We start from the raw sequence: 287,455 nt of genomic DNA on the forward strand, positions 1-287,455 counted from the left end.
GCAAGTCAATAAACGTAATACATTACATAAACAAAAGAAAAGACAAAAACCACATGATCATCTCGATAGATGCAGAAAAAGCATTCGATAAGGTACAGCACCCATTTATGATCAAAACACTCAGCAAAATGGGAATAAATGGGGCATTCCTCAACGTATTAAAGGCCATATATGGAAAACCTACAGCCAACATCATACTCAACGGGCAAAAACTAAAAGCTTTCCCACTAAGATCAGGAACACGAAAAGGATGTCTGCTTTCACCACTTTTTTTCAACATCGTATTGGAAGTCCTAGCCACAGCGGTCAGACAAGAAAAAGAAATAAAAGGCATCCAAATAGGAAAGGAGGAAGTAAAGCTATCATTGTTTGCAGATGATATGATAGTGTCCATAGCAAGTCCTGTAGACTCTACCAGAAAACTCCTCAACCTAATAAGTGAATTTGGCAAAACAGCAGGATACAAAGTCCACATTCAGAAAGCAAAGGCATTTTTGTATACCAGCAATGACATGGAAGAAGAAGAAATCAGAAAAAAAAAAATACCATTTGATATAGAAACAAGAAAAATAAAGTACCTAGGCATAAATTTAACCAAAGACGTAAAAGACCTGTATGCAGAAAACTATACAACATTGAAGAAAGAACTTAAGGAAGACACAAATAAATGGAAGCATACACCGTGCTCATGGATTGGAAGAATTAACATCATCAAAATGTCCATACTACCCAAAGCAATTTATAGAGTCAACGCAATCACTATTAAGATACCAATGACATATTTCACAGAAATAGAACAGACATTTCAAAAATTTATATGGAACCATAAACGACCCCGAATAGCTGTAGCAATTTTGAGAAAGAAATATAAAGTAGGAGAGATCACAATACCGGACATCAAACTATACTACAAAGCCACTATACTCAAAACAGTCTGGAACTGGCACAAGAACAGACCCATAGACCAGTGGAACAGAATAGAAAGCCCAGAAATAAGCCCGGATCTATATGGGCATCTACTATTTGACAAAGGGGGCAGAAGCATAAAAGGCAGCAATAATAGCCTCTTCAACAAATGGTGTTGGGAGAGCTGGACGGCTACATGCAAAAAATTGAAATGGGATCATCAGCTGACACCATACACAAAAATAAACTCAAGATGGATAAAAGACTTAAATATAAGTCGCAACACCATAACAGTCCTAGAAGAGAACGTTGGCAGGAAACTCTCAGATATCCCACGCAGCAATTTTTTCCCCTGATATGTCTCCTAAAGCAAGGGACATAAAGGAAAGAATAAACAAGTGGGACCCCATCAAAATAAGAAGCTTCTGCACAGCTAAAGAAAACATCAGCAAAATGAAAAGGGAGCCAACGGTATGGGAAAATATATTTGCTAATGATACTTCAGATAGAGGTTTGATCTCCAAGATATATAAAGAACTCACTCGACTCCACTCCAAGAAGACAAACGATGCAGTCAAAAAATGGGCAAAGGACCTGGGCGGATGCTTTTCCAAGGAAGAGATACAGAGGGCTCAGAGCCATTTGAAAGGATGCTCGGCATCACTAGCCATCAGAGAAATGCAGATCAAAACCACCATGAGGTACCACCTCACACCGGTCAGAATGGCCATCGTAAACAGATCCACAAACAACAGGTGCTGGCGAGGCTGTGGAGAAAAGGGAACCCTAGTCCACTGCTGGTGGGAATGCAGACTGGTGCAGCCACTGTGGAAAGCAGTGTGGAATTTCCTCCAAAAGCTGAAAATGGAACTGCCTTTTGATCCAGTGATTCCCCTGCTGGGACTATACCCTAAGAATCCCAAAACGCCAATTCAAAAGAACCTATGCACCCCAATGTTCATAGCAGCACAATGTACAATAGCCAAGTGTTGGAAGCAACCTAAATGCCCATCAGTAAACGACTGGATCAAAAAATCATGGTACATTTACACAATGGAATACTACGCAGCAGAAAGAAAAAAGAACTACTAAACCTCTCGACAGCATGGATGGAACTGGAGAACATTATGCTAAGCGAAATAAGCCAGGGGGCGAAAGACAAATACCATATGATCTCACCTATGGGTGGAACCTAACCAACAATACAAAGATGCAAGGAAAATAAGACCAGCAACACTGAAAGGAAAAGAAACCAACAGAGACAAGAGGGAAGGAGGGAGATGGGGTCGGAGAAAAGGAAGGGAAGGTGAAAGTCGAGGAACATATAGGAAGGACTCATGGACAAAACCAAAGGGGAAGAGTTGAGGGAGGGAGGGAGGGAGGGAGGGGGCAAGGGAAAGTGATGGGGGGAAGGCAGAGACATTTTTTTCCAATGTATTTGAAAAAATAAATAAATAAATTTTTTTAAAAAAGAAACTTTTTCCCAGGACCCTAATCACATTTAGGTCCTTCTGGCTCCCTCTAGTGGAAGGCCTCTCCCTTCGAGGGCTCCCTCCTCACTCCCTCATGCTGCCCCTCAGGGCTTGCCTTGGAGAACCCAAAGGACAGAGGCTGTGTCTTCCCTGTGCTCACATAGTCTCCAGCAAGGGTCTTGCCTGACACACCTGCAGGAAACATGTGCCAGATGGGCTCACTCACACTGCATCCACTGTCCCCTCATGAAGGAGAGGTGAAAAACTCACATAATCTTAAAGGAAGGATTCTACTTGGTCCAGAAAGCCCAGAGGCAGAAGGTTAAAGAAGGAAAGAGAGAAAGGTGGGGCGGACAGTCTTGGCCAGGGAGCAGAGTCACCATTGCTCCCAGTGGGCCCTTTCTAGGTGCGGACCCTGCACTAGCACTTTATCAATGGTATCTCATGAAATCCACCCAAGGACCCAGCCTCATGAGATAGGTACTACTGGCACCCTCCTTCTATGCCACAAAAAAATGAGGCCCAGAAAGGTTAATTAACTTCCCCTGCATCACACAGCTTGAACCCTAGTAATCTGGAGCCAAAGCCCACAGTCTTAACCACTATGCTATACCTTACTGCTTATGTAGGAGGTTTAAGGGAAGGAAAGAAAAGCAAGAGCTAATATTTATCAAGCACCTATTAAGACATTATCTTGTTGAATTCTCTCTGCAGCCTTATGAAGTGGCTCTTATCTTCTTTTGAGGAAGCTCAGCAAATGGACTCGGAGACAGAGTGATTCTGTTCTGTCATTTTGCACAAGGCTGGAAAGCACCACCGTTCACATTGCTTTCAGCACCAATGGCATGCAGAGTCTGTTACAGGACCAGACAAACCCCTGGAGTTCTGCAGTGCAGGACCCGGGCTGACTTGTTGCCCAGTATTACACCGCCATTAAGTGACTGCCCCAGGATTTGAAAGCAGAATCTCTGGGACCTCAGCCACTTTCCACTGCACTGCACTTGTCTTGGAAAAGTCCTATTGTCCACCCCACACTCCACAGTGCAGTGTGTTTTCATTTCTCTACAAGAAACATAGCCTACCTGTGTGCAAGAATTGTTTGTACCCCCAGAGCATGTCTTCTACACAGACCTCAGCTATTAAAAGTGTGAGAACTTGGCCTTCCTGAGGACAAGGAGGTGTGGGGAGGGGTTGAGAAAGGAAAGGCAGAAAAGTCTGAGAGACACCTCCCCCACCTCAGCACACTGTGGCTAGTGGTATGAATAGCTAGGGAGACCACCTTGTCCCTCCTGTCCAAGGACTTTCCGTGAAAGTCCTGAATCCTGGGAAACCCTCAATCCCAGCAAACGGAAATGGTTGATGTCTCAGTCAGCTCAGGCTGCCATAACAACATACCATAAATGGGGTGGCTTCAACTGCAGGAACTTATTTCTCACAGTCCGAAGGCTGGGAAGTCCAAGCCCCATATGCTGGCCACTGTGGTTTCTGGTGGGCACTCTTCCTGGCTTGCAGGTGGCTACCTTCTTTCAATGTGCTCACATGGTTTTTCCTTGCTGCATTCACACAAGGTATGTGGGGGGGAGGGGTGAGGATGAGGAGTACACTCTGGTGTCTCTTCTTATTAGCACAACAATCCTTTCCTGAGCTCACCTAACCCTAATCCCTAATTACCTCCTAAAGACCTATCTCCAGACAGTCACATTTAGAGTTAAGACTCTAACCTCGGAGTTCTGGGGCGGGGTGGTGGGGAGACACAATTTAGTCCATCCTACTTCCAGCCAGGCCCCTCTCCTCACTCCCTGACTTTCAAAATACCAGAAACCCCCCAACACCCACCCCACCTTCCAGCCACAACATCTAGTAAAGAAGAGCCTTTCATAGGAGTTTTCAGTCTTTGCCTGCTTCCAGGCCTGAAAAAGAAGTTACAAGTGGCCAGGCCCTGACTTTGCTTTCCAAGGCAAGATGTACCAAGAGTGGGCTGGGGAGAGGAGGTGGTCCTCAGAATTCCTGATAGCTATGGATGAGGCTCACCAGTTCGCAAGATGTATAAAACAAGAGTAGAGTAAACTTTCTGGACACCTTGAACAAGCCAATATGGAGTTGCTGTCAGCCATGACAGTTATGTCAAGTGCTCTGTCAAGACTGATATAATGGGGAGTGATGAAAATGCCCTTAGGAGGGGCCTGGAATGCCCAAAACCACAAGCCTGGACACTTGGATGAGGACTCCATCTGGACACCAATATGAGTGGGATCTCCATCCCTGGTGGGCTAGAAAAACAGAGCTTCACCCACTCAATGCTCGAACGTGATTGTACCATGCATGACGCTCAGAGCCCTGCCAGACTTCCACTCCACTGCACGTGTGCCGCCGCTGCATCTGCCGGACTTGAGACCAACGCCCACCTCCTCACCTGCAGGCATTGCCAGCAATGGAAACTCTGCACCAGGTGCTCACTCTGCTCACTTCTATCACATAAGCTCCCCTCTATGTGTAACATGCGCATGACTCTACTGGCCTACTGGGGGGTGTCTCCCCTAATAAACATAGCATTGCGGGAAGACTCAAACACATGTGAGTGACTCTTCGGGGACAATTCCTTGTTCCCATAAACCTTCCTAGATGCCCAGTCTGGAGAGGGCAGCCTGGAACAGATCAGAGCTAGGATCCTGGCTACCACAAACAAACTGTGTAGCCTCTCTGTTTCAGGTTCCTTATCTGTAAAGTGAATATACCTACCTTACAGAGTTGTTGTAAGGGATTTAAAGAACATGATTTTCAGGTTAGCAGCTCCTAGTAGGTATCAATAAATGATAGAAATCTTTGTTGCTCTCCTGACTTCCCATACCATTACATCCTATTGCTCTCATTCTCTTGATCTCATTCTTTCATCCATTCAATAAGTATCAATATTTATTGAATCACTACTATGTTCTAGGCGCTGGGGATGCTGCAGTAAATAGAACAAAGTTTCTGCCTCCATGAAGCTTACATGGTGGTGTGAGGAAACAAACAGGCTAATAAATGTGTAATAGTGTCATAAAACGACAGAGATGGGAAGCAGATACCTGGATGAGTCTGAAGTTCAGTCCAAAGAGAGGAGAGATCAGAAACATAAACTTGGGAGTCCTCAGAATCAAGGTAGCCTTTAGAGACACAGGACTAGACGAGATCATTGAGGGAGGAGACAGGGAGAAACCAATCAAAGGGACTAAGAAAGGACTGCCAGCTAGTGGGGAGAAGGTCCAGGGAGAGGTTGTCCGAGAAGCCCAGGCAGGAGAAAGTCCAAGAGGACATAGGAAAAGAGGATTAGAGAGAACAAATGTAAACAGCTTCCAGTATTGCAGTTGTTTACCTCTGTGAAGTATCCCAAATGAAATGAGAAGCCCCAAATGGCATGTCCATGTTTGTTTGTTTGTTTTTATTTTGTCTCTAAGTCTCCCTAACACATAATTAGTTCTCAGCCAAAATCTACTGCATTGAAATCAGTTAAAATGTCCTTCTGGATTTAGGAAAGGTCAACAGGAACATAAAAAGGTGTTTAACATCAGTAATCATTAGTAAAATACCAATTAAAGCCACAACGAGATATCACCTCATCCCTGTCAGAATGGTCATCATGAAAAAGACAAGAGGTAACAAATGCTGGAGAGAATGTGGAGAAAAGGGAACCCTTGTTCACTGTTGGTGGGAAGGATAGAGGTTCCTCAAAAAATTAAAAATAGAATCACCATACGATCCAGCAATTCCACTTCTGGGACTATATCCAAAGGAAAAAAAAAAAAGAACACTAACTCTAAAAGATATCTACACCTCCATATTCATTGCAGCATTATTTATAATAGCCAAAACATGGAAACAGCTAAGTGTCCATTGATGAATGGATAAAAATATGGGTATACACACACTGGGGAGTATTATTCAGGCATAAAAATGAGGAAATCCTACCACTTGTAACAACACAGATAGACCTTGGAGGCATTACACTAAGTGAAATAAGACAGACACAGACAAAGATAAACACTGTATATCTCACTTATATGTAGAATCTGAAAAAAAAAAAAGCATAACTCATAAAAAAGAGTGTTATTTCCTTGTGGTTACCAGAGGCAGGGGGTGAATGGAAGAGGGAAATGGAAGAAGGTGGTTAAAAGTACAAACTTCCAGTTAGAGGATAAAAAAGTCCTAGGGATGTAATGTATAGAAAGATGACTAGCGCTAACATTGTTCTATGCTATATAGGAAAGGTGTTAAGAGAGTAAATCCTGAGAGTTCTCATGACAGGAGAAATTTTTTTCTCTTTTTTCTTTTTTTTTTTTTCGTTTCTTTTTATTGTATCTATATAAAGTGATGGATGTTAGCTGAACTTATTGTGATAATCATTTCACAATAGATGTAAGTCAAACCATCATGCTGTATGCCTTAAACCTACACAATGACATATGTCAATTACATCTTGACTGGGGAAAGAAAGGTCTTACTTTATGGCTAGGACCAGGGCTGGGTATTTCCCTACTCCTCAAGCCCTCGCTGCAAGCTCCAGAGAAGCTCCAGAGACCCCTGGGATGGTGAGCCTCCATTCTCCCAAGAGCCCTTCTCCCTCAGGAAGGTCAGTGCATGTGTCTGGGAAGGCCTTGCACAACAAGAGGGTCATGTGGGCATTCCAGGATCCCTGGTTAACCAAAAGAAAGGAGAAATGAATGGTCTGGAGCAGGGGAGGGACTTGAGTAAAATGGAAGAAAGAATTAAAGTCATTGAACAAAATAACAGCAACAACAATAACAACCATTTATTAAGCTCTGGTTCTGTGCCAGGCACTGGGCCAAATGCAGAACCTGTGCTGACATTGTGTCTAAGCTCAGCTCAGCTCAGCTCAATTCATCCTCGGTCATCTTGTGAGGGTGGCATTATAAACCCCACTTTACAATGAGTAACGCTTCTGCAGGAGGTCACATAGTAAGTTCCAAGGCTCACCTTCCTCAACCACCATGCAAAGCTTTTATTTTATCATTGAAAGGAGGAAAAGATGGACATAGGAATATTGGAAGACAGAGGCAAAGCTACCCCTGGCATCAGCCTTTCCTTACACATTTTCAGCTCCATTGCCACCAGGCTGACCTGGGCTTTCCCCTCTGCCCTTCCCAACATCACCTCTGCTGGTGAACATCTGTTCAGGCCAATGGGGGGAGGGTTGGGGCCAGGAACTAGAGAGCTCTCTCTCTCTTGGACATTGCTGCTACATGGGCAGAGACTTCTAAACTAACTCCTGAACCTGTCAGTAGCCCTTCAGCCAACCTTCTCAGAGTGGCTGTTGCTTACACAGTGAGATTTAAGAAGCAAAAAAGACACACAAATACACACATACACCATTTCAACAAGATCTCCCCCATTGGCTAAACTTAGCCCCTGAAATTTTCACAAAGTTAAGATCCAGCGGGAACCTACGTAGTTGTTATTGCTTATCAATATAAACGCTACACCTCTGGGAACCTGGAAACTGAGACAAATGAGAGATCAGTTGTGTTGGTGGAGGGAGAAGGAGATGGGACAAGCTGAATCTTGCCAGAGAAAAGGAAATCCCAGATAGTTAGGGAGTGGGGAAGGTAGAAGGTTTTTTAAAAAGGATGGAAACCAAGAATGGAAGACAAAGGGAGTCAGGAAGGTCATTCTCTGCTCTCCTAGGAGTTGTGGTTTGGGGTAGTGAGAGACCATGGAATCAGGCACCCAGGGCTCAGATCCCAGTGGTGCCTTTTGCTAATTATATGGCCTTGAGAAACTTAATCCCACTAGCTCCATTTCTTCATCCTTAGAACAGGGATAATGACAGTACTCATCTTGCAGGGGTATCTGGAGGCTTCAACATGGTAATCCATGTAAAGCACTTAGCACAGTTCCCAGCACTGAAGAAATGCACACTATGTGTTTAATATAATTAATATCTAGATAAGGCCTGTGTCCTGCTTCCACCACCAGCATCTCCAACTGTGAACTTCTTTTGGAATCTTTCAAGGATCTTAGTGTTCATTGATGCTCTGGGTGTGAATCACTTGTAAACAAATACATTTGTGTCTTCTATTTGGGGGAAACATTTCCCCTTCTTCCAGCGGCAAAATAGCTAATGACTTCCCTCATGGAACAAATAGGAAGCCCAGGCTGCCAGAGAGCAGAGCAAAGGGAACATGTCCCAGAAGCATATCCCACTGCCTTTGAGCTTGGCAAATTTTCTGTGATGACATGATGAGGAGGAAGGAGCACTGGGGGTACATAAATTAGTAGAACCACTACAGACAGCAAAGTGCTAAGAACACTCAGATTTTCTAATGCACATCCCCCTCTGACCCAAAAATTTCATTTCTGTGATTTTTTTAAAATAAAGATACATAGGTGCAGAATGATGTAAGTGCAAAGTTATTCAATGCAGGATTATTTGTTATGCCAGAGATTGGAAACAATTTAAGTATCTATTGATTTGTTCAATAAATTATGGAATATTATGCAACTGTAGGAAAATGTGAAAAAAATACCTATGGACTGATTATGAAAAGACCTCAGAATCCAAGTGAAAAAGCAAAGTGTGGATCAATGTGGGGAAATGAGAAAAAGTGATATACTGCCATATCTAGTTACTATGTTTAGAGTAATTCTGGAAGAACACTCAACAAATGATAATATTGTCTCTCAGAAGGAGAACTAAGAGACCAAGAAACCAAAAGACCAGATAGCTATCAACTTCTCTTTTACACATTTTGAATTTTAAATTGTTGAAAATACATAGACTTTTGTTTAAGAGCACAGACTTAGATTCAAAATCCAAGTCCTCTGGTTGTGAGACATTGGGTGGGTCACTTTAATCTCTTCAAGCCTTTCCCATATGTAAAGGGTGAGAATAATACTTATATCTCAGGGCTGTTGTGAGCATTCACTGAGATGTGTCAAAAAGAAAAGAAAAGAAAAGGAAAGGAAAGGCAATACCCATATGGAAGTGGCTACAGCAAAGAAAACTTTCAATAAATGTAAGATGAATCTGAATTTATTTATTTATTTTTTGCTTTTTAGTTTAGTTGTAATTTTTATCAAATATATTGGGGTAACATTGGTTAATAATATTATATAAACTTCAGGCATACAACTTTATAACATGACATCTGTATTTTGCATTGTGTACTCCCCACCTGAAGTCTAGTCTCCTATCACCTTGTATTTGGCTTCCTTTACCCTCTTCGTCTTCACCCCCTCCCCTCTGGTAATCACTGTTTTGTGGCCTGTAAGATGCATCTCAATTTATTTTTTCCCATGTGCCTTGGAGAACATTGCAGGGTGAGATAAGGGACTGACAGTAGATGGAATAAAAGAGAAGATGAAGTAAGAAGCATCTATCTAACAAATAGTGGAGGACAGCAGGGCCCTCCATATATTGGTGCTGCTTACAGTGGCATGGTTTGCAGTGGGCAGTCCCCACTTCACAGGTCATTGGATCCCCCTCAGGATCCTGTGACAGGAACAAGACCGAGATGCATAGTGCCACTGTACAGATGACACAGTCCCCAGGAGCAGCTCTGAGCTTCATGTTGTCAATCAAGCAGACATCAATGGAGAGGTGGCAGGTTGAAGTGGAGGGTGCCTCTGTTCTGGGGAGAGAAAAGATCAAGTTTCTGGCAGGCCATTGAATTGTGCTGAGCCTCAACTTCTGCATCCACAAATGGAGACCATGATAATACCTACTTTGCAAGATGTTATATGAATTAGAGCTTCGAGCACTCTGACAAGGACATGTAGGGGCTCAGCCAATGGAATCTATCATTATTTGTATGGGGTTATTATTTGGGGGGTTAACATGCATAGGTACCCAAAATGTGACATAACAACTCAAATAGAGAATCTTTACCTTCAAAGAGCTCACAGTCTAATAAGAGATGTTGATATGACTACAGTAATCTCTCTCCAATAAAACTCTCCTTAAATAAAAATCCGGATTTGCACATGTGTATTTCTGTAGACTATAGTCCCACATTTGTAACATGAGTTGCTCCCATTGGTCATGATTTAAAAATAAGGAGGCAGGGGTAATGAGCGGGGAAAGATAATAATGCAGATGCAAAACAGAGGTGCAGTTTTGCAAATATCCTTGGAAAATAAAGAAATATGGGCAAGAGTCAAATGGGGCCTCTGAAGAGCTTTCTGTTCATGTCATCTGTGAAGAGGGGGCAGAGTGGGACATGTGTCACCCAGGTTGATGCCAGGGACCTTGGCATGGGATTATCACAGGCAAGTGTCCCAGGGAAGGGAGCTGAGAAGGGTAGCCCCAGTGTGCTGAGTACATCACATGCAGGTTCTCCTACATTTTTTCTTTCTTATGAACCTTAATTATCCTAGATGCTGAGTCACCCGAGTCGTGAAATCAAAAGGCAGTGACACCAGGATACTGATACAACAGAACATAGGGCACATACTCTGCCAGGAACAACCTCATCCCATCTTCCAGACAACCCAGAGAGCAGGTGCTGTTTTTATCATCCCCATTCCCCAGGTGGGAAACAGGCTCCAAAAGATTCAGTTATCATTTCTGTCCAAGGTCACACAGCAACCCAGTGAAGAAGCCAGGGTTTGAAACCAGATCTAGCTGATGACAAAGCTCACGCTCTTCCTCACTGCACTGCCAATTTGTGACACACTTGTTGCTGTTATGAAGCAGAAGATACTGAGATGTCGTGGTAGTGGTGGTATAGGAATCTATATGTGTGCTAAAATACAATAGAATTATGCACAAAGACATAGTAAGCAATGAGTACTTGCAAAAACTAGTGAAATCTGAGTAACGCCTGTGGTCTGGTTGAGTGTACCTTTCCAATGTTAATTCTCTGGTTGTGGTGATGCACCACGGTTAGTAAGATGTCACTGTGGGGCATGATGAGACTATCAGAGCTCTCTGGAGTCTTTATGCAACTTCTTATGAATCAAATTCCTTCAAAGTGAAAAACTGAAAGTGAAAAAAAAATTTAAAAATATAGGACCGGGTGAGGTGGGGAGATTTTAAATAGTTCCTAGCAAGTCAAGGACAGCACAAGAACATTAATCATGCAGTAGGAGCCCTGATTCCAATCACAAGAGGTATAAGATATCATAGCTGCCCCTTTGTAAACTCTTTTACTTTAGGGTAACCCAAGTTTTCCAGCCATACCAGTCTAGAAAGGGACTAACAGTAACAGGCGTCATCCATGTCTCACCAGTTTTTGCTCCTACTCAATATTACAGGGCTCCTGCTTTACCCCAAATCTCACCCTCATTACTGAGAACCTCTGGATGTTTCTAGCACAAGTGCACCCTTTGTCACTATGTTCTGCTCCTCACGGCTATCCAATCTGTACATGCCCTCTGTTCTCAGGTGCTCCATGGTGTTGCTTCCCTGGGGTCCCTCTACCAGGCCTGGAGGTCGCCAGAGCATGGATTCAAAAAGCTACCTCCTGGTATCAGCAAGCGGAGTCAAGTCCACTGGACTCCCCCTGGCCTGAAGCCTCTCAATATTTCATGCAATAGGAGGGCAGAAGCCCACTCCAGGCCATGCTTGTTTACCTGGGCACAGGGGCAATGGGGCAGGACAGCTCATGTCCAACCTTGTGAAAACCACTCCTGAACTTTCCACTCAGAGACACAGAGATAAATACCAAGTTCTGATACACAAATGAGTCATAGTAAGAGTTAATATTTACTGAGCATTTACTATGTGCCAGGCCTCACACCAAGCAGTTCATGTGGGTAAACTCATCTAATTCTGACAGATAGGTAGACTGCTCTCACAAAGAGACCCAACAATAACCTCGTTAGTTCATTTTTCTCTCATGTAACATCTGAGGGAGTCTTCCTGGTCAGCAGGCAGCTCTGCTCCAGGCAGAGAGTCAGTGAACCAGCCTCTCTCCGGCTTGTTTCTCTGCCATCCCCCAAGACATGGTCCTCATCCTCACAGTGGAAGCTGGGTCATTGCCATGTCCGTTTTCAGCCAGTGCGAAAAAGAAAGGGAACACGGAGGAGGCATGCTGATTGGTCTAGGGCACTGGGCCTGAAAACCTCCCACATGAGCCCCCTCACATTCTGTTGGTGAGAACTTGGTCACATGGTCTCACCTAACTGCAGGGACACTGGGAAATGTGTCCAATGCAATTCTTTTACAGTGAAGAAGAGGGAAATATTGTCTCATGGACAGCTGACAGCCTCCACTCGTCACACCCAAAGATGATCTTGTGGATAAACACTCGCCCTAGGTAGTAGCTATCTCATCTGACAATTTTAGCCATTGATGTAGAGCTGGATCCCCTACAGGTAAAATGTGTGTTTTGCATGTTTTATTAACAGGGATCTAATGGAGATGCAAGATAATTCTAACAGGACTGAGGATTTGGGCAAAATTTTCAAGTGGCATCACTGTCCAGGTTTCTGAACAAAGAGGCTTGGATTTGGGTCCAGGATCTTCACTTGGGAAAATCACTGAATTTCTCTCACAGCCCTCAGTTCTCCACAGAAGAGAATCCAGGACAATAATGGATGTGGTATGGCCTATTAAGCTGAGAAATGTTGTCACATGTCAAGGGATTATTTTTGGTCTGACAGGACCTGCACAGCCTGCAACCAAAGCTGCCCCTTGGGAAGGCCACAGGTGATGCTACACAAGGTCTGGGGTTAAGATGAACATGTTTCCACAGGTGAGCCTGAAGGAGCTTGGCAGGAGTGTGTGTGTGGGCTGCTGAGCCGGTTGGGCAGCTAATCATTAATCCACATGGATGACTTGATTTTTGATTGAGTTAACAAGTACTTATTGAACACAGTTTCCTGAAGGCCTGCAGTAAATTGGATACTACACAGGAACCGTATAAATTTTTATAACCCTGCATTCTTCAATATTGGGATGGTATAAAAGACAACTGAGGAGGAAGGGGAGAGAAGGAGGAGCCATAGGGAAGTGGGTAAGACAAGGAGAGGAGTTCATTTTCTTATTTCCAAGCACCAAAGAATGGGTTCACCAATGAGAACAAGCCAACCCACTGTGCAAATTACTAAAATACATAATCTGCCCTAGTCTGAGCCAATATTCATTGCAACAGCTCACATTTGCTTAGTGCTTATAAAGTGTCAGACACTACATTACGTGTTTTATATAAGCTGTCTCATTTAACCCTGACAATACCGAAGACTGACACCATTATTGTGGCACTAATGTTACCCATATTTTAACAGATGCAGAAATGGAGGCAGACAGATACTTTAAGCAGTTCATTCAAGGTCACACAGCTAGTAAATGACAGACTCAAGCTTGAAACCCAGGCCTATCTCTTTTCTGACACTGTGCCCTTAACCTCTGTGCCTGACTAACCATCACCTGTCAGCCATAGGCCTCAGTCTAATTTGTGAGCTGGGGTCACTACATTCTTGCTTACCCTGTAGGGTTGTTGTGCAGCTCCACTGAGAAATGATTGCCAAGGAGTACTGTGAACTTTCAAAGTCTTCTGAAAAAGGTTAAAGAGCATTGCTCCAAGTTTTCAAGATGATCTTGTTTTAGGTGGCTGGAGAACAAAACAGTTAGGATTAGCCAAAATTAAAATAAGCCTTCTCTGTTTAGGAACAACTTCAGAGGAAGAATGTTATTGACCTGCCTGGCACAGATGTTTCCAAGCCCCAGAGGTCATGGTTGTTTTTACCACTGACCACCTCATCAGAACATCCAGAATCAACAATGTAGCCACCACACTGTAAAGGTTCTCAAGGTGTTCTACAGGACCATGTGCAGAGGGACCGAGACCCCGGGCCAAGAACCAGCACCAACTTGCCACATGTGAAAGTGGATCCTCCAGGCCTAGTCAAACCTTCAGGAAATACAACCTCATGAGATACCCTGAAACAAAAACTACCCTGACCCATAGAAACTGAGAGCTAATAAATGATGATTGTTGTTTTAAATCATTAGTTTTTAGTGTAATTTGTTATATAGTGCTAGATACCTAATCCAGAACCTAGGGTATTTCATGGCTGAAGTATAAGGTTGAGGTGTATTATACTGGGTTCTTGATTCCAAGAGAAACCAATTCTGGCAAATGTAAGCCAATGGAGAAGTTTCTGGGAGGGGCTCCTGGCAACCAGGGCAGCAGAGAGAGGATTACCCAAGTAGGCACACCTCCATGACTCTGAAGAGCCACCAACCATTCCACACACCCTGTCTTAGTCAATTCAGTCTTCTATAATAGAATACCATAGACTAAGTGGCTTAAACAGCAAGCGTTGAATTCTTACAATTCTGGAGACAGGGAAGCCCAAGATCAAGGTGCTAACAATCTGGTGTCAGGTGAGAGCTCTTCCTGGTTTCACGTGGGCATCCTCTTATATCCTCACATGTCAGAGAACAGAGCAGAGAGAGAGGAAGCAAGATCTCTTATGCCTCTTCTCATAAGGGCACTACTCCCATTTATGACAGTTCCACTCTCATGACCTAGTTACCTTAAAGGACCCACTTTCTAATACCATCCTATTGGGGGTTCATATTTTTAAAATATGAATGTTAGAAGAACACAAATGCTCATTTTATGGCAAGTCTTCAATCTACTATCCCAGGAGTTATTGTCTGGAGTGATAATGATGTGGATCATGTCCCAGGCCCCTGGCTACACCAAGGGCAGAAAAGAAAGAATATGCCTCCTTGGTATTATCTCCCTCTAAGACCACTCCCAGTGGGAAAAAGATGATTCCCAAAAGGAAATTGGGGTGATGTTGGGGAGGGGGGGTGGGATGTTCTATAGCCAAAATCTATAAATGTCCAGCCCAGGGGTCACTGCACGGTGTTACAAAGAGAAAGACCTCAAATATTATTGAACCAAAACAAATGAAGGCAGTGAGCTAAGGGTTTTACATTCATGGTCTCATTAACAGTCTTTCAAGGAGGGTGTTATTATCCCCATCATCCAGACAGGGAGATACGACCTTACACACATCAAGTAACTTGCCCAGGTCTTCGTGAAAAGTGATAGAGCTGATTTATAAGTTCAAATCTGTGGAGTTTCAGGGTTCTTACTTTGTCCCATACTACTGGGCTGCCAAGACTGAGCCTCCAGAGAATGCACTTGCATTCTGCTTTAATGAAATCAAATAAGTTTTAAAAAGTTGGACAGAATCAAGATGGCAGAGACCTCCTCCCAGGACCAACCTGGAATTACAACTAAGTTGTGGAGAAATCACCTGGAACAAACAACTGAACAATAGCGAGAGAGGAGCCTTGTAACCTCAGAGACAGAAGAATCAGTTTTAGCACAATCTAACTGTTAAGGAGTGACATAGAGACCTGAGAAGGCAGGCAGGGTGCCCATGGGCAGCAGCACCCAGAAGGATATCAAAACAGCCAGTTGGATCCCCCCTGAGGAGAATGGGGTCTAAACCAAAAGCAGGAATCTCTAGCCCACAGCACCAGAGCCCAAAAAGTGCACGGAAAACAGCCAGCTGCGAAAAGCGGCAGGGTTGCTCTCTGCCAGAGACAGGCGGCTGGAGACACAAAGAACCATTTAAAGGGACAACGCATAAATTTTTCTTTGCAGCCACTTACCCTGGTCTCTGGCAAAGTCGGGGGGAGGGTGGGCTAGAGACGCCTGAGGAGAGACTGGGGAAGGAGGCTTTGGAGAGAGAACTGAGAGAGTAGCCGGTGGGATCTGAGTGCTGACTCATCCCTCATGCAGCAGCAGCCATGTTGCTCAGGCAGAGACCACTCACCAGGGTCAAAGGACTCAATAGCCACGGCCCCAGGTGGGATTCCACCCTGCCCTGTGCTGTCTAAGCTGCCTGCTGAGAACAGAGTGGCAGCCACAGACAGTAGATCCCTGGCTAAAGGGGGTGCAGAGATGTCCGGCGACACTTGAGGAGAGACTGGGGACAGAGACTTTGGGTAGAGAACTGAGAGAGTAGCCAGAAGGATCCCAGTGCATACTCCTCCCCCATACGCAGCAGTGTGAGAGGACCCAATAACTCTGCCCTCAGGAGGGACTCTGCCTCACCCTGAGCTGTCTAAGGCAGCCTGCTGAGTGCAGAGTGAATAGATTAACAGCTGAAGGAGACAGCCACAAACAGTAGATTACTGGAAGTCTCGAACATACTGCCTAAGGTCAGACAGGGTTAACATCTGACATCATCAGAGGCAGATCCAGAAAGTAAAAGCAGCGGTCTCCTACCACAGAAGTTCACACCAAAAAGTCAGATCAAGACAGATCAACTTAAGAAGCAGAAGCAAGAGAAGAGTCTCACAAATAATGGGAAGACAAAGAAATACACCCCATTCAAAGGGAAAGGAGGAATCTCTAGAAAGAGAACTAAATGAAATAGAGGCAGGTCAACTATCAGATACTGAGTTCCAAACGACAGTTCTAAGGAAGCTCAACGAACTCAGTGAGCTCAGAGAGAATTACCAAAAACTACAGGGAAACTATGGGGAACTTACTGCAAACTATATCAACATGAAAAAGAACATAGAAGCTATCAATAAGAGGCAAGAGGAAATGAAGAAGACAATTTCTGAACTGAAGGACACAGTAGAAGGAATCAAAAGCAGGCTAGATGAAGCTGAGGACCAAATCGGCAAGCTGGAGGACAAGGTAGAAAAAAACTCCCAGAAAGAGTAAGAAAATGAACAAAGACTCAAAAAGAATGAAGAGGCATTGAGGGAAATGCAGGACAGCCTGAAATGTAATAATATCTGTATAATAGAGATACCAGAAGGAGAAGAGGATGAGGAAGGGATAGAGAACCTGTCTGAAAAAAGTCATGATGGAAAATTTCCCTAATTGGAGGAGAGAAAAAGTCACACAAGTCCAGGAAGCACAGAGGGTCCCATTCAGGAGGAACCCAATGAGGTCCACTCCAAGACACATCCTCATTAAAATGGCAAATATCAAACACAAACAGAGAATCCTAAAGCAAGCAAGGGAGAAAGAGGTAGTAACATATAAGGGATCCCCGATACAGCTAGCATCTGACTTCTCAACAGAAACACTGCAAGCCAGAAGGGGGTAGCAAGAAATATTCCAAGTCATGAAAAGCAAAGGTCTGCAACCAAGACTGCTCTACCCAGCAAGGCTATCAATTACAATGGAAGGCAAAATAAGGAGTTTCCCAGACAAAAGAAGGCTAAAAAAATACACCTCCATCAAACCAGCATTGCAAAATATGCTAAAGAGACTGTTTTAAGATGAAGAAAAAGTTTCTATGAATTCCAGGTCCTTTCAGAGTTGCCAATAGTTGATATTACCAATATTTTTAATACGTATTAATCTGATTGTGACAATGATGTTATTTTAATTGTTCCTTTACTATTTATTGAAACTAAACCTGTTTTTTTTTTATTTCTTGCCTATTTCTATTATTTTTTTAAAAGCTTTAAGTGACTTTTTTGATATTCCTTATCCATTTATTGATTAAAGGTTTGTAGAAATTTTTTTCCCTAAAAAATAAAAAACCTATTAACCATGTTTTAGATGTGTTGCAAATACTTTTCTATTCTACTCCTTGTCTTTTAACTTTTTTATATGTATATTACTATATAGTTAAATGTTTAATATAGTCATATTGTCAATATTTACTTTATAACTTCTGGGTTTGAATATTTTACTTTGGGTCATGATAAATATTAGTTCTATTTTCTTCTAAAACTCCTTAGATCCTACATATTGATTTTTAACTGACCTGAATATTTCTTGTATAATATTTGAAATAGGGCTCTATATTTGTTTTATTTCAAGTAATAGTGGTCCATGCACCTTATTTGTTGAATAAGCCTTATTTTACCCATTGATTTTAAATATCAACTTAATCATCTATTATATTGTTAGACAGATATATACGTTTGTCTCTAGAATGTTTATTATATTTCATTGATCTACTTGATTATTTCTGTGCTGATGTCATGTTGGTTTAATTGCTGAGACTTTATAATGGTTTTAAATTTTTTATTTTATAATTAACTTTGACATCTAAAAAAATAAAAGCAATCTGCATTTAAGAAAGAAAGAGAGAGAGAAATGGAACTCCTACCTTTTGCTACAACATGGATGGAACTGGAGACTATTAAGCTAAGTGAAATAAGCCCGTTGATGAAAGACAAATACCATATGATCTCACCTATAAGTGGACTCTATTCAACAAAATAAAATAACAAACAAAATAAACCACAGGCACAGAAACATGGAGCAGACTGAAAGTGACCAGAAGGGATGGGGAAGGAGGACAATGGTGGAAAGAAGAGGAAGGGACACAAAGAACATGTATGAATGACCCATGAACATGGACAACAGAGTGGGAATTGACTGTGGGAGCAGAGGTGGGGGTGGGATGGATGGAGGGTGGTAAAGGGGGAAAATTGAGACAACTGTAATAGAATAAACATTATTTATAAATTTAAAAAATATATAAATAAATAAAATGTTCATTAAGGGAAAGAGACAAAGGCTGAAGAGGGTCACCTGATGTGTTCCCACTGGGAAATGTACCAGAGGCATATCTGACCAGCTTGGTCCAGAAAGAAGGGGTAGTCATAGAGGAAAAACCCAGCACAGACACACAAGAAGGAGTTTCCAGAAATGGGAGCTTCCCAAGGGCTTAGACGATGGGCACTGAAAATTGTCCACTTCTGCCACCTAGCCACAGATGGCATCTTCAGCCCCAGCTCAAGAAGCCCAACTTTGGGGAAGCCCATGGGTGGATATACAATGGGCACAAACAAGATGTGAAGGTTTTCCTTGTAGATATGTGAGATGACCAGTGACACTGGGTCCCCTTCTCTGTCACACATGCTTCTTATGTTTTTCTGGGATTCCCTGGGAGACGAGGGCCAGCTCTTCCCCAGATCAGATGTTAGGTCCTTCCCCATCCCTATCTCTACTCTCTTCTTCACTAAGGAATTTTTCTAAAATCCCATTTTTACCAATTTCAGCATTTCCTAAATATTATTCTTAATTTTATTATTGCATCTTTCCTAGCTTTTTTGAAAGACAAATCTATTCCCGCCTGAAGGCTGCCAGTTAATATAAAGCATATTCCTATCCTCAGGATAATGTCTTTATGACAGTAACCAGCTAGTATTGATGTTAGCTTTTTGTTGGCCAAAAGGAAACTAGCATAGGCTAAAATTAAGACAGCATGAGAGAGAATGCCTAAAGAAAAGAAAAGAAATGAGGGACACCGTGATTCTAGCACATAATAAGTATTCAAATATGTGTTGAGTAGATGAATAAACATACTTGTGTAAGGCTTTAAAAAGGATAAGGATAAAAGTTCTCATAAAAGAATATTCCCAGGCTTTTGTATTTCAAAGACCAGTTTTGGTTTAGTTTGGGTTTTTTAATTTGTGGAGTGGAAAATCAACACAAGATTACTAACTTTTTATTTTGCCAAGTAAAAACAGTTTAATAAAACTATCACCTTTATAACTATATATTCATAAAGTAACAGACCCTTTGACACCAATGAAGAAGGAAGGGTACAATCACAGAATAAGGGGTAGTCTTTCCAAAGAAAGAATCATGAGCATATTGGATGGGGGTTTTAGTTGTACATTATAGAATCCCCTTCTAGCTAGTTTAAGCACAAAACACTATCATGTGGAATCTAGATGGTGCACAGAATAATTGAAAGGGCTGAAGGAAGAGACTCTAAGCAAAACTTCCCCAAATCACATCACAGAACCAGGGCACCAAGGAAGCTGCCAATTAGGAAGGTGCTGCCACAGCTGCTTGCTCCTGGACTGCAGCTCCTCGAAGATAAGCACCAACCTCATGCCCTGTTCAACTCCCCAGACTATTTAATGCCAAATCAAGATCCTACATGTGTTCAGCTGATTGGCAGAAACTAAACATATATAAATCCCCATCTGCCAAGTAGTCTAGAAAATGTGGGTTTACTTTTCAGCCTCTTCAGTACAGGAAAGTATGTTGGGCTGGAGAAGGCACTGAGTAAATCAGTTCACTGCTATTGGTGAGCTTTTGCTGCATTCTCATGAAGTATGTCAAGCTCTGACCCTGGATTGTGCGGGGATCAGAGGGATGTCCTGAGGATGTGTGAAGTCATACTTTGAGATGATTCTGAAGGTCAGGAAATAACAGCAACACCTGCTGAGGTCATGACTCTTTCTGTGAAGAGGCTTTGCTGCCTAGCGCCACAGCATTAACTACCCCCGGCTATAATGGAAATCTATCATGTTCATGCCTGTCCATCAACTTCTGGATATTTTTTCCACATTTGGGAACATTTGCATGTAATGAATCCCACCTGCCCAATATTCAAGTCAGAGTTCAAATTTCCAAACTCCTTTGCAGCTAGGATTCGGTATTCAGTCAAGGTGCTGCCAATCTGATTGATGCCCATACTTGAGATTGATACAGAAATGGGTAGCATGAAGAAGCAAGTAGTAGAGTGCATGGAGTTTCCATGTTTGCTGATATGGATGGAGAAGAGGCCTCAGCTTCCAGAGGCAGTGGTGAGATCTGGTTCCCAACTCAGAAGTGGCAGTGGTAGGGCAGGAGCACCTGCAGTTTCTGAGATCTAGTGCTCATTAGCTGCAGTCATAGTAATACCAGGTTCTCCGGCTTGGGCTAGTCCTACAGCACAGTTTAGGGCACCATTGCTAGAAACATTACCTTAATTTTATTTCTCAGTCTTCCAAATTATTATTTATCCTTCAGAGTAAAATCCTCTGACTGCCTCAACCAGCCAGAGTGAATTCTTGGCTGTTGTCAGCAGCCAAGAACCCACCTGATGTGCCAGATGACCAGAACCACATGACTGAATCCCTGGCCTCGCCATCACACTGCTGTGTGCCCCATTCCTACAGCAGAGGGGGTCTGTCTGAGTCCCATCCATTCACTTCTTGTGTCAGGTGTGGAGAGGGATGGAAGAAAAGTGCCCTTCTCTCGATCGCCACCATTCCAGAAGCTCCTACAAAATAAAAATGCTTTTCTTTGTTGAATTTTTAGCACCAACACTTTGTGAAAGATGGGTGCTCAAGCAAATATTTGATGAATTAATGAATTAAAGTCAAGCACACTATAAAGTTATGCCCAGCTGGATCCATAATCCATACCTGTGCTCTCTGTTACAGGACATTTGAATTGTAGCCAGTACAACTAAGGAACTGCATTTTTACTTCATTTCAATTGATTTGAATTTTTAAATGTATACCTAATTTCATTTTTGGAACACTTTTAGCTTAACTTGTATATGTACATGTACTTTTTCTGCTATAAATTTTATAAAAGCTAAATACTGATCAAATATTTCTAACAGAAATTTAGCACACTTTCAGTATTAATTGAGATGTGCTATAATTGTCAAATACATACCAAATTCCAAATACTTTAGGAAAAAAAGAATGTATAATGTTCCATTAATAATTTTTTATTGATCACATGTGAAAGTTATAATACTTTGAATATATTAGGTTAAATAAGATATATTATTAAAACTGACTTCACCTGTTTCTCTTTACATTTTTTGAGGTGACTACTAGAAAATATAAAATTCAATCTGTGACTTTCATCCTATTTCTGTTAGACAACATATATCTGGACACCGATATGAATGTCACTCAGCAGGCAAACAGGGTGCTGAGGACACATGTTACCTCTGAGCACTGAAGTCTCTAACCTTAAAGACCTGACCTCTCCTGCTCATTCCCCTCCCAGCTCTAAAACTAACAGGAAGAAGTTTAGGCATGGGCTTCTACAACACGCATAAAAGCAGAAGTCACAAATTTAGTGTTTTTAGGGACTAGGCAGATAACTGTAGAGAGCAGGACCAATAAAATGGCATTGGTCCAATCAAGATAGCATAAAGTATATAAAACAAAATGAAGTCACTCATGTCAACCAAGATGGCTGCCAGTCAACCATAACACTTTGGTTCAAGAGGGAAACTACCTAAGTCATGCTAGACACATGTGGCAAGGAGACACACCCAAGATTTCTGCACATGTAATCAGAACAGCAGTGTCTGCAGAGTGGGACCACCCACAGATAGGCTTCTAGAGAAATTCCACACTTAGCATCTGACGTGCCAAGACATTTATCAAAATGACCCAGAAAGGTGGAGTTCACCACTTTCAAGGTATAACAGGCTAGCTCCAGACCACTGCTGAGACAGCCGAACTCCACACACCAGAGTGCTGCTCCATGCCACGCTCATCTCCCTTGGCATTGGCTGCTGGAGACTCTGCCCTGCTGCCTACTTGGCTCCAGAGATCCTTCTTTGCAAGACACTGACTACTCCTTTGCCCACTGTGCTGTCTCCTAGACCTGCAGAATGAGACTCTGGGACTCAGGTTCCTTATCCCCCATTCATTGCTGTGTGTGTTATAATTCTCTTAGATTATTAGAGTGTGAATAGAATATTAATGTATGTTGATATTCTAATTTGAGTGAACCTTCATTCAATAAAAGCTGAGTGAATAGCATAGTTACCATGTGTGACTCTTGTCTATTCCTTGGTGCTGCACTGCTCAGCAGCCAGCCAGCCCAGCAGTTGCCCAGCTGACTTACAGGAAAGGCTATATCACCAGCCTGTGCTCGTGACAATAATCTATCAAGAAAGGGCTGGAGGTAAGGCCACAGGCAGTGGCCAATTGCTCTATTTAAAGGCCATATGCAAACAAAAATCCCCAAGTGTATGTCCCCTGGGTCACCAGTGTGCCATCTCTGCACAAGCCTATGAATTCAAAAGAAGATCCTTGGAGAGGCTGGAACATGGTTGATTCATTCTAAGAGTAAAGATACTGAAGCCAGAGAATGAGAGCTGTTCTAATTAGTGCTATAACCAGGGCTGAGCACTAAGTCTCCTAATGTCCCCAGAACATGTCTCGGCATTAGGTGACAGCAGATACATGCAAATTGGGTTTAATTTGGGAAAGGCAGAATCCACCATACAGGGATCAGGCTGCCTGCCACCAACCCCAAGATTTCCAAGCCTCTCTTACCCAGCACTTCTGCTCCCAGGCCCTTCTGAGGAATTAGGGTGGGGAGGGGCCAGAAGACATTAGTCCCATTACAGAAACCCTCCTGGCCTTTGTTCACATTTCCAGAAGACTCGAAACTCAAAATGATCTCTTTCAGAGGAAGGAAGAACACAAAATAAATATGCTTTTAGCTGGTGTAGAAAGCAAGGAAAAGATTGGAGAAGGGGGAAAACTGTGTTGAGATTCTAAGGGAAAAAAATGCTCATAGCAGAATGATCCTGAGCCAAGTGCAGGAGGAGGAGGCCGAGGTACCAACCTGGAGTGGCTGGCAGCCCCTGGTGGGGTGGGAGGGCTAATGGGGAGGGTGGGGGAGGATGGATGAGCTAAGGGAAGAGGGAAATGATGGAAGATTCCCCATCTTTTTTTCCTGATGTTTCCAACAGAAAGAAAAGTGAACCTCCCTGATTTACCATGCTGGATCCTGACAATTATCAAACCGGAAGAACAATCTACAAAATGCTTCCTCCAATCTGCCCCTCTTAGTACAATTTTACCAAATAAAACCATTTATACCCACAACCAAATAAATGTATCAGTCTGAGCAAAATACAGCTAGTAACAAAGAAAGGAAATTTGCATATTTTATTTTACAACATTGCTCATCATAGAAAAAGATTTAATGTTTTTAAATTAAATACAGAAGGAAATGTTGCCAAAGAGATTGTTCTCATGCCCTTGAAAAAATTAACACCTGTTTGCAAACAAAAGAATTGCTAGAGTTGAGTCAAACCCTTTGTTCTCTATTCAGGACCCACGTATCAATCTCTTTTTTATATAGTGTCTAATACATAATAGGTGCTGAATAAAACATTTGTCTGACAGGGGGAGAGGGCGGAGGGGAGTGTTCTTTAATCCCTATTCTTTATTTCCTGACCCTAAACCAGATCTTGATTCATAAGGTGAAATCCCCACCCATCCATTCTTAGGGTAGCCCCGTATCCTTCAATAGCCCTTGATATATAACATTGGTTTAGAGACACTTGCCTAAGGGGAATGACTGAAGGTTTCAGAGAATGAAACACACAAAGTCAGGTGCAGTAACAAGGTAGAGAAAAAGATGCTAAGACACAGTGTAACAGAGAGACAGATTCGGGGATGAAGGTCTGCAGGAGACGGTGACAGCAAAATGAAGTCACAGAGACTTAAAACTCACATTTTGAAATAAAGACATAAAAAGTTGGGCAAGAATGATAATCTTGAAGTTTCTTTTCAGCTTTGATGTTTTATAACAGACATAATGACAGAGAGAAAAAGACAAGGCAAGGGACAAAGAGACAAAGGAAAGCAAAGGAGACAGGTGGACAGCTGAGTACGATAGATCTGCCTTGAACCCCTCACACCCACAAGGCCAAGCTCTTTAATGCCTCAGCACTCACTCTTGGCTCCTACCCTCAGTATAGTCACCATCTCCCCCACCCCCACCTAAAGATCTCTGAATCACTTTTTGCATCCTCACTGCTCCAGCCCATACTCAGCTCCCTCTCTTCTCAACTCCTAAAGCAGTACAGTTAATTCCACTCCCACATCTCCTAACCACAGGATATACAAGGTGGGGCAAAGTTGGGTTTACAGCTGTTTCTATGGAAAACAATACAATAATTAATAAATAATAATATAAGAATAAACTCTTCCTCTACTCACAACTGTAAACCTACTTTTCCCCCAACCTGTTTGCATTGTTTTAGAGTTTTCCCTCAGTTCCTATGAGCCCATCTTGACTCCCACAGGAGAACTGTGGTCTTGTTAAGTCTCCAAATTCTCTCATATATTGCAGGATTCTGCATGATACCCAGTCCAATTCTGGGTATCACTAAGTGCTTGGTGAACACTGCGGACTGACCTGTCCACCGCAGCCTAGCAGTCCGTTGATCTACTAATAGAGCTTCCCAGAGCCCGGCCGCACGCGACCATCTCCTGGGCTCCTGAGCCCCCTGCTGTCCAGGAGCGGATCTGCACGCAGTACAAAGCAGGTCACAGCCTCACAGTGGCCCCAGGCACAGTCTGGGGGTTTTGATGAGGTCGGTGAGCACAGCTAGGAACAGCTGCTATGTTCTTCCTAGGTATCTGGGCGCACCCCAGTTCCTAGAGTGCTGCGGACCGTACCGCACCCTGCCCGCTCCCCGACGTGGGGGTAAGACTCAGAGCTTCTCATCCAGCTCCTGCTCTAGCTCCTGCTCCAGCTCCAGGCCCTGGTTCTCCCAGGCGCCCCCGCGCACGGGGGCTGGGCTACCGCCGCGCGTCCGGTTCAGGTAGTTCTGGATGACCGAGGCGCAGTCCAGCCGCTCCATGAGGGTCATGAGGTAGTGCAGCTCCTGCAGGCTCCCGTTCTGCTCCTCAAACAGCTCCAGGATGGCTGCCGCGGGGCTGCGTTGGCAGGACAGGAACCTGGCCACAGGTGTGGGAGGAGAGGGGGGAGCCAGGGGCACTGCAGTGAGATCCACATTCCTCCCCCAGCTCTGGTCCTCATCCTGCTCTCTTTGGCTTCCAGGGTACCCAGGGTGGCGGGAGAGGGAGAAGTTCCGAGGACTTTGAATTCTGCGGTTGCCCTGGCTCAAAGGTCACTCGTCTCTAAGCCTCAGTTTCCTCTTCTTACACTGAGGGCTTGGATGAGAGGAACTCGGAGGTGGCCTCCAGCTCTGATCTCCTGTAATTGTCCTCTCTACCTCCAATCCCCCCCCCCCCTCCCGCCCCCGCTCCTCAACACCCTCACCTCTCCTCCTTCCTCTCTCCCAGGCCACAACATCCTGCTCACCACTGGGGAAACTGTTGTTCTAAACCATGGCTTTTACCAAGACTCTCCCCTGCTCGAAAACCTTCCAGAGCCTCTTTTGCCTGCTAACCAAGCCCACACCCCTGATTTTCCCCCTTATCCACCACTTGGCCTTGCCCTGTTTTTTTCTGACCTTTTTTTCCTGCTTCCATGCTGAACCTTCCTTCTTCAGGGTAGCCATTTACCACTTTGCAGCCTGCCAGGGAACTCTTGCTACTCCCACCAGATAGAATGGCCAACCTCCCTTCCCACCTCCCAGGGGAAGGAGACCATTCTGCACTCACAACTTCCTTTAGCTATGTTGTGCCTCTGTTTTCAACTTGCTCTGCAATATAGGATACATGCGATAAGGCACAAGGAACACTTGCCTTTATTTTGTTAAGCTCTTTGTAGCCCTTATTCAAGTGTGTGCTCCTGGGGGATAGGACCATTCATCGTGTGTCCCAAAGCTTAGCATAGTTTTCCAGGACATAGTAGGTACTTCATAAATGTTTAATAAATGGGTGATTTTAAAATCCACCCTGTTTTCAGCTGGGCCCAGCTCTAGTCCCATCTTGTGGGTAAAGTCTTCCCTGAGCACTGCACTCACTGTCTGGGCTCTGGGCCTTAGCTCAAAATTGTTCTACGAGTTTCTCTTGACAGAGACCATGGCAGCATTGCCCCCATTGTTGCCAACACTTCTTCACATGTGCCAGGCATTCAGCTACATGCCTTACGCACATTATCTTACAGTCTACCAGTCTACACCTCAGGGAACAGCATGTTAAGCATTCATATGTAACTTACATGTTAATTGATTCATATTTAAGTTTTTATTTAGCACCTACTAGGAGCTAGGCATCATTCTAGGTACTGAGAATACACTGGTAAAGACGAAGAGCTGCACTTTTATGGGCAACAGGGTGAGAGTACCCATTCTTTGCCTTGTACGTTGCTCCCTTATCTGGCATCCTAAGAACCCCTACTCCTCTCTGGTCCTTCTTACCGGATCTTCATGCCACAGAGCCCCAGGTGGGTGGCCAGTCTCCGCCAGTCATTGCCGGTGATGCTGTTCGGCTCCAACAACATCTGCAGCTGCTCAAAGAGCTCGGGAGGCAACCTGAGGCACGGGGATAGGGTGTTCTCATAGGAGAGGATCAAAGGCACCCAGTCTGGTTTTACACACTCCCAAAGGCCATGGGTACTGGGGAGGGAATCCCAAACACCCTGCAGGCAGCAGCCCAAAGTGACCCCCACCTCACCTATTGCATGCGGGTGGCTGGGAGACAGCGGGTGGCACTGCCCAGGATTCCTCCTCTGATGCCTGGAATCTGAGGATTTCCATGTACTTGGTCTCTAAGCCCTGCACCAACAGAGAGGCCAGGGACCCACTTAGGGATCAGAAGACATCTCCCAAGCACGAAGCTGAGGAACCTACCTCCATTTCTCATGTTGTCCCTCAGGCTGTCACTCAGAGCCACTTTACCAGTAGATGCAGCCCTACCCATGCAGGACCCTGACCCTCTGCTTCTCTAACCCCCGAACCTTCAGCCTTAAGTTTGTGTACTGAGTTTTTTGGGACCTGGGACATAAAGACCAAATAGAATGCATCCTAACACACCAGGAGAAGTCGTGGGTGGGGTCCTGGGACACTGAACTCAGGCATACCTGTACCCCTCCTTCCAGTCCTCCTTTCCTGATTCTTCTTCCCCAGCTGACACCCCTGAGGAGTATCTGCCTGCTCTCCACTAAGATGCCACCATGGTTCCCTGAAGATTCTCAACCCTGGTTTCTTTATTTCTCCCATTGAGAGAGTGGGATACCTAACTCCCATCCCACCTACTGAAGACCCCTTCCTGGCCACTGTCCATGCTGAAGATACACACATCATCTCTCAGATGTAGACAGTCAGCCTAGAAAAAAAAAAAAAACACTTCCCTTTGATGCCCAAGTTCCCCTGGTTTGAGAAAAGTTTTGGTTCTTTTACCCTCCTACTGGATTCATCCATGAACAGACAAGAGTCAAGATTGGGGAATAACTTAGAGGCCAGGTGCCACCTTCACCTGCTTGATTATGTGATTAGGGCCATACTTACAGGGCAATAGACCCCTCTCCCACTTTGCCCAGCACTTTTCCCAGGCCCTGACCTTCCTTTGCCCTCAGCTCCAACTCACATCTTGGAAGGTGTGCATGGTGACGATGATCTCATTGGTTAGCGCTGAGCAGTCCTCGTTCTCATTGGCTACAAAAAGGAGAGAACATGGCAGATGACAAAGGAAGAGGCCTGGCATAAGAGAGCAGGAGACCTGAAAGGGACTCTACAGTGAGGCTTTGGAAATCTGAAGCTGGGCAGGCCATTCCTTCTTTCTCTCTCCAAAGACCTGTTGTAGCTCCTCTCCTTGAACAGGTCTGTGTGCATGGCCAAACGCGGAGCTGCAGAGCTCCAGAGAGACCAGATAGGGAGAGGACAGAAGAGGTCAGGAAGCAGACTCAGGTACCTAGACTACCTGCTTTTCTCCGGAAGCAGAATGAGCGGAAAGGGCACTTTCCATGCCAGATGTGAAGATGGGGAACCAGCTGGCAACTGCTGTCATCCACATTCTCCCAACCTGGTTAGGGGACAGAGAGCAGAGAGTCTCAGAGAGCAGGGCCTTCCATGGAGTTTAAAGAAACCTGCTCTGTGGCAGGTACTATGCAGGGTGCTGTGCTGAGGAATAAGGAGAGAGCAAAGAGGGGGGTCTCCAGTGAATGGGAGTCCCCAGAGCCTGGGCTGGAGACACTGTGAGCAGTCTTCCTTCTACCCCCACAGACTTCCTACACACACAGAGCACACAGACCCCCTGTCCTTGCACCCTCCCCTCCAATCCCCCTCATCCACTGCCCCCAGAAGCACCATGCATGTGTGCCCATACAGATGCCCTAGGTCCCAGGGGCAATTCACACAGCCTATGCCACACAGGAAAGAGCCCAAGCAGGGAAGACCGGGACTCCTCCTCCACACAAGCTCCATCCAGGTGGAACAATAAAAGCATCTCCCTCCCTCCTGAGGATGCCACGCCTCTCCTCCCCTCCTCCCACTCTGCCTCACCCTGTGCTCCCATGGAGGAAGCAGGGCTGAGGGAGCCATAGAGGGAGAAAGTGGGCAGGGCCTGGGGCCCCTGGAGGCAGCAGCAGAAGCCGGAGGGCTCCCCTTGGAGTCTGCCCAGGAGTCTCTGAAAGGAACCTGCAGCTCCCATAATTCCACCCCAGTGGAAGACCCAGACCCCTCCCTCTAGTGGGACTCCCTATTGCCCTGTCCCCCGGCCTCCCTCACCCTCGGAGATGTACTTGAGCTTTAGATACTGGTCCCCTCGGGCCCCAGTGAAGTCGAAGAGCTGGCACGGCCCACGCAGGCGCCCGCCGTGGGGCTGCTCATTGGTCAGGGCCCACTGCAGGGCACAGGGCGTGTTGTTGAGGAAGTAGACACGCAGCTGCACGTGGGTCTGCCCCGGTGCCAGCGGTGAGCAGAACACCGCCAGCTGCAGCCACTTCCGAGCTTCACGGCCTGCCGGTGCCTCCAGCACACAGGTGTAGAGGCTGCAGAGTAGATGGGAGACAGTGACAGAGACCAGTACATTGGCCACCCAGCTCCTTTTGTGCCAGAGGCTTCTGTGTGGGCCTTCAAGGAGCTGGGGAGAGCAGGCCAGGGCATGTATAGGGAGGAAGTGGGGGTGGGCAGTTGGTAGGGGGACAAAAAGTGAATCACATTCAGTGACCATCACAGAGTGTAGAGAAGGGCAGCAAATATCCTCCAGCATACGACAGCGGGAAGGCGAGCTCAGGGCCACCATGCTTCAGAAGGGTGCTAGAGATGGCTGGTCCTGCTCTGGTCAATGGGTGGCAAGGAAATCAGACGAGGAAGGGCCTAAGACCCTAGAAAAATAGAGCTAAAGACAGGCAAGAAGTGGGATGGCTTCTTAGAGCACTGGAGGAGATAAACTGCCCTAGACAGTTAGGGGATAATCCTGAACGGGGCACAAGGCATAGACAGACAATCTTAGAGAGACAAAGATGGGGATAAGACAGGGCCCCTCCAGAAAGAGGGCTGGGGGTAAGTCAGACCCTTCTAGACTGGCAAAGGCCATGAGGGGTATGCAGTCCTGGACAGCGTTGGAGAAACATAATCTGTCAGAAACTCTAGGACAGTGAGACCAGGAAGAGACACAGCGGCATAAGGGATCTACAGGCCACCTGGAACAGATAAAGGGGCAGATCCATACAGAGAAATAAGGATGGGGCAGACAGAAGAAAGGGGGGGACAGAAAGGACAGGCCACTAGGCTTGTGCCTACCTGAAGTGGGACAGGTTGATGCGACACTCATCCAGGGAGGTGTGGACCCCTGACTGCCCAAGGGGCTTCCAGGCCTTGGTATCAAGCAGGTTCGTGTTGCTGCTGTAGGTGCGGGCGTGGCTGGGCTGCTGCGCACAGTGCTTGAAGGTGAGAGTGCAGGGCTTCAGGAAGGAGGCCCCATGGGGTCCACATGCCACCACAGGGCTCACTAGCGCCTGGGCTTGGGACAATGATGGAGCATCTGACAGGTCCCACACCAGTATCAGTGACACCCGCTCCTGGCGGCCCACAGCCACAGCACCTGGGGAGAGGGAGAGCTGAGAAGGGCCTGACAAGCAGGTACATCCTGCCCCTGGGGAGGCCAGGCCAGAACGGGAGGGGCAGAGGAGAGGCAGGAGCCCAGGGGAGAGGGTGCCCCTACAGGAAGGCAGTACAGATGGAAATCAAGATGACTGTGAGCTTACAAGTCACTTGCCTTTCTTACAGTGCTGCCACTAGCCCATAAAGAGCCTGTGTGAATTTGCCAAAAAAAAAAGTCCTTCCTCCACTTTATTTTCCTTTATCGGAGGATTGTCATACGGTTCATTAGAACAAGGCACTTTACTTCCACCTGACAGGAAGTTGTCACGAAAATATATAACATATCCATCTTTGGAGTCAATAAAGTCATATTAAAAATATAAATAATTTTCAAAATTAGGAAGATGTCTGTGAATGATGCATCCTTCAATGTACAACACTCAATCTGAACAACTACATGTTGAGAAGCAAGCTGGGGCGCTCTTACCTGGTGGGATGAGCAGAGAGATGCCCGTGTCCTTGAGTATCAGGCAGCCGCCACGGTGATCCACCTCTCGAGATGAAAATACCAATAGCTTGTGCATCAGCTGCCGGATGATGGTGTGGCCCTTGGTGGGCGTGTGCAGTTCCTGGTAGAAGGCAGCCATCTCCGACAGGGTGACTGGTGGGCACGGCCTTGAGGATTCATTTTCTGGTGGGGGCAGAGGGTCAGCCACTGTCTCCTCTTGGCTATCCGGCTTCCAGAAGGCCCACAGCATCCAGCGAGGACAATGCCGTTGAAGGCACTGGACCAGAAGGAAGACGCTTGCCACCAGAAACCCCACCAGCAGTAGGAACTGGGCAGGTTGGAAGGAACTCTGATGGAAGCACATCTGCCTGGTCAATGGATGCAGCCAGCTCCCCTGCACGCCTGCAACAGCCAAGGCCCAGGGCAGGAGGGGCAAGGGAGTCAGTGCCAGGCTAAGCCTTTTCAATGTCGTAGAGGCCAAGACTTGGCTTCCAAATGACTGCAATGAGAGAGTGAATTGCCTTTTTTCCAGTGCACCACAAACACCCAGCCTTTAACAGAAAGATGAATTCCTTTAACAGAACTTTACCTATCTCTCTCTTACTCAAGAATCTACCATAGCTCCTCGTGACCTAAACAGCAAATTAAACTCCCCTGAGGCAGAAAGAGCTTGGGTCTAGAGGATGTGAGTTCAAATGTCACCTTGGTCACTGGCTGAGTGTGCTTGTCATGTCCCTTAATGGACCTCAGATTCCTCATCTGTCAAGATATCTACCTTGATTTACACGTGCCGATATAGAAAAAAGTCTTTCGGTGGAAAAGCAATTCACAGAGCGCTAGATATCCTCTGATCTCATTAATGTAAATAATAAAACTGTATACATGTACAGATACATATTTATAAGTGTGCGTACAGGGGTGGGCACAAGTAGGTTTACATAACACAAATAAGCCATACAATAATCAACAAATAAATAATACAAGAATAAGCTGTTTTGCATACTCACAGCTGTAAACATGCTTTTGTCAACCCCAGATATAAATTACAGAGAAAGGTCTAGAGTAGTGCTGTGCAATGAAAATACAATGTGAGCCACATATGTAAGTTTAAACTTTCTAGCAGCCATATTAAACAGGTTAAAAAAGGAGAAATTAATCTTAATAATATATTTTACCAAATATATTCAAAATAGTATTATTGTGACAGGTAATCAATATAAAATTATCAATGAGATATTTTACATTCCTTTTCCCAGTAACTGTTTGGACTCCATGTGTACTTCACACTTGCAGCACATCACAACTGGGACTTGCTCTGTTTTAAGTGCTCAGTAGCCACATGCACTAGTGATTCCTGTCTTGGACGTACAGGTCTGAAAGGATATACCCTAACCTATTTCCAGTGGTCATTGCTGAAAGAGATGAGAAATTAAGAGGGTGAAAGGTGTAAAGCAACTTTTTTAAACTTTTTTTTATCTTTATCTTTTGAATTTTTAACCTAGGTATGTATTTTATATTAACTCTGCAAGTCTTTTTAAAAGCTATTACAAGTGGGAAAATTTACCTTTCAGAATGATTCCGAAGATGGCATGAGATCATGTGAAAAGTATTTGTAGGTGACAAAGCCCTATCCAAATTTGCTTGTTTATTTATGCCCCTCCTTCTGCTGGAAAGGTCAGAAGGGAGCCCACAGGGATACGTGAATATACAGGAGTAACAAAAGTTAAAGTGAAAGCAGAAAGAGAAAAACAAAGGTGGGGGCCTCCAGTGAGCCTGGAATGAAGGAGGGCAAAAGCATAAACTGACCACCTGCTCACCTGAGTACCCAGCTACCCACTGGCGGCAGGGGCCTTAGGCTGGGACCTGGGCCTCCCAGCAGCCTCCTGCACACATGTTAGCTCTTCCTGAGGCCCTCCAAAAGCTACTGCCTCTCCCTCCTGCTTTCCCTCTCTCTCCCTTGATTTCCAATTCTCTCCACTCTAGCCAGACTGAGCTCCTCACCTCTCACTAATTCTTGCCTCTGGCTTTTGCTCATACTGCTGTCTTTCACCCCTCACCTGTGCTTCTCACCTGCCTTTTCTCCTTACCTGGACCCCTCCTGCTCAATAAAGCCCCACCCACACCCCGGCTCTCCAGCTCTCCACAGCCTTCTGTCTCCAAAGTCTCTCTCTGCTGCCATGCCATCATACTCAGTAACTCTTGATTAAAAGTAGTCACATGTGGACTTCCCCTTCAAAAGAACATTTTATGAGGACCAGCTGTGTACCGGACACTGAGAGAGGTTTAGTCTTGCCAAAGGTGGCATCTTATATGGCTCTCGAGAAGCTTCTAGGGGAATGAGACTCATTCACTCTATGGTTGATTCATAAGGGTCTGACATCCATTGCTCCCCACACCCTTCACTCAGACCACCCACGGGAAGCTGAGGCCTTGCCCCACAAGTTGGCAAGTGAGTTGGCAATGCCCTACATATGATGGGAATGGGGCTGAAGGATATGAGAAGCTTCCCTTTACATCCCATCCATGCACTTGGATTTTTACACATTAAAGATAACTGGAACTATAACTGTAATAATAAGAACTAACATTTACGCGGCTTTACTCGGCACCACAGTGTTGAAGAGCTCTGCGTGGCCTCTCTCATTTGACCCTCACTGCAGCCTTATAAGCTAGGTGTTATTTTTTATTTCCATATCACAGATAAAAAAGCCAACTTTTCTCCCCAGAGTAAGGACAGCTGGGAGATTATTAAGCCACAACTGAAGACAGAAGGGAGAATGAGCAGGATGACGAGGACTTCTAGAAACACTCCCTTTCTCTTCCTGCCCCTTGTTTTTCCCCAAGTCTCTACTTTTCCACTTTTAGTAGAAATTAAGTTGAATGAGAATGAAGCAAAAATAAAGTAAAAATAAATAGAAGAAACTAAAGCACAGCCTTGGTTCCACAGTGAGAAACAACCCCCCACCCCCTGCCCACCAAGGCGCCAGCGGCAGAAACGGGCCAGCCAATGTGAAAGAAAGGCGTGGCTCCACTCTCATTTTATAGCAACCACCTTCCCTGGGCTCCAAAGACCAGAGTCCAAATCCCTTCCAACTCATTGTGGCACAGCGGGGGCCCTGCCCAGCCTCCCAACCTGGAGCAGTTGGTATGTACTGCTCCCCAAAGCCCCCCTGGGGTTCTCACATGGATCCCATTCACTGCCTGGCCCAGAGCAGGTCAACTGCTCCCCCGCCCCGCCCCCCGCCGTTCTCCCAGGCTGACAGTTGTTCCCTCCAGGCGGCCTCGGCCCTCACTCCACCCTCCCCCTTGCCCCAGGAGGGTCCTGAATGGATAGCATAGCCACTAGCTCAGTGTAGCCTGGAGCTTCCGAACCCCATGCCTGACTCCTTATTACCCACGCCTCCAGTGTGTCAGACCCCAGTTCCTAAGAGAAGGGTCCTTTGGAATGCTGCCATTACCTGTCCCTATGCAGTCACCTCCTCTAGCACAAAGATTCAGGCTCCTGCTGCAAAGCTCTTCTCATCTCCTATGAGGAAACTCTCAACTCATCTCCCACATCACTGGTTCTTACTGCGCCTACTCAGCCCTGATAGATCTCCAGTTATTGAAGGACATAAAAAGTACCAAGATGGATGAGTCTAAACCTCATTCATAGGCAGCATTCTTTAGCATACATGTCCATGGTGCATAGAAATATACCCCTGGTCCTCACATCCACTGGGCAGCGGCCATCTCCCAAGCCCCTCTTCCTCTCCTCCAGCACAGGGTCTCCTCTCTCTGGCAGGCTTGGCTGAGCTAGCCTGACTCCTCCTGTAAGCCCCAGGTGGCCCCATCACAATGCCCGCCCCAACCCCCGCTGCCCCAGGAGCGTGCTCACCTTACCATGCAGGTGTTCCCAGAGGCTGCCAGCTTATTTGGGAACAGTAGTTTCTTCTCTGAGAAAAAGAGAGGTCAGCCAGACCCTGTCACCAGGCCAGCAGGCCAGTGCAGGTGGGCGGGGAATCAGACAGGAGTGGCCCGGTGCTTCTCGGCAGAGTCCTCCTCCCAGCCACCCCACAGTGGAGTGAGGAAGTGTGTCCCTGTTTGTTGGCAAAGTTCAACCAAGGTAGGGGAGTAGCCAAGGATCCCAGAAGTCAGTGAACTTGCCAGCTCAGGTATGGAAGGGCAGGGACAGAGAGGAGACAACCTGGGTACAGGTGCAGCCCCGGGGAACAGGAGAACGCCCTCCCAACAGTGCCCTCTGCTGGTGAGCGACTCTCCCCTGCCAGAGGCTATTGAAATGGCAGAAGATAAGAGGAGGGAATCTTAACCAGAGCCTCTCAGACTATAGTGTGCACAGGAACCACCTAAGCATCTTGTTAAAATGTGGGTTCTTGCCCCATAAGTCGGGGGTGGGGCCTGAGCTTCTGTATCTCTAAGAAGCTCCCAGGTGCTGCCAGTGGGGCCAGGCCAGGGAGCTCAGTATCCAGTTCTACCCCACTCCCAGACTGAGATGACAGAGAGGCACTGAGAGGGCACATCTGCTCCCCACGCAGTGCTCTTTCCATTGCCCACACTCCGAGCTGGCAGCAACACTGAAGGAGAGCTGAACTTCAGGCCAGTTGCCAACCCCATTCCTTCCTTAGAAACTCTGTCTAGGAAAGATGGTGCCACTGGAATGAAAGCTCCTGATGGAAAAGGATTGTTTTTTAGCTGTTTGCTGCTGTATCTTCAGGTCCTGGTATAGCCCAGTCCAGAGTAGGTGTTCCACAAAGACTTTTTGGATGAATGCATGAACCAGCTCAGAAAAAAGATGGATTTTGGATTCAGATGGTCAACACTGAAGCCAGGTGACCCACGTGTCAGCTAGGTACTCTTGGGTGAGTAACTCAACCTGTCTGAGCCTCACTTTCCTTGTCTGTCAAATGCAGATATCTATCTTGTGAGGGATAATCATTGTCATTATTCAGCTAATAAACATAAAGCACTCACCACAAAAGTGGTGCACAGTAAGTGGTTATCTCTATGGTCTGGCTGCCTGCAGTTGAGAAACCATGGTGAATTCCCCCATCCCCCCAGCTATTATCTCCCCTAAAAAATAAGGAACTAAGGAACTGCTTTCATCTCAGTTAATGATTCTCTAGCCGCTTGTGCCTGACTGGAACCCCTCCCGCCTGCTGCCTTCCCCCAGAGTGGAGGCAAGAGGGTAAGATAAACATCTCCCAGGGTCTGCAAAGTGGAGAGGTGGGCAAAGAATGGTGGAAAGCAGCCAGCCTGGAAGGGGACCTCCTGCCTAAAGTATAAGCAAGGGAGAGTACTCAGAACTTTGGTGTAGACAAGGAGGGGAGATATTAGTCTTTCCTGGAAAAATCTCTGTCGGAGTCACATAGAAGGCTGTGTTTTCCTCTGAGTCATAAAGTTCCAGGGGTTTGTGAAAGATGTCAAGTTTGAGTTCCAAGCCAGATAAGGTCACACTGACTAGCAGGCTATAACCAGGGGTCATGTCCATGTATTATGAACTCATTTTTAAAGCTGGTGCTTGGGGTCAATCCCAGTTACAGGAGAAAGTTCTAAAGAAATCTGAGTGTCCCTCACCAAATCTGAGGGTCCTCGCCACCCCTGCAGACACAAAGCTGGCTCACATGATGCAGAGATCAAAGAAATGAGTAACTTGCAACCTGGAGCTGAGCTGTCTCAGGATATCTGGGTCTCACAATGCCAAAGCCTCAACCATTAAGGGGCTCCTCCAGGGACCACAACCAGCAGGCCAGGAACTGAGAGAGCCCTTCAGGGCCATGTAGACAACAACTCGCGCTCTTGAGCCAATATCACCATCCTTGTCATTGAAGAAGGGCGGGCCAGCTGGGGGCCCCACTCCACCCTTCCCCCGTCCCCCACCCTCCTCTGCCTTTCACACATCATAGATCATCAGGTGCCCAGTCTGGGAGGTGTGCTGCCTAAGGTAAGGGGAACACAGGCCTAGGAATAAGGAGGCACTGGAAATGGTGGAGAATAGGAAAGAGGATGGGGGTGGGAAGGTGAGGCAGGCCTCCAACACTGGTTAGAATAATAGGAAACACAGAGAGAGACAGACAGGAATGCGGAAGATGAACAAATAGATGGTGAAGAGCAGGAAAAGATAAATAGAAGGATGCACAGGCAGGCAGGCTGATCAGCCCTGTCCCTGGAACTTCCAAGACATGGTCAGAGGCCCTTGACAGACAAGCATGCAGTAGACAGTTGGTCACTTCAGAACAGAGAATAACCATTCTTTTTTTTTCCCAATGCTGTCAATCATGAGGAGGAGGCTGACATATCATATGCAAATGAGAAGAATGATATGGGGTGGGGGCCTTGGCTGGAGGAGGGTCTGTGCATCAACCCACATGGGAATGGCATTCACAACAACATGCAAGTGAGCATGTAGCTTCTTAATCAAAGATCAGACATTTATTTCCTTGAAAAATCAGCCCATGAGAAATCTGGGCATGTGTGTCTGTGGCACCTAACCTCTGGAAGTGGATAGGTGTAGGAAGAACTTTCCACAGGCCCTGAGGGTAAGATGAGACCTAAGGTTTCAGAGAAAAGAACCCACAGTGTCACTCAGCTGAGTTTGAATTCAGGCAGGAGCTCAGACTGGCTGGGCCCCTGGGGTTTGCCAGTCTGGTGTAGTAAGATAAGCCCTGGGCAGAAGGGCTGGCCCACTGTTGACTAGAAAAGACCCTCAGGGACCTCAGGCTCCCGCCTTTTGAGCATGGTTCTTCCAGGTCGGTAATGTCAGCTTGTTGAGATCAGCCTAAGACACTGCTCCTGTCGAGGGCCTGGCCAAGTGCTGCCTGCTGTGGGAGGTACAAAATATGGTCATATGTGGACCTGAGCTCCAGGAATCACATATTCATTGAGGGAGAGGAACCTTTACCTCAGATGCAGTTATCAATACTGAACAGTATCTTCTGAGTGCCAAATGAGAGGTATGGGAAAAATCAATCCATGGAAACCAGAAAAGGGGCAAGGAGTGGGACAGGAGATGGTCCAAGCAGGGAGAAAGCCTCTATGCCCAGACCTCCTATGAGGGTGACGGGTGCTCAGGCCAGGGAATAGTGTTAGATAGGAGGAGACAGACAAGTAGACCCAAGGAAAGGATTAAAGGTAAGGCTCACCATGAGCATGTTCTCTGCCCTCCCCCCCAGATTTTGCCTCCGTAAATAGAATGTGGCCTCAAGGGATCATATTTGTGGCCCTGCCCCAGCTGGGACCCATCCTTGTCGGTCTCCTTGTCCCAAATACGTTGTCTGGTTGGTGTGACGGCTTGAGGATCCTGCCCTGGTGCCCACCCTACAAAGCCTTGTTGCTTGTGTGGACAACCATCTACTCTGTCATGGGGTAAGCACCTGTTTCCCATGCCACGGCCTTGGTACTCACTGGAATGGGAACAAGTCCCCCTATACCTAAACTACTGCTGCATACTGACCTCCAAAGGGCTGGCACTCTATCTTGCCTAATATGGTGGGTTCCTTCTGTGTCTGCCTAGGCTTCCAGCCAGTCCTCTCCAAGTTTCCTTGCCTCTCCCCCATCTCACCATGCCCAACTGCTCCCACCATCTCTTCTCGGCCCTCAAATGATGCTTAGACACATTTTCCCTCATTGCAGCCCACAAGGGTTCTCTCTTTGTAACCAGGAGTCCTTATGCCAGAGGGCTTCCTCCATTTGCCATGGAACATCCTCCCTCTCAGTGTTCTGCCACCATCTCTTCACAGCTATGCCTCCTACCTGGTGTGGAAGGACCTGGGAGGGGGCTTCGGGCGACCCCTGGCCCTTCCTCTTGGCCTCTATGCTGTGCAGCTCGCTATCAGCTGGACCGCCCTGATTCTCTTTTTCGCAGCCCACTCCACTGGTCTGGTAAGGTGCAGCGTTCAGCAGTGGAGGTAATGTCAGAGCCGGTGAGACCACCAGGCCCCAGAAGTAGGCAGCACAGCAGCTCAGTCAGGGGCAGGCAGACGTCAGGTGGGCAGACTTCTTCTGAACTCCAGTGGAGTGCACAGAGTCCCAGGAACGTGGCTCATGGGGTCCAGGGTGCTGCAGAAAGGTAGGGGGTCCGGCACTCAGGTCAGCCTGCCTGACTGCCCTGCCCCCGGCCCAGGCCCTGCTGCACCTGCTGCTGCTCTATGGGCTTGTAGTGAGCACAGCGCTGATCTGGCACCCCATCAACAAGCTGGCTGCCCTGCTTCTGCTGCCCTACCTGGCCTGGCTCACCGTCACCGCTTCCATCGCCTACCACCTGTGGAGGGACAGCCTTTGTCCAGAGCACCAGCCTCAGCCCACAGCGGAGAAGAGCGACTGAGGCTCCAGGGCACAGGAAAAGGAGGAGGAAGGCCAGGGAGGGGTGGAAGAGACTGCAGGCAGGCTGTGAGGCTCTTGGGGGAGGAGGAGGTGGCCAGGGATTGGTGAGTCATGAAGGTGACTCACCCCAGTGTGCCCACTGTCCTAGGTCCCCTTGTGCCACTGTTCACAAGAATTTAGAGAAATGAGAAAGAGGAAGGAAAATTATTTTATACTTAATGTAAGGTAATAAATTCTGTATTAATAAATATTAATTTAGTAATATTGATTAATAAAATGCTAAGTTTGAGGCTGTGATATGAAGGGTATGTTTGAGTTTGAGTGTATGATGTCCAGGGCCGCAGAGTGGGACTAGAAGTGTGTCCACATGTGTGAGTGTGCATGTGTGTGAGTGTGCACATGGGGATGCAGGTGTGAACACATGTACGAGAAGGGTCACGCACCATCTCCACTCCATTCACATTCCCTCTCAAATCCGACCTCAATTGATATTATATTAATTATATTAATAACCATGTTTATTATATAATATGGTTATAAGATATACATTATACATCATATATGCCATACTAAGGCTTTATGTAATTATTATAAGTAATATTATAGATCTTTTTTGTTTTCATATACTCATCCTATTAGTTTTTCACTTCAATTAATAACTATTATAATGAGAAAAAATGTGAAAAAGGGAGATGTAAAGCTTGGTGCAGACGAGTGAATTCGATGGCACCTTCTTGTCCAGGCTTCTCTCTTGCTTTTGTCTTTGTAAATCTTCTCGTTGGCATTTTTATTTCAGTCTTTCGCACCTCTTCTTTTCATCTCCTATTGTTTCAGAGTCCTAATGGTAGCAAGTGGTGACTGCCCCAAATCCTAAACAAGGCCAGCAGGAAGGCCCAGGCGCCTTGCCCTGGGAACTTTTAAAAACACTGACCAGGCCCTGGCCAGGTGGCTCCGTTGGTTGGAGCGTCATCCTGTACACCAAAATGTTGCGGGCTTGGTCCCCGGTTGGGGCGCATACAAGCAGCAAATGATGAAGTCTGTCTCTCTCTCTCTGAAATCAATAAATATACCCTTGGATGAGGATTAAGATAAAATAGTGGGTGGGCAGGGGAAAGTGGTGGTGGGAAAATGGAAACAAATGTATTTGAACAATAAAAAAAATAAATTAAAAAAATAAATAAATAAAAATAAAAAATAAAAATATTGACCAGGCTCCCCAGGGATGGGCCTCGGAGGCATCAGTGTTTATAAAACTTCCTAGGGGAGTGAGTACAGGCCCCGGAGGGCCACTGCTGACTGTGTATCAGAGCCTTTCGGGAGCATATTAAAAATGCATATTCCTCAGACCGCCCCCCCCAAGACCTAGGAATCAGAACTTTTGGGATGGGTTCCAGGCATCTTTAGGTTTAACAAACTCCCAGCATTTTGGTCAGCCGCTCACTAACATTTGAGAGCTCCAGGCATGGATGGAGGGTCTCTTGGAGCCCTTTTGCTTCAACAACCTGTGTTTCTGTAACCTGAGCTCTGGGGTTGGACCCAACTGTATCTTCTCAGTTAGCGGCCCAGAACCTCGCAGAGGGAGCAGTCAGAAGGACATCATCTGGGGAGCCTGGCTCGTTCGAGAGCTCACCAAGGAAGAACAGCCAGAACGAATCCGCACCCACCCCACCTACCCGGCAGGCAGGTTGGTCGCCCGTACTCCTGAGGGCACACACACAGCATCCCGCCCACCTTTGTATCTTCAGCCCCAGTGTAGCACAGGGCACAGAGCAGGTGTTTATACATCTTTGCTGAATACTAGCTTGCTCAATTGATTGATTGAATGTTGGTTTGGTTGATTAATTGATTAAATGAAGGCTTTGTCCCATTAAAATAAACGCCGCCCTGTACCCCACCAACACTTGCACCCCACTCTGGACCAATTAAAAAAGTCTCTCTTTAGGGAAAGGAAGAACATTAATAGTTTTTGAAACTTCTCAGGTGGTCCTAAAGTACAGCCAGATTGAGAACAGCTGCCATAGGACGTTGCTTCTCAAAGTGGGGCCCGGTGACTTCCTGGAGCCCTGGTTGAAGACATTGACTCCGGACTCATGGAATCAGATTATCTGGAGTAATGAGGCCCCAAAGGTGCAGTGGTTTGTAGTTCTGGCCCTGGAGACAGAAAATCCGAGGCTTGGATACTGACTGTCATTTATTAACTAGTAACCTAGAGCAACTTAATTCACTGTGCTTTGTCTGTGCTTTATTCTCCTCGTCTGTAAAATGGGGACCTCATAAAATTTGGGGGAAAAATAAAAGCGATAATGAGTAAAAAGATGTCTGGCACAGAGAAAGTGCTTAACAAATGTTAGCTATCCTAGAAGGGCAACCCAGGAGGCCACCCATTTATAAAGCACACATGGTTCTGATTCATATGACACTTGGAGACCCACCTTGCTTCAAGACCCAGCAGTACTCCCAAACTTCTAGGAGCCAGTAGAGTGAGTAAGCTGCCCCTCAGATCTGTGGACTAGCCTGGCCAGTGCCAAACCCACAAAATCACTGGCTCTGTATCTTCCACATTCATGAAGACTTTGTCTGCACCTCAGTTAGTTTTAATTGAATTTATAGCTCCATTTATATATATTACTGTTGTAAATTTATAAATGTAATCTATAAATATTGACTGAGGATGGTTTGGGAGTGACACCGCATGGGTTCTTATCCCGGCTCCACCATTGCTGTGTGACCTTACTAGATAAGTGAACACCTTAGAGGTATTTGTCATTATTACCATCATCATTTCATATAAGCATTATACATATGTGCTACCAATTTTATTCATGTTATCGACTAAGTCTAGAAGTTAAACTGACCCTCCAAAAAGATGCACCATTCCTATCATGTGACTTTGACCCCTACAGAGTGAGCTCATGCTATGAACCCAGGGTGCTGGAGGCCTCTAGTTTTGGAAAGTTGGCCCTAGAAGGAAGCTCAATTTGGGCCGTGTCCCAAGCCCTGGAATAGCATGACTACCTGACATGGCTTGAGCCAAACCAAAAGACTTCCTGACTTTGTGCAGAAACAGCTGGAAAGGGCAGGATCCCAGCCCCAAACTCTCATCCTCTGACCCCAAAGTCATCCTTAAAATCCTCCTGTGCACCAGCGCCTTGGTTCCTGGGTGGGAGGCTTTAATCCCCCAGTCTCCCAGCCTGCCTGGGCCTCTTCCTCTCCCCGACCTCCCAGTCCTGAACCTGGCCTGGAGCACACACTGTCCTCAGCCCCTCCTCTCTTGTTACCTCGAGTTGTGCCTAAATAGAGTCAGAGCTGCCTCCTGCCTTTGCCAAATGTGTCCCAGGACTCCACCATCCAAATCATGTGTGTGTGCTTCTCTGTCCTTGAGCAGTGTTTTCTATTTGTCTCTGAGTGGGCATATGTGTCAGAAGATGATTCACTGGGTGGGTAGGGGAGAGACAGCTCTTCTCCCACCATGCAGCTGTCCCACCCAATATCTAGAGAGATTGGGAGCAGCACCTGGTAAAATAGCCACTCTAAAGGTGGGTGTCTCATTCTACTGTATTCTAGTTTCTCCTTTCCTCCCCTGAACGCTCCACTCTTCATCCCTTTACTGATATCTTCAGGTTAGAGATGCCCAGAGGTGAGGTGAGGAGGGCAGACTGGTAGGAGTATACCCAGCAGACAAAGGCTGGTGGGGCTGACGGTGGGGCAGGGTGCAGGAGATGTTTTCTCTATGCCTCTCTGGCCCCTCCTCCCTATGGGCAGGTAGAGGTGATGCTGTAGTGGAAGCCCCCCCGCCACCCCATGTATTGTCAGTCCTGGCCAGGGCTCCAAAGTCTGTCTTCCCTTGTAGTGGCCACCATCCATTCTATCACCTAGGGTTCCCCTGCACCCAAGCCCAATTTCAGTCTTCCCAGAGGTCCCCTTTCTTGTAGTTCCAAAAAACAAGCACAAGACACTTTTGTTTTAAGGATTTATGACTATTCCTCCATAGTGGCTTACATATTATCCATCCAAAAAAAGCCTGACTTTGGATGGGACCCCCTCACGTCTGGACGCCCTCTTTCATCTTCAGGTAGAGTCCACAGAGACCCTTGCCCTTTTCCTGGCTCACAAGGACCCTTCACGCACTGAGGCCCCTCTCCTAGCATGCAAGCAAGGAGCAGCCTCTCTGTCACCCCAGGGACTTCTGCCGTGTCTACTCAGCCTCATTCGTCCCTCTTGTGTCTATATCTCCCAGGTCCCCCTGGAAATTATCTGCTCGGGGGAGTACCAGAAAAACCCCTCTCCCCTTCACCTGCACCCACTCCAACACATTTCTAAGGGCGGAAATTCTCTTCTCAAAAGTTGATTGTTAAGTTTCTTGCTTTCTCTCAGCAGGTTCTTGGACTCTGCAAACACCTCTTCAAAGAGGAATACTATTAGTCACCATAATGTGTATGATTCTTATCAGGTTACTTTCTTCAAAGACACCGCAAAGGGAGTCAGGCAGTTCTGAGAGTTGCCACTGGAATGGAGAACCAAGGTGGCCAGGACTGAAGTCCCAGGTGTCACCATTTGGCCCAGAGCAATGTATTCTGCATGGCAAGCCAAACGTTGTGTCCTGCATAGGAGGATAATGAAAATCCTGACCTCCCCTGTGATTCTAGTCCTTTCTTTGATCCCGACCTCAGACTCTGGGAAACCCTTGGCTCCCGGCTCCTACCCAGCCAAAGCTCTGGACACTCCCATGTTTATGTCAACAGAGCGGTTGCTGGAAGCGGCAGGCTCCTGTCTGCCAGGAGGTGTCCAGCCCGTTGTTTGTGTACCTCGTCTCAGTAGTGACCAAGGGATTGGCACTCCTGAGCTGGGTTTCTGGGGCAACGTGCTGTTGGGGTCTCAGCTGTTCCTGCACATAAAGCACCCACTCCATCAACATGCTCTCAAGGTGTCTTGTTTCACAGGGTGAGAATTTAAACCTTCCCCTGGTGAGGATACTATTTTCCACCAGCCCCCTCCTGGCCTCTCTACTCCCTTCCCCATGAAGGCAGCGCGGCATCCCGCCGAGACCCAAGGAATAGCTGTGCCTGGCACTGTTCCCTCCACCTCCACCTCCCAGCACCTCCAAATGTTTCCTGAAATGACCATGGGTAATAGGACAGGGAGAGGCAGGCTGTGGCTTCTTCTGGGCCTAACCAAGCTCCTTCCAGCCACTGCCACCTGGACAGAGGGGGCTGGGGCCCACAGAAACAGATTGGGAGAATTCCCTTTTTGGTTTCCATCCCCACTCACCAGCTGTCTGGTGTCTCTATGCCTATACCCCCTACACACACCCACTCCGTTATATACCAATTGCTTCCGGAGCCCAATCTCCCTGCAAGAACTCCTTCTCCCTGAGTCCCTTTCTTGTTCCTCCTACCTCAGAGCTTGGCCTCCCCAAGTCCTGGTAGCTGAATAGTGAAGGGAATAGTGAAGAAGGGACTGAATAGTGAAGGGGTTAGCATGACTATGGAAGCATATAGCTCCTACCAGCTACATGACCTTGGGCAAGTCACTTAACCTCTCTGGTCTCAGTTTCCTCACTGCCCCCCTCCCCCAAAATGAGGCTAATATTATCACCTACCCCAATATCCTTGTGAAGACAAAATGAGTTAATTTCTGTGACCTGTTTAGACCAGTGTCAGGCCCTCAGTCAAGGCTGTGCTAGTGACGGCTCTCACTGTGACTGAATTCAAGGCAGGATAACACAGTGGCAAAAGCATGGAACTTGGAGGCTGACCTGGGTTCAAATCCCAGCATCACTGACTCTTTGTATGATCTTAATCTAGATACTTTATTTCCCAGTTTCCTTCTTTGCAGGAGGGTGATATTGATAGAAACTTACTCAGTAATGCTGCCATGGTGGGGAGGGGCGGGGGGCGGGGCAGGAATGCCTGCCCTAAAAAGAGTCTAGTGGCAGCTGCAGGAGGAGGAGTCCGGCTCCTGGCATCTGATCCCCCCAGATTAGCTGCTGCATTCTGGGGCCAGCAAGGGAAACTGGTCTTACTTGGAAAGAAGAGACATGGACCAGCCAGGAATTCAGGGCCCCAGAAGGTGCCATAAATAGCCAGAGCTGTCAGAGGGCTTCCAGAGATGGGGGGAGGGGGAATGGAAAGGAGCAGTGGAAAAAGGAAGCTGTCAGTCATCAGTCCAGGGGAAGGTCTAGGGCACTCACTCAAGTGTCAAAGGAAAAACTATATATGGGTATTGTGGGAGTGAAGGGTCATCTCTTCAGAGAGCACCAGCCTGGGACCACCTCTGCATCACCTCCCAACATCACTCAATCAGAACATTTTCACCACACTGTTCATCTCCTCCCTGCAGGTCCTCAGAAGCCAGCCCTGCTTCCTCGTTTCCACTGCTTTGACCATGCTGGAATAGAGAGCAATAGCTCAGCCTGTGTCACAGATGTGAACACTGAGGCCCAGAGATGCTAAGTGATTTGGCCAATATCACACAGTGAACCAAGGGCTGGGAGAGAGATATAAACATGGAATTTTCTTCTTTTCTCCCAACCCAGGGTTACACATGAGAACCAAGGGAAGAAGTCTTTCCCACAGGGGAACAGCAAACTGAAAGGGCCCCGCCCTCCCCAGAACTTTTTACTCTTCCTCTCTTGAACTAAGCCCATCACTGTAGCTGCAACATTGATAATGGTATACAGATGATTCATCACAGCTAGCTGGGAGCAGCTCTGGAAATAAGAATTTAGGCTCAGAAGACCTGAACTTGCCTCCCTGTGTAATCTTGCACAAATCCCTTCACCTTCCTGAGCTGCAGGTCCCTAACTTGCAAAATAAGGCCTACAGTACACATAGATGTGAGAACTAAATGAGATGATGCACGCAGACTGCTTGTTGGTACTACAGACAGCATGAAGACTGGGAGCTCCTGGTGAAACAATGTGTTCTTCGTCTCTGCATTCTTAGTATTTACTATAGTGCCTGGCATATAGGAGCCCTCGATAAAGGAGGATCAAGTAAAAGAATGAAGCCAACTTTTGCATTTAAATGCTAGGTGTTTGTGTGATGATAATAATAAGGTGTGTTTGCTGTTTATCAGCTATTGCTGCTTTTTCTTTGTGGACACAGGCACTCCTACCACTATCCTGTACTTTATGTCTCTGGAAAAAGAATTCTCTGGATAAGAATGCTTTTAGTAATAAACCCAGTAGGTAGGGTGATCATATAGTATTCTGTCTATATGGGGCCAAATTCAGGGTGAGAGGGGCACTAGCAGTAATTATGCCTGGACAACAGGTATAAACTATGACTATTTCAGGCAAACAAAAATACCTGGGCATCTTCGGACACTGTGCTGCTCAGAACTCTCTAGAGAAGAGAGCCCCAAATTTTCCAAACCACCCTGACTCCAATTCTGTAGCCAAGCCATGAAAGGGGTCCCCTACCTTCTTATCTCCCCCAGCCATTCCCATTGGAAGCTATGTTCAGCCCAGTCCCCCGGTGTCCTTCGTTCCTCACTTTCAACATCTAGGTGACCGGGACCCCACCCTTCTGTAGTCCTGAGAGTGTTCTAGAGTGTTTGCACTGCCCCAAACATGAAAACCTGTGGCCCCTGCTAAACACTTCTCATGTGAACTGCAAAAACCATCCATCCATCTTCCGACTCTGCGCCAGCTCAGGGATTTCTCTAGGGACCCCATCTCTCATTAGTTTCACTAGCCTCATAACTGGTCCCTCTGCTTCTGCTCTTTCTCACCTTTGGTCTATTCTTAACAAGCAGCCTGAACAATCCTGTAAAAACTCAAGTCAAATTATGTGTCTCATCTGTTCAAAGACAGTGGTTCCCCATCTCACTCAGAGAAAAAGAGCCCATGAGGCCCCAGACTATTTAGCCCTTATTTATCTCTCTGCCCTCATCTCTTAGGACTCTCCAGACAGGGGTGTCCTTGCTTGTTTCCACCTCGGGGTCTTTATATCTGCTCTTCTCTTCCTTGAAACACGTTCTCCTTAGATATCCGTATTATTATTTCTTTCACCTCCTTCAGATCTTTTCTCAATCATCTCCTATTCAAAGTCCTTCCCTGGCTATCCTACAAAAATGTAACACCCTGCCCTCATCACTCTGTTCCCCTTCCCTACCTTTCCCTTAGCACTTACCTCTACCAAATAGATCATATGTATTATTTATCCTGTTTATTGTCTAACCCCTTCAACTTCCGTGAGAGCAGGGATTTCCATTTGTGTTTTTTTCCTTTCCTATATCCCTGGTATCTGAAACAGTACTTGGCACACAGTAGGTGCTCAATAAATATTTGTTAAATGAATTTTAAATAATTGACTAAGAGGAAACATAGCATTGTGGTTGAATGTTTGGCCTCTGGAGTAAAAAGTCTGGGTTTTAATAAAATACGTAGCAGAAAACATAGGTACTAAACTTATCGACCTTGGTCTCAGAGGGGGTTTTATGAATTTGACCCCAAGGCAAGGCAAGTAAAATCAAAACTAAATTAATGACATTATACTAAACTAAAAAGCTTCTGGAGGGTAAAAGAAACTATTAACAAACAAGAAGGCAACCAACTAAATTGGAAAAGATATTTGCAAATAATACCTCTGATAAGGAACTAATATCCAAATTATAGAAAGAACTCATACAACTCAACAACAACAACCAACCCAGTTAAAAAATGGGCAGAGGACCTGATCAGACACTTCTCCCAAGAAGACATACAAATATATGAAAGGATGATCAGCTGCACTAGCTATAAGGGAAATGCAAATCAAAACCACAATGAAATACTGCCTGACACCTTTTAGAATAGCTGTTATCAATATGACAAAGAAATAAGTGTTGGAGATGTGAAGAAAGGGAACCCTCATATACCCCTAGTGGGAATGTAAATTGATACAGCCACTATTGGAAACAGAATGGACATTCCTCAAAAAATGAAGAATAGAGCTACCATATGAGCAGCAATAATTCTTCTGAGTATCTACTCAAAAAGTTTGAAAACATTTATTTGTAAAGATATATGTACTCCTATGTTCATTGCAGCATTATTCACAGTGGCCAAGACATGGAAGTAACCAGTGTCCTTCAGTGGATGATCAAATGAAGATGTGGAACATACATGCCATGGAATATTACTTGGCCATGAGAAAGGATGAAGTACTGTCATTTTCGACATCATGGATGGATCTTGAAACTATCATGCTAAGTGAAATAAGTCAGATGGAAAAGGACCATAACCATATGATTTCATTCATATGTGGGATATAAAACAGAAAACAACAAAAGAAAAAACAAACAAGCAAAAAAAAAAAAAGAAAGAAAGAAAGAAAAAACACCCTCATAGACACAGACAACAGTATGGTAGTTACCAGAGGGCAGGGGAGGGGGAGTTTGCAGACGGTAAATAAATATACAGGGACAGAAGACTAGACTTTGGGTAGTGAGTACACAATGCAATATACAGGGTGTGGCAAAAGTAGATTTACAGTTGTGTTGAGTACGCGAAACAGATTTTATTCTTGTATTATTATTTTAAATGTTGCATTTTTTCCATATGAACAAGTGTAGACCTACTTTTGCCCCGTCCTGTAAAGATGATGTATTAAAGAATTATACACTGGAAATTTAAATAATCATAGTAACCAATATCACCCCAATAAATTTAATAATAATAAAAATAAAGCCTGTGTTTTAATCCTGGCTCTGCCACTTATGGGCTTATGACTTTAAACAAGGCCCTTAACCTTCTGTGCATCCCAATTTCCTCATGTACAACACTGCCTCCCAGGGCTGCTGAGAGCCTGAAGTCCAATTTCACATGTAAACCACTAAACCCACTGTCTGGCCTATTTCAAAAACTCTAAGCTTAATAAATGGCAGCAACACTGTTACTACTGGAGACTCCCAAATCTGTCATTGCATTGTGCGTCCATAACAGGCAAATTTGCATCTATTCCTTTCAGGTAACAATTCAGTTTCCTCCCAAACTGGCAGTTCTTATCCCACCCTGAGCCCAACTTTCTTCAAGCAAACTGGCCTGGGTCTCTGCAACTACCTCAGCACAAGCCTCATCCTGCTTAAACTTCTGAGAGCGCTTCCCTCCTAAATCTCAGGGTGCCTGCCCTGGGGCCCCTTCCACAATCCTCAGGGAGCTGGGAAGTAGGGAAGGAAACAAAGGGAAGGATATAAGGTAAGGGAGGAGGAGGGAGAGAAAATATCTATGTGAGCTGGTGAGGGAAGGGAGAGCGGGTCAAGCCATCCCCACCTGCCAGCTTCCTGTCTTTGCCTACTGATAAATAGGGGATACTCATGGCCAGATTTTCCATTCCCCCCATCCTGGCACCCGCTGTCACTCAATTATAAAAAGATAGAGGGAGAGGGCCTGAGGGAGGGGCAGGAGGCCTTTGCTTATAAAGCCTGTGGTGAAGGGTAAGCACACTCAGCCTGGCCTGCCCAGTCCTCTGCCTGTCATCCCCCAGCAGATTTAGCTGCTGACAGCTGCCTGGGACTTTGCTGCCAGGCCCTGGCCCGGACTGCCACCTCTCCTCTCTTTCAGTGACTCTCCAGCCACAGACCCTCCATGGACCAGAAGACAGAAGCCGCTGAGGCTTCTGCGCCTGCCTCCCAGAATGGCGAGGATCAGGAGAACCTGGATGACCCGGAGAAGCTGAAGGAGCTGATTGAACTGCCTCCCTTTGAGATCGTCACAGGGTGAGAGCCGGTGTGGCCTAGGGTCGTCCTCCCTAGAAGAGCACAGGCTGGGGACAGGCTGGGGACAGGCTGACACAGAGAGATAAATAAGGGCTAAATGGGCTGGGGGAATTTAGGATGGTAACAGCAGGAGTCAGGGTCAAACTGTAAGAATGCACAGGTGTGCACGGAAGGGGCTGCCGGGGACACAGCAAATCTTGCTTGGCTTCTTAGGGTGATACCATAGACCCTCTACTCAGGGAAGGTAGGAGTAGCTCCTGGGAGGCAATGAAACCACCACTGAGACATCACCTCCCGGTCTTGAGACTTCACCTGCCTCTCTGGGTAGAGGTCGTTTAGTCCTGCGGAACCTGGTAAGGACGTAGGATGACACTGGCATATTTAAATATGGCCTCAAAAAACCCCTCCCTCCACTTCTCTCTCTGCTCCTGAGTGAGCCTCTCCTCTATCTGCATGTCTCTTGCTCTTTCTTTTAGAGCCTCTCTCAGGAGAAGATCCAAAAGCAGGGCAGACAGACTCATCCTTTTCTAAGCCTGAGTAAGCAGTTTTGTCCTGTCCAATCTTTTCTGAATGTCCCCCGGGACTGTCCGCATCCACCCTCGGGGAAACCGAGAGGTCACAGCACAGGTAACAGGCCAGGGCAAGGAGTTTCTGGACAGCAGAGGTACTCTCACCCTGCAGCCACAGCCAGGAGGAACCAGGACTCAGAGCAAGGGGTCTCAAGGCCACGAAGAGGGGGCTGCAGACAGGGTCCCTGTCTTGTCCACATCGTGCCGTCTCCAGGAATAATGCCAAGTGGTCTTTCTCCTCTTCCTTCTGCGTCCCTTCCATAGAAGACCCTGCTAAGATCCTAAGCAAAGAGAACAAAAAGGGGACACGTGGGCCACATTATCTCCTGAGCCCCAAGGCTCCCTTCCTTGGAGTCCAGCAGTGCGCACGGGCAGAGTGGGGCCGCACTAAAAATTTCAGAAAGAATGGAGGTGCTACCTTCAAGAGGCAGAAGGAGCCCTGGCTGGCAATTTGGGCCTGCTGTTTTGAGTGTAGCAAGTGGCTTTCCAGTCCTGGCCTCATTTTTTTCACTTGTAACATGAACAGGTCATGCTAGCTGATTCCTAAGACCCCTTCCAGCTCAGATATTTTCTGATTTCTAAGAGAACCTGAGGGAAAATGCTTCCTAATTCTGGAGGCAAGAGTCCAGGATAAAGCCTCTGTACTTGCATTCTCCCATGTCCAACGAACAAATGTGGCCCTGAGCTTAGGATCATAAAGCTACGGGCACAGATTAATAGAGACACAAGGAGAGCCTGGAGCCACTAGGCCTGAGAGTCCTTGATTCCAGGAGCTCTCTTTGGAAGGAGATTCTGTTTCTAACACCTGAGCACACTGGTCCATGCTGTTCTGGTCACACAGACACACACACTGTGCATGCCCACTCTGTGCAGTGTTGTGATCTCCCCAGCATAGGGTCAGGGTAGGTCCAAAACAGAATTAGACTGTTGAGTTGAATAGGCTTTGGAGTCCCAAGGTGTAGATACTAAAGGGTTGCATCTGTCCAGGTCTTTATAATCATGGCCTACTTACGAGCCTGAGCTCATTCAACCCTCAGCACACTGCTGGGAGAGGGAGACATAGGACTGTCACATTCAGATGGTGAAACTGAGAGTCAGGAAGGTTAAGTGACTTGTCCAAGACCTCAGACCGGTAAATGGAAGGTCTTCTGACTCCATCCAAGTGTCCTTTCCATTGTTCTCTTCTCCATTCTGGTTCCCAGGTTCACCAGACAGAGCTCCACCTGTCTCCGTCTGCAGGGTAGTGTGGTTCAGAAGCTTTCCCTGACCCAAGGCTCAGAAAAGAGGCACAGGGCAGGCAGCTTTCTGGGCACTCTGAGAGCAGCTCAGGAAGGAGGTGGGGCCCTGAGTGTTTCCTGGCCACAAGTAACAGCTGTGTAGATCTGTCTCCTGGTCCCCTTGGGGTAAACAGATGGCTTAAAATAGCCCAGAGGTGTGGCTGTGTCTGTGCAGGGACAGGATGAGGGGATGGCTTTCTGCTCCTTCCCTCTCCAGATGCCCTGGAGTGAAAGGAGTCCCAAGCAGGTCTCCTCTTGGCCTGGACTTCACGGGGATGGGTCTGTCCATACTGCTCCTCAGACTTGGGCCACAAACTAGCAGAAGAGCAGGTGGCTTTTCAGCAAACAGTCTGAAGGGAGGAGAGAGTATCAGGTAGGAATAAAGGGAGAGACACATCCTGCTTCTCATGATTCACGTTTGAATAGGGCACTCAGGATAGAGAGCAGACCTAAGAACATTAACAAATAACGTGGTGGAAAGTGTTAGAAAAGGATCTCAAGCTGCAGATGGTGTACCCAAGCCAGCTCACATTGGCTGAGAGTCCATTGTGCATCTCTCTTCCCAGCTCCGCATTCTTGAAGTCTCCATAAGGAGAGTGTTTACAGACATCAGCAAAGTTAGAAATCAGGGGGTTTTGTCTCATTCTTGCTGGGTGCTAAACTAGCACACCACTGAGAGGACCCTCTGAAAATGAGGAAGAGTAGAGAAGGGATGAGTTTTGGTAGTGCCTAAGTAGGTGCTCTGAGGGATAAGATTTGGGGCACCAAGGGACACCATATAACAATACTAGGTTTAATTTCTTAAATGTCGGCAGTTGCTCAAAATCTGAAGGGTTGGATTATTCAACCTATATTTCAGATGAGGAAACCAAACCTTGGAGGAATGCATAATTTGCCCAAAGCTAGTGGATGGAGCAGGGCATGAACCCCCAGGACTGTCTGACTCCGTATCATCACACTGTGTCTAAAAAAGCCATAAAGAGGAGTCTTTTATGAGGAGTCTTTTAAATATTTACTGACTAGGAATTATTTCTTTACTGCCTGTTTCCTCCACTAGTATTTAACTTCCACAAGAACAGGAACTTTGCCTTTTAACTGCTTTATCCCTATAGCACCAAGAATAGTACCCAGCTCCTAAGAGGTACTCAATAAATATTTGTTTTTGAATAAAGGAACGAACTCATTATGAGCACCTATTGTGTGTTGGGCTCTCTGCCAGGTGCTGGGTTTGGGAATTCATTGCAGGAAGAACTTGAGGAGAGAACTTCAGGATATATGAATATCCAGCAGTCGTAGGCTCAGAAGAGAATTTCACTGGCCCATGGCTGCCTCTGGGCTCAGCATGCTTTAGGGTAGCTCTGGGACACAAGAATAGGTTGTCTCCCTGTGTCTCCATCCCAGTGATGAGTGACTGTGGATCTGCCTGGCAGCACCTGTGTGTTGGTCTTTGTCTCTAGCTATGATTTTGCATGAAGCTGAACCTGCTATCAAAGGGGTTATTTTGGAACAGAGATAAATGGCCCTACCTACCACTTCTTTAGCTTCCAGTAGTTTACTCTGACCATGAGAGGAGCACAGACGGACAAGGCAGGGTTCAGAGGAAAAGGGACAGGCAAAGAGTGAGGGGCCTTCGACACTACTGTAAATGCCACAAGCCCCTCACCACTTACCCTGGACTCCGGAGCATGTCGGGAAAGTTTGTTCCATAGAGACCACCCTGGTCTCCATTGAGGGCCTCGGGAAAGTCAAAGCTCAGTGTAAAGATGGGGCATCCAAGGAAAAGGGCCTCCAGGGGCAGTCTCAGGGCCTGCTTTGCACAGGATCCTATCCAGAGCTGCCAATCAGGAGCAAGCAGACCACCAAACTGCTTAGTAGCTCCAGTAAATCTGTCTGTTAGAATTCTCTGCTTCTCTCCACTCCTCCTTCTGACTAGGCCCACTTACATCCACTCTGAAAGTGGTCTGAACAAGGGAAAGAAACTGGCAATTCTGTTTCTTTCAAGCAGGTCGCAAAAGGTCTAGTGAAGGAAAGATGAAATGAGTCAAACTCAATTACCTGTCAGTGGATTTTCCACTTCATGGATTATCTTGGAGCAAATGTTTAATCTCAGACCAATACCTACTGCCCTCCAGGTTGCTTCTTTTCACTATATAGATTTATGTTTAGGAAGTACAAGTGTTTTTTAATGTGAACAGGAGACACACACACACACACACACACACACACACACACACACACACAAATTGACACATCCCTTCCCCTCTACCAAGCCATTTTTTCTATGTATTCAATTTCCTGCCTAGAGAATTGCAATGCCAAGTAGCATGGGTCTAAGCAGATGAAGTGTGAATTGTTTGCAGAAAGCATAAGGAAGTGCTTAAGGAGGTGTTATCTGAGGCTGGGAGTAGGAATGATGCTGTTGGTTTCTGTACCTGAAGAAGTGCCCAAGCCCAGGCAGAAAAATCTATCGTCCTAATCGCTGTCCTGTCCACCACTGCAACATCCGCACACACACCTTCCACTGTGGCAGTAAAATATCTGCTGGGGTTGGGAGTATAAGTAAATATGGTCCTCAGGCATATCATGCTACTAGAAAAAGGTGATTATTTAAGAAGTGTCACTATTTCCTTCCTTCTACTGCTGGGCATAATAGCATTGACCTTTTTTGTGATTCTGTAATATCACCAGACATGACCATGTTATCCTGAAACTGACCTGGGGAAGTTTCAGACCTCTACCAATGCTGTTGCCCTGCTTTCCCTGAAGGGCCTAGCTGTGTCAGTCTGTAGGAATTCCCAGAAAACCTCATTTGATCTTTCTGCTCCTTTCAAAGACCACAAAGGAGAACCCAAGCAAACTCAGTCCCTGAGGAAGCCTGAAGGAGAGACTAGGAGCCAAGAACTTCCCTGCTTTTCCTTTGCCCCTGGAGAGCACTGCCGTTCCTGAGGCATCTCTTCTGTTTCATTCTGTCATCTCTAATGAAAGACAGTGGAGACCATGAGGCTGCTGGCCAGGGGGGTTGAAAAACAGTATTTATAGAGGTGAAATTTCTTCCTCTCCCTTGGGTTTCACATTTTTCTCGGTCCTCCCCAGGGAGAGGAGGAGAGAAAAACATCAGAGCTTAAGAGGGGCGGAGAAAAGCAGCAGTCTCAGACCGTCCAGCCAACTTGCAATTGCACGCTGGGCCAAATTCAAACTCAGTGGGGCTGTATTTGGCCAAGTTGGAGCAATACTTTTGGGGGTTCCAGAAGGAATCCTGAGGGACCACAGCCAGCCATTGCTGAAGCCCCCCAAGCCAACCACACAGTCATGAATACAGCAGGTCCTCCAATAACTAGGTTTCTTTCAACAACATTTCATTATAATGTTGATGAGATGCCATAGGAATTTAACTCTTGTTTATATCAATTAGCCTATGGTAAAATTGGTTTCCTTACATATTGTTTTGTTCAAAGTCGCAGAATGTATCAACAATATTAGTGACGACTTCATACAGAGTCATACAAGTGACTCTGGATTAGACTCAGGGTCAGGAGGGATGGTATAGCAAAAGGCCTTGAAAGCAAAAAAAAGAGTTTGGGTAAGTAAAATAAGCTGCTTCTTGAGAGGAAAAAAACAACACTCCAGGAAAAGAAGGGATCATTTAGCAACCAGGAAGGTTCAGGAGTGGCCTGGGGAGGCGAGATTAATTAGGGAGATCTAACCCTAGCAGGGATTGAACGAGTAGAGGGGAATCATCAGGCATCCATTCTCCCAAAATGTTAAGTAAATAATAAACACATCCAACTAGAGACAGAGGGGTTTAGAGAGCTAAGTATAGTACCTGAAGGAATCCCTAGAGCTGGGTCCTCAAACACATCTGTCTTCACAGTGGAAACTTAACTCGCCAGCAAGGAATATGGGAACTTGCATAGAGAAGAATTGGTGATGGGGGGAAGGGAATACTGCAGGGAAATAGTTCCAGGTTTACTCAGCTCTTTGGCACCTGCTGCTTACCCCAAAGAAGCCAAGGCCCTGGGATACCAGGGACTCCCCTGCAGCCCAGGGAGTTAGGTGACCTCTTTGACCTCTTCGGGGAAACAGAAGGCAGGGAGAGAAGAAACAGCAAAGTTAATGGTTGCCATGGGGTACCTTCTGGGGCAGCCACGAAGATTACATTTTTATTTTTATTTTTATTTTGAGAATTTTTATAAGAGTTTATTTGCGCTAAATGGACGACATATGCTGAGGAGCAAGATCTGAAATGCTCCCCAGAGAATACCTTTTTTAAAAAGAAAACACTCAGCCCTGACTGGTGTGGCTCTGTGGATTGAGTTCCGGCCTGAAAACCAAAAGGTTGCTTGTTCAATTCCCAGTCAGGGCACATACTTGGCTTGCAGGCCAGGTACCCAGTTGGGGGCACGTGAGACGTAACTGATTGCACGTCGTTGTTTCTCTCCCTCTCTTTCTCCCACCCTTCCCCTCTCTCTAAAAATAAATAATTAAAATCTTTTTAAAAAGAAAAAGAAAATATTCAACCTGTCCAGCTGGTACTCACCCCCTGCTCTCCTTCTAGCATTTTCTTTCTTTTTTAATCCTCACCAGAGGATGTGAGGGTTTGTTTGTTTGTTTTCTAATTGATCTTAGAAAAGAGGAAGGAAAAGAGAGATAGAAAAACATCGATGTGAGAAACGTCAACCAGTTGCTTCCCTTACATGCCCCAAGCAGGGATTGAATCCACAACTTAGGTATGTGCCCTGAATGGGAATCAAACCTGCAACATTTTAGTGTATAGGACAACACTCCAACCAACTGACCCACCTGGCCAGGGCCCCGTCCAGCATTTTCAATCTTTCCTGTTGAAGCCTCCTTATTCTCCTTGGCTCTCAAATCTGCACATAGCCTCCTATTTTAGAAAAACATATGCATATACATAAAAACAATCTTCAACTCTGATGCCCTCTCTAGTCCCTGTCTTTCTCTCTCCTTCTTACTACTAAACTTTAAAAAAAAAAAACCAAAAACCTAGCCTTCTTCTTCTGCTTTTTCTCATCATGCCTCTCCCCCTTGAAGCCACTGGACATGTTCATCATCAAGCCTGATTTCCTCAGACACCAAGTGGGCTTCCTTCATTTCAGGCTTACCCTAGCCTCACTGCCTGCCCAAAGCCACCACAGTCCCCTTCCATGAACATGACTTTGATTACGTGTTGTTTTACTCACGAACCTGTAACAACTCTCCAATGCTTCCTGGCTAAACTTTCAAGAGCCTTCGTGTGTCCTTCACTCTACTTGCTCATTTTCAGCAGTTTTCTATTGTTTTCAGCTGTCTTATTGACATCTTCTCTGTCCAGCTAGAATCCAACTAGATTATAAGCATCTGGAGGGCAGAGGCCAAATCTTTCATGGCTTTGGAATGATTCAGTGCTATATACAAGCTCAATCATATCAAGATACCCTTAGGTAGTATGGCCTCAAAGATAAAAAATTCTTGGACACTTATGTGACAACCCTTCTTTCACATGAGGGAAACAACAGGCTTGAGAAACAGCCACTAGGAGAGCACGGTACTGCAAATTGTAGGCTATTCCATGCCAAAAATGCAACATAAATGAGTGACAAGGGAAAGGAATGAAAGCATGAAATTTCTGCAAAATCTGTCTTGCTGTCATGAGAAATTTTACATGCTTGCTACTTTGTAAAATTACTGTTTAAATGCTGCATTTCAAACCTGGGCACAGATTAGAATCATCTGGAGGGCAATGCTGATACCTGGGCCTCCCACTAGATGTTCCAATTTAATTGGCTTCATGTGGGTCCCAGGCATTGTTTGTAGGGCCTTCTCGGTGATTCTAATGAAGAATCAGGTTAAAGAGTCATTGATTTTGAAATGTAGGCATGTGTTGTGCATTGAGAGTGATGGTGGAGTGTTTGGGGACCCTCCCTAGTGAGGTGACCAGAATGCACACCTCTCTCCAAATTCTCTTTCCTCCTGATAAACGCTTTGGGATCTTTTACGCCCTTTTGTCACTGATAGTGAGGAGATCTTGGATAGCTACCTATTCCAGGCTGGCCCTAGAAATGACTCGTCATTGTCTCTTTGTCTCCTTGACCCACAGGGAGCGACTGCCTGTCAACTTCTTCAAGTTCCAGTTCCGGAATGTGGAGTATAGTTCTGGGCGGAACAAGACCTTCCTCTGCTATGTGATTGAAGTGCAGGACAAGGGAGGCCAAGTGCAGGCATCCCGGGGATACCTAGAGGATGAGCATGCAGCTGCCCATGCAGAGGAAGCCTTCTTCAACACCGTCGTGCCAACCTTCGACCCGGCCCTGCGGTACAACATCACCTGGTACGTGTCCTCCAGCCCCTGCGCAGCTTGTGCTGACCGCATCATCAAAACCCTTAACAAGACCAAGAACCTGCGCCTGCTCATTCTGGTGGGGCGCCTCTTCATGTGGGAGGAGCCCGAGATCCAGGCTGCTCTGAAGAAGCTGAAGGAGGCTGGCTGCAAACTGCGCATCATGAAGTCCCAGGACTTCGAATACATCTGGCAGAATTTCGTAGAGCAGGAAGAGGGTGAATCTAAGGCCTTTGAGCCCTGGGAGGACATTCAGGAGAACTTCCTGTACTATGAGGAAAAGTTGGCTGATATCCTGAAGTAGGCAGCTGGGCACAGCCTCACGTGAGTCATGGCACCATTACTCCATTAACTCGTAGAAGGTTCGAGGTCAAGTCGAAATAGTGATAACAGATTTTCCCTGGGAAAGATTTCACTTTCTGCTTTGGGTTGGAACATTTTAGAAGGTCCTCCCCCTAAATCCTTTCCCTCCTACCCTTTCATATCAGACTATCTTTCCCCATAATATGCAATACTTAAGGTTGACAGGAATCTGAAAACTTTGATTAGACAAGAGTTCCTGTATTGAAAGATTTAGATGGTGCAAGGGCCTGCAACTGAACAGCCTCAAATATATTTCAATCCCCTAAACGTGCCCCCATGTACCTGTGTCCAGGATCACTAATTCTGAACACCTTGGAGATGCCTTGTTCCCACCCCTATTTGCCATCCTACCATTCCATTTTTTTTCTAAATCAGGTGTTTCATTCCGGGGGGTGGGGGGGCCTTTTTCCCCCCCCACTTTTGATACTTTTGAAATTCGTCAACTTTTTTTCAGCCAGAGAAGCTTTCATGTTTTCAAACAAATGATTCCCCTTTGAGGGAGACCAATAATTGCTATGTCAATGTATGATGTAAGAGTATTTTTCTTATGTTGAGAAGACCTCAGCAGAACTCACAGAAAAATGCAGAATGCAGGAATGGGGATAATACAGCAACAAGACCTATGCAGGAATGTTTAAAGGGTTAAAAAGATGTTTGTAAATTAGGTAGCAGCTCAGAAGTAGTCTCCTGCAGATATCAAGATAGGATAGGAGAACTGGAAGTAAAAATTAGCTATTTAAGCAAATAATTAGGACACAATTAAGGCCAGTTTGGCCTCTTGCTGAGGGTAAATTAGACTCTTACAGAAAGAGGCCAATCACCCTCAGGAAAGACAGTAAAGAATCCTTTACTATCTTTTTTGAATTTGATCTAATCTGCTTTGCTCCACCAGCAATGCTATGATTAAGCCCCTTTACAAGGCCTTAGTTACTGATCAAAGTCCTCCAGTAACAGAGAAAGGGTCTTCACCACCCTTTTAAACAACCTTAATTCTGCAATAACTCACATGTTACTACAACACAAAAGTAGCATGCGTCTGTGAAGATACTCATATTTGGTATCTCCCACTATTATTCTCAAGAGAAGATGTCATTTCATAAACACGTTTTGAAAATATCAATGTTCTGGAGCTTGATATTGGTAGGTGTTTGCTATTAGATGTGCACTCAGGGTGGCTGATAATTCTCTAGCTGAGCATTTGTCAGTCAATGAAGACACCATTTTCAGCCATTTGGTACAAATAGCAGGGCCCATTCATTGACTTTAGTGAGACTATGGTTACATAATGTCACGTAGTACTCTGCTCATATAAAATAAGACACCTCTGTGAGTGGTAATAAAAACAGATTTCTAAAGGTGACTTCTGGAGATTCAAAATTACCTTTTACGTTCCTTGAAAATTTTATTAGTGCAGGTACTATCACTGTAATTATAACCCTACATAGATTCTACAGAATGACTGGTAGCTTAATTTTAACCCTAGTATATACTTGCTTCTTAAACATCTTTCAGAGTCATGGGCCACGTCTTCTAGCTGCCTAACTAGCAAGTCCTCAGGGATTTGTGTGTTTTCTTCCCCCCAACCTTAAATCAAATTAGATAGTTAAATCTGCTATAAAAATAAACATTTCAAGGAGAATTAAAAGAGCTTTTAATTTTGGATAATTGAGGGCTGTACTTTCTGCTAATCTGCACAGAAATAGATAAATTAGTTTGATAGAAAAATCCATTTCTAAGTGAAATTATTCTTAATGAAATATCATTGGACATGTTCCACATTATAAACTTCTTTCCATTAGTGTGCATAACTGTAGTATCTGGACCCATCATTAACATGCTTCCTGTACTCTATTTGAGTTGCTCATGTTACTGAAGGAAAAGGTTAAAATGTACCAAGTTGAAAAAAAAAATTGGCATGAAATAGAGTTGTTATCTAAAAGCCCAAAAGAACAACTCTGCTTAATTAAAATACTCCCAAGAAATGGGCATTTGTTAAAGAAATATTTCTTATTTCTTATTTCATCTTTTAAAAAAAATGACAGACTAGGATTCAACCACGTATTCAACTTGAACAGTTGGTTAAAGCACATCTCTTCTGGGGATTTCTCTGGGTGAACCGTACTAAAACATGAATGGAACAAATACAACCCTCGGTAAGCCTGTAGTCACAAAAGACTACAGAGAAATTCAGGAACTTGTTGGAGAAGGCACACCAGAAACCCTAATTCAACAAGAGAAATTCTTTATTGTTTGGGGCCAGCAGGGCTCTCAGTAACGTGTTTTCTGTTTTCTCATCAAGGTCTGCCTGCTGCCAGGAGACAGCAGTGACAGGTATGGCCTTACGGGACATGCCTGACTCCCTAATACCACTTGGAGCTGGACACCATTCGACACCAACCAATCCCACTGCACAAGGCCCTCTGAGGATTCAAAATACACTTCTCATGCTGTAAATCATCTTAGCTGTGCATCTTTCTCTAAGGCGGCTCTGGGGAAAAAAGTGAGTTGCAAGGAGAAACAGCAACCATATGTGGGTACCAGGCATTAATGGGGCTGAGGGTTCTAACTGCTCCCCAAAATGGGCTGCGTAAGGCAAAGAGCCTCAGACAGTCCCAAGATCTGTGCAGATCTTTGAAGTATGTCCAGAAATGCATTTGTGTCTTTTTCTAAAGAAAAGCAAGCAACAACAATAAAAGAAGTGGTGTGGTTTTTCTGTGACCAGGTTTTTTAAGGTACTTGGAATTTAAAAGTTAATTACTGACAGTGATCAAGTCCCAAGAATAGTGATTTCCCAAGCTATGAACCAAGCCACATATAAAGTGGGAAAGAGATTTAAACAAGGACTTGTCTAGGCAACACAGGGCCCTCTCTCATGTAGACTTCTCATCCTGGTCTTGACCTTCTTAAAATATTTTCTTCTGAGATTCCTTCAGTGCCTTTTGCCTTCTCTAAAGACAAGAAATGTAATGTGATAGGTGAAACAAGGCATGGGAAATCTGTTTATAAAATATCCATGTCCCAACAGCCAATTAATAAGCAATTAGCCTCTTGATTAATCAGAGGTGAGAAGTAGGAGGATTTCAGTGTTCAGATACACAATATAAGGGTAGTCAACATGTGGTACCTGATGGTGATGGCAAGCTGATGTCAAAGTCTCATTTCTTAGAAGGTTTGAGTCCTATTAGAAGTAAAATTTCAGAAGCGAATTTCTGGGTGTTTGCCAAACTCTAACTAGGTTTCCAGGAATAACGTGTTCATTCTGATTATCAAGGCAATGCCTTTCCCAGGTTTTGAGTATGATAAGTCATCGGAATTTGACCCCAAGACTATCTGCAAATGACAGAGCATTTTATCACATCCCTGCTGAATCCCAGAATTCTACTTACAGCCAGTCCTCCATGAGACTCAGCTCTGTTAAAAGAATCAGGGTTAATATTCCATATAAAAATTAACCCTAATCCCTTTCAATGTAGGAGCCTTCCACACCAATGTTTTGCAAAATTAGGAAAATATTTTAATTGTTTCCTCTTATCATTCATTCATTCTCATTTTCAGTTTTGTGTACTTTGACATTATTTCTGCTTTTCTTCCCCTTCTATTTTACTAATAGTGCACAGAAGCAAAGCTTCAAGAAAAGCTTTAATCTAAAAGCCTGAAAATGAACTTGCTCCTGCACTGCCCTACCCCAGTAACATGAAGAACTTGTCTGTTCCACACAGAGGTACAAAAGACATGAAATACTTTTTTGAAACTGCTGCCTCATATCAGGCTGCAATGTGATAAGAACATAAGTCTAAAGTACAAAGGTTATATTTAACCAGTGCTCTCCTGGTGTTCCTACAAGCCCACTCTAAAATCCAGTTCTTTCACACTTTGGAAAGCAAGTCCTACAGAGGCCCAGAATTCACTCAAGGGAGAAAAATCAGTATTAGGTCTGGATGTTTTAACTCCTAACACCACAGTAAGGGAGGGGTGGGGGTGGCGGAGAAAATACCACTACTTTTCCCAATACCTCTTCTACTGAACCACTGGATAAATCTATGAACCTTTTTCTCTCACAAAAACAAGAGAAAAGAGTTTTGCTCTCCTAACTGGTTACACTTCAGCGTACCCACCCCCCCCCACCCCGAGCTTAAAAACATAAAGAAACCCGCCCATTTTCCCTAACATCCCAACTACCAAAATAAAATTTTGGGGGAAGTGGGTCTTTTTGGTTTTTAGAAGATTTATATGGATTTTGTTGAGAACTGAGTCATTTCTCTGAACTAGGCACTTTGCCAGGTATTTAACACGTATTTTTTTGTTTCATGATTGAATTGAGACAGGTTCAATCACAGAAACTATGTAGTGGACAAAAGAGTTCACCATGAGGGGATTCTAAAAACCTGCCTTTCCCAAATGCTGACCCATCATTGCTGTCCATTTTTCTCACCTTGCTGCTCTTCCCACCGGACACCCTCTCTGACTTTTCCAAATTAAGTTGTAGGTAAATCCTCCATTATCCAAGTCCAGAACAACACAGACATGTGTACAGAACCTCAATGTAGCCCAAGAAAGATATTTATTTTTCCAATTTTTTTATCTCCATGAACTCCTTAACAAGGTAAAACCCACTTTTGTAATTTAAACCAACAAAAAACCCTCAAAATTCTCTTCTAGTATAAATCTGATGACATAACGATAATACTAAGTAAATGCATGAATGCCAAAAGATGCAAAATTAACTGAAATGGTCATCCTTCCTGAAATTTCTCTTAAACAGCAGAGTAAAATCAATGCTGCCACCTAGTGACAAGCCAAACAAATCAGGTAGCGTCCCAGAGCAAAACAGGGGTCCTCTGGCCCAACATCTGGTTCCCCAACTATTATCAGGCTATTACCTACCTTCCTGGGGGGGAAAAAAGATCACAGCAACCTTTCCCAAGCAATCTCTCCTTCAGAGTCCCAGTCCAATCATAGGAATACAGAAACCTAAGTGTGGCCTGTGACACAGATAACTTCAAACGAAACTTTCCTCTGACAATTTTTAAGGTCAGTTTGCCCAGTCGCACAGCCCAGTAGGGATGACACAGGAAAACATGGACACATCCAAAATGTTCATCTGTTCAGAGTGTATACACAGTAATTCTGATGTCTGTTGCGTCAAACACCTCCTCAATCATTGCAGATACATTTTCCCACTTCAGACGATCAAGACCACACCCAATCCTGAAAAAGACAAAATATCTCCATTGATTGTGATGAAAGTATCTAGGAAATCATTCCTTCCCTCTTTCTTTCGACCGCATTCACCCAGAGCATAATAACAAATTATCTTGATTTCACACTTATCAGAGCCATGGTGGGAGTTTGGAAGTCAATTCCTGTTGTGAGTCATCCAAGCCTGTCCCTAAACAGCCCTAACATCCCAAAGCTGTAACTTCTCTTTTGCCTACTGGTTACCACTTCTCAATTATTTCAAGAAACATTTATCAATGTATAACTGTCGTGACACGGGAAGACTCACTAGCCTTCTATGTTTATTGATGAGAACTAGCTGTGGGTGGACAGAAAAATGCTTGCATATTAAAAATACACTTATAATGGAAATTTAAGGAAGATAAGAAGACATTCAGGAGGCAGGATCTCTGCAAAAAAAAGAAGTCAGGATGGAATGTTGAGAAATGCTGAGATGATTGCAATTCAAGTCTTTGCAATACCCTGGTGAAAAACCTTACTCAAGCCACAAAACTCTACTACCTAGCACCTTTCTTCTAAGATGTTACTTTATTGATCCTCAACATCTCTAGGGAAAAAAAGGGAGGCTTAAAATTGCTCACAGCATATAATGTGGTAAGTCACTGAAAAAAACTGTAATTAAAAAAAGTTTCTGATACATAATCCATAAATATACTAAGGACTGCTGTAGCTGCATAAGTAACTTGAAGCTTGTAATAAACCTGCATGTATGGTCAGCACAGACTCAAAACCAGACTGTCAGGGAGAGGTGACCCCAAGTCTATTTCCTAAGACACAACAAAGGGGATATTGAAACCCCATCATTCTTTAAGTTCCCAATAGGCAGTTTCCAAGACATTACATCAGGGGCATATCCTCTAGCTACTGCCCAAGGTGGCCACCAACAAGCATGCAGTTTAAAAGGTAGTGATCATTTACAAGTTTCTTTGCACAAAATTGACAGGTTTGGAACACCTGAAGTGGCCCAGAGGAAAATCACAATTGTTCGGCTGTGGTTCTTAAGCTCACATTGCTTCAGGAAAAGAAGCTAAGCTTCAAGCACAGGACTAGAAATTTAGCTAAAGTGATTGAACAATGGTTCCCCTCGACTACATAAGTTGAGGCAGGCATATATTTTAAGTTAATTATCCTTATTCATTCAACCCAGGCTAAGACACAGGTATGCCCTGGCCTAAGGTCTGACAACTGGTTCACTGGTGATTTTAAAAAAAAAAATTTAATTTATTGATTTTTAGAGAGAGAGGAAGGGGAGCTAAGAGGGGGATGGGAGAAAGGGAAACATCAATTTGTTGTTCCACTTATTTATGCAGTCACTGGTGATTCTTACATGGGCCCTGAGAGGGGATCAAACCTGCAATCTTGGCATATTGAGATCCTGCTCTAACCAACTAAGCTACCCAACCAGGGTTCACGGGTGATTTTTTTAAAGTTCTGAAATTTGTCCACCTTTCAGTCTATATTTTGAATTAAGCTTTTAAGTCATTTGTCTTTGGGTAAGACAGTAAGCCCCACCAATCAATTAAATCTTCATTTAGGGCCCTGGATTTCCTTGCCTGGGCATGGAGAGATCCGTAACTCCATTCTTCAGACAATGGGACTTCATGGCCTCTAAACTCTTCTGTAAGTTTTCATAAGTTGGCTTGTGTGAAGCCCTTTTCTTTGTAATCTGAGTACAAAGAAAAAAATTCAAACTTCTATTAGTCCAAAATGATAGCCAAAGAAAAGCCATCACTGTCCCAACATCCTGATAAGTAAAACAAGAAGTATATTTTCACAGAATAGTCTACAGCAGTGATGACAAATGTCATACTGTTCCTTCCAGTTATAGGAGGCCCTCAGGAAAATCGCCCAAATAGGGCCCGAGAAACCCAGACACTGCCATGTATATAATCCTTCCTTTTCTCAAGCCCAGGAGGCTTACAGACTGTGCCTACTCTGTATTGTTTTTAAGCAAAGTAGGTGAAAGTCTTTATGTCACTTCCAAGAGATAAGCTGCATACCTGTAACAAGGAAGAACCTAAACCACCTGAAAATTTCCTGTTAAGTCTATTTATTTAGAAACTATGCTTGCTTGCTTTTTGTTTCTCTATAAAAAAAGACACTAGTAGCATTCCGAATAATACTGGAAGTCATATCAGCCTTAAAGACAGCATTCAAATGACCCCCCTTAGTCCGCTGTCTAAATCCTTATAGTAGGTTGGCTGTAAGTCAGCCAGTACCATCATCAAGAAGCCACACTCTTTCTGGGGCTGAAGACTATTTGGACAGTGGAAGAATCCCACATTGAGGCAGTAGATAGGAAAGCAGCTGAGTGACTTTTATAGGGAAGAATGAGAAAAACTCCTTTGGGCAATCTGTCTCTTGAGACATTATTGTTTTTCTATCTCACTATGACAAGGAAGGAATTAAAGTATGGAAGACATCCTTAACTTTTGCAGGTCTTAGAACAAAGGCCTTCAGTAGCCGTCCTAGCACTCTTTCCCACTGAGCCAGGATGCAGCTTCCATTCTAACCCAGAGCTCCAAAGAGCCATCGACACTGGACCTGAGTTGGTATGAAATCAGCAGCTTTTTGACATCTTTGGTTGTTTAGAATGGAATATCATGATCAACACAAATTCAGCGCAGCCTATCCTTAAAACTTATTGAGAATTGGCCCCATCTTACCAAGTAATATATATATCGCCCATCTCTCTCCAGAACAGCCACTTCTCCAGATTTCTTTTCTAAGAAAAAGTTATTTAATAGTAGAAAGAAAAAAGAAAATCAAAACACTGATCTCGATTCTTAGATTTAAAAAAATCTTTACAGATGTTTACCTCAGAACTAGTTTTCAACTCTAAAGACAACTATTGTCTCCTATGAACACATTGCTCCTTATCAGCCTTCCTAAACACTATATTCCTCAGCTTCCCACTTTCTTAATCGCTTTCTCAACCATGCTTTCCTTACATTTTTCCTTTGCCAAAAGTGTTCATTCAACAATGATCTTTTTACACAGAGCTAATGTTTAAGCAAAATTATGAGGAACACAGGAGTACAGAAAGGTTCCTAATTATAAGAGTTTCCAATCAAGGGAAGCTGTTATGTTCATATATAATACGTAATACAAAGAAATTGCTTTTTTAAAAGCTGGGATCAGAATCACCAGTGGAGATCCTGTCCATGTAAGCCTGGACTGTGATCACGGCAACTGTTTCAGAAGCTCCACATGATTCTAATACACACTCTGGTTTAAAATCATTGGTAGAAAGTGATGGAAGGGGGTCTATAACAAAGAGGATTCTAAACTCCTAAATACAATATGGGTGAACAGGGGATCTTGAATGCCAATACCTGTGGACTTTGCAAAGCTCTTCAGTGTATTAAGATTTTCAGAGAAATTGAGTATTATCAATAAGGTTTTATAGAAGAAAAAGAAGAAATGAGAGACTTTTACAAGAAGTCAAGCTTGGTGTGATAAGGACCCAAACTAGAGGCTATTGTTTTGTAGAGAAAAAAAACCTGATGAAAGTACTCAGTGGTTAAGAATACCCTCCTTACATGTGTATCTTGTTTAATAATTAAAATATAACAGGAAGTCAAAAGATGCTCTAGCCAGAGAATAAGAGTTAAGCTATTTTCAGAACTCACGTTGATTTAATAGTTCCTGCACCCCTCCAAATTTCTTCTTGAAGAGTACAGCTATCCCAGCGCCCATTCGACAATCCTCACTGATACAGTGGGCCAGAGAATCTGTTTTGGGGCATGCAAAAAGGTCTCCTTTCACATAAGTGATCTAAAATGTGCAAGGGAAAGAAATGTTTTATTAGATACAGAAAAATACTAAACTCTTCCTTTGTTTTCCTTTATAGTTTGCCACCCCTCCCTACCTTCTTGATTTAAAGCCAAATCCTCAGAATTTAAGGAATTAACAACCACAGACTACAGCGTGTGTAAAAGTGATGGCTGGTCTCTGCCTAGATTGTATTATAAAACAGCTAGCGAAAAGAGGCGATTCAACTATTGGTTTAATTAGAAAGTGTTTATGCGTTTGACCTCAATTACTCTGGAATTCAGTTCACCGTAAGTTAGGAGTTATTACGCACTCTGCTTCCTTCTGCATCTTCACTAGGGCTGCTGGCCATGATACCGAGTTGCTATCTCCAAAAGTTAAATGTTTCCTCAGCTAAGAGAAGGGAAAAGGAAGGAAAAATTCTTAGGCAGCCTGAATATACTATATTCAATTCGCTCTGACCACCCACTTCCCCCCCCCCCCCCAACATTTATCAATGACTGTAAGTTCGTCCAGCATGTAGGAAGTGGTACAAAACTATTCTGGGGCAATAAAGAGAACAAATGTCTTAGGTTCGAAGGGGGCCACGCCCCGCTCGCATTTCGCGCTCTCCAGGAGAGCCGTCTCAGCCAGCGAAGATTAGGCGGCCCTAAGACACGCCTCCTCCTTTCCCCGCGCCCGCGCCAGGCGGGTTTAGGACAATTCTTAAACTCTGTGGGTTTGGCCTAGGAGAAAAGAGGAGGGGCTTAGGGCCGCAACTAGGCAGTGTGCTGCCCAGCGCAGGAAGGTGGACTCTCAAGAAAACCTTACTCCCCTCTTTTGCAGAGGATGCGTAAGGGAAAAGAGTCTAGAGAACCTCCCACTCTGTCTCCTACCCTAAGGGCGGGTCACGAGGGTGTAGAGCCTGTCCCAGCGTCCCGTGGGAAGGAGCGGGAAAGCTCGCTCAAAGCCCCAAGGTACCGGGGTAACCCTTCACCTGAAGTCGGCCGTTAGGAGGACCCGCCCCGCGGGGAAGGGCTCCAGATCCGGCCCTGGTAGGTTGCGAGCATCCGACGAGACCAGACGTGGAGCCAATCCCGCCACAAGCCCTTAAGAGCACGAACCTAAGATGGCCGCCCACCACCGCGCAGCGACGCGGAAACAAGCCCCTCTAGCTAGCTAGCGGAACCTGCACTCTTTGGTGATGGCCGCCGAACTTCCGGCGGTAAATACCGTGGAGACTCCCGCCGCCACCCGGGCATGCGTAACGAGACAGCTAACCACGAGCGGGGAGGGACGGCGCCTGCGCGTTAATCCAGGGGTGTGCCTCCAGTAGCCGCATAGAAGTGGGTGGGAAGTTAGCAAAGGAGCTAGTTAGCGCCTGCGTAGTAATAAGTTCAAGGAAGTGTTTGAGCCGGAGGGTCCGACGCGTCAAGAAGGCGCCTGCGTATTCCTTCCGTCGGGACTGGTAGCTAATCAGGGCAGTGGGCGTGGCCTCACGGGACGCCTGCGCAGTGCTCCTCCAACGGGGCGTGGGGCAAGCCCGGGGTGGGGGGTTTAAGGGGCGTGGTCTCAGAGACGCCTGCGCGGAGGCGGTTGGAGGGAGGCCCGATTCCCCTTTGTTCGGGTTCGCCATTTTGCGAGGCAGCGGCAGTGGCGGCGGCAGCGGCGGCTGGAGCCTCTGATTGGGTTTCGGAGTCCGGTACTGGAGCCAATCAGCGCGGGCAGCGAACCGGGGGAGCGAGGCACGGTGAGTGTGAGGAGCCAATATCCAGCGGCCCAGAGCCGGCCCCAGCGCCCCGATTGGCGGGTCTCGCTGACCACTCAGGAGAGGCCCAGATGCCCGTCGAGCCCGGGGAGTCGAGCTGAGCCTAGCCGAGCGGGGTGGCAGGCGGCCCCGGCCGAGAGCCTGCGAGCGCCGCGGGGCACTCCCGGCCGAGGCCTGCAGGGGGCTGCCCCGCCCGGGAATGGCGCCCCCAGGGGCAAGTACCTCGGGATCCAGATTCCTACAGAGTGTCAGTGCCAGTTGGGGATGCGTCCCGGTTCCCCCGATCCTTAGGCCAAGGTTCTCAGGCCTCAGGCTCAGGAGTGGCGGGCTTGCGTGCCACGAATATGCGTACACTCAGGTACACACACACGCGCCCGCCTCGGTGGTTTCCTCTTGGTCGTTCCAGCCTCATACTTAAGGCCGAAAGCCTGCCCTTGCATCCTCCACGCTCCAGCCCTCGGGAAGGGAAACCTTCCCCCCGCGGGGCTGCCGTCCCTAGCGCTCCGTGAGCCAGTCTGTCCGCAGCCCTCCTGGGTCGTCAGGGAGGCCTGGGAAAGATGCGCACAGTGCCCCAAGTGCCATGGGGAGATGGGGCCGGCCCGTCCCCGCCTCGGCGCTCTGCGGAACCGTCCCTGCCGTCTTCCTGGTAGGGGGACGGAGAGTGAGCCAGTGCGCCCACTCCCCGTGCTCCGCCGGGCCCCTCCTTACATCACGCTCAGCCCGGATTCCCGGGCCGGCGCCGTTACCACCCCCTTTTGGCTCGTCATTTCCTTTCCTCCCCGCCCTGATCGCCAGGCCGGACCCACACTTCAGTCTTGAAGCCCAAGCAAGCCGTCTGTCTCCCTTTTCTTGCCCGGGCTAAGGCCAGTCCACTAGTGCCTGGAATCACAGTCTTAGAAGATTGCAGACCTTTGGCATTCCTTTTCCTGGAGGCTGCACAACTTGCTTTTTCATGCTGTTAATTCTGTCTCTTGCTCATCTTGTGAACTCTCCCTCCCTTGAGAATGTAAAATTTCTTTTTCTTTCACCATTCTGTGTTATTTTGAACGTCCTAGGCTTGATTCATTGGCTCAGTCCACACTATTTCTTCGTTTACATTTTTCTAGTACACTTTCTAATTCCACGTTAACTTTTTAATTGTGCGGTTTTCCTTAGGGTGAGAAGAAATCCCTGTTGACAACCACCTATGGAGCAGTTAACATGTGCCAGGCCAACAATCTATATGATGGGGAGGGAGCGGGTAGATGTAAATAAGAACCTTTCCTACCTGGGGGAGATTGACAGGTGAACAATTAATCAATACTTAATGATTAGTGCTATAATGGGACCAAGTTCAGTTTTGTGATATATGAGCTTCCAAAACCATGGTGGGAGACTTAATGCAATAATACAGCCACGCTTTTTATTGGCCTCAGAATGATAGGACTTCCTCTAACAGGAAAGAGCATTGCTTACAGAGCAAAGAGCTTGGACAGAGGCATCAAATTGTGCTGTCTGTGAGGAAGGGGAATAGAACAGGCCAGTGGGCGGAGTTAAGGCTGGACAACCCAGTTGATAAAAACACTAGTACATCTTAAAGAACGTTTTCTAAGATTGGAAAAACAACTTTCTGACTTGTGGGGTTTTGCCCCATAACAGTGGCTTTTAGTATGGAGAGAAAGGGAGATATCCCTAGGACTTTAAAAGGTTTTACTTGCCAGGCTCTCTGAGCAGGCAGGTGCCTTTCTTCCCTCTCAGATGTGCATCTTTACTTTTCTCTCCTAAACTCTTAAGGGTTCCCATGAGACTCGGAACAGGCAGTAGCTCATCCCACACTTACCCTCCCAAATCTGTCTCCAAGGCCCCCTTTTTTTAACTTTTCATTAAGCTAACACCCATCCAGTGTGGCTCGCTTCTTTCCTATAACATTTTTAGAGAGCCAAAGCACAGCTTTGCCTAGGCTCACTCCTGGTGCTTCCTCTACACTTCTCAGTGAGCTAAAAGCAGCCCATCTTGGCTTACTTCTTTTACTGTGACTTTTACTTCTCAATAAGTTCATGCAGTCCATTATGGCCCACTTCTTCCTATAGCACTTCTAGGGAGTCAAAGTGGAGCACCACCAAGGCTCTCTCCTGTCGCTCCTAAGCCCTTCCTTTGCTTCACTGTCTTTAGCTTTAAAAAAACATACCCTCAAAATAAAAATTAATAACAAAAAAATTTACATACGTGAAGCACCATATATGTAGAGTAGGTCTTTAGTATATATAGTGACTTTTTCTAATCACATTTACTAAGGTCATACAACTGGTAGGTTTCAGTAAACTCCTAATCCAGTGTTCTTTAATTATTATCCACATTTATTGATGAGTCAAACACTTTTGCTAGACTTTCTAAAAGACAGTTATAGTCTGGCTACTTTTTTTGCTAAACATCTAGAGCTCCCACCTGTCTGCAGAACTTTGGAATTGAGGGACAGGAGTCTGGCCTCATCTTTCACTTGACATTTGGGGTCTTTTAGTCTGCTGTTCATATGCTGAAATTTTTGTGTCTTTTATTTTTTTTAATCTTTATTGACTTTTAGAGAAAGAGAAACCATCAGTTTGTTATCCCACTTATTTATGCATTCATTGGTTGATTCTTGTATGTACCCTGACTGGGGATTGAACCCACAACATTGATATATTGGGATGACACTCTAACCAACTGAGCTACCTAGCCAGGGCCTGTGTCCTTGTTTGTATGCTGGCTTTTCATTTGGAGTGCTCCACCCCCTCACACATCATCACTTATAAATTTTTCTCGCTACATTTTCCTTATGTCTTCCTTGATTTATCTATCCCTACCTGGAAGTCTCTGTTCTCCAGATTCCCTTATTACTTCGTTTCTCGTAAGTTCCAACACAGATTTTTATACTCCTTTACTATACTTAAAGACTCTTTGAAGTTAGGGTCTTTGTCAGTTTTCTTTTTATTTCTAAAACCTTTAGGACAGTGCCTGGGACATGGTACATCATTAGTGGAGAAAAGGAGCAAATTAGGAACTTTAATCCAGAAACCTCTTGGACAGTAAGGAAGCTGAACGGCTCTTCTACAGTCTTTTATCAAAGATCAGGACCCATTCGTTAAATTGTAAAATCAGTTTCGTGGGCTTGTGCTGGCAATTTATAATAAATTGAAAAATGTCAGAATATATATCTTATAAAAGATAAGTATTCATGAAACTTTTGTTTCAGTTACTTTTTTAATGTTACAGGTATGGTGATTTGTAATAACAAAATGTGTTTCTTACTATGAACTGTGGTCAAAGAAGTTGGAAGGCTACTATTTTAGGCTGTATACCTGGTAATGATTGTCAGGTGTGGTGATATTGAGGGCTTTTCACATGCTTATAGTTCACTTTCTGGAAGTTTTAGTTCTCAGATGTGTGAGTCCATATAGAATGATTCCTAATAATTAGCTACATTTCAAGTCCTATGCCTTGAAATGGAAAGAAGTGAATTTTCCTGCTAGGCAAAATAAACACACACTGAGGAAAAAAACATTCAAAACTTTGGGTTAGAAACAAGAGTGAGACAGACTAGATCTGGCTGACTTAATTTTGTCAGAATCTTGGGCAGGAATCATTGTCTTGAGGAAAGACAATGTCAGGTTTTATTGCAGTTCTGCTAACTGAAGTTCACAGTAGTAGGAACATAGGGCTTGCTTCACTGAAGCCAGTTGTGTTACAGCATTCACCATTAGCAATATCATGCTCCATACTGAATCACTTTCACATTACTGTGAGAGACAATTGATATTAGATTTGAAGCTGCTTTCTTTTTTTACTCTGCAAAGTATAGTGGATATAAATATTTTTAATTTGGAGCATTTATGTTATGAGATAAATTAGTTAAAGTATGCATACCTGTTAGTAATTCCTATGCTATTTGAGTAAGATGTGAATTTCTGGAAATTAATGGTCAAGGAAAGAATCTCATACAGTAAGGGGGTTTGGGGTGGAGGAGGTATTGAAATATAGAAGACATTCCTTCATGATCCTTATTTTCCAGATCAGCTCTATTGAGATATAATTTAGATACAAAGGGTAATTATTTTAAGTTTATGTTTTGATGAGCTTTGACATATTTATGAACCTATGGAATCACCACCACAATGAAGATACAAAACATTTCCATCATTCCAGAAAGGTCTAGGTGCTCTATCCCAGTAAACCTCCCACTTTCCCTTTCCCCAACCCCCCCACCCCCATCACTCCTCCAGTACTAGGGAACAATGATCTTTCTGTCTCTAGATTACTATTGTCTTTTCAGAGTTTTATGTAAATGAAATCACATAAACTCTTGTATCATGATCCTTATTTCCTTAGTTGTATATATGTATCATGTGTACTGCAGATAGAAACAAGATAGAATTTAGGGAAGACTGTTTACTTCCCTGGCAGAGTCACTTAATCTGGTTGAAACCTGATTATCTCTGCTGTTCCCACCTTCTCTTGGAGCTGAGTCAATCACCCAGTTCAGAAGAGGCTGATGTAAAGATCAGAGTGCCATTTTGTCACTGTGTAATGAGAAAATAACTATCAAATTGACTTGTGTTCTTGATTATGTATGCTCCTTATTGGCTAATCTATATGTAAATCCAAATTAAAACTAGATATTTTCTTGGTGAGTATTTCATTAGAAGAGGGTAGTGAATTGGAGAACAGTATGACAAGATGCATGATGCTGTGATGACATAGTAATCCTGTCACTTATTTATGTCTTACACAATACATACCATTTTGGTTGTGAGTGATAAGCTTAATTAATTTTTGTTACGTATTTTTCTTCCAGTGTTTTAGTTTTAAAATTTTCAAACCTACGGTAAAGTTAAAATAATTTTACAATAAATACCTGTGTACCCACCACCTAGAGTCTACCATTAACATTGTACAATACCATACTTGCCTTTTCAGATATCTGTTTATTCTTACACCCATTCATTTATTAATCTCTCCCTTTTTTTTTTTTTTTTTTGATAAGTTAGAAAGCATTTCCAAGTACCTTTTCAACAGCAGTATACTTCCTCCTAAATACTTGGACATGCATTTGAATATATTTTGTTTTCTTCTTTCACACAATATTGAAACAGCTTATAAGTGATTAACCTCATTCACCATGTGTGGATTTATGGAGGGGGGTGCTTTGCTTTGCTGTTATAATGTGCAGTTTAGTTAACTCACATAATTTTATCACTCAAATTCTAGAACTTAAAGAAGTCTAGAGAAAAATTGAGGGAAAATATTTTATCTGCATTTTGTTTATATACCTGTGCCTCCCCCATATTTCCAAGGTGATTACCCGTACATTTTTTAATCAAGCCATTCAAGATTCTCAAATATCACTTCAGTTTACCTAATTGTGTCCTTATTTCAAAAAGGAGTATTCAACTTATAAAATATATAAGAATGGTAAGTTTGGACATTGACTAGCTATTTGATATTATTGAGTCCTTAATATTATCAGTGATACTGTAGAGATACAGTATCATTGTGATAAAATGATAAAGACTAAAGAGTCTTTACTCTTTAGAGACAGATGCTAAAGTGTTTATCAATTTTGGGGGGAAGGAGGATAATATGGTGCCTAGGGTTTGCTTCACAATAACCCAGGGGTGGGTGGAAAAGTAAGATACATGTGAAACAAGATTGACTGTGGGCTGAGAATAGTTGAAGGTGGATGGTGGCAATGGAGGTTCATTATAATGATCTCATTACTTTTGTATATATTTGAAAATTGCTATAATAAAAAGTTAAAATTACACAGTAAAGGGTGGCATTATTACGCGTTCCAATTCAAGACTGGGGAAAACTAGTTCTTTTTAGAGAAAATAGCCATTTTAAAATTTTTCCTTATATCTAATATGTAAATAATCATTCTTGCCATTAGTATATGGTAATTCCTTTTTATTTTTAGCTCTGGATTAAAATGCAAATTCTTAAATCTATGCTAGGGCTTTCTTATTTAGCTCTGCTTAATGGAGATTTTTGGTAAACAAAATAAACATGGCTTCAGATTGGGTAATTCACTTACTAAATAATAAACCCTAGAGTTTTAAATTGCTTATTATATGTAGGGAACTAGAGTAACATGTGGCAGGCAACAAATATGTGTTATAAATTTTTTAAACTGATTATTCTCTAAAGACATGTGCACACTTAAAAATTAGTGTTGAATAAGCCTTGTAACAAAGTGATGTTACAACGTAATGAGTATTTCTAAGATGCTCTTTTAGTGTTGAAAGGTTAGGTTGCCAATGAAATGACTAAAAGTATTTTTAAAACATGCGAAAAAGCATTATGATGTTGTCATGACTGTGCCATGTAATTCTAGTTTAAAAATGATACTGTATATAAACATTATCTATTTTTTTATGCTGATTCCTTACAAATAAAGTACAACGGTTAAGTTATAAAGGTTAATCATGTGGCAAGGCCTTTATTGACAAATCCCACTCTTGTTCCTTTCTCAACATTTCAAATAGGAGTGCATCTCACAGTCTTCTAGACTCTACAGCGGAAAACTCACTGTGTACGAGATCTTTGAGGGACCATGGAGCAATATACAACGAACAGCAATAGTTCGACAGAGCAAATTGTTGTACAGGCTGGACAGATTCAGCAGCAGGTATGGAAGTAAACCTGCTTTAAACATCACAGCAATGGAGCTGATAACAGCACTACTCAATTAGGGTATTTGAGAGGTACCAGATCTTATAAAAAACGAGTCTGATGACTTGTGCTGAAGTGCTTTTTGAAGATTGACTTTGTTGTGATTTCCGTCCTGTTTTCTGTGTTCAGAACTTTGTATCCAGTCCATGACTTACTGAGAATTTGTTCTTGGGAGCCTGGTTTAATAGTAATTTGTCCCTTTTATCTTTTCAAAAGTCAAAACACCTAGTCTGTTTTCAGATGGAAATTTGGAGTTTTGGGGGTTTTGCTGGATTCAATTTGGTTATTTCTCTTCTTGATTAAGCTAGTGTGTGTGATCTACTGAGGCTTTGGCCATGATACACAAACCAAGATAGTCACCTTCTAAGAGTTCACCGTTCTTTGATTTGATCCACCACAGTTCTTACTCTGAAAAGTTCTAGTGTACCATGAGAATGATATTTAGACAGCCACTCTTCTGGATAAGCACATATTAGAAAGGAATTCCCTGCTGCTGGTATATTCCTAATTAAATGCGTTGCTTTCTTAATTTATACACAGCTTACATTATACCTGGTTTTTATGAAACTTCACTTGTTTTTCTCCCTAGAATAAAAGAAATTATTAAGCATCAATTTAACCTTAGGCCAAGATTGAGAATATTTTGTTCCCAAAATGGAGTTTAGATAATAATAGAAAAGTAGTTAGTAGGGAGGTCAATGGAAGTTTCGATGGTGGGTTGTCTTATCTAATGATCAAGGGAAGGCACTACTCTTGATGAAAAGAGTAATTAAACTCCTTTGCTTGCCTTTCCTTCCATACAGCTGCTGTGGCTCTGGCAGTTTCCTTTGAACTACATTCTTTGTAAAAGGGATTCTACAAGGGGCCCTCTATTCACACCAATGCCCTGGTGGGTGAATATTAGTCCTGTTAGAACTTACCATTACAGGACATAAAAATTAGGTTGAAAATTGCTTCTAAGGTAGTCCAACTAACTAGAGGTAATCTCAGTTTTGGGACATGGAAGCAGTGACCTCTTGAAAATGATTTTGGTTCACAATGATTACTTTGTTCCTCCTTTCTGGCGATTGCATTTAAGCCCCAGAAATTCTTTATTGTAGCTTCAAGGCTGTTAAAACCTTTGTTCTTGTGAACTCATTTGAGGAAATAAAAAGAGCATTAAAATAACTTTGTAGGCAGAAGGACCAAATGTCTATTTCTAGAGGGAAGATCTACCTTAAAAATGTTGTGTTAATGATGACAACTGTTCCATTGAGTCATGGAATTGTGTTTTGAGTTCGGACAAAGGGCTAAAATCTTTAATCCTGCTACCTTCTACAAAACAGCTTCAGAATAGGGAATCTGTACAATTTGAAAGTCCTGTGTAGGGTGGGGCTGTTGAAAGACAACTCCCTCCCTCTCCTATAAGAGGTAAGGTGATCTCCTGTCTTCAACCATACGTTTCCTTCCTGACACATTTCAAGCTCTTCCTGTTCCTGTTCTCAGCAGCAGGGTGGTGTCACTGCTGTCCAGTTGCAGACTGAGGCCCAGGTGGCATCCGCCTCAGGCCAGCAAGTCCAGACCCTCCAGGTAGTGGTGCCCTCTCTGATTCTCTGTAAGCACTGCATGAACTTCTCCTTTCCTCATGTCTGGTGCTGTTTGTGGTAGGATCTCAAGGAGGAATGGCAAAGTCAGCTGCATGTCTTTGATGCTAACTTGTCTTTGAGGCTTATAACATGCCAGTTTTCTAACTTTTCATGCCAAGTCATGTAGTGATTCCAGTGTGAATTTTCTGAAAACAGCATTTGGCTAGTATGTTTCTTTGGAGAATGCCTTGGAAAGAATTGTTACAAGTGATAGGAAGAAATTCTTACAAGTGTTCTTAGAACTTATTTAGAGCTCAAGCTATCAAATTGCATGGTGAAATTTCATGAATTACAATAGTAGAGCAGACAATATATGCACATTAGGCAGGCTAGCTTGGGCTTCATTTTTATTAAAAGGGCAAGTCAGCTGCAAAATTATCATTGGACTTGGCACGTTTTATCTAATTACTAAATTTTGTTAATCTCTTAACAGCTGCCTTTTTACTCTTTCCTGGGGAGAGATGATCTGTTTTTATTAGATCTGCAAAGACTATCCCGTATCTCTAGGGTGGAAAGTGGGATATGCTTTCTATAGGTCTTAGGTTTAATAGCCACTATAAGAATTCATGCTTAAACAATGCAGTTTCCTAACATTATGTTGGCCAAGTTAAATATCTTAAATCGGGGTGGTATTTTGACCAGCTCCTACATAAAATTAGGAGTAGGAGCATTAGTCTCTTCTGTGTGTCTTGGTTACTTTTACTAAAATGGCCATATTTTTGAGAAACTGGAAAGACTTGGGTGCCTTATATTTTTTTTCTCCATTGAATGGAAATGTTTCAAATTCAGACCTAGAATATAGAACTAGCATCTTGCTTGATTACTAGTGCTGTTAAACATCCTGGAGTTAACTACCCCTTATTGTAATTGTTTTACTTTACCTTTTGGGCCCATCTCCACATCTGCCACCCATGGTGTATACTGATGTTACATGGCCAATTCTGAACATAAGTTAGGCTGAAAGAACCTGAACTTGTAGGTTCTCCCTAACTATATTTGAATCTCAGAGTTCAGCAGCTTGTAATTCATGTGTTTCATGCTTGCTTCATCTTATTGATATGTAAAATATTGTCATTAACCACTTTCGAATTGGAATGTAACATGCTCTTAACTGTATGGCTTTTTGTCTGATGCATGTGTCTTTGTAGTTATTCATATGTTGTAAATACAGTGGGTTCCTCGGAGTCTCAAATGGTTTATTATGTGCATTTACAGCATGTCAACAAGGGGAGAAGTTAAGGTGATGAATAGCCAGAAAATTATTAACAGTTGCACCTTAAAACTTGTATTCCCAACCTATGTAGATTTTATTTAAAATAAATGGAAACACTTCATGGAAATAATGGAAACCATTCTTTAAGGGTCTCATTATTTAGGAGAATTTTAAATAGTTCTTTCAGTTATTCATGCAATAAATATTCTGAAAAAATCTTTCCTGACAGAGCACATGCAGACATTGGTGTAGCAAAGGGAATTTGACTTGGGATGGAGAAGTAAGGGAAGGAGAAACCATGAGAATCAGATTGTGAAGTCCTTAATATTGAAGTGGAATTCCTCAATGAATGGCTTAACAAAACCTAGGATTTTGAATATTTCTAAAGACTCTGGTAGGCTTGGGAGGGGGTGCCTAATATCTATATTCCTCTATAACTGATTGATCTTGTGATTAACTTTATTTGAACATTCTTTCACTAGCATTAAGAATGATTATTTTAATCTTAAAAATATTCTTTTGTAATATTACAAGTAATTTCTCAACAACAATAGAGTCTGAAAATGAAAGTTTTTTTACTTTTAGCTATTATGTTGAACATTCCATTTCACTTTTTTTTTTTTGGCTTCTAGAAAGCATTCTATTGGTTAGGTATTTTTATATTGGGACTTAAGGTGTTATAGAGCACATACAATCTCCTGGCTTCTAGAACATTCTGTTTATTTATGGGAGCTTGAAACTTGGAAGTGTTTTTTGGTATATTTGAGTGCTCTGTGTAATTTGCATATTTGTCATTGCTTCTGTTAAAGTTAAAATAACTGCAGGTATTGCAGGGTCCATTGTGAGGAATTCCACCAGATACTGCAAACTGATCAGACAATATTTCTCGGTAGTTTTTACTAGTGGGCTCCTTAAACAACCACCAGACTGGAATTCCCAGAGTAAGGTGAAGAGGGCAAGAGATGTACATTTCACCTATGCTTGAGAAACTACAAGGAGAAAGGGTCTTCTACATAAGATTCTAGAGCAGCTTTCTACCCTGCCTCCTGGAGTCATTGCTGGATACAGTTTGATTTATTCCCTCAGGTTATTTAGAATTTATACTTAACCATCATCACCACCACCAGCTACCCCTCTCATTGTCTCCTCTTCAGCACTCACTAGAGACCATTCCTGGATATTAGTCTAAAAAGGCAAATAGTCTTTTGACATTTTGCTTAAATGCTTCTCATGGATTTAGCCTGTATTTGGTGATAAATGCCTTATATCTATCGAGATTTACAAAGACTAGATATACTTCATTATATCTGACTTTAAAGTATTCAACTTGGTCTTTAGTCAAAGGTACAATAGATGCTTGAAGAAGAATGAATTTGAGGATGAGCACTTGAGACTTATTATCTTAGGATGTCTCCTACCTTTTTCCCCTCCCCCTCTAGCAAGGCAGCAAAATAGTTCCAGTGATTGTCTTTAGTAAAAACCATTTTGTGTCTCATGTTATTTCATTGTTCTTATTTTATTTCATTCTAGGTCCAGGGGCAGCCATTAATGGTACAGGTCAGTGGAGGCCAGTTAATCACATCAACTGGCCAACCCATCATGGTCCAGGCTGTCCCTAGCGGGCAAGGTCAAACCATCATGCAAGTACCTGTATCTGGGACACAGGGTTTGCAACAGGTGAGTGGTATGAAAAAGTGTTTAGACAGAGCATTAGAAGAGAGGTTTTAAATAATAACTTATTACAAACTGTGTTACTGTTGCATTTAATTGTTTCTTACCCTGTATCTGCATTTAGTCAATATTCCACCTTTGTAGTACCAGTGATAAAGCAGAACTAGACAGAAATTGTACGCCTCTGGCAAGGACTAATTAGGCATGATTTTGAATCAATGTAAAGAATATAAAAAGATGGGAATCTAGTTGAATAAAAATATTTATTGGGTGACCTTTGTTGGCATTTCTAGTCAGAGAAGAAGGGAATTTAGTCTCTTTTAGAGATTTTTTTTTTTTTTTGCTCAGAAATGTTATCTTTTCTTTCCATGTAATTAATTGTTTGAGTTATCCTGCAAGTAATGAAAAAGAAAATATTTTAGTCCGTAATACCCATCACACACACCTACCACTGTATTTAGAGCAAAATTTTATAACCTTAAATACTTTTTTTTAATTGAAAATAAATGGATGATGTTTCTCATAGGAAGTTAGGAAGAGAAAATGAACAAAAAGTAGGTTAATAAATGAAACTTAATTTTTCCATATTCCCTTGTAGTTTTTATACATACTTTTTTTCTATGGAAAACATCAGATAGGCAAAAAGACAAGTAATACAGTGAACTTGGATAAAATACTAGCCAAGCCTCCAGTAATGTTCACACATGGAAATTGGGTTAAATACTCCTTTAATATTTTTAATTTATAAATTTCTGCTCCACACTTTTTTCCCTTGCGATGTGTTTTTATGCATACTTTTTGAGCATGGTTGTGCCGTTTATGTAGTTGTGGTTTTTTTAATTTACTGTATTCCCACCTAATTTTTCTTTCTCTCTTTATGTTTATTTATTTTTTTAGATTTTATTTATATATCTTTAGAGAAAGTGGAAGGGAGGAAGATAGGGAGAGAAACATCAGGGTGCAAGAGACACATGCATCAGTTAGTTACCTCTTGCACGCCCCCAGCTGGGGGGCCCAGGCTGCAACCCAGGCGTGTGCCCTGACTAAGAATTGAACCAGCAACCTTTTGGTTCGCAGGCCGACACGCGGTCCACTGAGCCGCACCAGCCAGGGCTAATTTTCTTATTTTAAATTCCTTCATAATGGCCAATTTGAAGAATCAGAATTTACAACTTAAAACGTATATTTAAGGTTTTTCCTTTGTTTTTATTTATTTATTTTTGCTTTTATAGGTGAGATTACTGCAAATTTATTTGAGCATGATAGTTTTATTTTTCAGTTGAACTGATTCTTAAAGCAGTTTCTTTGGAGTAAGGGGGATTGCTTGGACAAGGGAAAGGAGAATTTTTTAAGCTGTTGGCTTATTTTTGCACAGTAGAGCTGTAGTTGGGATTAAAAATAGTTTCCTCATTTTTCCATCAATAAATGTATGAGGATTTAAGTATATTTTCAGTATATGTGTTTTACTCTGTTTTACACTTCTATTTCATTTCTGTCGTTCCTCTCATTGGCTCATCTTTGGCCTTCCATTGGCACACCTTCCTTTTTACTCTTGAATGGAAACAGTGTGAGGTAGTGCTTGGAACAGTGTGCTGGGGGTACAGTGACTTGACTTTTCATTCCCAGGTCTGCCATTAAACAAGCTTTTGGATCTTGGCCAAGTCATTTGATTGTCAGTTTTCTCATCTGAAAATGCAGTTTATATCAGGTGATTTCAAGGGTTTATTTCAGCTCTAAATTCTATGATTTTATGGATTTAATTAATTTATGTATGTATGTATTTAACTTTAAGAGTCTCTCACAGGGTGATTTATTTTATTCTCCTCCCTCCAAGCAAGACTGTAATTAATCAAACCACCCTAGAAAAATTATTTTCTGGTAACATATAGGACTCTAGGTAAGAGTCCATAGCCTTTCTTAGAATACTTAAGATATCAATTCTTTTTCATAAGAGTTTGTTTCTCATTATCATTTTTTGAATAACCACTTATTTTAGAAGAATACTTTTAACCTTTTTTATATTGCATCCTCTATTTTAGAATTCCAGTGAGACCCTATGCCCTCTTAGAAAAGGTACAGATGTCCAGATACATGGAAAATCTTGCATACAATTTTAGGTGGAGATCCCTGGCTTGATATAAACAATGGAACTGGAGTAGAGAGCCAAGAAATAGATTGAAGAATATTGGAAGTTGGTATATAACAAAAACAATATAACAGTGAAGAAGTGGTTTTAAAAAGGTATAGATGTATAACATGGATGGAATTATGCTAAGTGAAATAAGTCAGAGAAGGACCTTCCTACCTCATAAATAATAGCAGAACAGGACCTCTGCTTTTGTTTCATCCCCCCTGCCTCACAGCATTTTCCACTTTGTAGAGGAATTTGGGTAACTAATACTCCAGGACCAAAAAAGACCAGTGTCAGCAGGGCACTAATCTTTCTTTGTGTTGTCTTCCACAGATACAGTTGGTTCCTCCTGGACAGATCCAGATCCAGGGTGGGCAAGCTGTGCAGGTACAGGGCCAGCAGGGCCAAACCCAGCAGATCATCATCCAGCAGCCCCAGACTGCCGTCACTGCTGGCCAGACTCAGGTAACTCCAGTATCTCCATGAACACAAGAGCATAGCTGGTTTATAGGGCTCATACAGCTGAGGCTAGTATTTCACATGTAGTAGAAATAGGAGGGAAAAAAAACCCATCAAAAATATTTTTTAAGAAAAAGACTACATACCCCCCCCCCTTTTTGGGGGGTGATGTCTTAGGGTCTGTTAAATTGTGTCATGATTTATTTCCTACAGACGCAGCAACAGATCGCCGTCCAGGGGCAGCAAGTAGCACAGACTGCTGAAGGGCAGACCATTGTCTATCAGCCAGTTAATGCAGACGGCACCATTCTCCAGCAAGGTAAGTGTACCCATTCATTTCTGTCTACTTTTGGGAGGGCATCTTTTTCATTTCTGAGCAAATCATGCTCCAGAAATTTCATGGTGACCTTTACATGACATATTTTTGAACAAACAAAATAAGATTGTTGATTTTTTGTCAGCAATACACATGACCAACATCCATTCCATTTGCAGGACTCCCTACAGTGGTTGTTAAAAGACTGGTCCTAGGGATTATGTAAGCTTTTACTCTTTTCTGGGAAGAAATATTTCTAAATAGGAATGTTGAAAATACAAGTTTCTTTGTTGGTTGTGGGAAAAATGGATTAGAAGTCAACTTGGCATTTGGAGTATTGTTGCTGCTTAGGTGTATTTTTTCAAGGCCACTTCATTCATAATTTCTTCCAGAAAAGACTTAATATATGCCTATTATGTATGTAGAACTTTCCTAAGAAAGTTCTTAGATTTCTTCTCAAAAAGTCTGTGTTCTAATAAGGGAAGCATACATGTGAACAAATGTAGTGCAGAGCCCTTACAGAGGTATGTTCTAGGACTAGATCATGCATAACAAAGGGAGCAGTGAAATATGGCTTGAGGGGGCATGTACTCCAGAGAGAGGAGGAGATGGCATAAACTGAACTTAAGAGTTCTTGGAAGCATTTGTCACATAGTTAAATCTGAAAGGATACATCTCAGATTCCATGACTAAAGGTTTGACCTGTGATTAAAACTTAGCAGTATACAAGATCCAGTGAATGAATGCAGTAACAGTGTGCCCTCATATGACTCAGGAGAAGGCCTGAACTAGATTGAGCACTGGCAGGAGATCAAAAAAAAAGAATGGTAAACACCTCTTTGGGTGCTGCTGTTGATAGTTTGGGGACTTGAAATGCTTGATTTAATTTTAAGCTTTAGACCTGCAACTGACTGATTCATTGTCAGTTTAGGAGGACCAATTTATAAGTTTAAAAATTCTCCATCCTGAAACAGATTGTTCATATGTACAAAAACAGTGAGTATAGCTATAATCAGACTGACCCATAAAAGGGGAGGCCTCCACACTGTCTCACCACCCATGGAAAACTTACTGTAAAGCCCAGGACAGTATCCATTTTAAAGACAGATTTATTCAGAGCTAGAATCCAGACAGTTAATAAAATTTCAAAGATTGTGATTACATGGGTTTTATATAGTATATCAGTCAAAGAGTGAGTGAGTGAGTGCTTTTTTTCCCCCACTTTGTGCTGTTTAGCATGTTTTTCCAGGGTGAATGAGTGTGTGCCAGATAGAAGAGGGACTAACCGTGTTCCCTTCTTTCTGTGTGCCTGTTTTTTGCTTTATTTTCTTAAAGTTACAGTCCCTGTTTCAGGCATGATCACCATCCCAGCAGCCAGTTTGGCAGGAGCACAGATTGTTCAGACAGGAGCCAACACCAACACAACCAGCAGTGGACAAGGGACTGTCACGGTGACACTACCAGTGGCAGGCAATGTGGTCAATTCAGGAGGAATGGTCATGGTAAGAATGTTGATTGTTCAGCTCACTGTTCTCATTTGTAATTTATTTTTCTATATATCTTTGTCTTTGAGAAATTCTTTAACTTGCAATTTGATGTCTGTTATAAAACTTGTTTATAATGTTGACCTCTTAGAACTGAGATTGATCCTTCAGGCACTTACAGACATCTACTATTACAATAAACATTACAGGAAACCATAATTTATTCTGAGGACCTTCTATGTGCCAGGCACTATTCTTGGTGCTGGGGACAGTGGTTAAACAGATGTAAATGTCTGCTTTTATGTGATCTTATTCAGAATTCGGGTATTGAAGAGACAGTTAGATTACTAATCTTTGGAAAATACCTTATTCCTAGAGGATAAAACAAGAAATAAACTAAAAATGAGGAAGATTGTATCAGAGAAACCAAAAAAATGTGTGATATAAATATGTTGGGAATATAGGGGAGGAGAGTTGGGTGATGTGTGTGAAAACTAAATCCTCATCTGTCAAAATAGGATGTCAGTACATAGTACCAAAAATGGATAAATTAAGAATAGAGTAGTAGAAGCCTGCACAGAAGTAGAAGAAACTACCAAAAGAAACAAGACAGACATTCAAAGTAATTATATTTGGGAAGGGAGTGAGGCAAAGGAGACTTGTTTCATCATACATATAGTATAGTATTTTGTTTTTGTTTGCTTAGAAAAATTAGAATTATATAGTGACTTAACTAATTAAATTAGCTGTATAATTATAGGCATTAAGTAGCACTTAGTAAATTCGTACCTACTTTTCTTTGTACTGTTCTATTGTCTTGTGATTATTGTTCTAGACCATTAGATGGCAACAGACATTCCTAGAAAATGGAGTCATAAGTGGACAAGAATTTGGACCAGGTTATGTCGTTTCTTAGCTCCCAGGTCCCCTATGACAATCATCTGTAATGTTTGTTTAAAAGGCATTTAGTATAAATGTTCTCCAGGAAATGCATTTAACTGAATGCCATAAAAGCTACTCTTGGTAGCATTCAGAAGAAAACAGATTAATAGGGATTAAGAAACTGTTTCCTGTGTCCATACTTCATGTCACTACTTAACAAACTGGTTTTCTCTTCACACAGATGGTGCCTGGTGCTGGTTCTGTGCCTGCTATCCAAAGGATCCCTCTACCTGGGGCAGAGATGCTTGAAGAAGAGCCCCTCTATGTGAATGCCAAGCAGTACCACCGCATACTTAAGAGGAGGCAAGCCCGGGCCAAACTAGAGGCAGAAGGGAAAATTCCAAAGGAAAGAAGGGTATGTATAACATTGGGAAGGTTGTAGAAAGAGAATACCAAGGTTCTATTTAGGAATTAATTACCTTTTATATAGTTTGTTTCCTTAAGTACCTTCTAAACAATTAAAGGTAGTTAGCTGATATCTTTTATAAAAGTTAGCATTTGCTATAATTATATGCAGATGCAAATATAAAAACAAAATAACACTGACTTAAACAAATTTTTTTTTGCGTATAAAAGAAGTCCAGAAATAAATTATCCTGGGCTTTAGAACGTTTCCACAGTCCTCAAGACCCATTCTCCTCCTGTCTTATTCTAATACTATTAGTATGCTACTAGTCCAATATAGCTGCTTGTGCCCCAGCCTAGGAGTAAATGGAATAAAAAAGGCAGCTCTTTCAAGGAAACTTTCAGGAAGTTTGATGTTTCTCGTTAGCCAAAATTTAATTACATGGCCACACTTACCTACCAATAAGCCTAGGAACTACAGCGTTTTTATTGAGTAACCATTTCCCTGACTAAAATTTGGTCTGTTAAAGGGAAGGAGAAGATACAAATATTGGGAGGAAGGTAGTGATTTCCATGATACCTTTAGGAAGTCGTTTTTTGTTTTTTTTTTGTTTTTGTTTTTTAACTCATGTAGCATTCACAGTTTTATGGTAGTTATATATAGGTAGCATCTATCTCATGTTTTCTCCAAACCTTTCTCCATAATTCAAAGTCATAGTTACCCCTGGTGGCTTTGCTCACTGCCTTTCTAAACTATTGAAGTTGGAATCTGTATTAGATAACTGTGCTGGTTCCAGCTAGTACTTAAATGGTTTTTATTTCTCTTGTTTTAGAAATATCTGCATGAGTCTCGACACCGTCATGCCATGGCGCGGAAGCGTGGTGAAGGTGGACGGTTTTTCTCTCCAAAGGAGAAGGATAGTCCTCATATGCAGGTGAGGAGACTTAACACCTTTCATTCTTACTACTTTGTATTTTCTTGGGTGAAAGCCTTTGCATTATCCTTTGCTATTTTGACACTAAGGACTAATCATATTCTCTAAATTGAATGCAACATTGTATACCTTTTGTCTTAAAGCACTAAAGGTCTTTAACCTAGTGGACTTTTCCTCCCACCTTTGCCAATTATTAATATTAATTCATTCTTGAAATTTTCACTTTTCTTGATTTTCGAAGAACAGTAGCGGCTAACACTCTACTGCCATGTGCCAGCCATTATGTTAAGTACTTTTATAAGCATTTTTTCTCACTGAACCTCTACAGCAACCTCAAGCCCCATGAGGTAAGAATTATCCTTCCATTTTACAGTTGAATCTGAGGTTTAGAGAGGTTAAATAGTTTGCTAAGGTAAAATGGTACAATTGAAATTCAAACCCAGGCAGTATATGAGGTCTGTCCAGAAAAATTCCAGCCATTATTATAATGAGAATGGTTTGTGCAACATTGATGTAACCTGGCAGCAAGAGAGTGGACTGAAATGCACATGTGTGAAAAATGCTGACTTCACTGTGTACTAGTCAGTGGGGATGGTAGACGCCATTGAATGAGCATATGTGCTCTGTGGCTATCACATTCAAAATGACCGAGTGAGTAGAGCAATGAATCTGCATCAAATTTTGCATTAAACTTAAACATCCCTCTGTGGAAGCTATTCGGATGACTTAGAAGGCTTTCGGGGTCAATGCAATGAGTGCAACACAAACGCCTCAGTGATGATCGAGAATGTTGAACGTGTACAGGCTGCAGTCAACAAAGATTGGCGACTGACTGTGAGAACTAGAAACTGATCTGGGGATCCCAAAAACCTACTGTTTCTGAGATTTTGATGCAGGATCTTGGCATGAAATATGTCATGGCAAAATTCGTTCCGCAGCTTCTGCTACTAGAGCAGAGGGAACATTGTGCCGCAGTTTATGACTTGATTCAAACTGCTACCAATGAACCAGGTTTCCTTAAGAAGGTCATAACTGGAGATGAATTATGGGTCTACAGCTATGATCTGGAAACAAAGGCCCAGTTACCCCAGTGGAAGTCGCCTGGTTCTCCGTGGCCAAGGAAGGCATGGCAAAGTTGCAGCAAGATCAAGACCATGTTAACTTTTTTTATTGGGAAGATGTTGTCCATTACAAGTATGCCCCTGCAGGCCAAATAGTTAATAAGAGTACTACCTCAATGTTTTTCATCAGCTGAGAGATGAAATACCCAAAAAAAATGGCCACAGCTGTGGGCAACTGGTGATTGGCAGCTTCATCAAGGCAACGCACCCACTCACACATCACGTCTCATGCAGAGTTTTCTGGCAAAACATCAAATCACCCAGGTGACTCAACCTTCCTGCAAAACAGATTTGGTGCCCTGCAACTTCTAGCTTTTCCCAAAATTAAAACCACCTTTGAAAGGGACAATTTCAAACCATTGATGAGATTCAGAAAAATACAACTGAGCAGCTGATGGCAATTCCAACAAAGGAGTTTGCAAAGTGTTTTTGAACACTGGAAGAGACGCTGGGAGAACTGTGTGGGGTCCCAGGGTGTCTACTTTGAAGGGGAACTGAGGCAACACTGTCCTATGTACAGTGTTTCTTGTATCTCATATCTCCTTCAGTAAACGTCCCTATTTTTCCTATTACATGGCTAGATATTTTCTGGACCAACCTCGTAATTCCAGAACTTATTCTGTAACTTCTGTATTATACTGGTTCTTAATCTGATTCCGCTGATTGTATTGTATTGGCTTTCTGAGTCAATATATCCAAAATAAGACTTGATTTCTTTTTTAATGCCTCAACCACTCATCTCAACAAGTGACATGTCCATCCAACCAATTACTAAAGCTAGAATTGTCCAGATCTTGGTTTTGCCTCAAACAATATTTAAATCCATTTACCTTACCCCTCCCCAATTGCTGTCAGCCTAGTCTAATCCTCTCTCTTTTGCTTTGATTAGTGTAACAGCTGCCTACTGTTCTCTCTCCTTCCATTCTGTGTCCCTCTGGTCCATTACTCACATCTTAGTGTGGTCATTTTTAAATGTCAATATCATATCACACCATTGTCTTGCTTAAACTGCTTCTACCCCTGCCTTTTCTTGCTTACCTTGGCCAAACAAGGTTCTTCATGATCTAGCTCTGGCTTCCTTTTCTCCTATTCTTTGGTCTTTATGCTCTTGCTACACTGCTTATTGGTCTCTCCTCAGCCATTAGAACCTTTATCTTTAAAATAGTTGATCTGTAAAGCTTTTCACTCCCCACCTTTCTTCATGGCTATCTCCTCATCCTTTAGGTCTTGGTTTAAATATGAGACAGTGTCCCTAGCCCACCCTATCCGGAGTAGGTCTCTCTTACCCCATTATTTCCCTACATCTTTAGAATGTAATAATTAAATTGTTTTATTTGTGTAATTGTGCAGTGGTTGTCTCCCTCACTAGGCTATCAGCTATGTAAAGAGTAGAGGATTGTTTTGCTTTTAGTTTAATGCCCCATCCAAAACAAGCACTCAGTAAATGTTTGTTAAATTAATGGATTCTTCCCATTTACAGGCACTTTATTCTGTATGACTGTCACATCCCACCTGCACTATTGTCACATTGGTCTGTATAAGATAGTGCTTTTACAACCATGTGAGGCCCCTGCTCAAGAGTGCATGCTAATTTCTCGTTTCTTACCGCATCAAATTTCAAACTCTTTCTGTACAACATCTAAGCAACTGCTATTCATCCTGCTTCTCAGTAGTCATAGTGGGATTACTCAGTGTCCTCACACATGAGCACTGATTCCTTCTATGCTATTAATTCCTACCTGTAGTCTGAGAGACCCTCCTTTTTCACTACTTTTTCCTGCAGGATATAGATGTAGAGATGCCAACTATGAGCGTTGTGCCAGGAACTTTCCTAATTCCGGGTACTAACAACATGACTTCAGTCAAGTTACTTAGCCTCTTTTAGCCTCAGCTTCTTCACCTTACAGTGGGATGCTACTGATACTTCACAGGAATGTTGTGGGAATTTCATGCAGTAAGTCACATTAGGCACCTACTTAGCGTAGTGCATGGTGAGAGCTCAGTAAATGCTGTAGTTTTCCTCACTCATTGATCAACACCAAGCTCCTGTCCTACCACCTGTAGAAACTTTGCATTTCATCCTTGGATCATGCCTAGTGAGGTTTCAGAGACTTGGTGTAGAAGAATTGAAGGTAGTTATTGTGGAGAGTTGCAAAAAGATTCCGCAGACAAATCCTTGTCTTAACACTGCAGGTTTTAAGTAAGAAACGGGAGGCAGAGTTAGTGGAAAGAATATTAAATGGGTACCAAGAGATTTGGGAGTTGATCCTTGGTGGGCTTATGACTAACTTTTTCGACTCTAGTCCAAACAAATCAATTTTCCTGTCTGTGCATCTGGTTTATCTGTAACCTTTAGGTTACACTATAACCTTTTAACAAAGTAAATGCATTAAAGTAAATAAATTTCAATGTCACTTAGTTCTGCTAAGTACTCAGCATTTTAATACGATGATCATAAAATAGTGGCACAAAAATACAGCATGACATAGCTTCTCTTGGTCTTTTGCTTAGTTAGCTACCTCCAAGGAACCTTAAACATTACAGGTAGAGCACAACACGGGTGTGCTGTCAACTCTGGAGTGTTCAGTAATGGAATGCCAGGCCAGATTTTTAATCCTTTTGAGAATAAGGTTTATTGACTCTGTTTTCTAAAGGAGCTGAATTTTAACCCATTTATTCAGACTTGTACACAGGCCTTTGGTTTACTTGGCAAAACTATATCTATGCCCTTGGTGATAAAGTAGTGAGAGCCTCAAGTTTCTGTTCTTTTGCAAAGGACTTTCCTCATTATTATGCTTTTTTTGTCTCTAGGATCCAAACCAAGCAGATGAAGAAGCAATGACACAGATCATCCGAGTGTCCTAACCCCAGGCCATGTGATGGACCTGGATTAAGGTCACCTTCCTCACCATTGTTCCAGGAAATTGATCAGTTCTTCCAATGGGACACTGATGATCACATTCTGCCCTTTTTACAGGACAGAAGCCCACTTAGTTTTTAATAAGTGGCTCAGTATTATAATTGCAGCAGTGTCTGGCAAATTGAAGTTGCAAGTCTTTCTCACCCTTTCAGTCAGGACCTGTTTTAGACTGTTGATTACATTGACATTTCATGGATTAGGATGATGCAAGCGACTCATGCCAGCCCAGCAGTACCACACACAGCACTTACGTTGTCTGGTGAAGCCAGCCAGCTATCTCAGCAGGGGAAAATAACCTTCTCAAGTTAAACTGAATTTGGGGAAGCTGGAGCCTACTTCTTCCCATGGAATCTAAAAAACCATCCATCCCTCTGATGAGGGATCTCAGGCTAAGTAAATGGACGCTCTGTGTTCAGAGATGACTTCCTGGCAATGAAGTTCCATCTCGTAATATGGAAACAATAAATTCTCTGAGATATATTCATCTAATCTGTGGTAATAATAAGAATCTCTGTCTGCCCAGATGATAGGTTGGTATTTTTGGACTCCAGCCAAGAAAAAGCTAATTCTGGGGATAGAATGATAAAAGAATCAAGCACTAAAAATAATAATTGCTGTATCTTTTTTAGCTTTGACCAGTTGTGGTCTGCTTGTGCATCTGTTGACAGGTCATCTGGACCATAGTTCTTACTATAGCTACTTTTAAGACATTTTAGAAGGTATTGGAACTCGAAACTTCCTTTCCTAAGTAGAGAACAAAACAATACAACTTCCATGCTGAAGTGCTGAAGACAGTGGTCGCACCTCCTAAACAGAGCCAAACTAGAGATTTTCAGTCATAAGCTTGGTGACAGCATTTGGAAAATAGAAGGGTTTGTGTGTGTTTCAGTCTAGAAGAAGAGAGAGTTGTATGTATACCCATATGTTGTCATATAGCATGATTGATTCTTCAGTGGATGGATGCCTGGGATGGATCATTAAGATGAGAATAATTTACATTTACACTATAGCCTTTTACCAAGAACAGAAAGGGAGCGGTATGAGATTTGGTCCTTGTCAGTTTCTGGAAAGCACTGTTCAATGCAGCTGCTGTGGGTGTTCTCCAGGTTACCTGCTAGAGCTTGAGGCAGGTAGATGTTGGCTTCACTCCTGCAGCACTTTGTGCTGGCCCCAGAAAACACATATTCTCATTCTTCCCATGGCAACTGACTCTGGCTCCAGTTTTCATTTGTTTCCCTCCTTTCTCAATAGGCCTCGTGCAGGAGGTTTTCATATTGCATCCATATCCTGGGGACAAATTACAGACTGGAAATCAAGGTGCCTGCAGTGTAAGAAACTGGACCATAGTTCCCAGAACGGGTTGTGCCTCATTTTCTAGATGTTGAACCCTGTTTAGAAATAAGATGATATTTCAGAAGAGCTTCTTCCTACTCTGGAAACAAAACAATTCTTTTGAGAAACATGTGGGTTTGACTTAAATACCAAGCGTAAAGATTGGCTTTTTTATTTTACTCTACATTGAGAGAGAAAAGATAAATTTAACTCTAAAGAAAACATCACAAAGGGAAATCATTGTAATAGAAAAGAGGTACAGGGCTATGCAAAAGAAGCAGGAAGTGAAGTATTTCTAGTTCCTGAAATCAAATTATCTCTTGGCTTCTGGTGGGGGTCAGGGAGCTGATTCTTTGGTAGGCTCACTAGAAACTTCTGGCTCTTTTTATATATTGAGTTTCAGATGTTAATTTTATCCAGTAAGCCCCAAACTTTTCAGATGATAGATTATTAAAAACAATGAGGAATTTATATATCCTTTGGTTTGTTTAGGAATCTTTAAGATGCAGAGTTCAGGAAGAAATTCCTCAGATTTAATTTCTAGTATTTAGGCCAATAGCAATTCTAAAATGCTATTTATTTGTGTCTATAAGTTTGTACATAGTAATACCAACCTCATTGTTGCAGAATTATTTTTTCATGCATTTGAGTTTTGTTTGAAATGAAATGCTGGTTGTTATTTTGTCACTGCATTTCAGCTAACTCCCGGCCCTCTTATTGTGGTCATTTTAGCACACCATAATATCCCACAAAGTGGGGCTTTGAGATTTGGACATTTTCTTTGTTACTAGAAGTTCTTTTATTCATTTGTCCTTGTGACTGTAGTGATGACTTCTAGATGCAGAAAGAGTGAATGGATGAGTGAATAATTGGTTTAATGCATAGTTATTCTACTTGAGTGCTTTTTTCCTTTCAGGATAATTGTAAATGAATATATTTTCATTGTACTGGTACATTGAACATGTCAGTGTCTGTACCACTGGACCAACAACATTTTATGGCTATTGAGTGCCTGATGATAATGTCTTGCTTTTTCTTTGGGACTCCAATTATATATCTTTTGCCCTCAGCAGTAAGGGGAGTACAGGTGATATGATCATTGATGTCATTGCAATTGTTATTTTTTAAAATAAATTTATAAAAATACTAAAATGTTATTTGAATTTTGAGAAGTCTACATCCCCTGGGTTTTAAGCTGTTAATAATGTTGAAATTGTGATCTCTGTAGGCAGACACGTGAACTCTGTGTACAGTGTCAAACTTGTAGTGCCCAAACCTCTTAGTTATCTTGCCTCTTAACCTCCTTTTCTGTTTGGCTCTCCCACTGGGCTAACTAGGTATTTTCTGTCACCTGTGAACTAATCATATATTTGGTCTTATTGGAAGAGTTAATCAAAATGCAAAGAAGTAATTCCTTTAGTGAAATTAGCCCACCAATACAGCCTTGATTTATTAGGTGTTGTGTAACTATAGATAGTGACGGTGAAGTTTTTACATTTTTATTTCCTCGTGAATCTGAGCAACAGACTGGCAACCTAAAGCGTGCCGGTATACAAAAGTCAGAACCGGGAATTAAGAGAAAACCAGCCACAGGGAAACCTCCTGTAAGAGACCCAATAGACTTGTCCTGGCAGACAACAGAAATAGAAGAAACTCTCCCCTAACAATTAAACTAACAGTAAAATAGCTTTAGTCTAACAGTGTTAGATTTAAAGACCATCCTGAGTTTGCTTTAGCCAGATGCCAGTGGAATTTGTCCTTAGAAATTCAGAGATGACCCGTTTCACCTGTGATAGGACGCAAAGACCGCCCTATTGATATTTATCGCAGATTATCTGTTTTGTACGGGAAGCCTCTTCACTATCACATTTCAAGATGAAAAAAAAAAACCTCAAATGCCCAAGGCTTCCCTGTCACGCCTCCACCGTCCCCCGCCCCCATCCTGACCAGAGCAAGAGCGAAGGCAGCCAGGAGCAGGTGGGGCGGGGCCCGCAGCCATTTTCGATTAGTGATACCACAAGGAAGGCTACACTCATTGGCTCACGGGAGGGCCCTGCCCGAGCTGTCAATGTGGATTGGCTGCTACACGAGGGACCCGGTAGCTAGATGGGCAACCCCGCCACCGTCATGGCGTCCGGCGACGCGGTGAGGGCGCCGTTTCTGTGGCCTGTGGGAGCCCGCTTGGCGGCGCTGCTTCCCGACCTGCTGGTCTTCAGGAAGCCACGGGCGTCGGAACCCGAGCTGGCCACCACCCATGGCGTCCTCCTTAGCGTCCACGTGACGGGTGAGGGCCAGGGGAGGTGCGTCTCCCTCCCCACCTGCCAAAGGAGCGGCTGTTGAGCCTCAGCTCGTAGAGGCCAAGGCGTTTAACCGGCCTGGCCCCGGGCAAGCTAAGATGCTGTTTACCTGCAGGCCGCCGGAAACTTTGAGGGCCATTCTCAGAGGAGGACGCCTTTAGGAGTAACCTGGAATAGCCCTTGAGTTCTTTCAGAAATGATGAAATTGAGACTCATAAAGGGGAAAGGACTTCCCCTGGGCCACATGGCAGACTGAATCCAAGTTTCTCCCAATACCGAGCGTTTTCCAATAAGAATTTTTCCTCATTTGCTTATTTTATTCGTTCAATTAATTCATTCTTTGGGTTTACAAATATGTGCGCCCCATTGTTCTAGGAGTTAAGAAAACTAGCAGCTATTTGATAGTTGTTTATTTAACAAATTTGTATGGAGTGTGTGTCATGGATATGAAGATGAGTCGTAGAAGGTGTCTTCCTCAAGGAGCTCAAAACGTGTTCTCTATAAAGCATTAATCTGTCCCCTCCTCAGTGGTGTCTGTCACAGGGGTAGAAATCCTACAGTTCCCTTGCCCAGGGGGCCTCAGAGGATGGCGGGGAAGAGGCAGCTGGCTTCAGGGGAAAAGGGGCTCCACCATCCGCATCCCCTGGGAACATGGAGAGGGGCCCCCGGGATTCCCCCAAAGGCAGCAGCAACCAGCCTGGCCCCCAGCCATGCTACAGGATAATGAATTGCTCACCTCCTAGAGGTCTGCTGCTTTTCCACTGGTCTGATATGTGGAGGGAATAGGGCCTCTAAGTAGGATTTGCAGCTAACTTAGTATTTTCTGCTTTGTTGGTCAGGGTTTACAGCATTAATGGACAGGTTCAGCCAGACCTGCAAGTCGGAACGTGACGTGGACGAACTGGCCCACATCTTCAGTTATTACATTAGTGACATTGTGGAGCGTGAGTGACCATTGTGGGGGAGCAAGGAAGGTGTGGTCTTGACTCCTGAGGGTTTGTGGCAGAACAGGGCCAGGGGTGCTTTAAAAGGGATACTAAAGGGATACTAATTCTTTCAGTAGTGCTTCATCTTGGCTCTTCAAGTTGCCACTGACAAGCTTGATTTTTGCCTGTAGCTGCCATTCTCCCCAGTCTCACACCCTGTCAACTCAATGTTCAGAAACGGGGGAAAAAAACTAATTTTAACTTTGCATGTTTGTATTTTATTTCAAAATAAAGTACTCCTCAGGGTATGTCTTCTAACAATAATGTAATGTGCCTCATGTGTGTATATTAGATATAATTTACAAAACACCTTCCCACGTTGGTATTGCATTTTGATCCTATGAGGCAGAAATGAGTATTTCCTTTATTTTCTGCCATGTATTAAGCTTGTGCATATTTGAGTAATCTGGAAAAGAAACTCCTTATTTGTGCCGTAAACATGTTTTGAATACCTACTCTGTGGCGTGCACTATAATAGTGCAGAGGGTGCAAAAACCTACTCTTTGGGCCCTTTCAGTCTAATTAGGCCTACCTGTTACCGAACAAATGGACCCATGACAGGGGGTGCCCAGATGCTATTACCGAAATGACACCCCCCTTGCCCCGGAGTCCCTCGGTTGTGGGTCCTTTGCGCGCCGCCCTTGGAATTATGGCTCTGAATGGCAGAGTTTGGGGAAAAGGAAAGGAACTATTCAAAAGTTATACAGGTTTGATTAATGGCTAAATGTCACCCTTAAATCTCAAAATCCCTTTAAAACAATCACCAGCACACACACCGTCCTGCCTTCCCCCCTTTTGCCCAGTTAGGCCAATCAGGCCAGTCGGGGGTACCGTCCTTCAGAAGAAAAAGAACAGAAGTCCAGGGTTCGGCTAGGCAGGCCTCTCTTGGGTCTCAGCACCATCCACTGCGTCACCGCGATCTCCAGCTCTTAATCCATAACCATGTGGCACCTTCTCCCGGCCCCCCAGCAAGAGTCCTTTCTCCCCTCTTCCCACATGGTCTTCACACTGTTCCCCAGAGTCTGTGTCCCTTTGACTCTACTGCAGGCCCCTGTCTCTCCTCTTTCTTTCCCAGTTACATTCTGTATTAAGTCTTTTAAACCTTCCAGATTAGCTTTGGTGATATGCAAAATAACCCTCTTTGCATATGAGGAATGAAGCTCTCCCGTTATTGACATACAAAATGACTTCTCAATGGCCCTGCTCAAGGCTCCCATCCCCCATGGCGGCCCACCCTGGGGTGGGGAGAATATATTTTTCTTGGACACCCCAATCTCTGGACTCTGTTACAAATACCCCTTGGGGGGCCCCTAGCTGTGCCCCGTTACATACCCAACGGAAATTACTCTGGCCCTGTACTCTTTAGTAACACTCCCATTCTTTACTGACAGTGCCCCATACAGTTATGTCCATCATTCTGAAATTCACCAGAATACTTACTTTGTAGCATCCTCCTTTTGACTCTCCCCTTACCCCTGAGGAACAAGTATAAACAGTCTTTCAATTTTTCTCACCAAGGTTAGATGAAAGGGGGAGAAAGAGATTATGTATTAAATAGGAATTGTAACACCAGGAACTACTGTGTACTAGAAATATAGGGAGAAGTAAGACAGAGTACCTCCTTTTTTGGAGTTTCCAATTTAGTGGGAAAGACAATAAATAAGATGATTATCAATTACACATTCTACAAAGGATATAAATAGGGTGTGGTGGTAAAAAAAAGAAATGTAGGGTGATAGTTTCTATATTAGGGTAGTCATAGGTGGTGTTTAAGCTGAGATGTAAATGTAAGAGCAACACCTTGTGAAAAGCCTTTCAGACGGAAGTATGCCAAGTACAAAACTTCTGAAATAGGAGAAAGCTTGACATGTTTTAAGAACTGAGCAGCCAGAGTGGCTAGAGCATAGCTAGTGAAGGAGGAGCGGTTTGAGGTGAGGTTGGAGATGATCAAGCTGTTTAGGCCATAGTGAGGAGTTTGGATTATATATGTTCTTACAGAGGGGAAACTATGAAAAGGTTCTCTAGCAAGGGAGTGGTGTGATTTGACTTATGTTTTTTAAAAGTGCATTTTAGCTGTCTCATGGAGATTGGGTTATAGGAAGCTGATGAAGTCTAAGTAGTAAGAATGGTGCTGGAAGAGATAATTGGAAGAGTTGTGGAAAGATGATAGAAATTTGGTCTAGGGTAGTGGTTCTCAACATTGGCAGCACATCAGATATCCTCTTGGGGAGCTTTTAAAAACCCTGATGTCCAGACCAATTAAATCAGAATATTTTGAGGCAGGCCTAAGAATCAGATTTTTAAAAGTTTTGCAGGCAATTCCATTGTGCAGTCAAGATTGGAATCATTGGTCTCAAGATATAGAGCTATATGGAGCTGGATTGATTTGAAATATATTTTTCAGATTTAACAGACAAGATTTGCTGATGTATTGAATTTCAGTGAGAAGTGGTAAGGAAGGGGACTCAAGTTTTCAGCTTTCATAAATGAATTGATGGTGGCATCACTTACCAAAATGGGAAAGTCTGAGCTTTGAGAACAAAAATCAGGTTCTGTTTTGAATATTTGGAGCTTGAGATGCCAATAAGTCATTCAAATGGAGAGACCAAAGTGTGAGCTGATGAGAAGAGTATAAATAAAGAGAAAGAGCCTAAGACTGAGGCTTAAGGAATTCCGGGGAGAATTATGATTAAGTAGAAAGAGACTACAAGATAGCCAGTGAGGTAGGATATTGTGGTATTTATGATACCAGAAGAAAAATATCTGTCTAGATGAGGGTGGTGGCTAGCTGGCTTGAAAATGAAAGGTGTCAAATACAGTGAGGTCAGAAAATACTGAATTTAGCAAGATGAATGCTGTTGATTATCTTGATAATTTTAGTAAAGTGGCAGAGATGGAAATCAGTAAGCTGAGAAGAGAATGGTAGAGAAAGTTTTTGAGTGAATAGGTTTTAAGGAGAAAGCTGTATATAGTCAACTCTTGAGAATTTTTTTTGCTGGGACTGTAGCCCAAAAAAAATGGTCTTAATAGCTAGAGAAGAAGGTAAAGTCAAGAATAGGTAGGTGAATTTTGTTGTGTTTTGTTTTTGTTTTTAAAAATATGTATAGGAATGATCCAATAGAAGATGAGGGAGAGAGTGACATTCTTGAAAGGGAGAGCAGGGCTGGGGTCCAGAGCACAAATAAGGGGGTGGCTTTGAAGAGAATAGAATTACTTCTGCCATTTTAGAGAAGACTTAAGTACAAACAGATTTGGGGAGAAGCTAGGAGGAAGGAAAAAGGAACCTAAGCCTTGGAGTACACAAATAGACCAGAAAATATATGAGGAAAACTCAGTGGGCCATTTTCTTTTTAATCATATATGATTCTTCTATGATCTGGTATAGTTCTAATTTTGACTTATTTTCCTCTTTCTTCCTTACCCAATTTCAGATGTACTCTGTTTTGGAGGGGATATCCTAAATATTACAGGTATTTTTTAACTTTTCTGAATATGTAAAGGACTATAAGTGAGAAAGACTATATTAGGTAGAGTTTGACATATTTGTTTATTCAGTATTGTGTGGTTATTAATATGTGCTGGGCCTGAGGAAACAAAGATGAGAAAGACACATACTCTGCCTCAAAGGGTCTTCTGGTCTAATGGAAAAGCATTGCTCATATTAAGCTCACATTGATTTACATATTGTTTAGACTGAATGACAGAAAAACAAGTGCCTATAGAGCATTCATGAGAAAACTAATGAGAAACTTGGTCATTAGTAGCAGGAGCTAAATATAAGATAAGGAGGAGTCAAAAGTCTCCTCTCTGGAGAACTCTGAGGATCATTAACAGCTTTATGCCATAGAATTGGCCCAGCTTCTTATTTAAACTTAAATCAGCCGTAAAATTAGATTTGAACACAAACCTACCTTTTTTGAACCTCTTTGCTAGTACCTCTCCCCTTCTTTTAGTATATTGGTAGGATGAAGGTTACCAAAACAATCCTTAAATCTTAGTAATATGTTAGCTTCTACCTAGTCATGTTTTTACATGCTCAGTAGTTTTGAGAATCTAAAGCAATATTTTAACCTAGGATAATGGATAAGAACAAGAAACCTTGCCTGACACCTTTCATGATATCTTCTGTGTTATTGGGAACCTTGCGCTGGCCAAGTAATTCCAGGTATTTGACTTCTGTCAGCCTGTCTTGTGTCTCTGCAGGGAATGTGCTCCTGGCACTCTGGACAGTAGAGCAGAATCAACTGAGGGACATCATCACCCTGGTGGCAAAATGCAGTCTGGAGATGCAGGAGAAATTTGGGATCTACCATACCAGAGAAGGCCAAGACTTGCAGCTAAAGATAGGTAGTAGCTACTAAAAGAGGTCCAATTGAAGAATAGTAAAAACAAAAAACCACTATTAAAAAAATCCAAAAGATAAATGACAAATTGGGTAAAAAAATTGTAACTCATGTAGACAAAGGGTGAATTTTTTTCTAATATAGAAAGAATATACAGAAATTTTTAAAAACACAAAGAAAAAACTAACATTCTAAGAGAAAAATGGGCAAAGGACATGAATAAATAGTATACAAAAACATCAGATGGTCAAATTCATAATAAGAAAATGCCAACTGAGATCATTTCTTATCTATAGATACACAAAAGTTCAGATGCTAAACATACTGAAGATGTTGAGGCTGTGAAGAGTAAGCCTCCTCATGTGGTACTGATGGGAATCAACAATGATACAATTTCTATGGAGGTTGATTCAATAATCTCTGTGAAGATTACAAATGCATTTATTCTTTATCCCAGCAATCTTATTTCTGAACATTTATCCTATAGCTATACCTGAGGATATATGAAATGTCATATGTACAAGATTAATGATTGTAATATGGTTTGTAAAAAAAATTGAAAACAACCCATTTATAGGAGACTGGTTACACATTAATATGTCTACTCAATGAGAGTCTCTGCAACTTTAAAAATATATGTTCTGATATAGCAATATCTCCAAAATATAGTTGAAAAAAAGTAGGTAGTATTTTATTATATGGATATACTACAATTTATCGACTCACTTTTTTTTTTAAAGTTCTGGCTAAAAGAAGAATTTAGAGCCAAGACTCAAATTATAAGGGAAAGTTTATTTAGAAAGCCACAGAGATAGAAGAAATGAGCTATAGAAGGAATGGGCTCAAGAAATGAGTCACAGCAAAGGTAGGGTCCTTGGAGCTTAGGAAAGAGAGAGAAAGGGAGATACTCACCTTGAGAGATGAAAGAGGGTGCTCAGCAGGGAAAGAGAGAGAGAGAGAGAGAGAGAGAGAGCACCCTGGGGAAAGAAGTGGGTGGGGAAAGGGGTAGGTGTGCTCCGTAGAGAGAGCTACTATCCACTCACTTTTGATGGACAATTGAGTTGTCAATTTTTGGCTATTACAAATGAAGCTGTTATGAACATGTGTGGACATATATATATTCATTTCTCTTGGGTAAATACCTAGGAATGGAAGGTCTAGGTCATATGGTAGATGTATGTTTACCTTTCTAAGAAACAACAAATCTTTTTTTCCAAAGTGCTTGTATCATTTTACATTCCTACCAGCAATGTATGAAGATTCCAATTTCTCCATGTCCTTCTCAATTCTTATTATTTATTGTCTGTTTGAAGAACTTCCTTTAACATTTCTTATAATATGAATTTGCTAGAGATATGTTAGTTCAGCTTTTGTATGTCTGGAAAAATCTTTATATTACCTCTTTTTTTGAAATGTATTTTCACTGGGTATAAAATTCTAGGTTGATGGAGATTTTTTTTCCTCTCTTACATTAAAGATGTTGTTCTGCTATCTTCTAGCTTCTCACGTTTCCAACAAAAAAATCTACTTCTGTCTTCATCTCTTTGTATATAATGTATCTGTCTTTCTTCTGGCTACTTTTAAGACCTTTTTTCTTTTTCATGTATTTATTTTTTATTATTATTCTATTACAATTATCCCAATTTTTTCCCCTTTGCCCTCTTCCACCCCACTCCCACAGTCAAACCCCACACTGCTGTCCATGTCAATGGGTCATTCATACATTTTCCTTGACTAGTCCCTTCCCCTTCTTTCCATCATTGTCCCCATACCCTCCCTTCCCCTCCCCTCTGGACTCTGTCGATTTGTTCCATGTTTCCATGCCTCTGGTTCTATTTTCCTTGTTAGTTTATCTTGTTTCACTAGATTCCTCTTATAAATGAGATCATACGGTATTTGTCTTTCACCAACTGGCTTATGTCACTTAGTATAATACTCTCCAGGTCCAACCAGTTGCCACAAAAGGTAGGAATTCCTTCCTTCTTTCTGTTGTGTAGTATTCCATTGTGTAAATTTATCACAGTTTATTGATCCACTCATCTACTTAGGCTGATGGGCACTTAGGCTGTTTCCAGCACTTGGCTATGGTAAATAGTGCTGCCATGAACATAGGGGTTCACAAGTTCTTTTGGATTGGCATTTCAGTATTCTTAGGGTATAGTCCTAGCAGTGGATACACTGGGTCAAAAGACAGTTCTGTCTTTCATTTTTTAAGGAAATTCCATACTGTTTTCCACAGTGGCCACACCACTCTGCGCTCCCACCAACAGTGTACTAGAGTTCCCTTTCTCTACCCCCTTGCCAGTACTTGTTGTTGATTGATTTATTAAATAATGATAGCCATTCTGACAGGTGTGAGGTAGATATCTCATTGTGGTTTTAATTTGCATCTCTGTTGGCTAGTGATGTTAAACAGTTTTTCATATGCCTATGAGCCATCTATATGCCCTCCTTGGAGTATTATCTGTTCAAGTCCTTTGCCCATTTTTTTAATTAGATTGTTTGTCTTCCCGGTGTTGAATCATGTAAGTTCTTTATATGTTTTGGAGATTAAACTCTTATACAATGTATCATTGGCAAATATGTTTTCCCATATGGTCAATTCCCTTTTCATTTTGAGGATGATTTCTTTACCTATGCAGAAGCTTTTTAATTTGATGTAGTCCCACTTGTTTACTTTTTCCTTTGTTTCCCTTGCCTTAGGACATATGTCGGCAAAAATATTGCTATATGGGATATCTCAAATTTTACTGCCTATGTTTTTCTCTAGGACTTTTATGGTATCATGACTTATATTTAAGTCTTTTATCCATTTTGAGTTTATTCTGGTGTATTGTGTAAGTTGAGGTCTAGTTTTATTTTTCCACATGTACCAGTCCAGTTCTCCCAACAGCATTCATTGGAGAAACCATTTTTACTCAATTGTAAGCTTGTGCTCCCTTTGTCAAATATTAATTGACCATAGAGACAGAGGTTTATTTCTGGGCTCTCTGTTCTGTTCCACTGATCTATATGTCTGTTCTTATGCTAGTACCAGGCTGTTTTGATTACAGTGGCCTTGTAGTATAGTTTTATATGAGGTATTATGATTCCTCCAACTTCATTTTTCTTTCTCAAGATTTCTGAGGCTTTTTGGAGTCTTTTTTGGTTCCATATAAACTTTGGAGTATTTGTTCTAGATCAGTGAAAAAAGCCATCAGTACTTTAATAGGAATTGCATTGAAGTTATAGATTGCTTTGGATAATACGGACATTTTAATGATGTTATTCTTCCAATCCATGAACAGGTTATGTGTTTCCACTTATTTGTATCTTCCTCTATTTCTTCCTTCAGTGTTCTATAGTTTTCTGAGTACAGGCCATTTACCTCCTTGGTTAAGTTTATTCCTAGGTACTTTATTTTTCTTGCTGCTGTAGTAAATGAGATTTTTTACTAGTTTCTTTTTCTGACAGTTCATTGTTGGTATACAAAAATACCATCAATTTCTGAATATTGACTTTGTATCCCACTATTTTGCCAAATTCATTTATTAGGTTGAATAGTTTTTTGGTGGAGACTGCAGGGTTTTCTATGTACACAATCATGTTGTCTGCAAATAATGACAGTTTTACTTCCTCCTTTACAATTTGAATGTCTTTTATTTCTTTTTCTTGTCTGATTGCTGTGGCTAGAACTTCCAGTACTATGTTGAATAAGAATGGTGAAAGCAAATGTCCCTTGTCTTGTTCCTGATCTTAAGGGAAAAGCTTTTAGTTTTTGCCCGTGGAGTATGATGTTGACAGTAGGTTTCTTATATATGACCTTTATTATGTTGAATTTTGCTCCCTTTATTCCCACTTTGCTGAGTATTTTTTTTATTATAAATGGGTGCTTTTTCAGCATCTGTTGATATGGTCATGTTGTTTTTGTCCTTCATTTTGCTTATGTGGTGGGTTAAGTTTATTGATTTGCAAGTATTGTACCATCTGTGGATCCCTGGGATAAACCCCACTTGGTCATGGTGGATGATCTTTTTAATGTATTACTGGATCCAGATTGCCAATATTTTGTTGAGGATTTTAGTATGTATGTTTATCAGGCATTGGCCTGTAATTTTCTTTCTTACTGTGCCTTTACCTGGTTTTGGAATTAGGATAATACTGGCCTCATAAAAAGAGTTTGTGAGTCTTCCCTCCTCTTCAATTTTTTGGAATAGTTTGAGAAGGAGAGGTGTTAGTTCTTTGAAAGTTTGGTAAAATTCACCTGTGTAGCCATCTGCTCCAGGGCTTTAGTGTGCCAGGGGTTTTTATTGAGTTTTTTTCTTTATCTCTGGTTTTAGGTAATCTGATTATGATGTACCTAGTACAGTTTTTTTTGTTTGTTTTTTCATTTTTCTTGTACTTAGGGCTCATTAAACTTCTTTGATCTCTAGGTTTCTCGTTTTTTAATCAAGTTTAGGAAATGTTCTACCATTATTTCTTCAAATAATTTTTTCTATGTTCCTCTTCCTCTGTCCAATTACACACATTAGCCTGCCTGAAATTGTCCCATGGCTCATTGGTGTGAAGTTCACTTTTTTTCCCTCCCTATCTTTCATTTTGGATAGTTTCTATTGCTGTATTTTTTCATGCTTACAAACCTTTCTATTGCAATTACCTTTTTTCCTATTTAGTGTATTTTTCATCTGAAACCTTCTGGTTTTTATCCTTGGAAGTTTGATTTGGGTCTTTTTTTTTTAAATCTTCCATGTCTCTATCTGTTCAGTGTCTTCTCTAGGTTCTTGAATATATAGAATGTAGTTATAACTCTTTTAATGTTCTTGTCTACTAATTTTATCATTTGTATTATTTTGGGTTGGGTTTGATTGGTTGTCTTTTCCCTCACTGTGGATCATATTTTCGTTTTTCTTTGCATGCCTGGTAACTTTTCATGGGTGCTAGGTGTTGTGAATTCTATGTTTTTGAGTGCCAGATTTATAAAATATTATCATAATATATTCCTGAACTTCATTCTGAGGTCTGGGCATCTTGATCCTTTCAGGTTTTGCTTTTAAACTTTGTTGTATAGGACCAGAGTTGTGTTTAATCTAGGGCTAGTTTTGACACATTCCTGAAGCAAATCCCTTCAATGCCTTGTGAATTACTAGATTTGACACTCTGGACAGTAGGAACAGGAACTATTCCCAGCCTTGTGTGATACAGGGATTGTTTCTTCTCATCTTTTCAGGTGATTTTCCCCCCTGGCCTGAGGTGGTTTCCTCACACTGATGCACTTATCAGTAGTCACCTAAAAATTTGATGGGGGTCTGGTACAGATAGCTCAGGTTTTCTCTGTATATACTTCTCTCAGTGTTCACGTGCCCTATAACCTGTAGCCACCTTGGCCTCCTCAGACTCACTCCTAGCTTTCTCTCCTCAACTCAGCAAGTCTCCTGGGTTCTGTCTAGGTTTCTACTCCCCAAGATGTATCCTGGAAACTCTCCAGGCAGTAGCTGGGGTATCAGAGGGTTCAGTTTGTTTTTCCATCTCTCAGCCATCATTGTCCTCCATTACTAGACATCCCAATATATTGAAAATTATTTCATGTATTTTTTTCAGTTTATTGATTGTTCCAAGCATTATGATAAATTCACTACCTGTTTTCTGTCTTGGCCAAGAGATGTTTCTCTGGTTCCTGTAAAAGAGTTTTCTCTTGTTTTTAGCTTGGATTGGGTGACTTAGACCATGTCCATTAAAATATTGATTTTCTATTCACCAGCCCTGGTTACATGTGAGGAGGGATGGTATGGTCACCATGACAACCGTTTCTAAGCATAACCATTAGGTCTCTGCCAGCAGGACCTAGCTGTCCATTAAAAGAGCAATTTAGAGACAAGTCTCTTACAAGCCTAGGATCTCTTGTTTCTTATCCTGTACAACCCTGGCTTGTTTGAATGTCCATCTCTAGGTGTGTTTGAGACAGAAGGAAATCTGAGGCAAGGTATTATTTTTCAAGGTGAGTTCACCAAATACTTCTGCAACTGTGGGCAATAACAAGATTGGCATAATGCAGAGAGCAATGTAAGGATTCCAGACCCCTTCCTTTGCATAGTTAATTGAGTTTGGCTATTCACCACCTGTCTCCTGTTTTCTGGATAGGTCTGTCTGCAGGTCGGATTTCCCAGGTTATTGTTGGAGATGAGCAGCAACAGTACCTCTTGGTGATTGGGCGGGATGTAGATGATGTCCAGATAGCTCAGCGTTTGGCTCAGGCAAATGAGATTGTCTTGTCCTGGAACTGTTGGATGCTCTGTGAGCAGTACATGTTTGAAGTGGAAATCATGAAGGAGGATGAAGCTGTGAAGGTAAGAGGCTGGTCCCATCCATTGCACATTCTGAAAAGTCCTTCCTATTACACATGGCAGTCAGTGCTCTGGTAGTGCTCTCATATTGCCCGACCAAAACAATAACATTGGAACTCTATTGTGGAAGGAGGTGGGGGATATTCTCCCAGAAAGATAGACAAGGCAGAGCAGTAAGGCTGAAAAGATTCATTATAATCAGAGATGGCATCCTCAGCCCCTATGTTAAGAAACCAAAGTTAATTTGTTCGGTGGGAGGGCACAGAATTGATAAGTTTTCTTTCCATAGTTAAGAGATATGCGGATCATTGACCCATTTGATTTTGATGAGCATTTTGACAAGTGCCTCAATTATCTGCCACATTACCAGACAAGTGCTGGTAAGTTTCTTTGTCCTTTCTACCTAAGCCCAAAATTTAAAGATTAATTTTAAACATGAATGGAGACATTTTGTTTGTTTTTCTTTTCTCAGGCACTCTAAGAACTGCCCTAGAGTTAGATCCAGACTCTGCGCTTGAGCAAACTCTGCAGAAGTACATAATGAAAAACCTTTTGAAGAAGGTTATTTCCTAATTCTTGAGTCATTGTGTAAACTATACATGTATTTGTGTACACAGTTGTACATTTATGTGTGATGACTTTTTTTACATTTATTTAGTCTGTCTCCTGCATCTCAATGTAATACAGGCAGATTTCTCCATCTGTACCAATTACTATGATGACATCTCATAAATTTAGTTCGATTTCTCAATCCTAGAAAGTAAAAGCCATATTTATTTTTCAGTTTGTCCCTCAAGAAACTAGTATACCGTATAATAGGGTATAGAGTAAGTATATACTTGGTAAATACACGTTGACTGATTGTGTCTATATAAACATATGTGAATCCCTTAGTAAGTAATATAATGACTAATGGAATCGCAAATTCAAACTATCTCATAGAAAATATAAAAGCTTGACAAGTTTTTCCTCAGTGAATTAGGTTTAAAGTCAAACAGTTTTCATTCCATGCGCTGGTTTGTATATCTTCTATATCTCTCAAACTTGAATTTTCTTTTAAGATTTTGTCTGATACCCCTAACTTATTTTTTCATACTCACCATGGAATATAGGGTTAAAATTCCTAAACACAATACTGACAGTTGAAGATACAGGCAAGGTAACTCACTGTGTCTTTATAGATTGATGAAGGCCAACCTGTGGAGTATGTATCTGAATTTCGTACTGTGACTATGGTTTTGGTCAGACTAAAGTTCCACAAGACAGCACAAATATTGCATTTGTGTCATCTTATACAGAAGGCTACATTATACATCTCCAAAGTCATAGAGAAAGGGGGTGGCCAGCTGAGCCGGATCTTTATGTTTGAGAAAGTAAGTATAAGGGAACATGACCCATCAGCACTAATTGTGAGTGAAGAATAATAATAGCCTTATATGACTAGTTTACCTCTCACATAACACAGGCATAAGTCAGATTCCCTGCTACTTATTTTGTAACAAGCTATTTTACATTAAAACTTTAACTAATAATAGTTAAGGAATTGGATATTCTAGTTAATTGTCAGGATAATTGAGGATTATTCCCTGTACCCTTTTTGATTCAATTCTTGTTGAAAACTCATTGTGAAAGCATAAATAATGTTTTTCTGGCTCTACTAATGTACTAATGTACAGTAAATGTAATCATATCTTTCTCAGTTAATTAAAGAGCTTGAAAAAGAGCAGTATCAGTATTTGACATTATAGAATGAATGAAGACAATGTGGGCACATACACTTAGCTTAAGGTATACACTAGAGATTGAAGTTTTGAAAACATTCTTGGCATTAATTTTTCTTGTGTTTTAAATTTTAATTTTTTGAACAGTTAAATTAAGATTTTATTTCTTCTTCTTAAAGTCTCCATGTTGGTGTGGCCTAGAGTGTTCATTTCATGAATCTTATAGAATCCTACATTCCTAACAGACAACCAGTTAAGAAATGGTCTGGCTTCATTCCAGGGCATTGGTTCATTTGTGGCAAGCCGTATTCCTTTCCCAGGTAAACTCCCTTTTTTTTCTTCATCCTCTGTCCCAGGGCTGCATGTTCTTCTGTGTTTTTGGCCTTCCTGGGGATAAGAAGCCAGATGAGTGTGCACATGCCCTGGAGAGCTCCTTCAGCATCTTCAGCTTCTGCTGGGAAAATCTTGCTGAGACCAAGTGAGGAGGAAGGTGGGGCAGAGGGGAGCTTCTCAGGTCTCCAGAGGCTCTTCAGGCAGGGTAGGAGACAGTAACAAGTAGCAGGGTTTGAGGACATCCAGAATTGTCTTAAATGGAAAAGAACCTGCTAAGGGAAGTAAGAAAACAAGACTTATTAAGAAATCATTAGTTACAGAACAGTGTACTAGATACCCACAGTAAATGAAGATTAAGTTTCCATCCAGTGGGGTGGGAGAGGGGGAAGAACAGAATACACATAGCAAGATTCAAGAACACAGGAAAGGAACAAGCAAATGTGTAAATTAATATACTACAAATAATATATCTATGTAGAGGGACTGTTGAACAAAGGCTGCCTGTCTACCAACTAGGGATGGGAGGTAGGGGGCAATTACCTAGGTTGGAAGAAATCATACAGCTGGTTAATGTTCTCCTTCTGTCTTTCACCCTTGGTCTTTTCCAGAGTATTAATTTTTCTTGAATTCACACTGGTATGACCACCCTCCTCTGCATCTACCTCACCCCTCCCACCTTTTATAAACTCCTAGTCCTAATAAAGGTATAGAAAATTCCATTTTCCCACTAGTTGCACAATGACAAGGTAGGTTGGAATTTCTCAAATAACTTTTTTTCCCACCAGAACACCATGGGGAAAGTGTAACATGAATGGATTTGAAAACCAGTTATTTCTAATGTTAACATTGAGTTAAAGATTTGTTTGCTTATTATATTTATTCAAGATGAATAAAATTATATCATACTTTTATACAGTGCTTTAAAATTTACAGAATACTTTCATACATGCTACCAGTGTGAAAATTTTTATTCTGCTGTTACACATGAGGAAACTAAGACTACAGAAGAGAAATTACTAGCATATAACAGAGCTGGTAATGAGACCCAGATCTTCTGTCCTCAAATTCTGTCATTTTCATTATCCCACATCTGCCTCTTATAAAATGCAAATACTCCCCCAAAAGGATAACATATATTACCAATGTGATATAATTGTAAAGACACACTCATTGAATGTTAGTATTAAAAAAATTTAGATTATCTGATCCAACTCCTTATTTTACAGATAAAAAAGATGCTACAGTTGCTTCGTATATACTTAGACTCTCAGCCAAAGAGAGATATGTGTTGGCATTTCTTTCAGGCATGGTGGGATCTACAGATACTACTACAGCCTACGTTCAAATCTTATCTCCACTGTGGCCATCCCACCAAGTGATGAGCTATTCTGCTATTAAATTTTGCATTGACTTGTGTATTTATATATAATGAAGAAAGAATATATTCTTCATCAATGAAGAACATTTTTAAAAGAAAGAAGGAACATGGACTGCCAGAGGGATTGTAAAGTACAAATAAAGAAATAAGAAGTAACCAAGTGAGAAAAGTATTATTTGTTTCATTATCAGTGTATTATTAATAGCTGCTGCATTTCTTACATGTGTAACTGCATTCATTCAACAAACATTGGTTGAACACAACTACAAGACATTCATTGTGCTGGGTTTCATGGACATAAAGAGAAATAAGACACTATGTCCTCAGCTAAGTAAACAACTATCTTTAATACATTGAAATATAACTGCAGTGAGCACACAGTGGAATATACAGATGATGTATTATAAAGATGTACACATGACACCATAAAGTCAGGAAATCAAGACGGATCAACTAAAGAAGCAGAAGCAAAAGAGAAGAGTCTCACAAATAGTGGGAAGACAAAGATATACGCCCCATTCAAAGGGAAAGGAGGAATCTCCAGAAAGAGAACTAAATGAAATAGAGGCAAGTTAACTATCAGATATGGAGTTCCAAACAACAGTTCTAAGGAAGCTCAACGAGCTCAGTGAGCTCAGAGAGAATTACCAAAAACTACAGGGAAACTATGGGGAACTTACTGCAAACTATATCAGCATGAAAAAGAGCATAGAAGCTATCAATAAGAGACAAGAGGAAGTGAAGAATACCATTTCTGAACTGAAGAACACCATTTCTGAACTGAAGAACACAGTAGAAGGAATCAAAAGCAGGCTAGATGAAGCTGAGGACCGAATCAGCAAGCTAGAGGACAAGGTAGAAAAAAGCTCCCAGAAAGAGTAAGAAAATGAACAAAGACTCAAAAAGAATGAAGAGGCATTGAGGGAAATGCAGGACAACCTGAAATGTAAAAATATCCATATAATAGGGATACCAGAAGGAGAAGAGGATGGGAAAGGGAAAGAGAACCTGTCTGAAAAAGTCATGATGGAAAACTTCCCTAATTGGAGGAGAGAAAAAGTCACACAAGTCCAGGAAGCACAGAGGGTCCCATTCAAGAGGAATCCAGTGAGGCCCACTCCAAGACACATCATTAAAACGGCAAATATCAAAGACAGAGAATCCTATAGCAAGCAAGGGAGAAAGAGGTAGTAACATATAAGGGAGCCCCGATACAGCTAACAGCTGACTTCTCAAGTCAGAAATGACTGGCAAGAAATATTTCAAGTCATGAACAGCAAAGGCCTGCAACCAAGACTGCTCTACCCAGCAAGGCTCTCAATTACCATGGAAGGTGAAATAAGGAGTTTCCCAGACAAAAGAAGGCTCAAAGAATACACCTCCACCAAACCAGCATTGCAAGATATGCTAAAGGGACTGCTTTAAGATGCAGAAAAAGTTTCTATGAATACCCCATTCCTTTCAGAGTTGCCAATACTTAGTATTATCAATATTTTTAATACTCATTAATCTGATTGTGACAATGATGTTATTTTAATTGTTCCTTTACTATTTGTTGAAACTAAACCTGTTTTAGTATATTTCTTGCCTATTTCTATTATTTAAAAAAAAAAAGCTTTAAATGACTTTTTGATATTCTTTATCCATTTATTGATTAAAGGTTTGTAGAACTTTTTTTCCTAAAAAAAAACCCAAAAAACTATTAACCATGTTGTAGATGTGTTGCAAATACTTTTCTATTCTACCTTGTCCTTTAACTTTTTTTAATGTGCATATTACTATATAGTTAAATGTTTAATATAGTCATATTGTCAATATTTACTTTATAGCTTCTGGGTTTGAATATTTTACTTCAGGTCATGAAAAATATTAGTTCTATTTTCTTCTAAAACTCCTTAGATTCTACATATTGGTTTTTAAATCACCTGAAGATTTCCTGTATAATGTGTGAAATAGGGTTCTATATTTGTTTTATTTCAAGTAATAGTGGTCCACGCACCTTATTTGTTGAATAATCCTTATTTTATCCATTGATTTGAAATATCAACTTAATCATATATTGTTAGACATATACGTTTGTCTCTAGAATGTTCATTATATTTCATTGATCTACTTGAAAAAAAAAAGATGCACACATGAAACTTACATAATGTTATCAACCAATGTTACTCCAATAAATTTAATTTAAAAGAAAAAAAAGAAATGTAACTGCAGGAATAAAATGCTCTAGGAGCTGCAACAAAGTGCTATGGCAAGAAATAGTTAATTCTCACCAGAGATTCCATAGAAGTCTTGACTATAGAAATAACTTTTGAGCCAGATTGAGAACAAAAGTTCAGTAGGTGGAGAAAGTGGGAAAGGGCATTTTAGAAAAAGGAAGCATATGAAACTATAAGATTTTTAGTCTTGTTTTTGGTATGACAGCAGAACCAACTGCCTGCTTCTTGTCTTGGGTATCTCTTGTATTCATTCTGGGCAATGGGCCCAGTGAATGAATGGTAAGAGTCTTCAATCCTATCTTTCCTATAAATTCTGCAAGAGAATTTGTCTCAGGAGACAATAGTGCTAGGATTGTTGTCACTATTCATGTTTTATGAACAACTAAAAATAGTTTATTTGTAGATTTAACTTAAAACTATGCTCACTGCCTCCTCGTTCCCCATCCATATATCTTGTTATCTGTCACAGGAAATTTTCACATCAATCAAGTAAATCTATTTATTCTCTGTTCATTGCCACCTTTGAGCCTTTGCCTCATCTAGAACTGTATATGCCCTCTTTGAAAATAATTCATATTTCCAGTGTTTTTCCATCCATGGCCTACTTAGGACCACTTCTCCATTCATGTTTCCCTGCTCAAAACATCTTTTGTGCTCTAGCCTGATTGAAGTACTGTAGTTTGCCATGTGTAATGCACACTTTCTTGTCCATATTTTTTAGAGAAAAATAAGGATGCACATTATACATGGGCAGTACTAATTCTGTATATAAATTTTTTAAATTCTTTTATTTATGCTTATGCATTAAAAGTGTAACTCTAGAGAGCAATAACAATATCCATATGCAAAATAATACCCTGGAATACAATAATAAGTTTTGTTTCTAAATAATAAATAATAATTGAATTAAAAAGTTAAAATTAACCTCTTTTTTCCTGAAAGTTTGGGCCAAAAACATGGGTGTGCATTGTACATGGTAGTGTATTATACACAGCAAAGCACAGTATTTAGTTTCGCAGAAGCACACCAGACTCTTCAAAGCCTATGCCTTTTCCCACTAGAGAGAATGCTATTGCCCCACTTTGGCAGTACTTCAGCTTTCAAGGTCTGATCACATGTCCTCTCCTTTATGAAATACTTCTTCTACTTTCCAGTTAATGCTTCCTTCCTGTTTGCTCTGCTAATTTGCTGTACTGATCTCTAATATGTAGTATTTGTCTTGTTAAATTATAAATATGACTTTTCAGTTTCCTTGTTCCCTACTGCCCTCCTAGCCAGACTGAACTTCTTCCAAGGAAGTGTATTTTTATACAGGTCTTATTGTATATACACCCAGCCCAGCGCTTGGTACTGTACATAATTCTCAGTGTTTGTTAAATGAGTGAAAGTATGCATGTATGAATGAATTAAAAGTTACTACTTCTTAAAAAAATTTTATTTCAATGTCTAATTTGCTTTAGGAAGCCTTCCATCAGCATCCTGGCCTTCTGGTTATTCCTTTACTCTGACATTCCAGCATTTTTTAATCCATTAACCCTGTTCTAACATTTGTTGATTTGTTTAATTTGGGGATTTTATCTGAGGTAATGTAGTATAGTGGAAATAACATTGGTCTCGGAGTCAAGAGGCCTGGACTCTGATTCTCCTGTTGACTTTTGCTATGTAACTCTGGGAAAGTAAATTAACCTCTTGTTGCTACTGAGGGGTTTTTGGTTTTTTTCGTCAAATGGGGGTCAAATGTTTGCCCTACATATTTCACGTTTTTGTTGTTAATTATCCCTCAAAGAATCAGATGAGATAATCAATTTGAAAGTACTTCAAAAAGCATATAAAGTATCTGACAGATATAAAATACTTTTAGTTTTTTTACTAATAATTACTCCCCAAATAAGGCTCCTGGAGTAGGGGGATCATTTTGTTCCTTTCGGTTATTTTCCTAATATTCAGTACTTTGTACCCATGATGTGACATAGACTAACAACAGCCTTTTCAATTCTGAGCTCTAAAACTAGTCTTCTGGATCTTGATAGTGGCAGATCTAGTGCCTGACCTGTAGGCATCTGACTGTGTATTTACCAATTGTTGCTTTTCTGATCCCCAGGCTTGTTTCCATCAGTGTCACCAATGGACCAGTATTCTGTGGCGTGGTTGGGGCAATAGCAAGACATGAATATACAGGTAGAATAGGACACTGGACTGTTAGTGCTCTGACTTAGGGGGTAAAGGTGGAGGAGGTGATCCAAAATTCTTCATCCTTTTCTTTTCTATCTCCCTGATACAGTTATTGGCCCAAAAGTGAGCCTTGTGGCCAGAATGATAACTGCTTATCCAGGTTTGGTGTCTTGTGATGAAGTAACTTACCTAAGATCCATGCTACCTGCTTACAACTTCAAGAAACTCCCAGAAACAATGATGAAAAACATCTCCAACCCTGGAAAGATGTATGAATATCTTGGCCATAGAAGATGTATGTGAGTGTCATTGTGTGATAGTTCATTCAGATCAGGGCATAGGAGTAATCAGTGATGGTATGAAATTAGAAAGAAAGATGCTTCTAGTACCGGCCTGCTGAAGTAAGGGACATAAGAGGAGAGCTTTGCGCCTGAGATCTTCATTTATGCTGAGCTTTTAGCTAGTTCCTCAGTGAACTTCTTACTATCCAACAGGAAGAAAATAGCCAGAGTTCATTAATCTGGATATTCCTTTTTCTTTGTATACTTCATACTTCCCTGAACCTAGCACAATCAATAATACTTCTTTTCCCCTTCTCCCAAAATTTTTTATTTTTTAAAAAACGCTTTTATACAGAACTCTGCACCTCTTGAGTTATCTGAAAGTACTTGCGTATAAGGACAATTTTTCCTCTGTCTATTTAGAGATACAAGTATTATGTATTTATTCCAGTCTATTTTTAATAGATACATTTCCCTTTGTCTTTTTCCCTAGAATGTTTGGGAAGAGACATTTGGTCAGAGAGAGAAATAAAAATCACCCTTTGTTAGGTGCGTTTTCTTTTCTACCTTCAATTGTATTTTTTTTTCAGCTATAGATGGTTAATGTGATTAAAAAACAAAATTCAAGATTAAATGCTTCTAAACTGTATTAAAAATAAAAAGCAGACTTCTTAGTGAATTCATGGTCATTTTGAAGAGGACTTGCCATTTCTTTTCCATACTGACTCTTTAAATAGTAGGTGGAGTCCTGTCACTTTGCCTGAGAAGTACCAACATTTAGTGAGAATCTTTGTGAGTCAGAGTTCAGCTATTGAGATCTGACCAGCTTGTGGCTCACCTTTAGAGGGAAATTCCTCACTCTTAGATAGCGAAGATGGAACCAAAATTGTTGCCACTTTCAGTATAAATTTTCTATCTTTATACTTATTTTATCTATATCTATTAGATCATTATCTGTACATAGCAGTTATGGACTTTAACTAAAAATTGTTAATATGTAAATTTTTATAAAAGCTAAGAAGATGAAGTAGCCTCATGTCCATGTGGTACCTAATGGTCTGGAATGTCATTACTTAGGCTCTGTAGCAAACCACCAAGCCCAGCACACATGTCTATATAGTCCAGAGTTAATTCTCTGGAAAAATACCTAAAGCCTCACGAAAGAATGGGATTCTGCCAGGAATTTGGGGGGGAGAAGACACATTCTGAGACTTAATTTTTCAAATTAATTTAAATAGAGTGTTTATTTTAAAAATAAACACTGAAGTGTTAGGTGCTGCCTGTCTCTCTACAGACCGGGAGAAAGAACTGGAAGCCTTCCGAATGGCACAGCAGAGATGCTTGCACCAGAAGAAGGGACAAGCAGTTCTGTATGAAGGTGGAAAAGGCTATGGAAAAAGCCAGTTATTGGCTGAAATAAACTTACTAGCCCAGAAAGAAGGACACAGGTAAAAACTCCTGCTTTCTGACTTAATATGTGCTTCTCTTGGGGCTCCTTTCCCATGTTAGTGAGACTCTTGTATCATTAGATTTAGCATCGTTGAGCTGGTAGAGTGAGTAATTTCTTTATGGGTCAGCGGACTCTCTATGACCATAGTAACATTCACCAGGGTGTTGCCATTGAAGCTGAAGGAAGCAGATTCCAAGCAACGCTTCTATGCTATCCAGACCCTCATGGCCATCTTCTTTGAAATTGACGTATGCCCAGCCTATTATCGGCAAGAGTGCCTACACAAGCAGCTCTGTGGGATGGTGGAAGAACCACTTCACTGCCTTTTTAATGAGCTCTTCTTTGTAAAGGTAATGAAATCAGTGGCTATCTGAATTGGATTACTAATGTTGATATCTATATACCCTAAGAACACATGCTTGCAATGGCAGGAGTGAGATTTGAAATCCTTTTGACACCAAAATCCAGGCTTTCTCTTTTTTGAGGAGAGTGGATTCTAGGACTGACTCTGACACTTGCTAGTTTTATATCCTGGCACAAATCACTTTGCCTCTCTGAGGCTTGATTTTTTTTCACCTGTGAAAATGACAAGCGTAGTACTTCGATGGGTTTTGCATGGATTTTAAAGATTGCATTGTAAAGGTGAAAGTGCTGAATCCATCAAGATGATCCTGACCAGTCAAGCATTCCCCAGCACTTGCATCCATGTGTTCTCTAGTCAGTTTGCAATATTTTGTTCTTTAAACCTACCTTTACTTTCCGTAGCCATGGAGTATGGCACTTAAACTAGCAGCTGAATCTCAAAAGCTTCCAGTGATCTCGGGCGCATGTGGAATCCAGCCGAGAGTAGGCTAAGAATTCCCTGGTCCACAATTTTTGGTTTTTCATCCTCCATCATTTCTCCTAATCTATCCAGCCTGAAAGGCACTATATTTAATGGAAAATAGAGAAAACTAAAATCTGTTCAATCCCTCAGCTTAGCCCTGTCTTAAAATAGGCCTCACCTAGGGCTCTGGCCCTGGCCAAAGTGGTTAAGGAGCAGCCCTATTTTGGCTCTCAGATCCGTGGTAGCTAATGTGCCTTGCCCTAGCACAGGAAACAATTTCAGGGGATGTCCATTGCAATTGTTTCTGGCAAATTTCATGCACACATTCGTCCTAGTTTGCTTGAAATAATCAGGGTACTGGAGCTGTCCAAAGTGACATCGCTAAGTCCTACCTATCATTTTATTCCTTAGGCATGACCTTTAAGGGTCTACCAGAGTCTGGGGTGGAAAGGAGCTATCTCTTTTTAACCTCCAGTGGACTTCCAGCCTTACACTCTGAACTATATATTAATGTTTGTAACACTTTGCCCAGTACTATAGAAACCCATTCTCACTCCCAATAGAATCATTTTCTATTCCCTTTGGAGAACGTGTATATTTTTATTAGATTGTCATTCTGAATGCTAATATATGTATAATTTTCCTGGTCAGTTTTCCCTATCCTTCAAAGTTTCACACATGGATGACCTGGCCAAACAAAAGAAGATTAAAGCGTGTTTTTTTCAAGTGCTGCAGAAGGTGGGTACTTTTGTTACAGACCATTAACTCAATATGTGGAGATGGTTTATCCTTATTTCAGTCTCTCCATATCACCATATCACAACTTGACTTAGGCATTTCTTGAGCTGCCTATTTGTTGATATCTTCATTGTTTCTATCTGTCTTCAACCTTGAATCCACCATATAGTACAGAATACAATAAAGGTCTTTGCTCTTCTCTAACCCTGTTTCTTAATGAAATTTTAATAAATTAAAACAATGGTTTCTAAATACAGGTGGATAGTTATTAAAATACAGATACTCAGGCCCCCGACCCAGAATTACAGAATCTATAAAAGCAGAAACTGATATAACCATTCTGGAAAACACTCTAGAAGTAATAAGTCAAATTTTAAGAACATGCATTTCTAGAGCCAGCAACCCATTCCTGGATATATACTCCAAGGAGTCTGTTTATTGCAGTGTGTGTTTGTGGAGGTTAGGGAGGCATTGGCATGAACTAATAGATCAACACTATGGACTATAATGTGGACATTAGAAGTAAGGGAATAGATGACAACATAGCAACACAGGGTGACCTTACAGTCCTTAATAAAGAGAGAGAGAAATAATGGGATCTGTAATACCATTGATATAAAAACAATATTCTTGACAAAACAACCATGCACACTTATAAGAACAAAATACAAGCCTAAGGATAAATGATAAACACATTAAAATGGTTACCTGTGGCAATGGGGAAAGTGGACACTTCATTAAACAGGAAATGTGGATAAAAGTAAGTACATTTTTTGGAAGTTTGCATGAGTGAGGCCTGGTAATTGGTAGTTTTAGCAAGCACGCCCAGGAAATTCTGACTTGCAGCCTGGTTTGGAAATTACTGGTTTAAAGTATTGTGAATTCCCACACAGTTTGAAGCCTTTGCAAAATAAAATATTTGAAAGCTTTAAGTTTGATCTGGAGAATATTTTTATGCTCACTTTACTTTTTTGTTAGAGTATTTTCTTGTTCAAAGAAACTCAGTACATTTCTTTAGGAATTAAGTGTACAGGCTATATTTTATATTTATAAAGTAAAATATTACCTGGACTTAGGATACATTTTAGTCTGAAAACCCCAGCCTGTGTTGACATTTTATTTAAATTGTTGATGGGAAATTCACAGTTGATTTGCAAATCCGGTGACTTCACCCCTAATCAGAGATTGTCATTTTCTCTTTGCTATTATTTCCAGGCAGTGAGGGAAACACCACTGATTTTCCTCATTGATGAGGCCCAGCATATAGATGCAGCTTCCTGGGAGTTTTTGGGAACATTGCTCTCCAGTGTGCCTATCATCATCATGATGACATTGACGCCTGCCTTCTCCCTGTGTGGCGGAGCCCAGCACTTCCTGCAGAGCCCTCAGGCTATGCTGATGCCCATTTCGAAGTTAGCAGCGAACTCACTGTTGAGAATGGCATGTTGGGAACTGGGGGTGGTAAGCATCCCCCAAGAGCTGCAAATGTGAGTGGCTAGGACTAGCTGGACACTTCATTAAGGGAAGAATGGCATTAGTAACCATGGTGAGACCCAACACTAGATGTAAGGGTAGACAGTGTCCTAGTAAACCAGTAAGGGACTGCTTCTCTGGGCTATCCACCAGGTTTTCACAGGGCAGTTAGGACTTGGATGGCCTACGTAATGTGTCAGTAATATGTGGTCAGGCCAGTTTCTGCCAGGCCATCTAGCAAGGGGACATTAATTCCTTTTAACATCGATAGAAGCAAAATAGTTAAGGGAGAAAATTTATTGCCAAAATACATTTTAAAGCCAATCAGAATTATTTTTTTACATTTCTGTGCTGTTGCTTCCCTCTGTTAGTGTATATCAAAAGCTGACTTCAACAAAAGAAGATAGTCCTACTAGGAAATACCCTTATGCTTGGCTCTCTTCAAGTGGGCATCTTTAGTCTACACTCCCCTACTTGTCTTTCTACAGATACCTTCTCTGCAGATGCTTGGGAAACCCCCTCTACTGTGAGGTCCTATGCCAGGACCTTCTCTCTAGGAATATATTGCTCTTCCATGACCTACAAAAGGAGGAGGAGGAGAGCAGCAAGTGGGAGACCCTCTCAGGTAAGCTTAGCTTCCCAGGGTTCTTTCCTGGTCCAGCTGCATCACCCCACGCTTATAAGGTATATGCCTATTCTCTGCTGACATTATAGGTAGGGTTAGGCTTTCCTAGCTAAGTGAACTATGGAAATAATATGCAACTATGGTAAAAATACTAAATACCTGCCTCAGATAACTTGAGTCAATCAACTTACTATAATTCCTTTTTGATCAGCACAGAAGGTGGGAATGGGAAAATAGGATCTAGAAACTTGACAGTTCCCTAGAGGGGATTTATAAACATGAGAATTCAATAGAGAATTTCACATTACTTAAGAGAAGGATGACTTGAGGATTTATTGGGATAGTGGAAATGAGAGAAGGGAGAAGCGTGGAAGAGGAGGAAAGGAAGTATGTATAAATCTAGAAACACATCCTAGAATTGTGATATAATAGAAGTGAGGGCTATTGGAAGGTAAACAGGAAAAGTGAGAATGTCAGATACCATATAGTACAGAAAATATTAGTTTCTAAAAGAAAAATAGAGAACAGGCAGGATGGGTGGGGTAAACCATTTTAAATATGATATGTTCCATTCATCTTCATCGTTTTAGTTTCTTGACCAAATTCTTGTATTTTTGTGCTTTTAAAACTACAGTCACTGAGCATGGTATTTTCCTGTCATTGACTTCTTTCCCTACAGCCAGTGCCATGAAATCCACAATGTATAGTATTTCTCCTGCCAGCTCTAAAGAAGACCAGGAACTGTATGTCTGCACCATCAAGGATGATGTGAACTTGGATGCAGTGCTTCTGCCACCATTGTTAAAAGGCAGGTCCCTGGAAGAACTCAAGTGAACTAATGACAAGTATCATTGTAATTAGTCATTTGGTGGGTGACTGTGTATAGGTCTCTTATTATCATGCCAGCTTCATTTTCTTCTAAAAATAAACCTGCTTTCCATAAATAAATTCTGGTACTACCCAGGGAGCCCTCTAAAGACTTCTAATTCTACTCTAGTAATGGTTTACTTAAGTGAGCACATTGTTCTCTTTGGGGTTGACTGATGACCTGGAAAAGTTTTTTAGTTGTTTAGTAAAAATTAGGTCCTGAGCTTCCCTTTGTGCATATTCCTGTGCTAAAGGAAACAGTAAGCAAGGGAGATAATGTTGCTGAAATATAAGAAAATCCGTGGTACTAGTGAAGAGACAGTGTTATGCACATAGCAGGAGTTTAATAAAAAGAGTGCAAAGTAGGTTTATAATAACTTAAGAGATAAAGAAACCTTTAGACTTAGGTAGGCATAATTGGACAGGGATGTTCTTCTTTTTAGAGATGAATTTTTCTTTTAATATTCAAATGTTTGTTGGGCAGTATGCTATATTAATCCCTCTAGAGGGATATGATGATGAATAAGCATACTTTCGAGTCAAGGATGGTCTTGCTAAAAATGTAAGACATGCATATGAAATAGCAGTACAGAACACCATGGTAGTTAAGAGCCAGGTCCCTGGCCCTGAGTGGTATGGCTCAGTTGATTGAAGCATTGTTCCCTGTACTGTAGGAGTTGCTGGTTCATTTCCCAGTCTGGGTACCTGCCTAGGTTGTGAGTTCCATCCCCAGTTGGGGCACATATGGGAGGCAGCCATTGATGTTTCTATTGATGAGTCTCTCTCACATCAATGTTTCTTTGTTTCTCTTTCTCTCCCTCCCTCCTTCTCTCCCTTTCCCTCTGGAAAAAAAAAAAAAAAAAAAGCCAGGGCTCTGAAGTCAGAAAAATCTGGATACTGTTGGCTCCTCCACTTACTGGCTGTTGAACCTTAGATAAATTAATTAACTTATGTAAGTTTTAGTCTTCTCATCACTCAAATGAGAGTAATGATAATGCCTAATTCATAGGGTTAGCTTAAGATTAAATGAAATAAATCATAACACACAATAAATATTCAATGAACGTTAGCTTTTATAAGTTGTTCATTCTGGGGGTTTTAAATCCATCTAGACAGTTCGTATTCCTACAACTATGACAGGCCACACTTGGCAATGGCCTTATTAACTTAGAAGGACACAAGTCAAGAAATACAGCATGATAGCAGAACAGCAGCTGCAGGTTTTCTTCAGTGAGAGTCCTCACAGCAGTTTCCTCTCCACTCCTCTGGATCCTCAAGGAATAGCTTAGGTGTGATGGAATGAGACCATGATGAAGTACCCATTCATCTTGGAAGTCCCATAGAAGCTCCATGCCCCAGATAAAAACTGGAATCTCTTATAACAGCATAACTTCCAGGCCCTGCAAGGGACATGACCTGTTACAATATTTACTATACCTAAGGAATCCCAAAGCTGTGGCTTACTCCCTGGTATTTATAGCTTATTCACAGTTTCCTAATCCAAATTCAGTTTCCAAATAGGGATCATTTTTAGCATAAGCAATGTTACCTGGTAGCTCAGCTGGCATTCTAATTTTATCAGGATCCTGAGAAAGCACTAGAAATTTTACCCAAGGTCCGCATTGTCAACAGAGAAGGAAAAAGAATTTGTTAACTCATAAGCTAAAATTAATGACTCAGTCTGCAAACCCTGGGTCTAAATGAAAGGCCAAAGCTAGATCGTGAAAAGCCATATAAGCTATAAAAGTATTTAAAAAGGAGATTGACATGATTATATTTGTACTTTAAGTATATAATTCTGCCAAAAGTTAGTATGTTATTGGGTTAAGAGTGAAAGGAAATTTGAGATATTCAAAACAGGGTTATTATAGTGATCCTGGTGAAAATGACTACTTACTAGGAGAAAACATGCAAGAACATTTAGAAGGAAGATGAATGAGGTGACCATTTGGTTGTCAGGAAAAGAAAAGGGTTTAGAATTATTCTGAGATTTTAGACTTGGTGACTCACTGGTTCAATGCAGGCTGCTTTAATGTGTGGGTCATAATATGGAGAGATTTACTATAATGCTTAGAAGTTACTGAGATCTTTATAATTATTAGAGTTCTGGGACCAGGAAGCCTGGCCTTCCATGTTTAGTCCAAAGTAAGAAGCAAAGAGTCTGAGTACTGACTAGTCATGAAAACGGGAAGAATTGTTAGTATAGCTAAATGATTCAGAGCATACCTTTGGGTTTACAAACAAAAGGTTTTGGTGACCATGGGTGAAGAGTTTCGGTGATGTGAAAATCTGATTGTTGTTGGTTGAACAATGAGTGAGGAATGAAGACACAGAGATAAGGCTCTTTGAAGAGATTTGGCTGAGTGAAGAAGGGGTGGGAAAGAAGCAAGCCTTTATATATATATATATTTTTTTTTAAACAAACAAATTATCAACACAGTGTATTCTATGTTTGTTGAATGCTTGTTCATTGCTGATTTTATTTTTCTCCAGAAATAGCAATAAACCAACTGGATCAGTTAAGCCCAGAAGAACAGTTGCTGGTTAAATGTGCTGCAGTCATTGGTCACTCCTTCCACACACATCTGCTGCAGCACCTGCTGCCTGGCTGGGATAAACATAAGCTACTTCAGGTGCTGAGGGCTCTTGTGGATATACACGTGCTCCAGTGGTGTAAAAAGACCCAGGAGCTTGCTGAACCAATACTAGTGCCTTCCTCTATTGATATTATTGAAAAATCCAAAGAGGAAAAGAAAAAGTCAGGTAAGGAAGAGCTGCTCCCTTGTACTCAGCCCTGAATAAGGAGCCTTGAGTGGCAGTTGGGAGGAATCTGTGTTGAGAAAGAGCATCAATATCATACCTCAAGGGCCTCAGTCTTTTAAAACTTATAGCTAAGAAATTGGGAAAAACAATTATTTTATCATGAAGGAACCATGGTTATAGTGAATGAATAGCTTGTACTTTTCAGAGTTGTATTAATTTTAAGAATTCTAGCTCCTTGTTAAGTATTTGTGTTTTGATTTTTGGTTCAGAAAATATTGCCATAATCCTTTATTGGATCATAGGTATAAAAAGTAAGAAAGAAGGATAAACTATTTCTAATTTTAGAAATTCACAAAGATAAATATATGTGGCACTGAAACAGATATGAACAAAGCAAGATATACATTAAAGAGTTTGCAATCTCAAATTCTCCACATGAAAAAATAAAATTGTGGCATAGAATACCCAAAGTGCATATAATCCACATATAATTTCCTTTTGACTTTGAAAATGTTTGGGCCTTATATTTGAATAGAGCATTTCTGATTTCACATTTATAATTGTAGTACAAAAGCTCATTTTAAGAGGAACCAAGAAATCTATCCAAGTGTACTTCTGTACTCCTGATCATTCCTTCTCCTTGGTACTTTATACTAGATATGGTCAATATCACTCTCACATTGGCGTAAAATTCTTTGTATAAAGTAGGCAGTAACACAAACAAGAATTGTAAATGAAATTTCTTAAAAACTAGCAGCATGTGTTTGGGAGTTTGCTACATAGTAGCATACAAGGACTTTAAGGGAGACTCTCACTTGGATTTTTCTACGTTTCAGTTGCTGGGTCTCCTCTCAGGCTAAAAGAGGAACCATTTCTATCTCAACCTGAAGTGCTAGAATTTGGAATGCCTCTACTACGGGAAGCTGCTTGGGAGCTGTGGCCCAGGGTACAGCAGATAGCCCTGCATCTTGAATGTGCCTGCTTTCTCCAAGATTTGGCCTGCCGCTGTGGGAGCTGCCATGGGGGCGACTTTGTCCCCTTCCACCGTTTTGCCATCTGTTCCATTAAGAGCTCCAGAGGGACATCCCGATTCTGTAGTTACAAAGATACTGGCTCAGTGCTAACACAAGTGATCACAGACAAATTGCAGCTGCCTTCTTCCCAAGGTAAACCCAGTGGGACAGAAAGAGGACATGTGGACAACACCTCTCTTTAGTCATTAACTTGGAGCTCTTCATCCAAAGGTGAAATCACATTAGCAAGACGAAATAAGTAGAAAGAGCTATTTATCCCTGAGATTTAAAAAAAAAAAAAAAAAAAGTAATCTCCAAGTTAAAAGGAATTTTATACATCATGCTTGTTTTGGTTGGCAATCTTGGGCAAATTCCTTAACCTCAGTTCACTGAGGAAAAAAATGATAATACCACCTTTATAGGGTTGTTGTGAGGGTTAAATGAATTAAACTACATAACATGCTTTGAATAATGCTAGGCACATGGTTAATACACAATACATTTTAGTTACTGATTTTTTTTAATACAATGTGTTCCACTCAGCACAGATCTATGGAATCTGTGTACCAGATGCTGCAACTATGTGTTAAGAATACAAAATGAGCTCTGGCTGGCACAGCTCATTTTGTTGAGTGTCCTCCTGTGAAGTATAAAGTCACCAGTTTGGTTCCTGATCAGGGTGCATGCCTGGGTTGCAGGCCTGGTCTCTGGTCGGGTCACGTGCGGGAGGTAACAGATGTTTCTCTCTTGCATCAATGTTTCTCTCCTCTTTTTCCCTACCTTTCCCTCTCTCTAAATAAATAAATAAAATCTTAAGGGAAAAAGAAAAGAATACAAAAGGAATGAGCCTTGGTCCCTAAAATGATTGGTTTTGGGAAGTGATACAGACACATAGCAAATTCCAGAATAACATGGAAAAGGCGATGAAAATGACATACGAGGGGTAGGTACCTAGAGAAGGGGCCATTAACCCAGCCTGAAGAATGAGTAGGAGAGGACTCTTCCTTGAAGGAGATACTGCCAGGAGTTAAACTTGAAGGATAAGTAGGCTTTAGCTACTTGAAGAAGGTTGTATTAGTGGATAGATGGTCACCAAAGCCTGTAACCCTTCTACCACATCCCAGGTAGGAGTTTATTCATCTTTGTTTCAACAATTTTAGTTAGTTTACTTTACAGATCATCCCATTTCATTGCCAACAGCTATTAGAAAGTTTCTTTTGTCTTTTACCAATACGAAATCTACTTTCTTACATCACCCGTTTTTTCACAGTTGTGCCTTCTTCTATAGCTGAAGACAGCTGTCAAGATAGACGTTGGTATTGGTGTTGGCAGGGGAAAGGGATATGAGAGAGATGATGAAGAATTGGTGGTAAAGGACTAAAATGAAGGATTTGATCTATGATCTTAATACCTATTCTAGCTGTAACAGTCTGATGACTCTGTGAAGGTAGACCAGTAACTTGGAGGAATTGGTCCATGATTAATGAACTCTATGAGCATTTGTACTTTTGCACTCTCTGACAATGACAGCGAATGTCCTAGCCTAGTACTGTGATGAAATTATGCTATCATTCACATTTCCTATATGGCCTTTGTTTTTAAGAGGTCTGTATCAGCTTTAGATTAGACAGCCTGATCAATCTATCTGAGAGAGGTTCAAGACCTTCCCAGCAAAGCTAAACCTGAAGAGGCCTCTCAGACTCAGGGCCTCTATGCATGGCTACGCAGAACAGGTACTGCACAATCGAGAGGGTGCTACTCACACAGGCTGTGATGTTATGATGTCCTAGGAATTGTGCATTGCAGTAGTGCTGCCAAACTCCAGTGTCCTTATTTTATCCTTACCTGACCTCATTTGACACCATTAAATCATCAAAGAGCCAGTCCTGAACACAAATCCTCCCTACAGTAGTTCTCTTAGATTCTTTTTCAATCCTACCACCCATGCTTTTGAGCTCTAATATGTAGCATGTTAATATTATTCCCAGTCTTTGCTTTTTGATCTTGAGAAGGAAGCTTTATGGGAAGAGTCAAATCTGGAGGATAAAGTCTATTTAAGGTTAAGTATATACCGTTGAAAACCTCTGCAGGCCACCAGAACTCCAGTCGACTGTAGCATCTTGTGCTCTCATGATTTTCTTCACTAGGTCTTAGGTCTGTGGTTCACTCTGATCTGTTCATAAACCTGATCCATGCATTTTCAGGGATTTCTGCTGTTAGAAGTAGCCATCAGACCAAACGGACATTTTATTTATTTACTTATTTATTTTCCAAATATCAAGTGGCTCCTGCAAATTAGGGACTGGTTTGGGGGAATGAGAATAAAAGGAGTTGCTATTTGAATCACAAATAGATGCAATTAAGAAATTTGCAATCTATCATATTAATTTTGGGTGTAGGCAAATATTACACCTAAACTACTTATTATAGTGGAGGAGGCAATAATGTCATGAACTAAGCTGCAAAAGAAAGGTAGTTAGGGATTTAAAATGTCCTCAGTTAAACAAACATGGATAATTAAAGATAATCATCTTTTTCTCCCTACAGATTGTTTTCAGTTCCAGACAAAACCATCCAAAAGTCAGGAGGCAAGTGAACACTGCAGGTAGGTGGAGGCGCTTGAAAATGGGCATGGAGGGTCCCAGAAAGTGAGACACAGCTGATTGTCAAACTGGGGCACTCACCTCACCTGCAGAATTGGAAGGCATCTGACCACCAGAAGTAGTAACCCTTGTACTCAGCCTAAAATTCAAGTTAATAGAGATTTTTTAAGGCAATTCTGATACTTTGCAGAGAAATTTTTTTTCTGTCAAATGATAAAAGTACTTTCATGTTCCATAAAACAATATAAGTTCTCATCCCACTTACATATTTTTTATTGTTGTTCAGTTACAGTTGTCCCCATTTTCCCCCGCATTGCTCTCCCCTGCTCCATCCAACTCCCACTCCCAAAGACAATCTCCACCCCATTGTCCTTGTCCATGAGTCCTTTGTACATGTTCCTTGACTTGACCCCCTTCATATCCCCATTATTCCCCTCCCCACACCCCTCTGGTCATTGTCATTTTGTTCTTTATTTCTGTGTCTCTTATTCTATTTTGCTCATTTGTTTGTTTTGTTCATCAGGTTCCACTTATAGGTGAGATCATATGGTATTTGGAGAAATTATTTCTTAGTGGTTAAGAAAAGCTTTAATAGCTTTAAAGTGCATTGTATACAGAGCAGGATTTTTTTTCAGCTATAAATTTGCCTTCTCAATTATTTTTGACCCCAACTGGTATTAAAATGAACTTATATTTCCCAGCCATGTACCTTCTGGCTTTCAAATGCCTACTACTCCATCAATTTTAAATGTCCCTACCTTGAGTTCACCAGACACACTATAGTTTCCTATCTCTTTTATCCAATTTCATATCCTATTTTTCTTTCTTTTTTAAAAACAATTTTATTTATTTACTTTTATAGAGAGGGAATGGAGGGAGAAAGAGAGGGAGAGAAACAGCAATGCGTGAGAGATACATCCATTGGTTGCCTCTCGCACCTCCCGAACCGGGGACCTGGCCAACAACCCAGGCATGTGCCCTGACTGAGAATCAAACTGGTGACCTTTTGGTTTGCAGGCTGGCACTCAATCCACGGAGCCACACCAGCCAGGGCTATCCTACTTTTCAAATGGAAATCTATCTGTATTTGGCATGACTCACCTTCACACATACCTGTATGTCTGGCTCACACAATTCTCCCTTTTTAAAATACTAAGTGGCCTCCACATCCTTCCACTTACCTTAATGTTCACCATCCTTCAAAGCCCTCCTCAGTGCTCAGCTTTTTTGAGCATTCTGTCTCAGAGAGATCTGACCTCTTTTGAACTCATGGTACCTATGGGAAGTGCATTGGACTAGTAGTCTGAGAGGTGAGCTCTTGTTTTAGTTTTACTCAGTAGCTATGAGGCCATTTATAAATTACTTAAGCTGTCTGAACCTCAATATTTTCATCTGCAAAAGGGCAGTGACTTCTGCCTGCTAGAATGACAGGGTTGTTGCAGGATTAAGATGGTGGTGATATATAAAATAATATCCAAATGTGCTGTGACAAAGTTCAGATATGCTAATAGATACATGTTATTGCTTTGCATTACTTTTATGTTTTTATTCAATATATTGTTACTAAACTCTTCAGATGTGGTCATTTATCCATTTAGTTTGTGAGGTACTTAGATTGGCTTTAGGTTTTTAAAAATCTGAAATAGGGCTTTGCCATTATAAGATCAGGTCCCTGACTTTCAAAAATGTATTAATGAATTATAAAGGAAAACATCCTGGAAAAAGTGGCTGCTGCCTGGTCACTCTCATTTCTTCATCTTCTCTCCACAAAGAACAGAGGAAGAATTCCTGGATCAAGTGAGCAAGAAGCTGGCTCAGACCAGGCAGGATAAAGACATGCTGACCTCGAAGCCCTGTCACTGTGAGGAAATCCTGAAGTTCGTGCTCTTGCCCCTTACCCAGCACTGCCTGGTCATTGGAGAAAACACTTGCACATTTTATTACCTGCTGGAGGCTGCTGCTGCCTCCTTGGACCTATCAGATAATTACATGGTGAGCATGCTCTGCTGTCTGTCCCTGAGCTGAGCCCCTTTACTTGGGGAATTAAATTGGGATTTCATACTATCAAGTTACCTGGAGAGAAGAGTGTAAGAAACTGGGAGAGAGAAATAAGCTGGAAGGGATTTAGCAGAAAACATGAATGGGGACATGATAGTAAAGGAGCACCAAGCTGCTGGCCCTGCCTCTGCCCTGCACATGCAGTCCAACTTCTCATTTCTAACTCAAAATCCAACCATATTCAAGTGCAAAGTTTGACCTTACTGCAGCCTTCATTCACTCTTCCCATACAGCTAGCATCATCTCAATCCTAATCCAGTTTCTCTATCTCTTGTCTCATTTGGAGGCCTTCTTGTATTTGAGAAAGGCAAGCAGTCTTCTGGGCCAGCCCTCAACATTCTCATTTTTTAAAAAGCACAAGGTGAAGATCTGTCAGTTTGAGGAGGCCACTTTCTGCCGTCTTCGGTCAGAGGTGAGAACGCAGGGTGATTTTGAAGTTTGGATTATTTCTCCTTGAGGGTTACCCTAGTATTTCTTTTAAAAATCCATTTTGTGTGTGCAATTATAAATGTGATAATGTGATAAAAGGTGTACAAATTCAAAACATAAAAATATATAGTATGTTGAGCATGAAACAACCCTCACTAATCTCACGCCACCCCCAACATAGTTAATAATCTGGTGCAAATTCCCCTGGCTGTATACACATAATGAGATTGTAATTGTTTTGCTATTTTTTTCATTATATTTTATTGATCATGCTATTACAGTTGTCATGATTCTTCCCCCTTTGCCCCCTTCCTCCCAGCTCCCCCCACTCCCTCAGGCAATCCCCCCACCATTGTTCATGTTAATGGGTCTTGTATAAATTCTTTGGCTATTCCATTTCCTCTACTATGCTTTACATCCCCATGGCTATTCTGTAACTACCTATTTGTACTTCTTAACTCCCTCACCTTTTCACCCTTTCTCCCCACCCCCCTCCCATCTGGCAACCATCAGAACATTCTCTGTATCCATGATTCTGTCTCTGTTCTTCTTGTTTGCATAGTTTGTTTTTAAGATTCAATTGTTGATAGACATGTATTTTTTTTTCCATTTTATTACTCATAGTTTTGATCTTTTTCTCAAATAAGTCCCTTTAACATTTCATATAATAATGGTTTGGTGTTGATTACCTCCTTTAGTTTTTTCTTATTTGGAATCGAAGGACAGATAAAGTCCTTCGATTCCAAATGATAGATTTGCTGAGTAGAGCAATCTTGGCTGTAGGTCCCTGCTTTTCATGACTTTGAATATTTTTTTGCCAGTCCCTTCTAGCCTGCAAAGTTTCTTTTGAGAAATCAGCTGACAGCCTTATGGGAACTCCCCTGTAGGTAACTAACTTCTTTTCTTTTGCTGCTTTGAAGAGTCTCTCTTTATCTTTAACCTTCGGCATTTTAATTATGATGTGTCTTGGAGTGGGCCTCTTTGCATCCATCTTGTTTGGAACTCTCTGTGCTTCCGAAACTTGCATGTTTATTTCCTTCACCAAATTAGGGAAGGTTTCTTTCATTATTTTTTCAAACAGATTTCCAATTTCTTGCTCTTTCTCTTCTTTTTCTGGCACCCCTATGATGCAAATGTTGGACTTATGGAAGTTGTCCCAGAGGCTGCTTACACTATCTGTGTTCTTTTGGATTCTTTTTTCTTCCTGTTGTTCTGAGTGGTTGTTTTTTGGTTCCTTATGTCCAAATCATTGATTTGATTCTTGGCTTCATCCACTCTACTGTTGTTTCTCTGTAAATTGTTCACTGTTTCAATTAGTGTATCCTTCATTTCTGACTGGATCTTTTTTATGCTGTTGAGGCCCTCAACAGTTCCTTGAGCATACTTATAAACAGTGTTTTGAACTCTGTAACTGATAGATTGCTTATTTCAATTTCGGTTAGTTCTTTTTCCGGAGTTTTGTCCTGTTCTTTCATTTGGGCCATGTTTCTCTGTCTCCTTATTTTGGCACCCTCCCTGTGTTTGTTTCTATGTATTAGGTAGAGCTGCTTTGACTACATGTCTTAGTAGTGTGGTCTAATGTAGTAAGTGTACTGCAGGATCCAGTGGCACAGCCTCCCCTATTACCCAAGCTGGATATTCGAAGTACGCCCTTTATGCAGGATGAGTACACCTTCCTCTTGTAGTTGAGCCTTGGTTGCTGTTGGAAGGTCAATGGAAGGGATTTACCCAGGCCAGTCAGCTGCAAGGATTGGCTGTGACCACAGACCAGCAACCTCTGCCCTCCATGGAGGATCAGCTGTGCAGGAGTAGCGTGGTGGTGCTCTAGCATGGTCCGTAGCTGTCCACTGGGTGTGCTGGCCCTGGAGTTTCCTGGGTGATGTAGGCCAAGGTCAGCCCCCACCTGTGTTTTTGCCTGGGACACCCTGGCTGAGCTGTAAGGCAATCTGAGATGGCTGCTGCTTGTGCTGAGCTTGGAGATTCCCAGGTGAAGCCAAGCTCTGAATCTAGGCTCCCTGTTGCTACTGCCAGGCCTGGGACTCACTGAAGCCAGCTGTTGCTTGTTTAATAGGGTTTAGGAAATTGTGAAGCATGAGCCAAGACCAGCCATTCATATGGAAAAGAAGCTTTTGTGGGCCCGTGAGTTGGGTGGGGCATAGCCTCTGAGGATCCCCAAGGAGGGTGTAACAGTGCTAGCCAGGTTGATGGAGTCTCAGATATGGTACTAGCTTGCCAGCTTTGTTGGGGAAAGGTTTAGAAAAGGGACAATGGCCTCTGCTCACCTTGATGCCAGACACTTCAGTTTCTCCCTATATACCACTGGTGCCTTTCAAGCTGCTACCCTGGTGCTGGAGCTCAAAGGGAGTAAGTCTGAGTAGTTGAGTCCATGTGTGGGTTCTTTAAGAGGAACTACTTGGGGCATCAGCAGTTTCTTCCACTGACTCAATCCCTGCCCAATTTTTGCAGCCAGAAGTTGTGGGGACTTACCTTCCTGGCACTGGAAACCCTGGGCTGAGGGGTCTGGTGTGGGGCTGTCAGGGCTGTCACTCCTCGCTCCCAAGATAGCCCTCCCAAATTTTTATCTACCACACATAGGTGTGGGACCAGACTATTTCATGTCTGGACCCCTCCTACCAGTCTGGATGGATATGGTTTCTTTAATTCTGTAGTTGTCAGACTTCCATTCAACTCTATTTCTGATGGTTCTAAGTGATGGTTGTTTTCTGTTTTAGTTGTAATTTTGATGTGGTTGTGCAAAGAGGCAAGCCATGTCTGCCTCTGCTGCCATCTTGACTGGAAGTCCTGCTTTGCTATTTTTAAAATAGAATCCTATTGCTTACTCTCTTCTGTAGCTGACTTTTATTCTTAATAATGCAGACTGAATTTATGTGCACATTGATATACATCTAATTATAGTTACAGCTGCCGATTACTTCACTGTATGCATATATCAAAATTTATTTAGCCATTCTCCTCTTCATGTGCACTTAGATTTTCTCTAGTTTTTTATTATTATAAACATTGCAATAGTGAATATTCTTGTAAATATCTCTTTCTTCCTTTGTGAGAGTGTTTCTCTAAGAGAAATTTCCAGATGTGGAAATAATAAGGCAGAAGAAACGAATGATTTTACATTTAGTAAATATATTGCCATATTGTCCACCAAAAATGTATCAATTCAAGTTTTTTCCATTTATTTACATCCTTATCAACATCAGATATTATTAGTCTTTTTAAAACTTGCTAATACATAGATGAAAGTTATATTTTAGTATCTGTTTTTAATGAGTATGATACATTATTTTTATGTTTATTGGTCATTTATTTTTCTATGAATTACTTAGTAATGCCCTTTGCTCATTGCAGTGTGTGTGTGTGTGTGTGTGTGTGTGTGTGTGTAGTATATATGTGTTGAGTAAATGAGTAAGGATGGTCAAAAGGTATCAACTTCCAGTTATAAGGTAAGTAAGTCATGTAGATGTAATGTGCAGTGTGGTGAGTATAGTTAATAAAACTGTGTTGTATATTTGAAAATTGTGAAGATAGGAGATCTTAAAGTTCTTATCACAATAAAAAAACTGTAACTGTGAGGTGATAGATGTTAACTAAATTTATTGTGGTGATTATTTTGCAATATATACATATAACAAATCATTATGTTGTACAACTAAAAGTAAAACAGTCTTATAGGCCAATTATATCTCAATTTAAAAATCACATTGCCCACATTAAACTGACACAATACTATATGTCAGAAATACTGAATAAAGCTAGAAGGAAAAACCATACAGTTGAAAGTCTCCCCAACCCTTTCACTTAGCCGCTGCATCCCTTCCCCAGTGTTATGTATCTTAATGTGTTCTACCAAAGGGGCCCAGCATACATAAATATATATAGGCTCCCCCTTCCTTTTTCTTCTTGCTTTTTAAAAAAATCAAATCATTCTATATTATAACAAATTCCATCATGGAATGAGATTTGTGTAACAAAAAGAAACTCTCAGGAAAGCACACTATGAGATACTCCATTTTCAAAGGACACGTAGAAGTAAACTTATTTATTGTGTACAAATAACTTGGGAGAGCTTGGTAACTTCTCCCAGTCTTATTACTATGAAATCAAACAGAACATAATGTGTTGGGATAATTATTTAGCAGTTTATAAATAATGGATCCATAAAACCATAGGGGATGTTTTGTTAGAGAGCTGAGCTTTAAATTTTTTTAAATTGAAAATATAAAAACCAATTTTAATGTAAACCTTAAAATAAGGTTAGGAGAGTTAGGAGAGTAAATCTAATGTGTATAATGCTTTTGAAAGCCAAATAAAATATTAGAATTGTCCACGATATTGCATTATTTCTGTTTTAACCAAGGTCTCTTTGGAGCAAAGTAAAATAATTATTCCGTTCCTTTATAAGAAGTTATTGTGCAGTCTTCCCACAATTATTCTAGAATCACCATAGACTTGATCACATTTTTGAAGGGTTCAGCCTTAGAACCGGAAGGTATATAATAACTTCACATAGGTCCCCAGTTCCTACCCCCACAATGACTATGGTGGTGCAGCCCATTTAGGGAGACATGGGATGTGGTGGTATTTCCACGTGCATCTGAAGAATCTGAATCCCTGCCCAAATGACAATCCCACCTCAGTCTGGCAGCATCAGTTTCTAAATCACAAGCTTTCTCTACTTCTCACTGGCAAGTGTGTGGGAGATGAGGAAGGAGGGTGTTTTTTCCTTAATCCTATTTTTTTCACTCCTGTACTTGCTCATGGCCCTACCAGTGCTTGTTGGTGTGGCCAGGCTCTGCTCCAGCTCTGCTCACTCAAGCACCTCAGTGGCTCTAAGTACACATCCCAAAATGAAAAAGTCAGTGTGTTATGTCCATAGTATTCTTCCCACATTTACATTACTGTTTCTTATTTTCTCATGTCCAGGTCTGTTTCAACATGGGACAGATCACCTTGGCCAAAAAACTGGCTAGGCAAGCCCTTCGACTGCTAAAAAGGAATTTCCCTTGGACCTGGATTGGTGTTCTTTTCCAAACATTCCTGGAAAAATATTGGCATTACTACTCCCTGAACCAACAACGTCCAAACAACCCTAGTGAGATGTGAGAAGACTGGCTAAGTTGCCCTGGTCCCCTTTAGGACCACAGAGGATGAAAGTAGGACCCAGCCTAGAGTTTCCCCACATTGATCAGAGACTGCTCTTTTCAAGCACATCACAGACAGTTCTAGTCTACCTTACTTCCCCAGCCAATTAAATGTAACAGAATGAGGACTTTTGTTTTTGGATTGTGGTGTTACCCTGTCTCTCTAAAAGACAGGGGTATATGTGTGTGCATGTGTGTTACATACATAGATATATAACTAGGTAGCAATTTAATATTATTTCTCTGATATGAAAATATTAAATTGCTACCTAGTTATTGAGCTATATTAGTTTATAGGAAATATATTTAACCAAAATAACAATTCAAAGAATGAACCTTTATAAAAAAACCTCTCTGAACTTTTCCTGTTCAAGAGGGATGAGTTAAAAAGGTCAATGGGATTAAAAGTAGTGGGATCCCAGAAACATTTCTGAGTTTGGAAGTCTGTATATGGCCCACTGATGTGTAGACTTGGATTTCCTGTGGGGAGGGATAGTTGGACATTGGTGAGGAATAAGGTGTGCTAACCACCCTGTGTTCACAACAGTAAGAAGTTGGCAGTCCTGCACCAGCGGGTGCACTGCCTCTCCCTGCTCTGGCAGCTCTATAATCTGGAGGCCACAGCCAGCAGCCACAGGTTTGCCTGCCTGGCCACTCTGATGCAGAAGAATTCAGCCGAGGAGTTTGCAAATGAAGCCCAGGTAAAGTTTGGGGAAAAAAAAAAAAAAAGTCCTTGTTTTACCTCCAAACCTTACTCAGAAACCTAAAATGCTAGGGAGAAAGACGCTACCAACTTCCTGGTTTGCATGGTTCCACAATAACACAGATTTAACCAGACACCATGGGTTGGAGCAGGATTTCTCAGCTTGCAGTTTATAGATGGGTTTTCCAAGCATAAGGCTACTTGTAAACTCCTTTAATTAAATGTAGAACTTTATGTGTGTGCTCAAAAAGGCATTTGGGGAGTTGTGGGAGGTCAGAAAGGAGTAATAGCTTTCATCAGATTCTCCAAGAAGTTCATGATCTAAAAAAAGGATTCAAATTGCTGACTTGAAAAAAAAGAAGGAAGAGAAACTTACTAATTTCTCTCTCTTTCTCTCTCTCTCATCCATTTGTTCAACAAATAACTAATGAATAACTATTATGTGCCAGGTACTGATCTCAGTTCCAGGGAAACAGAAAATAAATGAAATATACAAGTACGTTAGGTGACATGAATAAATGCCATGGAAAAAAATTAAGTGGAGGGAGGGGGACATGAGGTTTTAGGAGCTGATGGGTGCAGTTTTAAACAAGGTGGTCTGAGAAAGCCTCACTGAGCAGGTGACATTTGGGTGAATATCTGAAGACAGTAAGCCATATGGCTATCTAGTTGAAGAGTCTACAGGCAGAGGACATAGTGAACACATAAGGCATGCCCGCTGTGTTTGAGGAACAGTGAGGAAGCCAGTGTGACTAGGTAGGAAAAGGTCTGGGGTAGGGAGGATGGCAGATCATACAGGCCGTGTAGACCACTGTAGGGGTTTGGGCATTTTCTCTAAAGATGGGAAACCTTTGGTGGGTTCTTAGAAGAGAATGACAGTGTCTACTTATATTTTAATAAGGTTATTCTGGCTACTGTATTTAGAATAAACTGAAGAGGGCAAGAGAGGAAGCAGGGAGACCAGATAGGAAGCTATTACAATCATACAGGCAAGAGATGGTTGGCCTGGATTGTGGTGGCAGAGGAAGAGGAGAAATGGTGTTCTGTCAAGAGAGCCAGCAGGTTTCACTCATGGGTTAATTCTGGAATGTGAGAGAAAGAAAAGAGTAAAGGATAATCCCAGATTTGCAATGAGGACTACTAAAGGGCTAGAAATGCTCTTAAATGGGATGGGGAAGTCTGTAGAAGGAACAGATTTGGGGAAAGATTGGCCACAAGGACAGATTTAAGTTGCGATGCTCATTAGACATCCAGGTGGAGATGTTGAGAGGGCAGTTGAATATACAAGTATGGGGTTCATGAGAGGCGTTGGGGGGTTCATGAGAGAGGTCTGGCCTGGAAATAGAAATATGGAATTATCAGTGTGTAAATGGCATTTAAAGCCACGAAACTTAGATCACCAAGAGAATGAGAGAAGGTCTAAGAACTGAGTTAACAACTGCAACATTGAGGGTTCAGGATTAAGGAGAAACCAGCACAAGAACCGGAGAAGTTGCCAGAGAAGCAGGTAAAAAAACCAAGAGAGCATGGTGTCCTGCAAACCTAGTGAAGATGATTCTGAGAAGTGAGTCATCAGCTATGTCAAATGTGCACATAGTTACAACAGAGATCTAGCAGAAATTCTGAAGAGCTGTAAGGAATAAAAATCAGATGAAACACAGAGAAATTAGATAATTAGACCTTAATTAGAGAAAACACAGATGAGGTTTGGCCACTGTTTTGAAAGGGAAAGTCTTGGATTAGAGAAAAAGAAGAATGGTAGGTTGAGAAAGTGGTTTGTTTAAAAAACAGGCAATGATAATAATCAAATTAGAAGTGTAAGTATGTTTTCATAGCTGGAGTGGAGGTGAGTGGTAGGGACCACGGAGTCCTGATAGAATGGGCAGCACGGCACCAGCGTGGGCACTCATGCCAAAAAAAGGACGAGATGGACATGTCGTGTGAAGGTACAGTCAGAATATTTTGCCCTGTGTTTGTTGCCCTGCAGATTGTCTCCACCTATGTGGCCCTCTCCCAGTTCTCCCAGAATGTGGGAGACAGGGAGAAGTGGCTGCACTGTGAGAAAATGGCCATTCAGAAAAGCAGCCTATGTTGGTTCTCCAGGGAGGGACTGTTGGCCACAGCCCAGCTCATGCAGGCCTTGGCCTACACCAAGCTCTGCCTCGGCCATCTTGACTTCTCCATCAAGCTGGGTAAGGGGGCTTGGGGCTGGTGGGCCTATGGCTTTCAGAGGCCAGGGTCACAACTATACCTCACACAATGGTCTTTTACCTCCTTAGGTTTTCAAGCTCATGAGATATGCGGATACCTCAAGAAACCAGCTCTGGAGAATCTGGTTCTCTCCGTTCTCTTCAGATCTGCATTTCTGAAGAAGGAGTATTAAGATCATTTTTTTTTTGTCATGTCTATTTGTTGCCCAAGAGGGGAAGGGAGGATATCCCAGAGAATTTTATAGTGGAGAGGGAGATGGAGTTCATTTCCACAGCCAGGGCTGTCTCTTCTCTAGTCACCGCAGGAAGCATTGTCTTAAGTGTGGGGGTCAGGAGTGGAAAGTGTAGAGTCTGAGCTGCTACATACTCTTTCATTTTTTTCCCCATTTTTCTTTAGGGAGGTAGAGAATTGCAGTAGTTTTAGACCCTGGAAACTGTCTTAGAGGTGTTTTCCCACTTCCTTTGCTTAGAGACAGCTCTGATCCCAGGCACAGATGCTCGCCATATAAAGAGCTGTGGAGGGGATGTGTACCAGATGTTAGGCTGCTTTGAAGTTTTAAGATCCCCTCCTGTCTTGCACCATGCTCCCCCCTGCCTAGCTGAACCCAGTGGCTCTGTGTTTCGGCAGATTTGATCTGTGTGTCCACGTGCTGGGCAGTCAGTGGGCACTCATTTCCCAGGGCCATGATACCCTTGGCCTGGCCTGCTTCTATTCTGCTTGCTTAGACCTGCTGCTCTACGGAAAAGGTAAACCTTGTGCAGAGCTCTGTTGTACTCCTGTGGGATTCAGACCTCGTACGGGGCCCTAGGTTTGGAACACAGGCAGTCATGAGCCAGTCCCTCTGACATGGCCTCTGCTCCCATCCCTTGGCTCTGTAAAGTCTAGGAACCACATTGTGATTCAGGGGGGTCTGCCTTTCAGATGTTTTCTCCTCCCCTGTACCACACACCTTCAAAACCAGTTTGTACATGGACAACTTCTAGTAGCCTGCTTACCTTCTCTGTCCACAGGACTGCTGTTTCGGCCCTTTGAAGAGTGTCTGCGTTTCATTCAATGCTATGAGCATAGCTGGGTTCTAACTTCTCAGAGCAATGTCATGCTGGGGATCCACTCCTCTCTGGCCATGTGGTAATATGAGGTCTATGAGAAAGATGAGAAAGGGTAGAATTTAAGGACATCATGAAGTCATTATTTCACACCCCTCTCCCCAACCCACTTCTAAATACCATTCACTTTCCATCCCTATCCTGTTAGAAGGGTTCTTCTTTTCTTCTTTTTCATTAACAGGCTTAGGCCTGCAGGTTGAGGGTTAAGTTTAGGGTTACATTTCAGTGCTAGATAACCCACGGCAAGGCTGACTGTCATTCATCTCCTTGCATGGCAAGTTAGCAGCTTTGGCCACTTGCCGGCATCACAATTCTCACTATCAAGGAGGTTTTAGAGCCTTAAATAAATAATGTATCTATGAAAGAGCCATGGTTGGTGAGCAGGGGACAGAGCTGAGAGCTGTGATTTTTTTCTTCCAGGTTTGCCCAGGACTCACAGTGGAACCTGGTTGAGTACCACTTCTCCAAGGCTCGCCAGTTGGTGAAAAGAACCAATGCCTCACTGTTTGGTTCACATGGCTTTGTCCGATTCCTAGAGTGCCACGTGCTAATGTTACAGAAAATGCCAGAGGGTGTCTTTATGCACATTAGCCTAGAGACTCAGGGTCAAATCATAAAGGTACCTGTTTCTCTACTGTCCTTCAGCAAACACCTAAGTTGCAGTTTGACCCTGTGGTACTCTTTCTGCCACCTGCATCTGTCCCTTACTCTTCTCTCTGCAGCCTCTGAATCTTTTTACCTCTTGAGTCCCATTTTTTCCCCACCTAGGAAGTCTTTCCACTGAACTCACGTACCCTCCCAGATATCCTTGCATGTAAGTCAGGACTGGATCCAAAGGCAGAGGAAGCCTTTGCCCAGCTACCACCCAGTACCATTAAAACATTAATATTTAGCCCTTCTCAATGGACCCCCTCTGGCAAGTCTATAATTTAATACATCTCTCTACAGTCTTGTCTTCTGAGTGTAAGACATTCTAGTTCCTCTGTATTTCAAGCCGATTTTCTGGCCCTACTTTGCCACCAATAACTCCTCCTTGTTCCCCCAACCCTGAGTGAGTATGCTGACTGGGAACTGTGATAAGTTCTGCTAGAGTGGAGTGGAGGGAAGAAAGTACACTAATCCATGAACTAACTGACCTTCTTTCCTTTCCTTTCAGTACTTCAAGGAGTTTTTCTCTCGATGTGTGACCTGCCCTGTCTATCATCAGTGGGTTTCTGAGCTTAAAGCCTCTGTAATAAGAAATGGAAAGAGAGAAGTCATGCCTTTGACTAACGTCGTCAGGCCTTTTGACACCTGCTTGACCAGGATTTGGATAGAGGAAGAATTCCTGGAGGAGAACAAGTCCTTTCAAGGGAATTCAGAGTAAGCATTCCTTCCTGGAACCCTTGTCTGAGAGACATAAAGAACAATCTCAGATTCTTACTCACAAGCAGCCAAAGGCTTCACCTCCAAAGTAAGAAAGGACACACAGATACAGGGAGTTAGTCTTTGCTCCAGAGATAATTACTCTCCCCTCATTAGTTCAGGACCCTGCCTAGACAGATTGCTAAATAATGCAAGAGCCTCTGCCAGACCTTTATTTCAACATGTAGAATCCATAAATGTAGAAAGTTCCTGCTTGGTTTGAGTTTAAACAACCAGATTGTTCCAAGTAGCTGGATAATCATTAAGGGAGAAAGAGCCTTAAAAATAACAACATAATGTCTATGAAGGTAAATTATGATGTAGGCAAGAAAAAGAGAGGAAAGAAGTAGTTTCTTGTCTCAGGGCCCAGCAAATCTCCATTTACAGGGTCACAAGTTAAATCTGTAATTGCTAAGGATATTCTTCGTGTTTTTATGTTCCTGTTTTCAGGATATGACAGAGTGGCTGATGTCAAGGAGAAGAGGGATAAAGAAGAAATTTAAGAATGCAACTGTTAAAACAAACAAAAAAAATCACCTGAAGGGATCATGAGTCTCTTATTGTATATAACACAAAGAAATACCCCAAATTCTCCTTTTTAAGATACTGTGTAGTTTACATATTAAATATACTAGCCTTTTACAGTCACAACTATCTGTATCTTTGTCAAAATAAAAAGCCTATATTGGTGAAGCATGACACTTAGATCTTTCTTAACTCTGTACTGTCATTTGCACAACTCTAGAAAAATTAAAACCAAGGGTAGACCAGAGGTCTGGGAGAGTTTGAGATGAACTGATTCCATCTCATATGAGGTGGGATCCATTAGCAGACAGGAAACATGGCCCTCATAAAGAGGTGGTCATCACATGAAAGCAGGCTGACAGTGCGGGTTGCCCACTTTGGGCACAGATGTGGAAACAGACTGCTTGGTCAAAGAACGTGTATGAATGACCTATGGACAGGGACAACAAAGCGGGGATTGACTGTGGGAGAGAGGGGTGGGCAGGGTGGAGGGGGACAAAAGGGAAAAATATTGGGACAACTGTAATAGAATATACAATAATTTTTTTAATTTTTATTTATAGATTGGGGGGGCATGGAAGGAACAGAGAGAAACATCAATTTGTTGTTCCACTTATTTATGCATTCATCGGTTGATTCTGTGCCCTGACCAGTGATAGAACCTGCAACCTTGGCATTTCAGGACAATGCTCTACCCAACTGAACTTATCGGCCAGGGCCACAATAAAAAAATTTTTTTAACTTTTTTAAAAAGTCAAGGAATCTTTTGAGAGGTACATAGTGGGAATTAGTTTCTCCTTTGCATTATGTGATTTTGATCATTTCAATGTAAAACTGAAATCGCCAGAGGGTATGACTCCAGCTCTCTGCTTCTTTATTCTACCCCTTTCGGGGTTGCTGCCTTTGGCCTTTATCTGTTTGATGGTCTTTCTTCCACAGAGCATGACCTTCCCACTGATTTTTATACTTTATAACTCAATCATCTAGTGTTCATAAAATCAGTTAACTAATGTTATGATAGCTATATCATTTAACCTTCACTCCGTGTGTGAAATACATTCTTTAAATCTTTATGTCAGTTCTGTGAAGCAAGTATTTTTATTATTCTTGTATTCCAGATGAAGAGACTGAACCTTAGGAAGGTTTTATTCCAAGAAACACAGCCACAAAAATGGAGCTGGGGTTCTAACTCCAATTTAATTCCAGAGCTTATGCTCTTAATCACTAGGCTATATAGGCCTTAATGGGACCTAGCCACAGTAGGCTATCCTGTATCCAATCTTCAATATTTTGTTCAAATAACCAAGATCAGAATTTTAAGGGCTCACAGGGAGATATTTGAGAAAGGGAAGCCTGTACTTGCCATTTAAATCATTCTGTTTGGTTTGCGCATGCCTCCCTCCCCTCACCCCCACAATCACCTTTTCTCCCACCTTTTGTTACCGTTTTTTTCGCATCCCTCCACTCCCCGCTTGTCTCCCTTCCATTCCTCCGTCTCTTAACCTCTCCTTCCTTATTCCTCCTCTACTCTTTTGAATTTCTGAGAAACAATATAGAGTTGCGGTCAGCAGCAACGACTCTGGGCCAGACAGCCTGGGCTCAAACTCTAACTCTGCTGCTACATATTAGCTGTGTTACTTTCATCATATAATATATCTTCTTTACACTTCACTTTCCTTTTCTGTAAATGAGGATTACAAATAGGACAAAAGATTGTCATTGTGAAGAGTAAATAAAGTGCTAGAGCAGTACCTGGCACTCAGTAGATGTTAACTCTTATTATCAACTGAATTTTTATATTTAAAAATATATAATACATTTGTGTGGTACAAAATTCAAAGGACAAAAATGTGTAACAGTGAGAATCATTCCCATTTCTGCCCTCCAGCCCTCAGTTTCCCTCCCCAGAGCCGATCTGTGTTACCACTTACTTGTGTATCCTTGCAAAATTATTCTATGCACATGCAAGCTGTAACACATGAGCGTTCGCTGTACCTTTCTTTCCCACAATGGTGCGAGTAAGACATACTGTGTTGCTCCTTTTTTGCATATATTTCCCTTTTGGCAACTCTTAAAGAATTTTACTGGGAAAATTCACCCTTTTAAGGTGAGCAATTCAGTGGCTTTTGGCAAATCACAAAGTTGTGCAACCATCAGCAATGACTCCAGAACGTTTTTAGCCCCCCAAGAAAGGAACTCTGTGTCCATTAGCATTCACTCCTCACTCTCCCTTCCCTGAACCCTTAATAACCACTAGTCTACTTTCTGTCTCTGTGGATTTGCCTTTTCTGGACATTTCATATAAATTGAACCATAATATGGGGCCTTTTGTGTCTGGATTCCTTCACTTAGCATAATCTTTTCAAGATTCATCCATGTTGTAGCACGTTCCATTGCATGGATATGCCACATTTTATTTATCCATTCATCACCTCATGGACATTTGGGTTGTTTCCACTTTTGGGCTATTATGAATAACACTCCTATAAAATTTCATATACAAGTTTTTTTATGAACATGTTTTCAGTTCTCTTGTGTATATGCTTAGGAATGGAATTGTTGGGTCATACAGAAATTCTGTTTTTAACTTATTAAGGAACTGTCAAATTGTCAAATTGTTCTCCAAAGTTGATATATCATTTACATTCCCACCAGCAGTGTGTGAGGGTCCCAATTTTCCATGTCCTCACCAACAGTTGTTATTGTCATTTTGATTATAGCCATTCTAGTGGGTAAGAAGTGGTATCTTGTGCTGTTAAATTACATTTCTTTAATGACTAATCACATTGAGCATTTTTATGAGCTTATTGGCCACTTATATATCTTCTTGGAAAAATGTTTATTTAAATCCTTTGTCCATTTTGTGTTGGTTTATTTGCCTTTTATTGTTTAACTTGAAAGGTTTTTTTAATATATCTTTGGTACTAGACCCTTATCAGATTTGATTTACAAATATTTTCTCTCATTCTGTGAGCTGTCTTTTCACTTTCATGATGGCATCATTTTGCAGCACAAAAGGGTTTAGTTTTGATGAAGTCCAATTTATCTCTTTTTTTTCTTTGACTGGTCATTTGTGCTTTAAGTGTCATGTCTTAGAAGCCATTGCCTAAAATGAGGTCACAAAGATTTACTCCTCTTTTTTTCTTCTCAGTTATAAAACTTAGTGTTATCTAACTGTTAATCTCTTACATTTACTTTTTTGATTCATTTTGAGTTCATTTTTGCATGTAGTGTGAGTGAAGTCCAAATTTTGGAAATGAGTCCAAATTCATTTTTGGCATGTGGATATACACTTATCTCAACACCATTTGTTAGACTATTTTTTCCCCCTCATTTAAATGACTTGGCACTCTTGCTGAGGTGTGGTTTTATTAGATGTAGGGTATTTTTTTCCTGAACTCTCTATTTTATTCCATTGGTCTACGTGTAGGTCCTTATGGCAGTACACAAGTCTTGATTATTGTAGCTTTGTAGTAAGTTTTAAAATCAGGAAGTGTGAGTCCTCCAACTTCATTATTATTTTTCAAGATTTTTTTTTTTCCCATTCTGGGTCCCTTGCACTTCCAAATGAATTTTAGGATCAACTTGTCAATTTTTACAAAAAGGGTAGCCCTAATTTTGATAGAGATTGTATAGATTCTGTAGATCAATTTGGGAAAAATTGTTGTCTTAATAATAAGTCTTCTGATCCATGAAAATGGCTTTTCCACATACTTAGGTCTTCTTTAATTTTTTTCCATGATGTTTTTAGTTTTCAATGTACAACTCTTGTACTTCTTTTGTTAAATTTATGTCTAAATATTTTATTCTTCAGGGTGCTATTATAAATGACATTTTTCTTAATTTTCATTTTTGAATTATTCATTGCTAATGTATAGAAATAAAACCGATTTTTGTGTATTGATTTTGTACCCTGAAACTTTTCTGAACTCATTTATTAGCTTTAAGTATTTTGTGGATTCCTTAGGATTTTCTATATTTAAGATCATGTCATCTGTAAATAGAGATGATTTTGTGTCTTCCTTTCCAATCTGGATGCCATTTATTTATTTTCCTTGCTTGATTGCACTTGCTAGAACCTCTGGTACAATGTTCAATAAAATTGTCAAGAGTGGACATTTTTTACTTGTTCTCAGAATTAGGGGGAAAGCTTTCAGTTTTTCGCCTTTAGGTATGACGTTAGCTGTGAGTTTTTTGTAGATCCTCTTTGTCAGGTTGAGGAAATCCTCTGCTACTCCTAGTTTGTTGAATTTTTTTTTTTTAATCATAGCAGTGTGTTAGATTCTGATAAATGCATCTGCTGTCACCTATTGAAATGATCATGTAGTTTTGGCTGTTTTAAAAAATTAATAGGGGATGTATCATATTGATTTTCATATGTGGAACCAACCTTGCACTCCTGGGATAAATCCTACTTTGTCATAGTACATAATCCTTTCTATTTTTTTCTGAGTTTTATTGCTAGCATTTTTTGAGGATTTTTTGGGTTGGCCTGTGGTTTTTTTATGACCTCTTTTTCTGGTTTGTGCATCGGGGAAAACTGGCTTCTCAGAATGAGTTATGAAGTATTTCTTCCTTTTCCATTTTTTGGAAGAGTTTGTAAAAGAATGATTTTCATGTTTTTCTTAGTATTTGGTAAAATTCACCAGGAAGGCCATTCACAGGTGGGCTTGGACTTCTCTTTGTAGGAAATTGTGTGATTACTAATAAACCTCTTAATTTGTTACAGGTCTATTCAAATTTTCTATTTCTTGAGTCAATTTCTGTAGTTTGTGTCTTTCTAGGAATTTGTCAATTCATCTAGGTTATCTAATCTGTTGGTATCTAATTGTTCATAGTACTCCTAATCATCCTTTTCATCTCATAAAATCCTTATAAAAGGATGATATGAGATTTTATGAGTTCTTTCTCCACTTTCATTCCTAATTTAGTAATTTGAGTCTTCTCTTTTTTCTTGGCCAGTCTAGCTAAGGTTTGTCAATTTTGTTGATCTTTTCAAAGAACCAAATCTTGGTTTGTTTGGGTTTTTTTCCTATTGCTTTCCATTTCATTCATTTTCTAGTCTCTATTTCATTAATTTCTGCTCTAATCTTTATTATTTTCTTCCTTCTGCTTGTTTTGGGTTTAGTTTTTTCTTCTGTTTCTAGTTTCTTCAAGTGGAAGTTTAGGTTAGTGATGTGAGGTCTTATTTCTTAATATAGGTGTTTATAGCTATGAATTTCCCTGTAGGCTCTTTTGCTGCATCCCCTGTGTGTTGCTATATCACATTTTCATCTCAAAGCATTTCTAATTCCATTTGTGTTTCTTCTTTGACCCGTATTTTATTTAGTAGCTTGTTGTTTAATTTCCCCATACTTGTGAGTTTTCAAAATTTACTTCTGTTATTTATAATTTCATTCCATTATGGTCAGAAAACATATTTTGTATGATTTCAATTGTTTTAAAATCATTGAGATTTGTTTATCCTGGAGAATGTTACACATACATGCTTTTGTTGGATAGAGTGCTCTACAAATGTCTGTTAGGTCCAGTTGATCTATAATATTGTTCACGTGTACTAGTTCCTTGTTGATATTCTGTCTACTTGTTCTATCCATTATTGAAAATGGGATATTGAAGTCTATAACTATTACTGGTTAAGTGTCTATTTTCCTTTCTGTTCTGTCAGTTTTTGCTTCATATATTTTGAAATTTTGTTGTTAGGTACACACATATTCATGATTGGTGTAGCCTCCTGACTCTTTCATCAGTAGAAGCTGCCCTTTTTTTGGTCAGTGGTAACAGTTTTTGTCCTAAAATCTATTTTGTCTGATAATAGTGTAGCCATTCCTACTCACTTTAGCCAATTTGCATGATATATGTTTTTCCATACTTTTACTTTCAACCAGCTTGTGTTTTGAATCTGAAGTTTGTCTCCTATAGGCATCATATAGTTGGATTGTATGTTTTTTTATCCATTCTGCCAACCTCTGCCTTTTAATCTATTTACATTCAATGTAACTACTGATAAGAAAGGATTTATGTCTGCCATCTTGTATATTTATCTAATGCTTTTCCCTCTGTTCTACGATTGTTTTTTATTATACAGGGTCCTGGCAGAAGTAAGGCCTGCTTGACTGTGGTTGGTAGGGTAATTATATGGATGTAATAATTTATAGTTTTAATTTGAACATTTCACCAAAAATGTCATATGGTGTGCTTGAGTGTGATATTGTTATGTTACAGAATTACATGCTTATGATTTTGTAATAAAAAAGGGGCATTATTTGTGCCGGACCCTGTATTAAATAGCTAATTTTTATTTTCATTTTATTTTTAATTCCCTTGTCACTTTTTTACTATATAATTTTGAGTTATTTTCTTAGTGATTGCTGTTGAGACTACAGTTTGCATTCTAATTTAAAACAATCTAGTTCAGATTAATGCCAACTTAATTTCAGTAATGTACAAAAACTTCTCTTACGTAGCCAATTCCCTCCTTCCATTTTATATTGTTACTGTCATAAAAGTTACACCTAATGAATGGTGTTTCCATCAGTGATGCTTTATGAAGCTGTGTTTTAAAATCAGACAAGAAGGGGAAAACACATTTTTCTTGAGTAAACAGTCCTTGAATTGATGCAAACTATTATTATTTTTTAATTTTTAAAAATTTATATTTAGACAAAGAGGAAGGGAGGGAGAAAGAGAGGGAAACATCAACGTGTGGTTGCCTCTCACACGCCCCCCCACTGGGGACCTGGCCCGCAACCCAGTCATGTGCCCTGACTGGGAATCAAACCTGTGACCCTTTGGTTTGCAGACCAGCACTCAATCCACTGAGTCATGCCAGTCAGGGCCATTGTTTAATTTCCAGAGTTCTGAAAGAGTTGAGTCTGACTAATTTTACCAGTTTTCTTATTGCTTTTATGGAGACAGAATTTTTACAATTCTTTAACCACCATTTTTGTTTAAATCATTCTTACTGTACTTCTAATTGCATTTCTCTTATATGAAGTTAACATCTTTACTATGTTTATATTTCCTTTTGTATGAGCTATATGTATATATCCTATCACCATATTCTAGTAAGTATTTGTTTTTCAATTGATTTGTAAGGTTAAGGGAAATGAGCCCCCTGCCTTTGTATGAGTTGCAGAATTTTTCTTCATTTTGTGTTTTGTCTTTTGTTCATGGTGATTTTTGTCACAGAGAAAAAGGTATCAGCCTGTCCGTAATTTATTTTAATGTATCTATTTTAATGTATATATGAACTATGTTAGGGCTTCTGAGTTTTATATAATACTTTAAAGAGCTTTTTCCTCTCTAAGACTATTTTAATGATTTCCCAATGATCTTTCAAATATTTTTAATATCAACTTTATCAAAATATAATTTACACACAAGAAAATGCATCTATTTTTATTGAGTTTTCAAGTGTATACACCCATGATCATGATAGACAACATTTCAATCACCCAAAAAAAATTATTTTAGTCCCCATTATAGTCAGTCCCACTTCACCATCATCACCAGCACAAAATACTTATTTTTTCATTGTCTTCATACCTGTGATTATAACCCCTAGTCATTTTTTATTTCATCCTTCTTCTTCAGTAAGTTAGCTAATACTTTGTCTCTATTTTATTTAATTTCATTTCAAAGAATTAGCTCTTTTATTTATACATTAGTTATATCATTTTTCTCCTTTAAAATTAACTAGCTATTTAAGTAAGATGCTTCATTCTTGTTGTGAAGGGTGTGAATTTTCCTCTGGGAATTCTGGGAACTTCTTCATCTGACTTCCAAAGGTTCTCATGTGAAGCAATCATCTCACCATGTCACCTGCATATTTTTTGCTTTGTTTTTATGTGTTTCTTACAATAAAATTTAGGTCAGTGTTTTCATCTTAAAAGTTATGTATAACTATGACTTTGATTGATATTCACTCACTCCCTACTATAAGCAATGATGGAATTGATGTCTCTCCCTTCCTTCCCGCTTCTCCCCCAGCCAATTGATTATCTTCCTTAGTGCTTTCGTTTGTACTACTGAATACACTTTTACTTCTGTTAGGTTCTGAAAAGCACAAAATACATTTAAACTAGGTAACTTTTTCCCAGAGGGGTTCTTTTTAGACTTTTTTCTGCCCTTCCCCCTCTTTCTTCCCCCACCCTCCACCCCCTCACCTCCCTACCAGGCAGGTCCTCGGTCACCTTAGGGAAAATGAGGACTTAGTTGACTGGGGTCAGTGGCTGCCTCCACAAGGGACAGAAGTAAATTTAGGTTCTGTCACAAACTGAGACTCTTATCAGGGAAGCTCAGAACATCCTGCCATAGCTCCCTAAAAATAGCATCTCTAGGCTTGCACGGCTGGAGCCCAGGGCACAGCCCCTGCCTGTCCCTTCTCCTGAGGTGCCTAGACAAAGCTTAGGGCCCTTCCAGATGGTAAAAACCTCTTTATGCCTAGCTCTCCATGATTGTAAGACAACTGGATTCCTGAGCACCTCGGTCACTCATCTCAATATGGGCAAGTATTCTCAAACTGAATTGTTTCCAAAGAAATCCTGGCAGAAATCTTAAAGACCCTCCCACCCCAGCCTGGACTAGCTTTTATTTAAACTTAACCATGGCCACACCCTTATTATCTGTTCCTCTCCCCCGCCCCCAAACCCCTTGCCTTTCCTTCACTTGGCCCTTCCCAAGCTCCAGAGTTCAGGCCAAAGGGAATAATGCTACCAAATGGCCACCCAGTTGAGATAGAGGCAGCACTAGTAAAACTGATGTTGGCAAAGGTCTTTTACCTCCTGGTATTTGAAAATCCTCTGTCCTGCCAAGGGATGATAATGATGCATATTTCTGCTTCTGTTCTTATTCGTATTTCTTTTCAGCCGCCTTTCTCACACCCCATCTATCCTGAGTCTTGTGTTTGTTTGTTTGTTTGTTTCACTTTACTTATTTTTAGAGAGAGGGGTAGGGAGGGAGAAAGAGAGGGATAAAAACATTGATACAAGAGAGAAACATTGATCAGTTGCCTTTTGTGCATGGCTTGACTGGGGACCAAATCCACAACCCTGGTATGTGCCCTGGCATGGAATTGAACCAGCAACCTCTTGCTCTGAAGAACCATGCCCAACCAACTGAGCCACACTGGTCAGGGCTATCCTGAGTCTCCTTTAAGTAATCATTTTCCCCCTCCTCCCACGGTATGCTGTCATAACAGAAGATGTCACCTGTTTAAACAGTGTACAGAAGAAGCAGAAAAGATTTCTAGGCTCAAGGAAATGAATCTATACTTTCAGGTATCATGAGAAAAGCAGGAAATACTTTTGAAGAAAACTTCTTGATGCCCTTGGAATCAAAATGCATTACAGTGTCCAGACCAGGGAATGAAACCTCTTCCCTACTGGCAGGACAGACAGAAGATCATGCAGCACAAATTCCATACTGGAGTCTTTTCGGTTCACAGGCCATGTAAATAGTCAAACTTGGTCCCTTCCCTTTCCCCTCAACCATCAAAAGTTCATATATCATCATTCAGAGTTTATTTAGCCCAGGGGTGTAATGGCAGAGGAACCAGCATGGAAGGCTTCTCCAAGACACCTCAATCACACCCAATCGTCATTTTCCTGGTCAGAAAAGTCGACATTAGATTAGACCCTGACATCCCTAGTTGCTCTGACACACCAAGGGTGTAGGTCATGGACTGGCTGGGTGGACACACGGAAAGAAGCCTGGGATGGTCTCCATGAGCACACAGTATGGGGAGCAGCAGCTCAGCTGGGTGGGGTCTGGCTCTTAGGAGGATCCTGGGCTGGCTCCCAGGAGGCCCCTCCACTCTTGTCCCCTCCAGGGAAGATGACTGTGGCATATGTCACAGGCTTGGAGCAGCTCAGGACCTTAGGAGTCAAAGCGGGTGAGGAGGAAGGGGCTGGGTATGGGGGTTTCCCTGATGGGGGCTCAAGGTTTAGGCTGGTATAGGTAGAATTGTCAAAGGAAGGTGGTGAGTCAAGCCTCGCATATGGTATGTTCGATGGCACATCTACAGCCAGTCCAGAATCATCAATGTGGACCGTTGAAGAAGGCACCTATAACAAAAGCAGGCAGGTCAGGCAGAGAGAACACCTTCCTCAGCCCCAGTTCCCTTTGGGGCAAATCACAGGACCATGGTGGATCTGTCGAATCCTGAATATCTCAGTGGGCAAGAGGATTTCTTGAAGGTTTTTAAGGCCCAAGGTCTTCCCCAAATCAGGGAAGGTGGGATACCAAGGCGGGAACATGTGATGATCGGTTCCAAGTTCACAGCATTTAGGGAGATTGTTTGAACCCCTCCTGGGTCCCAGTCCTTTCTCCACCCCATCAAGGTGGGACCCCTCAGTGAACACAGTAGGCAGAGGGTCTGGGGAATCTGGCTGGGAGCCTGCAGAGGCCTCTTACCATGCCTGGACCTCTTCTGCTCTGGGATTGGCCACAGATAACAAGCCTGTTCCCTGGCAAGACAGAGGACAGCGGCACAGTCTGCTTCTCGTCCTGGCTCAACGCCCATCCCCTCACGCCCTCACCCCTTCCTTTTGTCAAGCCCAGACTCACCTTCCCCACTCCCACCCCTGAACCTTTCCCCTGGGACTCCACAGCCCCACCCAGCCTGCCCTGACTCTCCCGCTCACATACGGTTTCCACAGCTCTCATCCAGACCTGCCTGGATGCTCGCCCTAGCTCCAGAAGCCCTTTCCCACCTCTCCAGTCCCCTGTCCATAATACCACTCCCTGACCCTTTCCAGTTCCTGTCTTTCCCCCCAGGCCTGCTCCCACTGCTCTCCTTCCTTCCTTCCACCCCTCAGCCATGGGAATTCTAGAGTCTGGGGGCGCTTGCTAATGCTCAGACAAGCCCCTCTGTAGGGGCAGACCGACATCCCTGGCCTTGTCTGCAAGACTGGCTGACAGGCCCAGCAGGGCCATGCTGGGGTAGGAGAACAGGTCGCTACCTACCTTTCTTTCTGGCCACGACAGCAAACAGCACCACTGCCACCACCAGCAAGCCCAGCAGGAGCACAGAGACCCAGATCAGGAGGATGCTGAGGGACACAAAGGGGCAGATGAGCTTGGCCCTCACCCTAGCTGGGAGCTGCTAGCCAGGAATCCTAGAGCAGTGACACAAGGGTACAGTCCTTGGTGAGCCACAGTTGGGAGAAGGAGATTTGGGGAACGGAATGAGGAGGGTAGGCTCAGGTGGAGCACAGTAGGGACACATTATCAGGGTATTCTGACTGAAGACCCTGTGGGATGAAGGGACTATTGCTGAGCTGGGATAGAGAGTTACGTCTGTATGTCTGCCTGGCTGCCTGATCAGAAGTTCCCCAGGAAAGAAAGGAATCATAAGGTTTCTCTTTGATTTAGTCTGGGGCTCTAGACAAGCCATATCTTTACGACCACCCTTGTCCCAGCCACTCGAATACGGTTCTTGTCAGTACCTCTTATCCTGCCTGGGTTCCAGAGGTCTGGCGCTGCCTGCAGGATCTGAGGAAGGGTCATCAGCCAAACTTCCAACCTCCTCTTCCTCTTTCAGGCCAGGAGCTGAGTCACAAGGGGATATTTAATGAGCACATACCTGCTGGGGGCAGGGTTCAAGGGACTGTAGAGATCTGAATGATGGGGCCGTGGGGCTGGGGAAGGAGGTCTGCAGTAAGAGAACCAAGGAAGGGAGCTTAAGGTATTCCTTAGGGGCCTCTCATTCTGGGGGCCAGGGACAGGCATTTTTTTTTTTAGATTTTATTTATTTATTTTTAGAGAGAGGGGAAGGGAAGGAGAAAGAGAGGGAGAGAAACATCAATGTGTGGTTGCCTCTCATGCACCCCCTACTGGGGACCTGGCCCGCAACCCAGGCATGTGCCCTGACTGGGAATCACACCGGCAACCCTTTGGTTCGCAGGCCCATGCTCAGTCCACTAAGCTACACCAGCCAGGGTGGGAATGGCGTTCTTTATGCTTTACCTGACTGTGGATATGTCTACTTTCCCCTCTACCCTCAGCTCCCACCTGCTTACTCCTTTATTTCTCTAAAGGAGCTCAGCACAGCATCCTAGGCCTCTTCACACACGCCACCATGTGGCCCCTGCGGGCTGGCTGAGCCCCACCCTGAGCTCTGCTCTCAGTGTCTAAAGAACTGCACAGTCAGCCCTAATGTGATACATGCCAACTGACCCTTGCTGAGGGACTTGCCCAAATCCTGAGACCCAGTTTGGTGATAAAGCTTCTGTCATCTCTACGCTCAACTTTTGGCTGAAGGAATTTAGGGTTGGCTTCTCTGGACCTGAAGATCTGTCTTGGGAACCTGGCCAGTTCTTCTAGACTCCCTGGGAAGGGAACCTCACCCTGTTCTTAAGAGAGTCACCATTCCTACTCCCCACCCCACGCCAAACCAGGAAATGGAGGTGCTGTGGCCCCAATCTTACTGCACATGTCCTGCTCTCCTGGTACCTTTTAAGCCACAATGGATGAACCTCCCTGAAGCTAAAGGCTTGCCTGAGCTGCCCCCTACACCCTCCCTGGACACTATGCTCCACCTGCCTGCCTAAACACGCATCGTCTACAGCCATTGTAGGTCCTGTCTCCCCGCCCCACTTCCGGTGCATCTTGTCTCTTCCCAGTCAGGGGAGTTAGAACCTTGAGTTCCCAGACCTTAGAGTGTCAAGGAAGGAGAAGGACAAAGATGACTCGGATGAACAGGAGTGTATTTATAATATAAAATGTAATCATGGACTCTAGATAAGGATTCTCATGACAACTTAGTCCATCTTCTTAATTAACAGCCTTTCTTAATTTGTTATTTGAGGATCGGACACAAATTACTTCAGAGAAGACCTGAAAATGAAAAAATGTTAGCATCCCTAAGAGGAGGTTACTAGCAGTCTCTACTTCAGCAGCTAGCTGATTTTTCCCTCCAGAACTTTTTTTCTATAACATCCTATTTTTTCTGGGAAAAATAATTTTAATACTTTCAAGTTTTGTTTAAATAATGCTTAGGCATTAGTAGTTGTAGGCTGTGAGAATGAAATCTATTTTTTTAAAAAAGAGCTTTCTATACTGAAATTAGGGTTGAGAATATTAGCTTAAATAATAATGACATTTTTCCCATTTTTAAAACTGAATGACTTGAAGTAATTCAGGCATTGCATGTACCTGCCTATAGGTGAGGCACATACTAGATGCTCAGTGAAGACTTATAAAATTAAATAAGATATGAATTCAGTAATTTTCAGGCCATCAAACCCATTATTACAGGAATAAATAAAACTGGATGATATAAAAGAGTAATTTAAGTTGACATGCCCAAATTAAAACTTTGTTTATAACATTTCCAAGGGAAAAAATAGCATCGGGCACGTTGGAAATGCTGGATGAGGAGGCCAAGGCCATGGGTGGGGAAGAGGCTCTGCCTTCCTAGGGTAGACAGGCCTGTGCAGGGGGAAGGAAGGGGCTTCATTTGGCCGTGTTATCTAAGACTTCTCACCCAGTTTGGTTTCCTTTTCTTGCAGAGCTGTCAAAAGGATGTCTCCTCCCAAATCCTCTCTCCCAGAGCTGCCCGCCGCCCCCGCCCCGCCAGGACCTAGGTGGAAGTGGGGAGGGTGGTTCAGAGCAGCACGGCCAGCCTCGGAGAGCTCACCTGTGGGGAGGATTCTCAGAGTCACGCTGCGCACCGTCTGGGGCCCAGAGGCCCCCTCCACCATGCAGCCGTACTCCCCAGCGTCCTCCTCCCGCAGGTCAATCATCTCCACCCGGAGCAGGCCGCTCCCCAGGTCGGTGAGAAACGTTCGGCTGTGCCCTGGGGCTCTGCGATCCACTGCTGAGGACACCAAAGGCTGGCACCCCTCCGGCAAGAACCGGCACCACACCTTCCTAGACCTGATGTCCTGGAGCTGGTAGAGACAGTCCACCTGAAGGGAGCCCCCCGCCGGGGCCTGCAGCTCCTCAGCTGAGCCCTTGTCTAGGAAAGGAAAGGATATGGGACTGTTAGACAGGAGTTGGGGGAACCTCCCAGCCCACCCACTGACAGAGGGACACAGGGACCCAGAAGTCCACCTTCTGAGCCCTACGCATGTTATTGTTGCCACAGTAATGGCAATTATTTCTAGCCTTGGAACAGAGTAGGTGGGGCCCAGAGTGCCGCTCTTTCTGAACCTTACCTGCTAGTCCCAGGAGCAGTAGCAGGAGCAGGTTGGGACCCATCGCTGGGCAGCGAGATGTCAGCCTGGGGGCTCGCCTGGGCACTGACACAGCATTCCCCAGGGGGGCAGGAAACATCTGCCTTGGACAGTCACATGGGGCTCGGAGTGACTGTTGGGTGGGAGGCAGACGCTGGTGGGGGCGTCCAGGGGTGGGGACAAGAACTGCTACTCAAAAACTCAAAAACTGACCCTGAGGGCAGGGGTCAACAAGGCAGGGCTGGGGCGCAGCTGAGGAATAAGGTGGGAAGATCAAGGCAACTGGAGGGCATTAGAGAAAGAGGAAAGATGACCTTCGAGGTCTTCCAAATTTAGAGTCTGAGGATGCACAGCTGTGAAGGAGAGAGGTCGTGTCTGACCCAGGGGCCAAGGCCGTTTGGATTCTAACTTTTGTACATGTGTCCCCACCTAAGCTCTCAGGAGATTATCCTTCTCCTGTGGTCCAGCCTCACCTCAGAAGCCCCACCTTGATGGTGGACCTGGCTTGTCTTTTTTTATCCTCCGGGCACTCAGGAAACCCTTTCGCTGTGGCCCCACGTTCTTCAGTTCTGGGAATTGCATTGTTTCTTTGATAATTACTCCTCCATTTTCTTCCCCTTCCCCCACCCTGCTCTGTTTTTCTAGAACTCCCTAATTATTTGGATATGGAACCTAATGTATTCATCTCCTCTTCCTATTCTTTCTGTCTTATTTTTCATCTTTTCTGTCCATTTTGTTCTGATTTTTGGAGATATCATTTTTTTCTTCCATCCCTTCTGTTACTGTCTTTTACATTTTTATTCTTTTAGTGCTCTTAATTTACAAGATTTCTTATCCTCCAAGCTTTTTTTATTTATAGCATATTTTCATTTTAAGAATACACTATACTCTCTGTTAAGGAGAGAATCCTTTGTAAAGATTTTCACATTTCTTCCAGGTCTCAGCATCCTGAGCAAAGAGCACTGACCAAGCTTTGTTCTGGGGTAACTGAGTAGCAAACGTGCCTGAGAAGCTAGAGACAGGGTATTGGCTCCAGTGAGATTGGCCCAGTTCTTCCCCTCCCTCCCTGGAGAAGGTGGACTTGTTTTGTTTTGTTTTCATTTTATTTTTCAGTTACAGTTTACAATCCCTGTTATTTTGTAGCCAGGTAGATGCGTGTTTTGTTTTTCAGTAGAAGAGGACCCTGAGACTCTCAGGAGTTAAAAAATTTGCTTAAAGTTTCTTAGTAGAAGGCAAAGCTGAACTTTCAAACCAAAGTACCCAACCCCCTTCAGTCCAGTGTGCCCCCCAGAGAGGCCAAGGCAGGGGATCCCAAAGGCAAGAAAAGGTTCATCAGTACGAGGCACGCTGGCTTATGGGCCTGGGGAACCTCCCTGCAAAGTGTTCGGCATTGTGCAGAGGGGATTGGAGGGCAGGGGCAGGAAGGTGGAACCCTGCTCAGTTTAGGCCCCACTCAGTCTTGACAACTACCTCACCTGGGGACATAAGGAGAAAGCTGCACATGCCCCTAAATCAGAAGGCCAGGAAAATGCGTAGATTGGACAAGCGAGGCAGCCTCCCCAGGGAGTGGACAAGGCAGGGCTGGTCAGGGTTCTGAGGCTGGAACGCAGAGCTGCATCAGGGATCCAAAACCCCAGCGCCCACACCCAGGTTAGGGGCTAAGCAGCCACGTAGCCCAAGGCAGAGGAGCTCCTTTCCTCCTCTCGGTCCAGTTTCCCCTTTACTCTTGGCCTCGGTGGGGTGTGTGTACTGAAGACTGAGATGAGATTCACTTCCACACCCTCTCCACGTGTTCCTCAGGGGCTGCCTCTGACTGCCCTTCAGAACTGCATCATCCCCACCCCTTCTGCACTCCCCAAATGCCTGACCAGCTGACTGACTGATTTACAGTCTGTCTCCTCTCGCCTCCCATCAGAATGTGGCTCCGCATGGACAGACATCTTTGCCTGTTTTGTTCAACTTTGTATCTCCAATGCCTAGAGTAGTCCTGGCACAGGAAAGAGCTGTTAAATAAATAAATGAATAAATGAGTAGGACTGAGCTAGAGGAAAGGGCACCTTTAATGCCAAGTAGAATTTGGATTTCCAGGCTCTACTGGGGACTTTGGATAAATCCTTTCCCTTATGAGCCTCAGTTTCCCTTCTGTGCAATGAGGGACTTCAATCGGTAGTTTCCAGTTCTGGTGTGCTGCTGCCCTCTGTAACTCCAGTTTTTGTCATTCCTCTGGAAGGGAAGTAACATGATGAAAGCAAAGCTCCAGGAAGAATGAGTCAGCTGGGAACTGGATGGACTTGGGGTGTGGGGGTGGGAAGGGAGGAGGGAGGCCTGGGGCAGGGAGATCGGCAATAATCTTAGGGAACTTATGGACAGGAGGCAGAAGCAGGAGAGGAGAGGAAGACTGGGTGCTAGAGAAATTCCAGAAAAGGAAGAGGACTTGGTAATCAGATCTAGGAAAAGGAGAGAGAAGAACAAAAAGACTGGCTGATTTGGAGCCTGTGAGAATGAAGTGACATGCTATCCTAAGATCCTAGGTTCCAATGAGCCAGACGTTTTAGCTCATCAAAATTTATTCTCCTGGCACCAAAGGAGAATAAGCAAAGGAGAAGAGCTTCATGTATGCCCAGAAACAATCCAGTTAAACATGAAGTCTCAGGTTTATTTGTGAAAATGTTTGATGTCCAACGTCTAGAAGTGGGTAGATGATCTTTCCACCTCCAAGGCTCCCGTGCCACGCACACGCACCCACACACACACACCTGGGGTCGGGGGGAGCAGCGCACAGGCAAAGTGGTGTTTTGCCAAAGCAGAACCAGGAGTCTTGGTGGCCGATGGGCGAGTGTGCAGACCTCTCAGGGCCTCTCGTCCCACGTGGGGTCGTCTCCTCTCAGGAGTCTCTCAGCCCTGCAACACACTGAGTACTCACACTGCCCCTCTCAGCCCCACCTCGCCCTCTCTGCCCCACCCGCCCCCTGCCACACTGTGCTCTCCAAGATCACCTGTCAGAGTCTGGAGCTGGTAGCCTGGGTCGTGGCCACAGTCAGGCCCACTGGCCAGGAGTGTCCCTTGTTTCTGCCCATGCCAGGCCACAGTCCAGAGGGCACTGGCTGCCAGAAGCTTGATGAGAAAGATGCAGGCCAGGAGGAAAAGGACGGAAGTGGGTGGAAAGGGGATCTCCTCTTCTGAGAGGCTCCTTAGAGAAACAGGGAGAGCATGCAGGAGGCTTCGAGGTGGACCCAGAGAAGAACGGGGAGACACTGGGATCTTCCCATGGCTTAGGGTACCCCCACCCACCCAGCACCACCCCTGGTATGGAGCTTTTGGGCCTTGAGAAGCCTGTATTCGAGAGACCTAAGTTCTAGGCATGGGTCTGCCTGCTGAATACATTTAAACACATCACCTTTCCTCACCAAACAGTTTTTGCCTTACATGACGGAATGGTATGGGGGGGGGGGGTGCTCACATGTAGATGGGAGCACATGTGAGCTCTATGGTTATGTTAACAATGTTTAATACCAGGAGATACACATGAACCAATCAGAAGTGATTCTGGTCCCATCAAAGGAACAGATCTGGGGATCCCAGTTTTGCACTGAAGTACTAAAACACTCATTGTTGCTGAATTGAGGGATGTCCTAGGGCTGCCAAAGGAGGTGCAGAAGGCTGGTCATTCACGAATCTGAGAGCTGCAAACTGTTTATGAAATAATTTCAACACTTTAGCCACTGGCACAGTCATACCAACACGCACTGGCTGTTCGGAAGGGTGTTTAGACAAGATTATGTCCAGGTCCTTTTCCTGCTCTAACTGCCTTGGAATTTGTAGTTCTGGGACCCGCAGTCTCAACCCCATGCCCACAATCAGCAGGATAGAAATCTGCCAGGGATCTTAGGAAAGACCTGTCATTGTACCTGGAGATGCTGTGCTCCACCTGGGTGTCCTCGGGGATCCAGAGCTCACTGGGATCCTGGCGCTCCAGGGGGTCTGTGGGAGACAGAGTCGGTGAGCTTCGATGCCCTCCCCCTGAGTCAGCCCGCTGAGGCGGGAGAACCCCTCTGAGCAGGCTGAGGCCTGTGCTCTGGCCCTGTAAGGAACAAGTTGTTAACTTCTCTGAGTTTCAGCTTCACCTGCAAAGTGGGGCAATTAGGAACATCCGCTCAATAATACTGTTGCAAATTCTGTGGGAACATCCTCTGTACAAGTGCCTAACACCTCCTAGAAGCTCAGTAACTGCGATTCCCATCCTCCCACCTCACAGGGTCTTTGAGAAGACTGAATGGAACAGCAGACATATTTGGAAGTCCTGAATGAACCACCAAGCTGTCAACACCAGCTATGGATTGTTTTTCTGCCACCCTCTAGGGAGTCAGCTGAGCCTCAGACCCTGATAGAGTTGAAAATTTGTGTCTCCTCGCCCCTCACTCCTCTTTCCACTTAGAAAGGTGGTGAAAGTGGGGCTTGGGGCCTAGGGCTGGCAGTGCCCCCTAAGCTCCCCGGCTTAGACGAATACTACTGTGGGACCACATTTCCATAAGGGGCCATGTTGCAGGGAGGAGCTGGGAGAGAAGGGAGTCAGAAAAAGGACAGTAACCTCAGATTACTTCTCCTTTAGGACACACTCTCTGGAGTCACAGGCAGAGGCTTTCCTGGAGGGCCCCTCCTGGGCAAAGCCTGAGACCCCTCCCCCATCTCACCCAGTCAGGCCTGGAATGAAGATGCCAAGCAGTTCAGCAGCAGGAGGCTGGGGTGCGGGCTGTCACTCACCCCCAAGCACATTTAACTCTGTCATCTCATGTGTGCCTCACAGGAGCCCTGCGGGGTCTGCAGGACCAATCCGTTTCAAGATGAGGAATTAGAGACCCAGAGAGATGACACACGTTGCCCAGGAACACACAGTGTGCCTTTCTGGGGTTGTTTTTCTGTACCTGGTTGGTGCTTAATTTATGTTGGTAGGTCTATCGGGTGGTTGGGTGGGGGAATAAATGCATCTCTTCCCACCGCTCAAAGACCAGCTACAGTGTTCACATCCCAACCGATTCCAAAGGGATAAGGCTGTCTGGGGAAGCAGGACCACAGCTAGCTCAGACAGCGCCCTGTGCCAGTCAGAGACGTGTCCCCTTCCTGCACGTGATGCAGTCCTGCCCCAGAGGCCACAGCCTGGACAGAGGCGGCAGGGCTGGACTGCGGCTCCCTGTGCAGTGAGCGGCCTGCATAACCATCCGCTGTGGCCCTCAGTGGAGGAACAAGATCTACAGTGTGGATTTTCCCAGGGTCCCCCAAAGCCCAGAGGGTGGTCCTGTGCACAGACACCAAAGACATGGGGCCCGGTCCGAGGGCAGGCCAGGGTGCCACCAGCTGCCCACTCACCGGCCAGTACCTCCACTAGGACTTTCCTGAGGGTGTCAGCCTCACTGCCACGGAGGCTCTGACACTGGTAGAGGCCAGCGTCATGGGCTTGAAGATTCTTCAGTGTAATGGTGAGGGTGCCACCCAGGGTGTCATCTGCGATGGCCGTGCTCCCGTTCCGCCTCTTCACAAAGGACAGCAGCCACGAGCTGTGTGTGCTGACCACCCGCTGGCACGAGTCCCCTTCACCCAGCTGGCGGCACCAGGCTTTGCGTCTCCCCCAGTGCTTCAAGGAGTCGTAGGGGCAGGAGACCCGCAGGGACTGGCCTGCCAGGCCCTGGAACACTGTGGTGTTGAGGGCTTGGCACAGCTCTGGGGAAGAGACATTCATTCACTCTTTCATTCATTTGCCAAATTTTTATTGAACACCTATTAGGTGCAGTGAACAAAAGCAACATAAGGAGCTCAGGTTCGTATAGACGTTAGAAGGAGGTGGCACAGTCCAGGCATGTGAATATGGAAAATTGGGACCCATGAAACCCAGGTCCTGGGTCTGGGTCTGCCATCGCTAGACTTGCTGAAATGAATATCATTGAAAAAGTAACTGACCCTCTCTGGGCCTGTTTCCAAAAGCCCTTGGTCTTGAAGTTTCCTCTAGTTTCATTCCACACATCTTCTCGCTACCACATGGAAATGAGACCTCTCCTCACCCCACTCCATCTCGAGATAGAGCAGCTGTGCCTCCGCAGGCCGGGGGTGGGGCATCCCCCCTCCCCCGCCGCCCGCCTGCCTGGTCCTGTTGTTTCCCCTGCCACTGCCCACGCCGGTATTAGCCTTGCGTTCTGCTCTTCCTGACCTTTAGCTTCCCGCTTCCTTATTTCTGTGGCTTTGTTCCCCTTTCAGGATGGATTTGTCTCAGAGCTATTCTGGGGGAGACATGAGGCTGCTATTTTGGGGGTCCCCCTTGAGGGGGGCGGGGAGATGGGCTTGAAGCACGAGTCTGCTTCCAGCACAGGGGCTGCAGGGGAATCATCCAGAGCCCTCTGCCTCAACTTCCGCCTTCTTGATCCTCCTCCATTCACCCCATTTTCAACAGAAATATTGAAATGTCACCCATATGGTGACAGAAACTTGAAAAATAGCATCGGGGAACTGGTGGCCTGTCTTTTGGAACCAGACAGACCTGGTGAGCAGCGGCCCGCCCCCCATGCCACCCCCTCCATCCCTCTGCCCCCAGGCGGGCCACGCCGCCACCGTCCTCCAGGCCACCCCAGCTAAGAAGCTGCAGGAGCAAGGCTCCGCTGGGAGGGTCTCCTCTCACCCAGGGCTGCCTATTGCTCGGGAGGAGCAAGAGGCACCCTTCCCCCAGTGAGAAAAGGCAGTTGTGTGCAAGAAGCGGGGGTGTCATTCCCTCCAGCTCAGTGACAGAAATATTGGGCTCCCTCACCTCCCAACCATAGCTGAGGACAAGACCACCTTCCAAGCAAGGGAAGGGGCACCCAAGACCCAGATTCCCAGTCAGTTCCTTCCTTCCTCCCTCCTGTCCTGCCACTCATCTGGGGCTAGTCTTGTGCTTAAGTGGTTCATAAGTTTCGGGGCTCTTACCAGTGCCCTCCAAACTTCCCTCAGCTACTAGCTAGTGCTTGAAATACCACCATCAGGACTCCTTTCCTTTCCATGTAACAAGAATCTGCCGGCTCTTTATACCCGCGCATGCACAGAGTCTGACAGCAGGTCCTGATCCCAGGGATGGAAGGAGAACAGGAAGGAGACGGAGCTCGCAGGAAGAGACGGGAGCAAAATGTGCAAGGACTTCACCCTTGTTCAGCTCCATGCTCCCCAACCCAACCACCCACCTGCCATATACTCAAGGCAGACAAAGAAAAGAAGCCACCAGCAGTGGAGTGCGGGTATCCTACCTGTGACAGAGAGCAGGATGAGCAGCCGGAGAGGCTCCATGTCACCCTTCCCTTGCGGAGCGCAGGCACACAGTGCCTTGTGCAAGATCTCGTCTTTCCCTTGAACTGCTGAAAGGAGAGAGAGGGTCAGGCTGGTCAGGCTTGTCAGGCGCTGCCCACAGGAACCAGCTCCTGGGGATTGAGCAACAGTAGGGACTAGGGTCTGGCTTTATGATTCAGGGAGGGTTGCAGGGTGAGGGAGGAGAGGAGAAGTGGAGCCAGCCACTGCAGCCTCTAAGCAGAAGGCTGGGGATCTTAGACCTCAGAGAGGCCAGCCCTTCATCTACGCCCACCCCCTGCCCAGGGTGACCCCAGGTATCCGGGGCTGGCCAGGGTCTGAGGCGGCAAAGCCTGCAGGGATCACTGTCCTCACAGCCATGCTCAGATCCTCCTCCAGCGGCACTGCCTGCAGGTCTCTGGTTCCAGCCTTGCACAGGATAGAGAACAGTTTCTTCTCTGGGAAGAAGCCAGAACCCTCACCCTCCGGGCTGGCCTCCCTGTAGTGTAGCAGTGGTAAAAAACACAGGTCTGGAGCCAGGTTTTGTGGCTTCAAGTCCTTTCTGATTCACCTCCTGCGTATACAGCCGCACATCCACAGCCTTTCTGTGTCTCAGTTCCTCTCTCTGTCAAATGGGAATACTAATAGTGCATAGTGTTTTTGGGCAGATAACCTGGATTCTACAGGCAAAGTGCTTTAGAACAGGGCCTGACACACAACAAGCACTCAACAAAATTAACTAGCACCATATTCTGGTGAGCAAGGGAAAGAAATAATGGGCTGTCTGCAAGAGGGAGAACTTTTTCTGCCACCCGGAATCTCCTGCCCAAGTTTCACCTCCTTTGCCCAGCTAGGCACCCCCTGAGGGCCATTATGCTGTGCACACACATACCTTCAACTCCCCACTATCCTATGGGACAAGACAGGATGTGACTTCCTCCCTTCCTTCCTTCCTTCCTTCCTTCCTTCCTTTCCTTCCTTCCTTCCTTCTGTCCTCCCTCCCTCCCTCCCTCCCTCCCATCTTTCCTTCCTTCCTGAGACAGGAAGGGAAGGAGAAAGAGAGGGAGAAACATCAATAGGTTGTCTCTTGCACAAGCCTCAACCAGGGATCGAACCCACAACCTAGGCATGTGCTTTTACCAGGAATTGAACAGTGACTTTTCTTTCTTTTTTTTTTTTTTTTAACAGGACATACATTTATTTTAGGATTTGCAGGCCTTCAGAGTCTGTCACACTCATCTCTGCTATTGCAGTGCCAGAGCCAGTCAATCCATAAACAAATGACGGCAGTGTCCTAATAAAGCTGGACACCAAATCAGATTTCGTATCCGGTATGTTATTTTGATTGTTTCCCCATTTAAAAATGTAACCACCTCAGTCATACAAAATAGGTACCAGGATGAGCCAGCCTGCCGACCCTATTCCAGGATTGACAGAAGCTTATTATTACACAATTCCAGAAGACCTACATTTCTATAGAACTTGGTCTTAACTTGATATGCTAAAGAAGCTCAGACAACTTTGCTTCCAAGTGAGTGGGTCTTTCTCTTTTGGTAATCTCTTCCAGTTTATTACTTCCATTTTTAGGTGATGAAAAATGTTTAAGGAATCCACTTCAAATGTTGGCTCTGCTGTGAATGTGGTCTTTCCCTTTACTTCAATTCAGACTCAAGATCCTTGCTTTTTATATTCCATTCCCATAAGTAGTTTTCACTGTAGAAGTTATCTGAAGACAGTCTTATGCTCTGTAGTAGTGGTCTGTAACCAGGTTATAGCTTCTCCAGGGACACAATATAGGATGGATTTAAATATATATTCAACTAAGAGCCATTCTCTCAAGTAAGTTTAAATGCAGTTTATTTTTTAGACAACCTACATGACATGTTTTCTTTAAAAACAATGCCTCCACTCCATATAAATCAAGGTCAAAATAAATGAAGAGCTCAAGATAACATTACTGTGCTTTCGGTTCCTTCGCCCTCGGGGTCTTCAGCAGAGGCATTTCCACCAATAAGCGAGTCATCAATGTTACCCTCTGTCCTACTAACCATCTTCCCCTCAACCTCCAAACCCAGCCTGTCTTGTATGTATCGGAGAACATCTCATCATGACTGATGAGGTCCCGGTAGATGACCATGATGACGGCTGGAAGGTGACAACCGGCGTTGGCTGAGCTGGAGCCCGGAGCTCTAGCGAGTGCTGTGCAGCCTGAGCGGTGTTCTGAGGGAGGGGGTAATGGGCGGAAAAGCCGAACAGTGACCTTTCACTTTGTGGAACAATGCCCAGCCAACTGAGCCACACCCGTCAGGGTAGACAAGACATTTCCTGGAGATCTGGGGGCTGAGAGGTGCTTTTTCCACAGGTTCGGGTCCTATGAGGGGTGATCCAGGCACAGGGACCTGCGTGTGCAAAGGCATAAATTGTGTGAAATGGACACATGAATCAAGGTGGGGTTGGGGAGGCAAAGCAATTCCCAGGGGCAGGAAGTTGACCTTTGCTGGCAGAAGTAGCAGGACAGGCTGGAGGAGGCCACTGCCGCCTACAGATCACCAAGGTCTCTTTTGGATTCCTGCAAGCACTCTGATTTTTTCTTTTATTCATTCATTTATCCATACTTACTATGTATATACCATATGGACAGGGAATGTGTGTGAAGATGGGTAGTTAACGAAGAACATAAGATAGTCCTTGACTTAGAGAGCCAGCTGCCCAGCCTTGACCTAGGGCCTAAGGAATGGGGATCTGAGGCCACCTGAAGATCGCTGTATAAGGTCCTTCTGTGGTCTTTAAAGTTGGGATTATTGGCATATAATTTAATACAAAAAAAATTCACCCCGCTAAGGTGTCCAGTTCTATAAATTCTGACAAACTCATACATCTATGTATCAACCACCATAATCAAAATATAGAATGTTTCTATCAGCCAAAAGCATTGCCTCATACACCTTTTAGCCAATCCAGGCCCTGACAGCTACTGATCTGACTTTCATTCCTAGAGCATCCTGCCCTTTCTAGAATGTCATATACGTGAAATGATATGGCGTGCAGCCTTTGGGTCTGGCTTTTTTCTATTTTCATAATACATTCAACATGCACAAAATAGCACTTCTCAGTAATTCATTTATTTTTATTGTTGAATAGTATTTCATTGTGTGGCTGAACCACAGGTGCTTTATTCATTCATTGCCTGATGAACATTTGGGTTGCTTCCAGTTTGGGCAATTATGAATAAAACCACTCTACACATTTATGTACATATATTTGGTGTGGGACATATGTTATCATTTCCCTCAGATAAAATCCTACAAGTAGGAGTGCTAGATAATGTGGTAAGTGTATGTTTAATTTTATAGAAGCTGCTTTTGCAAAGTGATTGTACCATTTTTGCATCCTTTTCAAGGCTTGATATTGTCAGGTTTCTTTTTAAGTCATTTTAATAGGCTTATGATGATATCTCATTACGGCTTTAATTTGTATTTTCCCAGTGCCTAATAATGTTAAACATCTTTCTTTTTTTTTTTATTTTTGCACACATATATCTACTTTGGCAAAGTTCAGATCTTTTGTCCATTTTTATTGGTTTATTATCATTATTATTTAGTTGGGAGAATTCTTGATATATTCTGGATACAAGTTCTTTATCAAATATGCTATTTGCAAGTATTTTTCAAGTCTCTAGTTTGTTTGATCATTTCCTCAACAATGTCTTCCAAAGGGTAGAAGATTTAATGCTAATACAGTTCAATGTATTGATTTTTTTTGTTTACAATTTGTGCTTTTTATGTTCTATGAAGAAAAGTTTGGAGGGAATCAAGATGGCGGAGGAGTAAGTGGAAGTCACACTGACCTGCTCCCAGGACCAATCTGGAATTACAACTAAATTGTGGAGAAATCACCTGGAACAAACAACTGAACAATAGCTAGAGAGGAGCCTTGTAACCTCGGAGACAGAAGAATCGGCTTTAGCGCAATCTAACTAGTAAGGAGTACAGTACAGACCTGAGAAAGTAGCACCAGAAGGATATTGAAATGGCCAGTTGGATACCCCTCAGAAGAGTGGGGTCTAAACCAAAAGCCAGGATTTCTAGCTCACAGTACTAGAGCCCAAAAGGTACACAGAACACAGCCAGCTGCGAAAAGCGGCAGGGTTGCTCTCTGCCGGAGACAGATGGCTGGAGACACAAAGAACCGTTTAAAGGGCCAACACAAAATTTTTATTTGCAGCAACTTACCCTGGTCTTAGGCAAAGGCAGGAGCAGAGTGGACTAGAGACACCTGAGGAGAGACTGGGGAAAGAGGCTTTGGGGAGAGAACTGAGAGAGTAGCCGGCGGGATCTCGGTGCTGACTCATCCCCCAGGCGGCAGCAGTCATCTTGCTCAGGCAGAGACCCTGCCCCTTGAGCAGCAGTAGCGTCAAAGGACCCAATAGCCCCGCCCCCAGGTGGGATTCCACCCTGCCCTGTGCTGTCTAAGCCGTCTGCTGAGTGCAGAGTGGCAGCCACAGACAGTAGATCCCTGGCTAAAGGGGGCTCAGAGATGTCTGGCTACACTTGAGGAGAGACTGGGGATGGAGGCTTTGGTGAGAGACCTGAGAGTAGCCAGAAGGATCCCAGCGCAGACTCCACCCCGATATGCACCAGCGTTAGAGGACCTAATAACCCCACCCCCAGGAGGGACTCCGCCCCCCTTAAGCTGTCTAAGGCAGCCTGCTGAGTGCAGAGAGAATAGATTAACAGCTGAAGGAGACAGCCACAAACAGTAGATTACTGGAAGTCTTGAACAAACTGCCTAAGGTCAGACAGGGTTAACATCTGACATCATCAGAGGCAGACCCAGAAAGTAAAAACAGCGGTCTCCAACCATAGAAGTTCACACCACAAAGTCAGGAAATCAAGACAGATCAACTAAAGAAACAGAAGCAAAAAAGAAGAGTCTCACAAATAATGGGAAGACAAAGAAATACGCCCCATTCAAAGGGAAAGGAGGAATCTCCAGAAAGAGAACTAAATGAAATATAGGCAAGTCAACTATCAGATACTGAGTTCCAAACAACGGTTCTAAGGAAGCTCAACGAGCTCAGTGAGCTCAGAGAGAATTACCAAAAACCACAGGGAAACTACGAGAAACATACTGCAAACTATATCAACATGAAAAAGAACATAGAAGCTATCAATAAGAGACAAGAGGAAATGAAGAATACAATTTCTGAACTGAAAAACACAGTAGAGGGAATCAAAAGCAAGCTAGATGAAGCTGAGGACTGAATCAGCGAGCTAGAGGACAAGGTAGAAAAAAGCTCCCAGAAAGAGTAAGAAAATGAACAAAGACTCAAAAAGAATGAAGAGGCATTGAGGGAAATGCAGGACAACCTGAAATGTAAAAATATCCATATAATAGGGATACCAGAAGGAGAAGAGGATGAGGAAGGGATAGAGAACCTGTCTGAAAAAGTCATGATGGAAAAATTTCCCTAATTGGAGGAGAGAAAAAGTCACACAAGTCCAGGAAGCACAGAGGGTCCCATTCAAGAGGAATTCAGTGAGGCCCACTCCAAGACACATCATTAAAACGGCAAATATCAAAGACAGAGAATCCTAAAGCAAGCAAGGGAGAAAGAGGTAGTAACATATAAGGGAGCCCCAATACGGCTAACAGCTGACTTCTCAACAGAAACACTGCAAGTCAGAAATGAATGGCAAGAAATATTTCAAGTCATGAACAGCAAAGGCCTGCAACCAAGACTGCTCTACCCAGCAAGGCTCTCAATTACAATGGAAGGTGAAATAAGGAGTTTCCCAGACAAAAGAAGGCTCAAAGAATACACCTCCACCAAACCAGCATTGCAAGATATGCTAAAGGGACTGCTTTAAGATGCAGAAAAAGTTTCTATGAATACCCTGTTCCTTTCAGAGTTGCCAATACTTAGTATTATCAATATTTTTAATACTCATTAATCTGATTGTGACAATGATGTTATTTTAATTGTTTCTTTACTATTTGTTGAAACTAAACCTATTTTAGTATATTTCTTGCCTATTTCTATTATTTTTTAAAAAAAGCTTTAAATGACTTTTTGATATTCTTTATCCATTTATTGATTAAAGGTTTGTAGAAATTTTTTCAAAACAGAAAACAAAGAAAAAACTATTAATCTTGTTTTAAATGTGTTGCAAATACTTTTCTATTCCTTGTCCTTTAACTTTTTTAATATATGTGTAGTACTATATAGTTCGATGTTTAATGTAGTTCTATTGCCAATATTTATAGCTTCTGGGTTTGAATATTTTACTTCAGGTCATGAAAAATATTAGTTCTATTTTCTTGTAAAATTCCTTAGATTCTACATATTGATTTTTAACCTGAATATTTCTTGTATAATGTGTAAAATAGGACTCTATATTTGTTTTATTTCAAGTAATAGTGGTCCATGCACCTTATTTGTTGAATAAGCCTTATTTTACCTATTGATTTGAAATATCAACTTAATCATATATTGTTAGATATATATGTTTGTCTCTGGAATGTTCATTATATTTCATTGATCTACTTGATTATTTCTGTGCTGGTGTCATGTTGGTTTAATTGCTGAGACTTTATAAGCATTTTAAATTTTTTTAATATTTTATAATTAACTTTGACATTAAAAAAATAAATAAAATCAATCTGCATTTAAGAAAGAGAGATGGAACTGCTACCTTTTGTGACAACATGGATGAAACTGGAGAATATTAAGCTAAGTAAAATAAGCCAGTTAATGAAAGACAAATACCATATGATCTCACCTATAAGTGGACTCTATTCAAAAAAATAAAATAATGAACAAAATAAACCAATGAACAAAATAAACCACAGGCACAGAAACATGGAAGAGACTGAAAGTGACCAGAGAGGATGGGGAAAGAGGACAATGGTGGGAATAAGGAGAAGGGACTAGAGAAAGAACATGTATGAATGACCCATGGACACGGACAACAGAGTGGGAACTGACTGTGGGAGCGGGGAGTGGGGGTGGGATGGGTGGAGGGGGGCAGAGGGAGAAAAATTGAGACAACTGTAATAGAATAAACATGATTAAAAAAATAAAGTAAAAAAAAGAAAAGTAAAGTAAAGTTTGACTACCTGAAAGTCACGAAGATTTTTTCTTACATTTTCTGTCAGAAGTTTTACAGTTTTAAGTTTTACATTTTGGTCAATTATCCATTTCAAGTCAATATTGCATGTGGTACAAAATATGATTTGTAGTTCATTTTTTTCTTTTTGCCTATGGAGGATGTCCAATTTACCAGCATCATTTGTTGAGAAGACTATCTTTCTCCCTTGAATTGCCTTAGTATCTTTGTTGCAAGTTGATTGATGTGTAAGTCTATTTCTTGATTATCCATTCTGTTCCATTGATCTATGTGTCTATCTTTTCACCATCCTTACACCATCTTGACTACTCACTGTGGTTTTATGACAAGTCTTTAAATCAGATGGTGTGGGAATCTAACTGTGTTATTCTTTTTCAAAATGGTTTTGACTGTCCTAGTTACTTTGCTTTGCCATGTAAATTTTAGAACCAGTTTGTCATTTTCTCCCTCTCACTCCCCACCCCGAACTTTCACCCAAAAGGGAGCCTGCCGGGCTTTTGTTTGGGATTCCATTAGATCTATAGCTCCACTGGGGGAGGTGGCAAGAGTAGACATCTGAACACCATTGAGTCTTCCAATCCATGGACACAGGTTAGCTCTTCATTTATTTATTTATTCTATGGTTTTTCTCACCAATGTCCTAGGGGTTTCACCACAAAAATCTTACACATATTTTGTTGCATTTCTACCTAAGTATTTCATGATTTTGCTGCTATTTTAAATGTTTCTAGCTGCTTATGTCTTAGATAGAAACAGAACTGCAAAGTCCCATGAATCTTTATCTTACTTTCTGGGCCATTTATGCTCCATTCTGACCCCTTCTCACTTCTTTTCTACCTGAAGAAAAGGTCTTTTTCCTTCTTTTAAACTTTATGTCAAAGGGCAGGCACCAAGAAATCTTTACTAATTCCTCACAGCACATGAATAGCAAATGTTCTTAACTTTTAGCTTGTGTAATGTGGTTCAACTTCCTGATCTTCTTATCTGAGCACAAGAACATTTACGCTCCACCCACTCCCAAGCACCGGGTCCTTCCTTTCTTTTTGCTACATCTGAGTTTCAAGATACTTGCTACCTCACATTTGGGCACAGATATCTCTTTCCCTCTGTCATTATATCTGAAGATCAGCATGCATTTAACCACCATGAATGTGCTAGCCACTGTGCTAAGCAACTCAGGTCTCTGGGAGACCCAGTGTTCCTAGATACAATGTTGACTATTGCTGAGGAAACCACAGGACCAGGAGCAGGACTAGATGCATGAAATACTCCTGATGTTTAACTTTGGGAGAAACCTCACAGCTGCCTTTTCAAGATCTGCACGTTGTCTAGTAAACTCCTGACAGCAACTGTTCGAAATTGTCACCCTCCACAAACACAGTTCTATCTATCTCCTCCTTCTTCCCTAAGAATAAATTAAGTCCATTATATGTAAGCATCTTCACTCTCTTTCACAACCTCCATTATCCTCTCATCCCCAATCTAACCAACCTGAATGGTCAAAGAAATACCAGAGTCTGGGAAGGGTGCAGGTGGAGCAGCAGGCATGAGAACCATTCAAACTATCAGGGCACCCCATCAGCCCAACCTGGGAAAGCCCCTGCCAGCTCTGCTTGAGCAATGGACCTGACAGAGTAATTGGTGGTGTCCACCGATCTTTGGCCACCAACCTCAAACATCAGAGCCCACAAATGTCATTTTCTGATAAGCCGCCACTGAAGACTTCCCTTTCCCAATTCCCTCTTCAGCCTCGTCTTGATTTTACTTGATCTCACCTCCTTGAATCCAAACCCTGGCTTCCGAGTCCCAGCCTCACCTCTGGCCCATCGCAGGCTTGGCCTTCTCCCACCTCTCTCCTTATATTTGTACCATCACTCTCTGGCACTTCCAGCTGAGACAATTCTCCCATTCTTAACATCTTATATTTTCTAACTGAGGATCTCAGCCCTTGCCCAAGGCCAATGACTTCTCTTTTCAGGGCAGGACATCTCTCAGGAGTGAGTTACAGGGGCAGGGACCCAGACACGGAATGTGGTACGAGTCATCTTAGGCACCGCAGGGCTGAGACACAAGCACAGGGACTCTCACCTGCTGCCTGATCGGATCAGGACTGGTCCAGGTTCTGGCAGGGGTTGGGGAAAATGTCTAACCTGGGGTCAAAGTGTGGGGACTGGAAGGCTGAGTGGGACAGAAACTGGGACTACGGACTGGGGGTAAGCACACAGACTGTGAGTTATTACAGACCTGTGCTAAAACCTAGCTCTGTTAATTACCACCTACGTGGCCTTGGGCAAGCTTCTTAACTCTCTAGTCTGGCTTCACTCTCTGGGTATGTAAAGTTATAGTACATTGTTAAGTATTCAAAAAAAGTAGCTAGTATTACTTTTTCCGTCTTTAATACATTTTTCTCAAGAATCATTTTTCCTCTTGCTTAGGATCCTCTTGCTTGAGGATGACGATCTTCATCCTCAAATTCCATTTCCTTTTCCAAGATGATCTCTCTCTCTCTCTTCCTCTCTCTCTCCCTCTCTCTCAAGAATCCCTAGGAACTTGCTTTCTCACCTACAGCCTCTCTTGTTCTCTTCAAACACCTCCCCCTGCCCAGCACCTTTCCCTCCATATTCACATGGGCACAGCCTAGCTTGTTCTGAAAACCCTTCATTTGTCTCCATGTCCGCTTTAGTCGCTGCCCTTTCATTATCATGTTTGTTTGTTTGTTTTACTGTTTAGGGATGGCTTTGCTATTCACACTCAACTGTTCCTTTGAGTCTGATCCCTAGCATCACCAGGGGCCTCCTCCCAGGCCTCCTCTCCTTGGCTTTTCTGCTGCCTTTGACATCCTTGACGCTGTGCTTGGTCATCCTCCACCCCTGCCCACCCGACCCATGCTCCCCCTGCTCAGTCCTGCTCTGTCCCTTGGAGAATGACTCTTCTGGTCTCCAAAGACCAGGCTCACAGCCCATAGGCCTCCTACTCAACCTAACCACAGGCGGATATTTGTGGGAGCTCAGACAGGGGCTGCTTTGCTCTACGGCCACAGCTCCTGCAGGTAACTCCTTTCCCACAACTGCAGTAACACTGTTATCTCTCCCTGTTCTTCTAAGCTGGGCTGTTAGCAGCTCCCTGTCTTTACACATCAGCACCCCTTGCTGGTTCCCTTATCCTTGCCTGCTGCTCTGCAAAGAACTCTGTTAAAAATGATTGGCAATTGAACTCTTTTGTGTGCACACCTGTTTCTGGAAGGAAACTTGGCCTACAATGACCCTCTCCTTTTGCATTCCTCTTACTCATCTAGAAGGGAACAGGAAAGCCTGATGCACTCTTCCAAGCAGCACAGCCATGTATTCCACATATATTTCCCAAACACTTACCATGTGCCAGGCACCAAGCTAGGTGCTGGGAAGGTACAATAAGCAGAAGAGGCACTGACCTTTGTTTCTGGAGTGGCAGTGATGTTGTTATTGTAAGTCTGTAGCAGCTAAATTCTAGGTAGTCAATGTCAATTCCATGGGTTTGGGGAGTAAAGAGAGGCCCCCAAATGAGTCATCAAAGATCATTTGGGACATATCTGGCCACCTTAGTCAAAAAGGCACATTTGAGCATCTAATATGAGCATACGTTGAGAAGTCAGGATGTCCATGTGGGTGGGAATGGGATCCAGGCTTTAACCCCAGCATTTGCACACTGAAGATTGGTCTTGCCCTGGCTGGGAGCATAATGCCTTAAAAATGAAAGAGGATTATTAGAGAATTGCAACTTTTCTGAAGAGAGAAAAGTTTCTGCAGGAAGAAGGTGATTCCAGCTCCAGCACTGAACAGCCCCACAAGGTGGCGCTGTTTCCCTGTAGTGCCCTTGCCCGAGTGAGGTCACGGTTCTTTCCCTTCTGCACTCGAGGGCGTGAGGCAATCGGGGACCATCGAAGCAATACATCCTGAGACTAATGGTCATTCAGGTCAGCACTTCTTAACATCCTCTAACCATGAAACCCTTTGAAAATTAAGTTTTCAAGACGGTAGCTGGAGCTCTGGGGTCATTATTTATGGCCAGATTAAAGAAGACAAAAATAGTTTTAGAGACAGATTATTGGCTGCAAAACATAGATTCTTACAGACCTCGTGTTGAAATAATAAAACTCAAGCTATAACCACGCTTTATTAAGTAGATGGCTTACATCAGCGTCACCGGCAGTTACTCAGCAGGTGGAACATCCTACCTTCAAGCCACAGGCAATTTTTCCCAGGATTACCTGCCACACTTAAGTAGGGCACAACCTGAAAGGTAGATTATGTCTATTATGAGAATAACTATATAAAGTGTTCAGCATTAAAAAAAAATCTTTTAGAAACTATATTGAGTTTATTTTTATGTGAAAAAATATATATTTACTGTAATAAGGTGAAAGTTGTCCATAATTCAGCCACTTAAAACACACATTTACTGAGTGCTTACTATGTGCTAGACCTTGTTCTAAACACTTTAAATGTGTTACATCATTACCTCTAAGATAAGTAATATTGTTGCTTCAGGTAACTAAGATCCAGAGAAATGAAATAATTTATCCAGGCTCACACAGCTGACACAAGGTAGCGGTTAGACTTACATCTGAGCGGAATCTTCCTCTACTCTTTTAATCCCATTCTCCAGAGATTCTCCAGAGCTGGTAGTATTTTGGTGTGTGCGCATCGAGTCTTTTTCCAATGGTCACACACAGAAACACAAACTCAAATGGGCTCATGCTAGATATATTATTTTGTGGCTTGTATTTTTTCATTTAATATATCTGGGTCATCTTTCTATATCAACAGATATAATTTAACTTCCTTTTTATAATATCTACATAATATTCCTTGGCGTGGATATAGTGTCATCTATTTAATCAGCCTCTTACGCATGGATATTAAGAGTTTCTAAGAGTTGACTATTGCAAATTGTGATAAGCATCATTTATTTTTCTTTACGTTCAGATATTTGGAGAAAATGTATTACTAGCATGGGTTATTTTCACATGACACTAGTGTCTCTTAAAAATACTAATAGTTTGGGAAGCATTTGGGAAGCGAATCTAAATACTTCAAAAGCTGTAGTAAGTGTCACCTTGTGATTCCCTGCTTTTGTGTGCCAAGGCCACTGTCATGCAGCAGAACCCACCATTAGTCAGTCTCCTGCCCCACATCTCCGAGCTATCCCCACAAACTCAAGCATCCAACTCTTATTTTAGGACTAAAATATCAGGGACCAGAGAGGTATGTAGGATCCATACTTTCTCCAACCTCAGGTCCACCTTGTTGATCTCTTGGTGTTTGGCCCAAGGGGACATGACTTCAGGGCAGACACCCATGACCACCAGCAGGTGGGCAAAGGATTGAAGAGCCAGGAACACTGGCTCGAGGCGAGGCTTGAAGGGGAGATGTGAGAAGGTAGCCTCCAGGTATTGACAGAGACGTAACCTGTGGACTAGAAAATGTGCTCTTATGTGTTTCCTTGAGGAACAGAGTAAAGTTGCAGATTATTCTGATGGTTTTTGGTTGGTTGCAGCCTTGATATCCTCAAATGAAACCCCTCAAAAGATGAGAGCATCATGAAGTCCCACTTGTGTCTTGGTTACAGTGTGAGAGCTGCAGTGGGTGGACCAAGAGGCTTGTTTTGAGAAATGCAGTAAGGATTTGGGGAAGAAAGAAGCTCAAGCAGGAAAGAGGCAGTAGCAGTTAGGAAAGAGAAGACAGGCCAAATTTCTGAATCCTTAGAAGCTGCCTTAGGGTTTAGAATTTACCTTAGGAACTTTTCTTTCATTATGGCTTGACTCTTGGAAGAGACTAAATAGTTGTTCACCAAACTATTTCCTCCTGAGAAAACAGCTAGACTGTATTGTCCAGCCTCTCTTGCTGTTAAAGGTGGCCAAGTGGCCAAGTTCTGGAAGAAATGACATTTGCCCCTTCCAAGCCTGGCCCATAAAGCTTCCTGTGCTATCGCCTATGACTATCTTCTCTTCTCATTTGCTGCCCAGGTGCCGAGGACTCGGCAGAGGGCTCCGAGACACTGGGGGGTAACTAGTTGAAAAGAACCTGAGTCTATGAGTGACTGTGCGAAGCACAGCCTCCTCACCAGCCTGTGTTGGGCTGTGATAGGAATGAGAAATAAACTTTTCTGCGGTTTTTATTGTTGTTGTTGTTGTTGTTGTTGTTACAGCAGGAAGCTTACCCTGACTGATACACGGTAAAATAATAGTATTTCTCCTGCTGCTACGGTTGCTTCTTCCCTGTCTTTTTCCTTGAACCTTTGTCTTTCTCTGGACAAAGAATATAGTTTTGTCTTTGTCTGGACAAAACTATATCCTAAGAGTTAAGAGTCCTTCTGGCCAGTTTTCTCTGGGTCAGCAAGTGACCCTAAGTCCTGATCTCTCTTTTCAACTCCTGGCTCTCATCTCCAGCTGCTTAAGCCTAGCCATCCCCCCATTCTAACTACTTCTAAACCTAAACTCACTGACTTCTAACTTCCTCCCCAAACTGGCTCTCTCTTCTGACTGTCCCGGTCACTGGCCACTAGGCCTTTCCTAGCCAGAATGGCTACACATCTCTGTGTATTCCTCAGTTGCTCCCTCTCACTCACCTTGCACGTCAGGCAGAGACCTGTCACTCCCATCTCTGTCTCCCACCTCCATCCCCAGTCCTTTGCTCTCTCCTCAAGCTCAGTGGTCCCCCAGCCCTATTCTCTAAGTGAGCATCCTGGACTATTTCCACATCAGCTCTTGCCTGGCCTTTTGCAATAGCTATTTTTTTTAAATATAATTCACATATGCTTTAAGTATCTGGAAAAGTATAAAGAATAATGTACCTAATGCTTGCACCTATCAGCCAACTTTGTCAAACCTAAATATTTCACTATATTTTAAAATGAGGAAAATAAAAAGAGGAAAAAGTAGTTCAGATCTAGGAAATAAAAAGCTTAAGTTATCTCTTACATTGCATTAGATGGAATTTTACAGTAAGTACACTTACTTAACAGCAACACTTGTACGTAGTGCCATGTTTCAGATTTTTTTGTTGTCTCCTCTATGTTACATATATCTCTAATGTGACAGACACATAGTGGTTTTGCATGCATTTTCAAAGGGGGAAAAAATGTCATTTGAAGTGCTTAAATTCATTCACAGAACTAGATGTTTTTCTGTGATTATTATCACAGATTCTCAGAGTTAGAAAATTTGAGGTTATCTAACTATGAAAACAGGGGTGGGCAAAAGTACGTTTACAGTAGTGAGTATGTGAAACCGAGTTTATTCTTGTATTATTATTTATTAATTATTTTCCATATGAACAACTGTATACCTACTTTTGCCCACCCCTGTATATATGTTTAAATAAAACATTACAGACATATTTGAAGTCCCTTACCAATATGCTGGGTATGAATGCGTTTAGTTGAGATTTGAATTTCTTTGAACACTAGTGAAGTTGAACATTATTTATGTGCATTTGTTTTTTAAATTTTCTTGTTTGTGAATTTTTTACCCATAACTTGCCAACTAAAACTAGTATGGCCTTTTAATTGATTTATAAATTCTGGCTACCAACCCTTAATCAGTTATATGCGTTGTCAATGCCGTCTCCCTGTCTGTGGCTCATCCTTCCCTTTATTTCCAGTGTCTTCTTTTGTACTCAAGTTTTTCATATTAACATAGTCAAATATGTTACATTTTGCCTTTATGATTCATACTTTTGATGTCTTGCTGAAGAAATCTTCCTGTACCCTGAAGCCATAAAAACTCTTATATTTTTATCTAAATATTTTATTGTTTGGCTAGTGATATTTGGGTTTATAACCCAGTTGGAATTGATTTTTTGTGTAAGACATAGTCAGGAATCTAACTTTTTTCTTCATATGGGTATGTAGGGGTGGGGTGGGCAGGAAAAACCCAAGTTCTCTTTTCTGCGGCCACTGATTAACTGGGAATTTCTCCCCTTGACTCCCTGACTGAGTCAGCCACACGCTTACCGCCCTCCCTTTGGCTCCTGGGGGCTTCTATCAGAAAAGGCCACAGCCTCTCCCCTCATCCCTACCACCATTAGCATTCCTCTAGCTGTAGCCATGATTATATTGTATCATCATTTTTTCATAGGTCCATACACTGTGTAGACGTGTGTGAACACACACACACACACACCCCCCCAACAAATTCTTCACAGGAACAGGGACCTAGAAGCATTGTGATTAAAATTTTAGGATCTAGAATGTACCATTTACTAGCTGTTGGACTTTGGCAAATTACCTAACCTCCCTGTGCCTCAATTTCTCCATCTGTAAAATGGGGGAAAATACTTACCTTAGAAGGATGTTTAAGTCATTAACACATGTTGAGAAATGTGACCCATAAGAAGAACTCCATAAATGTTGGTTTACTAGAATTAATCTCTGTATCCCCAATTCTGAGCAGTGCCTGGCAGTCAGCAAGCCCCAGTAAGCAGTTGTCTCATGAATATAAGTCCAGGAGCTCTAATCTAAGCACATCCTTTGCGTTTGACCTTGTCTGAGGAACCTGACCCCTAGATGGGTGCTGATGCTCCAGCCAGAGCAATGCCAGCAAGAAGCCCAAAGTCGGGGAGACCATGGGAAGAGCGGCTTTCTCAGTGGATGTGTAGCCTAAAATAGAGACCAAGGGCAGAATCACTGCCAGGAGCCTGGAACTGTGAAGGACCAGGGGTCAATGGGGTGTACATCAATGTCTGGGATCTTTCCAAAGCAAGGTCAGGTCAGGTGGGAGGTGAGGGTACAGCAATGGCCCGCCTCCAGCAGTCAGACCTGGGCTGCGGGAGAAGGACTCGGGCACCAAGGCCAGCGCTGAGAGCTGAGGAGCCGAGGTGAGGCTTGGAGTCTCCTGCGCCTCCTTGTTCCCCGCCTCCCTCCCCCAGGGCCGGGCCCTGCAGGTCTGCATGACCACACTCCCATGGAACCGCAGACTGGGGACAGAAGCACATCCTCAATTCTGGGAAGCTGGGAGGCCGGTGATGTCAGCAGAGACGTCACAGGTGACAGGCACTTAAGCCACCTTCCTCCAGATAGAAGACCTCACCCTCCCACACCAGCCTACAGGCCTCAAACTGACTGCCTCTCTCTCCCACCCTTCAGTCTCTTTCTGGCAATGGCACAGCCTCAGCCTCAGGTTCCATCCTGTGGGCCCAGGTCCCATCGGGACTGAAGGTAAGCAAGGAACTGCCTGACAGAAACGGCCGCAAATGGGCCGCCCGAGCAGGAGGCAGTGAGTCCTCAGTCCTCCGAGGGATGGCAGCAGAGAGCGCAGCGCGGGACGCACTGGAATTTCCCAGAGGGGTCTGGCTGGCGTGCCGTTGGCAGTTGGATTCGATACCTTTAACATCACCTTTGAGAAGTGATGAATCTGCAGTTCCAAGCCATCTTCCTCCTCATGTGGCAGGACACAACTCTTCTGCCCAGGTGGCCTGGAGTGCCCAGAGTTCAGAGTCACTCTCCGCAGACCCTGGCTCTGGAAGGCCCCTGTGAACATGTACTTCAGGGAAGCAGGAGGCCTCTCTCAGCTGCTCTGTTTGACTGAGACACAATTAGCAGAGGGATCATGGTTTCCTTGGAAGACAGAGGAGCCCCAGCCAGTCTGATGGAGCTTTGTGGGCTGCAGTGGGGAAGGAAGCTCCCCTACCCTGTCCTGCCTGGCAAGGCCAAGGACTGGGGGGACCCCTGAGCAGCGGGCACTGCCAACGTCCTGGCAGGGTTGTTCATGAGGATGGATTAGAATCAGGCCAACAAGGAGAAGAGGGGCTGGGGTAGCAGAGATAGAACTTTCCAGCCTGGCCTTGAGGCTCCGAAAGGACAGTTAAGGGGGGAGACCACAGAGGAACTTGCATAATCCATCACAAGGGTTTCATAGCCCCTGGTCAGGAAGGAAATGAGAGTCACAGAGCAGGGCGAAGAGTGGGTTAGTCAGAGGCACGGGGTCCCAGACCCTGTCTCGTTGAATTCAGTCTTAGTCACACTCCTCCCAGACCCTGTGGAGGGGAGCAGGCAGGTCTCCAGAAGACCCCTCAAGGTCCCCACAGCCTGCCCATTGCAGCTTTCAGACACAAAGCTTCTCCCCTCTGGGCTGGTAAGGACTTTCATTCCTTTGCTCCCCCTTCCTCATCTCCTTCGCAGGAAAAAATGACCCGTGCTGGTTGGGGACCATCTCAGCCTCAAGAAGTCACCCCATCACTGGGAGAGCAGCTCTGTGTCTCACACAGGTGCTCACTGCAAAATGATTTCTGCCTTCAGATCCTGGGCTTCTCCCCCAGAGCAGCCAACTTAGAGTGCTGGGGTCTGTTTTTAGCGATGCTGGAATATTCCACAGCCAGAAATGGGTCAGGTGTGGTCTTTGACCTGGGGTGGGTGTTGACGTAGATGGGGAGAGCCCAGGTGGCCAGCACAGGTTAATGTCCAGAAAGCGAGCATTAGTGCTAAGGGGCAAATTAAACTTGCTGCCTGCATTTCATTTGCATCAAACCAGTAAACTTAATCAAGGTTAGGTCACTGCAAGTTCCAAACTTAAGGATCACATTTAAGCATAACCTATTTGCTGACGAAGTTATACTATACAATAGTGTCCTTTAAATTTTTTTTGACCAAGTACCACAATGAAAAGCATTATATTTTACCACACACACTTCTCCTAGAATTAAAGTTCAATGAAAAATTACTCTTCCAATGTGCAAAGCTTTTCTATTTTGTTTTATAAGAATATTATTTTGACCCACTAAACAGACTTTACACAGTTTGAAAAATAAGTATATAAATCCACTGCTACTTTAGCATTTTTATATCTTGGCAATTTAAAAGCAATGAGGTCCAATGTAACTCTGGCCCACTCTGTGCCAATACTGTGTCAAGAGACACATCCCTGGGTATGTGGTTAATAAACACACGGCACTTAGGTGCTGAACAAATTGATCAACAAAAAAAGAGGTAATCATCAAAAGACATGAATCTGATTATCTTGCACAAAATACTGTAGAATTTACATGTGATTGATGCTAAACACTTAAAACTTGGAGGATTAAAAAGTGCTTCAAGTGCTTTTAGGAAGACATTATTTAAATATAATAGCAACAATTAAAAAAACAATACCATGAACCAGCTGGCTGGTATGGCTCAGTGGACTGAGCCCCGGCCAGCGAACCAAAGTGTTGATGGTTCAATTCCCAGTCAGGGCACATGCCTGGCTTGCAGGCTAGATCCCCAGTTGGGGGTGTGTAAGAGGCAACTGATTGATGTATCTCTAACACACTGATGTTTCCCTTACTCTCTTTCTCCCTCCCTTTCCCTCTTTCTAAAATTAAATAAATAAAAGCTTTTCTAAAAATTACCATGAACCAGAAAAGGTTTTAGATAAATTTGTTTTGAAATCCTTAACTATAAAAAGATGACAAAATATATGATCCCAAATGGATACTAGAATACCTGGTTTTAGGCAAATTAGCGCCGGCCTCTCAGGCCCCAGTTTCCTTTTTGGTAAACGGGCACAATACGTCCGTCTCATGGTTCATGGGCCCTTATCGTGGCTGAGCACTCGGTGGTCTGCTTGGAGCCAGCAGCGGGTTTACCGGTCCTGCCTCTTCCTCGGCCTTTGCTGAGATACAGGGTCAGGAGGAGGGTGAGCACCAGCAGCAGCAGCAGGAGGCCCCGTCATGCTGGAGATGATATTCCAGTGGCCGGGCGGGGGGGGGGGGGGGAGCTTTGGAAAAGAGACCAGCCAGGCAAGGAAAGTCGAAGCCACACGCCTGCAGGGAAACCACCCCTCCCCCATGGCTGCTGTCACACGGGCCAGGGGGCAGCCCCTGGTCAAGGTTTCTGCCCCGGAGACCACGCGGTCTCACGGTGCAGCTCCACCTCAGGCATGCTTGCTCTGTAAAGCAGGAACGATGTCTCCAGTTTTGCTCTGACCGTTTGCTGTCCTCTAACTGGCCTTCTGGGCCTCTGTTTTGGGGTCTGCGCTCACCTCTCCTCTCCTGTATCCTTCCATTAACTATTCTTGATCCCAGTTCCTCACCCTGAGCCCTTCGCTGTGAGATGCAGCTAGCGCTTGGACAGTACTGCTGTCATTTGACAAACAGCTCTGTGCATAACAAAAGCATTTTAGTAGGTCTTAAGTCAAAGGGAGAAACAAGGTAGACTTTCTTACAACATAGCAGTCTCCTAGGGAAGGTGCCTGGGGTACCCGGGGCCTTGGGGGCCAGGCAGCAGCTCCAGGGACACCAACCACTCAGCTCCGCTGACCAGCACCACTTGGTTTCTGGTGCAGTGCTTTGGACACGGAGCTGCGGTTTGCAGGAGCCCAGGATTCACAGTGACAGAGTGTGGAGTGAGCGTGGGAGGACTGAGGCAGGAAGAAAAGCAGCTGTCAGGCCAGTCGCAGGGCTTGAGGCCTGGAAACCATCAGGCAGAAGTGAAGAAATCAGGCCATGGGCTGTGGTGACGACAGAGTGTGCCTGTTCCCGAGAGCCCTGTGGCTCTGGGATAGCTCCCTGGAAAGGAGGAGATGGGCTGGGAGCAGCGAGGGCGGAGCAGTGACGCTGGCCCCAAGTGTCGTGGCCCAGCTGACCATCCACCAGCTCAGTTTGATGCCAAGTGAAAACAACAGTTTGCAGCCATTTGGAAGAACTGTGAAGGTCAGGGTCCCTTGCTGGCCTCACAGTGAAATGTGTCAGGTCCACCTGGAATGTGTCAGGCCCACCTGCCGGCTCCTCCATGCACACATCCTGAGCATCCCAGGGAGCTGGGTTTTCTTTGCTTTGGTCCCTACAGGACAGCCTTCACAGGTGAGCTCCGGTGTCTCAGCCTGTTGCTCAGGAAACTTGGTTGTCTCACCCACCAAAGGCAGTCGCAACCTCAACCTGTCTGAAACCCTTACCTGCCGTCCCCCTTGCTGTTAGGATCCAGGCCCCCCCCACCCCCCGGAGATCTGGGGACAAGAGTGAGAACAGAAAGACGGAAGTGAAATGCTGAGATTTGGGGAAAATGTCCCAGAGGCCTAGAGGTCTAAAGAGGCCACCAGGCCCATAGCAGCTGGGGAGCTGGGGCACGCGGTCTGTACCTCCTCTCAGGGCTCAGTGTCCTTCCTTACCATGGAGATCACGCGGAGCAGGCTCCACAGACGGGCAGTGCGTGTGGGTCTACACAGTCCCAGGAGCCCCTTATCCCGGGCAAGCAGGGACAGAGACTGCCTTGTTAGCCATTCTGCCTGACATTAGGGCACAGCTCAGGCCTCTGCCTGGGTCCAGCACCCATCATCTGGGGACCGTGCTCCCCTCCACCCTCCCTGTCCCCTTACAATCGAGGACAAAAGTAGAGAAATAGTTTCCAAAGGTCTTTAAAAATGTAGACTATGACACAATATTATAACCTGAAAAGAATTTGAGGACCAGCAGTCACGAGGGACTCAGTTGTCTGCAGTTCATGTTCTTTCATTTTATTCTGAAAAGGCTTGAGGTAGGAATTAGTGTCCTCTTTCACAGGAGAGGAAAATGAGGTCCGCCAGGGTTAGTGACTTGCAGCGGTCACACAGGAGCAGTTGGCGCCCTGGGGGCCCTGGGGCCCTGGGGCCTGGGCTCGAGCCCTGCGCAGCGCTCTCCCGGGGGGCGCGCTGCTCTCGCAAGAAGCAGGGCTGTCATGCTGTTGTGGGGTCTGGATGGAGGTGAGCTCTTGGGGACCTATTTTTCCCCAGGTGAGTTAAACCTGCTCCCAATTATGTACCAGGCGGTGGCCACACCTCCCTGATAGGGAGGACAGATGTCAGTGTGTGTGTGTGTGTGTGTGTGTGTGTGTGTGTGTGTACCAGCAGGAGGCCAGGTAGTTTCTCAGTCCAAGTCTGCCCACTAGTGCCCCCTCCAGGACACAGGGAAGAGGTGCCTCCTCCTCATGGTCCCTTAGGATTACCCCCTGCCCTCTCCTTTCTCCCCACATCCATCTTGGAGTGGCCCCACTAAGACTCTGGTTGTGTCACTCTCCTGCCTATGCCACATGCTATCCCACTTGGGAGGCCCCTGACCCAGGGCAGACAGTAGAGGTGCCGCATCTATCCCTCAGTGCTTTCTCCAATCACTCCAGGATGGTGGACCCCCCTCTTCAGGGGACGAATGCAGCCCACATTCTCCAGCCTTCCCTGCAGAAGAGGCAAAGCGTGAGCCAGGAGCCTGTGAGGCGGGGCAGGCGTCTCAGGCCATTGGGCCAGGCTCCTTGGCTCCATTCGCCCCACCCCACCCTGCCCCTACCAGGCAATCCTCCAGGCTGTGGTCTGCTCTGAGTGGTCTTTGCTGTGTAACAGTGGCTCCTCTGTTCCCAGAGGAAAATGACACTCTGGGGTTGGGGGATGCCAATCCCCCTTTTCTCTGAGCTGCGGTCCCCCGTTCAGTGGACCCTGGAGGACCCTCAGTCCCCTGCAAGAGCTCAGACCTGCAGTCCAGGTGTGGGAACGGGAAGAGAGAGCCCTGAGTTCAGCCTCTGCACCCCAGTCTGGGGGCAAGCTTGTCCTGCCACTGAGGGGGACCCTCAGCTGCCCATCACAGCTGTCACTGGAGGATCTGGCCAGCAGGTGGCAGCAGTGAGAGGGCAGCTCTGCGGGCTCCCAGGAGTTAAGGGACAAGTAGCCAAAGTCAGGGCAGGGCATATCGGAGGTCTGCCAGAGGACACACGGCTCAGGGGATGCGGGCTTGGACAGCTCTGGGGTCCCCTGCTGCTAATACCTGTGGGGACCCCCAGTTCTTATTCATTGTTCCTTCTCTTCGAGGGCTGGCCTTTGGGACACCTGCTGCCTCTGAAATTCTCTCCCAAGTTCTTGGGGGAAGCAGAGGGAAGCTGAAGACACAGGGTCCGGGTGGTGAGAGGGTGGCTGTCCACCCCACCCCAACCCCTCCCCGCAGCTTGATAGCAGGGCTTCCAAGCTGATGGAAGCTGAGGCTCTGTCTGTAAACAGCACCACTCAGCTGGGCCCTGGTCAGCTGTGGCTCTAAGCAGAATTCCCTCAGTGGCTTTTCCCAGGACTTGCTGGTGGTGCTCTCCACCCTGGGCCTCTCCCCAGGTTCCTGGCAGCCCAGGGGCACGGAGCAGGTGAAGTGCAGCCTCTGGTTAGGGAAGGCCTGAGCCCAGCGTTGCATAAGTCCTCACCCCCCAACCTGGCTCCAATCCAGACAGGCCCCCATCTTCACTCCTATTACAGACTCCTGGGGTCCCTCTGGGAGAAGCTCCCCCACTCCATAAGTGGCCTTAAACCAAGCAGGTTTCCAAGGAGGCTCCGGTCTTCCAGCTGGGTCCCTCCAGGGTCGAGCAGGGTCCCTGCACATGCTGTAGCCTGTGAGGACCAGGGAGAGAGCTGAAGAACAGTGGGCTCCTACTCACCGTCCCCTGTGCTCCTGGGCCAGCACAGCTCGTCTCCGGGCCCTGCGTCCGCTTCCTGCCAGGTCAGCCCCGAGGTTGCCCCTGCCTCCCTACCCTTCTCCCTCCCTGGGCGCCTCACAGCCCTCCTGACTGGACACAGGTGAGGACACATTGCCTGGGGACTGTCCGCACTCAGGCACCATAGAAAGTGTCTCAAGCCCCCAGCGTTCTGCCCTCAGGAGGCTGGGAGGACGGGCTCTACTCACTTCCCATGTGTCTCTTCTTCCAGAACCCATAGACCACGATCATCATCGCAGGCACCAAGAGGAAGGTCAGCACCCCCACAAGCACAGCGGGGTTGGAATCCTGGTGCCTGAGGAGGCAGGACAGAGCGGGAAGATGAGCACCAGCTTCCCCCACCCTGACCCAGGCCTTTCCGTACACCACACGAGATGAGTCAGAAGAGGGGAAACCCTGATGGCCCCTGTGAGGAGCGATGGTTTCTCTTCCATGGGAACCCAGCTCTGGGTGAAGGAAGTGAGGCACTCAGAATTCAGGGGAGGAAGTCCCCAGCTGCAGGGGAGCATCTCCACTTTACCACCCCTCCTCTATTCCCCCAAATCTGCTATTGTTGAGGACAAAGACTCTATAAGAGACCCCCATTTGTGACAGAAAGGATGAAGGCCTTACTCTGTCATAATGACAGAGGATGTCTCTTTGCACCTTCATCCTCTGTAACAGATGCTGTGGGTCCCTTGCCTGTATCACTTCCATGTGCACATGACATCAGAACCTCCATTCATATATATTTGGGGGGGGGGGTGCCTGAGGACTTTCTTTGGTCATTCGCCACATATGGCTGGCAGAACTCTACTGATGACCAACAGCAGTGGGTAAATAAATACCCCTGCTCCCTTGCCATTCGGGTGGCTACTTGACAGTGGAGCCCGGAGTTCCCCACTGGGACAGGGCTCTTGCTCCCCACAGTGGCAGTACCCTGGTTACACGCTTTACCAGCTGCTTTCCTTCCCTTCCCTGTCTCACTTCCCCATGCTCTTCCCTGTGTTCCAAATATGACATCAATCCTGACCTCAGAGTCTGCTTCTGGGGGAACCCAAATTAAAGCATTCCCCCATTTCCCTCTCTCCAAGCCACCTACCTCCCTGTCTTGTCTCTACCCTCTCCTCTCCATCCATAAAATCTTGAGCTGACCCCTCCCTGCCCTCATGGGAAAGAGTGGGTGAGAGGGGAAGGTCTGCTACAACATTTGCATCTTGAGTTCTCTTCAGGCACCCAGAATTGTTGCCATGCTTGGTAAAATGTCATTCAGCCCCCAGACCCATGGGTACCTGATGGGGGATAATTTGTTGAGGAGAGATCTGCTGGTGTGGCATGTTCTCGTGGTGGGTGATCTGGTGCGCAGGTGACGGGCCTTAGTGGAAATGGATACAGGGCCAGCCAAGGAGGCCCTGGAATTGCCAGGAGATGCAGTCACTGTCGGGAGCCCCTTGGTCCTTCTGGGCCCCAGGGTGGAGGGGCTGGTGAAGCTGTATCCTGCCACAGAGCTGAGCCTGATGGTCCCTGAGGCAGTGGAGGACAAGAGCCTGGCCAAGGTGAGGACTCCAGGTGTGAACAGCCTCACACTGGTGGTGAAAGGGGCATCCGGGCCTGAGGCGGGGGCTTGGCCCGTTGTGACGACAATTCCACTCTTGAGGATGTTGGACAGCTGTGTAAGAGGAGTGTTTCTCGCGGTTGTAGGGACTGAGGGACCAGAGAGGGAGGAACATTAGAGTGAGTTAAGGGCCTGGGTGCTGGGAGCAGATCCTGGCAACCCACCTGGCTGTCTGGATGCTGTCCTTGTCTCCCCTCCTGACCTTGGACCTAGGATTCTGCTCTGCTGGGTGACCAGGTGTGTGTGTGTTCAGAGGGTGATGTCAGGAAGAAGAAGTAGGCACAACAAAGACAGAAGACACCTTCACAATTTCTTTAGCCTTACCTGCCAGGCCTCCTGGGCCCAGAGGACTACCCCTTCCCTATCCCCAACTCTTTTGTTGCTTATAGACCCTCCTTATTTCTGTGAATCAAAGAGATTTATCTACTATGATGTTGGACAGAGACTTTTCCAGTTGCTCCATAATTGACAACTAGGGTCCAGAGATGAGGACAAAGGAGCATCAAAGGCCTAGATTCCAAAGAACACAAGCAGCAGGGTCAGAGAGCTTCCCTAAGGGTTTTCTGAGAAACTCCAATCCTACCGTCATCCATCAACCCAGCCCTTTACCATCCCATTTTCCAGAAGGCTGGTGTTTGGAAGGTCGAGGAAAAGGGAGTTGTAATTCTGAGGTCTAATCTAGGGGGTAGTGTTGCGTCTGTCTCTGCAGGGAACAAGAAAACTGGATAAAGACGGCGGGGGTTAGGGAAGGCTGCTGCATCCCACGACTGTGCATGGCAAGGATGCCATGGGGCCAGGGGGTCACCATAAAAGATGCCCTTTTTTCTGAGCAAGGAAACCCAGAACAAGTAGCACGGGTGAGGGTAGGCATAGAGGAGGGTGACCTGGAGCCAGATCTCCCACATCATCATCATAATGAGCAGTGGGCAGAACCAAAGGACTCTTCAAAGAGTTCACAAATAGGTGCCTTGGGAGAGAAGCTTGGACACCCACTTCCTGGAGGACCTCACAGGGCTGGGCAGAAAAGGAGTTGACGTCCAACAGAAAGAGAACTCTAACAAGGGTCAGTGAAGCCACATAACCTTCCTTCCTGCCCTAGTATACCCAGGAGTTAGGGGTAAAGGGGTAGACATGCAAAAGGTGACTAAGAATCCCCCTTCCGCACCTCCAGAGATGAAGGAGAAGGAGTTAGGCAGCGGGCTACTTGTCCTTCCCCATTTCAGGTGCTTTGGCCATGAAACCTGGTCTTCAAGGGGGAATAAAAAAGAGTTCGTATATTGCTAGAAGATTATAGTCTTCAACTGGGCCGAAGATTTTTTATTTCCTAAAAAATGGAAAGGTCTTCAAATTTGGAATCTCCCCCAATTGTCATTAAGAGATATAGAGTGAGATTTGACATAGTAAAATATCAAATTCATGTTTGCATCCCTACAACTTCAGTTAAAACTTCAGTAAACTGGTTTCAACTACTTCCCTGGGTCTCAATTAGAACAAAAGTGGAGGAACGAGATGGGGCACCACATCCTAGATGTGGGGACGCAGTTGGGTTAGGGAAACAGAGAAGAATGGACAATGAATTTCATAATCATTGGCTACCTTTTTCAGGCTCTTTTGCTGGCCATTCACCCTTTCCTATCTATAAACGTGGGAGGACCTTGGCGCCTTCTTCTTTTTCTACACTCAGCAGAGAGATTATATCTCCTTGACTTTTTAAGAACTTTATAGAGATATAATTTACATCTCTTATAACACACCCATTTATAGTGTCAAGTTCAATGATGTTTAGCAAACTCACAGAGTCACGCCCCCATCGCCACAGTCAATTTGAGAATAGTTTCATCATCTCAAAAAGAAACTCCTCGCCCGTTGGCCATTACCCCTCAGCCCCAAGCATCCATTAATCTACTTTCTGCCTCTATAGATTTCTCTAATACCCTTGACTTCAAACTATCTTTGTAGAGAGACTTTCAAATATACCCCCAGCTCTGGCCTCTCACCTGAGCTTCAGGCTGATAGATCAACTGTCTGCTTCCTTTCTCCATGTGATGTTCTAGGAGGTATTTTAAAGGTACCATGACAAAATAGAGCTCTTCATTTTTCTCCCCCAAACTATCCCCTCTTTCAGATCTCCCCTACCCATTCCATGGTACCGCTGTCCCCCTTGCCGATGAAACGGCACACCTTGGAGTTATCCTTGATTTTTCACTTTTGCTCACCTCCCACACAAGCAAATCCAGTCTTACTTCAAAAAATGTACAGGGAGGGCAGGAGTCTGACCATCATAAATTTTAGCCCCTCCAGTTTTTTCCAACTTCAGGGACCACGTCCTATTCCAAGACACTGTCATTTCCAGCCAGGATGCCCACAATGTCTCCTCTGCCTATTCTCTTACCCGTCCATGGTCCTCTACACAGCAGCCATTAATGTCTTAAAGATAAGCCACAACACACCCTGCTGAGCTCTGCAATAACTATTATACTTAGAATAAAACTCAAACTCCGTTATCATGGACTTTAGGGCTGCTCTTTGACTCTCCAACCTTATCTATCATTCTGCCCACACTCAATATGGACCGCCACGCAGGCCTGCCTTATACAGCGCTAGCTCCTCCTCACCACTGTGCCTTTGCACATGCATTTCTCCCCACTTAAAAGGAACTTTGAAGCACCCACATTTCAACACAGTTAGAAAGCTCCCATCATTTAGGGCTCTGTTTGATGACACCTGCTCAAGGATGTCTTCTCTGAACCCTGGAACTCCAGCAGCTCTCCCCATCACTGAGCTACTTTCTAGTTTATCGCACTGGTTTATTTTCTTAAGAACATTAATTGTCATCTGCAATTATTGCCTGATGATGTACTATTGCCTGTCATATCCCATAGGGAAGAATTCTGTCTGTTTTTGCTCACCACTGTGTTCTTGGGGCTTAGAAAGTGGCTGGCACATAATCAGGGTTCAGTGACTATATATTAAAGAGAAAGCTGAAGAAAACAAAGCAGAGAGTCCTGAGTTCAAATCTCACCTTTGCCACTTGCTAGCTCTGTTATCTTGGACAAGGTCAGAGGCACATAGGTGGTTTTAGATCTCATTTTCTTCATCTATAAAATGGTGACAATCATGTTTGTGAAGCTGTCTGTGAAAGCCCCACCATACAACGCGCCCATTGATGGGTCATTATTCTTAGTTTATCCGATGTTAGTGGAGTGCAGGGCAGGGAGGACACCCCCCACCGTCCCAGTGCCCCAGCAGGCCTGCTCACCTGGAGACACTTCCAGCTGGAAGCCCATCAGAGGGTAGAGGGTTCCAGAGCTGTTGCGCATGCACCAGTACCGGCCTGAGTCCTGGCGCCTGAGGGCCACCATGGTGACATTGATCACCTTGGCCTGGGTATCGTCTTGCAGCAAGTAGCGCGGCCCCTGCACCCAGAGCCGGGTAAACCCAGGCTCACACTTCTTCTTCCTGATTTTGCACCAGACCTTGCCCTCCACATGTTTTTTGCGGCTCTTGTAGGAGCACTGCACAGACAGGGTCTCCCCTTCAAAATGCTGCACTTTGGAGTACACATTCTCGGCAGGGACACCTGGGGAGACATGCCATGTTGAGCAAGTTCTGGCGAGAGAGGAGGAAGGTGACATCTTGAAACTTGAAGCTTGTGGTGAAGGAGAGGAGGTGGATAGTTCCCTGCAGACATGGGATCCACAGTCTGAGAGAGAAACAGCCCTACTCGGAGGGAGCTGCTCCAGTCTGAGAGGGGAGATGCAGGCCCCTTTCTTCACGGTACTTTCTAGCCTGATGGGAACATGACAAGCCCTATCTGCAGAGCCCTGTGGGCATGCCCTCAAGACATGACCCCGGGCTTGCCCTCAATAAGACAGACACACAAATGCAAACACGCGTCAGTAAGTTATGAAATTCCAGAGCACAAACAGCTTAAGTAGAGAAGAAGATCCAATCTTAATTTTAAAACATTAAGAGTAGTTATTTATTTTACAAACAGGTTCACCATAGATATCTTTTAAATAGCTGTTGCAGTGGCTCATTCTAGGTGGTGTTTAATTTAAAAATATCTTAGCTACATAAAACCCATAGATTGAATATGCCCCAAAGTGCACAGAAACTTTCATCAGACTGCAAGCCAAAGAATTCTACAATTATCCACTGTTCATTTCCAACACATTGTACTCTATGCCTAGGAATAAGATGTGGCCTGTACACTTCATGATCCACAGCCTGCTGGGGAGAGAGTAGAACTAGGTCAGGGGTGGTTGAATCGGGGCACAGGGGAGAGAGAGAGGTGGGGTGGGGTCTCTCCACCCCTCTGCCTGCCGTAAGCTCAGCTCTTGCTCCTTAACACTCTAGAGCCTTCTGCAAACAAGCAATACACACAAGTTACTCCCCAGTAAGACAGAATAGAGCACACGTTTTGGATTCTAAATAAATATGGGTTAAAACTCTGATTCTAGCACATGAACAGATCAAGTTGGCTATGAGAACTATACCCCAGTACAGTGCCTTGAATATAGCAGGTGCTCAATGCGTACTTCCTTTCCCCAAATGCAAGTAGTTGTAGACTTCTGTACTAAAGCCCAGAGCTGTTAACCAAGGGCCTGGCACCCAAGACACCTGCCTCAGTTTCCAACACAGCTGCCACTGTAGTTAGGCTTGGAGTAAGGTAACACCCTCTCTGAACATCACTTTGTCCCACACAAACTAGAATGATCCATCTCAGTTATTTGGAGGGTGGGAGTTTTGGGGGGACCCCAAAATGGCTCAGCACAGGAGACAGTCTTCTGCCCTGGCAGAGAGAGAGGCATGTCTCAGGGAGGTGCATGGATGGGGTGATCTTGGAAAAGGGTCTCTGGGGTACTGTGTTCATTCCTGTCCACCACCCACCCTCTCACAGCTGGTGAAGAGTAGGTTTTTCCAACCCCCACCATGCCCAGAGCCGATCAGGAAGTGGTAATGTGGTTGTCATGGCAGCGAGGGAGGCAGGATTGGGTGACCTCCTCCCCCTTTAAAGAACATTCATGCCTGTGGGGTGGGAGAGGGCTTCAAGGATTGCTTCCACTCAGGACAGGGAGTGGTGGCATCAGCATTCTGAGAAAAAGCAAGTTCAAAGCACGCACACATGATGCAATGATTCCTGTAACAACCAAATGTGGCCTTCCTGGCAGAGGCCAAGGGAAGAGGCTTTTCGTGTGAGGAACCTGAGTGCTCTTGGCCAGAGGTCATGAGGAAGCCAAGCAGAGATGGTCCAGAGTTTTGTGAGATCCAGGGAAGCTTTGCCTGGGGCCAGGTATTAGGATGGAACCTTCTCTTTGGTCTCTGGTAAGGAGCTACTTAAGCCAGCCCAACCTCCTCTTCCCCCTCCTCCAACTCCACAAAATATTAAACAAGATCATTGGGCAAGAAAGAGCCAGTAGGGAGGATCCAGGAAAAGGCCATAGTCCCCCACCTGCCCCCAGCCAGCCCCCCCACCTTCTCACCTGAAACGCAGCCCTGGAGCCACAGGAGGAAGAGCAGCAGTAACAAGGTGGGAGCCATGACTCCATCCAGCTGGGGACAGTCACAGGCCAGCAGGGGGCCAGGACACCCCTCAGATCCAAGGTTAGGGCCCCAGGCCGATGCAGTCTAGACCCCTTGGGTCTACCAGAGGACAATCTGGACTTCTAAAAGTGAAGTTGCCCATTTAGGGAAGTGAGAAAGTCACGGGACCCACTGTGAACGGCAGACCGCAGGAGCCCACAGACCCTATGGGAGGGCGGTGCCGGCTACAGTTTCCGCCCTCTTCCTCGAAACTTCAGGCAGGTGTGGCTGCTCCACCCAGTCTGGGCCCCGAGCCCAGGGAGGGCTCACAGGGTCTGAAGACTTCCCACGCTCTCTAGATTCCCTCCTGGAAACTGGCCCAATAGATGTGCCTCCTATTTTGAGAGAAGGGGTCCATCTAGGTGCTAGTGTGAAGTTTCTAGAACCTCCAGTACAGACTTCCCTGAAATTATCTGGGTTCAGACATCCAGGGGCTGGGTCTGTGTGGCCAGGGAGAGGCATCTTGGAGATTACATTTTTCACAAACACACACTCAAAGGTGTCTCCTAAGAACTCTCATTCATTCATTCATTCATTCATTCATTCATTCATCCCTCACTGAATGCATTCATTCTGGCTGGCTTCCTCTCTCTCTCTCTCTCTCTCTCTCTCTCTCTCTCTCTCTCTCTCTCACACACACACACACACACACACACACACACATGCGCGCGCACACACACACTCCTGGCTGGTCAGAACTGTCACTCGTGCTCACGCTTACAAATAACCCCATCCATGCTGAAATGCAATCTTATTTTTGTCACAGGCAGGATGATAAGGGGAAAAAAGATGCAAAAGATGCAAATTGTAAAACTCAGAGCATAAAGTTTGGGTTCTGTGGGGGGGGCGGCTTCTGTGCTTTCAAAGGTGGGGGACCATGCACACGCATCCACACCCTCACACATATACACACAAACTCTCACACACACCACGTAAACACACACACAAATAAACTGCCTCTCCTTTTTGCTGTTAACACATCTCCCTAGCTCTGTCCTTCTCACTACCTGTCCTACTGTCCTGCCTACTCACTCACCAGTTCTCAGGAGACTCCTGCTCCCTCTCGCAGGCTTCCTGAGCAGCACCACATCCTCCCCTCCCCCATCTCTTCCCCAGAAACCACACCCCCAGCCCCTTCTTCCCCCAGCTCTGGCCCCAGCCAGCACACAGGCATGCCCACTCGACTTCCTCTCGCTCAACCCTATCTCGCCTATACAGCCGCTGGGCTCCAGCTAAAATGACCCAGCATTTGGCCCAAGACCCCACCCTTCACTTAGTCCCCAGGGTGTAGAATCAGGATATACTACTGACAGCCAGGAGCTGTGTCATGGGCTCCTTTGAGGTGTGGGGACCTAGTGGAGCTCCCTGACGTTATGTGCTCCCCCTACTCACCTATGCCAACTTTCTTCTCCTTTGATGGGAATCAGAGTAAAAAGTCCTCATGTTTGCATGGCCACAGTCTTAAGCTGAGTTTGAACCTCCAAGTCCCAAACCAAGGGAGTTTTATCTTTGCTGACCCAAAACTTTTAGCCTCTTAACTTACTCATTTGTTCGTTCCTCAATCTGATATAATTGTCCCTTCTTACAATCTAATGGGCTATGGGCGGTGCTAGGCATGGGGATAGAGGAATGATATCCAGTTTTCACTTCAGACCTCTCAGCTCCAAGAAGACCTGTCTTGGTTTCCTCACCCACTCCCTTTTTCAACGCTGCTGCCCCAGTCCTCAGATTCCCGAGTTTGGAGGCCTTCTCAGTTCCCAAGACACGTGGTATCTTCTGTCCTTCCAATCCTCCTAAATGGCTTCAGGAGTGGGGATCTCATTTATCTCTCGCAGGGACTCCACATACCTAGAGTCAGTGCTGCTATTAAAGCCCTGGTGTGTGCCTGCATTGAGTGAGGTATAGTGGAAAGTGCCCTCTCTGTCGCAAGGTGTCAATGAGGGTATGAGAACCCAAACCCTCTCATTCTTCTGACAGAGGTGGTATAAACTGGATTCAGTGTTCTTTGAGGGAAATGTGTGTTTTTTTAAGTGTTTTTGTTGATTATGCTATTATAGTTGTCCCAATTTTTTTCTACCCTTTACTCCCATACCCCTGCATCTCTCTCCCACCAGCATCCCCCGCTTAGTTCATGTCCATGGGTCATACATATAAGTTCTTGGGCTTCTCCATTTCTTATGCTATTCTTAACCGCCCCCTGTCTATTTTATACCTACCATTTATGCTTCTTATTCTCTATACCTTTTCCCCTACTCTCCTCCCCCCTTCCCTGCTAATAATCCTCCATGCGATCTCCATTTCTGTGATTCTGTACCTGTTGCAGTTGTTTGCTTAGTTTGTTTTTTTGTTTGTTTGTTTAGGTTCAGTTGTTGATAGCTGTGAGTTTGTTGTCACATTACTGTTCATAGTTTTGATCTTTTTTTCTTAGATAAGTCCCTTTAACATTTCATATAATAAGGGCTTGGTGATGATGAACTCCTTTAACTTGACCTTATCTGGGAAGCACTTCATCTGCCCTTCCATTCCAAATGATAGCTTTGCTGCATAGAGTAATCTTGGATGTAGCTCCTTGTCTTTCACGACTTTGAATACTTCTTTCTAGCCTCTTCTTGTCTGTAAGGTGTCCTTTGGGAAATCAGCTGATAGTCTTATGGGAACTCCTTTGTAGGTAACTGTCTCCTTTTCGCTTGCTACTTTTAAGATTTTCTCCTTATCTTTAATCTTCGGTTGCTTAATTATGATGTGCCTTGGTATGTGCTTCTTTGGATCCAACTTCTCTGGGACTCTCTGGGCTTCCTGGATCTCCTGGAAGTCTATTTCTTTGGCCAGTTTGGGGAAGTTCTCCTTCATTATTTTTTCAAATAAGTTTTCAATTTCTTGCTTTTCCTCCTCTCCTCTGGCACCCCTATGATTCGGATGTTGGAACATTTAAAGTTGTCTCAGAGGTTCCTAAGCCTCTCCTCAGTTTTTTAATTCTTGTTTCTTTATTCTGTTCTGGTTCATTGCTTATTTCTTCCTTCTGCTCCAAATCATTGATCTGAGTTTCAGTTTCCTTCCCTTCATGTTGGTTCTCTGTATATTTTCCTTTATTTTACTTTGTATAGCCTTCATGTCTTCCTGTAATTTGAGTCCATACTCAATCATTTCTGTGAGCAACCTGATTACCAGAGTTTTGAATTCTGCATCTGATAGGTTGGCTCTCGCCTCATTGCTTAGTTCTTTTTCTGGAGTTTTGATCTGTTCTTTCATTTGGGCCATATTTCTTTGTCTTGGTGCACCTGTTAGGTTGTAAGGAGCAGAGCCTTAGGTATTCACCAGGGCAGGCAACCCACTTTGCTGCATTGTGGCGCTGTATGTGGGGGAGGGGTCCTAGAGGGAACAATGCCATTTGCTCAGCTCTCGTCCCACTTTCAGTCACTTCCCCTGTTACCCACAGGCGAATTGGGCCCTTCTGGTGCTGAATCCAGGGCGGAGGGGTGGTAAGGGGGGTAAGGGGGGAATGTACTTTCTCTGACCCTGTGGATCTCTCCTATGAACACTCCTGTGAAGCTGGAAGTTTTTCCCACCATCACAGCCCCCACAGGATTTTACAGCCAGAGGTTTTGAGGCTTTCTTTTCTCGCACTGGAACCCTGGTCTGTCTCACTCCCCTTTTGTTCCTCCCGGTTTATACACATGCAAATGTGGGACCACCAGCTGCTCTCTTGCCTCGAGTCCTCTCCACCCCAGCTGCCCATCTCCACCCCTCCTACCGGTCTGGATGAATGTTTCTTCTCTAGCTCCTTGGTTGTCAGGTTGCTATACAGTTCGATTTTCCTGGCAGTTCCAGTGGTTTTTTGTTTTTAAATTTGTTATTGTCCTTCCTTTGGTTTTATGAGGAGACAAAATGTGTCTACCTATGCTTTCATCTTAACCGGAAACCCCTTGAGGGAAATTTGGAAGAATTTATCAAAATCTCTAAAAATGTGTATATGTTAGGCTTTTTCCACAAAATAACTTAATACATCATTATGTTTTTCTGTTCCTTTCTATAGGGTAAGGAAAAAGTAGGTTTACATTTGTGAGTATACAAAACAGAATTTATTCTTGTATTATTATTTATTAATTATTGTATTATTTTCCACACAAACAACTGAAACCTACTTTTACCCCACCTTGTATTTCCATTAAAAAAATTAAGGTCTGATTTACATAGAATAAAATTTATTCTTTTCAGTGGGAAGTTCTGGGAATTTGACATACCCATACAGATTTGTAACCACCACCATAATCAAGATATAGAAACATTCCATTATTCCCAAAAGTTCCCTCATGTCTCTGTTAGCCATCCCCTCATTCCACACTCAGTTTCTAGCAAAAAATGACCTGGTTTTTTTCCCCCTCTATAGTTTTGCCTTTTCTAGATGTTAAAAAAATGCAATGATAGAGTGTGGCTTCTTTCACTTAGTATAATGAATGTGAGATGCGTGTTGGGCATTTTAGTAGTTTGTTCCTCTTTTTTGCAAAATAGGGTCCCATTGCGTGGATGCACCAGTTTTTTTACCCATATCCCAGTTGAGGGTCATCAGGTTGGTGTCCAGTTTTGGATTATTTCAGATAAAACTACTAGAAATATTTGTACACAGATTTTTAAATGAACATAACTTTACATTTCACTTGGGTAAATACCTAGAGTGGGATTGCTGGGTTGTATGGCAATATTATATTTAATTTTTAAAAAACTGACCAATTGTTTTCCAGTGCAGCTGTACCAATTTGCATTTCTTTCTACCAGCGATGCTCCAGTTGTTCCCTATTCTTGGTAGCACTTTGATATTGTCAGGTGTTGACTCCCATTCTAATAGGTGTGTAATAGTATTCAATGCGGTTTTAGTTTGCATTTCTCTAGTAATATTGAACATCTTTTACTGTGCTTATTTGCCATTGACGTATCTTCTCTAAGATAGCATCTGTTCAAATCTTTTCATTTTTGTTTTCTTATTATTGAAGTTTGTGCTCTTTATATATTCTGATGTATTTTTTTTCTTTTAATCCTCACCCAAGGATATGTTTTTTAGAGAGAGAGGAAAGGAGAGAGAGAGAGAAAGAAACATTGATTCACGAGAAACATCAATCAGTTGCCTCTCACACATGCCCCAACTAGAGATCAAACCCACAACTCTTTGGTGTACTGGACAACGCTTCAACCAAATGAGCCACCAGCCAGGGCTATTCTGATGTATTCTTTTATTAAATATGTGTATTATGAATATTTTTCCCAATCTGTTGTTTGTCCTCTTATTAGTAGTATATTTCAGGAGCAAAAGATTTTAATTTTAATGTAGTGCAATATATCAGTTTTTGACTCATACTTTTCACATCATATCTAAGAAATCTTTGCCTAACCCAAGGTCACAAAGATTTATTTAACAGTCTTACTGAGATATAATTCACATAATACAAAATTGACTCATTTAAACTGTACAATTAAGTGGGTTTTAGTATATTTACTGAGTTGCACAATCAAAATCCAAAACTACCACATTTTCACCACTCCAAAATGAAACTCCATAAACCCATATCCGTTGGCTGTCAAGCCCTGTATTAGTTTCCTATTACTGCACACTTAGGGACTTAAAACAACAGGAATTTATTTTTTCACAGTTCTGGAGGCCAGAAGTTTGAAATAGTATCACTGGACTAAGATGAAGGTGCTGGCAGGGCTGTGGTTCCTCTGGTGACTCTGGGGAAGATTCTGTGCCTCTTCCAGCTTCAGGTGGGTGCTGATACTCCTTGGCTTGTGACTTTGTCACTCCAATCTCCAAATTCTTTCTCCTTCATCTTGACATCACCTTCTCCTCTGTGGGTTCAACATCTCCCTTGGCCTTTGTCTTAGAAAGATACATGGGATTGCATTTAGTGCCCAGGCATATAATCCAGGATAATCTCCCCATCTCAAAATCCTTAACTTAGTCTCATCTGCAAAGATTTATTTTTTACTTCACTTAACATGTGGAATCTAAAGGACAAAAGAAACAAACAAAATAGAAACAGACTCACAGGCACAGAGAATGGACTGACAGTTGTAGTGGTGGGGAGTTTGGGGAGCTGGGTGGAAAAGGTAAAGGGATTAAGCAATGCAGATTGGTAGTTACAGAATAGCCACAGAGATGTAGGTTACAGCATAGGAAATATAGTTGGTAACATCATGATAACTATATATGCAGGGCCACGTGGATACTTGAAGTACAGGGGGACCACTCTGTAAAGTACATGATTGTCTAACCACTTTGCTATACATCTGAAACTACTACAGAATAATATTGAATGTAAACTGTAAATTAAAAAAGTAAAAGATAAATTAAAAACAGAAAAACAGGCCTATCTTTGCCATATGAGGTGGCATTTGCAGGTTCCAGGGATGAGGACATGGGTGTCTTTTGGGAAGCCATTTTTCATCTTATCACACTCCCCATTCCTGCCCCCTCCCCCACTGCAGCCCCAGACAACCACTAATCTACTCTTTATCTTTAAAGATTTTTTTTCCTAGACATCTCAAAGAAATATAATCATACACTATATGGTCAATTTAGCATAGTGTTTCCAAGATTTGTCCATGTTGTGGGAGTACTTGCTACAACGTATCGTATAAGGACTTCATTCTTTTAAAAAGCTGAATAGTATTCCATTGTATAGAAACACATTTTGTTTACCCATTCATTGTTTGATGGACACCTACTTGTTTCCACTGTTTGGCTGTTATGAGCAATACTACAATATACATTCAAGTACAAGTTTATGTGTAGACATATGTTTTTATTTCTCTTGGGTATATACCCAGGAATAGAATTGCTTGATCATATCATAATTCTATACTTACCATTCTGAGGAACTGTCACATAGTTTTCCATCATGAGTGTACCATTTGACACAGTCACCAGCAATGTATGAGTGTTCTAATTTCTCTACAATCTCTCTAACAATTGTCATTTGTCTGTCTTTTTGATGATAGCCATTGTCGTTGGTATGAAGTACAATATTGTCTTGATTGTGATTTTGACTAATGACTGATGATGTTGAGCAGCTTTTCATGTGTTTGTTTGCCATTTGTATATTTTCTTTGGATAAATGTCTAGTCAAATCCTTTGCCCAATTTTTAATCAGGTTATTTGCCTTTTCAGCTCTTGAAAAATGTGCCACTTCATTGTGGCCTCCATGGTTTCAAGATAAGAAGGTCTCTATATTCTAATTGGTAATACATTATTCCTGTCTATTTTTAAGGCTTTTTTCTTTGTAGTGTTCAGAAGTTTACTTGTGAGAGGTCTTGGTGTGTATTTCTTTTAATTTATTTTTTGTTGGAGCTCATTCTGCTTCCAGGATCTGGAGGTTTATATATTTTGCCAAATTTGGGCAGTTTTAAATCATTATTTCTTCAAATACTTTTTCAGTCCCATACTCTTTCGTCTTTCCGTCTGGGACTCTGCTAATATAAATGACATGAATGTAGGTCAGTGAGGCTCTGCTCATTTTTTTCAGTCTATTTTTTTCTCTGTTGTTCAGATTGGAAAAATTCCATTGATCTGTTAAGTTTACAGATTCTATCCTGTCATCTCCACTCTACTATGGAGTTCAACCAATAAGCTTTTTATTTTGATTATTGCGGTTTTAGCCCCCAAATTTCTTTCTGTTATTGATTTCTAATTTAATTCCACTAGTTGGAGAGCACATTCTTTATGGTTTCTTGTTTCTGATCTCAAGGGTAAAGCTCTCAGTTTTTCATCATTAAACATACTAGTTGTAGGATTTTCATAGATGTCCTTTATTAGGTTAAGAAAGTTCCTTTCTATTTCTTGCTTGTTAAGTGTTTTTGTTTATCCTGATAAGATGCTGGATTTTTTCAAATTCTGTTTTTGTTTCTCTTGAGATGGTCATGTGGTTTTTCTCCTTTATTCTATATGTATGGTGTATTACGTTGAATGATTGTCATTTTTTAAATCAACCCTGGATTCCTGGGATAAATCCCATTAACATGGTGTATAACCTTAACCCTTTTTCATATTTTTGCTGGATTTAGTTAACTAGTATTTTGTTGATGATTTTTACATGCATATTCATAGCAGATATTGGTTTGTAGTTTTCCTTTTGTTGTGATGTCTTTGTCCGGTTTGTTATCAGGATAATAGTGGCCTCATAGAATGAGTTGGAATGTGTTCTCTTCTATTATTTTGGAAGAATTTTTAAAATTTTTATATTAATTGTTCTTTAATATTTGATAGAATTTACTAGTGAAGACATCAAGACCTGAAATTTACTTTGTGGGGAGTTTTTTATTACCGATTCAATCTCTTTATTGGTATAGATCTATTCAGGTTTTCTCTTTCTTGAGTCACTTTCAGTAGTTTGTATCTTTCTATGAAGTTGTCCATTTCATTTAAATTAGATCATTTCTTAGCATATCGTTTTTCATGGTATTCCCTTATAATTCTTTATATTTCTCTAAGGTCAGCAGTAGTGCCCACCTCTCCTTCATTCCTGATTTTAGTAAATTGAGTCTTCTATTTTTTCTTGACCAGTCTAGCTAAAGGTTCGTTAATTCAGTTGAGCTTTCCAAAGAACAACTTTTGGTTTCATTGATGTTCTCTATTGTTTTTATATTAGTATATTCTATTTCCTTTACACCCTGTCTAAGCTGTATTATTTCCTTCCTTCTGCCTCATTTGAATTTAGTTTTCACTTCTTTTTTCTAGTTGCTTGAAATGGAAAGTTAGGTCATTGATTTGAGATCCTTCTATTTATAATATAGGTACTTTCAGCTTGAAATTCTTTGTAAACACTGATTTAGCTGCACCCTACAATTTAATCTATTTTTTATTTTATGATCTATTTTTGTTTGAATCCATCTCAAAATATTTTCTACTTTTTTCTGTGAGTTCTCCTTTGACCCATTGGCTATTTAAGTATGTGTTGTTTAATTTCCACATTTTTTTAAATTTCCAAATTTTAATATTGTAGTTGATTTTTAATTTAATTCCATTGTTGTTAGAGAACATATTTTGCATGATTTCAAAACTTGTAAATTTATTGAGGCTTGTTTCATGGCCTAGTATTTGATCTCTCCAGTACCACATGCACTTGAAAGGAGTTGTATTCTGCTTTTTCAGCAGGGGATTGTTTTAAACAGATGATGGTTAGGTCTCGTTGGCTTATAGTGTTGTTAAAGTGTTCTATGCCATTGTTGATCTTCTGCCTAGGCATTCTATCAATTATTAAAAGTGGGTTGTGGTGTCTCCAATTAATATTGTTAGTCTATTTCCCCTTTCATTCTGTTAGTTTTTGCTTTGTGTATATTGGGGTGCTGTTGTTAGGTGTCTATATGTTTCTACTTTATGAATATATATTTGTGTGTATATATTCTTGGTGGATTTACCTTTTATCATTATAAAATATTTTTCTTTGTTTCTAATAACAATTTTTTATTAAAATTTATTTTATCTGATATTGATATAGCCATACCAGCTGTCCTTTGATTACTGTTTGCATTGTATATTTCTTCCATCCTTTACAGTCAATCTATTCATGTCTTTGCATCTAAAACATGTTTCTTATAAATATTGTATAGTTGTTTTATGTTCTTTTTTCTGTTCTTCCAGTTTCTGCCTTTTGACTGGAGTGCTTAATAGATTTAATGTAATTACTGATAAATTAGGATCTATGTCCTCCATTTTGCTCTTTCCTTTCTACCTGTCTTATGTAATTTTTGTTCTTGTGTTCTTCCATTGCTGCCTTCTCTTGTGTTAAGTAGATACTTATTATGTGCTATTTTAATGCCTTTATTGTTTTTTCTTATTATTAAATACAATTTTTAATGGTTGTCCTGGGGATTTCATTTTGCATCTTAAGAATTTTTGTTCTACTACAGCTTCATTCCCTTCCCTGCTTGTTTGTTTGCTATTATTGTCATGTAAATTAGATCTTTAAACACTATAAACCCATCGACACAGTTATATAGTTATCGCTTTATGCAATTGTCTTTTAATCAGAGTAAGAGTTATAAACAAAATAATATATTTAGACTGCCTTTTATATTTACCTATGTAGTTACTTTTCTAGTGTTCTTTATTTCTTCATGTGGATTCACATTATTGTTTAGTGTCCTTTCATTTCAGCCCAATAGCTTCCCATTAGTGTTTTTTTACAGGGCAAGTCTGCTAACACAGATTTCCCTCAGCTCTCTTTTAATTTTGCCTTCATTTCAGAGGAATAATTTTGCTAGGTACATAATTCTTGGTTTACAATCTCTTCCTGCTGGAATAACAAATCCATAAGCATAGCTGAAATTGCTTAACACTTCTTTATTAGTAATGGGCAGAACACATAGACAAAAAAAAACAGTAAAGATATATAAAATATTTGAATAAAACTATCAATCAACTTTACTTAATTGACATGTATGCATTTAATAACTGCAAAAAACACATTCTTTTCAAGGACTTATTTTATAATATAAGCTGGATCACACTACACAACTCAATAAATTGAAAAATATTGAAGGCATATGGAGTGTGTTCTATGACCACAATGGAATTAAATACAATATCTGAATATTTAAATCATTGGGGATTAATCAAGACATTTATTTCCAAGTAAGCCCATCTGTCAAAGAAGAAATCATGGGAGAAATTAAATATATTTTGAACTTAAAAACACCATACAAAAATTTTCATGATCTAGATAAAGCTGTTCTTCTACAGAAATATAAGGTTTACATGTTTATATTAGAAAAGTAGAAAGGTCTCCTTTAGTAAAATATGTCAGAAAGAGAAAGACAAATGCTGTATGATATCACTTATATATGAAATTTTAAAAAGCCAAAATCATGCCTTGGCCAGGTTTCTCAGTAGTTGGAGAATTTTCCCATACACCCAAATGTTGCAGGTTGGATTCCTGGTCAGGGCACTTACCTAGGCTGTGAGTTGAGTCCCCATCGGGGCATGTACCAGAGGCAACTGATTGATGTTTCTCTCGCACATCCACCTTTCTCTCTCTCTCTCTCTTTCTCTGCCTCTTATTCTAAAGTCAATAAACGTATCCCTGGATCAGGATTTTTAAAAATGCCAAACTCAGAATAGATTCCTTGAAGTCTCGAACATACTGCCTAAGGTCAGACAGGGTCAACATCTGACATCATCAGAGGCAGATCCAGAAAGTAAAAACAGCGGTCTCCAACCATGGAAGTTCACACCACAAATCAGGAAATCAATACAGACCAATTGAAAAAGCAGAAGCAAAAAAGAGCCTCACAAATAATGGGAAGACAAAGAAACACCCCCCAATAGAAGGGAAAGGAGGAATGCCCAGAAGGAGAACTAAATGAAATAGAGGCAAGTAAACTATCAGATATTGAGTTCCAAACAACGGTTCAAAGGAAGCTCAATGAACCCAGTGAGCTCAGAGAGAATTACCAAAAACTACAGGAAAACTATGAGGAACTTACTGCAAACTATATCAGCATGAAAAAGGACATAGAAACTATCAAGAAGAGACAAGAGGAAATGAAGAATACAATTTCTGAATAGAAGAACACAGTAAAAGGAATCAAAAGCAGGCTAGATGAAGCAGAGGATCGAATCAACTAGCTGGAGGACAAGGTAGAAAAAAGCTCCCAGAAAGGGCAAGAAAATGAACAAGACTCCAAAAAAAAATGAAGAAGTTTTTAGGGACATGCAAGACAACCTGAAATGTAATAATATCCATATAATAGGGACACCATAAAAAGAAGAAGGGCAAGGGATTGAGAACCTGTTGAAAAAGTAATGATGGAAGACTTCCCTAATTTGAAGAGAGAAAAAGTCACACAAGTCCAGGAAGCACAGAGGGTCCCACTCAAGAGGAACCAAATGAGGCCACTCCAAGACACATCATCATTAAAATGGCAAATATCCAAGAGAAAGAGAGAATCCTAAAGGCAGCAAGGGAGAAACAGGTAGTAACATAAAAGGGAGCCCTGGTACAGCTAGCAGCTGACTTGTCCACAGAAACACTACAAGTCAGAAGGGAATGGCAAGAAATATTCCAAGTCATGAAAAGTAAAGCCCTACAATCAAGACTCTCTACCCAGTAAGGCTCTCAATTAAAATGGAAGGCAAAATAAAGAGTTTCCCAGACAAAAGAAAGCTAAAAGAATACACCTCCCCCAAACCAGCTTTGCAAGATATGCTAAAGGGACTGCTTTAAGAAGATGAAGAAAAAGAGTATGAATACACACTTCCTTTTACAGTCACCAATACTTGATATTATCAATATTTTTAATACTTATTAATCTAAACCTATTTTTGTATATTGCTTGCCTATTTCTATTAGTTTTAAAAAGCTTTAAATGACTTTTTGGTATTCTTTATCTATTTTTTATTAAATATTTATAGAATTTTTTCCCTAGGAAAACAACTATTATCACTTTTTTAGATGTGTTGCAAATACTTTCCTATTCTATTACTTGTCCTCTGACTTTTTTTAATGTATATTACTATATAGTCTTCAATGTTTAATACAGTCATATTGTCGATATTTTACTTTATAGTTTCTGGGTTTGAATATTTAACTTTAGGGTAAAAAAATATTATTTTGTATTTTCTCCGAAAACTCCTTAGATTTTACATATTGATTTTTAACTCATCTGAATATTTTTTGTATAATGTGTGAAATAGGATGCTATGTTTGTTTTATTTCAAGTAATAGTGGCCCATGCACCTTATTTGTTGAATAAGCCTTATTTTACACATTGATCTGAAATATCAACTTAATCATATATTACATTGTTAGACAGAAATATATGTTTGTTTCCGGAATGCTCATTTTACTTCATTAATCTACTTGATTATTTCTGTTCTGGTATCATTTTGGTTTAATTGCTGAGAATTTATAATAGATTTAAATTTTTTAATACTTTATAATGGATCTTGACATCTAAAAAAAAATAGATAAAGTCAATCTGCATTTATAAGAAAAAAGAAAGAATGCACTCCTACCTTTTGCGACAACAGGGATGGAACTGGAGAATATTATGCTAAGTGAAATAAGGCAGTTGGTGAAAGACAAATACCATATGATCTCACGTATAAGTGAAATCTATTCAACAAAATAACGAACAAAATAAACCACAGACATGGAAACATGGAGCAGACTGAAAGTGACCAGAGGGGATGGGGATGGAGGACAATGGTGGAAAGGAGAAGGGACTAGACAAAGAACATGTATGAATGACCCATGGAATGGACAACAGAGTGGGAATTGGCTGTGGAAGTGGGGGCTGGGGGGATGGGTGGAGAGGGGTAAAGGAGTAAAAATTGAGACAACTGTAATAGAATAGACATTATTTTAAATAAATAAATAAATAATTTTTTTTTAAATGCCAAACTCAAAGTAACAGAGTGATGGTTACCAGGGGCAGAGGGTGGGGTGCTGGGGTGAGGGGTGCAGGAATGGGGAGATACTGATCAAAAGGTACAAACTTCCAACTATAAGATTAAGAAGTTCTTGGGATCTAATATACAGCATGGGTTACTATAGCTCATAATACTGGGTTATATACGAAAGTTGCTAAGAGCATAGATCTTAAATGTTCTCACCACAAAAGAGAAATGGCTATATGTGATGGGATGGAGATATTAGCTAATATTAAATATTGCAATATTTAAGTGTATGAAATCAGCACATTGTACACCTTGAACCTACACAATATTGTATGTTAATTATATCTCAGTAAAGCTGAGTGGAGAATAGAAAGGTATAAACTCAGTACTCTAAGCTTTAACATTAAGAAGCTTGAAAAGAAGAACAAAATTTAAATGAAAGTATATAAAAAAGGAAATAAAAAATGAGTGAAAACCAGTGAAATAGAAGACAAGTAATAAAGAAAACTCATGAAGCTAAAGGTACTTAAAAAATTAATACATTTGTTAAACATTAGCTAGACTGATTAAGAAAAAGGAGGAAACAAATTATAAAGGGACATTTTTACAGATCCTTACAAATATTAAAAGACTAATATTGTGATACTCTTTATGCTTATTAATTTGACAACTTATATAAAATGGACAAATTAATAGAAATATACAGCTTACCAAAACTAACACAAAAAGAAATTTAAAATCTGGATAACCTCATATTTATTCCATATAGCACTTTCTTTTAGTTCTTTTATATTTTCTTGTTTAACATTCATGTCTTTAATCCATTTAGAAATTTATTTTAGATTATTATGGGAAGAGACATTAAAATATAATTTTTTCCAAGTAGTTAAACCTGTTCCAATTCCATTTGTTAAATAAACCTATTGATGTAGATGACTCTTTGTAATAAAAAAAATGTATCTACACATTTGGACTCTTTCTGGCAACCCATTTCCTCTTCACTTCTGAGGCTGCTGCCTTCAACAGTAGAATTTGTACTGATCCATTTACCTTCCAAGACAAAGGGAACAACCCTGGTTTGTGTGGCTCAGTGGATTGAGTGCTGATCTGCAAACCAAAGGGTCTCCAGTTCAATTCCCAGTCAGGGCACTGCTTGGGTTGTGGGCCAGGTCCCCAGTAGAGGGTGCTCAAGAGGCAACCACACCACACGTTGATGTTTTTCTCTCTCTCCCTTCTCTTCTCTAAAAATAAATAAATAACCCCCCCTTTTTTTTTGAAGGGAATAAAAGATAAGAACACAAGAAAAATTACCATGTGCTATGAAAAAAATGACAAATCAATTGCAGAGAAACAAATTTAACAATCTTGTACAGAAAAAGAACTAATCAGAGAACTATAACTTAAATATAATATTGTCAGAGAGACAAGAGACAATGTGGATAATTTAAATAAATATTTAAGATTGAATATGTTCAGTTTCAAATACAATGGATAAGTAAATACCTCACATTAAGACACACTATAATAAAAATTTCAAATAGAAAACTCTAAAGTATTCCAGAGAGACAAATAGCCTAGTTAAAGTGAACAAAAATGATATTAATATCAGATTTTTTCCATCACAACACTGGAGGTAAGACAATGGTGTTATAATATCTTTACATTTTTTAAGAAAATTAAACTTTTTTAGACCTTAGCTTAAAGCATAGAATTTATCACAAGTTTGAAAATAGTGGTGAAGGGAATTAAACAATTAAACTTTTTTTCATTTACAATTGACATTCAATATTATTTTGTCTTAGTTTCAGGTGGGAAATAAACAATTTTGAAACTAAAGATGTTATGATAAAATATTTAAAAATTATATCTAAATGTTAGTTCTTAATCCACTTTTATTCTATTGCTAATGTTCTTTAAATGAATCTCAATATCTCTGTAGTAGTAGAATGAATTTGTCCAAATGCATTCGAGTTGTGTAAGTTCAATAAATCAAGAAATGATTGGGTTCAGCCATATACAACTGAAAACCAAATAGCTGTGACTTCAACAAGTGTGTTTATATGTATGTATTATTTTCATTATTAAAAATTTCCAGGCTGCACAAAACTAGAGATAATAATACATCTAACACCCAGGTGCCATCACTCAGCTTTACTTATTCTCATCCCCCCCTTTTTTTTTGACAAAAAACATCCAATAGATGGTGCTGTGTACTTCATATAGCTTCACAACAGACAACACAAACTAGTCATCTAGATTTGTGGTTCAGGTGTCACAAGCTGGCACCATTAATGAGGTGTCTGAAATCCTACAACCCATCTAATTCCACCTAGATATAAATGCTGAAGAAAGTCTCACATGATTCCATAGTAAAATATAATGAAGGTAATTTATTGCTTCACCGATTGCGATGTGGGAAGTGGAGTCAAGACAGCATATCCACCCTGGGTTTTGAATAATACCTGGCTGGGGGAACACATGCAATGGAATATGCTGCAGCCTTGAAAAGCAGGAGGCTGTGTATATGCACCTGGCAATGGGTGACGCAAGCACAAGAGAAAGTATGTCACACTTTCTTTACAGAAATGGAAATACAGTCACAGTAACAATACCAGATGTTTTACAAGGATGTATTCAAATTCAAGATTAAATATGAAATGCATTAGAATGGTTGCCTCAGGGCTATAGGCAAATGGGAAGGGGAATGGGGATAATAACATAAGTTGAAGAAAGGAAGCAAAAGTGGTGCCTCGCACAGGCAGGCGGTGGTCATGTGGCATGAGCTGAAAGGAAAATGGTGTGCTGAAAACTCTGTGCTCTCCATATGGTGACCTTTTTCCTGGCTGGTGTTTGGCTGGTCTGCACTGGGACCACCACATCAGTGGTTTATGGTGGACACCAATTCTGCGTTGTCAATGCCCGGGTCTTACCGGATGTTAAACGCTCTGAATATGACTCTGGTGTTTTCTTGTTTTATGGATGAGACATCCTCTTCTATCCCCTAAAGCATTTATCTTTCACTCAAGGTCAATTATTCCGTTTGTTCAACTTGATTTTCTTTTTTAGTCTATAAATTTCCTCTCACGCAGAACAGCAAGCACAACCGACACTGGTTGTCTCATCTTACAGAAGAAGCATTTTGGAGTAATTGTTTTCTGCTCATGGTTTGAGCTGCTGAGTCACCTGTTCTTTTATTTATTTATTATTGAATTTATTGGGGTGACATTGGTTAATGAAATTATATAGGTTTCAGATACTCAATTCTGCAATACATCTATTCTCATCATCTTAATTGCATCTGATTTTTTTTCCAACTTCTAGGAATTCCTCAGTTTCTGGCTTGCTGGTTAGAGCCTTTCTTATTTTCAATTTTGGGATTTCTTTTTAAGTCATTCCTATATCATTTTAAGATATGTGGGGCGGGAGGAGAGAAAGGCAGTGGGATTTGTCTGCCATCTTGCTTAGTTTCCCCTGCACATTTCAGCTCAAGGGCTTGGATTTGGGCACAAGAGAAAATACAGAGGAACTCTTAGGTAGTGCAGAGGCAAGAAAAGATGTGAGGAATCATGGTATCCCATCGGGGTGGGGGTGAGAGACCACAGGAATCCCCAGAGAGGAAAAAGGGCATGGGAACAGAAACATGCTGAGCATGCCTTTGGGCCACAGAGTTGAAGTGTTGACTCAGATGCAGATTGACCTTCCATGGGGGGTCAGTTTGTGGAAAGGTCAGGGCCGGAGAAGCCGATCACAGAGTAGTACTCAGGACTGGATGAAGGGTCACCACAGGTGAACTCAGGAGCTGCAGGTTGTCTCCAACAGCCTTGGACACTGGCCTTCCTGCACAAGACCGAGGCGCTCAGTGATTAGGGTGGCCCTCATAGTGGGGCACGGGAGGAGGAGGAGAAAGATTCGTCTTGGATCTGCAGATGAGGCGAAACGTACCCAAGGGTCCTGGGATCCAGACTGGGAGGACACAGTGACAGACTTGTCACTGCTCTCCCCACCACAACCTTTTGAACCTGTGGAGGAAATTAATAAATTGAAGTGAATCTTTCTCCACCATCTTCCTTGCCCTTCCTTCTACCGTGCCCCCATTACCAGGTCCTCCTGTCCCCCTCTTGTGTCCTTTTCACCTACTTCCAGCCATGCCCCTTCCTGTCCCCTAAACCTTCCCAGCTCTCTGCTTTCTCTCCTGCCCTCCTTCCTCTTAAGACAGAATGAGGCAGAGCCTGCGATGGGGGCTCTGGGAATGCATCTATCTCTAAGGTCTGTTTCTTTAAATGGGAGCAGATAACATCTGAGTGAAAGGCAGAAAGTGTGAGGAACTAATGAATATTTAGATTAGACAATATTGAAATTAGATAGATGTTTCCCACTTCTGGGTACTCTGGTTCCCTCTTCTTGACCATCTTTTATGAGACAGAAATTGTTCCCAGCTCCGCTGCCCCCACTCCCCTGTCAAACCGAGCACAGTCACCCTATGTCCAGCACCTGTAGCTCAGGAAGACAGACAGGGCTGACAGCACCAAGGCCTTGGCCACCTGGAATCTAGGGGAAGCCCAACCAGGGGACAGAGGGAAACTCAATTTCCTGGTGGGAGGGTAGAGAGGAGAATGGACCTGGGCTGGGATATCAGCTGCTCCTACAGTGTCCCCAAGCCAGGTCCCCTGTGGTTGGAGATTGTTCGTATGTATAAGGACCACCCTGAACTGACTGTGCAGGAGCAATGCACACAGGAGAAGGGTACAGGCTTACAGAGGTCTCTCTGGGTCTCTGACGAGACCTGGTCATAGGGAACCCAGGAGCCTTGGGTGGAGGAAAAGGCTGGCTCCAGGCAGTGATAGGGATCAGAGTTCAGTGGACTGCGGGGAAGGGCTTGTACAGAGCCAGGATGTTAGGAAGAAACCTACCAGCTTAGAAAGGACAGAGCTATCAGGCCAGAATATCAGCAGGAAGCTACTGAGGCCAGAAAAGAAAGGCAGATTTGGAGGGTGGGGAGTGGGAGAAGACTCCAGAATCAGAGCTAGGAAGACCAGGCATGGGAGTCATGAAGAGGGCCCGGGGGGAAGACTCTCAGGTCCCAGCAGTTGGGAGCCTGGGTCTTTGCCCTCTCTCTGTTCCTAGGTGACAGGGTGGCAGTTTTGGACCAGCCAACCCCATGCAACTCCTGGGCCTCATTTTTCCCCTGTGATGTCTTGGATGGTCCCTAAGGTGCTTTGGGAATTCTAAGAGGCTTCCCTCACACCTGTGGGCCGTCAGGGAGGGAGGAATGACTGTGACTGTCAACACTCGCATGAGAGTTCCTATGTGCCATGTTCCTAGAGACACCGAGCACTTCACAGTGTCCTCATTTTGCTGTTTGAAAAGGTGTAAACTGGCACTTCATGGTTGTTTTAATGGGCATTTCTTTGCTGACAAGTGTGAACATCATTTGGATGCCTTTCGGATTTCCTCTTCTGTAAACTGCCTTTCACATGCTCTACCTATTCCTACTGGGACACCTGTCTCTCTTGTTGGTTAGTATAGCTCCTTGCAGATTACAGATCATATTGCCATGAAAGTTTTAGACATTTTCAGTTAATTTTTCCTGGCCTGTCATCTGCATAACTTTCCCATACATTGTTCATTGAATAGAATCCTTCAGTCTTGATGGAATTAAATCAATTCTTTTTTGCCTTATGATTTGTGCTTTTGAAACTGTTCAAGAAGTCCTTCCTTGCCCTTGCCGGTGTGGTTCAGTTGATTGGACCAATTAAGAATGTTTCTGCCAAGTAGACAAACAGGTATTGCTAACCCTCCACGACCAGAGTATATAAATACTAAGAAAAAATGGCTATTGACAAATCAACTGCAGTACCTACAAAGAGTTGTCTTGAAGGCTTTATGACAGCATAGCTTTCCCTGGCCTTTGAGCAGCCTTCTGCTGCCATGAGACTAAAGTTGCCTGATTATAATACCATTATAAAAAGTCCAATGGATTTAAGTACAATTAAGAAGTGCTTCGAACATAAATATTATGTGCAGGCTTCAGAACATACAGAAGACTTCAATATGATGTTTCAAATTGTCATTTATATAACAAGCCTGGAAATGACATTGTTCTTATGGCACACACTCTAGAAAAGTTGTTCAAACAGAAATATTACAGATGCCACAAGAAGAGCAAGTTGTGGGTGGTAAGGAAAGAACAAAGAAAGACACTGAACAATATATGGATTCCTATGTTCACTGCAGAGTTATTTACAATAACAAGATCTGAAAACAGCCCAAGTGCCCATCAGTAGATGAGTGAATAAAAAAGCTTTGGTATATTTACACAATGGAATACTACACAGCTGTAAAAAAGAAGGAACTCTTACCCTTCATGACAGCGTGGATGGACCTGCAGAATACAAAGTGAAATAAGCCAGTCAGATAAAGGCAAATACCATGTGACCTCACTTATATGTGGAACCTAATGAACAAAATAAAACCAGAGGCATGGATATATAGAACAGACTGACAGATCTGAGAAGGGAGGTGGGGGACTGGAAGAGATTAGCTAAAGAACATATATGCATATATTAATAATTCATGGACACAGACAACAATGTGGTGAAGGCCAGAAAGGGAGTGAGGACTGGGTGGAAGGGGAAAAGGGAAGAAAATAGGGGACAACTGTAATAGTGTCAACAATAAAAAAAATAAATAATTTTTTTTAAAAAAGGACACTCAACAGAATGTAGCAGTTTCTTCTGTTAAAGAAAAATAGTCTCCTACAACATCAGAAAAAGTATTTAAGCAGCAAGTGAGTCCCTCTGTATTTCCTAAAACATCTATTCCTCCTTTAAATATAGCACAAGCTGCTCCATCCAATGCTTCCTCACCAGCAGTGGCCCAGGGTACAAGGGGTATGGAAGAAGGAAGCAGATACAACAACTCCTACAACTTCAGTAGTTAAAGCAAGGGGTGAATCTTCCCCAGCCCTTACAGAAAGAAAAACAAAGCAAAAATGCCACCTATTAAAAAAAAAGTGCGGAAGAATGTTTTGCTGCATTCTGAGCAACAATATTAAATTGTAAAGAGGGTTAAAGTAGCTGAATAATTAAGGCACTGTAGTGAGATTCTTAAAGAAATTTTGCAAAAAGTGCTTTTCATATGCATGACCCTTTTATAATCCTCTTGATGTTAATGCATTGGGAGTCCATAACTGCTATGATATTATATAAAATCCAATGGATTCTGGAACTATCAAGAGAAAAATGGACAACCAAGAACAAAGGGATGCATACAAATTTGCTGCAGGTGTTAGAGCAATGTTCGTGAATTGCTACAAATACAATCCTCCAGATCATGAAGTGGTGACAATGGTAAGAATGCTCCAGGATGTTTTGAAATGCATTTTGCAAAGATCTCAGGTGAGCCTACACGCCTGTATGTAACATCAAAACAGCACAGAAACCCTTGTTAGAGAAAGCAGCAGCGAAGCTTCCTCTGAAGATAACTGTTCCAGTGATTCCAAAGATGAACAAGCTCAGCACGTTGCAAAGCTTCAGGAGCAGCATAAAACTGTTCATCAGCAACTATAGGTTCTGTCCCAAGCATCTTCCATAAGCTAAAGAAAAAGAATGAGAAGTCTAAAAAGGAAAAGAAAAAAGGAAAGGTTCATGACAAAGATGAAAATCCAAGAAGAAAATTTAATATAATCAAATTAAAGGAAAAGCCTAAGAGCAATCAGTCGAAGAAGAGGAAACAGCAGAATTGGCTCTGAAATCTGAGGATGAAGATAACAGTAAACCTATAAACTATGAGGAGAAAAGGCAGTTGAGTTTAGATATAAACAAATCCCTGGAGATAAACTTAGGAAAGTCACTCATATAATACAATCCAGAGAGCCTTCACTGAGAAATTCCAGCTCTGCTGAAACAGAGATAGACTTTGAAACACTGAAAGCAACAACACTGAGAGAACCAGATTATATGTTGTTGCGTGTCTAAGAAAAAGACCACTAAAATCTCATGGTAAGAAAAGAAATACTGTGTAAAATCAAACTTCATTTTCATGGTAAGAAAAGAAAGAAAGTCCAAAGAAGAGCTTCATTCACAAGGGGGAAAAAAGCAGGAGCTGGAAAAGAGATTGCTGGATGTCAATAATCCGTTAAATTTCAGAAAACATCAAACAAAATCTGAGGACACCACCATCCAAGCCTGTTATTGGAAATGGTCTCCGACTGAGTGACAGCAGCAGCAGCAGCTCATCCGAGTCTGAAAGCGGTAGCCGTGGCCTGAGTTCTTCAGACAGAGTCAGGGTCGCCGTCCCCTTCAGTGAGCCTCTGGTAGTGGGAAAACTTTCTTCTTGTCATATTGAGACATACTGTGCTTGCCATGTGTAATGCATACCCACCTTCTTGACCCAAGCTTTCAGGAAAAAATCTTTCATTTTAATTTTTTAATTCAGTTTTTTTTATTTATTTATATTTAGATACTTGGGTTTTTTTGTATTATAAAGGCATTTTTGCACTTATTTTTTAACATATTTAAACAAACACTGAAAGCAACAACACTGAGAGAACTAGATTATCTGTTTTTGTGTGTCTATGAAGAAGACCACTGAAACCTCATGGTAAGAAAACAATGAAGTCCAGAGAATACTTCAAGAGATTTAAAAGAGACTTCAAGAGAGGCACAAGAAATTTTATGTAACAAATAATTACAAAACACAAAAACAGATACAAAGTATTCCAGGTACTACCCATATATAATGTGCATCCTATTTTTCCCTAAAAAATTTGGGCAAAAAAGTATACATTATACATGGCAAAATGTGGTATTTGGAAGAAATGTTTGGTACTTACCCAGAGCATATGGTTTGGATGCCACACATTATTTAATTCTATGCTGATGATCTCACTATTTTCCTTAAGAAATACTATGTAAAATGAAACTTCATATTACATGTATGTGATTTACAGGCTTGTAATGTTGAAAATAATTTTTCTGAAGGTGGGATAACCTCCTAGTATATAACACCAGGCCAGATCTCAATACTAGAAAATATCAAACAATAAAATGCTGATCTTCTTTTTATAAGATCAAAGATTATTTGAGGACATCTTTCACTTTTCTCTCCATGATATCAGATCACTCTAATGTTGCAAAACGTGTTCTGTTGTGACAATATATTCTAAATCAAATAATCATTTTGAGTTAAAAAACCAGTTATCCTAGAAATGGTGCAAAGCAGATTTTTTCACTTCTATATTTTCTTCACTGTAGAATATTACCTTCCACTGACAGAAAATTGCACTTTAAATTCAGACTCTCAGTTATGTTGAAGTACCATATTACCTTGTAGAGTTTATTGTCAATTGTATCAAACTTAACTCATTTATGTTTGTTTGTTCGTTTGTTCTCTTTCATTGGTGATTATATAGCTGACAGGGAATCTCCGTCCCAAGGACCGGTACTTGGCAGTGGCATTCCATCACTGTTCACCAAAAAGCAAATTCACAATATAGAACACTTTTGTGCCACAATTTTGCTATATTTTACTTTATTTTTATCCTCATCCAAGGACATTTTTTCATTGCTTTCAGAGAAAGAAGAAGGAAGCGGGGGGGAGAGAGAGAGAGAGAGACTTCAGTCTGAGAGAGAAACATCAATCTGCTGCCTCTTTTGCACACCTCGACTAGGGATTGAACCCACACACTAGGCATGTGCCCTGACCTGGAATCAAACCCTCAACCTTTTGGTGCACAGGATGGCACTCCAACCAACCAGAGACACACTGGGCAGGGCGAATTTTGCTTTATTTTAAATGAGATGTTTGTTTTTCATGAAATTCAGTTCTCTTTTAAAAGAAATCCCACACAGAATATTGCCACATCAGGTATTCTTAACGATTTGTAAAAATATTCCTCTTGTTTCACTCTGGTAGTGAGGCTCTACTGGCTTGCACTACATTCTATTTTCACTTTTGGTTCTGTTCAGTTTGCATTTATGTGGTGTTTTTACATTTCTAATGCACATAGTGGTAAACACTTTTGTCAGAGTAAACAGAACTTTTAATTTTGTTGGAATTTGTCATACAAAAAAATTTAATTTAGGGCTCTAATAATACATTATTTCTTCTTATTTGACTTTAATCATGACACAATGCTGGAAAAACTCTTAAGTTGCATTTAGTATTTTAAATCGTACAATAATTAGTATTTGTAATTTCACCTAATAAAGTATTCGTGGTCTAATTAAAAATAAATAAATAAATATGAGTCAAATGTTTCTTAAAAGATTGGCGATACCTACAAAATCACCTGAGTCATGAAATTTCTATGAAGATGGATCTTTAACATTTCAATTGTTTAATATTTATCAGTCTATTCCAATCTACTTTTTCTTGTCTCTCTATATTTTTTTGGAATTTGTCCACTTCTAGGATTTCAAAGAGTATGTGTTTAGGATTGGTTGATTTATTTGAGAAGGAGAAAGAGGGGCATCGATTTGTTTTTCCACTTAGTTATGCATTCATTGGTTGATTCCTGTATGTGTCCTGATGGGGGAGCAAATCCGCAACCTTGGCATAAGGGGGTGATGCTCTAACCAACTGAGCTACACAGCCAGGGCCTCAGGATTTATTTATTTAAAATTGTTTGTAGAATGTGTGGCTATTTTCCTCTTTCTTTTTCAATTTGTTGTTTATTTATATCTTTTATGTTCATCGGTTTTGGCAGAGGTAGGTCTTTCTTATTAAACTTTTCAAAGAACAAATTATATTTTCTTAATCTCTACTTTTTTAAGCCTTTAACTGATTTTTGGCCCTCACCATTATTATTTTTATCTTAAATTTCTTCAAACTTGTTCTATTGCTCACTTTCCATCTTCTTAAGTTCTTAATGCATCTATTTTTAACCTTTTATGTTTCTGACATGTGTTAAAGTTATTTATTTTCCCTCTAAATATTAGCTCTGCCTCATAAATTTGATATATAATGTATATACTATCATAATATATTTTATTATATACTTAATGATTTATATATTATATATTATTATTACTTTGTTTCTAAACATGCTATTTTAGCTTTAGTTGTATGCATTCCCAATTTTCTTGCATTATGTTTAGAGAATATATTCTGTATCATATTAATTCTTTAGAATTTATTCAAGCTTCTTTTATTTCTTCATACAAGGCCTACTTTTGTAAATAGGCTACCTATATTTGAAAGAATATATATTACCTGTTTTTATTTATATAGAGTGTTACATATTTGTGTATATACAGTTTATATATATTTACACACAATATATTTTATTAAATATTCATAATACACTTATATAGTTGAAACACTTGAAACATGTAAATACATAATTTATATATTTAAAAATATTTATTTTAAAATACAGTTTATTATATACTATAGTATATATAACATATTTGTAAGTATTGGCTTGGCCAAAAAGGTCTGTTTAGTTTTTTCCATAAAATATCATTTTCACCAATAGCTTTATTTATTTGGATATTCTGAGTGTGCCAGCTATCTCCCGCTATTGACTCCTAGTGGGTAGAGGCCCAGGGTGCTGCTAAACATCTTCCAATGATAAGACAGCCCCACAGCAAACAGTTCTTTGACCAAAACATTGATAGTACTAAGAAACTTGGCAAACTACTTTTGACACATTTGATCAGTCACAGCACCTTCTCCATATACTGCACAAATTGTTTTTTGTGTTTCAGCTGTGTTTCTGCCTTTCTTGAAATAATAAAGCATGATACCCCCAAAATTATGCATATCTTCTTCCACCCTCAATATTAAAATGGCTGCACAAAAGAATTCACTAACTTTGATAAGTTTTTTTAAATGCACGCTTATATGACAGCTGTCACAATACGATCTAACAAAATTGTTCCAAATGAAGTTAGAGACAACTAAGCACTGTTAGAGCCATCCTGTAGAGAATATGTAACAGACTCTTTGGCCAACCCAATATTATATAAATATGTATGATACCTAAAATTTATCATCTTCTGCTTTAGAATTTTTATTCCTGTGTTTATTTTTTGTTTCATTAATCTATCTAGTCTTTTGAGTGGGATGTGACTCTCCAACTACAATTACTCACTTCTCCTTGTATTTCTGATAAGTGTTGCTTTGTATATTTTGTGGCCATACATGTAGGTATATATATTTATTACATTATTTTTCATTCAAATGTGCCTCTTATCAGTACTTACTATAAATTTTTGTCTCAAAACATCTTTATCTTAAATTCTATTTTGCTCAATATTAAGTTTACTACTATTATTTTGTTTTATATTAGCCAGGTATATTTTTCCAACTTTTTATTTATAACCTATTAAAAACTTTTTTAAGTGTATCTCTCATAGACAATTTTTAAAAGCCCAACTGAGAGTCTATTCCTTTTTAAACAACAAAACTGCATTTTTTTTCCAATATTATTTTGTATTGGTTTTGGGTCTACAGTATAGTGATTAGACAATCATATACTTTACAAAATGTTCTCCTCAATATTCCCAGTACCCGCCTGGCCCCATACCAAGTTCTCACAATATTATTGGCTATATTCCCTGTGCTGTACGTTATGGCACTGTAACTACTTCGTACTTTTTAACCCCTTCACCTTTTTCACCCAGTCCCTCAAACCGCCTCCCCTCTGGAAATTACCAGTCTAGTGAGCCTCTGTTCTTATTTTGTGAGTTTAAACCACTTAAATTTATTGGAACTACTTCTATATTAGGTTTTATTATTGTCTTCTTATTTCACTTTTTCCATTTATTGCAGCTTATTTAAAAATTCTTTCAATTACAGTTTATATTCAATATTATATGAGTTCTGGGTGGTCCCACCAAAATTTCCAGTACCCATTTGTACCATACATAGTTATTACAATATTATTGACCATATTCCCTATATTTTACTTTACATTCCTGACTATTGTTAATTTATTTATTTTTATTATTTTCCATCTTTCCTTTGAAAGAGGTTTTGGGGGAAGGGGGTGCTGTTTTAAAGGATATATATTCTAGACTTCCAGTCAAGATGGAGGCATAGGTAGGCAGGGCTCACCTCCTAGCACAACCACATCAAAATTACAACTAACTACAGAACAACCATCTCTTAGAACCATCAGAAGTTGAGTTGAATGGAAGTCTGACAACTATGGAATTAAAGAATCCACATCCATCTAGACTGCGAGGAGGGGCAGAGATGCAGACAGGTGGTCCCACATTCACATGTGGTGGATAAAAACCTGGGAGCGATAGCTTGGGAGAAAGGAGTCCCAGCCCCATGCCAGGTGCCCCATTCCAGGCCCCCCAGCCCAGAGTTCCAGTGCCAGGAAGGTAAGTCCCCATAACTTCTGGCTGCAAAAACTAACAGAGATTGAGTTGGTGGAAGAAACTTTTGGAGTCCCAAGCCATTCCTCTTAAAGAACCCACACATAGACTTACTCAGATTCATTCCCTTGGTGCTCCAGCTCCAGGGTTGCACCTTGAAAGACACCAGCGGCAAACAGGGAGAAACTGCAATGTCTGGCATCAAAGCAAGAGCTGGAGGACAGCTTTCTTCCAGATGGAAAGAAGGGGCAGGCAGAGGCCATTGTCCTTTTTATAAGCCCTCCCCCTGGACAGCCAGCAGGCTGAAGCCATATCTGAGACTCCATCAACCTAGCTATCACTGTTTGCCGTGCCCTGGAGATCCCCTGAGACTCCATTCCACCAACTTGTGGGCCCACCAAAGCTATTAACAGTGACTTTTCCATATGAATGGCTGGTCTTGGCTCACGCTTCACAACTTCCTAAATCCTCTCACATAAGCAACAGCTGGCCTCAGTTCACCATAGTCCCCATACCTCTTGCTAAGTGGCCCTAGGCCTGTTACTAGCAACAACCAGCCTAGATTTACAGTTTAGCTTTGCCTGGGAACCTCGAAGCCCAGCACAAGTAACAGCCATCTCAGTTTGCTTTATAGCTCAGGCAGAGCACCCCAGGCAAAACACAAGGGGGGACTGACCGTGGCCTGCACCACCCAGGAAACCCCAGGGTCAGCCCACACAGTGGAGAGTTACAGACCACATCAGAGCATCACCACCCTGCCCCTGCACAGCTGATCCTCCATGGATGTTTTAGGTTGGCGGTCAGTAGTCACAACCAATCCTTTCTCCTGACTGGCCATGGTAAATCCCTCCCATTTACCTGCCAACAGCAACCAGGGACCAACTACAAAGGGAGGGTGTACTCAGCCCACACAAAGGGCACATCTCGAGTACCCAGCTTAGGTGATAGGGGAGGTTGTGCCACTGGGCCTTACAGGACACCTACTACATTAGGCCACACTACCAAGATTGGGAATCATAGCAGCTCTACGTAATACATAGAAACAAACACTGGAAGGCTGCCAAAATGAGGAGAGAGAAAAAAACAACATGGCCCAAATGAAGAACAAATCAAAACTCCAGAAAAAGAGCTAAACAAAATGGACATAAGCGATCTATCAAATGCAGAGTTCAACACAATAGTTATAAGGATGCTCAAGGAATTTGTGAGGACCTCAACAGCATACAAAAAGATCCAGTCAGAAACAAAGGATACACTAATTGAAATAAGGAACAATTTAAAAGGTATACATTCTGTTTACTTAACTGTAGATCCATATTTACATTGATTTACTTCAGTTGCTGCTTTCAACTTATCAATAACTACATATTGCCTCTCATGAGACAAGTACATAACCATCCTTCCTGGCCTTCTGGTATGTTCTCCTCAACCCATGTTGATGTTGTCTAGAATGTTATTTTTCAATTGTCATGTATATATTTTCTTTATTTCTTCATTTTGGTTCTAGCTGCCTTTTTTAAAAGACAAAAATAGACTTTACCAAGATGCTTGTTCACAGTTATTTCCTCACCTCTTGCAGCATCTCCTGGGTGTGTTTGGTTTTTTTTTTTTTTATCTCAGCTGAGGACTCCTTCCAAGGTGTTTTCAGTGGGCCCTTTCCATGTGGCAAAACTTCTGAGGCCTTAGAAGTCCCAAAGTATTATGATCTCATGTTCAAATGACAGTTTGGCTGGATGCAAACTTCTAGATACAAAGTGCTTCTCCTTAACGGTTTAAAAATATTTCTCAACTGTCTTCTTGAATCCAATGTTCCTCTTTGAAAGTCTGATGTGAACTCAATTGTTGTTTTTTTCTGGTGGTCTGACAGTCTTTAGACTTTCCTCATTGTCTTTGATGTCTTTACATTTCATATAATGAGTCTAGGCCTGTGTGTGTATGAGAGTGTGTTTCCTATTCTTCCCTCCTGGTAATGTATGAGTTTTTGATCTGAGAGCTTTCCTTTTTCTATAATTCTCAGAGATTTATTTCCTTTCTTCAAGTATTTTTTCCTTTCTACTTTTTCTCTCTCACAGAGATTTTTTAATAACTGTATGTTAGTACAATGACTTCTACTTTTTCATGTCTCTTCACTTAATTAAAAACAATTTTTGATCCTCACCCAACAATATGTTTATTGATTTTAGAGAGGAAGGAATATAGATATAGATTGATATAGATGTAGATATAGATATAGATATAGATATAGCTGATAGAGATATAGATATAGGTGGGGAGAGAGAGAAAGAGACATCAGTGGGAAAGAAAAGCATTGATTGATTGCCTTTCATGCGTGCCCTGACCAGAGATAGAACCCGCATCCTTTTGGTGTACAGGACAACACTCCAACCATCTAAGCCACCCAGCCAGGGTCTTTTTGATTTTTCAGTCTCCTAATGCTTTCCTCAACTTTTTTGAGAATTTCTCAACTTTTCTTCCAGTTCATTCTCCAGCCACATTTATCCATTAACACATACATTGTGGTCTTTATTTCAACTATAATATTTTTCACAGCTAACATTCCACTTAGCAATTTGAATGGTCCTTTTTCTTGATTCACATAGTCTATGTCTTCCCTTACCCTTTTAGCTGTAGTGACCACATTTACTTAGAATTATTGTACTGTTAGTTTCCATAGTTCTGCTCCCAACAGTTTCTGTTCTCTTGGTGTGTTGTCAGATGCAATGTTGTTTCAGCTTGTAAGTTCAGATTCCCCTGGAGTTATCATATAACCAATATAGTCATAAGTAATGGGAATGAAGGGTAAAGCCTTCTTTCTAGTGAGTTTTAAAAGTGAAAAGGATAAGCCCCAGAGCACAAGAGTACCCTCTCGTGTACCCACATTGTTGTCATACTCATCTTCTAGTCCGAGTTTCAACATTAAGCTCTTTGGAATTTGGAGAAGAAAGGGGTTAGGGAACAAATATCCATGGGCAGTTGGCCATCTATTTTCATCAATATTTCACTGTTTTTGCTGTACCTTGTGGTCCCCAAGAGCACCTGTGACCTGGGCTGCTGCAGCCTGTTTCTATGGCAAAAGACAGGCAATGACAGTCTCAAGGTGCATGACTGCAAGGATCAACAGCGAAAATCAAGTTCCCTCATGCCTGTTTCTTGCTATGTCTCCAGCCACCATCTACCCCAGACTGTGGTTGCTCTCTTCATACCCACCATTCAACACACACCAACACAGCCTCCAGCTCCCACGCTGTTGTAGTTCCATTTGACCTCATTCCAGAAATCCATGTCTATCTATTCTATAGTTCCTCCAAAGTTAATGGCCTGTATCTTCCTCTCCATTTCTCTTCTTCCAACCTGTATCTAAGCCCCCAGGGTAGGGCGGTAGGGGTGGCTTCTCTGAAGCACCCTGTGCCTCAACTGTCTTGAAGAATCCTTGGGTTTCCTCTTTGTAACTCTGAGGCTGCACGAGCTGTCTGACTATCCCTTCCCAGGACCCTCCTTCCTGGCGAGACCCCTGACCTACCTGTGTTCTGATCCATTGAGGGGAGGCAGGCCAGAAGTCCCCTCTGGAGAAGTGATCAGAATTCAGGAAGATACAAAGAAAACATGGCTACTTAGGAGACAAGAATATAGATTGACCCCAAAAACCTTGCAAGGAAGTAGAGAGAGAACAGAGCCAGCACCGTAGGGCCCTTTGGGCCAAACTTGGACCTGGAAACATTACAACCAAATAAAGTCCAGGCTGGCACTGAGCCCAAAGAGAGAAGTGTCTCTCTGAGCTGACGGGAAGCAAGGGGCAGAGCTGGGACATGCAGGTACAAGGTCTTTCAGGACAGGCTGGCATCTTGGGATGCCCAGCCCATTCACGACTGTCCTTGGGATCAGAACAGGCGGTACACATTGTTTTCCCTGGGTCCTAAGCCTCGCAAGCCCTGACTGCAGCTTCCCTCCAGCCCAGGCCGCAGGGGCTCAGCCCCCAGAGGCAGGCCTCCATGGTTCCTCCTTTCCTGAATCTGAGGTGACCAGGATACGGGGCCACCCTTTTTCCCTCCCCACACTGAGACCCCAGAACTACCTATACTTTCCAGGAGCCAGGTGGGGGTCCACATAGGAAAAATGGTCAGGGCTAAAGAGAAAAGAAAGTAGATAACAACTTTCCAGAGGTCAGAGAATAGAATGGGACCGGGTCCCGAAGCTATGCGAGGAAGAGACCCAGGGGTAGTCCCTCAGGGTCCCTTAGGCAAGGAGCGACCTGTGCCTAAGGTCTGCACAGCAGAGGTGCTGATGTGTGTGTAAGAAAAAGAGAGTCAGAGAGAGACTCTAGGTTCCTGTCTCCTGGGCATCTCTTCTCACCAGGTGGGGCCAGGATATGCAGAGTGGAGCAGGAGTGACAGCCCTTCTCGGGAGACAGGGGCCTCCGTCCCCTTGGACATCTGGAGCTACGGAGGTACCCAAAGCGGGTGGGTGGTGTTTGCCCCAGGCGCAGGGAGAGAGGGGGTATTTATTCCAGAAAGGAGCTCACTTGAAGACACCACCAGGTTGGTGTTTCTGAGAATAATGACCTCGCTGCTGGAAGAGTTGTAGCTTCCATACCAGTACGGCCCCGAGTCCCTCCCCCTCAGTTGAATCATGGGATGATGAAGAAGCCAGCATCTGGCGTATCCCAGATTGTGTATCGAGAGTCCCAAGCTGCTGTTTGCAGTTTGGAACTGGTGACTAATCTGGTACAACCATTTGAACATGTCTGCCAAAACCAGGTTTTTTCTGTAGGGCTCTTCCTCAGGAGGGTACAGGCATTTCACAGACATTATCTGCCCTGCCACCTCAAGAAACTCCTCAGGCATATCTTTCCCTGGAAACCTGGAGAACAAGCCCTCATGTCAGGGCCCTGGCTGGGCTCAGCCTCCCCTATTACAGGGCTGAAGAAAGGGGAGAGGGACCAACGTCTGAGGCCCACACCCAGAAAATTGTCCCCAAAGCCAGCCTCCTGGTCACAGAGCCACCCTGCTCCCTGCCCCACCTCTCCCCTCCACTCCCTGCATCTCACCTGAGGCCAGGAACACCATCAGGGCAGGTGGCAGGAGCAGGCACAGAGCTCCCCAGACCATGCCATCCCCAACCCGTTTCTGCCAGAGAAGGACAGAGGGCAAGAGGAAGCCTCTGGAAAGAGGCAACCAGAAGCTGGGCCTAATTCTGCCCCAGCTTCCCAGCATCTCTGAGCTGGGAGAACTGCGAGAAAAACCATCATCTGATTGGGGAAGTGGCTGGCCCAAGAGGCAGGCTCTGTGGGCAGAGGGGAGGGACAAACAGCCAGGCCTAAGTGAGGGAGCCATCAGCTGAGGGTCCGTCTCTGGGCCTGGAGATCTCAGCCCTGACTCAGTTGCTCCCTTTTTCTTAACTTCTCCCATTTTTATCACTCCACACCTTCCACCCATCACACTCCCTCATTGTCGATGGGGAAACCTCTGAGGATGTCCAAGAAGAAACCACAGTGCGACAAGATGTTTCTGTTCCCCTTTCTTTCTCTCTGTGCACTGCTTATGAGTGGTGAAGGGCCCTCGGTGGCCTGACCAGAGTCCTGACTCCCTCTGGTCCCCATTCCCAGGCATGGGGAGCCAATAATTTGCTTTTACCCTAGAGATCTGGGGGCAGGGGCAGGAGGACACAGAGTTTCAATTCCAGGAACTCTAAGGGTAGACCCTGGGAAAGGTGGGGTCCAGGAGAGGCGGGAGGAAAGAGACGCCCTGATGGGGATCTTCAGAGGGGAGGGCAGGAGGGAGTGGGTCAGCTGGGGGCGGGGTAGAAAGCAGGGAGGGCAGCTGGACATCCTGACCACGTCTTCAGTCCTCACTCCCTAATGGTGCTCAACCAGTGTTGGTTAAAGAAATTAATGAGTGGCTGAAAAGATGAAATGTGTGTTTCATCTTTTTGTTTTAATGATGTGTATGTGTAGAAATGTGTGGAGGGAAAAAATTGTCGAAGTTGGAACAACCTGAGCAACAAAATGAAGTGATACTGAATTGAAACCCAAAGTATAAAGTAAATACCCATGAGTTTGTACTAATATAAATAAATGACTGAATAAACAAGTGGAGAGAATAGACATACCTCCCATGCAGAAAAATCCCAATAATTTATACAGACACCCTGACCTTACAGAGGGAGGCAGCACCACTCTCCGCCCACTAAGGACGGGCCGTCTGCAGTGCCTTCCCTCGGAAGAGCACGGTTGGAAGGGGGGAGGGTAACTTTACAGTGGACAAACCTGACAAACGTCAGTTCAACCTGGTGACCAAGGCTGCAATCAACATCAATTATCATGTTTACAGTATGTGCCCTATGACGCGATGAGAATTTCACTTTCTCTCTGTGGTCTTTCTCCCCCAGACTCCTAACCCTATGAGAAAAAAACATCAAACAACTCTCAAATGAGGTACATTACAAAATATGTGACTAGCACTCCTCAAAATTGTCAAAGTCATCAAAAATAAGGAAATTTTGAGAAACTGTCAGAACCAAGAAAAGCCTAAAGAGGCATGATGACCAAATGTAATCGGGTATCCTGGATGGGATTCTGGAACAGAAAAAGGACATTAGGTAAAAGCTAAGGAAATCTGAATGACATCATTATTGATTGATTGATAGATTGATTGTGACAAAGGTACCATATTAATGTAAAGTATTACTAATAGCAGAAACTGGTATCTGGGAACTCTCTATAATATTCTCAACTTTTCTGAAAGTTGAACCTATTCTAAAATTTAAAAATGTAGAGAAGCTATTTGTACAAAACCTGTTAATACATACTAGATAACAAAGAAAAGGAAAAAAATTTTAATACTGATTGCAGCCATTTAAGTGACTAATTTATCTAAGATTCACTCGCTGCACTGCTCACAGACCGTGTAGGTATCCCTGCAGGTGTTGAATTCATGCCACTTGTTTTCCCAGCTGGTTATAAACTAGCTCTTCTTCGGCATGTTCAGAGTACTTGTTGTTTCTCCTCCCTAAAATGAGCAGACACTCTGGTCTGCTCAAGACCCCACATGTCCATAGACCTTCTCCCCCTGGTCCTGCTGTACAACTGGGTGCTGGGACCCCCTCGGAGAAGGTTGACCACAGGAGAGAAGCGGAGGGAAGCTGGAGTTTCTGAGGCAACTGACCAGAATGTCTGGAGCCCAGACGGTCACTAGGCACCAGGAAGCTGCTCAGGTAACAGGGGGAAAAATGGGGAGGGTCCTACAGTCACCGTTGTCTGTGACCATGTGTCCAAATCATGGAGCTCATGTGAGTGCTCAGCTATCCTGCTTTAACTGGACTTGGCTCAAATGAGGTACATTACAAAATACGTGACCAGCACTCATCCTGTACCCATCCAACATATCCAGTCCCTACATGGCCCCACTTCTAACTGCCATTCTGGTCCTGCCTCAGGCTGTGCTGGAGCTTGTCTTCTTTCCCGGCCTGGGCAGTGCCTCCAAGGGGTCACTCCCCTACTAGCTCACTGTGTGGAGACACAAGGGGGTGCTTTTGCAAGAAGCAGTGCAGAGGACTCAAGCCTGCAGCCACCGCCCACCCGCATTCCTGTCTTGAGCAGGTAACATCTGGCTGCACACGACGACCCTGGTACTGCGCTATGTTTTGTCACAACCCTATTGTGGACACTCTGCTCCTCTCCAGACGGACAGTGGGTCTCCCGAGAGCCAGGCTGCCTGCTCTCACTTACTGTGTGAGCCTTACCCTCCTCAACCCGGCATCTGCAGTTGTCTGCACAGCTCCTTTTTCTGATGGGAAGGGGCTGAATAGCGCATCTCCAGCCTCTAGCATTTTTCTCTCCTGGAGGCAGAGCTGCAGAGCAGGCCAGACACTTGCCAGGGTTTCAGAGATTTCATAGCTGAGCTGAGCATTTGAACCCTACCTTCAGCACACACCCAGCAATTTGCCCACCGCTGGATAGCCCCCAGACACCCCAGCTCCCTCAGCGTCCCCATCATCCATCCAAATGGGCCGAACTTGCACTTGCGGGCCTTAGGACAAGGCGGTGGCGGCAGAGACTCTCGGAAAAGGGCAAAAGGACTGAGGCGCCAAAGTAACATGAGCCCCCTCTTTGAGAAAGGAAAAGTTAAAAATCAGAAGTGTAGCTGTCTAAGAGAAAAATCTGCTTTAATTAAATGGAAACTTTAAGTCAAACTACCCAGGTGTAAAAGTATCATGTACTATAAAAAGTTTTCATCTGTATTAATAAAGAATCTAAGTTTATAACCAGGAACTGAAAACTTTGTTAGCCAGCCAAATAATGCATAAGAATATCTTTGTCTAATGAGGAAGGGACTCTGTCCCACAGAGCCCTCCGGGTCACCACCTATGGGGAAATAAACTGTACCAGCCACAATTTGCCTGTCAGGAGACGGGATTGGCAATTCCCTCCAGTGGAGAATGCCCCCAGCCCTTCCCTAGAAGTGGCTTTTGTTGACAACGATATGTGCAGGGGTGTACAGCGTGCATACGAAGCCTACCAATCTACATCAAAGGGCTGTAGATAATAAATTGAAGAAATACAGAGGTTTGTCTTAAATCAAGGTCCATAAGACAAGTTGGTACCAGAAGCTCATTAAGGCACAGTTTTCAGAGCTCAGAAATTACCTACTTGCTGTGAAGTAAAACACCTGGTTTTTCCTTATCAGGGCAGTGGAAGCGGAGCAAGCTTCAGTGGATGCAATGTATTCCTTTGCGAGGCTACTGTTCCCAATGCCTCACAAAGTGGTCCCCAAACACCAGTACTCATTAACTCCAGGGCATTCTTAGCAAAGTAAATTTTATAGGATTTAATACATTCCTTTTCCAGGCCTAATTATCCCCAGGAACTGCCCCATCCAGTTTAGGGTTGTACCTGCCTTTAGTATTGTTTCACTGACCAGTCAGGCAGGTAGAGCAGAGCAGCCAAGAGATGAGGAGACTTCTTTCAGATAGAATGAGGACTCCGGCCATAACAAAGCCAAGGGGTGAGGGTGTTTTGTCCTGTCTCCATGTCCCCCAAGTCCTTCCCTGATTGCCCCTATGCAACTGTGCCTGTCTTAGGCTGCCCCTGCCATTGAGGGTCTTACCCGTCATTGACTAACCAGCCATCCTCTGGGGCCAAGCAGGGTGATGTGGGGGAGCCCCTGCCAGGGGGACAGGTTTTGTCTCCTCAGTGGCTTATTTTCCCAAGGCCTCCCTGCTCAGCTCCAGCCTTGGGACTCTCTTACCTGTCAGCGAAGCTACAGTCCCTGAAACCAGGCAGGATGGTTCCCAACAGTCTAAAAGACAATATTCAAAACTTCACTGTCGAATGCTGGCTTCCCGTACATCATCAACACAACCTGTTGTTACGAGAAAGCTGAGTTTATGATATTTGGGAAGCCAGCATTCAATGACGTAATTAAACCTATCCATTTTCCCCTTATGGCGTATGTTTCGGGATCTTATTTAAGGTGTCCTTTCCAGTCTGAAGCACAATCATCTTTTGATATTGTGTTTTAGCCAATACACAAAGACACAGTTTGGACATTGACAAACATAACCCCACAAAGAAATTGGCTCCCTATGAGAGGGGCAGGTTATTGTTAAAGTTTATCTCAGTCATGTGGAGCTGTGTTATCTAATAGTCAGCCATTAACCACATGTGCCTATTGACGTTATAGATCATTAAAATTAAATGAAAAATTCAGTTTCTCAGTCGCACTTGGCACACGTCGGATGCTCCACAGCCGCACGTGGCTGGCGGCGGCTGCACTGGACAGGGCGACAGGGGCGTCTCCACGATCCCAGGCATTCCTGTCTGACAGCGCTGCTTTCTAGATTTTTGTTTCAACCTAACTGGCCGACTGACAAAGCTTTCAGCTCCTTGTTACAACTTTAGCTTCTTATTACTACAAATGAAAACTTTTTATGTGGAGTAGAGAAACGTTGAAATGAATTGCGTGGAAAGACAAACCAGTTGTAGGGTTTTCATCCCTCCCACGGCAGAGGAAGGAAGGCAGAATTTGCATGTCTGTCAATTGCCTGCCATTTACAGAATTATAAAATAGTTCTCATTGAACCAGAATCAGAGGACTCAAGGAAGAGTGTGCCACAGACAATGCAGTTTTCCAAAGAAGTGCACATTTTTCATGGAAAAAAATGTGGCTTTGAGAGTCATTTCCAGAAGCTTAGAGTGAAATTTGCATAAAGTTCATGAATCACTTCTATGGATTTTCAAGGAACTACACAAATGTAAATACATGTGTCGAAAGTACATTAAATATATTAAGAGGGTGCCTATGGGGAGAAAGGGTAGGAAGTGCAACTACGGCATGAAGATGGGAAAAATAACACAGACACACACACACACACACACTAAACCAGATGGATGGTAAAGTATATCTATGGATGACTGTGGATATGAAATAGGATGTTGATAGTGGGGGAAGTTGTGTCCATGTGAGGACAGGAGCTGTAACGGAACTCTGTACTGTCTCCTCAGTTTTGCGACGAACCTAAAACTGCTCTAAAAAAACATTATTAACCAATGTCACTCCAATAAATTTAATTTAAAAATAAAATAAAATGTTTTTAAAAATTGACCAGAAGAGTGCCATAGGTTTCATCAGAGGGCGAAGAGACGTCCCCGGAGAGCAAGTCTGGACAGCAGTAACAGAACAAAAATATAAGGTTCATTTGAACTATATTTTGTGAGTCCCACTTGTTGTACCTAACAGAAGAATTATTTGCCATTTTCTTGGCCTCTGATTAGTTTGGTGGGTCTCTTTCCACCCAGCTTCCCACGCTCCCCAACTCATTACTATTTTTCTCTTTCTGCATAAGAAGATGGCTGGGCAGAGATCTCACAGAAGTTTCGGAAACCTTTTATTTACCTGAGAGAGAAGTTTATTTGCTGAACAGTAAGTGGAATGTGATGCTTGCTAGGGGAGGAAGTTGTGCCCCATCGGCTCCTGGAAGGATCACTTTGCTCTTTCCCTGGGTTCGGCTCACCTGAGGGGTAAGAAAAGTAGACAGTATTTAAAAATGACCTATCCATGCCAGGCCCTGCTTTAGTCTCCCTCTCTCCTTTGAAAAAAAAAAAGACCGGATTGCCAAACAGCAAAAACTTCACTGGCCTCTCCCACCCCCAGGTCTTTCTGCCCCGGGGAGCCCAGCCCAGCACCAATCACATTGTTCTCAGGGCTGGCCCTGCCTCCTGGGCAAGACTCCTGTGAACAGAAGTGGGGAGAGTCGGGGAGAGGCTCTGAGGAACCCCTGGGACAGGGCCCCCTAACCCTACGTCTGCAGCCACCGCCTGGGTCCCCTCATTCATTACCACCCCAAGCTTGGCCCCAGCCCCCACTCACCAGAGGCCCAGCCTTTCCGGAGAAGGACAAACAGGACTGAGAACACCAGGCTCTTGTTCAGGATAAACCCGCAAGTCAAAGCAGTAGCCAGCATTGCAGGCTGGAAAGGTCAAGGGCAAGCATAGGTGTCCTAGGTTTTACCCTCCTGAATCCGAAAGGGTGGGTGTCCGCCCAATGTTCTGCTCTGAAGCTCAGCCTGCTCCCTGACCCTTGGTCATGAGAACAGCCAGGCAAGGAGTTGTGCACTTTGAAGCTGGGCCTTACTTTTCCCAGAACCCTGTGCCCTGGCTCTCGCCTTAAAGGAACCTACCTGGTCTCCTGCCTCTAATATCTCCCCTCTGTATACCTCATGCACACAGCCCCTAGGTCACTCAGCACTGAGCCCTCACTCATCCACTCTGCGGGCCAGGGGAAGCCCTTTGTGCTCCCACTGCCTACAGGACAAAGTGCACAAGACGGCCTGGCGCTCAAGACTCTCACAGTCTGAATTCACAGGACTGCTTTAACCGTACCCATCTCCTCCCCACTCAGCTAGCCTGTCTACCTTCGTAGCTGACACACTCTGTGAGGGCATTCCTGCCACCTGCTCCTGGCGTGGCGGCCACCGCCTTCTGCATTTGTTACTCCTCTGCTCCCTTCTCTTCCCCTAGGCAGTGTTCTCTACACCCGCCTCCAGCCCCAGCGCCCCAGCGACTCTGAGTAGGGAAGGACTTCCTGTTTATCCCATTCCTGTAATTTCAAGGAAGAGGCTGCTGATGACTCGGATTCCATTTGCACATGGGCCACGTTTTCTAGGTGATGCCTTGTCATCAGGGGTATAATACACTTTTATGGTCTTAGCTCCCCAATCTGCAGTTCCTTTCCTCTGCAGCTGGTGGATGAGACTTTTACTGTCTTGAGGTAGCAACATTCAAGGCTTGCCGGAGGGCTTCAGAAGAGAAATAGAAGTGAAGGTCATTCAGCCTGCTGGGGTTCAGGACTCCCTCAGCCTGCCTGGAGCAGGTGTCAGTCCTCCATGTGGTCCAGCCTGGCTCTCTGGAGCCCACATGTGAGGCATGAGCCAAGGGCCCCAGCTAACAATCCCAAAGCGTTCTTCTGCTTTGCTATGGGCTCTGTGCAGTGACCCTCATTCAGATACAACTTACACTGAATCCAAGTTGCCCTTTAGGGTTAATTCTCTTTGGTAGGTGCCACGTTCCAAAAGAGATTAAAAGCTCTTGTGGGCCTTGACTGACAGCAGGCCCCTACGGGGCGCCCAGAGAATGATTGATAAAAGCAGAAAGGCTTACCCTGAGCTTGCCAGGCTGTCGGCATAACCTGGCTGACTTAACATGAACTGGAAAGGGATCGCCAAGATGTTTGGAACAATTTTCCTTCTACAGGCTGAGCAGCTATCTCCCAAGTTCACTGCCATGGAGCTGTACCCTATTTGGGGGATCAATGTTCACAGGGTCCTAGGTCAAAGGTGGAAGCAACATTCAACAGCATCCAATCTAACTCTTAAGGAATTGGGTGAACAAGGAATGTCAAGGTCACTCCGCAGACAGTGGCAGAGCCAGCACAGGGACCTAATATTTTAGCTCTCAGCCCCCACGTCCAGCCAGCCCATCACAGTGAAGTGGCCTGCTCACCATGCCCACAGTAAGTCCTGCTCCTGCTTCTGACCCATCATGGAGCTTGTCCATTAGGCAGGGAACTCCCCTCCTCCTGCCTCCCACGGCCCATCTGCTCTCCCTTAAATTCCCATTTCAAGCCTCTCCTCCTATAATTGGGTTGGGTGGACAATATCCATCACCTCCAAACAGCATCACATTAAGTGTCTTTCTGTGGGCACCAGATGCCATTTTCCCCCTCCACCTGGAAAAGTGAAGAAAAATACAGAAGGATTCCCCACAAGTCATGGAGGGTAAGTCCATTTATCCCTGGGCAGGCCCAGCGCCACTCCAGAGAGAGCTCTCCATTCATTTGTTTGAACCTAACTGAAAACGGTGCCTGGCTTTCCCTTGCTTTCAGGTAAACAGTACTTTGTATTAGCTCCTGATGTTCCCACACTGAATGTTCTCCCCACTCCTCTCCACCCTGAGGCACCTCATTCGGCCCCAGACAGGAGTCCACTGAGCAGTTCCAGTCTGCTCCCAACACTCAATATCATTGAGCACCCTATACCTCGTTACATCATCATCATCGTCGTCGTCGTGGTCACTGTCATTGTCATCCACTGTAACTTTTATTAACCACTTACTAAGCCCTAAATGTTGAGCCAAGTGTTTTTATATCAGTTTGCGGTTTAACTCTCAGGACAACCCTCTGAAGGAGGTACTATTTACAAATGATGAAATAGGCTCGGAGACGTTAGAGAATTTCTTAAGGCCACATATGTGGAAAGTGGCAGAAACAGGATTTGAGCCCAGCTCTGTCTGGTTGCAGAGCCTTTTTGCTGCACTCCCTCTCTGCACCTTGCTAGACTTCCACTGTATTTTTGTCTTCACTTGGCCCCTTTATTGTTATTTACCTTTTCCCCTACTAATGCCCCTCTCCATCAGTGCCTGAATGTTCCATTAAGGGGAGACCATGCCTTGTACTGCTTTACATCTCCCAGGGTCCCAGCACAGCAAGGGGCGGTTGTTTGGTGGGTTTCATATCATTTTCTCAACTTTGAGATGCACTAGACCCCTGCTGGGTCACAGTCAAGCAGCACAATCTGCATTCATTACATTTCTTTCCCATTCCCATCTCTAACTCACACCTTGATCCTATTCCCATCCTCCTAAAGAAGTGTGAGGAAACCCCTTGCAGGAGATGCCTCCCTCGGCCACCTGCATCCCTCTCCCTGCCTCTCCTTACCTGAGACCCATAGCAGCACCAGCCATGGCAGCCATGGCCACCCCCAGAGCCCTGTCCTCTCCATTCCAGCCACTGTGTCCTGGCCATCCCAGGGGCTCTAGCAGTTGCTGGGGGATGTTGCCCATATTGGTAATTTCTACCTTCCTGCAAGATTTAGCTGTTACTTTGCAATTGAGAAACCCTGAGGAAAGTGTGATGAGAGGGACCGGTTCAGGAAAATGCAAAAGAAGGAGAAAAGACAGAGCGCTGCCCTTGAGACATCTTCCTTCCTGTTTTCACTATGTCCCAGCCCTGTTGGGCAATACTCGAGAGCTCCCAATTCTCTACCACAGCAAGTCTCAACCCACCCATCTGATGTTCCACCTCTGATCCACTCACTTGCTCAGGTCACCAAGACATTCTCATCACTGGACACTGACCGCTGTATCCCACAACCCCTCTTGCCATTCTCCCTGCCTGGAAGAAACTGTACATTTACATTTGGTTTACCCTTCAAGGCCCGGTTCAAACCTTCCTGATGACATGCCTTCTTTAATCTTACTCCACACCGTGATTCTCAAGTATGGGCATGTGGCTGTCACTTGGGAAGCCTGGCAAGCGCACGCACACCTGGGCTCTACCCCCAGAGACTGGAGATGGCCCAGGAATCTGCATTTCAACAAGTAGCCCAGGTGATTTTGAGGCAAGTGGTCCAAATAGCCAATGTCTATAAAAGTTCTGTATGAGCCCTGGCTGGTGTGGCTCAGTGGATTGAGTGCCAACCTGCAAACTGAAAGGTCACTGGTTCGATTCCCAGTCAGGGCACATGCCTGGATTGCGGGCCAGGTCCCCAGTTGTGGGTGTGCGGGAGGCAACTCATTGATGTATCTCTCACACATCCATGTTTCTCTCCCTCTCTTTTTCCCTCTCTTCCCCTCACTCTAAAAATAAATAAGTAAAATCTTTAAAAAAAAAAAAAAAAAAAAGCTTTGTATGGGTTCAGAGGGGCCCCAAGGCTTTCTCAGGGTATTCTGCCTACGTATGAGTTGTGCACTTCTCTGAGCTCCCAATCTAGGCATAGGCATGGAGACCGCAGTTATTATGGTACTGGAAGTAACCAGCTATCAATGCCATGGATTAAAGGTCTACACGCACCAGGTTCTTGACCCAGGTTATCTCATTTAATCCAATCAGCTTTGGGAGGTTGTGTAATAAATACCTGGCATCTTTTGGGTCTCCAGCATCCAGTGCCTTTTCTCTTTGAGAGATATGCCCCAAAATGTGGGTGCCCCTAAGCTACAGAGCTCCACTTCCCTCTCTGTTGATATGGAGGCAGATTCCTCCAATCCTTCTCCCCGGTACCTACCACACAGGCTTGTGATTTGACCTAAGCTTGGCAAAACACATGATTCTGCCCAGGATTCTGGATCCTACACATGTGATACAAGATGCAGGGCCAGCTGGAGATGACTGCACGTTGAGAGTCCACGAATAGTATGGTGGCAAGTACTTCGTGGCTTCAAGTGTGCAGGGGCAGGGGCACCAATGGCAAGCTCATCACTAGACTGTCTCACGCTATAACCGCAGCTGTGGTCTCTACTGTCCATTCTCTCTTGGTTTCTGCTGTTTTCTAAACCTGGTCCTTCAGCCTTCTCATTGACTCTAGGAACTGCTGGTATTTTTCTAAATTACCTTGCCATTTAAGATAGCCAGAATTGGATTCAGTTGTTGGCATTCAAGAATCATGAGTGGTACTGATTATTTTACCCCTGGGGCAACGAGGAATATCTCCAGAATGAGGACCAGACAGATTAACTGAGTCGCTCGAGATCAGACTTACGTCAAGAGTGTTGTAGAGTTGGGATTCAGACCAGGTGTTGTTTAATTCCAAAGCCTGTGGAATTAACTACGTTACACTGTTGTATCAGTCAAGGCCCCAACAAGAAACAGGTGGCTCACTGAAACTGAGTAATTGAGAAGTGTTCGATTGGAATGTGGTAGCATTTGGGGAAATTGGTGAGGGATGGGGCAGTACCCTGAGGCTGGTGACAATAGTGAGTCGTTATCACCTTTAGGCCCAAAGAAGTAAGGGGATGGAGCAATTGCCCAAACCTGGAGATAGTGGCTGTTTGGTGAGAGGCTTGAAGGGACCTCCGTTAGAGCAATGCAGCCGCTCCACAGAGAAGGAGCCCAGAGGATAAAAACCCTGCCCTCATTCTCTTCCCATCCCCTGCTCTGCTTTCATGCTGCCCACTGGCTGAATCCAACCTGAAGCTGCTGGGCAAGGAAGGCTGTTGATTTAACCCATCTTGGTCAGGAAAGAAAAGGATGGGGAGGAGGCCTACAGGTGCAAATGGAATAGCACCCAACACAACTATTTGTCTTCCAATTTACTGTACATAATTTCTCAGGCAAGTTTAACACATTAGACTTAAACAAATTAATCTATAAGTTAAGCACACTAACTCATGCAGTTGGTTACCTCTGCAATAAATGTGTCATGATGTTTAGTAAGGAGCGTGATGACTTCTTGGAACTTGCAAACAAGCTTGAGGATGACTCAGAGAGAGCCACATGCTGTGATTCATCAGGTATGGGGGGGCCCTGGAACATGCGTTTTAAACAAATGTCCCAGGAGACTCTTATGCAGGTGGTCTAAGGACTAGAGTTAGAGAAACACTGCCGTAAAGTATTCTACGTTTAATAATGGCACCTCCCTTGCCCTGGCCTTTTTGTCAACTTCTTGAGCAGAGACAACATTGGACCTGCTAAACTGCAGGTCCCAGGGTCCCAGACCAGTAACCTCAGAGAGCAAACGCTGCATGCCCCGTGGTTACTGCCTCTGAGCTGCTCGGCTCTCTTAGGCAGGAAAATGGGGGCACTGAGATGAACAGTTTCTAGAAGAAGTGCTTCTCAGAAGACATGAATTCCCTTCACACATCTTCTGATGGACTCAGAATTGGGGGACCAGAGAGAATCTCTCTGTGTTTCGTTCAGTGCCATCCTCCTGGAGGCTTCAGACAGAGCAGTTCTTCTCAGGGTGATGAGGAAGTCCTTGCATGGCGGCAGTGGGATCGGGGTGGGGCAGAGTGCTCGAGGGGGTGGGGAGGGAAATTGTACCTTGACAGTCGGGTACCTTTTTTCACAGTAGTGGGGTAAAGTTACGCTGATTATAGGAATGTGGTTTCCTAGCACAAGATGGATTGTGTGTTGGAAGGTGTATTTGTTGTTGAGGAATTTGATATGAGATTAGTCATGGCCATTGCTGAATTGGAATAGAAGGACCCATCATTTTTTCCACACCAACCGGGGACTCTTCCTTTCTAGAGCCAAAGGAGGTAGGAAATTGGAAAGTCTTGATTTAAATCTCTTGGATATTGCAAGACACAGGTCGGTCTGGACACCTATTTCATGGGTGATCATGGGAGCTGAAGGGGACTCGGAGGGGCAGACCAAGAGAGGAAGAGGAAGGCTGGCTGGGGAGCTGGGAGTGCACATAGGGGAGAGCCTCCAGAAGCCTAAATGGTGAGATCTTGTCACTTCACTATCCCTTCCCTTGTGTGACACAAGGAAAAGAGACATTTAGAGGTATTAGAGCCAGGACTCCTGGCTATTCTCTTCTATATGGGCTTAGTCTTCAGTAAAGGAACTCTTTAGTTTTTGTTCCTGCCAAAAAGTGGTGACACACTACTCATGTGGCCTCATTCCAGACACACACTTCTCTGCCTTCCCGGGGTCGTCCTGAGGATCCAGGGATGATGCACCTCAGAGACGAGCGATACCCTCTCTCAGCGCTGTCCTTCGAATCCTCCCTCATCCTCTCAGTATTGTCCCAGGATTCTGCATTCTGGTTAACTTGGTTTTTTCTTCCCTTATATGGAATTCTCAGTGTGGTGTCGTGTCTTCTCCTCATTCCAAGGTTTTCCAGTACCCTTTTCTGGGAGTGTTGGGAAGGGCCACAGATAAGGGTAGAAATCCAAACATCTGATTCTAGAAGAATCAGCTGGGAGAGCAGGATGCTTCCATCGTGCAGCTCTGTCTGAGTCAGGCCACAGTGTTGTGGTTCAGGGAAAGGACCAGGACAGATTCAGCAGCTATGCCCTTGTACCTCACAACCCCCACAAAACAGCAAGTGACAGTGAAAGGCATTGGACTCTGTCTTTATTTAATGCAAGCCTTGGGCTGCTGGTGGAATGGAGGCCCAGGGCATATTAGGGGCTGTGTTCTCTTCTGATGGGGCAAAGCACACACCCAAAGTTACCAGTGAAATGAGAGGAGTCAGCAGGCCAGGACGGTGGGATCCTGAGCCTTAAAAATAATCCGTGTTACAGATTCAGCTCAGCCATTGCCCAGCCTCCCTTTCCATTGTCTTCCACACTCTTCTTCTAGCGCAGCTGCCCCATGGACATGGATGGATGTACAGGGCATCCTTGGGGTTCGTGGGCCTAGGGTCCAAATGACCTCTGTGTGACAACCAACAGGACAGTGAAGACCAGGCTCTTGATCAGGATTCCACACACCACAATAGCGATGATGCTGATCGGCGAGATCCTGGGGGGAGAGGAGATTTAATGCTGCTGCTGGAAATGACACTCTCTCACAGTTGAGTTTTACTCCACAAAAGTTCTTCACATCACTTATTTTATCTGCATAGGTTCTTCCAGAACCTTTCCCCATATTGACTGGCCCTGTGCATTTGGTGTCCCATTGCCTACAACTGCTGATTAGAAATAGATTTAAAATGGGACAACTGTAATAATGTAATCAATAAAATATACTTGAGAAAAAGAAAATAAATAAATAAATAAATAAATAAATAAATAAATAAAATGTGGGGGGGGGGAAGAAAAGAAATAGATTTAGTGGAGAACATAGGGCCAGAAGAAACAACAAGGAGAAAAAGCAGATTGATTAAGTTTCTCTTCCTCCACTGTGATGAGGAGAGAGACAGAGAAGTCCCAGACTCAAGAAACCTAGTTGCTATTCTCAGCATCATGGCCTCCTTCCTGAGAGAGGCCCCTCACCTCTTTGGCCTCAGTTTCTTCATCTATCAACTGAGAAGAATCCAATCCTTGTCAAAATCCCATTATGAGCTTTGATAGATTTTTAGCAAAAATGATTCTAAGTGTCCTGGATAAATGTCAGTAGACAACATTTTTTAAAAAGGGATAGAAATGAGTGAGGACACTTGGCCTGTCTAGACTTAGTAGACACGGAAATAGATTATAGCACAAGTAACCTGTGTGATAAGACACAGGACAAAAAGAGAAATAAGTAGCAGTGAAACCAATTGAAATCCAAAGACAGATCTAATGTTCTGTAAGAATTTAACATCTAAGGAGTTCAATCGGCAGCCCACTATGTACGCAAGGACTGTTTAGCAAATAGTCTTGTGGTACCTGGATAGTAATATGAAGAGAAAGTCATTTTTCCTACAATTTATACCATATAGAAAACAATCCCCCCTCCCAAAGATGGCTAAAAATTTAAATAAAAATTTTAAAATAACAGAAAAGTCACTGGGAAATAGAATCAAGCACAAGTTAGAAATAAAACAAAGCAGTAATTTCAGAATCAACATTTGTCTACACAAAGCTGAAAACTGAACGTACAAACTAGCAAAGGGACAAATGACATAATGGCCATAGAAAGCCGGAAATGGCCCTGTTGCGCCGACATCCACTTCCAGCCAGCAAAACTGTGCCGACTCACTGGAAACTAGATGTAGAATGTGGCCTGGTCAAGTGCAGCTGCTGATGGTGCTGGCGAAGGTGTGGGCAGGGGCCCCCAGGCCCTACACCTCTCCGGCCCTCCTCCATACTGCCCTTGGGCCCTTGCACCTCAAGGTCCCTGTTCTGGGCTCGGATAATTCCACCTCTTTCCAGTCTCTCCTGCCAGTGTCCTCCCTTATCCCCTCCCAACCTTTTAAAGTTTTCATGCAGGGAGCTCCTGGGTGCATTCATTCTCCCGGGGCCAGCACCCAGCCTTCATTGAGATAAAATTAATAGATAAAAAAGGCGCGGACTCTAGTAGGAATGTGGGCAAAGGCTATGCACTTTTATTTACATACTGGAAATTAAACGTTGTGAGTAAAGAAAAATGTTGACCCTCACTAGGTCATTTATTTAATTCAGTTCATAAGGATTTAACGAGCACCTATTATGTAGCAGGACTTAGGCTGATGCCAGTGAAACAGTGCAAGGGGAAAAGACACCGCCTCAACCCGCATGGAGCTCCTCATTCACAGTAATAGAGAAACTACCAGTGCACATCTATTCGGACAGGAATGTTTTAGAAATACTAAGTCCTGGGAAGCCAGCCGGCAGAGACGCTGTCTCACTGACGCCCTGTGGATCACTCTGCAGATTGCTTCCCATCTTCCGAAGGGCATTTGGCAAGACATATGCAGAGCAATATAAATGTTCAACTCCTCTTAAGAGAGATTTTGTTTAAATAAATTATTTCAAAGAAGAAAAAGACATCTGCAAAAATATGTCCAGCTCAGAGTTAATATTATTAAAAAAGGACACAGTCTCAACATCTCAAAACAGGCAAATGATTATGTAAGCATGGTTTTTCCATTGATACAAAAGTATGCACAAGTTGAAATTGTAATTACAAAGACTAGGTGGCAACATCAAGAAGAGTTTTAGCATGGAAAAATAATGAAAATGTTTAGAATTACTATTGTATTAGAATACATATAAACATGAAAAACCATTGGAATTTAGTGAAGATGCCATTTCTCTCCCTTCTCTGGCACTAGAGGAAACAGAGGGTGAATTGAGAGCAGCAGCCTCACCACCAGCCTCCTCCTCACTCTAGCACCACCTCCTCCCTCCCCTGGGAAGTCCTACCAGGTGACTCAAGACTGCTCCTGTGCACCCCCTCCCCCATCCCTCACGCCCCACATCTTCTCCATACATGGGCTGGGAATCAAGGGCTAGGTGTCAAACCAGCCCTCTCTTCCAGAGACCTGGGAACCGTACCTGATGACATCTGTGCTCTGTGGGGGGTTGACTCCCAGGCCAGGAGAGGAGAGGCTGACAGTTGATATGGGCAAGAGTTGAGTCACAGTGCTGGGGCTGATACGAAGCTTGCCTCGGGCCTTGGTGGTGATAGGAGAAAGGGTGGTAATCTCAGGCAAGTTCTGGGTGGAATTACTGGCTGAGGCACCATCTGCAAGAAGACACATTGGATGGATGGATGGATGAATGGATGGTAGGGTAAATGGAGCTGAGGGAGGACATGAACGTGGACATTCATGAAGCAATGTTTTCTTTCGCTGAGATTTGAAAAGAAATGTGTGGGGCCAGCCTGGGTCAGAGACAGGATAAAAGGAAAGAAGAAAGGGAGGAAGAGGGAAAGGAGGAATTTTCTGTTCATGTCATTAGGAATGTACTTGCCTGCTATCCTTCACCAATCCATATGCCCCCATTTTCTTCAGGAACAATTCCTTGATTACTCTAGCTTTTACCATTCACTCTGCCTTGTACTCACCTATACTTATAGTATATAGATTCACAAGCCAATTTTTGTTAATATATTGCATATGTTACATTGTCTTCCTTAGGCTTCTAGGAACTTGAACTTGTCTCTCTTTCCTCTGCCTTCCTTAATTCATCAGATCAACATCTACTTCGAGCCTACTGTGTGCCCCATACTACATTAATCACTTGGGGATACAGAGCTGAGCAAGGCACAGGATCCTCCTTCAAAGTGCTCAGAGATCAAGAGGGGAGATATAAGTAAACTGGCCACTACCACTGAGGGAGATAGCATTGTCCATGAGAGGGGATACGAAGTGAGTTCTGGAGCCTTACTACCCAAAATGGGAGCCATGGACCACAGCATCAACATTGTCTTCAAGCAGATCAGAAATGCAGAATCTAGGTCCCATCTTAGACCTCTTGAATCAGTCTGTATTTGAAATAAGATCCCCAGGTGGTCTGTGCCCTCAGGAAGGCATGAGAAGCACTGCTATGTAAGCACATAGGAGGGCCATCAAATACATCTTTGGGACAGGGAGAGTGCATCCCCGAGACTTCCCGAGGAAATGACTTCTACATGGAGACCTGAAGAATGAGACTATATTATCCCAAATCTTCCACTCACTTTCCACTGTACCACTCATCCTATAAGCGCACCCCAAATTAGGCCCTGTCACCCAAGAGGAATCCCATACATAGAAGTCACTTCTCACTGTTGGACCAATTGCCTCTCGGGGTCCTCAAATGAATGACGTGGAGCTTCTGGGAGAAAGACAGGCTACTAGAAATCCTGAGCCACAGCTCTACAGTGCTACCACCATGCCTCCTACCGGCCACCCAGCCTGGCTCTCCCCACCCTCTACCTCCCAGTCCCTGGTCACTCACCCTTTCTCACCACCAGGCGGACAAGACTGAACAACCTATAGGGTTTTTTGGGAGGCTGGTAGATCACACACTGATATAATCCTGAGTCCTCCTGTCGAAGGTCAGTCATTTGGACAACCAGCATGCCTTCAACGGGGATGTCTTCTAGGAAGTACCTCCCGCTCCGGACTTGACTGTTCTCCCCTGAGGTGCTCTCTGTCTTTATCAGTGTCTCAGGCTCCTCTCCATCTCTCAGCCTCTGCCATGCCTTCCGGCTGTTGGAGTACTCCGTGGTATGGAAGGGACAGATCACGCTCAGGGTCTGCCCCTCTGTTCGTTCATACGTGTCCTCCTCTGATTTAGCTACATCTTGGAGTTCTGTAAGCATGAAATCAAAGTTAAGCTCTGTGAGGAATAGCTTCCCTCTCTTGGGAAAATAGACAGGGTAACCATCCCCTTTTCTTGTTCAACCACCCATTTTTCATACAAGATCCTTTTGGCCTCCAGCAAAAAAGACAACTTTTTCTGCAAGCCAGCACCAGACCCCAGGTCTTTTCACTGTAAGTAGTTTTTGTTTGTTTGTTTGGTTGGTTGGTTTGTTAATTAGAAGAGCTAGACTGCATACGGTTTTTGCAAATCAACCTTTCTGAAAGTAAAGGTTACCTTATTAGACATAGGACATGGGACATGTGCTAAGACCATACGTGACAGGAGCATGATGAGAGGGAATGATTATAAAGAAAGACACACAGAGTGAAGAGAGAATGTGCAGACATGATACTAGCAGAGAGCAACTCCTTTGAACAGCTAGAGGAACTTCATCAAAGTCCGGAGAAAAGAGATCAGTTGAAGAAACTTTTGGAAAAACAGTGAGGAAACAATCTTGAGGACATGGTGGACACAGATATCTGACTCTCTGATATTTCTCTGTGCCTCCCTTGGATATCAAAGCACCTCTTTCTCAGGGAACCAATCCTATGTGGCCTTACTGATAAGGGCTGCCCACATTCTCAAGGATGGACACATGACATAGGCTTAGCCAATCAAAGAGCCCTATCACCCTGGCCACTCTGACTGGTTTAGCAATGGGCACATAAGCGACTGGGGCTGAACCCAATGGAATGCTCCCTGAGACTGTTGTAGCTGTTAAGAAGAATGTTCTTTCTTGCTGGAGTTGTTATGTCAGTGGGATATGAAACTTCAATTGCTGTATTTCTACTGGAGCAATTTTGCCTCCCTGGGGACATTGGACAATACCTAGAGACATTTTTGGCTGTTGTAAACAGGAGCACAGGGTGCTACTGGAATCTAATTGGTAGGAGCCAGGGATACTGCAAAATATCCTACACTGCACAAAACAGCCCCATAACAAAGGACCATTCCACCCAAAATGTCAGTAATACCTAGGCTGAGAGCCCGTGGGTTATACCAACAATAGTTTCAGTTGTACTCTTAGAGGCTGAACCAGATTAACCACCTAGAATTGGGAGTGGTCTGGTCTGTTTGAAGCAAGCCTTGCTAAGAGGAGGCCCAAGTAAAATGGAAGCAAGAAAAAGATCCAGGTCTATGTTTTCAACTGTACACAACAGGAACTACAATTTATCCACTCAGGCCTGGGATACCTTCCTCCATGGAACACCAAATACTGGCTGGACAGTAATGCTGAATTAAATTGTAGTTCAGGCTATCAGTACCTACAGCTGCTACTGCTGCTATTAAGACTATTGCTGCATCTACACACTTTCATCCTTGAGCGGTAGCTCTGAGAGTACAATTGTTGGAAAATCACAACAGCTGCCCCTTCAATGGGGTCCCTGGGCTATCATCACAGCTCACCTCTGTGATGGGCCAAGAGCTCTAGCAGGCCCCACCTACCTCAGCCTGACCTTGGGAAGACCCAACTCAAGGTTTCCTGAGGATTTTGAAGCGAAACCCAGCTTGACGGCTAATTCTTCTGGGACCAGACTTCAGTTTCTAAGGAAACCTTGAAAATAAAATTCCTGGTGACTTCTATGAACCCTGGTCATAAATGCCACTTCAAGAGACAGGTGAGCAGAAGCTAAGGGTTGTCTTATACCAAGTTTGCTTCCCTCTTTCATTCACTCATTCATTCATCAAACTGTGGGTGAGAACCCACTCAGTGCCAGGCACTGTGCCGGGCTCTGAGGAAAATACACGACCCACTCTCCACCTCTGTGATATTAATTTAAGAAGCCCTAATCTCTTAATTCATGCTGTAGATAAATTATTTGCCAACTCCCTGGGCAAGGTGAATACTATGGTCTGAAAGTTTGTGTCTCCCCACCACAACTTGTATGTTGAAGTCCTAATCCCCAATGTGATGGGGTTAGGAGGCGGGGCCTTGGGGATATAGTTAGGTCATGAGGGCTTTTCCCTGATGAACAGGATGAGCGCTCCCCCTCCATTGTGTGAAGACTCAGTGAGAAGTGAGCAGTCTGCAGCCTGGAAGGGGGCTTGCACCAGACCTGAGCCATACTGGCACCCTGATCTTGGATTTCCAGTCTCCAGAACTGTGAGAAATAAATTTCTATTGTTTATAAGCCACACGATCTGTAGTATTTTTAGAGCAGCCTAAATGGATTAAAGACAGTAAGAGGTACAGGAGACTGAGATTGCTTGCAAACTTGCCTGTGTATTATGAATAGAGACAGTCAGAAATGGATGCTGAAGTATTATCTGTGCACCATTTCTTCCATCATTTCAAGAAATTCTTTACAATATGTTAATTTTAAAAAGATGAACAAATACCATTTATTGCTAACTGTTTAAAATACCATCTCATTTAATCTTCATAACTTTATCTTCATAAGGCATAAGATTGACACTGCTGTTCCTGTTTGAGAGTAAGGAAACCAAGGCACATGTTATTGAAGAAAACAGAAGTTATTAAGTGGCTTGCCCAAGGTCCTGCAGTGCAAAGTGGTAGAGTCAGGACCCCAACCCGGGCAGTCTGACTCTAGAGTCAGCCCCAACCCTCTGAGCTATATGGCCTGTGGTAGCTGTCTGCTGGGGATTAGAGCAGTCCCAGCCAAGTGTGAATGGGTGCCTAGTGACTCTGCTTCCTGGACGCAGAAGATAGAAGGAGCTTTTAGTTAACCCTGGATCTACCTCCATAGGACACAGCAAGTACACAACCTTCAACCCTCCATCTTCTCCCAATTCTCCTTTGGAATAGCATGAATGAGACACAAAGAAAGGTATTGGTCCATGAAAACCAAACTCCACCTGAACCCATGTGGATTACCACCCTGATTCTGCTAAATCTGGGTAGAGAAAACCAGCCTGGCTTAGCTTGGTTGGCTTCATCTTGGGTTATCAATTATCCTGGTGCTTCAAAAGAAAAGGGAAGCCTTTCTCATGGTGGGATCCCCCGCTGTCCAGAGCAGACCTCACCTGCTCACACCTCCTCCTTACCTTACCTAAGAAGAAGGACATCCAAAGCAGCCCCCAGAGTCTGGTCCTCCTCATCCTTCAAGGGTACTGACTCCAGCTGCCACTGTGGCTCCTGATACAGCTACAACGCAACACTCTGATGTAGCGGCTCCAGAAAGTTACACAACAGGATATGATACTACTACTGGGAAATTCTGTGTCCACTGTTGCTTACATCACTGGTCGCCTCAGCTCCAGATGTCAAAAACAATACAAGAATTCAGAGAAAAGGCTCAAGTCGCAACTAAACCTATCCAATCCCCAGTTTCCTGTTCTCTGGGGATAATGACAATGACCTTTTCAACCAACCTCATAAAATTGTAGTGAGAGTAATATTGTTATATAAACAAATGTAAGGTATTAATATGATCAGTGGAATAGAGGGCTGCCTTGCTCTCCCAAGGTGCTCTCTCCACTCCCATCCAGTTCAACACAGGTAGGAAGAGTGTCAGGCACGTGGAGGGACAGGTTGCAATAATAACGCCTCACTTTTTGGTTTTTGTGAGGACTAAGTGAGCTCCATATGGGAAGTGCTCAGCAAGGTACCTAACTTGTGTTATTTCCACATCCTGTCCCTACTCACACCCACCCTGTTTTCCTTGGCTCTTTCTGATGCGAGGCCCACTCCCTCTTCATCACCAGGATGCCACCTGCATCTGCCCTCAGCATTCTGTAAACATGGTTTAGATGTGGGAAAACCCAGAAACAACTTGGGAGGACGTGGCCGCCATTAAACAAGAATAGACTTAGATTTTTTTTTTAAAAAATAAGAAAAGGAAAGGGGGTGCTATAGGACAGGACAATGATGAAAGAAGAAAAGTCCCCAACAGGTTCCATACTAGAAGCAATAAAATGCAGATCTGATGGTGTGAAAAATCAAATCAATAGCAGAGAAGATTCACATCAGAAATACTTCCAAATATAAAATGAATACAGACATTTTGAAGAGCTCAGAATTATGCTGGAGGACAAGTCATAGAAATTCAACCTACAAATAATCTAGAAATAAGGGATGTTCTTGAAGTATAACATGGAACAATGGGACATAAATGAGGATGAAATGTATATTTAAATAAAACTTGCGGTAGAGTGTGATAGCTATAGGTAACAACCTAATTCTATTACATGTTTTAAAGTTGCTATAAGATAGATCTTAAAAGTTCTCATCACAACAAAAAAAAATTCTCCAACTATCTGTGGTGGATGGATGTTAACTAGACTTACGGTGATCATTTCAAAATATACACAGATATTAAATCATTATTTAATATTTGAAACTAATATTATGTTGTATGTCAATTTTACCCAACTCCCCTCCTATCTGACAATTGTCAAAATGTTCTCTGTATCTATGAGTCTGTTGCTACTTTCCTTGTTCATTTATTTTGTGTTTTCTTTTTAGATTACTCATATAAGTGAAATCATAGGGCATTTGTCTTTCCTTGTCTGACTTGACTTCACTTAACATAATACCCTCTAGATTCATCCATGTTGTTGCTAATGGTAAGATTTTATTCTTTTTTATGGCTGATTAAAATTCTATTGTGTAAATGTACCAAATTTCATCTAATCATTTATTGATGGACATTTAGGATGCTTCCATATCTTAGCTACTGTAAATAATGCTGCAATTAATATAGTGATGCATATATCTTTTTTGATTTGGTATTTTGGATTTCTACAGATAAATACCCAGAAGTGCAATTGCTGGGTCATATGGTAGTTGTATTTTTAATTTTTTGAGGAAAATCTCCATAGTTTTCCATAGTGGCTACACCGCTTTGCAATCCCACCAAAGAGTAAATCTTTATGACAGTGGATTGGACAATGGTTTGTTAAATATGACATCTAAAGCACACACACACAAGCCACCAAAGAAAAAATAAATAAACTGGACTTCATCAAAACAAAAAACTTTGTGTTGCAAAATTATACCATCATGAAAGTAAAAGAACAATAGACAGAATGGGAGAAAATATTTGCAAATCATATATCTGATAAGGGTCTAGTATCCAGAATATAAAAAGGACACTAACTACTGAATAATAAAAAGATAAATAAACTAGTTTTAAAATGGGCAAATTTCTCCCAAAAAGATAAAACAAATGTCCAATATGCATTGTTCTTGGGTCACATTTATTCAGCGATGTCATGGTAAATATTTAATAACAGGTTTCTGAAAAGTGGCTTTATCTGTAGCAATTGCCAATTTCTATGGTATAAATTCTCCCATGATGCTTTGATTTCAAGCTACCAACATGACATCACCAAACACGGAGTTGAAAAGAGTTGCTTGCAACCAGCTTTCCTAAACATATTAGTATGTAGGAGTCTCCACTGAGCAAAATCCTTTTGTATTGCTATTATAGCAATAGAAATTCTAGTAATAATATAATTGAAATGTAATATAAATGTATAAACTTCCAAAATTATTGGTTATTAACTTTGACATGCTGCAAATTGTTATTAAGTGTAATGGCAAAGACCAAACAAAATGAAAATAGAATATATGATCTTCAAATGTGTTTTTAGATGTATCCAATTCAAACTTTAACTTTACTGTCATTTTTTCTGGAATTTTGATGTAAAAGCATATTAATTAGATTTCCCTCTTTCGTGAACTTTTTCTTCCTTGTTAAAATCATTTTCTAAGTTTTAAATTTTTATTTATATTTCTAAATTTATTTTTTCAATTACAGTTGGCATACAATATTATGTTAGTTTCATGTGTTCAACATAGTGATTAGACATTCGTATGCCTTATGAAGTGATTACCCCAAACATTTTCTTAATCTTAAAGCATGTCATATATTGTCTTGCCATTCCATATTTGAATTATTCTTGTGTTAAACATGTGGTAACTTGGGATTGTTCACAAATGCATCTCTCCTGGCACCTGGTGGAATTGTGCCACCACACACTGTTGGAATGAAGGGACGGCCATGTGATTTGCTTTGGCCAATGAATTCTGAGTAGAAATCCCTATCAGCTGGAGTGAGGCTTTCCACTGTACAGAACTCACTGTATTCCCTCTTCTTCTAAAGTGGTTATGGAAGCTTCTATCAGTCAAGTCTCTAAGTAACTTTACTGAGCAGAGCTTTGAGGGCTCATTTGCATCAGAAATGAGGTATGGTGGGGCATATTTAATGTTGGGCCAAACCAGTGAGGTTGGAGGAGGAGGATGGTGAAGGTTATGGTTCTTACAACACAACCTAGTCCACCTTGACTATTACAATACTAATTAAATCTTATTCAAACATTCGATAAGATAATGTCCACAATATATATGTTTCCTTTTTCATTTTGAGTTTTAGGAAGAAGCAGGGTGTTCTATGTTTTGACAAGTATACATAGATGTAGAACTCATGGGCATGATGTGAAGACTATATTTATTCTTCCAAATTCCCAGCCCAAATATCTGGGCATTTATGTTATATGGCATTTGTCCAGAGTATCCTTCCACTAGTATGACCTTAGCATAGTACCAGTAAATTGAAAAGAAGCAACTCTGTTTCAGCCCCGGGAAGAAACTAGGGAGACTAAAAACTTGAAGGAGAATTTCATAGGATGAATAAAAGGGAGAATGGAGACAAGAACAAGTTTTTGAAACCTTATCTAAAATCTCTTTAGTTCTTTATTCCATTGGTCAAAGTTACATATATGTATGTGTCCATCTGTCTATGTATTATATACATGTATGTATGTATGACATATATTAGATCTTTAATTTAGATTTTGTCCCTAACATATACTAGTATTAATTTCTTTGACCATATCCATTTTAATTTTGAACTCCAATTTCTCAAAAATAGTTAAGAGATATTCATTGACCCAGTATTGTATTAAAGTTTATTAATAATCTCATAAAATATGACTAGATTATGATCAACAATTTAATTATATTAAGAATATTATAGAAATATTATGCTTTTAAAATTTTACCAAAAGGTTCAAGAGAAATGATAACACTGATTTCCAATTTTATATGACTATAAGAAACAATTCATATAGACATCAGTTATTTATACGATAACCACACAATTTTCATTTTTTTATGAATTACAAGAATCAATTTATGTAGACACCATTGTTTTTATATTGTATAATGACAACTTTTTTGTAAAAGTTTGTAATGGCAATGGCAATATACAATATAAATAAATGGTGTAGACCAAATAAATGGTATAGACACCATATATTTATATTGTACAAAGGCAAGTTTTTGTAAAATAATTATGGCAGAAACCCTTAGCCTCATAAATAAGAAAGAAATGCCATTCATTCCACAGTAACTGCACTATTACCAGGTAAAAGGAATACAAACTCACTTTTGCAAACTCAGACTATTTTTTGGTACCAAAAGAAAACAAAACAAAATCCTCAGGTCACAATCTTGTATAAATTGAAGTCACCACTAGAGGGCGCAATTTACCTGGTTTATCTTTGGATAAGCTTCTCTAACTTCATGTGACTTCATATTCAATATTTATATTCATATTGAAGTTCAAGTGAGGGGTATGGAATGTGGCATTTTAAGAGGACATTAGTTTTTAAATTCCTTATCCTCAGCCCTCAATACTCCAATGGTAATATCTTTTATCCTAGTAATATCTTTCACACTAAAATAATTTTAGCCTAGGATAATTTTTTAATTTTATAGCAGCTGTTATTTTTGAAGGTCTACCCATGAAAGCACAGGTTGCTTTCTGGTGTAACTGAGCCTTGGTTTACATACAGGGTTTATGATCTAAGGCAGCAATTTTCAACCTTTTTTTTATCTCATGGTACGCATAAACTAATTACTTAAATTCTGCGACACCCGAAAAATGCATTATATTTTTTGCCGATCTGACAAAAAATAGGTATAATTTTGATTTGTTTACACTGGATGACTACTCTTGTGTTGGCTGTTGTCATTTTTTTTAATTTGATAATCTAAGGGAGTAGAGGTCAGTGCCTCTGACTAGTCAGACACCACATGTTTTAATAATTCATGCAGCACACCAGTTGAAAATTGTTGCTCCCTAGAGGTCCCAGGGACATGAGGTTCCTCTGTAAATGAGTGTGTCTAGTGCTGATTCAGTTGCAATTAGTTAGCTAAATATGACAGAAAACTCCAGTTGAGTGGCTTAAGCAATAGTAGTTTATCATATCTCACTAAAAAAAAGTTCAGAGATACACACCTCAGGGCTGGTATGGTAGTTTTGCCTCATCAGGGACTTTGGTTCCTACTCTCTAACCCACTGTCCCAGTTCATGGCCTCCAAATTCTGTCATCTTGTGGCCAGTGACTGCTGGAGCACCGGCCATCACATTGGTGTTCTGGGCAATCAGAAAGCTTTTTCATATACACTCCCTTAGCTTCAGTGAGTCTTTGCCTCTGCTCTGAGGTATCAGGGCTTGTTGCCCCTACCCAGTGGCTCGATGCTTTTGTCCTACAGAGGATGAAGGTCTGTTTCTCACCTCCTTTCTCCAGGTTCTCACTGAGGGGCATTCCCTGCCTCTAGTCTGTCTCATGAGCACCAGGAAAAGAGATTCCAAGTGGGTGTGAGCCCCCGTCTTGTGCATCAGGATCCCAGGAGCTCTGTATTGTCAGGCTAGCCTGAGCTGACCTTTAACCAACTGTTAAAATCTTACTCAGCTGAATGGTTCATGCCCACTTGTCTGGTATCCTGCGGCTCTTCCTTCCTTTCTGTAAACAGGTGAGCCAGTGCTCACTTGGAGGGGCCTATCTTCCCTTGGATTTTAGGTTACTTGGTTGCTTTACAAATTCAGCTCTCTTATAAGTTCATGAAAAGTTTATGATTTTGTAGTGGCTTTTTCTTCTTGTTCAGATGAGAACAATTCTCAGTTGAGCTTTCAAAATCTTAAGCATCAACTGAATGTGAGAAGCAATGTGTGAAGAATGGCTGAGAATTTTTCAGAGCTATAAAAAGTCATTAAGCCATAAACACAGGCTATCATAAACGAATCAATATAAACAAAAAGAAATCCTCATCTCAGCATATTGCCAAGAAATTGCAGAACACAGCTCAGAGAGGAAGCAGCCATCACTAAAGAAGAACTTGAAATAGCAGACTGCTCAGCTGCAACAATGCAACTGCAACAATGCAACAATGCTTAGGGAAAATAACCATTAAACTAAAATGGTACACCTAACAAAGCTCTCAACAAGGGAGCTGTGTTTGTTGGTCTTAAGCTCAGCTATAAGTAGATAAATTCCAAATAAATATAATCTGGAACCATCAGATTGGCAAAAACTGAAAATATTGACAATATTTAGCATTAGCAAGGTTGTGGGCACCCTCATGCACTGTTGGATGTTAGGAGTCCAGAACGGTGTGCACTCCAAAAAGGACAATTTTGACAGTATCAATATAATGCATGTACCCATAAACTCAGCAATTACACTACTAGAAATTTGTCTATAGATGTGTCACAAAGTTACCAGTGTGTGTACAGGGAAGTTTATTGCAGCACTGTTGGTAAGAGCTTTTCAAACTTTCACAATCATTAGGCAAGTGGTTGAGTAAATGACAATGAAATGCCCCGCTAGTATTAGAAAGAATGAGTCAAATCTCTGCATGTCAGTAAAAGCAATGTCAAGATCAAGTGCCAATGGAAAAAGTTGCAAGGCTCTATTTATTGCATGGGGGCTTTGGTGTAAAAACAGTAAAAGATAGCAATATATGCAGACATACATATATGTAACATTTTCTGAAAGGAGACATAAAAATCAGTTAACAACTGATCAGTTATCTTTGAGGCGAGAAACTAAGGGTTAAGATAAGAAATAATTTCACCTTTCGTTTTATATTTCTAAACTGCTTGGAATTTTTTTGTTAGTGTATATGTGCAGGTACTCTTTAAATAGACTACTTTTCAGGTCCACAGCAAAGGCACAGAGTTCCCATATGTCCTCTGTCCCCATATACACACAGCCTCCCCTACTGACGATATCCCCACCTGGGCAGTTACAACTGATGGACCTATATTATTAACACGTCATAATTACCCAAAGTCCATAGTTTACGTTAGGATTCACCCTTCGTGTTACACATTCTATGGGTTTGAACAGATGTGTAATGACATGTACCCATCATCAGAGTCTCATATAAAATAGTTTCACTGCCCTAACAATCCTCTGTGCCCCACCTCCTCACCTAACCCCGGTCACTGGAAAGATGGACCCTTGAGAGGACCACATGTCCTCCAGCTCAGCCTTCACCTCAGTGAGTGTCCCACAGGATCACGCCACCCTCATGGGATGAAGTGTGAGCTCCTCAAGCCACTTTGGAAGACTCTCGAGCTTTCCTTTTCCCTGGTACCTCTAGTCTCAAGAGGGAGAGGGCAGCGTTGGAAGGCTTCCAGTAAGGGACCCGGGGCAGGTTCCCAGGAGCAGATCAGTTTAGCTAAAACTACCCCCTCCCCTTCAGGATCAATTTGCTAATTGAGCAAGGTTCCTGAAGACTTCTGGCCAAGATGGAGTCATAGATAGATATGCTTTGCTTCCTCCCACAACCAAAAGAAAGACAACAACCTTCTTGAACTGTATGGAAGTCCAACAACCAAGGAGCTAAAGAAGAAACATTCATCCAGACCAGTAGGAGGAGTGGAGACAGGCAGCCAGAGTGGAAAGGACATATGGCAAGGAGGCAGCTGGAGGACCGGGTGTTCCCACATTTGCATGTAGATAAACAGGGAGGAACAACTGGGGAGTGAGACAGACTACGCAACCCAGGGTTCCAGTGGTGGGAAATAAAGCCTCAAAACCATGGCTGTAAAAACTTGTAGGAGTTGTGGTGGCAGAAGAAACTCCCAGTCTAAGAGTAGAGTCCACTGGAGGGACCCACGAGGTCCTAGAAGGTACACAGACCCACCCACCCAGAGTCAGGACCAGAAGAGCCCAGTTCGCTTGTGGGTAGTGGGGGAAGTAACTGAAAGCTGGCCAGGAGCCAAACAAGTGGCACTGTTCCCTCTCAGACCCCTCTCCCACATACAACATCGCAACACAGTGACCTGGGTTGCCCCTGGTGAATACCTAAGGCTCCACCCCTTACATCTTAACAGGCACACCGACACAAAGAAATATGCTCCAAGTGAAAGAACAGATCAAAGCTCCAAAAATAGAAATAAGCAGTGAGGAGATAGCCATCCTATAAGATGCAGAGTTCAAAACTTTGGTCATCAGGATGCTCACAGAAATGGTTGAGTGTGGTCGCAATATAGAGGAAAAAGTAAAGGTTATGCAAAGTGAAGTGAAGCAAAATATACAGGGAACAAACAGTGAAGAGAAGGAAACCAGGACTCAAATCAACGATTTGGAACAGAAGGAACAAATAAACAATCAACTGGAACAGAAGGAAGAAACAAGAATTCAAAAAAATGAAGAGAGGCTTAGGAACCTCCCAGATGACTTTAAACATTCCAATATCCAAATCTTAGGGGTGCCAGAAGGAGAAGAGGAAGAGCTAGAAATTAAAAACTTATTTGAACAAATAATGAAGTAAAACTTCCCCAGATTGGCAAAGGAAACAGACTTCCAGGAACTTCAGGAAGCTCAGAAAATCCCAAAGAAGTCAAACCCAAGGAGAAACACACCAAGACATATCACAAGTAAATTACCCAAGATTAAAGATAAAGAGAGAAACTTAAAAGAAGCAAGAGAAAAGGAGACAGTTACCTACAAAAGAGTTCCCATAATTTCTCAAAAGAAACCTTACAGGCAAGAAGGGGCTGGAAAGAAGTATCCAAAATCATGAAAGGCAAGAACCTACATGCAAGATTATTCTATCCAGCAAAGCTATCATTTAGAATGGAAGGACAGATAAAGTGCTTCCAGATATGGAAAAGTTAAAGGAGTTCATCATCACCAAGCCATTATTACATGAAATGTTAAAGGGACTTATCTAAGAAAAAGAAGATCAAAACTATGAACAGTAAAATGACAACAAACTCACAGCTATCAACAACTGAACCTAAAAAACAAAAACAAACTAAGCAAACAACTAGAAGAGGAACAGAATCACAAAAATGGAGATCACATGGAGTGCTATCAGCAGGGAAAGGGAGTGGGAAGAATGGGGGGAAAGGTACAGGGAATAAGCATAATTGGTAGGCACAAAGTAGACGGGGAGGTTATGAATAGTATAGGATATGGAGAGGCCAAAGCACTTCTATGTACAACCCATGGACATGAACTAAGGATGGAGAGGAATGCTGGATTGAGTGGGGTGCAGGCAGAGGAGGATAAAAGGAAGAAAAATAATGTGACAACTGTAATAACATAATCAATAAAAAATACTTTTTAAAAAAAGTTAAAGGTTCCTGAGAAGCATATTTATCAATTGGAATGATTTCATACAAAACATTAAGGTATAGATCTTCTGAAGATTTTTGCAAATCTTCAAGCAGGTTTGGCTACCTGCTTGTTGGGGACCACTTTGTGTGGTATCGGAAACTGTAGCCCCATGCAAGCAAGGCCTTGAAAGAGCCCTGTAAGTCTTGACTGGAATGCCAGGAATACAGGTGGCAGGCATGATCCGATGCTAGCACCGAGGGTTCCCGTGGGAAATCAGGCATGAAATATGTATTGTACCCTTTGAAGTTTGCTTTGTTTTGTATAGCCCTGTTGATATAAACCAGATGTTTAAGCTCCAAACTGAAGGAGTGAATTCCTGAATTCAGGAGCCATGCCTTAACCACCATCTGGCATCAGCATGTCCAACAGACCCTGACCTGAGGCAGTCTCTGTGTTCCTTCAATTGTTATCTATGAACCATATCTGTTTTCGGTAAATAGAGCCTTTAGGCATTAATTGATAAGCTTTGCCTGCATGCTGTATATCCCTGCACATACCTATTCCAATAAAAACCACTTCAAAGAAGGGTTTGGCACATTCTCCACTAGAGGGAATTGCCACCCCTTTTCCTCCCAGACAGTGTCTGAGACGATTCATTTCTTCATCCATGACCAGGAGAACTCTGCAGGACAGGATTCCCCTCACCTGCTTCTGGTGGGTATACCTTTAAATAGTTCACATATAAATTTTATCCCACTAGCTTTTACTTATTTCCCTGCTTGTACTAAGTACTTATGCATTTTTCAGTATATCATAAGCAAGTTATCGAACTTAACCCTTGTGAGTGTCAAAGCCTTTTTTTCTGGATTAAAAAGTTATTTTCTGTATGACATGTCTGTGCTAAAAATAAATGAATAAAATGGGAAAAGAGATATAGAGTCATAGATACTTCTACTGAGTTTGTTTTCATGATACAAATCATAAAGTTGTATTTCTCTGCAGTACCACATCTAGGTTCATAGTCCAGCTCTGTCTCTGATGAGCTATCTGAATTGACTAAGTTGCAAAACCTGCATAGGTCTGTTGTTTTTTTTAATCTCTAGGTTGTTTAAGGTCAGTGGCTCCCTCATTGGGTATTTCTAAAGATTACATCAGTTAATCCTTTCAAAGAACTTAGAGAAGAGTTTGGTACATACCATTCAGTAAATTCCAGTTTAGGAAATATTTAGTAAATATTCATTACCTACAGCTCTACATCAAGCACTGTTGTAGGGCTGGAATTCCAGCATAAAAAAGGAGAATGAAGTCCCTGTTCTCAGAGAACATACATTCTCATGAAGGGATAGATAGAGACAAAACAATAAATAAACCATGTATCACATGGTGACCAGTGTTAAGGAGCAAAAAGAGGGTGGTAGTGGGGATAGAGAAGGCATGCTGGTTTTGTATTGAGTCAGCATAGGTAAATGGGCACTGCATAGCTCAGAATTCCCTGCCCTCTGGGCCTACAGGTTAGGTTTGCTACAGGGCAGCTTGCATGAGATTTGGGAGGCCTCAGCGAAGGGGCAGGCATGATGCCCTGAAGGTTGGTGTTGGTTCTCCTTAAAGCTCAGGCACCTCGTTGTTGACCTTGAACTCAGCTATTGCTGTGGGCCAGCACCTGGCTTGCTGCTCCTTGAGCTCAGCCTCCCAGAGTCCGGGAACGAGCGTGTGTGCAGCTCTGCAGCCACAGGCATCACCTCCTCCTGCAGTCCTCCCTTGACATTGAAGTTAGAGGCAATGAGAGGCCGTGGCAGGTTCCATTCTCCATCTGTCCCCATTCTCTCTTCCTTCAGGTCCAGCTTTTATTTCAACTGTCAGCCCCATTGACTAACAGTTACTTCATACACAGCACCAAATGGAAAGTCAACATCGTAGACTTGTTTGCCAGCTCCCACCATGGTTTAATGCCTCTAATTCCAAATGACTCAATGTGCTTCTGTTTCCCAAGCACACCCTAACTGATTCAGAGGGTTTCATCTATCAGGGAATGGGAATTGCTATTCCATGTAGGAGGGCAGAGAAGGCTTCACTGACAGGGAGACATTTAAGTAAAGACATAAAGGAAAGAAAGGAATAAGGCATCTATGGTCTGGAGGAAGAACACTCAGGCAAAGGGAGAAAAAGTGCAGAGATCTTGAGGTAGGGACACATCTGGTAAGAGTTCAATGAGCAGCAAGGAGGCAAGTGTGGTTGGAGCCAAGTCAGAAGGGGAGAGCATTAGAAGAGGGGCCAGGGAGAGGGAGGAGCCAGATCCCAGGGGACCTTGTGGGCCAGTTATATCTTTGTCTTTTACTCTGAGAAACGAAGTCAGTGGAGGGTTTTGAGCTGATTCACAGCATTAAAGGATTGTTCTGGCTAAGTGAGCAAGGGTAGAGGCAGAGAAACCCACTGAAAAGCTTTTGCAATAGTCTACGTGAGGAATCTTGGCAGCCTGGTAGAGGCAAGTGACCAGATAAACTTCTTAGGCAGAAACAGTAGAGTGTGCTCATGGATTAGACATGGGCCATGAGACAAAAAGTAGAGTCCAGAGTAGCTCCAGTTATTGCCTTGATATTTAATTACATATTTTTTTTTCTAAAATAACTAGTTAGAACAGTCCTAGAAGAAAATCACATGAAACATTTATATAAGCTTGCAATAAATAACTTTCTTGTCATGACTCAATGGTAGAAACCATATAAGAAAGGTTGAAAGATCTGGCTGTATAAAAAAGTATAACAAAATAAAATTACAACATGAAGTAAAAGAGCAAACTAAGAAAAATGTCTATAAATGATTATATAACATTTAAAACATTGTTGCATGTAATCTGTGAGAAGTCTTTGAGATCAACTAAAAAGATATAAGTGTGAATAGAGGGGGCATCTAAGACATCAAAGGGAGACTAGAAAAGCAAACAGACAATAAGTAAATGTGAAATTGCAATTGCTCGATATACCCAGTAATCAAAAAATGCAAATTAAGACAACAATGGGGTATATTTGTTTTACCTTCAGACTGACAAAAATAAGGATAACATACACTGTGAATACAGAGGTCACTTTCATTTGCTGCCGAGGTAGGGGTGGAAGTGAGTAGGGAATGTAATTGGTGCCATCTTTCAGCAAAATCCAAAGAGTAGGAAGGAAGGAAATGACAGAGGTGAAGCAAGGCTGCTCTGTGCTCATCAAAACCAATTTTCTGGTCCTCCTGAGAGCTGAGATAGACCATATTTTTGTCCAGGTATGGTGCAGGGGGGCTGGAAGTTACATGAGCTGTTTCAGACCTGCTCCTGACCTGGCTTATACACCCTCCCATGCGCCATACTTCCTCTTTTCCATCCACCGCTGGAAACAGAGGACTTGGGAGTTAAGGATGGCAGCGGCTTGAGAGGAGAAAGCCTGGGTCCCTACACAGTCCTGTGCAAAGTTGTCCCCAATCACCTTCATTGGTCTGTTGGATGAGTAAGAAATTGACTTTTATTCTCTGTGATTTCAAAATGTATCTGTTACAGGAGCCATGATTGTCTTAATTAAGAGAGGGAGAAATCAATTAAATACAGAAATAAGAGCAAGAGAGAGATGAACAAAATAGAATACTTCTCTTTTTTTAGAAGAGGATTCACCTGTTTTTGTAATAGCTTATATGTTTTTTTCCTTATTTTAATTTTATTTTAGATAGAGGAGAAAGGAGGGAGAAAAACATCAATGTGAGAGAGAAACATCGACTGGCTGCCTCCTGCAAGTACCCCATCAAGGGCAGAGCACAGTCTGCAACCCAGGCATGTGCCCTGACTGGGAATCAAACTGGCAGCCTTTTAGTTTGCAGGATGATGCCCAATCCACTGAGCCATGCCAGCCAGGGCTAAACTGCTTTCCTTGGGAAAAAAATTTTTAAAAAAAAAGATACACAAATCTCTAGGAAGACTAAAGTTTAAAAGTGCAAATAAAAAATAAAGAAAACAAATGAGGAGTCCCTGAAGACCCAAAAGAGATTTTCAGAATAAAAGTGTTATGAACAATCACACACTAATAAATTTTATAATAAACAAATGGATATATTTCTAGAAAAATATAAAATTTCAAAATTGGTGTAAGAAATTAAAAGCTCAACTAGGCCGGCAACAATTTAAAAATAAAAATCCTATCACATAATTATCATGGGATCTGGGGAGGGAGAGGCAATCCCAGGCCAAAAAGAATTTTCAAAGTACAGATATTCCCTAATTTATACAAGTTATACCGGGGGGGAAAAAAATGAGAAAATCCGCTCACATCATTTTGTGACAACAGCATTGACTCCAAAGCCCCACAAGAACAGAATGAGAGTAAGAGGTTATGAGCCCATTTATTTATGAACACAGACCCAGTAATCTAAGACTGACATTCAGACTCTTAGGTAAGGGTGACAGATGGAACACACACCCTTGATTTTGCTCTGCAGAAACCTCAAAATGGGAAAAACGCAGGGATAAGGGAAACTAGAAGATAAAAAAAGCAAGAACGTTTGGGGAGCTAAAAAGGATACAAACAAGTGGGCAATGACTTAGCAGAAAAGAGAAAACAGAATCCTTTGTGAGAATTGAGGAAAACGGAAATCAAATCGTATTTACCCTGCCGGATCTCCAACATGGCTGGGGCAGTGGAGGGGTCGTGGGGGCGTCCGATTAAGCGGAGAAGGTAGGAAGACGTTTAAGAAGCAAGGATGTCCTTGCCCACTTTCTGCAGGTGGATGATTGACCTTTCCTTACCTTGGAAAAAAGGCTGGGAGTGAATCCTTCGAGAGGTTACAAAGGGGATTTCTGGGTGAGGTGGGAAGGGAGCGGATAACAGGAGCGACTGAGGATGGTGACGGGGTCCTGAAAGCCAGGCGTTTACCCAAGGAACGCCTAGCGGAGGATGCAACACACCCCAACCCTCTTCCCTTTGCATCCCAGAAAGCTGACAGCCAGACCTTCCTCCAGACGTGAGACCAGTGGAGTCTTCTCTTGGGGATCCGAGCAGCCCCAGGATGACTGAACCACGGTGTTTCTTAACAATGGTGTTTCTGTTACAAGGGTGTTTCCTCAACAAAACAGCCGAGGCCCGGTGACCAACCAAGCCTCCCCGTGCACAAACCTCATCAATGGCTCACAGCATCCAATGATCTTTGGAATCTGAGCAGTTTATCTCGTATTTTGGGGTATCTGAGGAAAAACTCTCAAGTAAGAGAAAAAACAAAGAAACTGAACAGAGAGTGGGGAAGCAACTTGGAGGAAACAGGGACCATCAAGGAAGCCATGAATAAAAACAGGAAAACCTTTTATGCAAGACATTCAGAGGCACAAAGCAGCCCTGGGAAATTTAAAAACATGTATGAGAACAGAAACGAAAATTTCCTTAAACGGATTGGAACATGAAGTTGAGGATATCTCCCAAAACAGCAGAGAAATGGAAAACAAAAATAGATAGATAGATAGATAGATAGATAGATAAGAGAACTGGTCCAAGAGGTTAATATTTGAAAAAAGGGGTTCTAGAAAGATAGAACGGAAAAAACTGAGAAAGGGAAATCATCCATAAACTAGTTCAAGAAATTTCCCCCATGAATTTCTAGGTTCAAGAGGCCACTCACTGTGCTGAGCAAATGGTTGGAAGTAGACATTGACTGAGCCTCATCACTGTGGTGTTCCAGGATGCTGGGAACAAACAAGAGGCACCGATAAAGTGAAAGCGATAAATCAGATAATATCATAGTTATCATAATGGCTCAGACTTTTCAACATGGCAGAAGCTAAAGGGGACTACAGCAGCACCTTCAGAAGTCTGAGGACAAATGATTTTCAACTCAAAATGGTATATCAGTCAAACTACTAGTGTTGGGAGGGGAAAAAAAAGACATTTTTAGATATAAAAGGCCTTGGAATGTATTTTTTTTTTAATTTTATTTATTTTTAGAGAGAGGGAAGGGAGGGAAAAAGAGAGGGAGAGAAACATCAATGCGAGGGTGATATGTCAATTCGTTGCCTCTCGTACGCCTCCCTGCTGGGGACCTGACCTGCAACCCAAGCATGTGCCCTGACTGGGAATCAGACCAGTGACCTTTTGGTTCACAGGCCAGCATTCAATCCACTGAGCCACACCAGCCAGGGGTGGAATGTATTTTTCACTCCCCCTTTCTTCAGTAGTTGTTAGCAGATGTGTTCAGCCAATACAAAGAAGTAAACAAAGGTACAAGGAACAGGAAAATGGCACAAAGAAGACAAAGAGAATCCCCTGGGTCATGACAAAGAGACCCCAAATGACTGCTGTGCCCCAGGTACGGAGGGCAGCGAGTCCACATGGGGACAACAGAAGGCTGCAGGAGTGACTTTTCAGAAAGAGAATTAACAGGACACCCGATACGTCTTGAGAGGAGATTCAGGTATGTGGCCTGGAATTTGGGGTTGAAGTATATCAGAACATTAAAAAATTAAAATTTGAAAACACAATTACTTAAATTCCAGTTAAAACAAATTATTTTACAGGAAAGGAAATAGTACTGGTTTACCACATGGGAGAAAAGTGTGCTAAGTACAAGCTGAATGTATTTTTGAGATGCTTGGAATCCACGCTAAACTCTGGAATTCCACTGCACCAGCAGAACTTAGTGAAAGGACCACCTCCACCCACAAGGAACCTGGACACTGCCGACTGACTACACCTCACAATGTAGTCCACATTTTGCGACCATCATGCAATTAAATTAGAAGTAACAAAAATATAACGAAAACTAGATATTTGAAAAATTAAAATCACATTTCAAAATACTCATGGTTAAAATTCACAGAAGAATAGGCAGCTTGAACTCCTACTTCTTGCCTGGGAGCAATGTATATTTACCATGGAGACCCTGACTGGAAATGGGAAAGTATTGCCTTCAAGTTCAGGAGCAAAGCAAGCTGACTCATCATCATCTCTGGTAGTGTCGTTGCAGTCAAAAACCAAGGTAATGCCCTAAGACAAGAAAAAAGGAAGGTGTAAGGATCTGAAGGAGGCTATAAAACTAACATTGCTTGCATCGCTTGCATATCACACATTGACATGATTATCTATGTAGAAATTCCAAAAAATATATACATTAAGTCATTAGAAATAATAGGAGAAATAATCAAGTCACCAAATATGAAGAGAAAATACAAAACTGAATTACCTTTCTAGGCACTAGCAACAAGTACAAACATAAGTTTAGTTTATCTTTAACACAGAATTGCAGCAGGGATTTGAGCTTATCTTTAGTCTGACTGGTTTCTGATTAACTCTGTATTTTTAAGCCACAGCTTTATTATTTTGTTTGTTACCTTACCTCAGTGAATTGAAGTAAATTTTCAATCTATATTTTTAAAGAAAGCTACCTTAAGTTCTTTCACATGAAAACCCTTCAGGTTGTCTTTACAAAATTAGGACAACTTAATGAGGCATTAAATTACCGAATCAAAATACTCCCTGTTCTCAAGAGGGGCTAATTTGTTGTCTTCTAGCATTTAGTGCAGCAGTAGAAAACTGAAACGACTGAAACTAAGGTGTTTTTTTTTTTATTAAGTCTCCTGGAAGTAAGCCTTTATTCTCTCCAACATTGAATGCTTGTAGATTTTTTTCTTGGTTATCATAAGAAAAATTTTTTTTGCCAGCTATTCCTAGAGAGGTATGTGGCTGACATTACTACTCAGCCGTATTCAGTTACCATTATTTCTGGACACTTGGGAGAATCATATTTCTCAGCCCCCTTGAAATTGAGCACTGCAATTATTACTTGTTTTGTCCAAAGAAATATAAATGGAAGTGTCACTTCTGGATGAAAGCATTTATCTTTCTGGTACTTTGTCCTTCTGCTGTGGAAGCACATTGATTTGGAGAGATCAGTAACATTAAAGAGCCACCCTTGGAGGATAGCACCCTGCAAGTCTGCCTGGACCTTTGGCAGATGTAGTACAGGCGAGAAAAAACTTTTGTCACATGAAGTCACCAAACTGATTCCCTTAGAAATGAACCCATCCTGACTGACAGGATATACTCGTAGATCTCTGTTCATTGACTTTGTCTGTGATGCATTAAATTCTTTTAATCAGCACACACAATTTTCTTCATTTCTAGAAGGTTTTCTTCTGTGATAACTTAAGTCATTCTATTTGTATTTTTCTTGCCTTCAGGAATACCACTTATTTATTTGCTGTCCCCTATTCCTGATTGTTCAGTAGGTGATCATTTTTAAACTAAGTTCCTTTTTCTGTCTACATTATGGGAGATATTCTAAAGTTGTTATTCCATATCAAAGATTATTTACCATAGCAGCAACTATGATTCAAGTGTATTAGCAGCCAGACTCTTACCCTCTCCCCTCCCCAGATAGAATGTTAGAGGGTTCATTTCTCAGAAGAAAAGGCCAGTTCACAAGAAAAGTACTACAGATACTGAGAGCTGGAGGTCTTTCAGAAAGTACAGAGGCTCTTGCCTGATTATCCTAGATCAATGGTTCTCACCTGGGGCTGATTTTCTCCCTAGGAGAAATTTGTCAATGTCTAGAGAAATCTTTGGTTGTCATAACTGAGGGGGAGGTGCTAATGGCAGCTAGTAGGTAGAATACAGGGATGCTGCTAAAGAGCCTATAATTCATAGGACATCACCCAGAACAAAGAATTATTTGGCTCAAAATGTTAATATCACCAAAGTTGAGAAACTCTACTCTCTTGGCAACTGCCCTGCCTGGTTTCAGGGACCGTAGCTTTGCTGACAGGTGAGAGGGCCCCAAGGCTAGAGCTGAGCAAGGAGGCCTTAGGGAAATAGGCCACTGAGGAGACAAAACCTGTCCCCCTGGCAGGGGCTCCCCCACATCACTCTGCTTGGCCCCAGAGGATGGCTGGTTAGTCAATGACGGGTAAGAACCTCGATGGCAGGGGCAACCTAAGACAGGCACAGTCACATGGGGGCCATCAGGGAAAGACTTGGGGGACACAAAGAAGGGGTAAAAGACTCTCATCCTTCGGCTTCGTCAAGGCTGGTGTCCTCATTCTACCTGAAAGAAGTCTCCTTATCTCTTGGCTGCTCTGCTGTACCAGCCTGACTGGTCAGTGAAACAATACTAAAAGCAAGTACAGCCCTAAACTGAGCAGGTAGTTCCCAGGGAAATTAGGTCTGGAAAAGAAATGCATTAAGTCCTATGAAACTTACTTTGCCAAGAATGCCCTTGAGTTAATGAGTACTGATGTCTGGGGTTGAGCATAGAATATGATTAGTTTCCCAGGTTTCAGGGCTGAATGGGCACCACCCTGTCTCTCAGACCCTGACCTGAGGCAAATCTCTGTGTTCCTTCAATTGTTATCTATAATCTCTATCAGTTTTCTGTAAACATAGCCTTTTGACATTGATTGATGAGATTTACTTGCAAGCTGTAGACCTCTATGCATATTGTTCTCAATAAAAGCCACTTCAAGAGAGGGGCTCAGAGCATTCTCCACTAGAGGGAATTGCCACCTTCTTTTCCTGGCAGACCATGAAGTATCTGGAACAACTTATTTTATTTCCTCCATCTGCAGCCACCCGGGGGGACTCTGCACAGGATGCAGTAGCCCCTTCATCTAGTGCCCAACACAGGGCACAAACCCACGACCTGAGATTAAAAGTCCAATGCTCTACCAACCCGAATGGGGTACCTCCATCATCTGGTGCCCAATGTGGGCCCCCTTCACAACTTTAGAGTGAAATCTATCATTCAGCAAACTATACACACACAGATTTTCTATCATTTTTATGCTGCTGTCTTTCTTTTGTAATTTCCCTCTTTAAATCTTTGCAGGATATACAGAAAACAAAAGAATAATTAGTAATATGTGTGATACCATCTTCTTAAAAGCCTTTAATATATAGCACACAGTTTTAAACAAAACTGAAACATACACAAAGAGATGTGAGGGAAATAGATAAAAAGGGCCTGAATCAAACAATTTAAAAGCCCTAGCCATCAGCCCTGGCTGGTGTGGCTCAGTGGATTAAGTGCCAGCCTACAAGCCAAAGGGTCATCAGTTCAATTCCTGGTCAGGGCACATGCTTGGATTGTGGGCCAGGTCCCTGCTTAGGGGTGCGCAAAAAGCAACCAATCTTAACACACTGATATTTCTCTCCCTCTCTTTCTCCCTCCCTTCTTCTCTCTCTAATAAAGTAAATAAAGTCTTTTTTTTAAAAAAAGCCCTAAATATCATATCTTTAGGAAAAAAAGAAAAGGTATCCATGAAACCAGAAGAGAATATTATAAAAGAGGCTCCTCTGAGATCACAGAAATAACTTTTGCAATTAAAAATATGATAGAAATAAAAATAATTTAATAAAATAATTGGAAGACAACATTGACAAAACATTTGGAAAAATATTTTTTTAAATGAGATGAAAATTAACATAGAATATAGGAGAAGTATGAAGTACCAATCCAGAAAACCAACTAAATGAAAAGACTTACCGTATTCATGGATTGGAACACTCAATATTAAGATAACCATTCTCCTCATATTGATCTATAAATTCAACACAATGCCCCAAAAAGAATTTCTTTATAGAAGTTGATAAGCTGATTCCAAAATTTTATGGAAGAGTAAAGGACTTAAAATAATCAGAAAAAAAATGTGAATAAACAAAGCTGAAAGATTTGTACTACCTAATTCCAAGACTTAATATAAAGCACCAGTAATTAAGAGTATAGTATTAGCTAAAAGATAAAATAGATCTGTGGGACAGAATTGAGAGTTCAGGAACAGACCTATCTAAGATACTTAATCAATTTTGTATACAGGCGCCACAGCAATCCAATGGAGAAGGAAAATCTTTTCAACAAATGCTGCTGAAACAACTGGACATGGGAAAAAATGAACCTCAATACACAAAAATTAGTTTAGACATTGGTCATAGATCTAAACATAAAGCTACAGCTATAAAGCTTCTAGAAGAAAATATAAAAAATATTATGACACTGGGGTAGACAAAGATTTTTAGTACTTAGAAAACATTAAATGTTAAAGAAAAAATAAATTAGACTTCATCAAAATTAAAAATGTTTATTCTTCCAAAGAGATTAGGAAAAGAATAGGCTAGCCACAGGCTGAGATAAAATATGTGCAATTCAAAGATTGGAAAGGATTTATATCCAAAATATTTAAAGGACTAGAACTTAATACTAAAAAGAAAAATAGCCCAATAAAAATAGGCAAAAAGCTGGAACAGGCACTTCCCAAGAGAAGACATAGTAGTGGCCAGGGAGCACATAAAAAATGTTCAACATCATTAGTCATCAGAGAAATGCAGCATCACACCACAGCAAGAGTCCTCTATGCATCTACTAGAATAGCTGAAATTAAAACGGCTACCAATACCAAACACTGGAAAAGATATAAAGGCGCCAGAAACTCTCAAGCATTTTAGGGAGGTAGGGGGTGATAAAAGTATACAATCACTTGGAAATTTGTCTGGTGGTTTCTCATAAAGTTAAACATATTGTACCCTGCAACCCAGCAATTCCATGTCTCGGCATTTAACTGAGAGAAAGGAAAATGTATGTTGAAGTCTGAATAGAGTCCCCCCAAGTTCATGTAAGTTCTAACCCTTTGTATCTCAGAGTGTGACTGTATTTGAAAGTAGGATCTTTAAAGAGGCAATTAAGTTAAAGTGGGGTCATTAGGGTGGGCCCTAACCAATATGACTGGTGTTCTTGTAAGAAAAGGAGATGAGGACAGAGACACAACACAGACAGGGGGATGACCCCGTGAGGACACAGGGAGAGGACAGTTATCTCCAGGCCAAGGAGAGAGGCCTCAGAAAAACCAACCTTGATGACACCTTCATGTTGGACCTCTGGCCTCCAGAATTGTGAGAAAATAAATTTCTGTTGCTTAAGTCCATGGTATTTGTTATGCAATCCTAGCAAACTATTACAATGTATATCATTAAGAAGGCTTGTTCTAATTTGCATCTCTCTAATGGCTAGTGATGTTGAACATTTTTTCATGTGTCTGTGGGCCCTCTGTATGTCCCCCTTGGAGAAGTGTCTGTTCAGGTCCTTTGCCCATTTTTTAATTGGATTGTTTGTCTTCCTGGAGTGGAGTCATGTGAGTTCTTTCTATATTTTGGAGGTCAAACCCTTGTCCGATATATCATTGGCAAATATGTTTTCCCATACAGTTGGTTCCCTTTCCATTTTGTTCATGTTTTCGTTAGCCATGTGGAGGCTTTTCAGTTTGATGTGGTCCCATTTGTTTATTCTTTCCTTCATATCCCTTACCCTAGGGAAAGTATTGGTGAAAATATTGCGGTGTGGGATATCTGAAATTTTCCTGCCTATGTTGTCCTCTAGGACTTCTATGGTGTCACGACTTATATTTAAGTCTGTTTATCCATCTTGAGTTTATTTTGGTGTATGGTGTAAGTTGGTGATCTAGTTTCATTTTTTTGTATAAACTTGTCCAGATCTCCCAACACTATTTATTGAAGAGGCTATTTTTACTCCATTTTATGTTCCTACCCCCTTTATCAAATATTAATTGACCATAATGACATGGGTTTATTTCTGGGCTCTATTATGTTCCATTGGTCAATGTGTTTGTTCTTTGGCCAGTACCAGACTGTTTTGATTATAGTGGCCTTGTAATATAGTTTGAAATCAGGTATCATGATCCCTCCTACTTTGTTCTTCTTTCTCAAAATTGCTGAGGCTATTCAGGATCGTTTATCATTCTATATAAATTTTTGAAATATTTGTTCTATATCTGTGAAACATATCATTGGTATTTTGATAGGGATTGCATTGAATCTATAAATTGCTTTGAGGAGTATGGACATTTTAATGATGTTAATTCTTCCAATCCATGAACACAGTATATGCTTCCATTTATTTGTATCTTCTTTAATTTCTTTCTTCAGTGTTCTGTAGTTTTCTGAGTACAGGTCTTTTGCCTCCTTGGTTATGTTTATTCCTAAGTATTTTATTCTTCTTGTTGCTATAGTAAATGGGTTTTTTCCCCTAATTTCTGTTTCTTATATTTCATTGTTAGTGTACAAAAATGACTTAAATTGCTGAAAGTTGACTTGTATCCCACTGGTTTGCCAAGTTCACTTATCAGGTAAAGTAGTTTTTTGGTGGAGTCTATAGGGTTTTCTATGTACAATATCATATCATCTGCAAACAGTAACAGCTTTACTTCCTCCTTTCCAATTTGGAATCTTTTTATTTCTTTTTCTTGTCTGACCACTGTGGCTAGAACTTCCAATACTATATTGAATAGAAGTGGTAAAAGTGGACACCCTTGTCTTGTGCCTAATCTTAGAGGAAAAGCTTTTAGTTTTTGCCTATTGACTATGATATTGGCTGTAGGTTTCTCATACATGGCCTTTATTATGTTGAGGTGTGCTCCTGCCCTCCCTCTGCTTCCATGCTGCTGAGTGTTTTGTTTTCATCATAAATGGGTGTTGTACTTTATCAAATGCTTTTTCACCATCTATTGATATGTTCATGTGTTTTTTGTCTTTCATATTGCTTATATGATTTATTACATTTATTGATTTGCATATATTGCTCCATCCTTGCATTCCTGGGATGAATCCTACTTGAGATACCATTTCACATCAGTCTGAGTGGTCATGATTAACAAATACAACAAACAACAAGTGCTGACAAGGTTGTGGAGAAAAGGGAACCCTGGTGCACTGTTGGTGGGAATGCAGACTGGGGCAGCCACTGTGGAAAAGAGTAGGGAATTTCCTCAAAAAACTAAAGATAGAACTGCCTTTCAATCCAGCAATCCCACTGCTGGGGATTATACCCTAAGAGTCCTGAATCACCAATTCAAAAGAACCTATGCACCCCAACGTTCATAGCAGCGTTATTTACATTAGCCTAGTGCTGGAAACAACCTAAGTAAATGAGTGGATCAAAAAATTGTGGTACATTTACACAACAGAATACTAAGCAGCAGAAGGAAAGAAAGAACTCTTACCCTTCGCAACAGCATGGATGGAACTAGAGAGTATTATGCTAAATGGAATAAGCCAGGAGGTGAAAGACAAATACCATATGATCTCACCTATAAGTGGAACCTAATCAACAAAACAAACAAATGAGCAAAATAGAACCAGCGACATGGAAATAAAGAAAATAAAGAACAAACTGACAGTGACCAGATGGGAGGAAGGAGGAGGGTAACGGGGGAAAGAAGGGGAAGGAGCAAGCCAAGGAACACAGAGGACTCGTGGGCATGGACGATGAGGGGGAGGCTGATTGTGGGAGTTGGGAGATGGGGCAGGAGACAGCAATGGGGAAAAAGGTGGGACGACTGTAACTGAACAATGGTTTTTTTTAAAAAAACTTGTTCAAGAATGATCACAACAGTGTTATTCATAATAGCCAAGTTTGGAAGTAACCCAAATGTCAATAGGAAAATGGATAAACAGATGTGGTATATTCCTGCAATGGAACATTAGTTAGGAACAAAAAAGGACCAATACTGATACATGCAACAACATGCATGAACCTCAAAAACATCATGGTGAGTGAAAAATGCCAGACACAAAATAGTCTATGCGCTATGATTTTGCTTATAAGAAATTCTAGAAGAGACAAAGCAATCAGAATGGTGGTTGCTTCTAGGGATGAAGTGGTGATAAATAATTCTACATATTGATACAGGAGCAGGTTATATATATATATATATATATATATATATATATAATGTCAAAATTCCATCAAATTATACATTTAAGATCTGTGCACATCATTATATGTAAATCGCAATAAAAATATAAGTCTTACTCAACAATGTAAACAAACAAAATGAAAAGTAAAAGAGAAAAATGAGAAACTTGGAGGCTAGGTCCATAAAGCCTAACATTTGTATAATAGACATTCCATTGAGAAAAAAAATTTTAATTCAGAAAATGAAGACTATAAAAAAAATAAATAATATGTGCCTGAGAGTTAAGGATATGATTTTCCAGATTATAGAGGGCCCCTGGGTCCTCAACACAAAAAAATGACAAAAAAACTGACCTACACCAATGCACACAAACATGGAATTTCATAACACTGGGGAAGGGAGAGAAGATCCTAAAAGCATCAAAAGCAAGAGGAGGAGAAAATCTCATAGTCAATGTACTGGAAATAAAAATGGCATTGGGCTTCTCAAAAATAAGGGAAAATATTGGAAGGAATGTACCAATGAAAATTGTTCCAGAAAAAGTTATGAATTCAGCAGAGAACATGTCTAACACTTGATGGAGGCCAAGGGAGCACCCAGCGTGGCGAGGTGAAGCCCCAGGACAGTTGTGCGGCGCGTCAGCAGGAGCACGGGGCACAGCCGGGGGTCTTGAGGGAACGGATCTAATTGATGACTTAATGTGTGTGAACCGACTGAGATGAAATTTACACTCTTGGTAGAGAGTTTAGAAATGAATTAACAGTGAAGACTTGGAAAATAAAACAAATGAAAACTAAGGCAATTTGGGGGAGTAATAAAAATTATACTGGAAAGAAAACATAAACACGTACATTTATTCCATGTCTAGGCTATAAAAATATTTACAGGGTCAGAATACGTAAAATCGGAATATCCATCTTGTAGACAGCTGTGATTTGATTACATTGTGGGTTTAGAGATAGAGAAAATGGGGGGATTAGGAAAGTGAGGTGTTAAATGACTGTTCTTTATTAATTGAAGATTAATGGATAATGTCTAAAACTAGAAAATCAAAAAAGGGCAGTATAAGCTTTATCTTTTTTTCTCTTGCAAAAACATAGAAGTTCGCATCAGAATAGCAGAAAAAAGATTTGAAGTGGATTCCTTCAAAGGAACGAGCTGGAACCAAGAATGGTGGAGTAGTGAACTGCTTTGGTTTTCTGAGTCTTGTACAATTATTTGCCATTTTTAACAACAGCAGTCATCGCACACATCAAATTACTTAGAAAATTCTTAGGACTGCTGCTTCACAAGCCAGGTGCTTCTTTTGTTTGTTTTTCTTTTTCTACCTTTTTAATCAAATGTTCACAGCAGCCTTATTCACAACAGCCAAAAATTAGAAACTACCCAAATGTCCATCAACAGTGGAATGGATGAATAAATTACTTTTTCTGCTTTTTAATTCATCACCACATTGCCCTCCAGGAAGAGGCTATCAATTACATCCTTCCAATAATTCACAAGAATCCCCTTTCCCAGCACCTCTGCAGCTCCAAATATGATTTCCATTTATTTTAATCTTCTTTGAGCTGATGGGCCAAGCCTGAGGTCTCACTTCATTTCACATCTCTTTGATTATCAGCCATTTTGAACACATGTTCATATGTATTATTTGTTCTTTATTCTGTAATGAATTACTTGTTCATATCCTTAGCCCTTTTTAAAATGGAAATGTTTGCCTGATTGTTTTGGGGAAGGGGTTGGACCAATTCTTATTTATTTAAAAGAAAGAGATGTTTATCTACTAATGCTATTAACCCTTTTATCTGGCATATATTTTCCTGCATTGCCATGTCCTTTCTAAGTTTATGTCCTTTTTAGAAATATCAGATAGTACATTTTTATATAGTATGAACTAACAGTAGTTCCTTTAATGGAAGAAAGAGGAACCAAGCTGACCACATGGTCAATGGCAGCCTGGGCAACCAGCTGATCTGTGGGCTGACAAAGGGACACAGGAAACCCTGGAGGGGAGGGAGAGCAGCAGGTGAGGGGGGGGGCGGGGGAACGCCTGCCAGATGGGTTTGGTCCTGCTGGCGGAAGCCAGTGGGAGGAGCGTGGCCCAGATGCACAGACAGAGTCTCCTAAGGTAGTGGGCCCACGCCCAGGGGACATGGAGTTGGAGAAGGAACTCAGCAGGTCCTCAGCTTTGGGGGAGAGGCAGCACCACAGCATTCAGCTGCAGGGAGGTGTCTTCCAGAGGCACGAGGGTGGCCTTTTCTTTAGAGGGTCTGGATCTCAGTGGAGCAGGAAGAGGCGAGGGGACCCCAGGCTGAGCAGGGAGTGCCCATGGCCCTGGGGTCACGGTGGGGCCGGTGGCAGCTGTTGCTGCTACTCCCACAGTATTGGTACATTCACAGTATTGGTACATTCCGGGGAAGTGAGGAGGGGGAGGAGGGGAGGAACCTTGAAGGAATGTGGAGTATATTCTGACTGTGCTACGCTGTCTCTCTCATCTGACCCTCTGCCCAGGCCTAGTCCCTTCTGCTTCCTTAAAGTTTCTCCTTCTCACCAAATTCTGTCATCCTCTTCTTCCTGCCCACACTTTTTGCCCCTCAGGACATAGAGTGATACAAAATCCTGGGATGGGAGCTCTAGACTGTGAGGTCCTGCCTTGCCCTGAGGGTTGGGGGGAACCCTAGGAAAGACTGCTGGGTATACAGGTCTGGTCTCTGTTGGAGGGAATAAAGATCTGTAAGTGTGTGTGTCTCGGTATGTCCCTGCGCACACCTGAGAGTTAGCTATGGAAGACCCCGGAGGCCAACCTCAGATCCCAGCAACCCAACTACTATGGGCGGACATGACCCAAGGCGTGAATTTGAAGGTCAAAGGAAATGGTGGTTTGCAACAACAAAATGAGTGTGCAGAGACAGACAGGAGACAAAGACTATTTAAATTGGTGTAAGCTATAATTGGTACCATGCCACCTGTGTGATCCCTAGCTACTCCTGTCCTGCAACCCCTCTCTCCCAGGAGACAAGCTTCCCCCTGCTCCTCTGGCCCCCAAGCCAGCCCACCCCCTGCTCACCAGGGCTCCGCGGGTCAGGAGCACGAGGAGGCTGTCAGCCTAGGACCTGCGTCATGAGCAGTCCCTCCAACAAAAGCAGCAGAAAGCTGCTAGCAGGGCAGCCTGAAAAGGAAAAAGAAGTTTGGCTCCACTGAGGAAGAAGGGAGAGAGGATCCAGGCTGGGGGAGCAGCCCCTGAACCTAGCACGGAGCCTGTTTCTAAGCCACCCTGACCTCACTTGGCTGAACCACAGGATCCCCCAGGAACAAGACCACGGGGACCCAGGAACCCTGGGTGGAGGAAGAGGTTCACCAGGAAAAAAGAAATGACCTGAGTTGTCATTTCTCTGGGTAACACTGTCAGAGGGGCCTCAACACAAAGCTCCAATGGATAGGGGCAGAAGGCCTTCAGGCCCCCTGGGAAGAGCAAAGGGAGAGCCCCCACATCTGCAACAAACAGATCTGGACCGCCCAAAGGAGCCCTGGAGAATGGCTGATCCCGGAGGAGCCCTGGACCAGGGGACACGGGCCTGCTAGTCCTGAAGTAGCCCCGTGACTCTGGACAGGCCTCATTTTCCTCACTTGTGAATCAGCACTGATGGAAGGAAGTCTTTCAGACCCTGATACGCAGTTATTTCCGGGCTCCGTCATGGAGAAGTTTAGAGCTGCTCCCTTACATCAGCCCAGCCCAGCCCAGCTCTACGCTCAGACCTGGGGACCTCCTCCAGAGTATGTGGCGGGGGTCATATACCCTGGTCTTCTCTTTTCTACATCAGAGGCCACACAGCCCTTCCCATACCCCTCCCTGCTGGTGAGACCCCAGACCTACCTGTGCTCAGAGCCATGGATGGAGGCTGGACTGTCCGTCACTGCAAAAGCAGTGTGAGTGATGAGCACACTGAGAAGCCAACAGCAGCCCAGAGTCTGAGAAGGGAGAGGGGGTCAGTCCCCAAAGTCCTGAGAGGAAGGAGTGGGCTGGGCTAGTGCCTTAGGATCCTCAAGCCAGGGCTGACCAGAGTCCCAGGGGAGGGAGCTTCTCCCAAAGCTGCTGGGGCGAGGGGCAGGACCTAGGGGCCAGGCAGAGAGAGGAGCCCGATACTGAGACCCCGAAGGGCAAGGAGAGCACAGGAAGGCTCCTGTGGAGGCAGCACAGGCCATATTCCTGTGCTGGACTGTGTGGAGTAGGGGATACTGGGTGGTGGTTCTAGAACAGGCAGATCCAGGAGCTGGGCCTGACTCTACCCAGAGGTACAAGATTGAGAAAGGAAAGGCCTTGATGGGCAAGTGCAAGGTCTGCAGGGCAGGGTCTATGGGCAGCAGAAGACTGGGGTGTCCTTGGAGAGACCTCAGCTGCTGGGAGCATCTCTGGCCTGCAGGGGCCTCAGCCCTGCTCAGCCTGGTGGTCCCGGCACAGTGGCCGCTGCCTGGCTCCCCCTGCGCACCGCCACCCCCACTCAGCACTTTCTGGGTGAAAGTCAGAGGCTACCCTACTTCTTCCCACCTCTCTTCCTTTGGCTTCAACCTTTCAGAGCCCTGGCTTTCTCTGCCCACCTCCAGCACCCCAGGACAGGACCTGCTGAAGACAGGTAGGGACTCAGCGCAGTGTCTGAAGCCTGGCCAGCTCTTAAGGCCCTTGGGTCCCAGGGAGAGCAGAGACCTCCCGGCTGGAGGGGGCATGGTTGAAATGACACAAGGCGCACCTACTCCCAGGCTCTCACAGGCCCTGAGAATGTGTCCTGCGAGCCTGGATTTATTACAACCAAGAGGAAACATTAACGCATCCCCAGGCCGTCCAACTCCCGGGCAGTTTCCCAGCTTACACACCTGAATTACCAATTCCAAGAAGTGTGACACAGTATTAAACACCACAGCTCCAAAGACCACATTATTTCATGTTTGTCTCTTTAGTGAGCAGTTTTGCATGCAGACACATGGAGTCTACACGGCACTGGATACAAATTATTGGGTTGGCCAAATAGTTCATTTAGTTTTCTCTGCAGGATGGCTCTAGTAGCCCTTAGTTGTCTTTAACTTCATTCGAAACAATTTTGTTAGATTGTATTGTGACAGCTGTCATATAAGCCTGCATGTAAAAAAAAAAAAATACTTATCAAAATTGGTGATTTTTGTGCAGTCATTTTAATACTGAAGATGGAAGGAAACATACCACCTCTGATCAGCGCCTATGAATTTGAAGCCTGTGTCTGTTGAGGACTAGGCTTGGGAGAAATGAGCTCGGACTCCTGCGTGACCAAGGTCCCCTGCAGGTCCCCAGGGCAAGGTCACAGGCAAGAAGCCCCAAGGGAGGAAACTTAGGAGCCAAATACAGATGGGAGAGAAGGCATAATATGTCCATTTTACAGACAGAGAAATGGAGCTCCAGCCTGCCCCCAGACCCCATCTGGGAGGGAGGAGAGGACGGAGAGAGGCCCTGGAAGCACAGTGTCCTAAACTCTCCCAGCAGCTTGTGTGAGTGTGACAGTGAGGTCTGGAGGAGAAGCTGCTGAGGCTCCAGGGTTCCCTTCTCAGAGCGCGGGCAGAGCCCCGAGCCCCAGGCCTTCTGACAGGGCCGTGCCCTGCCTTGAGAGTGGCTCCTTGCCCCCACCTCCTGAGGACACCTCTGAAGGATCCCCAAATACCACCACAGTGACATGCCTCAGCCCCTCCTGCAAAAGTTCAAACTGTGACAGAGGACCTTGTGAGCCCCTGGGAGCCAGGCCTACCCCAAAGCCCAGGCCCCCTCCCTCCAGCGCCCGTACCTGGGGCTCCAGGTCCCAGATGCGGAAGAAGAGCCTGACGGCTCCTGCAGAGTCCTCACCCGGGGAGCCGAGACCTTGACTCTATGCGAAGGTCTCACTCCACTCACACTGGTGGGGAGGCCACGGTTCGGAGAAAGGGGCACATCCCAGCTTGGAGAGTGTCCTGTCCCTGAGAAATGAGGACCACGCCAACACAGCCGAGAACCACTCAGAGCCGACCACAGGCTGGAGGGACACAGACAGTGGAATGTGGGCAAAGAGAAATTTTGGGGGTCTTCAGGGAGGAGGTGTTCCTTGCCAGGGGTCAGCAGTGGCCAGACAAGAGGACAATCAGCTTGGGAAAGCAGTGGCTCCGTCCCGTCACACTCTGCGCCACACCTCTGCGCCAGCCAGGGCCAGGGCTACCTCCCCCGCCGGAGGGTGCCCTCCCACCATTTGGTGTGTGATTAGGGTCAGTGAGGGGCGTCCAGCCTGCTGAAAGCCAGGAACCCCCAGGAGCTCGCCCCTGGTGGTATGTGCAATTTGGTCTCCTGTCCTGTGTAGAAAACAGGCAGACTTCAAGGAGTCGGGCGGTGCATCCTGACATCCCCACCTCGCCTCACTGTGCAACTTTGAGCAGTCACTGCGATCTGGGCCTCAGTTCCCTCCCAAACCTGTTTCAGGCATTAGGAGAGAGGGCACATGAACACACTTTGTAAACTAATCTTGTGCACGTGGGTGGTTGGCATCATTTCCGAGGTTTTCTTCTAGCTCTAAAACTCCATCCTGCCTTCCCACCAATGGTCCTGTTAAGATAGTGCCAGAGTCTCAAGGTCTGGGCCATTCTTACTAAATGCTGTCCTTGCTAAATGTTAAAATGTAGCACAGTATTTTGCATTCCAGCTGTAAAGAAGATAAGCTTGACAGGAGCCCAACCTGACAAATGTGTAGCCAACTACAGAGAAGAAATCCACATGTAACTGACCAAATAGTGTATATAAACCATGGCTAATCCTCCCTTCCAGGAGACAGAGCTTTAGATATAAATCCCATCTCCTTTACTTGTTGCAAGGAGATAAAACTATCTTGTGACCACCATCTCATGTTTTAATAGAGCACCCCATGTGGCGAACGCTTTGCGTTTGGTAATAGTCCCTCAGACAGCTGATGTCCCTTTCTGGCCGGCCCTCCTTTGTCTGTCCCCTTGCCCTGGTCCTCAGTCTCGGCTCACTCCTACTGTAAGCAGAAGGGCACTGGCCAGAGGCAGAGTGAGGAGTACGAGTTGCGAGGGCTTAGGTGCTAAGCAGTGGAGTTGAATCAGGTCCCCTTGATGGGTTTACATTTCCCCCTCAGTTTAACCCATACACAGAGCTCCCCGCAGTGAGCCTTAGATTGGCACAGCCTGGGGTGGCCGCCACTGGCATTGCTTGTAGCCCCTAATTCTCTCACTAACTATATATAAATACATATTTATTAAATATAAAAATATATTTATTAACTACATACTTTAATATTTCTTGAGTAATATATTTTTATTAATTATAAAATATATTGTTGAATATATGTAAAATTGCAAAATATATTATTGAATATACATAAGATCGCTTTCTTTGCAAATTGCATCTTTTTAAAAAATAAATCTTAAAAGTACGAGCACTCACTAAAGAAAGAGGCATTGGAGTCTCTCATTTGTTTATGTGGTAATTACACACACATTCCTGTAGTGTCCTTAGGTGACAGGAGTTGAGGGTGCAGAGACGATGCCAGCTCCAGGCTCCTGTGCTGCCTTCTCTCTCCAACCCTCCCTCCAGCCCTCTGAGGACCCCTGTTCTCTTTGCTCCTGGCTCCTCTCTCCCCCTCCTTTTCCTCCTTACACTTCCCCTCCAGCGCCCATAAAACCTCCCCAAGTGGAAACACATCACTGCCCACCAGCAGGCCTGGGCGTGACATTTCTGACTACCCCGGGGCCAATGGGGCTAAGGGCTCTGGCTCAGACCTCCAAGGGCCCCTGAGCTTGTTACCTACCTTCATCCTGACTTTCCTTGCGGAGGGGGCAAAGCTAGGCAGGGCTCTGCAAAGCAGAAAGCGAGAAAGAAGAGAAAGAACAGGCAGTCCATTACTGGGCCACAGTTTCCTCCTGGCCTTCTCCCTCCCCGGGGCAGGTCCTTGTCGGGGGCCGGATAGGGCAGCTGGGCACAAAGGAGAGGAGCAGCCTCTCACAGACCTGGAGCTGTGGGCCACCTAGCAGGGCCAGATCCACATCTGCACCTGGAGGTCCCCTCTTGCCTCTGTCCAAAGAATCAGACTTCTTTGGTCTCCCACTCCCCGACCCGCGCCTTGGCCTTCTTCATCTTATCTATCTCTCTCACGTGCTGGAAGAGCTAAGCAGAGTCAGGGCCAATTTCTGGTTCCCTCTCCCCAACCAATCCCCTTGTCCCCTCCGAGTGCGAATGCACAGAAAAGGGCCACGTGGCCTGGAGAGCCTCAGCCCCGGGACTGCTGCTGCTGCTGCCACGGCTGCTCCCAGGTGAGGAAAAAGGGCAGGGCACGGGGAGCGGGGAAGAGGGTGTGACGGGGAAGACTGGGACAGAAGGACGCAGAGCAAGCAGCTCTGAGGCCAAAGGGCAAGTCCTGGCGTGGCTCTGACCTGCAGCCGTGCTCTCCAGGCTCCTGGGCACTATCAAACAGTCAGCAGCTGCAGAGCAAGGGGCGGTGGGGGGCGGGGGCGGGGGAGGCAGGGGCACTCCGCGAGGGGCGAGAACCCACCCAGGGACTGGCCCTATAAGGAGAAAGGCTGGTGTAAGGAGGTGTCAGGTGCATCGGGTTAGTCGCCAGATCCAGGCCCCACGCACTGCCTCAGGACTCTCAACCTAGGACAACTGGGTGCTGGCGGCTTCTTCTCCTTCTCCTCCTTCTCCTTCCCCTTCCCCTCCCCCTCCTCCTTCTCCTGGAACTTAACTCTTCAAGCTTCTTCTTTTTTAAAAAATATATATTTTATTGATTTTGCTATTACGCTTGTCCCATTTTTTTCCTCCCGTTTATTCCCCTCCACCCTCCACCCCTCCTCCCATCACCATTCCCCGCCCCTTAGTTCATGTCCATGGGTTGTACATATAAGTTATTTGGCTTCTCCATTTCCTATACTATTCTTAACCTCCCCCTGTCTCTTTGGTACCTACCAATTATATGGTTCTTATTCCCTGTACTTTTCCCTCATTCTCCCCGTTTCTCCCCTCCTCTGATCTCCATTTCTGTGATTCTGTTCCTCTTCTAGTTGTTTCCTTATTTGTTTTTGGTTTTGTTTTTGTCTTTAGGTTCAGTTGTTGATAGTTGTGAGTTTGTTATCATTTTACTGTTCATAGTTTCTGATCTTCATCTTTTTCTTAGGTAAGGCCCTTTAACATTTCATACTGTAAGGGCTTGATGATGATGAACTCCTTTAAGTCTTCTTTATCTGGGAAGCACTTTATCTGCCATTCCATTCTAAACAATAGCTTTGCTCTATACAGTAATCTTGTATGCAGGTCCTTGCCTTTCATGACTTTGAATACTTCTTGCTAGCCCCTTCTTGTCTGTAAGGTGTCTTGAGAAATCAGCTGATAGTCTTATGGGAACTTTTGTAGGTAACTGTCTCCTTTTCTCTTGCTGCTTTTAAGAGTCTCTCCTTATCTTTAATCTGGGGTAACTTAATTATGATGTTCCTCGGGTCCAACTTCTTTGGGACTCTCTGAGCTTCCTGGACTTCCCGGAAGTCTATTTCCTTTGCCAGATTGGGGAAGTTCTCCCTCATTATTTTTTCAAATAAGTTTTCAATTTCTTGCTCTTCCTTTTCTCCTTCTGGCACCCCTATGATCCAAATATTGGAATATTTAAAGTTGTCCCAGAGGTTCCTAAGCTTCTCTTTTTTTTTTTTTTTAATTCTCGTTTCTTCATTCTATTCTGGTTGAATGTTTATTTCTCCCTTCTGCCCCAAATCATTGAGTCCAGGTTTTCTTCCCTTTACTATTGGTTCCCCATAAATTTTTCTTTATCTCACTTTCCATAGCCTTCACTTTTTCCTGCATTTTGCAACCATACTCAACCAATTCTCTGAGCATACCAGTGTTTAGAATTGTACATCTGATAAGTTGGCTATCTCTTCATCACTTAGTTCTGTTTTTGGAGCTTTGATCTGTTTTTTCATTTGGGCCATATTTCTTTGTCTCAGCACACCTGTTACATTGTAAGGGGCGGAGCCTTAGGTATTCACCAGGGCGGGGCAACCCAGGTCACTGCGTTGTGACACTGGATGTGGGAAAGGGGTCCAAGAGGGAATAATGCCTCTTGCTTGGCTCCCAGGCAGCTTTCAGTCACTCCCCCACTACCCACAAGCAAATTGGGCCCTTCTAATGCTGATTCCCTGGTGGATGGACTTGTGCACGCTCTAGGACCCCATGGGTCTCTCCAACAGACTCTCCTGTGAGGCTGGGAGTTTTTCCTGCTGCTGCAACCCCCACAGGTTTTTACAGACAGAGGTTTTGAGGCTTTCTTTTCCCACACTGGAACCCTGGGTTGTGCAGTCTCGCTCCCCAGCTGTTCCTCATGGTTTATCCGCACACAAATATGGGACAGCTTGGACCACCAGCTGCCACCTCACCTACTTGGTCCTTCAGCTGCTGCCTTGCCATGTTCTCTCTGCCTCGGCTGCTCGTCTCCGCCACTCCTACTGATCTGGATGAATGTTTCTTCTTTAGCTCCTTGGTTGTCAGACTCCCATACAGTTCAATTTTCTGGCAGTCTGGTTATTTTTTGTTTTTAAATTTGTTGTCATTTTGGTTGTGCGAGGAGGCAAAGTGTATCTACCTACACCTCCATCTTGGCTGGAAGTCCTGGCGCTGGCTTCTTTATTGTCACCATGACTGATCTGAGGGAGGAAGATGCAGGATACTACTGGTGTAGAATCCACCGCCCTTCTAGCAACTCTGTCTGTAATTCTGTAAAGCTCTATCTGGTGGTGCCTCTAGGTGTGCCCTTTTCCTGGGGTCTACTCGCTCTCTCTAGTGCCTCCTGGTTTCCTAGTGATGGAAGCCAGACTGCCGCTCCCCCCATGCTGGTCTCCTGAGATGGCTGCATGTGCCCAGGGGACTCACATGCAGACATACACACATCACACACTGTCCCAATGACTTACAAGCCTCCTCAAAGATGCTCAGAAAGATCAGTTGGTCATGTTGCTCAACCTGAGCTTATATAACCCAGCCACAGAGAAGCCCAAGACTATCTGACATCTTTGGAGAAAGCATCTGTACCCAGCACGTGGTAAGTGCTCAGTAAATATGTGTGCACTGACCACAAACCACCCCCAACCATGTTGGTATCATGTTGGTCTGTCCTATCCCCCAGGCCCAGATTAAGGATCAACAAATTATATTCTGAAAACTAAAAATGGTTTGTAAATGGTTGGGGGGGTGGATTTTTTAAAAATTTGTGACATGTGAAAATTATAGGAAATTCAAATTTCAGTCCATAAATAAAGTTTTATTGGAATACAGCCACACCCATTTTTAGATATTATATATAGCTGTTTCCTATTACAACAAAGTCAAGTAGTTGTGACAGAGACCTTATGGCCCCCAAAGCCTAAAATGGTCGCTCTCTGTCCCTCTAGAAAAAAAAAACTTGCCTACCTTCATCTAAATCAGAGCTTCTCAAATTATCTGTGGTGGCAATGGGCTGAATGTTCGTTTCCCCCGAAGTCATGTATTGACATTCTAACCCATAATGAGATGATGTGGGGGGGGGGGGGGCCTCTGGAAGGTGATTAGGTCATGAGGGTGGGGCCCCTAAAAATAAATTAGTGTCCTTGTAAAAGGGACCCCAATGACCTCTCTCACCCTCTTTCCACCACGTCAGGTTACAAACTGGGAGAGGGCTCTCACCCAGACCCCACCATGCTGCGCCCTGACCTCAGACTCCCAGCCTCCGGAACAGTGAGCAATGAATGTCTGTTGTTTATAAGCCCCCAGCCTGTGGTACTTTGTGAGAGCAGCCTGAGCAGACTACACAGTGGTGGGGAACCTTTAAAAAAAAAAAAAAACACAACCCATCAATGACTATTTATTGGTAAAATACAATAAAATTAAATTTCTAGAAACAATGACCCAAAAAAGCAGACATACAAAGTACAAGCCCACAATGCTTATTAGATTTGACAGACATAAAATTACATTTCAACAAATAGTATACAATCAGAACAAACATAACACAGGGGGAAAAATTAAATTATAAAAACTGCACACATTGCTCATTGAAAGTGTGCCTGTAAGTGGTTGATATAGTGGCCTAACTTTATGCCTGTAATGCTTTGCTGCTCTTCAGCCATCACTAAACAAAAAATTTGAAGCAAGAGTGAAATTCTGCAGTTAAATGCCAATATTTACACTTTGAAGAAATACCCTGTATATCCACATTTAAAGAGTTTAATGTGACAAGTGAGTATTCTTCTTGCTTATTACCTAATTTGAGGAACACTGATGACCCCATAACTCTCAGGGGAAAATGTATACAGAAATTGTTTTGATGCTTTGTTTTAATAACACTCATAGTAGAAAACTGGTCTCACAAAGTTATGTTGACAGAAATATAAGAAGGAATTTTAAGGCAATTTTAACAAGCTCCATATTTTTCTTTTTAACTTTTACAAAAGGAAGCAAGTGATACTATATTTTCAAAAATGCATCTTCAACCCTCCACAAATAGCTAGTTATTTTAAAGGTTATAGTTATATTTAAATTATCTTTGTATGAAAAAATGGATTCTGAACCTATGGATTTCCTATGCATAATCTTCTTTTGACAGGAAAGGAAATTTAAAACATTTTATCAAGTTAGTAAGGTTTCTTTCATGAGTACTTTTACAGATATGCAATACCAAGATCATCACCTATTTTGGTGATAATTGTTGTTAAATTAAGAATGTGTCATAACAATTTACAAAAACTATTCTTCTAAGCTTCTAACATTTGCTTTTGCTCTTCAATTTTATTTGCCATTGAAAAACATGTTGTGTTCTTTCCTTGCATAGAAACATTAATATCAAGTTTATAATATAAACAAGTCTAACTGTGCAATTCACATCTTTACTAAACTGGTCTCTGTCTTGCCAAAATATTAAGAGTTATTCCCATAGATCAAACATTCTCAACAGAACTTTCCCCTCAGTAATCATTGCAAATTGGCAGGTAGAAACAGCTTTTGTGGTGTTTCCATAGTACCACATAATAAAGAGAATGATTTCAAATTCAATACATTCATCATTATGTAATTCATAATTTTCCACATCAATAAGCATACTGTTCAGCTGATTTTTTTTTCACAGTAGGACTTTCTCTTTTTTAATTAATTTAGAGAGAGATAGAGAGAGGAATGGGGTAGAAAGGGAGAGGCATCAATTTGTTGTTCCACTTATTTATGCATGCACTGGTTGATTCTTATATGTGCCTTGACCAGGGATCAAACCCTCAACCTTGGTGTAAGGGTTTGACCAACTGAGCTACCATCATAAACCAACTGCCATAGCAGCTGCAGCCATCAGAACATACTCCTACATAAAACTTAAACCCCAAACCATTTATTGATAACGTGACCCTTCATAGTTTTTTACAGTCCAGAGTTAGTTCAGTTTTTGGCAATGAAACTAAAAGATACAGAGGAATTCCTACCTATCATCATGTTCAAATTGCACGTACAGTAAAAGAACAGTTGTGTTAGCAATATATGTGCATCTCTGAAGTTGTCATGAAAAAGTCTTTGCTGGCTTCATTTGTTGAGACTTGAACTTCCACACCATTAGCCAATTCTCAAATCCAAATCCACTGAGCCAATGGAAAATGATGTTTAAGCTTTCTTCTTTGCCACAAATTAACCCAAAATTGTGAGGCAAACTTCTCAGTTGTAGTCTGTCAATAATATTTTGGTGATTGTGCACAGATTTTTAGCCTCACAGCACAAAGTGATACGTCACAGGAAGCCCACAGAACACTAGTGTTTGTGTGTGAAATACTGACTGTTCTCAAGCTTTTTAATTCAATACTCTTTTTTCCTCAAAAAATTAGTTTTGAACTTGTGTTTTTCTGTTTTTATGATATATTTGCTTCATTAGCCAGTATATCTCAAAAATAACATTGGGTTTTAGTCTTCGCCATTATTTATAACTACAAGGCTCCCACTGTACAAACATCATGGCTTAAAACAATGCAAGCGTATGATCTCACTGTTCTGCAGACCAGAAGTTCATATGGGTCTCACGGATAAAATCAAGGCATCAGCAGGCCGTGTCCCTTTCTGGAGACACTTTGAGAGAATTCGTTTCTTGCTCATTTAGGTCTCGGGCAGAATTCAGTTCCTTGTAGCTACAGGACCAAGGTCCCGTTTTCCTGCTGACCTCCCCCAGCTTCTGGAGTCTCCCACATTCCTTGGCTCCAGCCCCCTTTCTTGTCTTCAGAGCCAAGGGTCCTTTTCCTTTGTTCTGGGCTAACCAGAGCTGGGGCACACACTCCCTGCTTTCTCATACTAATGCTTAGATTAGCCTCATGCACATGATCTCTCCATCTCAAGGTCTTTAACCTTCATCACATCTGAAAAGTCCCCTTTGCCATGAAAAGTCGCCTTTGCCATGTAAGGTGACATATTCATAGATTCCTGAGATTAGGAGGTGCATATTTGGGGTCGGGGGTCATTATGCTACCTATCACAATGAGGAAATGCATTTTCATGTAAAATCAGTGGAAATCTTTGTCATAAATTCAGAAGGAAAAATTTCTTCAGAATCAATTCCACTCTCATGGCTTATTATACTGTTACATTCAGAAAAGATACAGCCTTTCTAGACGACAAGTTCAGTGACTTTTGTTTTGCTCTCCTTTGCTACCTATGAATTGGTACTTGAATTAACTAATCACTACTCTAAATTAGCGAGTCATGTTAAACTCTAAATTAAAAAAAAAAAAGAACAGGTTGGATTAAAATTGTAAAGATAATAAAAATAACAAATTATAAAAATGTTTCAGGTGTTTCTATGCTTTTGGGTTACAGTTAACTAACTAACCTGAAAGTGATATCACATGCTGAAATATAGTCCTACTGTGTGTTGTTAGTACAAAGTTTGCTCCATATACAGCTCTCCATGACACTTGAAAATACCCACTAGTCTACGCCCTGTTCACCCGGACAAAACAAGTTTACCAATCACGTACCTGGACCTTGAGGCAATGTCAAATTGATATATTTACCTTGTTGCAGGCAGGTTACAATTTGGACCAGCACCAGTGCCTAGATCACAAGTTCGGTAGATCAGGACTAGAATTTTCCCCATGTGCTCCAAGGTGGGCACATGGATTGGTCCTGGTCCTCATTCTGAGAAGCCTCACGTGGTGCCCCTATGGGTCAGGATCGTGTCTATAAGTCCATCGGCCCAAGGCTCTCCCAGGAGAGGCCTTCCCACACAGCCCCTGGCTCTCCGGTGCCCTCTCCTCTGGGCACCTCCCAGCCCTTGCCCCTCTCTTTCCCCCGGCGTTAGGAGACATGGCTCCCCTCACAGGCCCCAGGTGCAGACCTAGCAGAGGAAACTGAGAGCCCCTACTTTCTGTCACAGCCCTGGGGCTGACGCCACGTCTTTCCCTCCTGGGCCTGTCACCTGCCCACAGTAGCCATTGTCTTCTCTTTACCCTTCAAAAGCCCTCATCACTTTTCCAGGGACAACCTCCACAGCCTCCACGAAGGGCTCCGAGCACAGGTCGGTCTGGAAGGCAGAGTGGCAGGGGTGCGGGGCAGGCAGCTCACAAAGTCTGAGGATCAAGAGGGGCCCATAGAGGTATTTGCCCAAGCGGTAAGGCAGTGGGTCAATACCTATGGGCTGGCCCAGGCCTCTGCCTCAGAACACAAGGGACAGAGATGTGGAGCAGCCCCTAAAATTCCCCATGAGGGGTCCCATTCCCTTAACAGCCCAGAAGTGTGAGAGAGGGCATGGATGTCCGAGATGAGAGTGGCTTAAAGACTGTGACTGTGTCCACACTTGAGGAGGCTCAGAGGTTGAGAAGGCCCGCAAAGAGGTAGAAATGCTTAGAGGTGAGCCCAGGCCTCCGAACTCCTATTCGAGTGCTCCAGCTGGGCCCAGTGAGACCTCCACAGGCACCAGATAGAGCCTGGGCTGCAGGTCTCTCTAGGCCTGAGCCATGAGACTCCACAACCCACTCCGCAGACCCCCAAATTAGCTTTCCCCTAAGCTGATGGGCTTCTGTTCCCAGTTCATCCCAGTTCCCTGTTCCAGCTTTTCTGACAGCAGGAACAGACAGGGTACCCTGCCCACTAACCAAGGTCCCTCCTCTTCTCCTGGCAGCCTCTGCCTTCACACAGGCCACCTGGGCTCCCCAGGACCCTGTCTCATCACAGACCCAGAGCTGTGTGTCCCCCACTGGAATAGCCAGAAAGCCCCCAGGGCTTCCTCTGCCATCACTGCCCCTTCACGGTGAGTTCAGGGTGGGACCCTCATCCACACAGGCCTGGCTCAGGGGCCCCCCGACAGAGCCTGCCACCCCAGCCCAGTCCTCTCCCCTTTTTGTCCCTCTGTTCTCCAAGAAACAAAACTCCACCCTCTCCTCCAGCCCTACAGCCTCCGGTGCCGTGGCCACCATGCCTTGTGGACCTCTCCTGGCCAGGAGCCTCGCGCTGTCAGCCCTGCTTGTCTAGCGAGTGGGGTCTGGGTTGAATTTAGAGAAAATGAAGCAGGAAACAGAGACAGAAGGTCAGAGCAGAGGGTCAGCCAGAGAACACAGAGGCAGGAAAAGTGTAATTGACAGGGCCCTCCAAATTAAACCCGCACGAATCGAGCCGTCTCACATATTCATTACAGGCCACCTTTGTCACTGAGGTGTACAGGAAGTCCCTCCCACCACCCGCCCTTCCAGGAATGCCTACCCAAAGCCACCCGTCTAGGACACGGCCTCATCATAAGTTCTGAAAGAGAGCGTTCCCCAAGAGTTGGAGAGTCACACGCTCTGGGGAGAAGGGGACACCACAGGAAAAACATGGAAGGGGCTGGGTGAAAGGTGCAGGGACCACAAAAGAGAGAAGAGGATCTGGAAACAGGATCGGGTCAGGAGAGAGCAGGCTGCTGGAGGAGGTGCAGGCCTAGGGAGAAGGTAACAGGGTGTAAGTGGGCTTCAAGCATTCATTTCTCCCCCACTCCCACCTCAGGGCCTTGAGGAATTGGCATGTGCACCCAACTCAGCCCAGACCCCAGGGCCCTTCGTGCTTCCTGCTGAGCCTCAGGGCCCAAGAAGGATGGCCAGTCTCTCCCCCATCCCCCAGGTACATCTCCCTGACCTCTGAATTCTGCATTCCCTATGAAGAAAAGCCTGAAGCTTCCCAGAACCTGATCCAGCACCCCTGGCTGCCCCTCGCTGTGGTGCTGAGGATTTCGCAGCCCTAGCTTCCTCCCAAGGTCCAGGTCCACTACGTGCTCGTGGGCAGTTTGCACCTGGGCCAGCACCATCAGTGGGTGAATGCGTCGACCCAAAATTCACATGTTGAAATCTTACCCCCCAAGCTGATTGTGTTAGGAGGTGGGGACTTTGGGAGGTGAATGGGATTAGAGACCCCAGAGAGCGACCTAGCCCCTTTGCCATGTGAGGACACGGCACGTAGACAGCCCATTGTGGACCAGGAAGAGGGCCTGCATCAGACACGGCATCTGCTAGTGTTTTGGTCTTGGACTTGCCAGCCTTCAGAGCCGTGGGAAGTGAATGTCTATTGTTTAAGCCACCCTGTCTCTGTGATATTTTTGTTAAAGCAGCCCAAATGGGCTAAGACAAACAGAGTTTTCTATTTTCTCTTTGACAGCTCAGTTTCTCAAAAAGGCCTCTTCTAACTGCTCTCCTGAGGGTATAAGGCGGGATGTCAGTGTTCCTGGCACCAACTGCAGCCAAGCACACGGGCCCCACTGCCCAGTGCCTGCTTCCGCTCACTCACCGCACCCTCCGCACCGCCAGCGCCTGTAACACATTCTTCTCTAGTCATGCCTGGTGCCCTGAGCAGAGCATCTCTGATTCACCCTCCTGGAAGGCCAAGCTCACGTTTCCTGCAGGGTGGTGAGTAGGGTGGTGAATGAGAGAAAGAGAAAGGATGCGGGCAGCCGACTCACCCTTAGTCTCACAGGAGGCAGGGAGCCTGGGAGTCCAACCGCTTCTTAAGCAGACGTCCATTCTCCTCTCAGGTTTCCAGCCCCCACTTCTGTCCTGCCTTCTGAGATACCCATGCCTCCGATCTCCAAGGTCTTCTGGGGTTCTAGGGCAAAAATGGTGGCATCTTATTTCTCGCACCCCGCCCTTTCTCTGGTCCATGTAGTCGTCCAGTTGTTGCCCAGCTTCACAGCTTGTATGGGGCTTACACTTTATCCTTGTGGATGGAGTCATACAATTTTTACCCATTTACTGCCACTCCTCCCCCTCTCCCTCCTCCGCACAGTTTCCACACCACTTTAGTGGGCGTAGAGAGGTCCCCCAGATTCACCATCAACCACCCCTACCAGCACCCACGACCATGGGTGGGAGTGAGCGAGACCCCACACTCTACTTGCTGCTCTAAAGACTCCTGGCTCTCCCTCCCTCCCCCCGCCAGCGCTGGGACCCTCAGAACCAACCTCTTCACCCCTTTATCCCTGTTCACTGCAGTCACCACAAGATGCCAGGGTTCCCTGGGCCTCTCATCACCCAGAATCCCGTCTCACAAAGACCCGATACCTTCAGTAAATTAGCCCCATTTTCCAACTCTTTCCAAAATCCGTAAATCTTTCCACTCTGTCCTCTGAAACAGTCATCAGTGCAAACTCTGTACTGTATTCTCAACTTCTCTGCACGCTGCCCCCTCACTCTCAGTGAAATCTGCCCCTC

At 43.0% G+C, this 287,455-nt stretch overlaps 10 protein-coding genes and 1 pseudogene across 23 annotated transcripts; 5 read left to right on the plus strand and 6 right to left on the minus strand.

Moving 5' to 3' along the window:
* Positions 1 to 25,535: 25,535 nt before the first annotated feature.
* Positions 25,536 to 31,663, minus strand: UNC5CL (unc-5 family C-terminal like). The gene is made up of 8 exons (XM_054568740.1): positions 31,264 to 31,663; positions 30,477 to 30,777; positions 29,460 to 29,722; positions 28,654 to 28,755; positions 28,321 to 28,388; positions 27,409 to 27,509; positions 27,153 to 27,266; positions 25,536 to 25,782 (listed from the first exon to the last, which is right to left on the minus strand). Exons 1-8 carry the CDS (start codon positions 31,646 to 31,648, stop codon positions 25,536 to 25,538), a joined length of 1,581 nt encoding a protein of 526 aa, XP_054424715.1. The 5' UTR covers positions 31,649 to 31,663.
* Positions 31,664 to 38,090: 6,427 nt separating this feature from the next.
* TSPO2 (translocator protein 2) lies at positions 38,091 to 39,604 on the plus strand. The gene is made up of 4 exons (XM_054568741.1): positions 38,091 to 38,157; positions 38,445 to 38,646; positions 39,021 to 39,162; positions 39,404 to 39,604. The coding sequence occupies exons 1-4, from the start codon at positions 38,121 to 38,123 to the stop codon at positions 39,602 to 39,604; spliced, it is 582 nt and encodes a 193-aa protein (XP_054424716.1). The 5' UTR covers positions 38,091 to 38,120.
* A 10,371-nt stretch (positions 39,605 to 49,975) lies between these two features.
* On the plus strand, positions 49,976 to 61,548 carry APOBEC2 (apolipoprotein B mRNA editing enzyme catalytic subunit 2). 2 transcript variants are annotated; one of them, XM_054569328.1, is made up of 4 exons: positions 49,976 to 50,022; positions 50,150 to 50,304; positions 58,248 to 58,811; positions 61,150 to 61,548. In XM_054569328.1, exons 2-3 carry the CDS (start codon positions 50,174 to 50,176, stop codon positions 58,789 to 58,791), a joined length of 675 nt encoding a protein of 224 aa, XP_054425303.1. In that variant the 5' UTR covers positions 49,976 to 50,022; positions 50,150 to 50,173; the 3' UTR covers positions 58,792 to 58,811; positions 61,150 to 61,548. The 2 variants fall into 2 exon arrangements, with proteins under 2 accessions (XP_054425303.1, XP_054425302.1); XM_054569327.1 differs by having other exon boundaries at positions 49,984 to 50,304.
* Positions 61,549 to 63,243: 1,695 nt separating this feature from the next.
* On the minus strand, positions 63,244 to 69,889 carry OARD1 (O-acyl-ADP-ribose deacylase 1). Of its 5 annotated transcripts, none has more exons than XM_054569342.1 (6): positions 69,832 to 69,889; positions 68,176 to 68,255; positions 67,721 to 67,865; positions 66,755 to 66,813; positions 65,642 to 65,754; positions 63,244 to 64,058 (listed from the first exon to the last, which is right to left on the minus strand). In XM_054569342.1, exons 2-6 carry the CDS (start codon positions 68,212 to 68,214, stop codon positions 63,956 to 63,958), a joined length of 459 nt encoding a protein of 152 aa, XP_054425317.1. In that variant the 5' UTR covers positions 68,215 to 68,255; positions 69,832 to 69,889; the 3' UTR covers positions 63,244 to 63,955. The 5 variants fall into 5 exon arrangements, with proteins under 5 accessions (XP_054425317.1, XP_054425315.1, XP_054425314.1 ...); XM_054569340.1 differs by lacking the exon at positions 69,832 to 69,889 and adding an exon at positions 69,123 to 69,290; XM_054569339.1 differs by lacking the exon at positions 69,832 to 69,889 and adding an exon at positions 69,075 to 69,152.
* Positions 69,434 to 93,874, plus strand: NFYA (nuclear transcription factor Y subunit alpha). Of its 8 annotated transcripts, none has more exons than XM_054569335.1 (10): positions 69,434 to 69,591; positions 76,110 to 76,252; positions 77,782 to 77,868; positions 80,665 to 80,811; positions 83,270 to 83,401; positions 83,609 to 83,714; positions 85,065 to 85,213; positions 86,319 to 86,492; positions 87,316 to 87,417; positions 91,350 to 93,874. In XM_054569335.1, the coding sequence occupies exons 2-10, from the start codon at positions 76,178 to 76,180 to the stop codon at positions 91,401 to 91,403; spliced, it is 1,026 nt and encodes a 341-aa protein (XP_054425310.1). In that variant the 5' UTR covers positions 69,434 to 69,591; positions 76,110 to 76,177; the 3' UTR covers positions 91,404 to 93,874. The 8 variants fall into 8 exon arrangements, with proteins under 8 accessions (XP_054425310.1, XP_054425309.1, XP_054425304.1 ...); XM_054569334.1 differs by having other exon boundaries at positions 77,785 to 77,865; positions 85,047 to 85,213; XM_054569329.1 differs by having other exon boundaries at positions 69,435 to 69,591; positions 85,047 to 85,213.
* A 1,043-nt stretch (positions 93,875 to 94,917) lies between these two features.
* On the plus strand, positions 94,918 to 140,349 carry LOC129067027 (adenylate cyclase type 10-like). Its single transcript, XM_054568742.1, is given in 33 exon segments — positions 94,918 to 95,074; positions 95,927 to 96,031; positions 99,505 to 99,543; positions 100,277 to 100,420; positions 106,534 to 106,739; positions 107,026 to 107,116; positions 107,209 to 107,297; positions 107,918 to 108,109; positions 108,814 to 108,935; positions 114,489 to 114,565; positions 114,669 to 114,858; positions 115,334 to 115,389; positions 116,135 to 116,288; positions 116,451 to 116,640; positions 117,768 to 117,854; positions 119,070 to 119,341; positions 119,816 to 119,952; positions 120,632 to 120,760; positions 123,313 to 123,582; positions 124,419 to 124,748; positions 127,143 to 127,200; positions 128,971 to 129,190; positions 129,543 to 129,668; positions 134,627 to 134,800; positions 135,387 to 135,545; positions 137,535 to 137,739; positions 137,827 to 137,923; positions 138,386 to 138,504; positions 138,769 to 138,886; positions 139,285 to 139,483; positions 140,021 to 140,220; positions 140,222 to 140,270; positions 140,272 to 140,349. Coding segments are annotated over 33 exon segments (4,839 nt in total).
* A 10,066-nt stretch (positions 140,350 to 150,415) lies between these two features.
* Positions 150,416 to 154,998, minus strand: TREML1 (triggering receptor expressed on myeloid cells like 1). 2 transcript variants are annotated; one of them, XM_054568745.1, is made up of 6 exons: positions 154,951 to 154,998; positions 154,436 to 154,751; positions 152,244 to 152,331; positions 151,762 to 151,847; positions 151,210 to 151,262; positions 150,416 to 150,860 (listed from the first exon to the last, which is right to left on the minus strand). In XM_054568745.1, exons 1-6 carry the CDS (start codon positions 154,996 to 154,998, stop codon positions 150,549 to 150,551), a joined length of 903 nt encoding a protein of 300 aa, XP_054424720.1. In that variant the 3' UTR covers positions 150,416 to 150,548. The 2 variants fall into 2 exon arrangements, with proteins under 2 accessions (XP_054424720.1, XP_054424719.1); XM_054568744.1 differs by having other exon boundaries at positions 152,244 to 152,346.
* A 2,631-nt stretch (positions 154,999 to 157,629) lies between these two features.
* Positions 157,630 to 162,333, minus strand: TREM2 (triggering receptor expressed on myeloid cells 2). Its single transcript, XM_054568746.1, has 5 exons — positions 162,236 to 162,333; positions 160,338 to 160,688; positions 158,882 to 158,954; positions 157,970 to 158,163; positions 157,630 to 157,874 (listed from the first exon to the last, which is right to left on the minus strand). The coding sequence occupies exons 1-5, from the start codon at positions 162,273 to 162,275 to the stop codon at positions 157,858 to 157,860; spliced, it is 675 nt and encodes a 224-aa protein (XP_054424721.1). The 5' UTR covers positions 162,276 to 162,333; the 3' UTR covers positions 157,630 to 157,857.
* Positions 162,334 to 184,557: 22,224 nt separating this feature from the next.
* Positions 184,558 to 191,996, minus strand: TREML2 (triggering receptor expressed on myeloid cells like 2). The gene is made up of 5 exons (XM_054568747.1): positions 191,930 to 191,996; positions 189,703 to 190,023; positions 186,121 to 186,532; positions 185,038 to 185,144; positions 184,558 to 184,745 (listed from the first exon to the last, which is right to left on the minus strand). The coding sequence occupies exons 1-5, from the start codon at positions 191,985 to 191,987 to the stop codon at positions 184,558 to 184,560; spliced, it is 1,086 nt and encodes a 361-aa protein (XP_054424722.1). The 5' UTR covers positions 191,988 to 191,996.
* Positions 191,997 to 210,029: 18,033 nt separating this feature from the next.
* On the plus strand, positions 210,030 to 213,787 carry LOC129067953 (bromodomain testis-specific protein-like; annotated as a pseudogene).
* A 23,591-nt stretch (positions 213,788 to 237,378) lies between these two features.
* Positions 237,379 to 244,776, minus strand: TREM1 (triggering receptor expressed on myeloid cells 1). The gene is made up of 4 exons (XM_054568748.1): positions 244,728 to 244,776; positions 241,309 to 241,665; positions 239,923 to 240,112; positions 237,379 to 237,484 (listed from the first exon to the last, which is right to left on the minus strand). The coding sequence occupies exons 1-4, from the start codon at positions 244,774 to 244,776 to the stop codon at positions 237,379 to 237,381; spliced, it is 702 nt and encodes a 233-aa protein (XP_054424723.1).
* Positions 244,777 to 287,455: the final 42,679 nt, after the last annotated feature.

The sequence above is a fragment of the Pteronotus mesoamericanus genome, unplaced genomic scaffold (genome assembly GCF_021234165.1).
Source record: "Pteronotus mesoamericanus isolate MK-2021 breed Mesoamerican mustached bat unplaced genomic scaffold, CSHL_Meso_final contig_20, whole genome shotgun sequence".
Classification (NCBI taxonomy): domain Eukaryota; kingdom Metazoa; phylum Chordata; class Mammalia; order Chiroptera; family Mormoopidae; genus Pteronotus; species Pteronotus mesoamericanus.

Coding starts and splice junctions, on each gene's coding strand:
- UNC5CL (XM_054568740.1), bottom strand. CDS start 31,648: ATGTGCTTCCATCAGAGTTCCTTCCAACCTGCCCAGTTCCTACTGCTG. Junction 29,723..30,476: donor ATCAACCTGTCCCACTTCAG/GTAGGCACAAGC, acceptor TCTACTCTGCAG/CCTCTACACCTGTGTGCTGG. Junction 27,267..27,408: donor CAGCCACCCGCATGCAATAG/GTGAGGTGGGGG, acceptor CCCGTGCCTCAG/GTTGCCTCCCGAGCTCTTTG.
- TSPO2 (XM_054568741.1), top strand. CDS start 38,121: ATGGTCATATGTGGACCTGAGCTCCAGGAATCACATA. Junction 38,158..38,444: donor TGAGCTCCAGGAATCACATA/TTCATTGAGGGA, acceptor GTTCTCTGCCCT/CCCCCCCAGATTTTGCCTCC. Junction 38,647..39,020: donor ACCATCTACTCTGTCATGGG/GTAAGCACCTGT, acceptor ATCTCTTCACAG/CTATGCCTCCTACCTGGTGT.
- APOBEC2 (XM_054569328.1), top strand. CDS start 50,174: ATGGACCAGAAGACAGAAGCCGCTGAGGCTTCTGCGCCTGCCTCCCAG. Junction 50,305..58,247: donor CCCTTTGAGATCGTCACAGG/GTGAGAGCCGGT, acceptor CTTGACCCACAG/GGAGCGACTGCCTGTCAACT.
- OARD1 (XM_054569342.1), bottom strand. CDS start 68,214: ATGGCCAGCAGCCCTAGTGAAGATGCAGAAGGAAGCAGA. Junction 66,814..67,720: donor GCAGGAACTATTAAATCAAC/GTGAGTTCTGAA, acceptor ACTTTTTCTTAG/AAAAGAAATCTGGAGAAGTG. Junction 65,755..66,754: donor GGCGATATATATATTACTTG/GTAAGATGGGGC, acceptor CTTTGTACTCAG/ATTACAAAGAAAAGGGCTTC.
- NFYA (XM_054569329.1), top strand. CDS start 76,178: ATGGAGCAATATACAACGAACAGCAATAGTTCGACAGAGCAAATTGTT. Junction 85,214..86,318: donor ATTCAGGAGGAATGGTCATG/GTAAGAATGTTG, acceptor CTCTTCACACAG/ATGGTGCCTGGTGCTGGTTC. Junction 87,418..91,349: donor AGGATAGTCCTCATATGCAG/GTGAGGAGACTT, acceptor TTTTGTCTCTAG/GATCCAAACCAAGCAGATGA.
- TREML1 (XM_054568744.1), bottom strand. CDS start 154,998: ATGGGTCCCAACCTGCTCCTGCTACTGCTCCTGGGACTAGCAGGTAAG. Junction 152,347..154,435: donor TCTGAGAATCCTCCCCACAG/GTGAGCTCTCCG, acceptor CTTGTGACTCAG/CTCCTGGCCTGAAAGAGGAA. Junction 151,263..151,761: donor TGTCGTGGCCAGAAAGAAAG/GTAGGTAGCGAC, acceptor CTGTCTTGCCAG/GGAACAGGCTTGTTATCTGT.
- TREM2 (XM_054568746.1), bottom strand. CDS start 162,275: ATGGAGCCTCTCCGGCTGCTCATCCTGCTCTCTGTCACAG. Junction 160,689..162,235: donor CATCCTGCTCTCTGTCACAG/GTAGGATACCCG, acceptor TCTCTTCCCCAG/AGCTGTGCCAAGCCCTCAAC. Junction 158,955..160,337: donor CCTAGTGGAGGTACTGGCCG/GTGAGTGGGCAG, acceptor TGTCTCCCACAG/ACCCCCTGGAGCGCCAGGAT.
- TREML2 (XM_054568747.1), bottom strand. CDS start 191,987: ATGGCTCCCACCTTGTTACTGCTGCTCTTCCTCCTGTGGCTCCAGGGC. Junction 186,533..189,702: donor CCAGCTGGAAGTGTCTCCAG/GTGAGCAGGCCT, acceptor CTGGTCCCTCAG/TCCCTACAACCGCGAGAAAC. Junction 185,145..186,120: donor AACAAATTATCCCCCATCAG/GTACCCATGGGT, acceptor CTGCCTCCTCAG/GCACCAGGATTCCAACCCCG.
- TREM1 (XM_054568748.1), bottom strand. CDS start 244,776: ATGAGGAGGACCAGACTCTGGGGGCTGCTTTGGATGTCCTTCTTCTTA. Junction 241,666..244,727: donor TTGGATGTCCTTCTTCTTAG/GTAAGGTAAGGA, acceptor TCATGCTTACAG/AACTCCAAGATGTAGCTAAA. Junction 237,485..239,922: donor CAGAGCACAGATGTCATCAG/GTACGGTTCCCA, acceptor CTCTCCCCCCAG/GATCTCGCCGATCAGCATCA.